This window comes from Petromyzon marinus, chromosome 12 (genome assembly GCF_048934315.1).
Source record: "Petromyzon marinus isolate PM22_M1 ecotype Great Lakes invasive population chromosome 12, UKy_Petmar_22M1.pri1.0, whole genome shotgun sequence".
Lineage (NCBI taxonomy): Eukaryota > Metazoa > Chordata > Hyperoartia > Petromyzontiformes > Petromyzontidae > Petromyzon > Petromyzon marinus.
Genome location: NC_133678.1, coordinates 4226326 through 4484414, shown reverse-complemented (window position 1 = coordinate 4484414; position 258089 = coordinate 4226326). Strand labels below are relative to the sequence as shown.

General features: G+C 46.6%; 2 protein-coding genes across 3 annotated transcripts in view; both read right to left on the bottom strand.

The window, feature by feature from the left end:
• The window catches only part of LOC116941659 (very long chain fatty acid elongase 5), a 35906-nt gene extending 22597 nt beyond the window's left edge, over positions 1-13309 (bottom strand). Inside the window, exon 1 of the mRNA XM_076066525.1 lies at positions 13076-13309. The gene's annotated coding sequence lies outside the window, so the exon portion shown is untranslated. The remainder of the gene's footprint in view (positions 1-13075) is intronic.
• A 9640-nt stretch (positions 13310-22949) lies between these two features.
• COL22A1 (collagen type XXII alpha 1 chain) lies at positions 22950-187914 on the bottom strand. 2 transcript variants are annotated; one of them, XM_032952970.2, is made up of 65 exons: positions 187714-187914; positions 179008-179145; positions 176306-176872; positions 171325-171390; positions 162241-162358; positions 156492-156615; positions 154838-155113; positions 152231-152311; positions 150471-150605; positions 148591-148635; positions 147574-147636; positions 145753-145791; positions 143426-143479; positions 142225-142278; positions 137290-137343; positions 130676-130729; positions 130108-130152; positions 120794-120847; positions 119775-119828; positions 117888-117923; positions 116871-116900; positions 116569-116622; positions 115278-115331; positions 101758-101811; positions 100475-100528; positions 100255-100308; positions 99235-99288; positions 98397-98450; positions 95514-95558; positions 94167-94229; positions 91109-91162; positions 80681-80722; positions 80312-80350; positions 78555-78608; positions 76289-76342; positions 75503-75556; positions 75336-75389; positions 74833-74886; positions 73918-74022; positions 72511-72555; positions 71737-71814; positions 68967-69002; positions 67697-67750; positions 65628-65681; positions 65212-65259; positions 63484-63597; positions 60750-60803; positions 53692-53745; positions 53516-53569; positions 53206-53259; positions 50748-50801; positions 50187-50240; positions 47789-47842; positions 46554-46598; positions 46008-46061; positions 45186-45239; positions 42944-42997; positions 40842-40913; positions 39469-39504; positions 39145-39189; positions 37001-37180; positions 35517-35583; positions 34897-35079; positions 33688-33765; positions 22950-32013 (listed from the first exon to the last, which is right to left on the bottom strand). In XM_032952970.2, the coding sequence occupies exons 2-65, from the start codon at positions 179105-179107 to the stop codon at positions 31826-31828; spliced, it is 4908 nt and encodes a 1635-aa protein (XP_032808861.2). In that variant the 5' UTR covers positions 179108-179145; positions 187714-187914; the 3' UTR covers positions 22950-31825. The 2 variants fall into 2 exon arrangements, with proteins under 2 accessions (XP_032808861.2, XP_032808860.2); XM_032952969.2 differs by lacking the exons at positions 179008-179145; positions 187714-187914 and having other exon boundaries at positions 176306-177331.
• Positions 187915-258089: the final 70175 nt, after the last annotated feature.

Here is a 258089-nt window from a genome sequence, read left to right as displayed (position 1 = left end):
AAATAAATGCGCCGTTTAAAAATACATTTATGCAAACCAACACACCTGAAGATGACCGTTTGAGTTATGGTCGAAACGTCGTGAGAATTTTTTATTGTTTTATATATATTTTATTATTTTGTTGTTTCCCTTCAACGTGACTTTACCGAAAAAGCTAAGAATATGAATTACTGCAGTCACGAAAGCTTTAAATCAAAATTTAGAGCAGTGGTTCTTAACCTTATTGGAGGTACTTAAGCTTCATCAGTGCATTCACCGAAACCTTCGTAATTGGAAAAATAAAATATGATTTCTTCAAAACATAGGTATATATTTTATTAGTGCACAAAATGAACCATGCATCAGTTGCACACAAAATCACTGTGTTCAAAGAACAAAACCAACAAAACATGAATTTCACGCAAAAACATAACTCAATTAATATTTACTGCAAATCAATATGACTTTTGCTGTTGCCTTTCAGATACAAGTTCAGAAATACACGGCTTCACCTTGGCAAGTGCCACTCTCATATCATTTTCGCAACAAAGTCTGTTCCTTTTCTTAGTTTTTATGTCTACCATCCTCGAAAAAGATTGCTCGCAAAGATACGTTGTAACAAACGGTGTGAGTCTCTCAAGGGCTTTCTTAGCAATAAGAGGGTATGGTACGATTAGTTGACACCAAAACGTTGAGAGCGTTGTTCTGAAGAGTTGCTGTTGAAGCTGGCTCTGCTGAAGTTCAATGATTTCCTCGAGGTATTCATCGTTGACATCTGCTGTCGCAACACTAAACGTGAACGGCTGTCTCACCCATGCTGGATATGACTTTCTGGTGGGGAAGTATCCGTCGAGAGACTTTGCGAGCTCATCTAAGTGCATGGCAATTGCTTGCTTCAGCTCCCCAGGTACAGAAATGTCTCCAATTCCAGACACGTCTTCGATCTTACTTACACAGTCGTCCAGCAGGGGAAAGTTTGCCAAATTATCATTCTCTGTTCGTCGTTTCCATAAAGGTAGCTTTTTTTTAAACGCCTTCAGGTTTTCTTCCGCTTCGATGATGTTGACTCCACCACCCTGCATCTGTCGATTGATATGATTGAGAGCATCGAAAATATCGGCCATGTACGCCAAAATGAGAATGAACTCAGAATTTTTGAAGCAATCTGCGTGACAATGTTGGTACTCTCGCAAAAACAGGGCTAATTCCACACGCATGGCAAACACACGATTTAGCACCTTTCCCCGGGATAACAACCGAACGTTAGAATGGAACAGAAGTACCTCGAATTCAGAGCCCATTTCATTACACAGCTCTTTGAAGATGCGGTGCTTCATAACACTGTTTCGCACGTAGTTCACACATTCAACTACAATGTTTAATACTTCTGCCAGTTTTGGAGGCAAGGTTTTTGTTGCCAACGCATGCCTGTGCAGAACACAGTGCGTAACAATGATGTGTGGTGCATCGGATTTCACCAGCGCTCTAAAACCAGAGTGTCGTCCCAGCATGGCTGGAGCTCCGTCCGAACAAACTGCAGAAACCATATTCCACGAAAGATCATTGTCTCTGAAGAAGTCATCCACGAGTTTCTTCACATCGACTGCCTTGGTTGTTGTTGTAAGAGGCTTACAAAATAAAAAATAATCTTCCTTTATCACGTCGTCTTTCATATAGCGCACGAATACAACAAGCTGGCTTAGATTGGAAACGTCGGTGGTCTGGTGGAGTTGGAGGCTGAATTTTGCTGGGCTTGAAATCAGATCTGCAACTACTTGAGCCAACATGTCATCGCTCATGTCGTCTATTCTGCTGCTGCTGATAGTGTCATTTGAAAGAGGAATTTGGGATAACTTATCTTCAGCAGCTTTTCCCAGCATGATATTCGCCATCTTCAACGCAGCTGGTTTTACGAGTGTTTCACCAATGGTGTGTGGTTTGCCCTGCTTTGCGATCAGGTACGCAACTTCGTACGATGCTGTGAGGATCGGTTTGTCGATGGGTACAAAGCAGAGGAGCATTTTCATCGAATCTGGCTCTCTTCTCTTTGAATTCAGCGAGTGTTGTGTTCTTGTATTTCTCATCTCCATACAGCTTTAGGAAATGTTCCTTTAGTTGTGTCGGTGCTAGACTAGAATTGCTCAACTTGGCATTGCAAATCATGCACTGAGGACGCTGACTCCCATCACGTTCCTTTATACACGTGAATCCATATTGTGCGTATTCGTCCAACCACTTTCTTTTTTTGCTCGACATAGTTAGTATGAAGGGATTGAAAGATTAAAAGAAAATCACAAATGACGTACAACAATCACAACAGCCACAAGTCGACTACTGAGAGCACCAAGTTCCTGATCACGCAATGTGGCGTGATCAGCTGCAGCCAATGATGGCCAAGCGGAGCGTGGCGACACAAATAATACAAGTGGGCTGAATTTAATTTTGTGTAACACATTTTTTAACTAAGCAACTAAATATTTGTAATCTAACACGGCGAATAAAAATTGTGTGTTGCCAATTTTTTTGGCGGCCGACGAAACCGGGCCCGACTTCGCCGGTGCGAACCGGGCCGCTACACTTTGTGTGTCTTGACCCCTGCCGAACCCCCGGAGAGTGACTCAACGAACCCCTGGGGTTCGATCGAACCCGGCTTAAGAACCACTGGACTAGAGAGGCCGTTGTAGTCTTTGTGTGGAGATAGGGCGGAGTTATGCTTCTGTTTGCTTTGAGGAATGTGATGTTACTTGACCTTCTTTCGCACCGTACGTAGGCAACCGCAGGTGCGGGGAGATGACACCAAACTAAACAGAAAAAAGCAGTTCTGAAGGAATTCGTTTTCAATCGAGATCATTTAAAAGTGCACAGCTCCCAGTGGCTTCCTCGTATCAGAGGGGAGAGCGTTCCAGACGGCCGCAGAAGCGCATCCGAAAGCGCGCGATGCAGTGCATGCGACGTAGGTTCCAGCTGAACGATATGTTTGAGTGGGGCCCCTGCGAGTATAGTTGCCCTTCTTTGTACTCTATATCCTCCTCCCCCCTTTACCACCACCACCACCACCACCAAATATGTCAAAATAATCCAGAGTTATCCACATGGGTTGTTTAAGTTCTAGTTTCCTTCTTTTCAAATGCGAAAGTACACGAATGGTGAAGCTGAATCACGAGTCAAAAGACAACGCCATTTTAACGTCGCCTTGCATGCCCGGTCGTAACACGCAGAGCGATGCTGCTGGTTTTAATGGCCACAGTACACGCAGGATTTACGGTAGCGTTAATGTTTTGCATTTCAACCGTGGACCCTTCCAACGTCAGAGCCCAGAGCCCCTTAAGGCTGTGCGCGTGAATCCGGGCACGTTCCAACAGCTCTGCACGTCTGCACAGGCAGGCGATGGCCGTGGGCCACGCGTGTCTCTGCACTTTGTTCTCAGCCGGCTCGTCTTTCAGCTTCTGAAATAAAATGCATTGTTATTTTTGTTGTTGTTTTTTGTTGTTGTTGCTGCTGGTAGCATCTTGACGTGTTCTCGGCGGACAATGACTACCCGGGGTGTTTGCTCAGAGGAAGAAGGGTGACCGCAAAATGATCCACAAGTCGTTGCCAACAGCGCTGGTCGCCGTAAAGATGCGTTCGTGAACTTGCAACACCGGTGGTGCTGATGCGATAGCATTTCCTTACTGCATGGATTTGAAATTACCTTTCTGCCTCAGCAAGAGCTGTCAATGAGGGATCAGGGAAAGGTGAAAGAATGAAAAGTGATGATCGTCAACAGTCGCGATTTATCCACTGCTGGATGAAGGCTTGTTGCCCAAGCCGTAGTAGCCATCCCTCATGGCCACGTGATTTTAACAATCCGTCTAGTGCCTGCACACGCGCTGATATCATCGTCCCCCGATCCCTCCTCTGGCGACTATTCCATAATTTAGTCTCCACGGTCAGTCATCATCCTCTCTCACCACGTGTCCTGCCCAAGCACACTTACTCTCCTTTACAGCCATGAGCGCGTCTTCTCTATCTCGTAGGCTCTCTCGACCAATATCATCCATAACAGAGATCTTGGGGTTAGATGGCGTAAATATAAATGTGTCGTTAAACCCGCCACCACCCGACACAGCCAATTATTAACTGTGAATAACCTGAGCAATAATTATAGATAACCATTGTAATTTATATGAATAAACCTTTATTATGAATGATATGAATACATTACCTCCCCCCTCCCACCTCACCCCCCTCTGGTCTTCGCACCTGATTGGCTCACAGTGGACGACATCACATCTATCCCTCTATTTAAGACGGAAACAGGAGGATTTCTCCACATCTCTGGCTGTCACCTGATGATGCTGGTTGTAATAATCGGCGAAACGTCGTACTTGAATTGTAAATGTTGTGGGTTTACTCTCCAATACACGGGTGTGCTGTACTAGCAACGAATTGGCATGATTTGTTTACGTGACAACCCTTACTAATCGGCTGTGCCGGGTGGCGGCGGGTTTAACGACACATTTATATTTACGCAATCTAATAAAAAAAACCTCTTATGGATATGTATTCTCTAACTCGCGTATGTTTCCTGATATTCTCTGCTGATATCGAAAAACGTGTATATTGTACATTCACGACCAACCCATATATTAACAATCCATTCATTTTTTTTACGCGAATAAATATTCCAAATGGCAAGACGCTGACAGTGCTTTGGGATTCATTGAATATATCGGGCGCACTAAACTACGAACGACCAAAGAAAATCGCCGTCTGTTTGCCTGGCGGCGTTGGCTACGCACGTGGCCTGTGATCCAGCACTGTGGAGGCAGCTAGGGTTGGTGGATCACGCGCAGATGTTGCGAAACTCTCTTCCCACGGGCGTCGAGGGGGCCGTATTCTGGCTTTCCAGGAGAATGCGGTAGCATCGAAAGTGGACGCTTTGTCTGTTCCATCTGCATGGGGTGGAGTGCTGCACCCTCACTCGGTCGCGAGGTTTTCATCCAGGTGTTCTCATTTCCACCGATCGAGTTGGCCAAACATCTCAATTTATTCATGTATGGACTGTACACCGGTGTGTGTATGTACACACACCGGTGTGCTGTGCTAATAACGAATTGACACGTTCTGTTTACGTGACAACCCTTACTACTTGGCTGTGTCAGGTGGTGGCGGGTTTAACGACACATTTATACATTTACGCGATCTAACCCAAACAAAATCCTCTATTGTGGATGTGCTGCATGTTGAACTTCTTTCGGACCTTACGGAGCCAACCGTGCGAATCGGAGGTGAGCGGGGGAAAGGACAACAAACTCAACACAAAGAGCAGTTCTAAAGAAATGAGTTTTCCCCATCTCGATTTAAAAGTGCATAGCTCCCAGTGGCTTTCTAATATCGTAAGCAAGAGCGTGCCAGACGGGCCGCACAAGCGCATCTGAAAACGCGCGATGCGAAACTAATGGCAAACATTTGAGGCCACAACGCCGCGGCAAATAGTTGGCGCCAATTCTGGTCGTCTTTCCGCTTCTTCGCGGTGTCCCGCCACCTCTGTATCTACGCAAATGCGTGTGGTCATTTACCCCGTTCAAGATCACTGAATAAACAACACGGGGCATCGTCGCCTGTATCTTGCGGCTGGCAGTGCTCTGCCCTCCATGGCCTCTGGCTCCAGTTGCTAGGCTCCAGATCCAGGCTTGCTCAGGACACGAAGAAGCACCTCCCTCCCTCCCTCCCCTCCCCCCCCCACAATCTCCAGGCTGGATCCAGCAGCCCCATCTGTAGCTCGTGAGCAGCTCTATGCATCTGCTCCAGCTGCTCTTAACTGGTAAACCGACTCCGGATGCACAAATGCTCATAAATCGGTCATCTGTTTATTTGACGGTGGCAGCATCTGCCTCTTTAAGTTGTAAAAAAGCAGTATTATTATTATTATCGCTGATTGTATAAGTCATCCATTGAGATCTTGTTTTGCGCGCTTTAAACTAAAGAGTTCTCCTGTTACGCGGAAAGTTGCGTTCCTGAAGAAACACAGCGTTATCAATAAATCGCGTTATAATGAATAATATATAGGGTACAGCACAGTCCGCGATAACACGTAAGAGATGTGAATGCAGGCCGAACAAAGACCGAGGCGCGTGAGTAGCATCTGGAAGCATCCAGCAGCATCCCAGTGCCTTGCGTGACGCTACGCCGAGGCGGCCGTACGACCGCTTATCACTACTCGCGCGACGTAGTTCCGTTCACTCGATCGCGTTATATCCAATTCGCATCCGCGCTATAGAAAATGCGTTCCCTAATACATTAATCGCGCTATACCCAATTCGCGTGATGAAAACATGCGGCGTTATAGGAGAACAGACTGTACGAGAAAATTATATTCCTCGAGGGCTGCAGGACCGGTTCAGATTTAACTTGCCACTGATGTTAGTCATGGCTCGGTTTACAGCCGCTGCTGTTAATGTTAACTGTACTGTATTAAGCTTGCAATGCGTGCATCGACATTGCGTGCGTGAGATTCAAACGTTTTTAGATTGTGTTGTCGGCCCCTCTCCGTGGTGTGGAGTATGCCAAGTGCAAAGTGTGTGTGGTGGGGGGGGGGGCTGGAGTATCAGGTAAGATTGGGGGGAGCTTGACCCATGGACAAGTCAACGGGCACTGTGGAAGCTGTGATAGCACAGCCCTCTGGACTCCATTTCATCACACTTTGTTCAGTAGCGGCAACTCCAGGCCCCGGAGTGTCCCAGTGACCCCAGTGACCCCAGCTCCAGGCTCCAGAGAGTCCCAGTGATCCCAGCTCCAGGCTCCGGAGTGTCCCAATGACCCCAGCTCCAGGCTCCGGAGTGTCCCAGTGACCCCAGCTCCAGGCTCCGGAGTGTCACAGTGACCCCAGTGACCCCAGCTCCTGGCTCCGGAGTGTCCCAGTGACCCCAGGTCCAGGCTCCGGAGTGTCCCAGTGACCCCAGCTCCAGGCTCTGGAGTGTCCCAGTGACCCCTGTTCCAGGCTCCGGAGTGTCCCAGTGACCCCAGCTCCAGGCTCCGGAGTGTCACAGTGACCCCAGCTCCAGGCTCCGGAGTGTCACAGTGACCCCAACTCCAGGCTCCGGAGTGTCACAGTGACCCCAGCTCCAGGCTCCGGAGTGTCACAGTGACCCCAGCTCCAGGCTCTGGAGTATCACAGTGACCCCAGCTCCAGGCTCCGGAGTGTCACAGTGACCCCAGCTCCAGGCTCCGGAGTATCACAGTGACCCCAGCTCCAGGCTCCGGAGTGTCACAGTGACCCCAGCTCCAGGCTCCGGAGTGTCACAGTGACCCCAGCTCCAGGCTCCGGAGTGTCACAGTGACCCCAGCTTTAGGCTCCGGAGTGTCACAGTGACCCCAGCTCCAGGCTCCGGAGTGTCCCAGTGACCCCAGCTCCAGGCGCTGGAGTGTCACAGTGACCCCAGCTCCAGGCTTCAGAGTGTCACAGTGACCCCAGCTCCAGGCTCCGGAGTGTCCCAGTGACCGCAGCTCCAGGCTCCGGAGTGTCCCAGTGACCCCAGCTCCAGGCTCCGGAGTGTCACAGTGACCCCAGCTCCAGGCTCCGGAGTGTCACAGTGACCCCAACTCCAGGCTCCGGAGTGTCACAGTGACCCCAGCTCCAGGCTCCGGAGTGTCACAGTGACCCCAACTCCAGGCTCCGGAGTGTCACAGTGACCCCAGCTCCAGGCTCCGGAGTGTCACAGTGACCCCAGCTCCAGGCTCTGGAGTATCACAGTGACCCCAGCTCCAGGCTCCGGAGTGTCACAGTGACCCCAGCTCCAGGCTCCGGAGTATCACAGTGACCCCAGCTCCAGGCTCCGGAGTGTCACAGTGACCCCAGCTCCAGGCTCCGGAGTGTCACAGTGACCCCAGCTCCAGGCTCTGGAGTGTCACAGTGACCCCAGCTCCAGGCTCCGGAGTGTCACAGTGACCCCAGCTCCAGGCTCCGGAGTGTCCCAGTGACCCCAGCTCCAGGCTCCGGAGTGTCACAGTGACCCCAGCTCCAGGCTCCACAACATCCCAGTGACCCCAGCTCCAGGCTCCGGAGTGTCACAGTGACCCCAGCTCCAGGCTCCGGAGTGTCCCAGTGACCCCAGCTCCAGACTCCGGAGCGTCCCAGTGACCCCAGCTCCAGGCTCCGCACCGGAGTTCAACACTGAAACTCTGCTCAGGCTCTGGGGCCTCGGGGCCATTGACCTGGCCAACCTTAGTGTATTTACGATCCATCTGTCACGAATGAAGCATCGGTGCATTAATTGTCTGATGATCCACGTGGCCTTCATTCCATGAAGTCCCCCCCCCCTCCTCCGCGTGTAGTGGCCTCGCGAGGTTGGCATGGGCTCTGGTGGCATGGAACGAAATGGGGTACTCTCCCCCGCCCCCCTCTCTCTCTCTCTCTTCGTAGCACCGCCTGACCACTCGACGGTTCAGGCCACTGAAACCCCCGTGCGGGAAGTCAATGATCCCAACCGCCTGCCAATCAAATCAGGGGCGGGGAACCTTTTTTTCTGCCAAGGTCCATTTGGATATTCATAACATCATTCGCGGGCCATATAAAATTATCAACTTAAAAATTAGCCTGTTATATTTGGTCAAACATTTAATTAACTCACCCCTAATATGATGGCTGGAACTGCTTCTCTTTGGTGAGGCGTGTGATGATGTTAGCCGGTATTGATGATGTTGCTACTCGCAACTGCTTTTCCAAGGTTTGCTCCTAGATTTATTGAATTTCGAGTCCCGCCTGCGGTTGCCTTGGCAGGGCCACACCAAATGATTTCGCGGGCCTGATACGGCCCGTGGGCCGGACGTTCCCCACCCCTGGACTAAGGCCTCGCTCAACTCGGTTTGCCACGATGACGGCGACCGCCTGTGTGACACCGGGCATGTCTGAGGAAGTGAAGGTTCGCAACGTTGAGCCTGATGGGCGCTTGGATGGCATATTCACTCCAGGGGAATACTGGGTGTTGTGTAAGTTCGGGGTGCGAGGTTGTGAGCAGCTGGTAGTATAGCAACAGATCCTTTAATCCATCTGTGCGGAGCCCTTAATTTTACCCTCCCCGTTCGCATGGGGGGTTTAATCCTGGTAACTCCAGTACAGTACAAAAATACAAATTAAAATGGAATTCACCAAACAACCCAATGCACATCAGGACCCTCCTGCAAAAGAGACTTAGTGAGACTTAGTGAGGCTTTCCCGAGTAAACAAAGAACATTATTCTTATATTATTATAAATACAGGACATTATTATATTACTTTTGACGATACTATAATTAACTGGAACTATTAATCGGGGCCTATGACCAAATCACCCAGTGTGCCTAATCTCGTCAGATTGCAGAAGCTAAGTAGGGCTTGCATCTGGATGGTTTTTGGATGGGCGACCACCGTGCATAACAGGTGTTATAGGCTGCGCTGGGCAACATTGTCAGCAGAGGGCAGTGCAGCGCTTCCATTGTTGTCCAGTACAATACCATTAGCACGGTTTGGCGTCGTACGGCGCGAAAGAAGTTCAACATACACACATACGTGTGTGTCCATGGAGCTCTGCCTTCATCAACCAGCATGGCGAAGGATGGTCACGTAATGCTCTCAAGACCTGCACTGGCCTGGGCAGGCCCTCATCCAGCAGTGGATTGGCAAAAAAAGGGGTGGGGGCTGTGGGTGTACATTAATCGCGAGGTGGATTTGTGCTCTGCAAGTTGTGCGTAACTCAGGGTAAAGAATATTAGCAAACGCGACGCTCTGAATTGTCACTCGTCTCCTGGTCTCAAGTGACACGGGGCAGGTCTGCATCCCGGGAGTTCAATTGCATAAGCACGTGACCGTCGATGGACTATGTCGCGTTAAAGTCACGTAGATAGGTTCAAATAATAATAATAAAATAAACAAAAGACACTACGACGTTTCGATCGCAACACACTGCCCAACATCCGTCTCGTCTCGTTTTGTCCTCACGATAACTGCATCTCGTGAGAATTTTATTGTGTTATTTTATTATTTTATTCTCATTCTACGTGACTTTACCGAAAGAACCAAAGAAGATGCATCTCGTTGTTTTAAAAACCCTCGCTCTCATAGGATGATAGGGACATAGGTTACAAATGTGTCTTGTTATAAATAGGATTCAGCCCTTCATGTGATTATGGACATAATTATTGTACAGTCTTGTGAGATGCAATTGGCACTCATGATGTTATTTAAAATGAAACTTATGTTTATTCATACTGTCGAAATTTTTTACTGATAGGCTACTAATAGGGGTTTTCCCCTTTTTTTCTGGCAACAAAACTGACACCTTTTGCAAGGAATCATGTTTACATGTTTACATGTTTTCATGTTTACATGTTTACATGTAAACATGAAAGGTGTCACCTTTTGCAAGGAAAAGGTGTCAGTTTTGTTGCCAGAAAAAAAGTGGAAAACCCCTATTAGTCTACTTGCTACTGGCGAAAGAGGCCTCATGATGAAGATACGGATAGACTTACCTTGTGCTCTTAGTGCTAGTTAGTGACTTACGCCAATAATCCTTGCTACAAACCAGCCTAGGAGCGTTCGGGAAGATACCGAATGAGACATTACGACCTGTGCATGCATCTAATCCCGCACGATGCAGAACTGGCATGGCCTGGCACGTGACGTGTCTGTGCGGCATTGGTGCAATGGAATAGGACAATTGCCCGAAACGTTGCCTATGGGTAAGGGCAGTGTTATTGACGAATGTGTTGCGTCTTTCGCTGTTGTTATTTGTACTTGTACTCCACTGTCAACGTAGCATCACCACAGGCAGTAATCAGTTGAACATTGCTGCATTGTACGCTCTATGTAATTTGCGTACGGTGCGTTATTTTAAGTTTCAAATTTTAGGGGTCCCTTCCCCCCAAAAAAACTCCCCGTTATATTCCGAACACGGTACTGTATATCCGTCCACGAGTTTGCAAGGACAACATGTACAGTACACGCGATTTAATTACTTTACTACAACTCTGCATTATTAATCGGTGTTCGGCGGTACAGTTTTGCGCTAGCTAGGGTTGCCAACCGTCCGGGTTTGACCCGGGCGGTGCGGGAACTGGCAGTAGCGGTGCCATGGGTGGGGGGAGATGTTGACTACCTCGCCTGGTATACAAGCGAGGTAGTCAATACGGCCGTGGGTTCGATCCCGACCCTGATGCCTGTGTGTTTGGGAGTTCGCAGTGTCTCTCTCCCCCGTGGTTTGCGTGGATTTTTCTCCGGGTCCTCCGGTTTTTTCCCCTCCTCCACGATTGGAAGCGTGCGTTTAGAGTATTTGGCTGCTATACATTTCCTCGTGATAAGCCACTTCGTTGAGCTATCATTTGTGGGCAGGTCGCTTCTAAAAAAAAATGCTACTTAGCTCAGTGGGCCTTACCTGATGGCGATTCTAAATGGGGAGGTTAAAGCCGGAGGACCCGGAGCAAAAAATTCACGCGACCACGGGAAAAGAGAGAACACGCAAACTCAGGGTCGGGATCGAACCCACGACCTCCTGTATACCAGGCGAGGTAGCTAACATCTCCTAGCCACCGTGATGATGATGATGGTGAGACACGCAAACTCCAAATATACAGCAGGCGTCAGGGTAGAGCCCACGACCTCGTGTACACCAGGTGAGGTAGTTAACATCTCGCCACTGTGATGATGAGAGAGACACGCAAACTCCAAATATACAGCAGGCGTCAGGGTAGAACCCACGACCTCGTGTATACCAGGTGAGGTAGTTAACATCTCGCCACTGTGATGAGAGAGACACGCAAACTCCAAATATACAGCAGGCGTCAGGGGAGAACCCACGACCTCCTGTATACCAGGCGAGGTAGTTAACATCTCGCCACTATGATAATGATGAGAGAGAGAAACACACAAACTCCAAATATACAGCAGGCGTCAGGGTAGAACCCACGACCTCCTGTATGCCAGGCGAGGTAGTTAACATCTCCCAGCCACTGTGATGATGATGCTAGCGAGTAGCACCTAAGAAGGTGCCTGGTCTAACAACCACGCCCGACCGACTTTGTCTCCCCAGCGGCGGTCTTGACTGCACTCATTTGAGGCTGAGTCGACCTAGGGATAACGCCAAGGACCGGTTTATCGCTGTCTAAGAGGGGGGAATCGAACTCAGTTGGCCGGGGTTCGTAGGGCAAGGCGCTCGCCACCACGCGCCCGCTTCCCCATCAGTGTGACGTGCAGGCATCACAGACGCACGGTATGGCGTATACAGTCGGCGATATTCCGTGTGTGTGCGTGAGCCGGGTGTGGGTTTTTTCGGCCACAACCACCACGCCCGGTCGCACCGTGGCGTGGCGCGAACGCCTCCATTCAGTGCTGCTCGCTAACAGCCCTTGCCACAAACAGCCCGTGGAGGCTACGCTATGGGCGACCTTTTGTCTTTGTGGCGCATGCAATGTGCACACGCGATGTGTCTCGCGTGTGCGATCAGATATCGGGATGTGTGCACGTCTACGCGTGGTGTGCACATGCGCGTGTGTGTACACGTCTGTGTGTTCACGCGTGTGTACACGTGTATGTGCACGTCTGTGTGTGTACACGCGTGTATGTGCACGTCTGTGTGTGTACACGCGTGAAAGTGCACGTCTGTGTGTGTTCACGCGTGTGTGTGTACACGTGTGTGCGTATTCACGCGTGTGTGCGTGCGTGCACGCGTGTGTGTGTGCACGCGTGTATGTGCACGTTTGTGTGTACACGCGCGTGTGTGTGTGTGTTCACGTGTTATATGCACAGACGTGTGTGTGTGTGTGCACATGCATCACTTACAGCAAAGACAAATACCCCCCATATAGCCTAAATAGACTGTAGGGGCAAGTGCTGTTCGCAAAGCACCTATGAAGGCCGGCACAGCACACGAGGAAGTGGGTGGCCAGCACCACGCCCGGCCGCCTTAGCCTCCCTAGTGGACATGTATACACACCGCACCGGGTACTCATTTGAGGCTGAGTCGACCTAGGGGAGGCCCAGGACCGGTTAAGATAAGGTTCGTAGCGCAGCGCGCTAACCGCTACACGACCACTCCCCACACAACAGCGTGCATGCATCTCACTTGGCCACTCAATAAGGCACCTTGGGAGACGAGAGGCGCTCGGTGAAGCAGGAACAGCGTCCGACGGGAAGATCTCAGACTCCCGTTGTTGCAGCAGGCGGATGGACGGCTTTGGTGGTGCTGCTGCTGATTTGCTCGTTTAGTGGGAGCGGGCTGACTGCAAGCGGTCTTCCCTGCGTCCCTCTCTCTCTCTCTTCCCCCCCTCCTCTCTCCGCTCTCTCCCACCATCAACCACCACCAGCACGGCGGCACGCACTGCCCTCTGCTATCGGGCAGTCACAGAGCGATCCCGCCCCCCTATCCCATTCACAGCCACACGCCGCCTGTTGTTAGCAGAGGCGGGAGCTGACCACGTGATGCGTGGTGCTGATGTTCGCGGTGGCGAGATGTTAACTCCCTCGCCCGGTATGCAGAAGGTCGTGGAGGTTTGATTCCGATGACAGGCGCCTGCTGTATATTTGGAGTTTGCATGACTGTCATTGTGATCGCGTGGATTTTTTCTCCGGGTCCTACGTTTTTTTTTTCCCTCTCCGTTTGGAAACATGCGCTGAGAGTATTTGGCTGATATATATTTCCACGTGATAAGCTACTTTGTTGAGCTATCATTTGTGGCTAAGTCACTTGAAAGAGCGATAGAGCTCAGTGGGCTGTGCCTAGTAAAATAAACATAGTTTAGGTTCTAGTTTTAGATAATGGTGGTCGTGGTGGTGACGATTATCTGAACCGGGGCCTCGCTTCGGTCGACTCAGCCTCAAATGTGTACCTGGTGCGACTCGGGAGACAAACGCGACGGGGCGTGGTGCTGGTGCAGTCTTCATCTCTCATCTCCCTGGCCTCTCTATTTTGAGCAGGGGTGGGGAACCTTTTTTTCTGCCAAGGGCCATTTGGATATGTATAACATCATTCGCGGGCCATACAAAATTATGAACTTAAAAATTAGCCTGTTATATTTGGTCAAACATTTAATTAACTCACCCCTAATGTGATGGCTGGAACTGCTTTTCTTTGGTGAGGCGTGTGATGATGTTATCTGGTATTGATGATGTTGCTACTCGCAACTGTTTTTCCAGGTTTGCTCCTAGATTTATTTAATTTCGAGTCCCGCCTCCGGTTGCCTTGGCAGGGCCAGACAAAATGATTTCGCGAGCCTGATACGGCCCGCGGACCGGGCGTTCCCCACCCCTGGCCTATAGGATGTGAAGACGTGCCATTTGCCAAAACGTCGCCCAATGAATACAATGTGTTTTCTCTTCTGACCGCTGTTATTGGCGAATGCGTTGGGGTTTGTTGTTAATTGTGCGCGTGCGCCATTGCCAACACAGCAGCAGCAGTACCATCGCCACTTCAACATCATTTGTTACAAGAGCGTCGGTAAAGGTGACAGTCTGATGGTAGCCGGTACCATGACTTGCACTCAGGAGGCCGGGTTCATTGCGCAAGTGTGCTAACCACTGCGCCACCGCTCCGTTAATAAATATATAACATACGTTAAATGCACTAGTATACAATGTATGTTAAATGCAATAGAATACATTTGCGTAGTATATTTTCATAGGGCATCTCGAAACCTCTTGCAGCCCATCTTAAAACACTTTGACGGAGGAACCTCAGCAGAACTCCCACAGTCTCGCGCGATCCCAGATAAGCCAAGAGATGAAACGCGTGAAGAAGCGTTGCTTGCTCTTTGGTTCTTTCGGTAAAGTCACGTAGATAGAAAATTATTAATAGATCACGACGTTTCGATCGCAGCACAAGCAACCGTCTGCAGGTATTCAGGTGAAGACGGTCGCTTGTGTTGCGATCGAAACGTCGTGATCTATTTATAATTTTCTATCTACGTGACTTTACTGAAAGAAGCAAAGAGTATGGATTCCTGTAGTCACGAAAGCTTCAATTCAAGATTGAAGCGTTGCGTGGATTGACACCAAGCGGCAACGCGAGCACAAGTGAGAGACATCGCATTGTCTCTCAAGTCAAGTGAGGACAAGTAAGCTAGCACGGGGCCTGATACGTGGTCGAGAAATAACGACCGAGTGGCCAATCCAACAAAATTTAATAAAACATATTTTACGATGAAATATCAGTCCTTACGGAAAACGCCAGTTTGATAAAAAAAAGAGTCCAATCGAGGTCACGGCTAATCACCTAGGTTCGAATCCAGGCAGCCGCTTGCGATGAATCCACACGTTCTCTCGTGAAGCAATTTCATTATTTCACACCGGTCACTAATAACTGGACACAATCAAACCACGTTACATTTGGTCACGTACTTAATGCGTGTACATTGTTTTTTTTTACACAGTCATCACTCTTGGTGGCTGGCAGAGCGAGTGGGAAAGTACATGCCCCACCTAATTTTGTGAAGCGATAGGTCACTTGAAGGAATTCCAGAAATAGCTCTGTGACATCCGCTTGCGCGGGCCGTTCTCCAAAACAAAGGGCTGCAACTGCCCTGCGAGAGTTCTTTATGGATTCCTCGTCACGTGACGCCGATAGAACGATTGGCATAAGATTGGGGAGGGGGGGGGGGAAATGGTGAGTAGGGGGCTGCCCCGAAGCATCATGTGTAGGGGCTGGCGGCGGTGTTTGGAGAGGGCTGGCCTCGCCTTTTGGTGACAACATTCGCAGAGCATTTCATAGCAATGGCGGTGATTCCTACACAGAGGGGGTGATGATAGTCACAGCGGAATTCCGCGATGGATGGAAGTGGATCGTTACTCTTTCTGTTTAACTGTTCAGTGGGCCTTACCTAGTAAGATAAAAATATATAATTTAGTTTTATTTGTATGTCTTTTAAGTAATTTGTTAACGTTTCATATACTGTGCACTCATATCGTGTGTTTGTGTATTCTTTGTTGCCGTGACGTTCTAACCCCGTGCCCCAACTGGACATCTGTGAAAAAAGCGTTATAGCTCATCGGAATCCTCCAGTGTCAATAAATATTCAGATCCTCTGATTCTGTTTAGCGTTTAACATTCGTTTAATGTGTGCCATTAACTATGTTGTGCCCCCCGTACCCCCTGAGTTTTTTTTAATGCCCCCCCCCCATTTGAAACAAGGGCCACGCTCCAGGGTTGGGAGTATGAACACACCGACAGTGGTGGTTGATGAGGGGGACCGTGTTGAAGGGACTCGCCCGTGGTTAATGGGCTTTCCGGGTGCATGTGACACGTGCCCTCTTGCGAGCCTGCGACCAACCCCACCTCCCCCCTGAGGTTGAACCGGCCACTGTCAGCGGTCCGTGGGAGCGTCTCGTCTGACTCCGATGGCCATCAACCGTGGACGTTTCCGCAGTAGAGGCTGGCAAGGTCGTTCAGTGTTCATCTGTACGGGGCTCTGCGCTTCTAACGGTTGACGCGCGCCTTCGCCGGGATTGGTGTGGTTCGGTGTGCCATGAAGAGAACACGAGCACGCCGGTCTCTGTGTCTCTGTGGGTCTCATTAAATATATATACAGACGTGTGTATGTATATATATACACGCGTGTGTGTGTATGTAGAGGTATGGAGCGATAGGGAGCAAGAGGGTAGCGGTTAGCTCACCACGCTGCGAACACAGCGACCCGGATTCGACTCTCGCTCACGGCCAACACTAGTGGCGATTATCTGAACCGGTCCTGGGCATCCCCTAGGTCGACTCAGCCTCAAATTAAGACCGTATCTGGTGAGGTGTGCATACATCCCCACTATGGAGAGACAAAGGCGGCCGGGCGTGGTGCTGGTCACCCACACCCTCGTGTGCCGTGCCGGCCTTTATAGGCGCTCGCTAAAAGCCCCTTCCCCGACAGTCTGTTGAAGGCTATACGGGGAATCTGTGGCTTTGTTGTGTGTGTTTTCGTGCGTCTCGGTGGGAGTTGCACACGGCACGTACCCAGCACGAAGCTATCAGGCAGATACTCTCCAACAGTTCTTGCCCTATCAGTCTGTTAAGGGATTTATTATTTTCTTTGGACGTGTATATATATATATAGACCTGTGTTAGAACGTTACGGAATAGCACTTGCACGTCATCTTCACACCGCACATTGTTATTTTTAGAATCGACGCTCGGAGCATGTGGGTGTGCACACAAAGTCAAATGTGCAGCCGCTGTTGTCAGAAGGGTCTCAAATTGAGAGTGCTCCAGAGAAGCCCTCTTCGAGGGATCCGCGGTCGACTTTTCCAACGCACAGCCAAACGTCTTCGAAGATTTTGGGATTATTGGGGCCCATTCCGCCTAAGAAACGCCGCCTGCCCATCGTCCAACCATTTACACAGCTGCGTGTACAGAGGCGGTTGGGGTGGATGGGTGATTCAAGAACGAATGCTACCAGAGGTCTCTTGGATCGCAAATACATTGTGCGTCACCTTTTCATCACGGCAGCATCCCCGTGAAGTTGAACACGTGGGGTGGGACTTTCGCGAGCAATGATATTCAAAATAAAGGTTGTTGGGTTAGATCGTGTAAGTATAAATGCTGTGTCCAAACCCTCCACCACCCGACACAGCCAATTAGTAAGGGATTTGTCACTTAAGCAAAACGCCAGTTCGTTACTACTTCAGTCTACCGGTGTGTTGGAGAGTAAATTCACAACATTTACAATTTGAGTACGACGTTTCGCTGGCAAATCGCCCGATGATGCTGGATGTAGTAATTACCAGCGAAATGTCGCTGGCAATTACTTTATCCAGCAGTGGATTGATAAGAACATCTGAAGAACAAGAGCGCATGTGGCGAAGGACGCTGGGTTTAAAGTCACAGTAGTTTGCGGTAAAATACAAACACCCGTTACATTCCGCAAAGCTTTTCGAGAAATGTATAATTCTGCTGTAGAGGGATTTTTCAGTTGACAAATGCAATCCAGTCGAATTGGACAGCAGCATTTTCAACACTGGATGCCTTTTATGTATTCACCGTCGGCACCACAATCCGTACTGCAACCAACTGGGTCGTGAGTTGCAGTTTGACACCGCGAAGTGCCACGGCAATGTTTAGCTGGCTGTATCATGAACCCGGCCACCCGAGTTCAATTCCCCTTCAAGGCTGACGTCAGTGGCGCGTGATATCGCAACCTGTCCGGCGCTTCCCCTTCACTAACCTGTACAGACCAGCGTGATGAAGTATGGTTAAGACAATTAGTGGTTATCTTCACCAGTATGGCCTTTTTGTTCCATTTTGATCGGCAAGAGTGTATAATACATGTTATTCCACGATTGACAGAAAATAGATTTTTCCTGGCGTGTTAAAATCACCCCACCTCTCCCCATCCATTGTTGATCTCTCTCCATCTGTGCTGCAGGAATCGCCAGGTCACATAGCCCGGGGTTTGTTGGAGGAATCTGATTGCCCGCCGCTCTCCGAAATGTATACACCGCGACTATTAATGCTGCTTCTCTGAAGACGCTTGTGCGAGCTCAATATAACTGCCAGATGTGGACAAAAATAATGGAGTGGGTGGTTAAGAGATGGAACGCATCCGAGGCTATGTTCACCGAGGAGATGGAGCAAAGAAATCAGCTCGCGTGCAGAAGTGTTCGGTGGATTACGACGTCGCAGGATCTCGAGAGGTGGCGATGGCTTTGGAACGTCTTCATCCAGCTGTGGATTGATCATGACTCCTTCGATTATCACGGTTGGCTACGCATGGTGCGAATAAAAATCAACATACATACATGGCTGATGTCGAAGATGATGATAAAAAAACACATGTACCAAGAACTACAGACCAGTAACAAAAAATAATAGTTTGTAAAGATACTTTTTATTATTATTATGCCATGATAAAACATATTTATAATGTAGGCACATTTGTTTATTAAAACCATTATGAAACGCCCAACTTGCTGGTAGTGATCATGGTGATTATGATTGAGTTTGTGCCACGAATGAGGGGAGGGCCTTCCATAGTCCACAGTTCAACACCACGTGTGTTGTGTGATTCACACGAGGCTTTAATCCCGTGTCGGCTTATAATCATCGTCATCATCATCAGTAAATCAACTGCCAACACCACACGCGCAAATCAGCACGCGCCGTTTCATCATTTCGATATGTGGATTGATTTATATTTGGCAATACATGTTTTTTTTTTCAATTTAAGGTCGTGCGGTTGCACTTGCGAAGTTTGCACCTCAGCTTATATTTGTTTTTGCTAACATTGCACAATCCTGACGTGCACATCCCGTTGTGACGGTAATAAGAATGTTACATATTCTTAGCTCTTTCGGTAAAGTCACGTTGAAGGGAAACAATAAATTAATAAAATATATAAAACAATAAAAATTCTCACGACGTTTCGACCATAACGCAAACGGTCATCATCAGGTGTGAAAAATGGCCCAGTCGCGTGAAAAACCCAACGCAGAAGACCCCAGGGTTTGACCTTTCACGAAGCCCATGGGTCACACCCTAAACCGCATCCGCTACACAAACCGTGGCAGACGCGGACACCTGACGCACACATGTGTTGTTGTGCAACTGACGACGCTGACACGGTTCTTTAGTAGGGGCGGATGCCAAAGTTTATTTAGGGCTACTGCCGGTAACTCATTCAAGGCTTACGCCTAACAGGTGACAACCCTAATATCTCCCCAGGGGAAAGGGTACTGGGAGGTCCCTAGCTCCACCCAGGCTATACGTGATGTTCCCCCAGCACCGACGGATCATCCAACTCGGTCGGCCGGGTGAAGTAGTCACTCTAGCCTGGCGCTGATTCCCCCTACCCTAACTCTCTCCGTTCCAGGCCCTTCGCGACGACCCCTTCTACGTCACGGGTCCCCCCCCCCCCCGTATATATCCCCGTAACCTGACGTCATCCATTCCCACCCCCCCCCCCCCCCCCTGAGTGACATGACGTTCTCCACTACTCGTCTACACAGTGGAAAACAGTCAAACTCCCCAGCGTGCGTGCGACTGAGTTCGTCCAGAACAGACGCGTACGACGTATAGCCCACGCAATGCCCCGATCCGCAAACGCGAATGCGACATCGTGAGAGCGATAACGCTCGAGCCGCTCCCGACGCCGTTAATCTGCCGGCCTGACCACCTCAAATGTGAAGTTGAAGTCGTCGCTCTGCGCCTGCGTCAGCGGCCGGACGAAGAATGACGACGACCAAGACGTTACGTAAGGCCACGCGGGCCTCTGCGACCACAGGGGGGGGGGGGGGGGATGCCCGCATCAGTTGCCTGCCACCGGACACCCGAAACGCGCCGAGTGTCTCTCAAATTCCGTGGTCGGTCTGCGCGAGACGCACCTTCTGCAGGCTCGCCCCTTTCCCATGCGTTCAATAATTCTGATGAACAAAAAAAAAACCGGTCTCTCCGCTTTAAATTTGTTTTCATTTCTTATTTTTATTTGACTACTTGCCTGTATTTATGCTCTGCGTTGCGCACGGCTGCACTCAATCCCGCGCGCGTTTGCGTGTTGCTCTCTGCTCGGTTCGTGTTGGCCGCTGAGCACGTGACGGGTGCTCTTTTCTCATCTCTGTTACACCCCCCCATCCCTGTACCGGCCCCGGTGACCGATATAATGCGGTGACCGATGCCTTACCACTTTACTGAGGGCGATATTTGCGCACAAAATAAAGACTGATCGATGTTGCGCCGTATTTCCCTGTTTAGCGTTCAACGTTTTTCAGGAAATGTTTCAAAATTTGGCAGATTTGGAGCATGAGTACCGGCACGCAGCGGCCTTCTCAAATGCCATCGCGGGGTCTTTAATGCCCACCGTGAAGCGGACGGCGGTTATTTGCGTGGTTACTACACCCGCAGTATTAACCAGGGCGGCCGAGAATCTCCCAACTCTGCAACAAGCGGTTACACCCTGATCTTAACCCTATATATGACAGAATATAATCGAACACGCGCATTTGAGGTCGCTAACGCTGAGGTCGCTCAAAGACAGCTGACACGAAGAACAGAATGTCATGGAAGGGCACAAAAAAGCACTCAACAGATTCGTAATGTGCCATGAAGAAAGGCCCATTCATTGCATTATACCGTCCCGCGTTTGTTTCTTACATGGAAAGCACAGGCGCACATTGGACGCTGCCAGATACTATTAATACAGCGATACCTTGACTTTCGTCCACTTGACTTTCGTCGCTTCGCTCTTTCGGCCGTGTTCAATTGTGACCACATTTCAAATTTCGTCCACGCGGCTTTCCTCTTTCGTACGATTTCATCACCAAACCTTCCACGACGTTCGCGCCACGCGCCGCCCTTTTTCGTTCGGTCTTTGAATAAGAAGTCGTTCAGTGAGCATCTCGTATATTTGTGTTTATTCACATATTATTAATGCTGTACTTATTTCTGTGATTATACTGTAAACAATTCATAGTTATTTTTGTGATAACAGTATAACACTACGGTGTTTACTTACGCAAGAATACAAATATTTAAAGGTATCATTTTGTTTATTTAGTTTTGTTGATTTATTCTTATGTTTATTTTTCTTTTATTTCTGTTTATTTAGGTTTCGCACGCACGTGTTATACGGTTACTGCAGTTATTTGCATGTACGTTTTTCGCCGGTCAAAATACATTTGCAAGCTAAATACTCTGCTTTGACGTTCGTCCATGCTCTGGTGACCACACGAAAGTGCAAGGTCTTCTTGTATCTGGTATTTGTCGTCCCCGCGTGGCCATATAGGACATTACACCCTGCCACCGTGTCGCATGAGAGAGTTCACCTCGCGCCTGTGTCCACGGCAGGGCGCTCTAAACACTCTTTAACACTGGAAGTCAAACAAAATTGCGGGACAATGACGCAACCAACGACGTTATTGGCCAAAAAAAATGTCCAAAGCTACATTTTTCTATACAAATAAAATTCCTTCATTGTGCTTAGGCTAAGCATGCTTAGTATAAAATAAAAAGTGAGAAATTTCACAAAATGTTTAAGTGAAAATATTAACACACCAAATATTGGCAACATTGCCGTTGCTTTATTTTTCCATTAAAAAGTAAATTCCTCCATTGAGATTCGGCTGAGTATATGCTATATATAAACTAAAAAGTGGAACATTTCACGCTCATTTTTTTGTCACGGGAAAAAAAAATCCCTTGGTCGCCGGACTCGTGATCACGCGAATGGCAATCGGCCCTCCTCCATCCTGCACACACACTACTCGTCACATCGTACAACGCTTTCCTGCCAGGATCTCTTCTAAGCATCCCCATATCTAATCCTGCCCATATTAGAGGTTAAATGTTGAAACGTGTCGTTAAACCCGCCAACACCCGACGCAGCCAATTAGGAAGGTTTGTCAGGTAAACAGAACGTGCCATTTCGTTACTAGTACAGCAAAGTCACAACATTGTAAATGTTGTGGCTGGGCTCTCCAACACACCGGTGTGCTGTGCTAGTAACGAATTGGCATGTTCTGTTTACGTGACAAACCTTACGAATTGGCTGTCGGTGGTGGCGGGTTTAAAGACATTTATATTAACAAGATCTAACCCCCCCCCCAAAAAAAAAAAACCTGTATTATATATGACATTGCTCGCGAAAGCTTGCTACGTGTTAAACTGATCATATCCTGTCTTGCCACAAAATTCCCAGCATCTGTCTTAAGACACTTGTGCTCAAAGTCCGACTGTTGAGTGACTAACCTACATTTTTTATTTTATGTTACCAGTTAAGGCCCACTGAGCTATATAGCTCCTTTTCAGGAGCGACTTAGCCACAAATGATAGCTCAACAAAGTGGCTCATCGTGTGGAAATGTATAGCTGCCAAATACTCTGGAGGGAGAAAAAACACCTCAAGAGAAAAATCCACGCGAGCACACGGAGAGAGACATGGAAACTCCAAACATACAGCAGGCGTCAGGATCGGGGTGGAACCCACAACCTCCTGCATACCAGGGCTCTCCGGATAATTATCACCCCCGCCAATAAACGGGCTTCGCAAGCATTTACTTTTACACACACCTTTTATTTGCAAACAATAAATAAACGGGATTTCATACAAGTAAACGTACTCAAGTAAAAGAGCGCAAAGAGCCCTCGCTGGGTTCACATTTATAACATTTATAACCATGCTGTTAGAAATGTCACCCGTTTTCAGAAGCAACCTCGGTTAACTTCCCACTGACCGTCACTAATTGAAATTCGCCCAAATTGTTTCGCTGATAAAAACCCCACGGATTTGCTTTTCCCCATCGGACAGACAGCAAGTGAGCGGTAAAAGCGTGAAGAATTAGTCCACCGAGATGAGACGATCTCGAAACGACGACAGTGAATTAGCCACCCCCCTCCCCCCCCCCGCCGGACGTGTGTTATGGTTGCACCCCGTTGCATGTTCTCCGCTAAGCCCGTTTCGTCAAGAACGTGGAGCGAAACGTCGGGACGTCGTGCTGAACGTAACACTGCGGCAAAATTCATAAGCGCAGTGGCGAGCTGCACAGTGCAACCGCGGAAATCCCCACGCGATCGTGTTAAACACTGAATTATACTCAACGCGTCACGTCTAATGGAAGTACGCCCTGTATCGCTTATACAATTCCATACAAAAATGCGTGGCGTTTTAGGGGAAACTAAACAACTAATTGTAAATATATTGTACCTAAACTTGGCAACACACTAGCACCATATGTAATTGTCCCTAGAAGGCTTTGAACATTCGTAACCCTATTGACTCTAACTGTGGGTAACGACAGTTGGGTACCAGTTGGGTACCACGGGATATATTTTAAGAAGTGTGAGCGAAAAACCGCTTTGTGTAATGGCGAGAGGAGCCGGCCAGAATTAACAAACAAAAAACAACAACAATAACAACAACACACCAGCTGTCGACAAGGGATTAATAAACATCGGGATGAAATTCAAAAACGAAAACCGATATTGACAATGAAACCACGGTTGAACGAGTGAAAAGAATGCGACACCACTTGAGCCATTTAATCCGAGGTCCGTAGCAGCGTCGGGCAAGTTCGCACCCAAGAGTCGTGGAGGAGAAAAGCTGATCGTTTGCAGATTTCCCAAGTCACCGGTGCCCAGCGGCACTATTTGAAGAGCGCGGCGATTCATCTATATTCAGATTGGCATCATTGCCCCCTACACCTGGCACTGGGAATTTTTCAAATCCCTTTCCACGGCACGTGCGTCCCTCCAGCGCCCGGAGGCTCGCTACATGGCCCAGCCTCCGGTGCGAACAAACAGTGCCTGTCGCAAGATCGACTCGTCATTGAGGCCAAAGAGACCCGAGGTTATTCCTACACCCGCTTCCTCCGCTCACAATGCAACGCACGCTACGAGCGGCGGAGATTTGTGGCTAATGTGAATATTGCTCGATCGTTGAGGAAGAAGGTCGAGGGGCTTGGCCAGGGACACGTCGCTCGCAAGGGACGATGGCCGGAGGTCGAGGCCAATGACGGAGTGGCAGCCGAAGGGGTGGGGGAACACGCGCGAGGTGACGTCTGACACGGAGATGGAGCAATCACAAAAAGCTTAGGCACAGGGACTGGAGAGCTTATTGCTTTGTACGCGACAAGATGACAGTGGCTTGGGGAGGCGTTCATCCAGCAGTGGATAATAGATTACGACTGACAATGACGACGACGAAGATGATGATGATGACGACGATGACGACGGTCATTCTGAAAAGCGCTGTTGGCTACGGCGGAGTAGATACGTTTATTTAAGCCTTTCCCATTCCGTTGGCGTACGCATACGTCATCGGTTTAACTAAAATACAATATCTATAGCGGTACGTCTTCAGGTCGGAAGACGCAGCAAGGCTCCCCACAAGGCCACGCGGGACGGCGCGTGGCACGGTTTGGCGCCAGCGATCATGGAGCGCGAGTGGTGTCGCTACGGCGCTCTGCGGTGAGTAACAACGTCCTTCAAAACAACGACGCCTACGCCTATCTGAATAACATTAACGCCGAGCCACTACCGGGGGACCCGCGCCCTGCAACCTGCAGACCGTCTCGGAACGCGAAAACGGTTTCAATGACCCACGAGGGCACTGCCAGCTAACGGCCTCGTCATCGTCGCCACCGCCGCTCTTCACCGTTAAATAGAGGACACCGAATGGAAGATCGACTGCGGGAGGGTCGACCGGCCCCGCTTGTCGACGTCGAGAGCGGCACCGCACGGCACGGCACGCCCCGCCGGTGGCGGGGCGTCGACACGCGAACGGCGCGTGAGCGCGGGGGGTGGCTCCCGAGCGCGTCTGGTGCAAGCGAGTCGCGCTAACAACGAGCGCTCGTCAATGACATCGGTTTTCGGGCCGGAGCGAGCGGATTTAGCATCGGAGACGAAGGGCAGGTCCGTCTCGGTTAAAGGTCAAATGTTGCGTGAAACGTTGCACACAGTATAAAAGCACTTTGTTACAATGATTGTCATATACAGTTTTCTTATGCCGCTGCGTTAATAAAGTAGTTTTTTCTATATCTTAAAAAAAAAGATATACGTGACCGGTCAATGCTTCGCTCGTATGCATCGTTACTAAGACCTGCATACTTAATTACTTAAGGTGTGTTTATCGTGTTTATTGTGTATACATATAACGCTGTGTATATAATAACTAAGCACGGATATAATTTTCTACACCATGGTAAACGCACCTGGAGGATAAAACAATAATGTAATGTGCAAGAAAGTCACACTGCAATGCAAAAATAGAGACAACTTTACAACAAACAAAAATTTTCTAAGTCATGCAAATAGAAAATGCCAAAGATGTAGCAATGCTCCAGTAACACCGGCATTGCGAGTGATGTGACATTTTCTGTTTTAAAAGGGAGACGAGGCTTAGTTGGTCTCGGCACGTGTTGAGAATAAACAAAAGAAGATTCAACGAGAAGGGCTACGGAGATTTGATTTTTTTTTATTTAACCAGGTAAGACCCACTGAGCTGTGTTGCTATATTTCAGAAGCGACCTGACGACAAACGGTAGCTCAACACAGTGGCTTATCACGTGGATATTTATAGCAGCCAAATACTCTAAACACATGTTGATTCTAAATATGGAGGAAAAAAAATCGGAGGACTCGGAAACAAAAATCCACGCCACCAAGGGGAGAGGACACGCAAACTCCAAATATACAGCAGGCGTCAGGGTCGGGATCGCATCCGTGACCTCCTGTGTATCGGGCGAGGCAGTTAACATCTCGCCACCGTGGGGATGCCACCGTCCAGGGCAGGAGGAGCAGAGGGAGACCAAGGGCGAGACGATGGGAGGACGTGGTGGAGTGAGATAAGAGAACAGTGAATGCAACTGCAGTAGCTGGACGGAGAAAGAAAATCCGAGCAGCCGACCCGATGCCAATAATTGGTCTTCTGGCTTGGAAGAAGCCACGTCTAAGAGGCTCGATGTAGGTTTATGTAAGCGTCGAGGTTTCAATGTAAATATATATGGTCTCTCATGAATATATGTATGTATTCATATGTGGGTCTCAATGTAAGTCTATGGATCATGTAAGTGTATGTAAGTCTATGGGTGTCAATGTAAGTCTATGGATCATGTAAGTGTATGTAAGTCTATGGGTCTCAATGTAAGTCTATGAGTCTCAATGTAAGTCTATGGATCATGTAAGTGTATGCCAGTCTATGGGTCCCAATGTAAGTCTATGGATCATGTAAGTGTATGCCAGTCTATGGGTCTCAATGTAAGTCTATGGATCATGTAAGTGTATGTAAGTCTATGGGTCTCAATGTAAGTCTATGAGTCTCAATGTAAGTCTATGGATCATGTAAGTGTATGCCAGTCTATGGGTCCCAATGTAAGTCTATGGATCATGTAAGTGTATGTAAGTCTATGGGTCTCAATGTAAGTCTATGGGTCTCAATGTAAGTCTATGGATCATGTAAGTGTATGTAAGTCTATGCGTCTCAATGTAAGTCTATGGATCATGTAAGTGTATGTAAGTCTATGGGTCTCAATGTAAGTCTATGGGTCATATAAGTGTATGTAAGCCTATGGGTCTCAATGCAAGTCTATGGATCATGTAAGTGTATGTAAGTCTATGGGTCTCAATGTAAGTCTATGGATCATGTAAGTTTATGTAAGTCTATGGGTCTCAATGTAAGTCTATGGACCATGTAAGTCTATGGATCATGTAAGTGTATGCCAGTCTATGGGTCCCAATGTAAGTCTATGGATCATGTAAGTGTATGCCAGTCTATGGGTCTCAATGTAAGTCTATGGATCATGTAAGTGTATGTAAGTCTATGGGTCTCAATGTAAGTCTATGAGTCTCAATGTAAGTCTATGGATCATGTAAGTGTATGCCAGTCTATGGGTCCCAATGTAAGTCTATGGATCATGTAAGTGTATGTAAGTCTATGGGTCTCAATGTAAGTCTATGGGTCTCAATGTAAGTCTATGGATCATGTAAGTGTATGTAAGTCTATGCGTCTCAATGTAAGTCTATGGATCATGTAAGTGTATGTAAGTCTATGGGTCTCAATGTAAGTCTATGGGTCATGTAAGTGTATGTAAGCCTATGGGTCTCAATGCAAGTCTATGGATCATGTAAGTGTATGTAAGTCTATGGGTCTCAATGTAAGTCTATGGATCATGTAAGTTTATGTAAGTCTATGGGTCTCAATGTAAGTCTATGGACCATGTAAGTCTATGTAAGTCTATGGGTCTCAATGTAAGTCTATGGGTCATGTAAGTGTATGTAAGTCTATGGGTCTCAATGTAAGTCTATGGATCATGTAAGTGTATGTCAGTCTGTGGGTCTCAATGTAAGTCTGTGGATCATGTAAGTGTATGTAAGTCTATGGGTCTCAATGTAAGTCTATGGGTCATGTAAGTGTATGTAAGTCTGTGGGTCTCAATGTAAGTCTATGGATCATGTAAGTGTATGCCAGTCTATGGGTCTCAATGTAAGTCTATGGATCATGTAAGTGTATGTAAGTCTATGGATCATGTAAGTGTATGTAAGTCTATGGGTCTCAATGTAAGTCTATGGATCATGTAAGTGTACGTCAGTCTGTGGGTCTCAATGTAAGTCTATGGGTCATGTAAGTGTATGTAAGTCTATGGGTCTCAATGTAAGTCTATGGATCATGTAAGTGTATGTAAGTCTATGGGGGTCAATGTAAGTCTATGGATCATGTAAGTGTATGTAAGTCTATGGGTGTCAATGTAAGTGTATGGATCATGTAAGTGTATGTAAGTCTATGGGTCTCAATGTAAGTCTATGAGTCTCAATGTAAGTCTATGGATCATGTAAGTGTATGCCAGTCTATGGGTCCCAATGTAAGTCTATGGATCATGTAAGTGTATGCCAGTCTATGGGTCTCGATGTAAGTCTATGGATCATGTAAGTGTATGTAAGTCTATGGGTCTCAATGTAAGTCTATGAGTCTCAATGTAAGTCTATGGATCATGTAAGTGTATGCCAGTCTATGGGTCCCAATGTAAGTCTATGGATCATGTAAGTGTATGTAAGTCTATGGGTCTCAATGTAAGTCTATGGGTCTCAATGTAAGTCTATGGATCATGTAAGTGTATGTAAGTCTATGCGTCTCAATGTAAGTCTATGGATCATGTAAGTGTATGTAAGTCTATGGGTCTCAATGTAAGTCTATGGGTCTCAATGTAAGTCTATGGATCATGTAAGTGTATGTAAGTCTATGGGTCTCAATGTAAGTCTATGGATCATGTAAGTCTATGTAAGTCTATGGGTCTCAATGTAAGTCTATGGGTCATGTAAGTGTATGTAAGTCTATGGGTCTCAATGTAAGTCTATGGATCATGTAAGTGTATGTCAGTCTGTAGGTCTCAATGTAAGTCTGTGGATCATGTAAGTGTATGTAAGTCTATGGGTCTCAATGTAAGTCTATGGGTCATGTAAGTGTATGTAAGTCTGTGGGTCTCAATGTAAGTCTATGGATCATGTAAGTGTATGCCAGTCTATGGGTCTCAATGTAAGTCTATGGATCATGTAAGTGTATGTAAGTCTATGGATCATGTAAGTGTATGTAAGTCTATGGGTCTCAATGTAAGTCTATGGATCATGTAAGTGTACGTCAGTCTGTGGGTCACAATGTAAGTCTATGGGTCATGTAAGTGTATGTAAGTCTATGGGTCTCAATGTAAGTCTATGGATCATGTAAGTGTATGTAAGTCTATGGGGGTCAATGTAAGTCTATGGATCATGTAAGTGTATGTAAGTCTATGGGTCTCAATGTAAGTCTATGAGTCTCAATGTAAGTCTATGGATCATGTAAGTGTATGCCAGTCTATGGGTCCCAATGTAAGTCTATGGATCATGTAAGTGTATGTAAGTCTATGGGTCTCAATGTAAGTCTATGGGTCTCAATGTAAGTCTATGGATCATGTAAGTGTATGTAAGTCTATGCGTCTCAATGTAAGTCTATGGATCATGTAAGTGTATGTAAGTCTATGGGTCTCAATGTAAGTCTATGGGTCATGTAAGTGTATGTAAGCCTATGGGTCTCAATGCAAGTCTATGGATCATGTAAGTGTATGTCATTCTATGGGTCTCAATGTAAGGCTATGGATCATGTAAGTGTATGTAAGTCTATGGGTCTCAATGTAAGTCTATGGATCATGTAAGTCTATGTAAGTCTATGGGTCGCAATGTAAGTCTATGGGTCATGTAAGTGTATGTAAGTCTATGGGTCTCAATGTAAGTCTATGGATCATGTAAGTGTATGTCAGTCTGTGGGTCTCAATGTAAGTCTATGGATCATGTAAGTGTATGTAAGTCTATGGGTCTCAATGTAAGTCTATGGGTCATGTAAGTGTATGTAAGTCTGTGGGTCTCAATGTAAGTCTATGGATCATGTAAGTGTATGCCAGTCTATGGGTCTCAATGTAAGTCTATGGATCATGTAAGTGTATGTAAGTCTATGGATCATGTAAGTGTATGTAAGTCTATGGGTCTCAATGTAAGTCTATGGATCATGTAAGTGTACGTCAGTCTGTGGGTCTCAATGTAAGTCTATGGGTCATGTAAGTGTATGTAAGTCTATGGGTCTCAATGTAAGTCTATGGATCATGTAAGTGTATGTAAGTCTATGGGGGTCAATGTAAGTCTATGGATCATGTAAGTGTATGTAAGTCTATGGGTCTCAATGTAAGTCTATGGGTCATTCATAATAAAGGTTTTTGGGTTAGATCGCATTATTTATAAATGTGTCGTAACCCTCCACCACCCGACACGGCCAATCAGCAAAAAAAGTGTCACGTTTGCAAAAGACAAATAGTTCACTACTCTAGCCCACCGGTGTGTTGAAGAGTGAATCCACAACATTTACAGTTTGAATACGACGTTTCGCTGGTAATTACATCCAGCATCATCGGGCAATTTGCCAGAATGGTAAAGCCCTCACTTGCTCCCGGTCTTAAATAGAGCAGTAGGGTGACATCATCACTAAACTCATATCAGGTGCAGTGATTTGAGGCGGGGGGGGGGGGGTATTGTAATTATATAATCGATTGGTAATCAGTCAATGGTTATGATTAGTAATGAGTTGTAGATTAGTAATTAGTTGTAATGTGTGTTATTGTGATTATATGCTACATTAGTAATTCGTTAATTAATATGTGTTTCCCCTATAAGGAATTGTAATATGTATTATTTAATAATATGCTTCCAAGCCACACTAAGCCTATAGCTATCAGAACAATTAAAGTTATTTCTGTTTCTCTCAATTTCAATGGATTCTATAATTAGTCTTTGCCAGTAATAATTAGTTTTACACAACACTTCAACGTTATCAAAATCAATTGAGTGTCCTTGTTGACAAGCATGTTCTGCCACTGCCGACAGTTGTGTTTGAGATGATTTAATATTTCTTTGGTGTTCTATGGGTCTCAATGTAAGTCTATGGATCATGTAAGTGTATGTAAGTCTATGGGTCTCAATGTAAGTCTATGAGTCATGTAAGTGTATGTCAGTCTGTGGGTCTCAATGTAAGTCTATGGATCATGTAAGTGTATGCCAGTCTATGCGTCTTGATGTAAGTCTATGGGTCATGTAAGTGTATGCCAGTCTATGGGTCTCAATGTAAGTCTATGGATCATGTAAGTGTATGTAAGTCTATGAGTCTCAATGTAAGTCTATGGATCATGTAAGTGTATGTAAGTCTATGGGTCTCAATGTAAGTCTATGGATCATGTAAGTGTATGTAAGTCTATGGGTCTCAATGTAAGTCTATGGGGGTCAATGTAAGTCTATGGATCATGTAAGTGTATGTACGTCTATGGGTCTCGATGTAAGTCTATGGATCTCTATTCAAGGCGAGTGGATGTGGCTAGAGTAAAAGCGCAGGTAAGAATTGGACCAAGAAAGATAATCCAACTAAATCCACTGCTGGGACTGTGGGCTTAGAAGAACATGAGCAAAGGATTCTCTTGGCTGTGATTGGCTGATCTGTCAACAAACGGATCCCACTAATATGGCTATTTCCAGGTGTCCTCTTAGCTGTGCTTTCAAGTGCTACTCTCACACGCGTGTGGGAATCTCGTACCGTAGGAACAAGCGTTCCCTGAAAGGAATAAAAAAATCCCATTTTTCTAACCAGCAGCAATCAATTCCTGATCGAATGCCAGGGTTCAACTGGTAACTGGCTCTTGCTTTTTTTTTAAATAGCGATGTTGACAATCCTACGCGGGCACACCACTTTGCCCTTTTTAAAAAATATATTTGCTCTTATTTTAATAACTCTGACAAGCTGTCGGTGAACCGTTGAGGGTGGCCGCGTCCAAACACAAACGTTGTTTAAATGCAAATCGAAGCGGAGGAAGAGGTGGCGGCGCAGGTGGAGCTGCAGGGGGAGGATGAGCGGCGATGGACTCGCGCTCACGGCCCCTTGACGTTCTGAGCCGGACGTGCGAAGGAGGCGGCAAAGTAGCACGTGGACGGGTCGCATTGACCCGTCCGTCCGGGCGGGCCCTGCGGCCCCGACTGCCCGGGGACGCCGGGTTCCCCCGGCTGGCCCTGAGGGCCGGGCGAACCGTCCTTGCCGAAGCCGGGGATTCCAGACTGACCTGGATTGCCACACGCAATAGGTGCGGGGGGCGGGGGCGGAATGGTCACATACCAGGTGAGGCATCGCAGGGCAAACAAACGCGGACAGCTCCCCGCTCCCCCTCTCACCGTGCGTACCACCGCCGGACACCTCACGCTGGTGATCACACGACGCTGGACCGCGTTAAGGACCCGGTCTACCAGGCTTGCCGTTTCTTCTTATCCACCACCACGGCGCAGGTCACAAACACCTCTCTTTCTGCGTTTTCCCTCTGCGCTGCTTAACGTTGAATTTCCATCTCGTTATTACTTTACCCAAGCTCCGACGATATTTTTTCTAAATTCAAGAAATGTGTCCAAACTCTGATATATTACAACTACGGCAGTCCTGGTTGTTGCTGATCCGTTGATGTGTTGGGCCTGTGCTTAAAAAACATGTAAAACAATAATAACAGATCTGACACTGACCCATCGCATCCCACGCTGGCCCTTCAGTGTTCACCCGTCCATCACACGGCATCATGAGGTGTACATGGGTCAGGGACGTGTAGAATGCTCATTTACTTAACCCCAGACAACACACCATACTCTGACCCAGGAATCCTATGTATCTTTTGTATTATCAGATGATCTGTAGCGGCTGGGAAAGGAACACGGGTGGATTTATTTGCTGTATGAGCTTTGTCTATTCTCTCGTCAATTATCACGATAAAAAAAACCGTGGTATTTAAAAACTCTCTCGCAGGTTTTGCTGAATGAGATTTCACAGAACTACTTTTGAGATTCCGTCAAGTGACTCTTTAATCCAAACTAGGGGTACTGCACTTTCCCACATGCCCTGTCGTAGAGATGTTTGTCGGATGGTGATAGACGCGATATTTGTAACCCTCACAGCTGGAAATTTGAAAACTGAATCCCAGATTCCGATTCCAGGATCTCAGCAGTACCATCTCAATGCTCTGAGCCCTGAGCTACCCGGTCACCTCACACGAGAGTTCAACATTTAAATCTCATTGTGAGAATGTGCGATGCCAAGATAACCGGATTACGTCAGCGACGCGGGAATATCAGACGTGGCAATTAAACGGGCCCTTTTATGCGTTCCAGTGACGTGCCGCCAGGTGGCTGAACTAATAAAACCCCAAATTGAGCTCGCTTTAAAATGTGGTGATTACGAAGGTCTGCTTTCCGCTCTGAAAATACTGTTTTTTTTTTAATCTTGCCGGTGCTTGCCGAGGCCCCGTTGAATCGTCACGGCCGCCTTGCAGCGGGAGCCGCAAGGCGGCGATATCGCCCGCGCACGTTCGTGGCAGGTTCACTGAAAATTCAATTTTAATTAGATTTTTTTTTTTTAACCAGGCGTCGCTGAGTTGCGTCGCGCATTGCCCTTCGTGATGCCCGATGAGCTGGGAGCTTCGTTAAAAAAAATTGAACCAAGTTCCCAGAGAAGCTTGGACATCGTGCCGAATGGCGCTTGGCAACGACCTGAAACTGCCACTACCTGTACAGTGGTGTGACCTTAAATTGTATCTTCTCCCTCATGAAGAACGTAACCAGGATCAGACAAAGAACTGTCGGCATGTATGTACAAAATAACAGCGTTTGACTTTGTCATGATTATTGCAATCATTATTGTTGTTGTTGTCGAGTGCGTTGCGTGCGAGAGCGAGTTTACAAACAGCGAGAAGCCTCACCTGGCGGGCCCTGCGGCCCCATGTCACCTCGCACGCCGACCCCGGGCATTCCTCTCTCCCCCTTGGGTCCCCGTTCGCCTAAGAGAATGAGGACATCGCAGTCGTGACTGTCCCCGCCCCAGCGTTCGCGCCAATAGCTATCGAGTGTGCAGGCGGTGCAACTGCAGGAGCCCAGGCGCCGGTGTACGAAGAGAGATGGAGGGAAGTTGGACAGCGGGGGACCAAATCTTATTCCTTGTCAACGTGGTCAATGGCAACCTCGCTATGCCACTGGTTATAGTTTTACAAAATTATCTTGCTTGAAGTAATTGCCTTTGTCTTGCGATCACTCTCTTGTGATGGCTGAGAGTGACATCGTAATTGCACAATGTAGTGCAACCGCACACAAGATTTCTGAATCTTAGCTGCACATTCTCTGGCTCTCTCTATATATTTAAAATGTACTGATGTAATGTGGTGAAGTATGGTTAAACAATCTGGGGGGGGGGGGGAGAGAGACCTTCATCTGGTGGCAGAGGATTGACAAATGGATTTAAAATATGAACGTTATTTTATAATACTGTAATTATTAAAACACATTGCGGCAAAGGCTGATAACGCGGCATAAATGATTGAAGTAAGGTGCAACGCAGATGTTTGAGTCGGCAAGCGTGGAAGTGGCTGGTTGTTTTAAATTCATATGACCAACAGGCGTCAGAAGGTCAGACTGGCGTGCAGTGAAATTGCGGGGGAAATCAAAGGATTATTTTACAAGCACTAAATCAGTTGACCTTTCAAAAGCAATATTCAGATTTTTTTTTTTTTGCTTTTCAACTGGTACGTATTACAAAAGGAGTTTGGAAAATTGGAGAAAATGCATTTACTTCATTATTTCCTGCCCATTCTTCACTGCACTTTTGTCAGCGAAATACAACAGAGCTCTGTGTGTGTGTGTGTGTGCTATAGCCATACAGCCGTAATGAAAGGGAAACAGTTTGACCTTCTACCCAACGAGAACGTCGGTGAGACCTTTTTGCATTGACGATCACATGGGTGGGTGGGGGATGGCGCAGTTGGCCCAATGTCCCCATTTACCACGGCTGATGCGCACCTCGGGCCGATGCCCAGAACGGTTAAAGAATAACCGCACGGCGGTGAACATCGACACACCCCCGAAGGAGTCGAGTGCGATGAGTGCGATGTGGGGCCCGACGTTGAGTTGAAACTCACCCTTGAACCCAGGCAAGCCCTGGGGGCCTTCGCGACCCATCTGCCCCGCAGGCCCAGGCTCCCCGGCCGCGCCCGGTCGCCCAGGCAACCCGTCCTTGCCTGGGTTACCGGCGGGGCCTGGTTTGCCAGGCGAAGCCATTATGGCTGCCGGCTGGACTTGGCCGATGATCCGCGCCATGCTTTCTATGGAAAACAGAATTTTGCGAAATGTCATAAATTACCCACAAATTATTTAATTAGAAAAAGGAAAAAAACACGAAGCAACATAGCTCGCTACTTGCACAACCATGCCCGTGTGCAGGCTGGTGCCGCATACACCTGGTGCTACACAGGGACAGCTGCCACTGGGGGTCCCCTTGGCTCGAGTGCCATAGGAGAGAGTGAGATGAAATGTGAAGTGAGGAGCTTTCATTTGCCGAGGCATTTGAGTGCCCTGTAAATGGAAATTTTTAATCCTAAATGCCGAAATGCAAGGGTGATGGGGCTTTCGTGACTTATATTAAATGGAGGGCAATTGGTTCCATTTGATCTTAAAGCAGAATGAAAATGTCAGCTTCCAGTGCTACACCGATATCCTCTGGGCTGAACACTGCGATGCAAGCGTTGTGGTTCTGACGTACCGTCCAGCTGTCTTGATACTTCCTCCCTTATGAATCTCTTTAGCTCATCAAAGGACACAGATTTCCCCTACAGAAAAAAACAACCAATAAAACAAACAGAAGGTGTAAATAAAATAAAATATAAATGTGCAGTGGACTCCTACGTGTTGTCTGCCCATGAACCGTGATGTTTTTGAAGACTCTGAGACATTGCTATGGATTGGAAAGTCCTTCATCCTGGAGTGCGTATATAATGGCTGACAGTTATGACAACAGGTAATTGCTGAGAATTAATTAGTTTTCAACACATTTTTATACATATATTTTATCATCTGGCCAGGACTCTTGGATGCATTCTAGGTAAAGGTGCAGCCCTACAAGTTCATGCTCATGCCACTCCTGGCAGAAGGGCCACCCCTAGAGTCGGCTCAAGAGGCCATTTGGCCTACTCTTTCATGCTGGCCAGACGACTCGGAAGAGGTGGTCGTCGTCACCACACGTTACCCAATCACACACGACCTGCCTATCGACTAACTGTGGTGTACCTATTTGTACTGCTGGGTGGACAGGGGCAGGGACATTTAAGACGCTTGCCCCGTTGTTTCAACTACCGTGCCGGTAGGTTGAATAAAACCGGTGACCTCTGGATTGCAAGTCCAGCACGCTAACACACGACAGCGCGGCGGCATCTCGCAAGCATCGAATGATATTTTAGTCAAGGGCTGCCAAATAATCTATTGACCTCCCCTATCCAAAGGGCACGGATTTACATCAAGTGCAGACACTGTTGCAAGGAAAGAGAAAAAAAGGATAATTTTACTGGCTGAACACTTCAAGAGATGTCCGAATAAATCAAGTGCCGGCATTAAATCGCACGTGCGGTTACACACCGCGCTGCCCTGCCCTGCCACGCGTACTCCCACGCAACGTCCTTAGCGGGACATTTCCACGCGCGGTGAGCGACGCCACTTTTGGTTTCGCTCCGCATCCATCCACCGCCAACCAACGCCGCACCTGGTCGAGCAAGTCGCTTTGGCCCAGCGTCGCAAAGATCGCTGACGCAACGTGGCACAGAAGACAGTTCACCGAGACATCGCTGCACAGCATTTTTGTTGTCAGTCCACCGCTGGATGAGGGCCTCCCAATGCTGTACGGGTACATGCGCAGGCCTTTGTTGTCATTCCACTCCTGGGCGAGTGGCCTGCCCACATGTTCATGAATGTAGCACTGCAAGACTCCGCTGCATTGGGAAACGCCGGCCAGAAGCGAGAAAAGATGGTGAAAGTTGCTCTACACGTTTCGGATAGGGGCCACACACAGGCTTATCTGAACTTCGTCAGGAGCCAAACCCCTCTGAATGCATGGCTAGGAGAAGGCGCTTGTCACTTGGCGTGGCTTAAAAACCACAATGTAAGCACCACACATAAGGGTGCGGCCTACATCCAGCAGTGGATTGATCACTGCCGATGATTGCAAATTGTACCGTCGCGGCCGCACGGATCTACCTGAAGGCCTGGTTGGCCTGGTTGCCCCGAGGAGCCCGGTGCCCCAGGAAAGCCTCGCTCGCCCGGTGGCCCAGCCGGACCCATGGGACCCGTGAATCCCTTGTGGCCCGGTGTCCCGGGCTCCCCGTCGCGTCCCTTGTCTCCGGCAGGGCCCTTCAGACCTTGCACGCCCGGGTCGCCCTGCGGGCAGAGCAATGCCGCCTGCGTCACACGACGCCGCTCGGCGTGCGTGGTTGTGCCGATGAGCGGCAGGCGTCTTTTAACATCGCCCGGGGGGGGGACGCCGCCACCTCGTACCGTGGGGGCACCGTTCCCGTTGGGATATCAGGTCGAGGTTGCCGGCCAGTGCTCGATCCGGGCCGTTTCGAGTGTAGCTACGGTCGGGGTGTCCCCTCGCCGTCGTAGCTCTCCCCTGGCATGAGGGCCCCCCAAGTCCGATGTTGGAGAAGCCCGAACGCATCGGGAACGCTTTGGGTGGGAGGCTGCGGGGTAACGTGGAAGTTGCCTGTCGTGCCGGCTTCGTGAACAGAGGGAGCTCCGAACAAATTGGCTGCAGGTGCTCCGACTCTGGTGAAAAGTGCACGTCCTTTAGTCTTCTGCTATTTTGAAAAATAATTGCACTCTTGTGGAAGCTATTCTAGTATCCCACAACTTGGTAACCGTACTTCGAATTTTTTTTTTATAGTATTTGTGTTTTGCTGTACTTCAAGTACAAATACTGATCGTGTGAGAGTTATTCGACTACAGCTAATTCAATATAAGCCTGCCATGAGTACTTTGATTAGTAAAAATTCATACAATAATTAAACATTTCAATGAAATCTAAAAATTATGACTTCATATAAATACCACGGCGTCAATTGCTGCGTGCAGAAAAAAAAACCCTTTGCAAAGCACTCATGTTATGGATAAATAGCTCTTTGTTTACAACTGTTCAATAAAATAGTCACGTAAAATAAGGCGAGTAATAATAATCGCGATATGGCGATATCTCGAAAAGTAGACAATGCGATGATTGTTGTGGCTCTTGTATCCCACGAGGCACTGTGGCCATTTGCTAATCGCAGCAATCGTTGCACTGACAATGGGAGGCAGTGATGGGCAAATCACCGTGGATGGCGATCGATGTGGCCTTGGTGGTTTTGGCAGTAAGCGTGATTGCCACGGAGCCAATTTTCATGGAGATCGATCATCGACTGATCGTGACCCAAATGTGCAGTTTACTGGAGAGGGAAATTTAAAAACAATAGTGCTTCATTCACTGGGTTTCCATTAGGCAGTAGTGGAAAAAAAACTGAGCTTAAAGGTAATGATGCAGCCGTGTAATTACTTGATCATGCCACTACTGGTCTACTGGACATCTGTGAAGAAGAGCTTCATAGCTCATAGGATTCCTCCAGTATAAATAAATATTCTGATTCTGAGAAGGGCCTCCATGCTGGCCAAACATCTTGGAAGAGGTGGGAGTAGGCACACTTTGCCTCACTGCATGTGACCTGCACATCTGTTAATTGTAACTCAACTTGTTTGTTGTAAAAACTCATTTGTGTAAGTTTTCTGAACTCAGATTTTAGTTGTTTTGTTTTTGTAAGAGTTACTAAAGTGTTTTGAATTAAGTATCTTTATACGTGTTATGTTTTATGATAACGTTTAATTGTTTAATTGGATGGTGTTCATAATAACGCATCTTACAGGCATTAAGTTAGAAAATATGAGGCATTCATTGCTATGCTCTGTGGGAGTGGGATGTTTTTGGACGGACATAGAAATCTTTATCCGTCCCGTCAATTGCCCTTATCCAAAATAAATAAAAAGGCGAATTAGAAACCCGGGTATTGCACGCGTGTAGGAGGTCACTGGCTAGTTTAAAACCTAAATCGGACACCATTTCACACCGCTTAATTGTAAAACAAATATCCGTCTCCACTTAAGGGCTCGGTTGCATGCGTCGCTCTTGAAAAGCAGGGCCTGTAATTGGATGTCAGTCGGCCCCGCTCCTACTTAAATAAAGGACAATGATTGAAATGGGATTATCCTTTAATACACTTGGTCTGGCTCGTTGCTCCAAGGGCGCTGAACGATGATTGCTTGGGAAGGATGCGCATCTGCTGTTGATTGTGTGCGATGGAGGGCAATAAATTTACCCTCTCTCCTTTGGGGCCCCGGTCTCCGGCTCGGCCAGCATCGCCCTTTATTTAATGAAGACAAATTTAAAAGGGGGAAAACAAAAATTAAACTTTCAAATGTGGAAATGCATTCGGGACTGGGTTATTGCAAAAATCTATTATGCACAATCACAAAAAACATTTCACGAGTTCACGCATAACCGAATGGAATACATTACGAGCGTGGATATTGCACACGTGGGGTAATTGCATTGTGTGCGTTTTTACTGCGGTGTGCAAAAATCGCGGGGTTATTGTGCTGGGACTTTTCTGCGCAGCAACTGAAGAAATAACGGCGCTCACTTCTTTTCCAACGGGGCCTGCCATGCCTTGCTCACCCTGCAAAACAGACATTGTGAATCAACACACAGGGGTCTATAAACACACACACACACATATGTCTGCCAAACTCTCATTGTTAATAATGATCATTTTCAGTAACTTCAACCATCCACTGATAGACGACGGGCTCACCTACAGCTTGTCTGTCACAGGGGTTGATTGACCATACTTCACCATGCTGGTTGGTGCGGGGTTGGCAAATCGTGAGCCCACGGCCAGTTCAGATATCACCACCGATGCTATCCTCATGGCCAGAATAAAATGTAGGATTCATAGTGAAGTCTGCTAACCATTGAGCCAGCGCTCTCCCCCGGTAATGCCCATTATGTTTAATTAAGTACATCACCATGGTGGGGGATTTCAGACTAATGACGACTGCAATCTTCTTGCTGGAGGGCAAAAATGTCTCACTTGTTCAATAAAAAGGCTGGCAATGTGCCTCCTACAACCTTGCGGTAACAAGTACGTCAACTCTTTTCGTTCAGAAAAAAAAAATGTCTGCATCAGAAGGGGCGAGTCAATTTCGTTCAGTGCGTTTTTTTTGTATGATGGAGGGAACTGGAGAAACCTAGAGAGAAGCTATGCATGCGATGGGATTACAAGCTAAGGTCTGCACAGATTGTTTAAGAACCAACTTGTTGCACTGTGTTACACTGTCACTTCCCAGCCGCCTGAAAGATAAGAGGGTTTTTGGGAGTTTTTCACCAAAAAATCTACACAATCAAGCTAACTCTTGCCTCCAAAGTGCCGGATCATAGCCCTGGGGGATGACAACTACCTCGCCTGGTATAAAAGGTTTGCGTAAAAGTAAATGCCTGCGAAGCCCGTTCATTGGCGGGGGTAATAATTATCCGCATCACCATACTGAATCAGAGAGCTCTAGATTGTGGCGAGATGTTTACTACCTCGCCTGGTATGCAGGAGGTTGTGGGTTCCACCCCGACCCTGCCACCTGCTGAATGTTTGGAGTTTCCATGTCTCTCTTCCTGTGGTCGCGTGGATTTTTCTCTGAGGTTTTTCCCTCCAGAGTATTTGGCTGCTATACATTTTCACTCGATAAGCCACTTTGTTGAGCTATCATTTGTGGCCAGATCGCTCCTGAAAAAAAGGTAATTAGCTCAGTGGGCCTTACCTGGTAAAATAAAAAAAAAGTTAAAAACAGTTAATGTGTGTTCACCGCCTCCTTATAGGTAGTTTAGCTGAGTTGTGCACCGCACTTCAGCGATGGCCTGAAATGTCTTGGTGGCCCAAAATAAGTAAGAATACAGGGGGATTTATCGGAAACTTTTGGTCACACCATGGACGAGAAATTAAATGCGCAACGCATCACCGACCGCTGGACCAGGAAGCCCTCTCGGCCCAGGAAAGCCGATCTCTCCCACGTGTCCCTTGTCACCCTTGGATCCCTGTGGACGTCACACAAACACACACAGCATGCGGCATCACGCCGCCGGCTCCCGACGCCTGTTAATCCTCCGCTGGCTGTAAACTCAATAGAGGTGACAGCACTGGATTTATGTGGGGGGGGGGGGGGGGCGGGTGAAAATGGGGCTTTTTGTCACAGTTCAAAACTCCAGGGAGGCCCCACGAAAAAATAAAATACACTACACTGTGCATTAAGAAAAGTAGGGCGATTTAGTCATGTGATCATTTAAGATGTAGGTAAGGGTGGAGCCCTGCAACCGCATGCTCACGTCACTGCTGGCGGAAAGGGCCCTCCGCTAGAGGGAGCTCTCGAGAGGCCCTCTAGAGGGTACTTGGCCTGGGAAAATGTCTTAAGGGTTGGGAGGGCACGTACTTTTTCCCACCGCACTCGATCTGCCGATCGACCAAATGGTACCCGTTCATGCTGCTGGATGGACAGAGCCGGGGAGATCAAAGAAAGCCGCATCGTTGGCTTCAACTACCGCACAGGGAGATCCAACCACCGACTTCTGGATTGCTCACCGTTACACCATCGTGGCCATTACCATGAGCAATTTAATATGAACAATATAAATAACAATACCTTTATTAATTTCCGTTTCATTAGGTTTCAATTCCATCGTCCACTTTTCACCCTTCATCTGATGTGAATTGATTAACCCATTCGTATTGTGCTGGTGTCTGTATGTGTGTGTGAGTGGAGGAGGCTCGTGAAGGACGCTACTGGGCAGCTGGAGGCAGGTGCCCTCCAACAACAGCAGAGGGCAGAGGAGCGACACTCACAACAACGAGTGGAGCGCCGAGTGGCTAAAGCACAGCAACCCATGGCGTCTGGGTCTGTCCCGTGACCACCTGCCAGCGAGCCTTCGACACTTCATGTGGCCTCAGAGCGCACCTAGCCTGGCACAAGTGCCGTGGTGACGTTACTGCCACTTGGTGGAAAATGTCGGTTGTTGTTGTTGAGTAAAGAGAGGGGAGGGGAGGAAGTGGGCGTTCTTTTCTGCTGTGCAATGCCACATGGCAGAGATTCTTAAATCCATCCCAAAGTAACGTACATCTGTGTGGTCTCCAAACGTCGCAGGCCAACAACGTTGACGGGGAACAATTTAACCAACGTTGACGGGGAACAATTTAACCAACGTTGACCAGGAACAATTTAACCAAAGTCGACGGGAAACAATTTAACCAACGTTGACCAGGAACAATTTAATCAACGTTGACCAGGAACAATTTAACCAAAGTCGACGGGAAACAATTTAACCAACGTTGACCGGGAGCAATTTAACCAACGTTGACCGGGAACAATTTGACCAACAATCTAACCAAACAAAACTCAATGTTGCTGCCGTATCTCCATGTCAGCAGCAAACCAAGCGCTGTGAACATGAATTCATCTTCATTATGAAACGTTAATCACAAATCCGACCCTCACATTAAATCGTCACATTTCAGGGATGGCCTAAAAACCTCTCAATAATCACAATAAGCACTATTGCATGGCATTTAGTGACAAGGACAAATATGCCACCCAAGAGCTGTACAAACTGTTGGGGAAAGTGCTGCTTGCGGGCACTTCACCAAGGCTGGCGTGTGGTCAGCACCACTCCCGGGCCGCCTTTGTCTCCACAGCGCCGATGTTCACGCATCACCACAAGTGACTCACTTAAGAAGCGAGCCGACCTAGGGGAGGACCCATGGCCGGCTCAGATATTCGTCACCGACATCGGCCGTGGGAGGAGAATTGAAACTCGGCTCGCCAGATTCGAAGCGCAGCGCGCTAACCCCTGCACCACCGCTGCGCCGCTCGGTAAGAGCGCTGTCACCAAGTGGGCAGTGGCAAGGCAGCACTTTCTTTCGGTGAGGAGTGGTGGCAAAGCAAAAGAGGCATATTGATGCTGCGACCAGAGCCGCTCTCACTTGCGGCACAGAAGCGGCTGATGGCAAAACAAACTCGGATCACAATGACACCGTGCCCCCTCAAGGTGTGTCTGATTTAATTTGCGACACTCACGGGTTCTCCCTGGACTCCCTTGGACCCGAGAGGCCCAGTGGCGCCCGTCTTGCCCTGTTAGTGCGAAAAACACACAAGCACGATCGCAATCAACGTCACGGGACATGCGGGATTTGTGTAACGGCGAAGGTGCTAGCTGGGCAATCGTTAACGGGCTTAGATGCTGACCGCAATAGACTTTCGGCACAGTTGCTAAGTCGTGCACACGTACAGCCCTGTTGTTGCATGTGTGTTGAACTTCCTTCGCACCGTACGTAGCCAACCATGCTATTCGGAGGTGCGGTGTCTCTCTATCGCTTAACGTGCTGCAGGCGACGTGCAAGCATGTCGGCTTGCACACGCAATCCACCGCTCGATGAGGGCTTCTTTCCACGCTGGTCAGTGCGGGTTGGTGGAGGCAGGGAGCATGGAAATTTTGAGGGCATAGTACAGTACAACAATGGATATTTTTACACTGCCCTGTGCTGACAGTGTAACTCCGCAGCGGCCTATAAGACCCGTTCGAAGTCAATTGTTCACCCATCCAAGCACTATCCAGGCTCAACCTGCTCAGCGTTACGTGCAGTTTGGTTTTTTGGGAGATGCTGAATCACCGCCGTGGGAATGATGTATTTACTCACGCAGATTGTTGCTATCAACTCGCTTGGTGGCCACCACACTGGCATTCGCCGTGGCAGCTATAACCCCTGGGCAGCACAGCAGCTCACGGCTCAAGCGACGTGCGTTTTCATTTTCACGTATAAAAACAAACTGCAATGCTGGTGGCACAATGATGCCGTATCTCTGAAGCCACCCATGCAATGCGATCTTGCGTAAGCAAAAAAGCAAGCAGTTGTCAGTACCGCGAAAAAGGGTGCGTGGCTTTTTGGCAAGCTGGCAGAAGGGAGGGATTGAGTATTACTGTCCAGGAACTGGACTGTTCCTGCAGGAGAAACACTGAGCACTTGGAACAAAACTACCAGAAGTCACGCTGAAAAACACGTGGTACAACCGGAAAACACATGGGCCAGCCATATATATTAATAATAAAGTGTGTAAATATATGTACTGCATTTGAAAAAGCCACGGTTAAACTGCAATCCCACCCACAGGTAATCGGGAGTTAGCTGTAATATTACGCAAGAGGCAAAGCGGTGAAGTGGAAGCCCAACGGTGCTGCCTCCCTGCCCCCATCATCTGTATAGGATTAATCATAAAGCAGTCCGGTCTGAGTGACGATCCAGCACTCACTAATTCAGTCTACTCACTCGATCACCAGCGGTCAGTCGCCTCCGTGTCACCCTTCCATTGCTACTACACTGGTGGTGTCCTGTTCATGTGAACTTCACGCATTGCTTCCTCCGCCCATGTTGAGGGCTCGGTCTACGAGGCTGACTGTTTTGTCTCACCCACAACACAGTGTTCAACCACAACCACCACCACCACCGAGTTCAATCACCACCACCACTTCGTGTTCAACCACGACAACACTGTGTTCAACTGCCACAACCACGAACACCACACCATGTTCAACGACCACCACCACCACCACCACCGTGTTCAATCACCACCACCACTTCGTGTTCAACAACCACAAAATATATACCACCAGCCCGTGTTTGACCATCACCAACCACGCTGCTGCTATTCGCTTTCTGATTCTCCTCTCTCACCGCTCCACACCGGAATTCCCTCCCATCGTACATTTTCCCAAGCTCGTGTTGCCTCCCTCAACGCAACAAGCGCATCACGTGACCAGTGCCAGATTATCCTAGTCGCAAAAGTAGCTGCATATGTAGTAGCTAAACATGTAGTAGCTAAACATGTAGTAGCTACATGTGTAGTAGCTACGGGCCCCGCACTTTCAAGGGCCCCGCGCTAAATGCTTTCAAGCTATCAATTCCGGTTCAGTGATTCTGTACTTGCTCTATTAATATAGTACTATTCTGCCTTCAGCTTTATGAACGACTGGGTGTTTAAGGTTAGCGATTTGTCGTATTATCTGGTTGTGTAGCACATAAAAAATGCAATTTACTACACAAGTAAAAAAATGTGTGTTTTAATATTAATGGGCCACTTTATAACATGTGCTACATGTGCTACAGGCCCCGCACTAGCTTAATCCGGCACTGCATCACACGCTCTCAATCCATCCACAATTTCGAAAGCGCCGTTTGTTGCGGGCTGCTTGACGTTTCGGGACCTTTGGGCCCTGTGCTCAGCAACCGTGTTCAAATAATAATAATAATAAAAAACATCTTACCGGCTCTCCGCGGAGGCCTGGAGGGCCCTGCGGCCCCGGGGGACCCGGGTCACCCTGTCACCAGTGGGGAGTCGGGGAGAGAAATGGGCATCGTAAATCTTCCCCGTAACCGAGGGCGCCACGCGCGCCCCACCGACTCGCGCACCGCGCCGCGCTCCACCGCGCCGGCGCTGACGTCTCCCAACCGCGCCGCGAGCAACACGGCAGGAGCAGCCGGCGTTTTGTTCCGGGGACGCGCAAGCCGTATGGGAGTCAAACGCTGCTTTACGCTGTCTCGAAGCAGAACTGTGCGCACGCGCGCAGCCTCCTTGTCGATCCTCGGCCGGAGCAGGCGTAAGTCGTTAATCGTCGTTTAAAAAAGGAATAGGTGAATGAGAGTGTAATAAACACACTAGCATCAGTTGAGTCTACACACGTTGAGTGCGTGTGTGTTATGTTACATCTCTGTGGAACATCCTCCCATATGTTTCCCCCCCCCCTAAGTTGCTGCAATATTAATGATAATAACTTACTACTCATGCACAGCCTGCTCGTCGATCCACGGCTGGGCTAGGGATGAATCGTATACCGTCATGAAAAATAACAAATGAATAAGAGTTTACCCATCGTTCCTAATGCCCCGCCAGGAGATCGAACCGGCGACCTCTGGACTGCAAGTCCAGCGCACAAACCATTAAGACCGCGGCAGCATACTATTTGAGCAAGTGTGTCAAAATCTGGAATTGGGAAAAACAGCCGGTAACCTGACGAAATAGATGGACAGTGTCTCCTGGGATTGAAGGCATGGCAATGCGGTTACTGGGCTGGTGATGCGGGTTTTACCGGCGCTCCATTGGGGCCCTCTCGTCCGGGCTGTCCACTCATGCCCTGTTCGCCCTGCAGCAAAACACGACACTCGTCATCGGCGCCGGGGAAGCGTTGCACTTCACGGCGAATTATTTTGAAAAAAAAAAGACCCGACATCAAATGGAACGTTGTTTGGCGTGATGGTGCAACGAAAGCGAGCTGCCAATTTCGGTTCTTCAAGAAGCTCCCAGCCACTTGGGGGGGGGGGGCGGGGGGGGGCATGCGTCTTCGCATCGGCACAACCCTAACAACAAAAAACATCACCCCCCCCCATAGTAGGAATGTGGAATTCCCATCGCATCCGATGGAAACAAGCGCTGCCTCATTTCTCGTTGAGCAAGGAGGCCTCTGACTCTTTATACGCAGTAATAATAATAATGATAAAAAAAGGAATGTCCAAGCAATAGCACAACCTAAAAAAAAAACTTCACGCATTAACCATCGAGCGAATCTCTGAGCAAATGAGGACACACCACGAACGCCACAATGTTCCATCGGAAGGGAAAATAAATAATGACTCACGCGCAGGCCGGGTGGCCCGACTAGGCCCTTGTGACCTTTGAAGCCCTGTGATTCACACACACACAGACGCACACGCGCACACACACACATGTACACACACACACGCAGACACACAGACACACAAATGAGCTCCAGGGTACGTCATTGATATTACTTCATGCTGTGTTGCACTGCGCCGAATGACACTGACTGAATAAATAAAAAATAATATATCGTATAAAATTGGAATCTGGCGTTTTGATCCTCAGGATGAAAGAGCGTTGCCCCAAGGTTAAAGATGCAAACGTTGCAAGAGAGCGCAAGGCTGCAACGCAATGCGTGTGTGAATAAACTGCGGCTCATTACCACAACCGCGGAGAGGTATCGTACATTGTACGACACAAGAACCACGGCAATCGTATTGTCAATTTGGTGAAATATCGGTGTCAATTAATTATCGTAGCTCAATGAATTTCTCCTACATTTTTTAAACTTCTGATTGTTTTTTTTTTTACAAAATACAGTAACAATAATAATAAACACTTACAAAAATAATGAAAAGTTTAGTGGAGACAATAATACCTATCACACATTGCATTAGTGGAGTGTGTAAATAATTTTCTTGAGCAATGGTGGCCGAAACGTCGTGATTTTTTGTTGTTTTATTTTTTACCTACGTGACTTTACCGAATAGAACCAAAGAGTATGGATCCTTGCAGTCACGAAAGCTTTAAATCTACAATGGTGGAATGTTGACTCAATGACACAATGGTTTTCTGACAGCGTGTGCGTTATGAGCAACATTGATTGTAAAGTTACAATAATGAGAAGAGTAATGGCAGCCTTACATTGAGTGCTGCAGTTGAATAACTATTAACCAATCCTTATTCATATTTTAAGCGCAGGTTAAAATATGAAAAGAGTACAAAAACAAGACGAAAAAATGTTGAGGTACAATTACAAAGTTAGGTGAAACTGACATCGTGAAAATTGTCACATCGTGAAATATGATACTGGATCGTGAAAAACTATATCACATAATCCGTACCACGCACACATTTCAAAGTTTATTTCTCAGACTATGTGTGCAGAGAGGTGATTAAGCAGCTTTTCCAGGCTTGAGGAGCAAAAAAGCTGTTTATGCATGTTTATGAACCTCTGAAGTTCCCGTAATTGCCGTATAAAACACGTGCGCAAATATGAAGGTCATCTATTGAAAGGCAACAAAGACGAAATAGAAATGGCAAGCGACTCACCGGAAACCCACGTGCTCCTGGCTTCCCGGCGGTTCCCGGTTCTCCTGGGCTGCCCTAAAATTTGTGCCAATAAAAGCAACCGTTTTGAAAATTAGTGTAATCACAATCAGGCACACAACACAATTACGTGGAATGGCAGCCACTCGCCAGCGTTATTAAACTTTCTCGAGTTATTATTTTAATGACGCTAATGGTTCCCAATAGGCATCCCAATTTACAGTGAAGTAGCACTCCTTTGCAAATGGCCTTCATTAAGTCGGTGGAGGCATTTTTTTACATGACCACCGTTACTCTGTGAGAGTGTGACACTTCACCGAATCCCCAGTTGCAGCAAATTTTCTCACAGCCACGGATTTTTTTTTGTTGCCTCTGGGCAGGTAGGTCCGGGATGACCGTGTGAATGGGTTTTGCAGGCTGGACGAGTCATCCAGGGGTCACCGATGCGATCTCTCGGGCCAGACGGTTCAAACAATTTTTGTTCATCTACCCAGCAGCATGAATGGGTGAAACAGCTTCTGAAAAATAAGCTAATAGCTCAGTGGGCTTTACCTGGTAAGATAAAATAGTACAAATTGTATTTGTATATATTAAAGTGATTTGGTTTAACACGTAGGCTTTCGCGACCAATATTATTCATAATAAAGGTTTTTGGGTTATATCGCTTTTATTTATAAATGTGTCGTAACCCTCCACCACCCGACACGGCCAATCAGCAAAGAAAAGTGTCACGTTGACAAAAGACAAATAATTCACTACTTCAGCCCACCGGTGTGTTGAAGAGTTAATCCACATTTACAGTTTGAGTACGACGTTTCGCTGGTAAATACTTCCAGCATCATCGGGCAATTCGCCAGAATGGTAAAGCCCTCGCTTGCTCCCGGTTTTATATAGAGCAGCAGGGTGACGTCATCACTTAACTCATCAGGTGCAGTGATTAGAGGCGGGGGGGGGGGGGGGGGGTAATGTAATTATATAATCGATTAGTAATCAGTCATTGGTTATGATTAGTAATGAGTTGTAGATTAGTAATTCTTTAAATCAAAATGTAATGTGTATTATTTAATAATACGCTTCCAGGCCGCACTGAGCCGGTAGCTGTCAGAGCGATTAAAGTTATTCTTGTTCCTCTCAATTTCAATGGATTCTCTAATTAGTCTTTGCCAGTAATAATTAGTTTTACACACCACTGCAACATTGTCAAAATCAATTGAGTGTCCTTGTTGACAAGCATGTTCTGCCACTGCCGACAGTTGTGTTTGAGATAATTTAATATTTCTCTGATGTTCTTTTAGTCTTACGCTGATGTTACGTCCCGTCTGCCCAATGTAGCAGCTGCCACATGAACAATTAATCCGATATAACCTTCTGTTGATAGTTTAGGTAATGTGTCTTTAGTGCAAGATACTAGTTTTTGAATTTTGTGTACTGTACCAAATCTTACTGTAATGTTTTGCTTTTGCAAAACGCGGGCTAATTTGTCAGTTACTCCTGAGATATATGGAATTTTTATTGTTTTAACAATCTGGTCGCTTTCAGTAGTATTGATTAAAGTAATTTGTTTACATTTCCTTTGCAATCCTATCGCGTTTTTATATTATTTGTTGTTGTAACGTTCTGACCTGCCCCTCCTGGACATCTGTGAAAAAGAGCTTTATAGCTCATCGGATTCCTCCAGTATAATGAAATATTCAGATTCTGAATGTATCAACAGGTCGCATGTGGTGGGGTAAAGTGTGGGTACGCCCACCTCTCTCACGATGCCTGACCAGTGTGGAAGAGTGGGTCAATGACCCTTTTGTAGGGACCATCTATAGCTCTCTCTACTGGAGGCGATTTCTTCAGCAGTGTCGTGAACAAGCAATTCAACGATGGAATTATAAACTATTTTTTTTTATTTTACCAGGTAAGGCCCACTGAGCTAGAAAGCACTCCAGCGCTGTCCTACCAGACAGTCTCGTCCCTTCACCTGATGAAGGCCGCTTGTGTTGTGGCCGAAACGTCGTGAGAATATTATTGTGTTTTTTTATTTTATCAATTTATTATTTTATTCTCATTCTACGTGACTTTACTAAAAAGCTCTTTTCACAAGCGACCTGGCCACAAATGCTAGCTCAACGAAGTGGCTTATCGCGTGGAAATGTATAGCAGCCAAAGACTATAAACGCATGTGGTTCTAAATGTGGAGGGAAAAATCAGGGGACCCGGAGAAAAATCCAGCAGCACGCATCAGGGTCAGGATGGAACCCACGACCTCCTGCATACCAGGCGAGGTAGGTAACAAATCAAATCAAACCGGCGGACCTCCGGATTGCGAGTTCAGCATGCGAACTATTACGCCACGGCAGCAAACCGCTAACACCGCAAAGGGGATACCAAAAAACAACGAGATCAAACTTGCCGCTTCGCCCGGAGCTCCGTTCCTGCCGTTCTCTCCCTCCAGCCCGGGCGGGCCCTACCAGCAGCCACACCACACAACACAACACACGCACACGTGTACGGGGCGGACAACGAGTCCCCACTCTCCAAGCCGAGACGCCGGGCACTCACCTACTTTGCCCCAAATCCGCACCCGCGCGGCAAATTTTCCGAAGCTTCCAGCGGTCGAACATTCGCAGCAAAGTGTGAAAAATTGATGACCGCAGCAGCCAGAGGGGGAGACCTCCAGTCCCTGACATTGACATCCGACTTATCTTTTCATTTGTTATTTCTAGAGTTACCGAATTATTCATTCATTTGTGAGGTTTTTGTTGTCGTCATTGTGTTGAATGTGCAATTAATGTACCCATCGGGCCGGAGCAAGTGAATGTCACCCCACGGCAACGCAATTGCGCGTGCTCGCCCGTCTTATCGAGTGAGCGACATCGCTCACGTGGGCGCGCGGCGCTGAAGCAAATGTCAGACGCGCTCCTAATTTGGCGACGTCCGCTGTGAATGTAACTAAGAGCTGAGATTATCTTACAGGGATGCCGGGAAGACCTTGAGACCCCATCATTCCAGGGGAACCGTCCTTTCCCTTGGGGGGAGGGGAGGGGATTAAGAAGAAATAGCAGACGAATTAATTACCTACGTGTGTTACACGAGTGTTGTAAACAGCCATTTCATGCAGGTGAATTTTGAATAAATAGAGCTACACGGATATTCATGCACGCTTCCGTTGATGTTAAATAGTTCAAACAGATTAACACGTGATGGGAAAAGAAAAGGCTTCATATTTGCCCTTTCTGGCAATAATACAGGTGTTAAGATCAGTTTAACACGTAGGCTTTCGCGACCAATATTATTCATAATAAAGGTTCTTGGGTTAGATCGCGTTTATTTATAAATGTGTCGTAACCCTCCACCACCCGACACGGCCAATCAGCAAAAAAGTGTCACGTTGACAAAGACAAATAATTCACTACTTCAGCCCACCGGTGTGTTGAAGAGTTAATCCACATTTACAGTTTGAGTACGACGTTTCGCTGGTAAATACTTCCAGCATCATCGGGCAATTCGCCAGAATGGTAAAGCCCTCGCTTGCTCCCGGTTTTATATAGGGCAGCAGGGTGACGTCATCACTTAACTCATCAGGTGCAGTGATTAGAGGCGGAGGGGGGGGTGTAATGTAATTATATAATCGATTAGTAATCAGTCATTGGTTATGATTAGTAATGAGTTGTAGATTAGTAATTCTTTAAATCAAAATGTAATGTGTATTATTTTGATTTAAAGAATTACTAATCTACAACTCATTACTAATCATAACCAATGACTGATTACTAATCGATTATATAATTACATTACACCCCCCCCTCCGCCTCTAATCACTGCACCTGATGAGTTAAGTGATGACGTCACCCTGCTGCCCTATATAAAACCGGGAGCAAGCGAGGGCTTTACCATTCTGGCGAATTGTTTGATGATGCTGGAAGTATTTACCAGCGAAACGTCGTACTCAAACTGTAAATGTGGATTAACTCTTCAACACACCGGTGGGCTGAAGTAGTGAATTATTTGTCTTTGTCAACGTGACACTTTTTTGCTGATTGGCCGTGTCGGGTGGTGGAGGGTTACGACACATTTATAAATAAACGCGATCTAACCCAAGAACCTTTATTATGAAGGTGTTAAGATGTTCAAACCTATTACAAGGCATTAAGTCTGCATTGATGTATTTGTTGAATTTCTTTCGCACAGTACGTAGCCAACTTTGCAAGTCGGAGGTGTCGGGAAGGACAACACATACTTGTGGTAAAACGTACACACAAATATGATTTGATCGTGTAAGCATTTTCTTTGGTTATTTCGGTAAAGTCACGTAGAATGAGAGTTTGCTCCAGCGCTGTCCTCCAGACAGTCTCGTCCCTTCACCTGATGAAGGCCGCTTGTGTTGTGGCCGAAACGTCGTGAGAATTTTATTGTGTTATTTTATTTGCTCAATTTATTATTTTATTCTCATTCTACGTGACTTTACCGAAAGAACCAAAGAAGATGAATCCTTGCAGGCACGAAAGCTTTAAATCGTGTAAGCATTGTCCTTGAAACTGATCTGCCTCCACCAGAAACAGCCTCTTTAATGGCTTTGTGTCACCAGTGCTAGACCAACGAATGCCAACAGACGAACACACTCTGATGTGGTCGTGGCTAAGTCAGCGTTGCGGATTTTACACGAACGCATTGCCGGATAAACACGCGCGCCTTCTGCTGAAAAGTTGTCCTGAAATGCATCATCATTCGTCAATGAAGCCGTTAAACGCGCACGGCGACTTGGACTGCGCGGTTGAAAACGTTCGTGACGTGTGCAAGCGTACGCTTGGGGTTCACGCTATCTGGGGAATCCGAGTGATCCTTCAGTGGTGCAGGGAATCCGAGTGATCCTTCAGTGGTGCACAAACAACAGAAGGCTTCAAACAAGCACAGCCCGAGATTCTGGCGGACACCCTGGGAGTCTCTCGAGGCTCAATGCGATGCGCGTCGCTCACACCACGGCCAAGGAAGTTCAACAAACATTCACACGGTACGATCTTCACCCTAGCCAGCGTTAGCGGGTAAGGTTTTGCCACGGGGAGGGCTAGCGCGGTGAAGACGGCGAGACGAGTTCGATGACCAATAACAGTGGGGGATATAAGGAACCGGTCCTGGGCCTCCCCTAGGTCGACTCGGCCTCAAATGAATAACCGGTGCGGTGTGCAAGCATCAGCACTGGGGAGGCAAAGGCGGCCGGGCGTGGTGCTGGCCACCCACCTCCTTCGTGTGCCGTGCCGGCCTTCATAGGTGCTACTCGTTAACAGCACTTGTCTCAGCAGCCTGTTAAAGGCTACACGGGGGATATTTGCACAGTTGTGCGAATCTGTCTCAAACTGAAACTTTTTAACAGTGGATGCCACCTCGATAGACACCCTGCATTCTACAACGAGAACAACAGCGAGACATCCGACCTTCTCTCCTGGTAATCCGGCGTGTCCCGGTGCCCCAGAGTCTCCTTTCAATCCCTGCAACAACAAACCCAAAATACTTTCCCCGTCAGTCGCTCTTTGACACGTGGCAAAAAAAAAGTGCACGTCTCGAAAGATCACAAAACCACGGTTATTTTCCTACGCAGCAAATGCTCTTCCTGCTCAGTGGGAGAGGCGGCGGTTCGCAGCCGAGATCTAAAATCCGAAGGGCGCCCCGGAGATCTGGCAAATCCGCGCGCGACGAGCGCTAACACCGCGGCGACAAAAAAAAATCACGGAAACGTTCACCCACCGGCGGGCCAGAGAGGCCGGGCGGACCTGGGTAGCCCGGTACTCCCGGCGAACCCTGTAAAAATACGAGCGCGCGTCCCTCAGTTAAGTGCTCGGCGCTTGCCGACCGCCAGAATAACAACTCGGTGCCGAGGTGCGGTTCGTGCTCGCGGGCTCGCAGGTGGTCGGAGCTCCTACCATGTCTCCCTTCTCGCCCGCCGTTCCCGAATATCCACGTTCGCCTTTCATCCCCTAGAGCGGGGGGGGGGGGAGGGTGAGACAAAAACGGTGGATGGAGAGGGCCGCGAGGCGGAGTCGCGTGCCGGCTCTCCGTCCTGTGTTTTTATTCATAGTCGTGCCGCAGGATCGCCCGTCCGTCCGCCCGCCACGTTGTCCGTCCGACGTTTCGCTCCGCGCGCCGGGGGGAGCTCTTCCTCGGGGCCGCTCGACTCGGTTGCGTGCAAGTCGGCACGCGGAGGGAAACGTGGAACGTGAGGACGGGGACGCTGAACAGCGCCCGCGGTACAACCGGATAAAACACACTGGAGAGATACACGGCACAACCGCCAAAGGCTACGGGGTATCACAATTATTACATTAATATTAGAAAATCTTTGTTTTTTCATCCAAATAAAAATTAGTCTCACAAAAAGCACGATCTTATTTATTGACTTCATTATCTACTCATTCGTTCACTCACGCATTATTTAACTTTTGTGAATTAATTGCTTTTGTTCAGTGATATAACTGCCCTCTCACTCTCTCTCTATACCATGCCATTTCTGAAAAGACGTCGGTGATAATGGGCTCCTTCGATTCGTGGCTCTGCCCACAATATCGCTCAAGAATCCCCCAGCAACGAGAACATCCCGCGTATCATCCCAATAAGGTGGGGTAGCCTGGAGCCGTAGCGGTTAATACATTGCAGAATGAAACCCAGAGACTTGAGCTCTATTGCCAGTCACGGCTATCGTGAGTGGCGACCGATATCTGAAGAAGTCCTGGGCCCCAAAACTTCACCAATCTACAGCGACCAGCGCGATTAACGAAGGGCTGTAAGTTATTACTATTTTAAAGTAACAAACTATTCAACATGGGGCATCAACTAAGACTGCAAGGTAAATTCGGTCCCAAAAAAAAATATCCACAATCAACCAGCCAAGTTTCCCTCTCTGACCTGCAACCCCATTGGGTACCAAATCGCATTTTAGGACTGGGCTTTACAGGCAGCAGTTGTGAAGGGATGAGGATTTTACAGGCAGCAGTTGTGAAGGGATGAGGGTTTTAAAGGCAGCAGTTGTGAAGGGATGAGAGGTTTACAGGCATCAGTTGTGAAAGGATGAGGGTTTTACAGGCAGTAGTTGTGAAGGGATGAGGGTTTTACAGGCATCAGTTGTGAAGGGATGATGGTTTTACAGGCAGTAGTTGTGAAGGAATGAGAGGTTTACAGGCATCAGTTGTAAAGGGATGAGGGTTTTACAGGCATCAGTTGTGAAGGGATAAGGGTTTTAAAGGCAGCAGTTGTGAAGGGATGAGAGGTTTACAGGCATCAGTTGTGAAGGGATGAGGGTTTTACAGGCAGTAGTTGTGAAGGGATGAGGGTTTTACAGGCAGCGGTTGTGAAGGGATGAGGGTTTTACAGGCAGCAGTTGTAAAGGGATGAGGGTTTTACAGGCAGCAGTTGTAAAGGGATGAGGGTTTTCAGGCAGTAGTTGTGAAGGGATGAGGGTTTTACAGGCAGTAGTTGTGAAGGGATGAGGGTTTTACAGGCAGCAGTTGTAAAGGGATGAGGGTTTTACAGGCATCAGTTGTGAAGGGATGAGGGTTTTACAGGCAGTAGTTGTGAAGGGATGAGGGTTTTACAGGCAGCAGTTGTAAAGGGATGAGGGTTTTACAGGCAGTCGTTGTGAAGGGATGAGGGTTTTACAGGCAGTCGTTGTAAAGGGATGAGGGTTTTACAGGCAGCAGTTGTGAAGGGATGAGGGTTTTACAGGCAGTAGTTGTGAAGGGATGAGGGTTTTACAGGCAGCAGTTGTAAAGGGATGAGGGTTTTACAGGCAGCAGTTGTAAAGGGATGAGGGTTTTACAGGCAGTAGTTGTGAAGGGATGAGGGTTTTACAGGCAGTAGTTGTGAAGGGATGAGGGTTTTACAGGCAGCAGTTGTAAAGGGATGAGGGTTTTACAGGCATCAGTTGTGAAGGGATGAGGGTTTTACAGGCAGTAGTTGTGAAGGGATGAGGGTTTTACAGGCAGCAGTTGTAAAGGGATGAGGGTTTTACAGGCAGTCGTTGTGAAGGGATGAGGGTTTTACAGGCAGTCGTTGTAAAGGGATGAGGGTTTTACAGGCAGCAGTTGTGAAGGGATGAGGGTTTTACAGGCAGCAGTTGTGAAGGGATGAGGGTTTTACAGGCAGTAGTTGTAAAGGGATGAGGGTTTTACAGGCATCAGTTGTGAAGGGATGAGGGTTTTACAGGCAGCAGTTGTAAAGGGATGATGGTTTTACAGGCATCAGTTGTGAAGGGATGAGGGTTTTACAGGCAGTCGTTGTGAAGGGATGAGGGTTTTACAGGCAGCGGTTGTGAAGGGATGAGAGGTTTACAGGCAGCAGTTGTAAAGGGATGAGGGTTTTACAGGCATCAGTTGTGAAGGGATGAGGGTTTTACAGGCATCAGTTGTGAAGGGATGAGGGTTTTACAGGCAGTAGTTGTGAAGGGATGAGGGTTTTACAGGCAGTAGTTGTGAAGGGATGAGGGTTTTACAGGCAGCAGTTGTAAAGGGATGAGGGTTTTACAGGCATCAGTTGTGAAGGGATGAGAGGTTTACAGGCATCAGTTGTGAAGGGATGAGGGTTTTACAGGCATCAGTTGTGAAGGGATGAGGGTTTTACAGGCAGTCGTTGTGAAGGGATGAGGGTTTTACAGGCAGCGGTTGTGAAGGGATGAGAGGTTTACAGGCAGCAGTTGTAAAGGGATGAGGGTTTTACAGGCATCAGTTGTGAAGGGATGAGGGTTTTACAGGCATCAGTTGTGAAGGGATGAGGGTTTTACAGGCAGTAGTTGTGAAGGGATGAGGGTTTTACAGGCAGCAGTTGTAAAGGGATGAGGGTTTTACAGGCATCAGTTGTGAAGGGATGACAGGTTTACAGGCATCAGTTGTGAAGGGATGAGGGTTTTACAGGCAGCAGTTGTGAAGGGATGAGGGTTTTACAGGCAGTCGTTGTGAAGGGATGAGGGTTTTACAGGCATCAGTTGTGAAGGGATGAGGGTTTTACAGGCAGCAGTTGTAAAGGGATGAGGGTTTTACAGGCATCAGTTGTGAAGGGATGAGGGTTTTACAGGCATCAGTTGTGAAGGGATGAGGGTTTTACAGGCAGTAGTTGTGAAGGGATGAGGGTTTTACAGGCAGCAGTTGTAAAGGGATGAGGGTTTTACAGGCATCAGTTGTGAAGGGATGAGAGGTTTACAGGCATCAGTTGTGAAGGGATGAGGGTTTTACAGGCAGCAGTTGTGAAGGGATGAGGGTTTTACAGGCAGTCGTTGTGAAGGGATGAGGGTTTTACAGGCATCAGTTGTGAAGGGATGAGGGTTTTACAGGCATCAGTTGTGAAGGGATGAGGGTTTTACAGGCATCAGTTGTGAAGGGATGAGGGTTTTACAGGCAGTCGTTGTGAAGGGATGAGGGTTTTACAGGCAGTCGTTGTGAAGGGATGAGGGTTTTACAGGCAGCAGTTGTAAAGGGATGAGGGTTTTACAGGCAGTAGTTGTGAAGGGATGAGGGTTTTACAGGCAGCAGTTGTAAAGGGATGAGGGTTTTACAGGCATCAGTTGTGAAGGGATGAGAGGTTTACAGGCATCAGTTGTGAAGGGATGAGGGTTTTACAGGCATCAGTTGTGAAGGGATGAGGGTTTTACAGGCAGTCGTTGTGAAGGGATGAGGGTTTTACAGGCAGCGGTTGTGAAGGGATGAGAGGTTTACAGGCAGCAGTTGTAAAGGGATGAGGGTTTTACAGGCATCAGTTGTGAAGGGATGACGGTTTTACAGGCATCAGTTGTGAAGGGATGAGGGTTTTACAGGCAGTAGTTGTGAAGGGATGAGGGTTTTACAGGCAGCAGTTGTAAAGGGATGAGGGTTTTACAGGCATCAGTTGTGAAGGGATGAGAGGTTTACAGGCATCAGTTGTGAAGGGATGAGGGTTTTACAGGCAGCAGTTGTGAAGGGATGAGGGTTTTACAGGCAGTCGTTGTGAAGGGATGAGGGTTTTACAGGCATCAGTTGTGAAGGGATGAGGGTTTTACAGGCAGCAGTTGTAAAGGGATGAGGGTTTTACAGGCATCAGTTGTGAAGGGATGAGGGTTTTACAGGCATCAGTTGTGAAGGGATGAGGGTTTTACAGGCAGTAGTTGTGAAGGGATGAGGGTTTTACAGGCATCAGTTGTGAAGGGATGAGGGTTTTACAGGCATCAGTTGTGAAGGGATGAGGGTTTTACAGGCAGTCGTTGTGAAGGGATGAGGGTTTTACAGGCAGTCGTTGTGAAGGGATGAGGGTTTTACAGGCATCAGTTGTGAAGGGATGAGGGTTTTACAGGCAGTCGTTGTGAAGGGATGAGGGTTTTACAGGCAGTCGTTGTGAAGGGATGAGGGTTTTACAGGCAGTAGTTGTAAAGGGATGAGGGTTTTACAGGCAGTCGTTGTGAAGGGATGAGGGTTTTACAGGCAGTCGTTGTGAAGGGATGAGGGTTTTACAGGCAGTAGTTGTAAAGGGATGAGGGTTTTACAGGCATCAGTTGTGAAGGGATGAGGGTTTTACAGGCATCAGTTGTGAAGGGATGAGGGTTTTACAGGCAGCAGTTGTGAAGGGATGAGGGTTTTACAGGCAGCAGTTGTAAAGGGATGAGGGTTTTACAGGCAGCAGTTGTGAAGGGATGAGGATTTACAGGCAGTCGTTGTGAAGGGATGAGGGTTTTACAGGCAGTCGTTGTGAAGGGATGAGGGTTTTACAGGCAGCAGTTGTAAAGGGATGAGGGTTTTACAGGCAGTAGTTGTGAAGGGATGAGGGTTTTACAGGCAGCAGTTGTAAAGGGATGAGGGTTTTACAGGCATCAGTTGTGAAGGGATGAGAGGTTTACAGGCATCAGTTGTGAAGGGATGAGGGTTTTACAGGCATCAGTTGTGAAGGGATGAGGGTTTTACAGGCAGTCGTTGTGAAGGGATGAGGGTTTTACAGGCAGCGGTTGTGAAGGGATGAGAGGTTTACAGGCAGCAGTTGTAAAGGGATGAGGGTTTTACAGGCATCAGTTGTGAAGGGATGAGGGTTTTACAGGCATCAGTTGTGAAGGGATGAGGGTTTTACAGGCAGTAGTTGTGAAGGGATGAGGGTTTTACAGGCAGCAGTTGTAAAGGGATGAGGGTTTTACAGGCATCAGTTGTGAAGGGATGAGAGGTTTACAGGCATCAGTTGTGAAGGGATGAGGGTTTTACAGGCAGCAGTTGTGAAGGGATGAGGGTTTTACAGGCAGTCGTTGTGAAGGGATGAGGGTTTTACAGGCATCAGTTGTGAAGGGATGAGGGTTTTACAGGCAGCAGTTGTAAAGGGATGAGGGTTTTACAGGCATCAGTTGTGAAGGGATGAGGGTTTTACAGGCATCAGTTGTGAAGGGATGAGGGTTTTACAGGCAGTAGTTGTGAAGGGATGAGGGTTTTACAGGCAGCAGTTGTAAAGGGATGAGGGTTTTACAGGCATCAGTTGTGAAGGGATGAGAGGTTTACAGGCATCAGTTGTGAAGGGATGAGGGTTTTACAGGCAGCAGTTGTGAAGGGATGAGGGTTTTACAGGCAGTCGTTGTGAAGGGATGAGGGTTTTACAGGCATCAGTTGTGAAGTGATGAGGGTTTTACAGGCATCAGTTGTGAAGGGATGAGGGTTTTACAGGCATCAGTTGTGAAGGGATGAGGGTTTTACAGGCAGTCGTTGTGAAGGGATGAGGGTTTTACAGGCAGTCGTTGTGAAGGGATGAGGGTTTTACAGGCAGTAGTTGTAAAGGGATGAGGGTTTTACAGGCATCAGTTGTGAAGGGATGAGGGTTTTACAGGCAGTCGTTGTGAAGGGATGAGGGTTTTACAGGCAGTCGTTGTGAAGGGATGAGGGTTTTACAGGCAGTAGTTGTAAAGGGATGAGGGTTTTACAGGCAGTCGTTGTGAAGGGATGAGGGTTTTACAGGCAGTCGTTGTGAAGGGATGAGGGTTTTACAGGCAGTAGTTGTAAAGGGATGAGGGTTTTACAGGCATCAGTTGTGAAGGGATGAGGGTTTTACAGGCATCAGTTGTGAAGGGATGAGGGTTTTACAGGCAGCAGTTGTGAAGGGATGAGGGTTTTACAGGCAGTAGTTGTGAAGGAATGAGGGTTTTACAGGCAGCAGTTGTAAAGGGATGAGGGTTTTACAGGCAGTCGTTGTGAAGGGATGAGGGTTTTACAGGCAGTCGTTGTGAAGGGATGAGGGTTTTACAGGCAGTAGTTGTAAAGGGATGAGGGTTTTACAGGCATCAGTTGTGAAGGGATGAGGGTTTTACAGGCAGTAGTTGTAAAGGGATGAGGGTTTTACAGGCAGTCGTTGTGAAGGGATGAGGGTTTTACAGGCAGTCGTTGTGAAGGGATGAGGGTTTTACAGGCAGTAGTTGTAAAGGGATGAGGGTTTTACAGGCATCAGTTGTGAAGGGATGAGGGTTTTACAGGCATCAGTTGTGAAGGGATGAGGGTTTTACAGGCAGCAGTTGTGAAGGGATGAGGGTTTTACAGGCAGTAGTTGTGAAGGAATGAGGGTTTTACAGGCAGCAGTTGTAAAGGGATGAGGGTTTTACAGGCAGTCGTTGTGAAGGGATGAGGGTTTTACAGGCAGTCGTTGTGAAGGGATGAGGGTTTTACAGGCAGTAGTTGTAAAGGGATGAGGGTTTTACAGGCATCAGTTGTGAAGGGATGAGGGTTTTACAGGCATCAGTTGTGAAGGGATGAGGGTTTTACAGGCATCAGTTGTGAAGGGATGAGGGTTTTACAGGCAGCAGTTGTAAAGGGATGAGGGCTGAAACCCATGAATGCCACTGCACCAGGAAAGGCCCTGCACGAGGCGCAAGCCTGTCAATCGGTAAGGCTCAAGTCACTTGCTCATTCACTCATAGTCTGGGGCCACTGAGGCAGAGTCCACGTGTCCGAACGAGAGGGCTCTGTTGCTCCGGCGCTTTTACTTGCATTTCGGTTGTTCGTACCGGCAAACCGGGAGGGCCAGCAGCTCCTTGGTCTCCTCTCTCGCCGGCAGCACCCTAGAGCATCCAAACACACGGCTCTTAAGTCCCATCATGTATAATGGATGGCACTTACACCTCAGGCAGGGAGCAAAGTGGAAGCGATGATGCCGTCGGAGCACTCAAGAGTTTAGCGCGTAGGGCTGTGACGATCGTGAAGGGCTCGGCAGAGGAGCACCGAGTGCGGGGATCCATAGTTAAAGTGTAGGCACTCTCATATATGGGGCCAGCCCGCAAGCTCTCCACTCCGCCGTTTGCAGCGCGTGCCATGGCGAAGCGGAACACGGAGCGAGAGGACACTCGGGTGGAGACTCTTTTAGGAGCCCAATGGCTGAGCCGATGGGTGCTTTTCGGCCTCTCGTAAACAAAAAAAAGAAAACCGAGACCATGTGCAGTGGTGGGCACAAGTGACCACAATTGCCACTGATTGTAGCCAATATGTGTTTCGTAATGACCGCCTGATTGCTCCTCTCGTCAGTTGCATCCACGCACGCTCCCACAGTGAAAAGCAAACGCAACTCGGAAGGCCCCTGATGTTCATGAAGCGTTCCATTTGTGAAAAGAACTTATCGCCTTATGCCGCTACCCCTCAAACCGTGCGACAGCATTGCCAATACGCAGTTATATGGATGCCAGAAACAATTGTGTCCTTGAGGCATTTATGAACAACGTACTTATTCAACAAGGGATGTGACTTGGAGACGGTAATTCTAAAACGACTGAGGCCGGGCTACGTAGACGTTGACTGCACACGCGTCCCTTTGAGTGTTCGCGTCACTTGTTTAGCTATGACTGAATTTATCGTGTACATTTGCATTAGTTACATTCAGCCGGATCATTCATATATATATTTTACAAGATCGTTTTATTTCCCCCCCACCTACCGTTTATTATGTTTACGCTGTCGAGGATACGATCGACCAATCAACGTAAAATATATATTTTCGACGCCTTGACACCCGGTTCAGATTTTTTTGCACGCACAAACGAAAACTGACAATGACGACATTTATTACTTATGAGCTACATTATTTACGTGATTACGTTTAAAAACAAAACAAAGGGTTTTACTTGAATATCTGTGCACTGCGTTTTGAACCTTTGCCGCCTGGGTTTGAATCCCAGCCACCGCTAACATCATTGGCGAGCGTTATCTTAACTGGACATGGGTGGCTTCTACTACCAACCAGCCTGACCAGCGCGGTGAAGTATGACCACACACCCTCAATGACCAACGTTGGGGGTGTGCAATACCGTCATCCAGCAGTGGATTGACAAAGGACCGCAGACTTACATGGAAACGAGCTATGGAAAGGTACTCCACACTATCTCCATTATGAAGTTCTTAGAACCGTACTCGCTTTAAGAAACGCGTTAACTCTTATCTATGATTTAAAGCTTTCGTGACTGCAGTAATTCATATTCTTAGCTCTTTTGGTAAAGTCACGTTGAAGGGAAACAATAAAATAATAAAATATATAAAAAAATAAAAAAATTTCACGACGTTTCGACCATAACACAAACGGTCGTCATCAGGTGTGTCGGTTTGCATAAATGTATTTTTAAACGGAGTATTTATTTATTTAAAAAAATAAAATTAATAAAATAAATAAATACACCGTTTAAAAATAAATACATTTATGCAAACCGACACACCTGATGACGACCGTTTGTGTTATGGTCGAAACGTCGTGAGAATTTTTATTGTTATATATATTATTATTTTATTGTTTCCCTTCAACTTGACTTTACCGAAAGAGCTAAGAATATCTTATCAATGACTCATTCCATAGTGCTGTTTGTTGCTGGCGACTCGGTGCTTTTGGGTCTTTGGGCCTGCGCTCACCAATCGCGATAAAAAAAAAACAGGCAAAGTATGGTAGTAATATACCCAAGGACGCACATGGCGCGGGGAGGCGTTCATCCAGCATTCTGATCGACGGAGGACTAAAACATCGAATGAAAATATATGCTGCGTCGGGAAATGGAAGCACTGGAAATGCACAAGGCAAGCTGCGGGCGCGATGCAAAGCAGTCCTGTGGCATGACCTTGTTTCAAAGGGGGCCAAGAAAAACTCGGGAGGGCGCGCAGCAGAGTCGATGTTAAACAACCTTGAAACACATGTTCAACGCCGAACAGAAGCATGCCGATACGATCAGCGTTCGTCCGTCGCACATCCTGCTCTCGCTCTGATCCCCATGTATTCGGACATCTGTGAAAAAGAGCTTTATAGCTCGTCGGATTCCTCCGCTATGAGTGAATATTCCGATTCTGATTCCATGTATTCGGGGGGAAGGCTGCGACACCCCATCGCTTCATTGTAACCATTTGAGGATTTTTGTCCGGCAGCCTGCAAACCATTGGGGGCAGTTTGTACGTCGAATGAAGCTCGCAAATTACGGAGAAAGCCCACCACTGCTATTACAATTACATGGATTTAGTAGGGGGGCTGAGCTAAGGGGGTGGTGGAAGGAGGGGGTTGTGGTCCTGATATGTGATACGTCCAGTATTTGTAAACAGGGCCATAAATGAATCATGATAAGAAAAAAATATCAATTTAAAAAAACCTAAATTGTGGGAGGAGGAGGGGGGGGGAGTCCTATTGGCAGGGGACAAGTGCAGGGACGAGATCGAGGCAGGCGGTGCCGTTAGAGGGGAGCAGCTGAGGGGGAGGGGCGGAGGTGGCGGGGGCGGTACCTTGTTGCCGTCACGGCCGCTGGGCCCTGCTGTGCCCGCGTGGCCTTTGTCCCCCTTAAGGCCGGGCAGCCCGGGGAAGCCCGGGGGCCCCGGGGGACAGTCGGTGCACGCGTCCTGGCAAGACGCGGAGAAAAGTTAGAAGGTCCGGGAGACTTTACTGCCGCGCGGTTGCGAGGTATTGCTATGTTGACGGTGCTGAAGAACCACAAATAACAACAACTCAGCACATTTGTCAAGGACTCCGCCATGAAATGGAAATGTTATACAATACAACAAGCGGAATATTGGGCAACGGTCCCTCCTTATGGCTCGTCTGCAACGAAGACGGACAAATGCCTGACACGTCACCTATTGTATGCGTTCGTTCTCTTCAGGGCAGTGTGTTTGACGAATGTGTCGAGTTTTCACAAATGAATCCTTCATTAGGTGGCTGGGTGGCTCAGAGGTCAAAGCAATCGGTCAGCATTGCTGACACGGTGGGTTTGAATCAAGGTTTCTGCCACCCATGGTTAAACTTGGTCCTTAACTCTGGTGAGTTGATGGCCTTAGCCCTGCCACCAAATAATGTACAAAAAACCCATCACATTCACATATTAAAAAAACAAATTACAGCACTGATAAAAAAAGACATTGGTTTTGACTGCAATACAACAAATGATACTTTGAATCAGTGCGTGGGGGGAAAATGAGCCTCCCCTGCCCCAGTGCGGGGTAAAAATGTACACAAGAAGGATCTGTTGTGTGGTTAAAAATGGACACTGGAAGGATCTGTTGAGTGGTTAAAAATGGTCATAAGAAGGATCTGCTGTGTGGTTAAAAATGGGCACTGGAAGGATCTGTTGTGTGGTTAAAAATGGGCACTAGAAGGATGTGTTGAGTGGTTAAAAATGGTCACAAGAAGGATCTCTTGTGTGGTTAAAATGGTCAAAAGAAGGATCTGCTGTGGTTAAAAATGGTCAAAAGAAGGATCTGTTGTGTGGTTAAAAATGGTCACAAGAAGGATCTGTTGTGTGGTTAAAAATGGGCACTAGAAGAATCTGCTGTGTGGTTAAAAATGGGCACTGGAAGGTTCTATGACGAGGTTCTGTGATATATCTGCTTCTGCGCATCGCTAACACGCAGGGTACAACGCTTCCCTGCGTGTTAGCGCGATTAAAGCGTGCAAGAAGGTAATATAGTTACGTCTGTACATTTCACGGAACACATGTAACCACACTGAGAAAGGATTCTGGAATTGTCTTTTATCTGACGATAGGACCTAACGTGTGTCGCTTGTGATGTCACCGCGCAGCTCGCTCAGCAAACATCACTCTGCATCAATTTATCCAGCGGTTTCCTTGGCAGCTCGGGGAAGCTGTGCGCGGATTAAACGGAAACAAAGAACAACCACTCCGTCGGCGTAGTTTTCAGTGCTAAATGGGGGAAATTTAAGGCGCATCACGTCAAGCGATTGTAAAAACGACGGCAAGTGCCAACATTTAGATTCCACCTGCAGCAACTTGCCCTCTCCATAACATTTCCAATTCACTTTAACCGAAAACAAACGGGCTCGTGTTTCCACACAATCTAATAACGCCGCGCAACTTGCCGGGTTTTTTTCTTCTTCCGCGAAGCGGCTTGAGATGCAGTCGCATTCGGACTGCGCTGTGAACTCGAACCGCACTGCATTTGCGCCGGATTCAATGAAAGCGTCTGTTCCGAGAGCAGCTTCCCCCGCACGTGGCTTACCTTCAGGAAGTTGGTGACGTCTTTCGGGTACAACAACGGATGTGGATGCTGGACACGAGATGTAATTCCATTAGTAAAGGGTGGGGGGGGGGGAGGATGGAAAAGCAACAAAGTAAATTTTGTGAGTGCCATTGCTTCATCAAGGCTCACGAGCTGCCACACCATAAATCACATTTCAGAAAGTACTGCCACATTAATGAGATTAATCCGGAAAAAGTAAATTACACGATTTAATATTTCATCTGTTTAGATTGAATTATCTCCGAGCCATCAAAGTACATACGCCTTGTTTAAATGTAGGCAACGCGCCCTTGGTGATTCTGCTGCTCTGCTGTTTGAACTAGCGGTGATTAATAACCCGCGCGCGGTTCTGGGCGGCGGGCACACTTCCGTTGGCAAATTAAGAGAATACCTACTGCTTCTCCTGGTGGGCCGGGAGGGCCCGGGATGCCATCCTTTCCTGCGGGACCCTGTAAAACACGGACACAATGTTTGTGACGTAAGCCAGTGCTCATCGCAACAGCACGACAAGGAGACGATCTGTTTCACTTTAGCCATCCTCGCATTCATATGCATTGCAAATGGACAGGTGTTTTTTTTGTATTATCACGCTTGTGCAGCCAGGAATGCCCCAACCTAGTCTCTCTCGTCCTTTTCGGGAGGGTCATGCCACGTTTTCGCCAGGAGGGGGCGATACTTGCTTCATGTAATCCTTCATTGAGTCCTGCGGCGCTTCGTGCTCATGTTTTTGAATTGTTCAACGTGACTTTAGCTGTGTCGGGTGACGGAGGGTTTACGATACACGCTTTGTTCACGCGATCTGACTCAAAACATCAATTATGAAACATTCCTTTAGTTTTTGGTAACTTATTAAAACAATTTAACTATAAAGAAAAGTTTCAATGCTCGGAAACATGCCGACGCTTTGATAACATAATCGGCTTTCGCCGATTTACGTCTTTACACATAGTTGCGAGTTTTGTACTCCAATTCCTGTTCATAGCGATGCAGCATCATGCGATGCAGTTGTATTTAGCCACTTCATAACCCCAATGCGCAATCGTATAGGTAAAGGTGCAGCGCTGGGATTGATTGCTGATGCCACTGCAAACAGAACGACTTCACTCTTTGGTTTTTTCCGTAAAGTCACGTAGAAATAAGAAATAATAAAATTACATAATAGCGTACGTGACTTTACCGAAAAAAAAACAAAGAGTAATTCCTGCAGTCACGAAAGCACCAAATCGAGTTAGAACGACTTCAATCAGACAGTTTTATAGAAAGTCGAGAGAGTATGGGGCCTAATCGACCCACTATGGCCAGGGGTCTCAGAAGGGGCGGCAAAAGCTACACTTGACCCCACCGCACACGATCTGCCGAAGGACTTTGGTCGTGCATATTTATACGGCAGGGTGGACAGAGGTGGAGGGGATTCATTAAAGACGAACCGGCGAACTCTGGATCGCAAGCCCAGCATGCTAACCGTTATCGCACTCCACAACGTTCCGCAGCAAATTAGACGCAGTCGCACGAAATCGGTGAGTTGCGAGTGGTCAATCCAACGTAAACTTTGAGGAACTCGTACGAGCGGTAAGGGTACAATGTTTGCCCAGTTATGCAGCGAAACTGATAACGGAAGGGTCATCCACACCAATCGGGCGGTAAGAAATAGTTCGGATCGCCAAGCATTAAATGAAGCGCCTACAGCAGTGGTTCTTAACTGTCACGGCAGCCTTGAACCCCTTTGGTTCTTAATCGTTAAAACATTTACTATGTCAATAAACACATCGGTTTGATGAAACAATGTAGTCGTGCTCACGCGCCCGTGCTTAATTTGCGTTTCGATAATTCACCTTCGAAAAAAACATATGGCCATGTCTGGGCACCCCGAGAAAGGGATCGTGCGAACCCGCAGGGAATGCGCATGCACCCCAGGTTAAGAACCACTGGTCGACAGCTAGAAGCCCGGCGCCCCGGCCGAACTGCGCTCTGGCTGGGTCTCGGAATCGCACTCTGGCCGGGCGGAGAGCGCGAGCCAATTTCTACACGAGGTCACTGCGACCCCAAGCAGGGACGCTTCGAAACGCGGAGGGCTTATGCCAACGTGACAGGCCATCGGCCTCTTTTTTTTTACAGTCACGACCGGGTCGCCGAGGGCTACGTTTAAATGGCCCACGCTCCTTAAAATCAGCGTGATAATTTCAGCGTAATGGGGGCCAACGGGAGGAGCAGCGGCTCCTGACGCAGCGCCCCTCCGCCCCCTCCATGGCCTGGGTCGTGACAAACAAGGCGAGGCCAGCCTGACGGAAAAAAACTTAAATTTAAACCGTGGCGGCTTGGCTCGTGGTGGTGGTGGTGTGACGCGTGACCCCTCCCCCCCTCCCCCCGAGAGACATTTTCCGCATGGGTGCGTCGCTGATGAGGCGTTGTGCCCTCGCACGGATCCCAGTTAGCGCTAAGAAATCGTGTCCTCCCTCCCACTCACGTCGAGGCCTGCCATCCCTGGAGGGCCCGCAACTCCCGGCGGGCCTCTCTGTCCCTGAAGGAACAGAAATGGTTTTCCAGTTATTGCGGTCAACAGAGCTGGTATACGTACGCGCGACGTCGATCAGTTTAACGGAATTTTTTTTTAGAAAAAAAACCCATCATAGAATTCCAGCGCAAGATTGATCGTCGTATTTTTTTGTTGTTGATGATGATGAACATTTTTTAGAAAAAAAAATATTACCGGTAATTACACTGATTAATTACAGGGATTAATTTAAACTCCACAATGTGTGGCAAAATTATTCGTTTGGGACTGTTATTCCCTCGACAGCTGTGTCCAATACAGCTAATTGAAAGATTTATGGTTTTCCATGAAATTCACATTAAATATATTTGACATGGCTGACAGAACCTCCCAGGAAAATCCAGCGCTCACTGATTCAGCTCCACATCCAATGGTAACACGGAGCTCAGCATTTGCAATGTTTAGAGTGGTTTAAATTAATTTAGAACGACAACATATATGTACTGGAGAGATTCACCTACATGCATCCCTTTTTTAGAATGAGATCTGTGCATTCGATACACAAACTGAATAGGCCGCCCTAAGTCTTTGAACATTTTAAGGGGGTCAGTTGTAATGGAATTTTAGCAAGGTGGCCAGGTTCATCACCTCCATTGTTTATTGAATAGAGAGGAGGGATTGTTATTTTATTAAGTTGCCAGGATCTCAGTTTGACATTTCTACTGAACGGCAATTCCGTATGTAATGCATTATTTCTTGTAGCCCCACGCTGAGCAACTGCCAAATATCAGAGACCGAGGAGTCATATTGAACGTGACGAAAGTCAGTGGTGCCACGGTGGCGAGATCATAACTACCTCGTCTGGCATACAGGAGGTCGTGGGTTTGATCCTGACCATGACGCCTGCTGACGCCTGCTGTATATTTGGAGATTGCATATTCTCCCCATGGTCGTGTGGATTTTACTCCAGGTCCTCCGGTTTTTCCCTTCACATTTAAAATCAACGTTGACACTTTGTTGAGCTACCATTTGCGGCCAGGTCGCTTGTGAAAAAAGGATACATAGCTCAGTGGGCCTTACCTGGTAAAATAAAAATTGTTAAAATAGTTAGTAGTTCGTTTCATTGACGACCACCAGTTGTGTCAAAGTGACTGATCCACGATCATCTCCCTATACACTCACTGATCACGCTTGGCTTCGAGACATAGGTTACACGTGTCCTTAACAATACGCATATTTTTACCTGCCGCCCTTCATGTCCGGGATCTCCACGTTGACCCTGTTAGGGATACGCAAACACAAAAATAGTAATACAGCATTAATAATACTCATGTACATACCCAGGGAAGCCTCACTGGGTGCCAAGATATTGAGAGAAAGGTCTCAAATTCGGATGTTTGGCCAAATCCAATAATGGTATTTTTTTTAATTTAACGTGGGAATAAACTGCGATGCCCAGAGAAAACTGATGCAAACGGTGGGGGGGGGGGGGGGGGGGGGGGGGTAAATCTCAAAGCACAGCACTGAGAGAAATTCATAAAAAGAAACATTTTGGTCTGCCATCTCCTAGTTACTTGGTTGCTCCTAGTTACTTAGTCTGCTTATCTTCTGAGATCTGATGCTGTCTTGTGCAATCAGGGTGATTCTGGCTGCAGCCAGAACTTTTACATTCAGAATATTAGTGACAGCAAGACAAATCCTCGAGGGTAGCGCTAAAAATTCGATGCTCCACCAATAAAAAGACTTAACAGGGCTCAATTTTGGGAATCTTGAAATTGCAATGTCTGTCTAGACAAAGCATCATAGGTCACCTGCTGAACACAGAGAGATAAACACTGACCTAGCACACGGTTTCTGTGGAGATAGCACTGGGGCTTGGCTACTGCGAGCATCACCGTCCTAATGGAAGTCATGTCCTGCACACTGAATGCCCTGTTGCAGTCACAGGGCACTCATCGTAGACAGCCAAGACGTGCGATGCAGGTGTCTGTCTGGCATCTGTGGGGCAGCGGTGGCGTTGGCATATTGTATGTACGCTGAACTTCTCTCGCACCGCACATAGCCAGCCGTGCTAATCGGAGGTGCGGGGGAAGGACAACAACACTAGAAACAGAAAGCGGTTCTAAAGAAATGAGTTTTCAATTTAGATGTAAAAGTGCATAGTTCCAGCGGCCTCCTAATATCGGAAGGAAGAGCGTTCCAGATGGCCGCAGATGCGCATCTGGAAGCACCGCGCGATGCGGTGATCACCGTCTTTGTTCGATGGCTAAGCTAGAGCTGAGGGCCCCAAGTCGTATAACTTAACACATCTCTTCCGCAGCTCTTTTCTCTCATCCCCCCACATCTCTAGCGGTTGTTTACATCACATCCGACAAATCGCTAGGCGTTTAAAAGTTGAAAGGGGTGGGGCAGGGGTTTGACGGGAGCATAGAAAATTAATTTCTGCTTTGGGCCACCCCAAGGAGCCAGCACCGCCACTGCCTGGTGTCCTCTTGGCGAGAGGCAGGTGCCTGCAAAGCTTTTAATCTTCAGTGAAGGGAGGAAAGTTGAAAAACAAAAATTAAGCTTCGGATTAGTACTTCATGTACACTTTTAATCATTAATGCTCGTAAGTGCGTTTCGTAGCCGGCGTCCCATGCCGTGCACATTAGGGCCATGCGGATGAATGTGGTCTGTAATGGCTCTTTAATGCATAAGTGGATCTAATTCACCGATTTACATTAACTTTGCATTTGGCTCGAGAGCATCTCTTTTGCATTTGACTTAAGCCTCGAAGCGCATTTGCGCGGTCCTCGCTGGGCACGCGTCGGAGTTTATCTGCTGGCGGGGGTTCGGCGGCTCCATCTGATTCTAGGGGGGGGGGGCAGGGGGTGGAGTGACCGTGCATGAGATCCAATCTCTGCAATCAGTGGGCGTGCGGAGCGAGGTCACAGCCCCCCCAACCTAACCTCCACCCCCCGCCCCACACGCTCTGCAGCTGCCACGCGCCCTCGCAGGGTGAAAATGCGCGTTCCTTTTTCAGTCGGCATCAACAAACACATCGAGGAAAATTACATGGAAAGCGAAGAGAGAAAGAGACGATTAAAAACATCCCACGTCCGCTCAGGTTGAGCTGTTGGCCTGCGGATATGCCCCACACGTCCCCCCCCCCATCCCACGGCGGCACCGTACTGATGAAACGCTCGGAATAGAGTCTAATGGTAATGCCCCTCTAAGCCAAATGGAAAGGCAGATTCCCGAGCAGCCCTTAAAAAAGTAGAAAAAAATGATTTCCTGAACCAAAAATGGCATTGAGGTGGTGCTTATTTGCTGTTTGCAGCCATGCGCCAGTGGTGAAAATTCCACATTGCTATGGCTGGCTAAGTCTAGCCATAGAAAAACCACTGCTGACTTTCCCACAAAGTGGTGAATCATTTAAAAGATCCCCCCCCCAGCGGGTTTACAGGCTGAGTCAACCTCCAAATCAGGATTTGAACTTCAAAACTACTTTTCAATTCTTAGCCGCCCAGTCAGCCACCAGCCCACCTTGCCAGTCAGACATTGTTTAAGTAGAAAAAGGACGAACATCACAGGGCAATGGTGGTGGAGCAAAACGCAACAGCTTAGCCCAGAACGGCATTCCTACTGGACGGGGACGTGCCCCCCCCCCCCCCCCCCCACAGAGCTCCCCCCCCAAACTCTACTTATTTTGGGATATAAATTACGGGGCGCGGAGAGAAAAATTGTCCGTAACGCCCACACATGATGGCTTGCCCCTTCCAAGGAGCGCCGCGAGACCACGAGTACCACGCCCCAACGTCTCCCCATGAAGGATGCCTTGAGGTTGTTTTTTTTCTTCCTCCCCTTCCGATGCGGCTTGGGGAGGTTGGAGATTGTAACGGGAATTCGCCCGAAGTGATTGCCTCATTCGTGGGCCACCCGGAGGCTCGGGAGAGCTGAGCGGCAGTCACCGAGCGATGATTGATGCGAAGACGGAAACGGGGGAAGGCAGGGGAGAGGAGTGTGTGTCTCACCGGAGGTCCAGGGGCACCTATCCCAGGTAGTCCTCTCTCACCAGGGAGGCCGATGGGACCTGCCAAGCCTCTCTCGCCCTGCCGAGCGACAGGAGAAGGTGCAGCGCGTCTCGTAAAAATCAGAACGGAAAAACAAACAAATAATAAACAATGCCTTTGACCGGCGGCGGCAGTGGTTGAGAGACAGTGGGTTCACACAAATCAAATATCTGGGAACGATGAGAAGCTGGAACCGCCGAAATGGTGGAACACCAGGAGATGTTTCAGGAAGACAATGAGCTAACGCATGCAAATACAATGTATCCATTAACCCAGAAAATCGAACCAAGGGAGGGTGTCCGTGTGGTTTTGGTGGCTCAGACATTGATCGTGAACATTATTGGAAGGGGCAGTGGAGACCTGGTGGAATTACCGTGGCAGGGTATACATTTGGGATTTTGGGTGTCCACTTAACATAATGACAATTTATTAGTTGTGAGACCTCAATGAAAAAACGGAAAAAGAGGGACCAGGCCATTAATGCTCTAGAAGTCTCATAACATTTTCCTGTACCCAAAATGCCCTCAACCCAACAGACAGGACCCAGACTCAGATATTTTGATATCGATATGTTTTTACTCAGTCCTGCACGTGCAATTCCTTGCGACCCTAAGCTCGCATCTGTGGAGAAAACATTAGATTGTACTCTCGTTTCCCCCTGGATGTAAAAAAAAACACATTGCTTTTCGTAAGTAAGGGAAAAATGAATAATGTGGCTTTGTGTCTGTGACTTACAGAGGGACCTGGTGGTCCTGAAGGCCCTGCTCTGCCTGGGTCACCCTGGGGAATAAAGAAATCAAAATCAACACTGAGGTCACGTGCGTTATGAGCAGAGGTGTAATAATGCACAAGCCCGTCAAATTAACGAATTGTCGGAGGTTCAAAACAACGATTTTTACGCCGAGGTGACCGTCGCGGTCACTTGTGGTTGCGCTGGAGTGGTCTTGTAAACGACGTGAGCATGCGACATGTGTGAATTGAAACGTGTCAATTGTTTCACGTGCAAATCGATACATGCTTCGTGGGCTTGAAATAAACTTCAATTGATGAATCGATGTCCCACTAGTTCTTAGCAAAAGCTAATGTCATTAAATAAAATATTTGGTGATTAATTTGTTGAGCCTTACGTCATTAAAGCATCATTATAATAATCACCATCAACATAATTACTTATGATGAAAATATGTATGTTGAACTACGTACGCACCATTTGTAGCCAACCGTGCTAATCGGAGGTGCAGGGGAAGGACAACAAACTAAACACAAAAAGCAGTTCTGTATATTGCACCTCCCTTGCTGTACATTTGCAGATGCCAGAACAAATGAGTATTTGATATCAAGAAAGTGATTGCAAAGCAAAGCACAACATTCAAAAGCAAAACCGTACCAACAATATTCAGAACAAATGAGAACGGAGAGCTCAAATGTGAGGAAGTCTTCAAATTCGCAGCGTCCGGCTTCCAAAGGGGCTCACGTGGAAATGGCTAAGAGCCTCCGCCCAATTAACCCAGGGCCTTTGCATGCCCCGTCAGCAAAATATCTGATTACTGCCATTAGTTTAGTCTGATTTTTTTACATTTTATATTAATTATCGTCTTAATCTTGTCAAAGACAAACTATGGAATTTTAGCCAAGTCTCAGTATGTGAATTTCATCGAGTCATTATCTTGGTCTAGTCGACTGAAGGAGTAGAAATTTTGTTATTAAATGTTTGTGTGAGCATGTATTCCCCCCCTCCACCAAAATATTAACATGTCAGCCAATCAGTGAACTCAGTAAATATTTGTTTATATGTACACAGCTGAATACCATGCTTGGCATTCCACAGAGCAGCGTGGTCTCTAAAAACTCGTAAATTCCGTCTCGTCGTAGCCAGACATGCTTGGCGGGACTTCATCGCCATCATCTCTCGCTCGATGATTTTTGTCCGCTCACAGTCATCGCTGACTTCGAGTCAAAAACCGCTCAGTCGACGAATAACATCATCACTCACTTCGTTAACACTGCCGATTGCCCAGCAGCTTGGGTGTTCGGTGTCTGAGTGCACGGCCTGTGGCCACCTGGCGTGGGTCAGAGGGGGCCTAAACATTGTCCTGGCTTAGGGCCCGGAGTGCCCGGGGATCCACGGCTGGTTGCCCTCACCGTCACGCCAGTCTTGCCCAGCCCCGGCTGCCCAACCTCCCCTGGGGTGCCAGGAGGCCCCTGATGACCTGGCATCCCCTGCGCACCGGGCAGCCCCTCGTTGCCCTGAAAAGAAACAAATACAGAACCATAATAATAATAACGATGCCAATTGTTTACCGCGGAAAGACTCAAAGGCCCATTTTTTTAGAAGGCGACTCAACCTGGAACCTGGATGCTGATGTGGTGTAGTGGTCCGCACCCTGGATTGGCAATGCACAGGTCACCGGGTTCAATATCTCGGTGATGAAATTTAAACAATGGAGCAAGTTTCTTAAAATCTGCTCGCCACTCTTCACTCAGCACCAAAATAAACGGGTGCATCGCAGTTAGTCGATCGGCAGGTCACGTTTGGTTGGTTGAAGTGTAAGTACTGCCATTTATTCCAATAACATCTGGCCTGCGTGGAAGAGCAGGGCTAATACATCTCTAGAGGGTCTCTCAAGCACTCCTACGAGTGGAGACCATTCTGCCAGCTGTGGCAGGGCTGTACTTTTAGCTTTATCCACTTTACTAAACTGGGATGTTCGTCCAATATCCTACTGAGTGTTTGGCATTTAGGCTAAAAACTGCAATAGCCAGTGAAAAAACTTACTTCACGCGAAGTGGTGACACTCGGCACTGGCGTTTTGTGTCTATAACAAGCTTACAACACCTATCGTAAGCCCGAGTGGTCACCCATGCAATAATACTAACCAGGCACACGCCTGGTTAGTTTCCAAGATGCAATGATATTGGTGGCATTTCAGACGATTGCCTTACATGACAACGTGTCAGCAACCACACCGCGTGATATTTTTGCTCGACATTACACATTTCATAACCAGCTTAATTTATTTCTAAATAATATATTTGAATAGAAAAAGCACCACTCACCTTCTCACCTTTCATCCCATCAAGGCCCTGTGGGCCAAGAGGTCCAATGGCCCCCTGCAAAAAGAATATCGAATCATGAGAATTCTAATTTAAAATGACATACTGCACTAATGGTCAGAACACTTCTAGACTGAAGTCGGTTCAGGTCGCCCAGAATAAATGGAGCAACTAATTATCAACAGTAAAAGTTCCTCAAGAAGGTCACAAGTTCACCCGCGTGAAACTCATCAAGCACACAATATATCTCTGTGGGTTCTCGCGGTCGTGCTGTGCATGTCTCCAATTTGTTTTCGCGATGTGTGCCTCGTGTTGATCGGCACGACGTCCGACGTTTCGCTCCACGTGCTGGGAGCTAGCTTCTTTGGGAAACTGACCAATGCATTGCAACCCCCCCCCCCCAAAAAAAAAAACTACTTTGGGGAGCTCGGTAATATTTCGTTCTTGACTCCCTCAAGAAGGCAAACAAGACAAGGTGCAGCCCATGCGTCCCGGGGGCAACTTACGATGGGTCCGTGTGAACCAGGGGGCCCAACCAGGCCAGGAACTCCCGGAGGTCCCTGTGAACGAAAAGCGAAGGGTCAAATGAACAAATGAATATCACGAGCAAGGGTCTCCACTGTTCCCGTCCGTACATTTACCTTATGAGAATCAGTGTTTGGGTAACACTTACGGCAAATCCCCTGTCTCCAGGAAGTCCAATACCACCAACTTCACCCTTCTCACCCTGCGGAACGGGGAAGAAAAAAAAAGCCATTCACAAATAAACGAAGGTACGTTTATATTCGCCCCCATTGTTGCCCGTGCGAGTGAACCCGGTGTTTACTTTGCTCTTGCTCCCGCTTATTTAATAAATGGAAGCTTAAACCGCAACCCGTTTTGCGGCGTGCGTGCGTGCACATTAGCGGGTTTACATGGCTGGTTCTGCCAATGATGTCCGGCCCACTTAAGGCTGGGGCATTCTCTCCCCTGCTGTCCCCCATCGTCTGGAACTCCTTTCCCACAGTCATCTGTGCTGTTGACTCCCTATCCCCGTTCCCAAGTACGGTCTCAATATCTTCTCTCCTCTGCCTGTGACTAACAGCCTCGGTTTAAACATGCCCACTTTTTCTGTACAGCATCTTGCAATAAGGACGCACACCGGGGCGCGATGCAGATACCAGTTGTATTGCGATACGAATTCAGTTCGTTTTACATAGCTTTCTAATATAGCTCTCGAATGCGTTTTCAGGTTGCACACATGCGGTGCAATCCCAAAGCACATGAGTTGCGTTGTTATTACTTGCAAGGTCGCGTACGTGTGCGCTCTCTCTCTGTCCGTTGCACGAGGCTTCGCCGCTGCAGCGAGTGATACTTGCCACTGGGTGGCACTGCAAGCCAGGGATTTCTTCATTTGCCCCCCACGCAGCAATGCAAGCGGTTCGGTGGAAAATGGTTTCGGTGATTTCTGGTCACTCACCTTTGGGCCCACGGGGCCAGGAGGTCCGGAGTTTCCTCGTTTCCCCGCCGCACCCTGTGGCACGAAACACGCCACGGAGAGACAGGGCGATAAAGCAAAGGCAAATCTGTACAAATGGTAACGGACCAATTTAAAAAAAAAACTTAACAGCGTTGCAATTTGTGACAGGGTAAGCATATTGAGGCATATCTATATAAAATCAACATTACGTTTTTGACAGCCCAGGAGAATTGATGCGGTAGTTTTCTTTTGAGGCTCCAAAAATGTGGATTATCACACGGAGTTAATGGGACAAAGACACTGGTGCCTATTTATATGCTCAGCTGACAGAATATGATCTACCTTGGTGCGTCTGGATTCGTAATTTACAGCCCTTTGTAACCATACTGCCGGATGAAGGCTTCCCCACGCTGTGTCATTCCTGTTTTATTGTTTGACCATACTTCACCGTTCTGAGTCAGTGCCGATTAGCGAAGAAGGGGAGGTCCACGAGAGCTCAGATATCAATCACCACTGATGGTAACCGTGCCCAGGTATCAAATAAAGGTTGGGACCGATTTATGGTACAGGGCCACGAGCCACTTTTGCCGTCATTCCACCCCACTGATACTGTACTGCACTTTAAATGGATACATTTGAATATTTATATATCTTATTTTTGTATTGCGTAATTAATCTTTATTTGACTACACTGAACGTATTCGGTTTTTTTATTTATTAGATTTTCATGTTTCTTCATATTTGTAGATTAAGTTATTTACAGATATAAAAAAATGTTAGGACATAACATATACGGATATATCTTCAGTGTCAATGTTTTGAAATGTGATTGCATTTAGAAACTATATACATTTAAACTCTATTGCATATTTCAATCTTTTCATGTTAAATCTTTGAAATCTCACCCGTTTTTCACGTGGAATTTACAAGGATGAAGAGAATTATGCAAAATACGAACACCCTCTAAATCCGAACACAAAAAAAAATCAACACTATAAGAGTTAATCTTTCCACGAAAATAAAGCCTTTCAGTGATTCAGCAAGCTTTAACAGGGCCCCTTCACAACTTATTGAAAGAAAATAAAGGGATGCCCTGTGCATTAGTTTCGCTGTTGAGAATCAAACACCCGAATATTCCAGCAGCCTCTGAATCTCAACACTTCATCAAACGCCCATGGACCTAATTGCCTCGAGACCGCAAGCAATCTGTTGGTGGACTGAAGCAACCTCGCAACCAAAGACAGCAGCTGCCCCCCCCACACCCCCCAAAATAAATAAGCACGCTGTCAAAACATTAGTACTGGCCGGGTTGCAGCAAGGCGTGCTTATAACAGGACGCGTCCTCGGGAAGAAAAAAAAAAGCAGCCAAAATGAAAAGGACAGGGAGAGGACAGCGTTTCAATCACAGATAAAATATCAAACGTGGGGCTCTCGGCCGCGATAACTCTTGTTGGCAAAAAAAAAAATTGAAACGTCCATGAGCTGCCAACCGCGTGACGTTTCCAAAGAATCGGGATGTCGCGACTTGCATTTTACCGGCGGTTAAACGGGGCCGTCAGCACCCGGTGCGCAGCGGCCAGGCCAGCGTCTGCTTTTTAAATGCAAATAAACACGACGCTCAAATTTAGAGCCCGGCGTGGGCCTTCACCAAACGTCGGCGGTGTGTGTGTGTGTCACTCACCGCCGCTTGGGAAGGTTTTACATTTTTCGTGGGGCGATTGCGACACAATGGATTAATCTGCGTTAGAATGGACGGGGGTGGGGGGGGGGGCGGTGGAATTGTCGGCGCGCGCACGGACGACACCACGTGGAGGAGTTGACGGATCGCGAAGACTTAGGGGGGGAGGGGACAAGGGGGGGCGGGTAGGTTTGGGAAGCCATCCCCTGACTTGGGAGACACGGGATGCAAAGCTCAGATAGAAGCGGGGCACGAAATGCTATTTATGATTTCCATTTCACGATGGCAGTGGGCAAAAAAAGAAAAACCGCCCAGGCCAACCCATAACATCTGTTGCAAGAGGAACATCTCCGATTGGATGTTTTTTTTGTTGAACCCAAACCCCCCGCCCCCCCCCCCCCCAAAAAAAGAGAAGATTACATTTTAAGCAAGAAAAACAACTGTGGAAATGTGTGGTCAGTGATAGAATTGAGACGCAGCGGAAAACCCAATGTAGAGCAGATCAATTCTGCGAAATCCACACCGCCAAATTTCTTTCGCCGTGTATGACATTTCCCATCACATGCTCCGGGAAAAGGGGTTACGTACATTTTCTCCAGGGAGGCCTCGGTCCCCCTTCTCTCCTTTCTCACCTGGCAAGCCCTGTGAGCACACACGTCCGTGCGTATGGACGTGTGCATGAGTGGTGTACATGTAACAAGCATACAGTGGAAATGTGTGTGTGTGTGTGTTGTTGTTGTTGCGTGCAAGACAATTAATACAAAAAATAATCCCGCAGACATGTTCCAAATGGAGAATCGCGTGCACTTGCACCTTTGTGAGTGTGTGCACGCATCAAAGAGTGCATGGTGATGTGCGTTGCTGCGTGTGTTGCAAAACACAGTTAATAGCAGTCATGCACCTGCTGAGTCGCGCTAGCGCATAGGGTGAAGTGTGTGTGCGTGTGTATGCATTTATTTATTGTGCGAATGTGAACGTGTGCGCATTGTGTGTCTGTGTGTGGTTGAGTGTGTGGGGAGCAGTCGTGTAGCGGTTAGCGCGCTGCGCTACGAACCCGACAACCAGAGTTCAAATCCCACCAGTGAGGATTATCTGAACCGGTACTGGGCCTCACCGAGTTCGACCCAGCCTCAAATGAGTACCTGGCGCAGTGTGTAAACATCGCCACTGGGGAGACAAAGGCGGTCGGGCGTGTTGCTAGCCACCCACCCCCTCATAGCTGCCCACTAACATCACTTGCGCCCAACAGTCTGTTAAGGCTGAACGTGGGGGATCTTTGTCTCTGTGTGTGCGCGCGCGTGTGTCGCAAAGCACAATCAATAGCACGGCCGTGTTCCAAACTGAGAATGGCGTGCACTTCACCAACATGCAAATTGCGTAAATTAGATTAAACGCCGGTGTGGAAGAAGTGCATTAATTTCTCGAGGTGGGGGGGGGGGGGGAGATACGCAGCCAAACGGCGAAGGCGGCGTGTGCTCCATTGGAACGAACTCAACCCACCCCTCCCCCCCCCCCGAGATCCCCCCCCCCACCACCACCACCTCCACCGGTGCAAAATATCACTCGGAGGAGCGCGCGAGCCATCACGTTCGCAGGGAGTGACCGCTGAACAACTCCACAAAGCGTGACGAGAGCTTTCAACAGATTATAAGCATCGCAGGCGCTTTGCGACAACAATAATACTACGTCCATAATACAGGGGTTTTTTTGGGGGGAGGGGGGGGGTGGTTTAGATTGTGTAAATATATAAATGTGTCGTTGAAACATGCCACCACCTGACACAGCCAAGCCACAACATTTACAATCTGGTTCTCAGATTGTAAATGTTGTGGCTTGGCTCTCCAACACACCGGTTAGTGCTGTACTAGTGACGAATTGCCCACGTTCTGTTTACGTGACAACCCTTACTAGTTGGCCGTGTCGGGTGGTTGGGGGTTTTAACGACACATTTATACATTTACGCGATCTAACCCAAAAAAAACCCCGCTATTATGAATGTTATTGGTCGCGAAAGCCTACGTGCTAATAATAATCCGTTTCGGTTTTTTTTTTACTCCCGCAACGAGTATTCAAATGATTCGGCAGAGTTCATTATTTATCGGGTGCCCACGTGAAAGCGCCCTCGGGCGATGCAATGTTCGGCCTCGTGGAGAACGATCAATCATTTACCTATTTGCGAGCCACGCGACTCATTTTGCTCCCCGCTGAGGAGTAAACATCGAACGCCGCTCCCGGTACATTTTAATAGACGCCCGGCGTCGTCGACAATTGAGAGGAGGAAGTTCAGCAATTCCTGCGGACAAATAAGCTCGGGAATGGGTGGGGGGGGGCTGCTCGCCACTTACCGGAATTCCAGGTTCTTGGACCACAGAGGTTTGAGTGTCCTACGAGCGAATACACAGAAGCGTGACAATACAGAAAAAAATGCTGCGAGTGTTCAGTGTTCAGCACCGACGCGGAAGCGCATTTAATTTTTGGACAGCGCGTTTGAAACGGCCACGGCAAAACTCGTGCGGTTCTCACATCGGAGATTTCACATTTACATTGAATGCGCTAACAAAAAAAGAAATAAAAAATCCCGCGCGCACGCAAAGTTTTGCTCTCACACAGTAAGATTTATTTTGCTGTGGAGTGCATTGAATCGACTGGCTGCGGAATTCAAGTTTCACCGAGCGGTGGCGTGAGGAATTTATAAGTTTGGGGGACAAACTCACCGTGCCTGGCAATCCGGGAAGGCCCCTTGGTCCAGCGTCGCCCTGAAAATGCAGATTGGCCGCGCACGTGACTCCTCCAGCATGCGCTACGCCTCAACTGAACGAAGTGCATCTATTCCTGTGTCATTTTCAAATGTTGTTTTGTTGTTTTCTTTGTTTTCCACATTTTTTTCACCGAGCTATCACGAAACGATGGTTCATCAATTCAGTACTCGCTCAGAGGATAGCATGACCTCGTCCACGTAAGAGAATGGCATGCAGAAGGAGATATCAAAGAACCTGAGGTCCCTTCAAGTAACCTGTTATTAACGCGGAGGTTGCAGCATATTTAAAACTATACACTAAAACTATAAACTATTCTCATTTTACCAGGTAAGGCCCAATGAGCTATATAGCTCTTTTTCAGAAGTGACCTGGCCATATATGATAGGTCAACAAAGTGGCTTATCATGTGGGAATCTATAGCAGCCGGAGCACCCAGAGAATAATCCACACAACCACAAGGGGGAATAGCATGCAAACTCGAAATATACAGGGGTCGGGATCGAACCAACGATCCTCCTGTATACAAGGCCCCACATATATGAGCTTAAGCCCATGCTGATCATCGGTGAGAGGGCTGAGACCATCAATTTAGTACACTCGAAAACCCCGGTTAACTTGATAGTCACTGAAACTCAAGACTCCAAGCCAGGATCTCCGCGTGGTCGGCTTCGGCTCTGTGCTCTGATCTGAGCGCGGACTTTGTTGGAACAAACCGATCAAGTGGGCACAAACAATTCCAATGGTGTGAAATATTGCAACAAAAAAAAAAACACATAAAATGCTGTTTTGGCCATTGTGATCCACCAAAAATAAGTTCCTCAACAAACGGTTCATCATGGTCGTGTCCAGAAGACGTGAGAAAAGTTGGTATTTTATACCTTTGGGTGTAAAATAAAATATAAAAAAGTGTAAACCGGGATCGTTGATTTATTGTGGGCAGCATGAAAACATTCACTTTTCTGCACTGAGAAGAATGGCTCCACAGTTTGTGAAGGATCTCGTCTCAAGCTGGGCTATTCAAGAATGTAATTGATCAATTACTCGACTAATTATTATCGGTCCGGTTACTCGACTAATCAGATAGCATTGAAAGAATTGGGGATGGGGGGGGGGGCTCTAACTGCTGTTTCCACGTGTGTCATTGGACAGGTGATGGGCGGGCCGTGGTGATGTCATGGACGTCATCATTCACGTTGACCTGGGCGTGGCTTGTAGGAGGCAGTAAACCCCCTACGTAAAAGGGCTCAAGTAATGACCGCAAAATAACAGTGGCCGATTACAATTTTCAGCCGATTAATCGACGCAACTGACGAATAGTCTTCACTCTACTTTGATCTAAAACGCCGCGAGATCTAGTAGTGGCATTTAACAGGACACAGTCTGCTGATGAATATAAAAAGTGAAAACCAATGCAGAGTTTCCTTGCTTAATTGAAATCTCTGCTGGAAAAAAAAAATATTGGCCAAGAAGGCCACACAGGCCGTTTGGAACAAAACGTTATTTAATCTTTTATAGTTTTTAGTAAAACAGACAACGTTTCATTGTCTATTTATTATTTCATTCATTTAACGGTTGGTGAGCCATCGACCAAACCTCCGGGAATCTGCCCAATCTCATCAAATCTGGACAGTTGAGGCCGGACAGTGCCCGGATAGTGCTTAGTTGTGTGACCGCCGTGCACAAAGGCAGGTGTAATAGGTGCTGTGGGCGGCAGAGTGCAGCGAAGCAAAATCCATTGCTATCCGGCACTCTCAACGCCTTCACCGACCCGCATTGACCAGCGTGGTGAAGTTTTAGCAAAGTACCTTCACGCCCTGCACGGCGTGGGGGGAAGGCCCTCATCCAGCAGTGGATTGAAAACCCGGCCGTGCATGCACGTGCACATTGGTTGATGCACAGGTTGGCTCTCTTCCCTGTGGCAGGGAAGAGAGCTGATTCTTCGGCCCCAATATGCACTGAGCTGCCTTTGACGGTCACGCTTGACCTTACAATCTTTGACGCTTATGAGACCCAGAAAAAGTGACGTTTATGCAACGTCCGCTTTTGGTGTTTTTCTTCTGAAAACCATTTTTTTGACTTGCAAAATTAAATCGGCTCTGTCTAGGGCAATTAACATATATGCATTTGAATGTCGCTTGGAAGAGTAGACCAAATACCCTTGAGAGGGACTCTATAGAACTTCCATTTAGTGGAGGCCCTTTTGCCAGTAGGCGCGTGAGCAAGCAGTTACAGAAGCTACACCTGTTACCTTCTACAATTGAAGGCAATTACATTGGTCTTCGCAGATTCCCCGTGTTCTTAATTGCAACATCCATTATAATAAGGAGCATCTATTGTCACAACTGCAAGAGCACGTGGGATGTTGTGACATCACACCTCACGCGACTCCACCAATAATGACGCTTTCATTTTCACCGTTGCATATTTAGATTCATTACTTAAACCAGGACACCGATGTGATCAGTCACAGCACATACAGTACATCTCGACGCAGCACACACACCAAATTATTCATTAGTAAACAGTGCCAGCTTCTCAGTGTTCGGTGTTATTGCACGCACGAGCCTCTTGGAGCCTGACTTAAGTACTTTCCACCGCATCGCGCGCTTCGACATGCGCTTCCGCGGCCGTCTGGAACGCTCTTCCTTTTGATATTACGAAGCAACTGGAGCGATGCACTTTAAAATCAACATCGAAAATGAATTCCTTTACAACTACTTTTTGTGTTTAGTTTGTTGTCCTTCCCCCACACCTCCGATTCGCATGGCTTGCTACGCACGGTGCGAAAGAAGTTTAACATACGTACATTAAACGTTTAGCACTAATAATGCCTTATTGAGTTTTGAGTATGAGGTTATTTGATTTCTTATTTGCCTGGATATTTTACAAGGGGGATCCGTGGTGCCAGGGCACAGCAACAACAAAAACAAAAGACAAATCATGATCATCATCATATGGCAGAGAATGAGTACAGTGTCCGAAAGGCATATTACACAACGAACAAACAAGGTAGTTGATGGTCATAAACTAAACACGCGTGAATACCCCCCCCAAAAACACAACGCAAATATAAAATGACAGCGAGAGTGGCCAGAAAACGTTAGGTACGGGTGAAAGTAAGCTCTACGTGTAAGTTTTAACAGCGACATCAATACACGTGAATCAAAAATTCCAGTGAAAACATGCAAGTGTTAAGAGCAGCATAGCTGCAGGAATTCCCCTTCCAACATTGTGGAGCATGTATCTGTTGGTCAGTGATGCGTAATATTATACTAATATAATCATACTTCTTACATTTATATTGTGCCCGCAACGTAATTAAAGGTCTCGGAGTGTTTATATTAAAACAAAAAAAACCCCGTAATGTGTATTGCTTAGTCTAGCGACCTCTTAATGGTAGCTTGTCCCTGTGCAGCCCAAGGTGACTCGCAGCACTGGGGGGCAATGATTGTGACGTGTAATCCCAATTGAGTAATTTTAGAGTTATTTTTTTACGGAAACAAAAAAAATATTTGGTAAATTTGGATTACGGCTATCAAAAGGCAAGGACCATAGCCACTGGCGGAGTCAGTTGTGGAGGGGGGGTGGCACGTGCCCCCTAATTTCGATCGGATCATTGGGGTTTATTAGTAATAAATCGGCATTTTGCGACCCCCACTGCCACTGTGTAGCATATTATTCTGTGCCAGGGACTCTATGAGATGATAGGACCATAGTCTGAGTCCATAATTGGCAATAAGTAACGGCACAGCAGTTATAAGTGACTCACAGAATTGTGGGCAGTTGCGTATACAGTAGACGACTTCCCTGAAGGCATCGACACCTTCAGCGAGCGCGATGCCGATCACACAACGCGGTTCGAATTCGACCCTCGATCGATGGCTGTGCCATCGCCGCACACGCGTCGAATAAAAAGCAAGGGACAAGTCCTTACTTACTAACAGCTCTTTACTTACTAACAACTCCTTACTTACTAACAACTCCTCTATCATTTTCATTGCTGGAGAGGTTACCCCCTCTACCTGAATATCTTGGCTCCGCCATTGACCATAGCCGGGAATGAAAGTGAGCTTAAGCTCACATACGTGGCGAGATGTTAACTACAACGCCTTGTATGCAGGAGGTCGTGGGTTCTATCCCGACCCTGACGCCCGTGGTCACGTGGATTTTTCTCCGGGTCCTCTGGTTTTTCCCTCCACATTTAGAAACACGCGTTTAGAGTGTTTGGCTGCTATGATTTTCCACATGATAAGCCACTTCGTTGAGCTATATCTGACCGGGTCGCTTCTGAAAAAGAGCTAAATAGCTCAGTGGGCCTTACCTGGTAAGATAAAAAAATAGTTCAAATAGTGAATGTATGTTCAGGCCCGGACGGAAGTGGTTACACATCTTACCGGTTAACACACGTTCTGATGATTGGAATAAAAAAAGAGTAAATTTAACATTTTGGCCAGGTGAATCATGGTCAGATTAAGGCATTAAATAACGGGTAATCAAGAAAGCCCTTTTAAAAAATAAGGTTGTTCCATAGCGCACCACGAATAACACTAAAAAGCTAAATCTATACCCTCCTTGTGAATACATGTTCTGGTAAAGGCGCAGCAGTGCAATTATTTGCCTCTATTATTGCTGATAGAAGGGCCTCCACGAGCATCTCGACATTTTACTTTGGTCTCCCTTTCCACGCTGGCTCTGCGTCTTAGAAGAGGTGGGAGCCACCCCACACTTTACTCCCACCACCACCACCACGCGCGGACCTGACGGTCGACTCATCGCTGTGTGCTCATTTACACATTCTGGGTGGACAGAGGTGGCGGGATTTCAAATAGTTTCAACCCACGAATCGAACCGGCGATCTCTAAATTACAAGTCCAATGTGCTTACTGCCCTAACCGTGAACACCACGTCCAAACAGATAAAAACATGAATCGACTCCACAGGGCCGTCACTGAAACATCTGTTGAAGAGTAGACATGACAGATGCAGGCCTGGCCCATGCGCAGCTTGGATCTCGCTTGTTTTTGAAGGCGAATCTCAAGCCGGCTGCCGCATTAGCATTTTTTCACAGGGGCCTGCAAAATGTCCAACCTGATATTAAGATTAAAGCCTGGCAATTGGGTGGGAAAGTACCCATTCATCATTTTATCTTCACCGCAATACCTCACATTAGGGGAAGCAAAATGCTTTTTAGATATTAACGTCTTCAAAATTAGCTTTGCGCTAATCTTAGCTTAACACCCGCTGTGTTTTGACATTGCAGTTTAAACGTTGAGTCAGTCAGGGATTTATTTTTATATACTGCTTCTTTTCAGTTATATATATTTTTGGTACTTAATCAAACAACCAACGTCTCAATCAATCTACGTTCATTACATAGTCATAAAGATCACATTAATAACAATATTAATTTACCACACAGCTGGATAAAGGCCTCCCCAGGCCACGTCAGCCATTGGGGTTGTTTTTGACGATACTTCACCACGCTGGTCAATATATGTGAGTGAATGGGGTTACGCAGGACTGGTTCAGATATCACTTGCCCCTGATGTTAGCTGTGGCCGAGAATCAACCTCGGGACACCGAATAAAACAGCGTGTGTACGTTGAACATCTTACGCATCGTACGTAGCCAGCTGTGCTCATTGGAGGCATGCGGGGGAAGGACAACCAAACTAAATGCACAAAAAGTGTAACGCAGACGGGGACGTCTGGGACAGTGGTGACTCCCCCACACACGCAGACTCTGGCACTGACTCTCACAGACGCGACACAGTGACAAACCCTCACAGACCGTCACAGACTCGCCCGTGTTTCACACGGCGATACACTTCATCATCCTCATCATCCTCATCATCAGCAGCAGCAGCACTATCGTCATCATAGGCAACGTCATTATCAGCACCGCACTCACCAGCGGCACCATCAGCGGGTGTTATAAGCATCACCAGATTCAGTGGCGGCCGTACTGGCAGCATCATCGATATGCGCACCAGGAATATCCCCCGGCATCGTCGGTATATCTGCAACAGCAGTTTTCGGTGGCCTCAGAATCAGCAGCAGCATCATCATCATCAGTCTCGCCATCAGCAGTATCAGCAGCATCTTCGGTATCAATCGTGGCAGTATTGGCAATATCATCCATTTCCAGCAATACTGGCGGTATCATCGGTTTCAGCATCAGCATTCTCATCAGTGTCATCGGTTTTGGAATGAGCAGTAGGTGCGGCACTACCAGAGTATCAGCGGCATCGTCACGGCCGCCCCACGGCCAGGCCTTTGTGCAGGGGTCCTCGTTAAGTTCCACGGCGACGGAAAATGGGCAAGGCCGCACCGTTCACAGCTGAAGTTGACCCGCTTCTCACTCCACACAGCGCACCGTCGACCCGCCCGTGGCCGCGTTCGTGTGCTCTTCCTTCCATTGCTAGGAAGCCACTGGGAGCCTATGGCACTTTAAAAACCAGATTGAAAACTCATTCCTTGAGAACTGCTTGTTTTGTCTTCGGTTTGTTGTTCCTTCCCCCCGCACCTTCCGATGAGCAAGGTCGGCTACGTACGGCGCCAAAGAAGTTCAGCGTACGTACGCACAAGCGTGGGTTCGCTGACGGCGTCGTGGGAATCTTGGGAACCGGTTTGCGAATCTTTCGGTGTCGTTGAAGATTTTCTAGGAGCGGCCGCTCCATCGCCAGATCGGAGCTCATCTTGTCAAGGCCATTTTCTTCACCCACCGCGTATTTTTTTCTCGTGGTTTTCGTGTGTGTGTGTCTTTGCTGTCCTTTCCCCACAACCTCCAATTAGCACGGTTTGGCTACGTGCGGTGCGAAAGAAGTTCAACACACACACACAAACACACGTACTCCCTGCCTACAGAAAGTACCACTGGCCTTAGACGGCTCTCGCCAAGGTACGTGCACATCTGATTGACGCCACGGCCTGAGGCAACCACGTGCTGCTCGTCCTACTCCAGCTGCCGGCAGGGGTTTGCCACCCTCGACCACGAGACCTTCCTTGCATGCCTCTCTGGCGTTCGTCTGGGCATCCATTCAACTGAGCTCCACTCGTTACGTTTATAATCTGGCCGGCTGCAATCGATTTGTTATTTTCAAAGGTCAGTCATCCATGGCACACTGTCAGTCGCAGGAGCTCCGCACCTGCTCAGTGCTGGGCGCCCCTGCTTTGCTTGCTCTACACCGCCGACATCAGCAGTGTAGCGTCAAGACGTGGCATGGGCTCACACTTCTACGCTGATAGGTGCAACTATGTGGGGTGCTGCGGTGTGGTGGGATGTTAACTCCATCACCTGGTATGCAGGAGGTCGTGGCTTCGATCCCGACACTGTATATTTGGAGATTAAATGTCTCTCTCTCTCTGCATTGACGATTGATGGAATCCAAACGGATGAAACCGAACCCATCGAAAAACCGACGTCATGCGGTGCACCACCGCACATCACCAACAAAAACTGAGCACAGCCCTGCTTAATGGTTCAGAGGCGCATCTATCACAGCCTGGCTCTGGCCAGAGCCAGGCTGTGACCTTGGTGCAACACTCGACTCGAGCCCTCAGCTCTATGTAAGTCAGCAAGTCAGCTTCCATCAGCTGCTGGTGAATCAAAAGTTGCACGAACGAGTTGCCTCTGTGATGCCGTCAAGACTGTGGTTAACAGCTTTGTGTTCTCTGGGGGGGGGGGGGGGGGGTGACTACCGCAACCGTTCACGACGGCCGAGGGCATCTCAACAACTGCTCGATCGCCTACGGCAGCGTTGTACCACTTTTTTGGCACCAGGGACCGGTTTGGTGGAAGATATTTTTTTCACGGACCGGGGGGGGGGGGGGGTGGGGATCATCATTGGGTCTTTCCTCCTTTTCAAAGAAGCTCTCAGGCGACGTTTGTTTGTTACTCATTGTGGCTACTGGGGTTAGCTTATGGGCTTTACCAAAACTGTGACTGAGACGAGTGCGCAGTGCGGGAAAGAGGGGCGGACGGAAGTGGTAAATAATAAAATAATGGGGGCGGGCCACGCGCAGACTCACCGCTCTCACCTCCTGCTGTGCGGCCCGGTTCCTAACAGGCCACGGACTGGTACCGGTCCGCGGCCCGGGGGTTGGGGACCCCTGTTCTACGGCCAAGTCTGGAACAACCCGCGGCTCAAGTTGATCCGCGGCAGTCAGAGGCTTGACCGAGTTTCGCGACTTTCCGCGCAGACAAAGCGACGTTGGTTTGCGGGGTCACCGCAGTGAGCCCAGTTTAAAGAAAAAAAATAAATTTCGATTTATTTTTATTTAAAAAAATAACTTCGTCTTGATCGCAAGCAAGGCGCTGCACAGGGTGGCCCACCCGCAGTGCCGAGCCGAGTCCTGCGTGCCGGCGTCTGCCAACGAGTCCAGAACGTCACCCGAAGGTCTCGGAAGCACGGCGAGCTGTGTGTGTGTTTCCGAAGGCGAAAGAAACAACGTTTGGTTGTCCGCGCGCCTTTTTGCCGGCCGCCGTGGCCGCATCAGCCTGCCGCTGCACGTCCGAGCCACCGAAGTTTGCTGATCGTCATTGGAAAACTCGTTTAAAACAGACCCGGCTCGTCGATGTAGCCACAAGTGTCACCACATCTACCTATCATGTACGTATGCTGGCCAGCGGTCTTGGAAGCGATGGGAGTACCCATCGTTAACCCAACAATACGCGGTTCCCACATGTAAACACTCATTAATTGTCCAATAACACCTATGCACGTTAAACTTCTTTCACACCGTACATAGCCAAACGTGCTAATCGTACGTAGCCAACCGTGCTGACCGCATGTAAACACTCATTAATTGTCCAATAGCACGTAGGCATGTAGGAATAATTTATTTTGCCCCGTACGTAGCCAAACGTGCTATTCGGAGGTGTGGGGGAAGGACAACAAACTGAAGACAAAAAACAATTACAACGGTCTAATAACTATTGTTTAATGTTGTTGTCGTTTGTGCAGCGCCTCTGTTATGAATTGCCACGTTACGATGCTATGGAAAATGTCATTATTATTACGAACCGCTCTATGACTGCTCCACCGCCACTATAAATGTCTTCATTTATATTTTCTTTTAAATGGTAATACGCAGGTGTGAAAAGGGACATCAAACCTATGGGTTAATAACGGTTCCTGAAAGCCACGATACGTGCCTCAAATTCGCGCACATCAGAATAAACTCACACATTTCATTTGCATACCTTGTTTGTCATGGATTTACGTGCCCTCTTCAGCCACTAGGGGCCGCTACACTCACCGCAATGTCAGAGCAGACTTGACTGCAGTGCATTTATTTTAGGGCTGGAGTAATGAGCTTTCAATAAAGAAATGAAACAGTCTATAAGAAAATAAAGCCTAGGGCTCATAACATGGGGGTGTGTCGTACGATTTCTCCTCCATGAAGCGTAGCTAGTCAACTAAAAACTTTGACTCATGTAGGGATAGCAATAGTTATTGTGGCTGATGTAAAGTAGGCTCGAAAATCACGAGAATAGCTATTTTTTTTGGGGGGGGGCGGCGGGGGGGGGAATTCGGTAAAAAAACCCTCAATATTTCGAGACCCATAATTCACTCAAGTACGAGACGGTGGCTCCTTAAAAATCAGTTCCTTAAAAACAGCCGCACGCAGCCCCGGTGCCGCAGGTTTGCCGACCACCGGTTTAGAACAAAAGAAGCATCTTTTTGTTTGTTTGCACGATGCCACTTGATCCTATCTACATTGCCTTTCCAAACTTAAATCTAGCCTGACTGCACTCAGACTTGGCTAAAGGCCCTGTCTTAAAAAAAAAAACTGCTACGCTGGACAAATACGCAGGATGCGCACCTGACCGGTGGAATATCGCGCGTACAGCGCAACGAAAATCTATTTTGTTGAAGCCCCCTTCTCACTTTTCTCGGTGCCGATCAAGGCCATCTGGAAACATCCGATCGTTCCTCGGCGACCGCGACTTTCGATAACCGCGTTCGCACTTGTTCAAAGAGACGTCCGACACGAGTGGGCAGTTTACAACATTGTTTTTTTTTATATTCCCCGCGCGTTTTTATTTTATTTTGCACGTATTCTTTGGTTCGCACAGCGGAAAGCTACCGCCGCTGCTCCTGCAGGTGTGCGTGCGAGGGGAGCGCGATCGGTCGAGCGATTCCATTCAGAGCCGGCGGACTGATCTGCCGAGAGCGTTTAAAAAATACAAATTCCGCTTCGCGGCGCACGGCGGAACGTGCCGCGCCAATTATGAACACTCTGGCATGAGACCACCCTGCAATTAGCTGCAGCCACCACACCTGGTAAGGGAGGAAAACGACAAACCCAGCAGCATAATCAATAGGCCAAGACGAAGAACGCCGTCGGCATGATGCACATTCAGTCGCTCCGTACTCACTCTTTCTCCCCTCTCGCCCTTGTCACCTGGCGGACCGCCTAAACCTGGCAGGCCCTGCAATTAGAAAGCCATTTGTTAAGCGCCAGCGCCGCCTATGTAAATCGCGCGCAGTCCCGCGTGGCGCGGGCATCTGATTACAAGCTCAGCCCAATTTTTACGACGGCGCTTTATGGCCACGTTGGGTAGCTTCGTGCTAGGGTTTTCTCTACCTCCCCGTCCGATTTTATTGTGCAAAGTATAAGAACAGGGCTTTCGTGCCGAAAGGGCACTAGTTGTTTAGATGTCAGAGTTTTTAAAAGTGAATGTTACATTTTATGCAATGCGTATATATTCTATGCCGGATTTCATGGCCTTTAACGGGGACGCACGTGGGCACAATTATTTGTTTTTATCAAGCACATGAACATTCAACATTTGACGTCGCATTGTTAAATAATTGTAGTACGCTCGTTTAAATTTACCTTCAAAGCAGAAATGTAATCGCTTGTTTAAAGCAGTATTTTTCTGGAGAAGTTTTGTAACCACAGACTTTCATGCTGTAACTTAGATATTTTACTTTATGTGGCTGAGGTTTTAACTCCTATGCAGGCTAAATCTTGACTTAAAGCTTTTCCTGCCTCAGCAGCTCACCCGCTATATTTTTCACCTGATGACGCGATTGCTTGTGTTGCGATAATATTTTATTAATTTTATTATTTTTCTATCTACGTGGCTTTACCGAAAGACCAAAATAATATGAATCCCATGCAGGCCTCACATAAAAAAACTAAGATCCCCCGTAAAGCCTTTGACACACTCTAGGGGTAATTGTTGTTAGTGAACACCTATTAAGTTATGCATGATGTAAGGTATGCCCAACACCTGTGTCCCCCTCCCCAAGTCTTGATGTCTGTACACTGCATCAGGGCCTCATTAAAGGCTGAGTCACCCTAGGGGAGGCCTAGGATCAGTTCAGATATCATTCGCCTCTGATGTTAGCTATGGCTGTAAATCAAACTCAGGTCACCAAGGTCACAGCACAGTGCAGTAACTACGTGTCACTGGTCCCCACACAGACTGCAATAAACAAAAATATCTCCCCTTCGAACTGCATTGCTGTTGGGCAAGTGCTGGTCGGGATTAAAACCCAAAACACCGGGAATACAGCACGATGGATGACTCATGATATGACTGTTGCCATACATGGAAAGATACCCAAATCAGCTTTAAAGACAAAACTATTGGGGAAAGATACCCAATTAGCCTTAAAGACGAAGTACAGCAAGCGCTGATAGCCAGCACATGATAGGTGGTGACATGAGCAGCACCTCAACCAGTCACCTTGGATTCCCCAGTTCTGGTATTTTCCTCTCCGCACCGGGCATTCATGTCAAATCACAATTAACGTAAGGAGGCGCAGGGCAGATACTAGCACCACTTATCTGCTGATGTAATTCATGTCCAGCAATGGAACCTAGGTATGTTCCAGTTAGTAGTGTCGGGTACGCAAGTGACTGTGATACCAATCCCCCCAGGCACACTTACGCCCACTAGCATGCTATCCCTCTCACGTGTTGGATTTGGTCAGATGACAAGAGAGAGTTTGTAAAATCTGTTACGGATCAATTTGCTCCGCAATCTTGGGAGTCGCGTCATGGCCAGACCTACGTGCGAATGAGTTGCCAACTTGCCTGCTCAGCAATCTTTTGAAAGTTTCAAACCTATAAGCCAAGCAAATTGGCAAAATGTATCAATCGTATCTGCGATGACCCCATGTCACCACACAGTAAATGGGATGAGACGTCAAATCTGCGTACTCGGGCAAAATTATTAAGACCGGGAAAAAGTTTATAATAAATGAATTAAGGGACAAATGTATGAATTGATATATTCGCAAATATTTGCATCAAAAGCCAATGGTACAAAAAATGTGTTTTTTTAATGCATGTATGTTGAACTTCTTTCGCACTGTATGAAGCCAACCATACTAATCGGAGGTGCGGAGGAAGGACAACAGTCTAAATGTTACTCATTTGAAATATCCGTGGGCATATTTAGCTTCCTTCTATTTGTCATTTGTGTAATTTCCCCGTAATTTTATTCTGATTTTGCAATCGGCGGCAAATGACGAGACGAAGCGTCCATCCTTCCTCATCTCATGCAGCGCAGTGCAGCCCTCGGTTATGGAGAATAGTTCACAGAACTGGATATCACAGAGTTACCTCTGAGACGCCCCCTTCAAGTAGCCTGGTCCACACAGTAGAGGGCACAATCCTTTGCCACTAACTCTGCCATTCGAGATACATCTTTACCGCTGCACGACGGTCGGACTGATATTTTAATTGCCAGAGCTGGAGTTTAGTTACATGATGAAGAAGAAAAACTCAGCACGTGCGTGTTGAGTCAATAACACTTTTGAGACAGTAACACTTTTGTTGACGAATGTGTATTGACTTGGCATGTCTGGCAGTGGTCCTTCTTCATAGCTGAGGATCTCTCTTCAGAGGATTTCTCTGCTATAAAGAAGGGCCATTGCTTGAAATGTCACATGTTATATTCTTATTATTCTTTAGGGCAGTGTAGTTGACACGGGTGTTGTATTCGTGTTATTTGTGCTTGTGCACCAATGCCAATCCAGCAGCGCCTTCTTTTTCTTGTGATAATATATCGTGGTAATTGGTGACTGGACTGACACCATCAACTCACTTCTACTTGAGAACATGCTTTAAGTCATAGCGCAGTGCTAATTTATTTGTCAAATTTAATGCGATGGGGTTCTTTTTCATTGCAATGATTGGTAACTGGGCTGAGACTGATCAACTCCCCACGAAATGAGAACCTGGTTTATGCCAAGGCAGGGGCCTGGATCTGAACCAAGATCTCCAGCAATGCCAGCTCAATGATCTAATCTCTGAGCCACCTGGCCACATCCAAGCTTTAGCTATTAGCGTGAACCAAAGTAATCTGATATGAAGAAGAGGGTGTGCAGTGCCATTGACTATAATCATTCTCATTTGCAGCGCTCTTTTCATTCCGCCTGGCAGCTTAGCGCTGGTACGTTGCCATGTGCAGCTCCCACCTGGTCTCCTTTGTCTCCCCGAAGGCCCGTCAGACCGGGAGCCCCCAGCTCCCCTTTGTCGCCCTGTGTCACCGAGACACACGCAAACGCACACACACACGCACATACGAACACACGCGCACATACGAAGACACACGCACATAAACACACGCACGCACGCATAAACACATGAGCATAAACACATGGGCACACACACAAACAGCACATGACGCAAACCTGGGACGGCGTGACCTCCGAGTGATTTGAATTAATTAGTCTGCTTGTTTATTTCTTAGATATTTACTTATTTGTTATGGCCATTTTCCCACATTGTCACAAAGTACTCATCATAATATATTGCTGCTTTAAATAATATATATATTTATACTGTCAGGGCAGATCGTTGGAGGCCGCTTTGTTTCCACTGCGCAGCAGCTGCGGGATCTGGCGGAGGGCGGAATGCATCGGCAGCGAGGTGTGGTGGTGGCATCGGTGGCTTTGGCGACGATGACTTCCTGATCTTGGCTCTTTTCATGAAAATAACAAATGCGTTGAAAAAAAATACTGAGGTTCTTATTCAATCCGCTGCGGGATGAAGCCCTCCACCATATGCCGCATCTGCCACGGACGTTGTTTGCCATATTTCACCACAGCTGGTCAGCTCGGGCTGATGAAGGCGGGAGGGGGGAAGAGGGATGTGGGGGGGGGGGTGCATGCCGGTGCAGACATCACTCGCTCCTGAAGTTAGTCCATAGCTGGGAATCAAACTCGAGAGAGCTCCTGAGAAGAAATCCTCTAAGACAGCAATAGGCCTACTCTTCCACGCTGGGCAGACGTCTCAGGAGAGGTGGAAGAATCCACATTTGAGGCCACCATATGCGCACCTACTGATCGACCGACTGCAGTGTACTCATATACACTGCTGGGTGTATGGAGGTCGGAGGGGGGGGGGGTGGAGGTGGGTGGGGTTTAAGAATGAAGTCGCTCATTGCTTCTATTGCCGCATCGGGAGATTGAATCGAACCGGCGACCTCTGCATTTGCCGCTCACCGTCACAAAGCATCGCCCCCGCCCCCCCCCCCCCCCCACATTGCGTATACGATATCTCTACAGACAGAGAGATTCCAAGTGTCGCGATGGTACATCGCACACGCGCGCAATCGTCACGTCTGCAAATTCGTAACAGAGTTGCTCGACGCCTTGTGCAAAGCGGCGCCGTGACCACGGGCTGCGATACGTAGGCGCTCGGTGCAATGCATCCCCTATGAAAGGGCTGTTATTGCTCTGCAGTTGCCTCTCTAAAGCCCGCAGTCAGTGGCTTAACAAAATAAGCGTGCCTATATTTTGCCGCGGAGATCAATTACACACCTTTTCACCATCCAGGCCACGCCTACCACTCTCGCCAGCTTCTCCCTGGGAGGAAGGGGTGGGAAATAGTTAAGTAAACACAATGACAAACTCTCACAACCTAGCAGAGTATTCACAACGCCCTGTCTGTGACAACAATTTCACTACACTCAATTCCACTGCTCGTTCAAAATAATAATCGTCTTGTAAAAACAATGCACGCTGAGAAACTTCCTTCATAAGCCAGAGGGAAACGGGAGGAATTAGTCCCCAAAGCTGGAGTGGGTGGCTTAAAGCAGCGGTTCTCATCCGGGGGTACGAGGCGGACCCCTGCGGGCTACGTGGCAATGTCCCAGGGCGTACGTGAGGTGACTTACGTGTGAAATTACATCATACGCGAAGATTCATTGATGAATAATCACGCATGAATCTGTCAGATAACTACGATAAATTTAAATCCATATGGTAACCGAGAACGATATAAAATACCTTTCTGAACTCATTGATGGCGAACAATGCGATTTCCAAGAGTGACCAGCGAGCACAAAAAAAATACGTCACGCGTGCAGAGCGTCCGCTGATTTGTTTGTATTCGCTTGCACTTACCAGCTGGTTAGGATACCTCACAAAATAACAAAAAAATTGGTTAAAATATTGATGTCCATTATTCATAGGTTCATTTCTCTCTCAGAACCATATCCGGTCAGGCAAATTGGGCTAACTCAGTTGAAACAAAATTCAACAAGTGGGGGTTGCAGCAGGAGCCAACAAAGGCTTAAAGCGAACGAACGGAATGAGCGAGGTGAACGTGAAGTTTAGCGGGGCTCAAGGGGGGTGGGGGCTGGGGGTGGTTACGTGAAGTCACGAGAAAAAAAAAACAACGGCCAACGTTCGCCCCGTTCATAATCGCGAAAGGAGCGGTGAGGGTGCGGGCCCTGCAATTGTCCGCTCACGCCACTGCCGGCCGAAGGGCCCTCTGCTAGAGGGAGCTCTATAGATAACCCCTCCAGAGGGCATTTGACAGACTCTTTCAAGCTGGGCAAATTACTTCCGAATCATAAATCTTTATTTAGGCTGGAGGAATCCGATGAGCTCTTTTTCACCGATGTCCAGTATGGGCAAGGCAACTTGTATTAGTTGGGAGTAACCCACACTTCGTCCCGTCATACGCGACCTGAAGATCGACTAACGTGACTTTACCGAAAGAGCTAAGAATATGAATTACTGCAGTCACGAAAGCTATAAATCAAAATTTAACTGGTACCCGTTTATGCTCCTGGATGGACAGCGAGAGGAGCCTCTAGATGACAATTTGGACAACTCTAACCACACTGGCCAGACGTCTTGGAATCCGTGAGAACACCCACACTTTACTCCGCCGCACATCACTTTAACTGTGGCATACCCACACATGCTGCTGGGTGGACAGCGGTGTGAAGATGAAAGAAATCTAGCGATGTGTTTAAACTGCCTCGCCATGAGATCGAACCGGCGGCTTAGGCATCGCAAGCCCAGGTGCGCTACCCATCCACACCGTGGTAAGCATCCAGTGGTAATCACTGGAAACAATGTGTGCCAAAAATAAATACATCGGCTAATCATCAAATGTCAACAAAATTGACAGAGCACACCGTGTCTTGGGACGGAGAGAGACATCGGTCGCCTTTGCGCGCCAAAAAAATTTGGGACGAAAAGGAACACGAGCAAGCAACTTGCAACCTGAGTCCATTTTTGGTTGTCAAAGTCGGGGTTTTTGTAGCAACGCCACTTACTCACAGGTCTGCCTCAAGAAATGGCTCAGCCTCTCAAATCCAACAGCTCCGGGTTCTCACGGCCGCTGGAGAAAGGAGGGGATGGGCCTGGTGTGGTGGGGGGGGGGGGGGCAGGTGGGTCGGCCAATTTCGCGAACCCGCCTCTGCAAGAGCTTTAGAGCTCATCGGATTCCACCAATAGAAATAAAGATTCTGAGTTGAAACATTAACTTCTAAAATGCCCCTCCCTGTCACCTCTATCTAGCGAGCAGTTTAAATGGGTACACCACAGTTATTGATCAGCAGGTTATGTATGGTGGTGTAAATTGTGGATACTTCCACCTCTTATAACAGCATAAAAAAGTAGACCAAATTACCATCCTAAGTGGGTTCTATAGAGCTCCTTCTAGTGGAGGCCCTTTCCTCAGCAGTGCCACGGGCAAGTAAATTCAGGGCTGCACTTTGACCTTTTATTTAAAACTAAGCTGCTGAATACCACTGCCTGAGTTTAGTTTTTGTTGACGAGCCATGGGTAATACTGAAATAACACAAATATGCACGCTCAGCTGAATTCAAATATTGCAATGTAATCTCTTGCCACCTGATCCACCCAGCAATAAAAAAAATAACGCGATGTTATGAAAGGAAATCAGAGATTAGGTGGGTGAAAGTCTACCGTGCTGGCCGCGAACACCCCACCCATGTTAGACATACGGTGGTCAGCAAGAAACAAACCACCTAAAATAAAATCGAATCGAATTATTAATTTTATGCTGCGTCGTTCTTGCAAATTCCATCTCATAACCGCTGACCAACCCCAGACCAGGTTGGAAGGCTGCCAGGAGGTGAGCGAGCACCAACAAAGGCACTGCAGTTCTCTATATATTTAGATGTTATTTTAGCCACTTATGGAGTGTTTCTACAAGTCGGAGGGAACCGGAGTACCCGTGGTGAACCCATGCATGCGAGGGAGCAGCACTCTATCCCACACAGAAGGGACCGACGATAGAATAAATTCCCACGGGAAGGGAGTTTCTCAACATTTTGCCACTTGTCCGATCCACCAACCCTCTCTGCATTCACGCACGGTGCTGGATCACAACGCCGTAAGCCACCACCTCCGTCCGGCTGTTTGAACGGAAGATATTCTTACCTTGGCACCGAGTTTTCCAGGAAATCCATCCAACCCTCTGACACCTTTGTCGCCCTTAAAACGAAAGCGCAAATTCCGAGAACGTTATTATTCTGGGGTGAGCTGTCGCAGCTACACTGACAGATTTTTCCAAGCAGACAAAAAGAAAACCCACCCCGGGACACTCCATTAGAAACACGCGTACACATTTTCAGGGGTCAATGCAGCACGTAAAAAAATATGTGCTCTGATATTAAAGTCCTGGATTAAAATAAAACGTGATATAAATCATCTTCCTGTAATGTTAACCCCCCCCCCCTCTCCATTTATTACAATTTCGTGTAATGTACGGTCGTGGAAACAGTAGTAATGATAACATTACTTTAGAATGTTGCCTCGGTGTGTAATGACTGCGGTATAGACTTTAAATGCACTATAGTTGCCCTCTGGGGTGGACAATTCCAGAGAAATACAGACGCTGCAGTGCCGAGGTACAGTTTGTAACGTCGTGTTGAATTTAATACTGCAGTGCATTCAAGCTACCGTCTAACAGAACACACTGATATCAGCATAAATGCTGAAGTACGGAATTTCTCGGAGCGCAACTATGAAACTGATCATCAGTACCGCAATTAATTCTGCAATTAAAATTACTGATGTAACTGTTTAATTGGTTTCACAAAAAAATAAGTTGCCTGCCTCATCATCTCTCTCCCTACGCTGAATCAACGCTCAACAAATGCGCAGCAAAGGTTTTAAAAAAGAAAAATGTATCTCCGCGTCTATAATTTTTTTGCACCCGACTGCCTCGTTACTTGTGCCGCGTGCAGGCAAGGAAACGAAGTTATAATTAGCTCACCTTTTCTCCCGGGATCCCAGGCTGCCCGGCTTTACCGTGTTCTCCGGGAAGACCCTGAGAAAAAAAATATTTTGTATTAATTTCTCGCTCTCTTTCATTAGCGATGGATGAGCAAAGATGTAGGCGCCGCTCGAGTTGGTGAATCGCTACAATTCGCAGTCACGATTCGAGTCGAAAATGTATTCTGTCAAGGTTCACATTTTTTTGACCGAACTCATTCGTATTGGTTCTCTTTTGCTTTGGGGGCATTTGTCGTAGCATCTAAACCTTTGGCCTCGAGGCCACGTCGACATTAAAAAACACACCCATATACATAAAACACACAATTTGTATGAATTGTAAAGAATACATTCCTACAAGAAAAATCTGATGCGTGTATGTACGTTGAACTTCTTTCGCACCGTACGTAGCCGACCCGTGCTAATCACAGGTGCGGGGGAAGGACAACAAACGAAACACTACAAAGCAGTTCTAAAGAAATGAGTTTTAAATTTAGAGAAATTATTTTTCAATTTAGATTTATAGCATACGGGAATATTTGAATTGATGAACTCCTATTAATGTCTATATGTCACCAAAAAGTTGGTATAGGTAACACTTGATTTCATTATCTGTGCTCAGAGTACCTGGGTTGTGGATTAACCGTGCTTTTTAAACAATAGCTACAACATCTTTATGGGCGCTGGTTTAATTATTATCTGCTTCTCGCCCTTCGTGAGTTGGTGGCTCGTACGCTTTCATAGCAAACATATGCATTGCATTAATTTCGTTCGTTTGGTATTCGCTCCATTCTTATAGCCCGTGCACAGCTGTCACGAAGGTTCGATGTTTGACAGACAGGTTGCCAGAAGAGGGTATTATAGCTTTGCCTTTTTACCCAATTAACCAATTCAGTTGTGTTTCTTTGACCGACACAACCTCTTTCTCCTCCCAGCCCCCTCCCTCCGATGACCCCAGGTCATCCACAGTTGGCTGTCTCGGTTGTTATTTTTGCATGCGGACGCACAAAATGTCACTCACGGCTGGTCCTGCATCGCCCGGCTTTCCCGGCTTGCCGATTTCACCGGGGAGTCCCTGCGAGCCACACGCACAGCGTCACCGGCAAGGCTCGAATCGACGCGCGACAGGTGCCGGCGTGCGTACGGTTAGCGGCTGAACCGAAAGACGGTGTCACTCGCGCGGCAGGGAGACCCTGGGCTGCTGCGTCATGGCGCTTGGGTCACAGAGGGGTGGGCATTACCGAGGGGCCGATGGGTCCGGGTGGGCCAGGTTCCCCCGCGGTCCCTTGCTCGCCCTTCGCAGAGGAGACAAACATCACCGTGAGTGCATTACGGGCAATGGGCTATCATCGGCAGGGTCCCTGCCAGCACAGCCTCTGTGACAAAGCAACGCCATTATCGTCATCAGCGGCAACAGCAGCAACACCACCCACTACCTTCAGCACTGCCTCCACCAATCACGACAACAGACTCCACTGCCATCAGCACCACCGAAAGCGCGACTATCACCACCGCCGGCATCACTCCCAGAACAACCATTGGAACGTACACCACCACCATGACCAATAGAAGCAGCACCACAATGAGCACCATTAGCGCCACCAGCACTAAAACTAACACAACTACCATCATCGCCGTCATCATGCGATATGCCATCACAATACATGAAATCAAATCATAGCAATTGATTTAACAGCATGTGTTGGTGTTCTTGGCTTTCAAAGTAATGGACCCAACAAAGTACTGTATGGCAAATGCACCTTTAAAACGTAAAATATTCTGACATCGGCCTCTGCTTTCCATCTACAAATCAATAGACCTTCGAAATTGCCCAACTGCTTTCAGACAAGCCCAATTGTTTGCCGGTGTAAATGGCACCCATTTTTACAACCTCCTGTAATTTGTACCAAGTCTCCCATAATTTCGTGACCTTTAAGTGCCCTTCCATCCACTGCAATTCCCAGTCTCTAATAATGGGGTTCGTGAAAGTGCTCGTGGTCTGTAATGTTTAGTCTGCAAGTGAGAGCAAAAGCCCCACAGCACTTAAAAGAAACCCAACAACATCGGCAGGAAACATTCCAAAACTTCACGAGCAGCCGTTATTATTGAAGTTCGCGTCCTGCGGAAGACCGTATTCATTAGTGTACGTAAAAACGAACGCTGGGTGTGAGAAAAGAAAGCAAAAACCTTTGCGAATTTCAACAGCTGTGCCCGATGCACACGGCATGAAACTTTTATTTCCAAAGCCACATTTTTTTTACGCCCCGAGGAACGAAGCCATTTCACCGCAAACAAAAATCGGAGAAGATTATTTTGTGCCGACGTCGGCGCGCAACTTTGCCAAACGGACGAAATGTCCCCTCGCAAATTTCGTTTACAAAGCACACAGAGCGGGATTGTCCATGCAAGCGGCGCTGTCCGCACAATTAAATCAGCGCGGCCCGTAATCGCTGCCAGCAGTGAGATGATATCAGAGAGGGGGTCGCGCCTCGCTGTCGGATTTCGTGCCTCGCTTCCCACTTACCGGCAGTCCCTGCAGCCCGTCCTTTCCCGGGGTACCAGGGTCACCACGTTTACCCTGCAAAAACAGCCGCGGAAGTCGCGCGTCATTACGGCACCGTCGCAGGGTTTTTGCATTCCCCCGGTAGAAGCCGCACCACGTCGCGGAGGTGAACCCTCTCGTCGGGGCACGTCGCGCCGAAACAACAAATACGCGTCGAGAGCCCCCCACCACACCCCCACCCCTTAGGAGAACATGCACGGGGGAGAGCGGCGGCTTCGTGTCATTGTCCGTGGAGGAGCTGACCGCGCCGTAAATCGCGCGAAAAGGAATGAGAAAACGAAACAGTCCGTTGCGGATCTACGCCGCTTTATTGGCCTCGTTTGACGCGAGCGCGACGAGCGGTGGCGACGGCGCGCCCTGCGAGAGGAGCCTCAAACCTTCATCGTGTGCCTCTCGCTGCCCGGCCAAAATTGACCGGCGCAAGTGGAAGGGAAGTCATTTTCTACGACGGAAGTGGTGGCGGTAACCAAAAAAAAAGATATACGTTGTGTACTGGTTTTTATTTGTGTGTTTTACTGCAGTGCCTATTGCTGAGTTACACTTGTCTTTGGTTCATTGGGAGGAGGAAAGGTTTCAGTCGAGCAGACCTTATGGTGCATATATTGTTCAAGACAATGATATTTTATAATTTACAGTCCTTTGCCAATACAATAGTGGATGAAAGCCCCCCCCCCCCCCCACACTGTGTGGATCAAGGGGGTTGTTTGACGGCATGCCAGCTCACCGGTCAGTGCCGAATGGTAGAGGGGGGGGGGGGGGATGGGCCCAGGAAAATTTCAGATATCACTTTCTACCGACATCCATTGGCGAGAATTAAACTCGGGTATGCTGGGGGTTCATAGCGCAGTTCGTGAGCCCCTGCCCAAACTGTCAATACCCGAATCTAGTGGCAAAAAGGGACAATTATTTTCTTAAAAACGCTATGAATCATTGTCAGTAGTTGTGGTACCAGTGGAAAGTATTGGAGGCAGAAAATCCCATGAAATCACTTATTCATATGTAAAAAAAACCAAAATAATTTGGACGTGTTGGCTGCAAACAACGCGTTTGGAGGACATCGTGCGAGTCGGGGATTTTGCACAGTGAGGTCGGCAGGGGACCCGTCAGTTGTGGTGTGTAGCAGGGGGGGGGGGGGGGGGGGATGGGGCTCAATGAGACGTCCCAAACGGCGTCACGGTTTACTGGCAGCGATCGAGCGTCGAGCGGGCGAGCAAGCGGCACGGCTTGCCAAGGTGGTGGGCAACAGCAATGCTGGCTCCGCTCGCGTGTTCGGGACCGTGCAGCGTCAACCTTCACGTGTGGTCACCATTGACCATCATTACACTTCTTAACTCTCTATTCTGAGTAAAAAGAAAAGCGCCATTGTTTTTTTTCCATTAAAGTTAATAATTTTCGACCCGCCTGGATAGGCCTGGATCATATACGTATGTATATATTTTACTGCCGTTTTTCTACATGTAATTTTACATCACAATTTTGTGTGAAAGTCAAGGTTTCAGATGATATTTTTTATTCTCGTTAGTATGCGTGGACGATGCAGTTAATTCTCAGGCATAGCTTTCCGTGTTTGTGTCCAATTGTGCGCCCTTCATGGGCAGGTCTACACATTTTACCGGCCGTAGAAACAAGTCCCAAGCATGCAATTACGGCCAAAAAACTTAGCATCGGTTTGACCTTTTGGGGGTTAAATTTGCATTCAAGTTCTTGCTTGGAAAAGGTCATTAAAATGATTGTTTGGGTAACAAACCCCCCCCCCCAATAGACCCAGATAAAGACCGAGCTTAAGAAACGAGCCCTCTTAGTCCTGCAGCTATACCTAACAACGGTAATGTCTTCCAATTTTACCGGTACAATTTTTTTTAAAACCGCGATATATTTTTCCGCACGTTTTAGCCGCCGCTCAATTTGGTGATCGTGCGAAGGATTTGCCATAAGATCGTGCGAAGGATTTGTCGGAAGGCGGCGGCGCCTACAGGCGTTAACGGCGAAAGCGCGAGTGTGTGCGCATAAGGAGCTGCCAGACACCAGCCCGTGCGAGGAAGACGGTACGCTGGTGTCTACTTGGGCCTGTCATGCAACGGAGGGGGAAAGAGACTGAAGTCTCCGTGCATTATCATCTGTGGCCCTAGAGTGGTGTGGCTATTTCGATATTAGCTGCATTCCAAAAAGCTTTCAGGCATCTTGCAACGCTAGCTTAAGACTTGTCCAGGGTAATTGACCATAAGCACATCCGTTAAAGCTCAGCGATTACACTGATCACCGTCCGGCCAGCATCCCCTAGGCAATCTTTGTTTCAATGCAAGTGCCATTTATTTTTTTCTACTTTCTTTCTCTCTGGCTCTGTCTCACCCACACCCTGGCCCCAGCCCAGTGTCTTGCTTACACAGACGCGGGCGGCACTGGTGCGTCGTATGTACTGGCGGCGAGCGGCCTTTCGCCCGTGGAAATAATGCGAACGTTGAAACGGCGGCTCCGTCGCTTGAACGTGAACGCGCAGACCCATCCTCGGTAATGGGAAGGCCCCTGTGTACATCCGAGCACCCAGGGAGGTAACGCAAACATCATGGGGGCATTTGAAATCTACTCCAGCGTCCTGGCCATTAAGACGCTGTTATTGATACGCGGTCATTATGAGTCTGCGAGACAGAACCAGCCAAAGTGACATCGTACCACTGCTGCGGATGCATTGTACTGCTTGTGCCAGGCTGGGTCTACTTTGTGAGGATTTTTAGGCGATATCGATGGCCTTTTTCCGAGTAAAAAAGTATTTTACGACAATGATGAGGCGTCGAGCTGTGGCGGATTGATTAGCGCACTGCGCCACAAATCTGGCCAACAGGCACGTGAGTTCGATTCCCACCCATGGCTAACATCGGTGGCGCATGAACTTTTGTTCCTGCCTTCACCAACCTGCACCTACCAGCATCATGAAGTATAATCATGGGGGTTGTAAATTGTCAATAATTACTATAAATATAACGAATTCAGGACATCAAATTATAACCGTGACAAGAGTGCCACATTCTGCAGGATCATGCCATTATCAAGTCTTCCTTCTCTCAGTATCTATCGTGGCGGGCAGCACCAGTTATTTAGTTTCAAGCAGAAGCATGGGGGAGAGTGGCGGTGATGTAGGGTGCCGCAGTGGCGAGATGTTAACTGCCTCGCCTGTGTATTTGGAGTTTGCGTGTTCTCCCCGTGGTCGCGTGGATTTTTCTCCGGATCCTCCGGCTTTCCCCTCCACATTTAGAAACACCCATTTCGAGTATTTGGCTGCTATAAGTGTCCACGCAATAAGCCACTTCGTTGAGCAATCGTTTGTGGCCAGGCCGCCTCTGAAAAAGAGCTGTGTAGCTTACAGTGGGCCTTATCTGCCAAAAAGCAAAAACAGTTTATAGTTTACGCTCGCAAGTGCAGTGCCGTGCGAGAGACGAGAACTTCATTTTTCAGACGTCCTCAAGTAATTTCACATTCACCGGCACCGGTGGAAGTGAGCGCACGCGGAGCGACAAACACCACGGGAGGGGTGGTGGGGGGGACGACGACACATCTGCCCACAGGGGGCCAACGTTGGCGAGCTGCCCCAGCGCTGTTAATCCACACACACAAGCCCCGGTGTGTCCTTGTTTATGGCCGACTGGAGGGTCGGCCTGCCAGCCTGCCGCCAAGCCGGCCGGCTGGCCGGCGGCCGCCGTTGCCGACCGCAGGACGACAACAGACGCCTCCCTCGCTCTTTGTCAAAGGCGCGGCGCGGCGTACACGTGCACGCGCGCGTTGAACTTCTTTCGCGCCGTGCGTAGCCAGCCGTGCTAATCGGAGGCGCGCGGGGGAAGGACGACGAACTAAACACAAAAAAGCTGTTTATGAAGACGTCCGGCGGAAGCGCGTCCGCAAGCGCGCGACGAGAGCCGATGGGCGACGGCGCCATGGCCGTGGTGCGCCGAGCGTTTAGCGGCAGCGGCGAGCACGCCAGGCCGATGGAAATTTAGCCACCCCAGTGGTCGACGCCGATGTTTCTACAGAATCAATCAGAATAGTTAATTATCCTGGAGGAATCCGATGGGGGCTACGAAGCTCTTTTGCGCAGGTGCCCGGTCTGGGGCGGGTCAGTAAGTTACAACAGCAAACTGATACGAAAACACAATGGGAGTAAGGGAATCGCTAAAATAATGAAACTAAACTATTTACATTTCACTAGTTGAAGCCCACTGAGCTATTTGCTTCCTTTTTCAGAAGCGACCTAGCTATCAAAAATTATTGCACAGCGAAGTGGCTTATCACGTGGTCAAGCACTGCAGTGTTCCGGATGGCAAATCGTTACAAAAAGGTAAAGAAAACCGTGCTTATTGAAAAAAAAGTTTGGCGAGATAATATTGGTCACAATGGCAGCGATGCCTGGAGCTGCACATTCATGCTCTATCCGTACACAAGCGCAATTTTGTGCTATTGAAGCAAAACATCGACATTTTAAAATAAAAAAAATGTCGCAATTACACTTGTGTAGTGACACAGCGCCGACTGCTGTACAGCAGCGGCAACTGCAGGTGGACACTGAGCGCACACGCCACCGAGTATACACACGGCGTGTGTGCCGGCAGGGCGGAGGAACTGGGGCAAGGGTCACGGAAGACCTCGTGGGGAGGCCCCTGGAACCCTCTGGAGGGTTCGAGAAGGGAGGCGCGGCCAGGGCGGAGCCAGGCCGCGCCGAGGGGAGTAAAAGCGGCGGAGAGCGAGAGCTCCGGGCTGCCGGTTCTGAGGGTGGACTCGTCGCTATCGTCGCTGCCCTCGTCGCTGCCGCCTTCGCCCGATCATCGCGCGGCCGGACAGCGGTTGGCTGTCCCGGTGGACGCCGTCGGTGCAACGCGGACAGGGTCGTGTCTGGGACGAGACGTACGGCAGCGTAGTCGCGAGAGACAGTAGGCCGAAGTTGGTGGAGTTGAACTACCTCGTCTCCGACTGAGTTTGTGCACCGCACGTGCCACGCACACGCCTCGGGAAAGGAGGACACTACGCATGGATTTTGTCCTTCACTTACAATCAGCAGTGTGTTCAATGATACCGCCATCAGTGATGTTATTGCGATGAGGTTTGTAAATTTCTCGTGCCAGGTGCAGGCGGTAATATCCCGTGCAAACACCACACTACTCATTTCCTCTTCTATTCAGCAAAAGTAATAGCCGCTTGACTGCCGCTCATTGTAGCCAACTGTGGAAATCTGCACACTCCACCTGGTAGAGTGGCGAAGCAGGGACTCAGCCGACCAGCCAGCCAGAGGGGCACTCATTCGCAGCGTGCCCCTAACCGCAGGCAGTGCTGCCACATTATAACACAGAGGAGGGGGGGGGGGAGCACAAGCCAACGGCGGCCTCCGCTCAGAGAGAGGGAGAGAGACAGACCGAGAGCCACATCACTCCTCACAGCCACATATTGCATTCGTGGCTTGCAGGGTAATGCTGCGTGCCAACACGTGTCGGGACAAAGATGAGGACAGGTTGTGTGGCAAGTCAGTGGCCCAAGTGAGCTGTGGTCAGAGACTGCCCTCCGGTGCTGACCCCATCCATCAGGGGCACACCTTGACAGTGGCAGCAGGTGTTCCCATGGCGAGCTTAGTAAATCACCCCGAGCGTGGTGGTGGTGGTGGGGGGGGAGTTGGATCACGCAATCAAATTCCTCACACGTTTTGGGAAAGAAAAAAAAAACGATAGCAGAAAATGACAAATCTCCGCTGTGGGGTTTTCCCATCGAATGAAATGTGCCGAGTTTAATAGCTCACACAAAAACAGAAAACCTACAATGAAATAAAACAAAATGCCTTAAATTTACAATGAAGACGTGCAACAAGGTTCGTCGGGTTAATCGATGCCCGGATAATATTTGTTACAGGTGCCCACTTCACCAGGCTTCATATACTGCACGTAAAACAATTTCTCTGTTGCTGTCATTCTGCGCTGTGCAATATAGTATGCCGGCCCCAGTAATGCCAGGGGTGTTATTGCCTACTTACACTGAACTTCGGCGCAAAACCCACCCTGGGATAATCGTGCGACTGAAAAAAAAGATATTCCAGAGATTAAGCTGAATTGCAAATATTTTGAAACGATATTTCAGCCTCTGAAAGTAAAAAAAAAAACTAAACGATTGGCAACCCGATCCATGAATGAAATCATATCGAGTTATTCTCTCATTCAGAATGTTAAATACTATGTGCACATTTATACTGACCTTGTAAATGCACTATCTCTATCATTGGAGCATTCAACCCATGGATATCGCTTCGTCACCTGACACTTAATGTCTATTCATTGCTCTTAAGCACAGCTTTACTCTCCATTCACAAGATCACATCAGAACAAATGGATATTTCCTAGGCATGTGATTGGCTCATTTTTTTATTATTAACTTTGCATGAAGGTTTAAGCAAAACTGTTTTGTGTTTGTTCGGTCTCACCCTAAACCCGATTCTCTTGGATACTTGGGAGTTGACCTTGGAGGTAGGGGAGTAATTATGCATCGGTTCACCACCCCAACCCCCCACACACAGAAATCTGATGAATTATAATGATTTGGAGTTCAAGCGAAACGCCCCATACATTGGTGTAAACACAAAGTGTGCGCGCATTGCATAGCGGGCGCAATGCGTAATTTGTTCATCTGTACACGAGGTAGATAATGAACGTGACGACTGGCATGGCGCCTCGTCATGGGAGTTCATCCGTTGCACGTCCGTAGACTCTCCTCCGCGTGCAAATGCTCAATTCAATTTCATTCATTGCAAAGGAGTGGAATAGACGAAAAGTAAGTGTGGAAAATGTGCGCGTATTAAGCACTCCATAAATACGCAATTTATATGGAAGCAATTTTGTTCTTGTGCGCATTCGGACGAATTACTTGTTGATACGGGCACAACTGTGCAAATATATATATGTTTCACAGGGCGATCTTTAAGCGGCATTGCCGAGCGCCATCCCTTGCTGCATAGGAGACCGTCTAGACTTGGCTCATGGGTCACGCGAGCTTTTCGAGTGAAGACTCACGTGAAGACTCACGCTGAGACTCTCACTAAGACTCTCACTAAGACTCTCGCTAAGGCACTCGCTAAGACTCTCACTAAGACTCTCGCTAAGACTCTCACTAAGACTCTCGCTAAGACTATCACTAAGACTATCACTAAGACTCTCACTAAAACTCTCGCTAAGACTCTCACTAAGACTCTCGCTAATACTCATGCTAAGACTCTTACTAAGACTCACGCTAAGACTCTCACTAAGACTCTCACTAAGACTCTCGCTAAGACTCTAAGACTCACGCTAAGTCTCTCACTAAGACTCTCACTAAGACTCTCACTAAGACTCACATGAAGATTCTCACTAAGACTCTCACTAAGACTCTCACTAAGACTCACGCTAAGACTCTCACTCAGACTCTCACTAAGACTCTCGCTAATACTCACGCTAAGACTCTCACTAAGACTCACGCTAAGACTCTAAGACTCTCGCTAAGACGCTCACTAAGACTCTCGCTAATACTCATGCTAAGACTCTCACTAAGACTCTCACTAAGACCCTCGCTAAGACTCTCGTTAATACTCACGCTAAGACTCTCACTAAGACTCTCACTAAGACTCTCGCTAATACTCATGCTAAGACTCTCACTAAGACTCTCACTAAGACTCTCACTAAGACTCACGCTAAGACTCACGCTAAGACTCTCACGAAGACTCTCACTAAGACTCACGCTAAGACTCTCACTCAGACTCTCACTAAGACTCTCGCTAAGACTCTCGCTAAGACTCTCGCTAAGACTCTCGCTAAGACTCACGCTAAGACTCTCACTAAGACTCTCACGAAGACTCTCACTAAGACTCACACGAAGACTCACGCGAAGACTCACACGAAGACTCACGCGAAGACTCACACATAGGCGCGGAGCTACGCGTCGGCCTGACATCGCGGACTTGCGTATCTTAGCAGCCTCGCGCTCAGCAGGGAACATCTATGATTGAATGGTTTGATATTCTTTCGAGGGGCCAAAAGATTCACGGCCTTATGGGATTGGTGACGAATGAGCCCTCTTTATCCTTGACTTGGAAACTCGATCGGCGGGGGGGTGGAGGGCCACTCCTGATTCAGCAAATAATATTTTAGTTTCATTTGCAGCACTCACTCCCACATCCCTAAGTGAACGAATGCCGTGCAGGTGGGTGATTATAATACAGAGCCCAGTATCTTCTCTGGAGTGGCGGGGGGGAGGGGGGGGGGCTGGAGCGGGGCTGAGCACCCCTCTGCTGAAGGCTCAGATCCTCCCCCATCTAGATTCTTAAAAGTCAAGTCAAAATGTGCTGGCGCAATATCTAACACCAGTGGCATTTCTTTCCTCAACGTTTCCAGCTCGGCAAATGTGCTAGTGCACGTCCGGGCCAGCTCAGTTCATCACCATGCACTTAAAGGCTCGCCTATAATCTTAATTTCAACTTTGTTTAACATTCACTTTGCAGTGATCCCCCCCTCCCTGAGTTTTATAATGTACACCCCCTCCATCCCCCTATCCCTCACCCCCATCACCACACCGCCCTGTCCCCACGTTAACAAGGTCACCCTGCAGGCTTGATATAACATCTATCCAGGAGGGTGTACAAGTACACAAAACCATCAGCCCACATTAGAACAACAATACCGCATTCGCCAAGCGAGGCCCTTAGGACTCACAAGGTGGCCTTCGCCATTCCAAAATTGATGTTTTTCATTTAAAATAATTCACAAGCATGTGCCACCGGATTTTACGGCGCTCATAAATAGCGGATTGTATTTGCGCAATGTTAATGTCACACTATATATATTCAGGCGCAAAATGACCGCGAGCTGGCAGCGGAGTGGCCTAAACCAAAAGCGATAAATAGGCACCCTGTTACCTCTACTTAACTGCACCGTTGCCATCGTGATTTGTGCCGACGCGTTAATCCCCAGACCGTCTTCATAACCAAATGACTGCGTTGCACAAGCACAGCAAAGACTACCAAAGTCCACATATTTCAGTGCTCAACTTTGGGGCCGTCCATAAATGACGTCACACACCTAGGGGGTGTGGTCAGACATTTGTGACGATGTGTGACGATGGGGGGGGGCGGGTTTGAGAAACGTGACGTCACATCAAAATGCGCAACTTAAAATAAATATAGACAACACGTTCTACTTAAATTTTGATTTAAAGCTTTCGTGACTGCAGTGATTCATATTCTTGGTTCTTTCGGTAAAGTCACGTTGAAGGGAAACAATAAAATAATAAAATATATATAAATATAAATAATATATCTCATAAATATATTATTATTATTTTATTGTTTCCCTTCAACGTGACTTATCTGAAATAACTAATAATACGTTCTATTTAATTAAATAGACTTTTTGCCAAATGTTTTCTCCTACAACATCAGAGTGCTGCGCCACATTAAAAACGCACTACAATGACAGTGACGCCGTGTGACGAAAGGGGGGGGGGGTGAAAAATCGTCCAAAATCGCGTGACGTCATTTATGGACGGCCCCTTTCCCCAAGTACAAAGTCAGCAGCCAAATTAATGCCAAAGCTGATGCCTTATCTTAACGGCAAACACTACTCATGGCACTCCTGCCAAAAAGCACTTTCATTGAGTCCAATTAGATTTCATAAATCTTTTAAACAAATACATCGGGCAAGTTACACTGAGGAGATTAGGTACTTGCAACTGTGAAGAAGAAAATGATCAGGGTTTTTCATTTTTGTTGTGGTTTACAATGTTTTAAAGGAACTCTTGATTTCAAGCTTTCGTGACTGCAGGAATCCATACTCTTTGGTTCTTTCGGTAAAGTCACGTGGTAGGTAGAAAAATAAAATAAAACAAATCTCCCCCATTAACACAACTGACGTGCTTACGTCCGTGGATGGAATTCCTTTTCAGCTCAGACCCCGCTTGCTTGCCCATCGCCACGTACACAACCTCCTTGTTGTAACATCTCTCTCGCCGGTTCAGCAGTTCCACTGGTGGATTTTATTTTTTCCGCCTGAGGACGACCGCTTGTGTTGCGATCGAAACGTCGTGATTTATTATTATGTTTTGTTTTATTTAATTTTTCTACATACGTGACTTTACCGAAAGAACCGAAGAGCATGTTTTAAAGGTAGTTAGTTAGCTGACACCATCCATTTGAATCTAGGTCTTAGCCACCTGTGTTTAGAGGTTAATTAGAACCTTTTGTTATTGCACATGTACAGTAGCGTCACCAATTAAATTTCTTTAGAACTGCTTTTTGCATCGAGTTTGTTGTCCTTCCCCGCACCATTAGCACGATTAGCTACATACATTGCGAGAGACGTTCGACATACCAATGACTGGGCCCCAAAACACACGTGATAATCAATATGTTTGGTGAACTTAATTGCAACTCCGTTTTTTTTCTTTCACTTAGCTTGGCAAAAGAAATAGATTAGCTCCGAGAATGTTTGTTTGTTTCAGTTTCATCGCTGTGTCACGAGGACCTCTAAAGAGCGGGGAGCTCAGGAGAGTGGAGTGCCCCTCGGGTGAAGCAGGGGCCACGTCTGACATAGAATTCGTGACATCACTCTTTAAAGGACAATTCTCTCAGAACGAGGTTGTTTACTGCTCGGCGAGAATCACGCACGCGTACTTTTGTCTCACGACGTGCTACCGGCAGCACAATTGGGAGTAAAATCTCGGGAAAACATTAAAACAGTTCAGTTAGCAGCACCATAATGACAGGGTGTTGAAATTTATTATAATAATGGGGCACTAACATTGGAATTGCAAGTGAAAATTACAAGTTTTCATGCAGTATTGCAAAACACTTTTGGAATACGACAAAATATGAAATCACCTGACTTTTAGATGGTAGACTGTCTGGGAATATCAAGTCTTGTACTCTTGGGCTAGAAGATTGTCAAGAGATGGCCAGAAGATGGCAACAAAGCATGGGGTTACTGCAGAGCTTTGTCTGATTCTCTCAAAGGCAAGGGTTTTCTCTGGGTCCTTCAATTTCCTCCCACATAGAAGCCAAACACTCACTGACCACACCTCCCAAAGCAGGATGTTCCTGGATAAATTACGGGTATTAAGGTTCTCAATGCAATGCCGCTATTATACAAAGGTCCCTGGTTTCATTGCAGCAGTTGAAACAATGGGGCAGGTTTCTTAAATCCTTCTGCCTCTCTTTACCCAGCAGTAGTATAGGCGCCCCGGTGGCGAGATGTTAAATCCCTCGACTAAGTATGCAGGAGGTCGTGGGTTCAATCCCGATCCTGACACATGTATATATGGAGTTTGCATGTTCTCCCCCTGGTCGTGTGGATTTTTCTTCGGGTCCTCCGGTTTTTCCTGCCACATTTAGAAACGTGAGTTTAGAGTATTTGGCTGCTATAAATTTCCACGCGATAAGCCACTTCGTTGAGCTATCATTTGTGGCCAGGTCACTTCTGAAAATGAGCTACGTAGTTTAGTATAGATGGGTACACCACATTTAGTCGATCGGTAGGTAGCATGTGGTGGGATAAAGTGTGAGTATCCCCACCTCTGGCCAAAATTACCCTCTGGAAGTACTCCCCAGAGCCCCCTATAGCGGAGGCTCTTCCTCCAGCAGTGATTGTGAGCGAGCAATCGCAGGGCTGGCTCTTTACCTCGAACGTGTGATCTTATTTATCATTTCAAAATGTCAGGTGGAGTCACAGGGCCTTGGAGTGATGAAAAAAGCCTAATTCATTCATGTAGCTGCCTACCGTCATCAGTGTGACGTATCATTGTGGAGAACCAGCAATGGGAAGGCATGCTAACCGGTAAATCTGCCGCTGTGTGACTTTGCATAATCCCGAGATATTTTCCGTGGAAAGGTACACTCCTTTCCTTATACGGCTTGCGGTCTATTAATCTACTTGAACACCAAATGATCTGTGACTGGATGCTTCGGCAAACGCACGGTGGACGTGATGCATCGTGGCAGTCGGCAACAAAATGCGAATGAAACGTCTGGCAGAGCTGGGTAGCAGCTAAAAGTAATAACCGTGTCTCCCCTTCAAACGATAAGCTGCATCTAAATGGGGGTTCACTTGGTAAAAAAAAAAACAACAACAATAAAAAAGGAAAATATAACCCATTCAAGTGCCTTTTTTTTCACTGCAAACATGGCAAAGGATTAAGTTCGGAGAAGCACACCGTTTGAGTTGTGTGTATTTTTCAGCCCTTTTTTGTTTTTGTAAGCCAGTGCTAGCTAGCTTCTGGGTGGGCATCGTTGAACGGTGCTCACGTTGATTTTGTTTTTGTAGCTGCGCCGTACGCCACTCCGATGGGTTTGTCAGTTCGTTAATGCGCCGCTGTCCGGGCACGACAACATCTGTCGTTTCGCCCCCCGCCCCCCCCCCCCACCCCGTGCCGGGAGCTTCTTCCCGGAATCGAGTTTCAAGTCAGCTCTCCCATCACGCGCGGCGAAAACGTCGGACGTCGTGCCAATCAGCGGCGTGGCACGACCCGGAAACAAAAAATCCCACCGAAGCGGCCTTGGGAATGCCGTCGCAACCGAGTCTCGATGGCAGGAAGGGAGAAGGGCACGGCTACGCACGGTGCAAGCGCGCGGGTCATGTCCGCTCGTAATTACGCCATCATTTAGCAATCGCGCGAGGGGGGCGGGGGCGGGGGGGACAACTCCGCTAAGCGTGGAAAGTTCCCGCATGGCCAATCACATTTAAATGACCGCGCGGGTAGACATCGCACCCAACCTGCCCGAATCCCGAGAGTTTCCCCCTGCCGAGTTGAAAGAGCGGGATGAAATGAAGACGGCGAAGCTTGTGCCCAAAGGTTAATTGCTCGAGTAGGAAACAAGCGTCGGGATGCAAGGAACCTTTAACCCCTCTAAACTCCCAAGGGGGCGACGATGTAGGCCAGGGCTTTTGAAACGTACAGAGCCACCCACCTCTTTAGCTACCCGCAGCTTTGTTTTTTGGAGCAGTGGAAAATTAAGCAGCAAAATTGCGCGTGCATTTACGCGTTATCATAGCTCGCTAACCAAGACAGATACAAAAAAAGTGTATTTTATTTTATAGAACTAGCAGCCCACACGTCCTTTGGAAATTACTATATACCCGTCCTTCTCTCAAGCCAGCCAGCAAGCCAGCAAAACTTTTGTCTCATATTGTATAAGTGTGATAGAATGTCCCAAGCATTCGCGTGGGATAAACAGAATAACACACCAAACTGCAGTTGCACCACAATGCCACTTCTGGTGGAGCGAATGTAGCGTCCCACTGCACAAAAACACCAACGAAGCCCCTGCATCATAGCATTGCAGTCAACCGATCCACGTGAACGCATCGCTCACGACCGGAGGAACCCCAAAAACGGAGTTTCCTGCTCTTGCACGATTCGAGTCTCGAGACGCCGCTGGCTGTCGGCATCGCGACGGCGCGGGGCCGCTGCGGTGGCTGCCGTGCGCGGCAGTGACTCACCCTTTGGCCTTCCTTGCCGGGAGAGCCCTCCTTGCCCTCCGCTCCCAGATCGCCCTGCAAAACACAAGATGGCAAAACCCAACGAGTCAGGGCCCCACCCCCCCCTCCCACCATGCCATCCCGAGGTGCCACCCCCCTCGGCTACAGCGTCTGATGGGGCGCGATGAAACTAAAAGTGGTGGCGGTGTGACACACCGCGCGCCTCAATGGTTTTCCGCAGCTTCCATCTTGACCAGGCTTGGCGGCGCGCCCGCGCTATCCGGCGCTTTTGGAAACCGGGGGTTGGTGGATCACGGAGACCTTTAAAAAAAAAGTTCATAAACCCGCTGCGCTGCGTAGGTGCAAGTGCAGCAACCGGGATCGGTAAACCTGCCTCTGTGGAAACCATTTGGGTTTTATCCCCTCGTTATGCGCGGGGAGTGGAGCGTGAGGTTACCCTGGTTTCATGCCACTTTGCCAAACACCCCGTGGAAAGGACTGGGTTAGGAAATGCCTATAAATGACCCTCGTGAATCGTGGTCTCGAGACTCAGTGAGGCTCTCCTCGATAAATAAATGAGAGCAACAACGGTCTACTGTGCTGCTCCAGGCACCCTTGTCTTTCTCTCACAAGCAGCAACACACTTGTTAAGGAATTTGTCAAACACCTTCGATGTAGGGCATTGCTTTTTTCCTCCATGATTTGGTTCAGATGGTGGGAAGATTGTTTGAGTGAAAAGAAACAGAAAATAGCACGCGTAGCTTAAAAAGCACAAGACTGTCCTGAAATGTTTAATATTTATGCATTTCACGTGTAATGTGAGCCCTTGGTATAATCACTGCTGGAAGAGACTGAAAAAAAATCAACAATAGTCAGCTGATGCTGGTACCGGGGCTGCGGCTGCCGCATCATAAAAAAAAAACACAATCGTGTAAATTGTATTTTTTTTTACAAAACGCAGCCCTCTGAGCGAACGTCTGAATTAACTCCCAGGAGAAACACACGAAAGGAGCTGTTTACGAACGGTATTCCGATTTTCTAGTTGTGACAAATATGCCGCAAAAAGTTTGCACAAGAATGACGCACACCGCAGCGATCTTTAGCTTGTTTTTTTTCTAGGTTTGACAAGTGGTAGCCCTTTCTTTGCTTTTTTTTTTTTACATCCCGGAGAGCGTTCCGCTCCCATCCTCGTGCTGCAGACACATCCAGGGCTCGGTAAAATTCGCGGCGAGTGTGGCCAGCCTCTCCGCCTCTCCGCCGCTTTCTCTGCGTGACGCGAGTTTGAAGGTGTTTCCAGCCGGCCTCGCGTTACCTTGTCTCCGGGAGGGCCGGGAGGCCCGGTAGGGCCAGCTGCACCGCGGTCTCCCTAAATAATAAAAAAAAGACAGACGAGCTCAGCCCCTTTTCGAGGTTTGCCACGGAAGAAACACAATGTTCCACTCTGTCAAGAAGTGATCCGTCTATTACGAATGTGAACAGCCGCTCTAAAAAAGAAAAAGGCTGACTCTTACGAAACATCCCGCTGTTTTCTATGACCGATTGCGACGAGCACGTATTCCGTGAACCGAATTGTTATCGGCGAAGTTGTGCTCTGCGATGAATCGTATTGCTTACGCGCTCTCCTTTTAATCCCTGCTGCGCCACCTGCAAACAAACATCAACAAACAAGTCTCTTCCGTCTCCGCAAATCGACAAAACGCATCCAAAGTGCTGCTCATGGGTGCAATTAGGCACGGAGGATGGCAAACAACCGCGGGGTGTTTTCAAACTCTCGCGATCAAGGACGTGGGTCTGTAAGGCCCCGCGATCCTCGCGCGGAGGGGAAAACCAGCGGAATAGCTCGCGGATCGCCCAGCTGCCCCGGCCTGGGACGAGTTTGTCAGCGGCTCCTTTCTGCCGCCTAATTATCGGAACCGGCGCGTGAGCGTGGCGCGCGCCAACGCCGCTCGCGCTCATTCATCCGCACGGCTCGCTGCTGCGCCGCCGGGTGGCCGGGGGGTGGGGTGGGGTGGGGGCGGTGAGCCGCGTGAGGCTGTCAACAACGCTGCTGAGAACGAGACAAGGCAGGCGGTGCTGGTGGTGGTGACGGTAAAGTGGTGGCGGCGGTGGTGGTGGTGGTGGTGGTGGTGAAGGTGGCGGCGTTAAAGGTGGTGGCGGCGGTGTTGAAGGTGGTGGTGGCGGTGGTGGCGGCCACAGCAGAGGCAAGAGTTTCTATTTCGGGGGGGGGGGGGGGGCGTGGGTTGGGGGATGGCGTGGCAGCTGTATTAACGCTTTGTGCTCTCCCCGCCCGCCTGGGCCCTCACGCCGCCTTCCGCTACGACTCAGTCAATCCGCCGCAGACTCCGGCTCCGAGAAGATTCCCCGCAGCCGTCGACACGCGCGCCTCTCATGTAACTCGTTAATGTGAATTATGGATCTGCAGCGCACGTATCTCCCACAACAGCTGCTCGCCTTCGTCTGCACCACAAACGAGCAGGCACCGTGAGGGGGGGTTTGCCGCACAGAGTAATTATGTTTGGGGGAAACAAAAAAAGACCCTCATCCCACGGCTAGCAACGAGCTCCTTACAAACCCCCGGCAGCGCCACAGCTCTCCCCGCCCCCCCGCCAACACGATATTTCAGTCACTTACAACGTCACCGGGTTGTCCAGGCGGTCCCACCTCCCCCTGCGGGGAAGAAAAGAGTCGATGCGGTGATTAATAAACTTTTTTTTTTAAAGCACGTGTGTCCTACGTTTTCCCTTGGTCACAGGTCTCGAGCGAAAAGCATTCATATTCTTGGTTCTTTCGGTAAAGTCACGTAGAAGGGAAATAATACAATAATAAAAATAATAAAATAAAATTCTCACGACGTTTCGGGCCACAACGCAAGCAGCCGTCCTCAGGTGAAGGACACAGCCGTGTTCACTAGGACGCTGTCTTTCCGACAGCTCTGTTTCTTCACCTGAGGACGGCTGCTTGCGTTGTGGCCAAAACGTCGTGAGAATTTTATTTTATTATGTTTTATTTTTTATTATTTTATTATTTCCCTTCTACGTGACTTTACCGAAAGAACCAAGAATATTAATCCCTGCAGTCACGAACGCTTCAAATCGAAATTTAAAGCATTCATGTTTCACTCTGTAAAATCCCTGCGCAGCGACACTACGCGTGGTCCATTCATCACGAACGCGCGTGGGTTATCATCTTACTGGATTTAAGCATTTGCATGAAAAAGCGGGGAGCGTAAATGACGATCAAAGCAAACCAAACAAAAAAACAATTTCAAAATAATAACCGTGCAAAAAAAGCGAGCGTTTATAAACATGCGTAAAGTGAGTTGGGTAGTTATTCCTCCAGTCGACTTTTTTTTCTGCCAAGCTGGTATAACCTTGCTCAAATCAAGTAGGGTATTAACTCTTATTCATTAAAACTTAACGAGTGCCGTTTGTTGCTGGCCGCAGGGCGTTTTCGGGTCTCTCCGAGCCTGCGCTCGGTAAACCGCCGATTTACAAAGAGAGCAGTGATGCTATTTTGTGGATGTGCTATGTTTGAGTTTCAGTTAATGACAATCACAAAAGTGCAACTGATAAAATCAAATAATGGAATTTGGACAAGTACACTTTTCTCTTCGCAAGCTTGTTACCACTGGATGGAGCGCATGGGAAATGGGGTGGTAATGATTTATAACCCAAAAGAAACACCACTTAAACCACAACATTTACCAGGTCACAGTAGCCTGGCAAACTTTTGGACGCTAACCGTCCAAAACAATTGCCAGAGAATATAATTAAATCAATATGGTAAAAAAACAACTCCCAAACTTTAACAAACGAGGATTAAAATAAACATTACATAACAACACTGTATACACATGTCTTAAGTTAATATTGCTGTTCTAATTATTGAAAAAAAATAATAAACAAAACTTCAAACTCTTCTCGTTCCAAAGAAAAGCAACAAAAGAAAACAGCAATATCGCTGACAATAAAACAAATCTAATCAATATTTAAAATTTCTAGAGTCACAATGTTGGACGGAAAACGGCCACTTCAGCAGCCCTGAGGGCCAAGCAGAGTTCTACGGCAGCCACTAAAAACGTTTAGGAAAACATTTTTTGCTGTTGAATTTTGACCAAACGCCAACATTCATCGCAATGAAAACACATTTTAAGATTGAGTTTAAAGTTCCCGATGTCAACAATGGCTTTCGGTCCTTATTTTGCTTGACTATTTTGCCGGTTTATTTATGGAGCATCACAAATAAAACACTTTTCAGAGGTCATGGTGACCTCCTCGCAAGCTGATTTACTAACGGCACAATTGTTACATTTAATTGAAATGGGGATATCAGATGCCAAGGAGACTGGTAGCTGCTTGTAACGGCCATGCTGGTTGGCTCTGTCTCATGGATAAAGCCATGGACGAAAGCGAGAGGTCATTCTTGACAAGAGTTTAAAAATGCGGCAGCGTTCCTCGTTAACTGAGGCTTGGAAGGTAAAGAGACTGCTGAGTGAGCAGTAGGTGTGAGGATACATACTCTTTCTCCTCTAGGTCCAGGAAAGCCAAGAAATCCATCACTTCCTTTCTGGCCCTGGAAATCAAAACAGACAAAATAATACATTTTTTAAAATATGTTTATTTCTCAAATATTTTTTCTAACTGTGGTCTCATACCGTGAGACAAATGTACATTTTGCAAAGTTCACCGGAAATTACATCAACTTATGTTTTATAGAATGGGCTGCGGAAGGAGATATGACGGAACCACTTCTGAGGTCGCTTCAAGTTACCTCTTACACACACACATTAGGGGTGCTGCACTCTCCTCGGCATACTTGTACAGAGGAATGCCTGTTAAATGGCAGTGAATCTGTGCATATATGCTTTTTACAGTCTCAGAGCTCGAATTTTGTCAAAATCAGTGCAAAACCAATTGTAATATTACACGTTTGTGCGTGCAGTCAATGGCGACCGAGCTGAGACCATGAACCCGCCGAAATTTGAGAACCCGATTTTAAACATGGACCGGATACCTGAATTCGAATTCAGAATTTCAGCAGTTGTGGTTCAGTGCTCGAAAACTCTTGAGCCACCCAACCCTCTGGGGAAAGTAATTCTTAAAATTAAGAACACAAACTGGGCAAGGTGCATTTTGATTTAAGCACCTCCGTGGACAAGCTAACATATGAAACATATCCTTGCTTCCAGTTCATTGGTTGACATTCATAATCGTTTTTATTTCACAATGGAAAAAAAAAACATGGGAATGGTCCAAAGCAGGCATAGAATATAAAAAAACATTGCGGCACAGCGAAAGGAAGCCTATTGCGAAAGGTAAATCAAGAAAAAAAACGCATTCACACGAAACGCGGTTCAATAAATCACAATTTAAATGTCTTGCGAAAGAGGGTATTTTTTTTCTCCCATGCCTGTGATTTTCCATTTTGTGCAGCGGGGAGGGAAAGGCAGCACTTTACTGGGACGCAGGTAACATTTTTATAAGGATGGCCATAAACGTGGCTCGGCGAGAGAGCGTGGCGCGTGTTTGTTTACGTACATCCTTTCCGCTTAGTCCCGCGGGCCCCGGCAAACCTATATCTCCACGGTCACCCTGTAAAAGCAAAAGAGCTCATCAAACTCAATTCGCATCCCCCCCCCCCCCCCCTCTTGCACAGCGAGGCCGGGCAGAGCCAGCTACATATTATCCGCGTGTAAAAAAAAGAATGTATAAACAAAAACACACACAATGGTATTTTAAAATACATCCTCAACTCGGCTATAATGGTATTTAAATTCATTTTTACAATGATTAGTGTGCCGTTTCATTATTGGATCAGTGTTTCGAAAGAAGACAGCCCGTGCTCTGTCTTGAGCCACACTACTCTCATAAAAAAAATATATAAAACAACCGGCAGACTCTTGTGACCCCCACTAACTGAAAATAAAAAAAAAACCTCTCCCGGTTCACGAGAGTCATCCCAAGCGTGCGCCACGTTTCAACACGTAGGCTTTTGTGACCAACATTATCCATAATAGGGTTTTTTGGAGTTTGAGCGCGTACATATAAATATACCTGGAATGTAATTTGTACGTGTGTCAAACTTCACCAACTGGCCGTGCAGAGTGGTGGCGGGTTTAACGACACATTTGCACTCACGCGATCTAACCTAAAAAACAAAAACCTCGATTATGTGTCACGTGTTCCCTAAAAGCCGCGGCGTCGTGAACGGCGGGGCTGAGATTTAAACCCTCACTCCACGTGTCTCGCAGATATGGTAAAATGGTTAAGGTACAGCCCTGCAATTTCTTGCTGATGCCCACCGCTGGCCGAAAGGGCCTCCTCCACTTGAGGGAGCTCTGGAGAGGACCCCTCTCGACAGTAACTTGGCCTACTCTTCCACACTGGCCAAATGTCTCGGAATAGGTGGGAGTACCCACACTTTACCCCACCATACCAGACCTGCTGATCGACTAGCGATGGTGTGTGTATTGATATTGCGTGGTGGATAAACGCGGGGGGGTTGGGGGAAGGGGAGTTTGGGAAAATTCCGTGCCTCCGATTAGTACGGTTTGCTACAGTGAGGGAAAAAAGTATTTGATCCCCTGCTGATTTTGTACGTTTGCCCACTGACAAAGAAATGATCAGTCTATAATTTTAATGGTAGGTTTATTTGAACAGTGAGAGACAGAATAACAACAAATAAATCCAGAAAAACGCATGTCAAAAATGTTATAAATTGATTTCATTTTAATGAGGGAAATAAGTATTTGACCCCTCTGCAAAACATCACTTAGAACTTGGTGGCAAAACCCTTGTTGGCAATCACAGAGGACAGACGTTTCTTGTAGTTGGCCACCAGGTTTGCACACATCTCTGGAGGGATTTTGTCCCACTCCTCTTTGCAGATCTTCTCCAAGTCATTAAGGTTTCGAGGCTGATGTTTGGCAACTCGAACCTTCAGCTCTCTCCACAGATTTTCTATGGGATTAAGGTCTGGAGACTGGCTAGGCCACTCCAGGACCTTAATGTGCTTCTTCTTGAGCCACGCCTTTGTTGCCTTGGCCGTGTGTTTTGGGTCATTGTCATGCTGGAATACCCATCCACGACCCATTTTCAATGCCCTGGCTGAGGGAAGGAGGTTCTCACCCAAGATTTGACGAGGGGGATGGTGTTCTTGGGGTCATAGGCATCATTCCTCCTCCACCAAACACGTCGAGTTGAGTTGATGCCAAAGAGCTCCATTTTGGCCTCATCTGACCACAACACTTTCACCCAATTGTCCTCTGAATCATTCAGATGTTCATTGGCAAACTTCAGACGGGCATGTATATGTGCTTTCTTGAGCAGGGGGACCTTGCGGGCGCTGCAGGATTTCAGTCCTTAACGGCGTAGTGTGTTACCAATTGTTTTCTTGGTGACTATGGTCCCAGCTGCCTTGAGATCATTGACAAGATCCTCCCGTGTAGTTCTGGGCTGATTCCTCACCGTTCTCATGATCATTGCAACTCCACGAGGTGAGATCTTGCATGGAGCCCCAGGCCGAGGGAGATTGACAGTTCTTTTGTGTTTCTTCCATTTGCGAATAATCGCACCAACTGTTGTCACCTTCTCACCAAGCTGCTTGGCAATGGTATTGTAGCCCATTATAGCCTTGTGTAGGTCTACAATCTTGTCACTGACATCCTTGGAGTGCTCTTTGGTCTTGGCCATGGTGGAGATTTTGGAATCTGATTGATTGATTGCTTCTGTGGACAGGTGTCTTTTATACAGGTAACAAGCTGAGATTAGGAGCACTCCCTTTAGAGTGTGCTCCTAATCTCAGCTCGTTACCTGTACAAAAGACACCTGGGAGCCAGAGATCTTTCTGATTGAGAGGGGGTCAAATACGTATTTCCCTCATTAAAATGCAAATCAATTTATAACATTTTTAACATGCGTTTTTATGGATTTTCTTGTTGTTATTCTGTCTCTCACTGTTCAAATAAACCTACTATTAAAATTATAGACTGATCATTTCTTTGTCAGTGGGCAAACGTACAAAATCAGCAGCGGATCAAGTACTTTTTTCCCTCACTGTACGTACGGTGTGAAAAAAACTCAACAAAATGTATATCAAAACGTGTACCGTTGTGTCAACAGCCATGCTAACCACTTACACGACGACAGCGATGGTGAGGTCCATAAAATGTTTATTCTTAATATCACTAAATGTTTGAACGTTAAACATTTCAGTCGCACAGGAATGTGTGAACCTATTTCTCACCCCTTTGTAGTGCCCTGTGTTGTCATTCCCCGGATGAAAGTGTCCCATAATGTTTTTACTTTGAGAAGGCATGGCATTTGTTCAGGGGGGATAATATTACACAATAAGGGCTGCTCAAATGACACTTATTACAACAGTGATATCAGTTAAAGGTGCAGCCCTGAATGTTTTGCTCATGCCACTGCCTCTCGGAGAGTCAGCTCTGGAGAGCTCCTCTGGAAGGCATTTTGGCCTACTCTTCCGCACCAGACAGACATTTTGGAGGTGGGGAGCACCCACTACACGTGCCCTGCCAACAAGCTAACTTTCGTTTTCCCAAAAGTCAGTTGGTTGGTGACGTTGAACCAGGTACAAACCTATGAAGACTCTACATCTCCGTTGTAATGGTGAATTAAAGACTTTCAAATTTTTTTCTTCTTCAAGATTGTCCTGCATTGAGATGTTTGGCCAATCCCACCAATGAGTGTGTTACACGTGAGGAAGAAACCGGAGGGCCTGGATTAAACTCACGCATGAAAACGGGGGATGCACCGGTGGTTTCACAATCACACTTGATGTACTGCATCGGCGTGGCCACTAGACCCAGTGTGTGATGCTCTAGATCGCAGGCATGCTCCACCTTGCTTATCCACACTCGAGATTTATATTCTACCGATGAACGGTTTGATGAATGATGTGTAAATAAAAGTTATTTGCGATAAAAAATATAGCAACACGAATAAGGACCGCAACAAGAAGTCGCTGCAATGCACACACCTCAGAATAAACTGCTGCCTCTACAGAGGCTCCATATCCACATTGCATCGATGTGACCTCGACATCCACATAACCTCGATGTGACCTAAATGTTTAAATGATCTCGACATCCACATGACCTCAATGTGACCTCAATGTCCAAATTAACTCGATATGCATATGACCTCGATGTGACCTTAATGTCCAAATGACCTAGACATCCACATGACCTCGATATCCACACTCAACGTTGCTAATTTCACATTGCCAAACGAATGTAGCAGTATCGTCCGCTGCCACGGTTCTGTTCGCTTTGCGAGGTTCGCCACATCTTACGGATTACAAGGCTGGAGTCAATAAAGTTATACAAATCTGGTCACACACATACACGCTAACATACACCATATACAAGCCACATTGGTCTTCCCAAAGCTAATATTTACACATGGCACCAGACACACATTTAAGAATGAGTCGATCCAGGAAAGGCCCATGACCAGTTGAGATATTCGTCACTGGTGTTGGCTGTGAGCGAGAATCGAAGTCAAGTCTCTGGGTTCGTAGCAAAGTGTGCTAACCACTGCACTACCGCTCCCCAAACGAACATAGAAATAACTCCCGTGTAGCCTTTAACAAACTGTTAGGGCAAATGTTGTTACTGGGCACCTATGAAGGCCCGCACGGTATACAAAAGGGTAGGTGGTCACCACCTCACTCGGTCACCTTTGTTTCCCCAGTGCTGATGTTTACACATTGTACCAGGTACTCATCTAAGGCGGAGTCGACTTAAGGGAGGCCCAGAACCAATTCAGATAATCGTCACTGGTGTTGACCGTGAGTGGGAATCAAACTCAAGTGGCAAAGTTCGTAGCGTAGCGCGCTAACCAATGTTCCACCACTCCCCAACACACAAAAACACATTAATAAACACAACCATATGAAAAAATAATCATAGGTTTTACCCTTTCTGGCAACAAAACAGGAGGTATTAAGATGTTCAAACACCAAATAGATACATTTTGCAAGGAATCAAGTCTGGATTAACCACACGTACTTGTGGCGAACAAAGGTCCCATTTTAAACACACATCATATTATAACGCGCCCCGAACTTTTCATTTAAAATACATGGGAAAAGACTGCGTCATATCATCCGTAAAATACGTTACATGTGCCAAATATGATGTGACCCTTAGGCGCCACAAAAAGACACAATCCAGGCTTCAACGACACCATCCCTATGCCACCGTATGTGCCTTCATCCAGCAAACATGTGCATTTAATGTTCCCACATAAAACCCCATTTAACTCAATATTAGAACAAAGAAGATCAAAACTGCCGATTACAGCATCCTGTCCTCCACGCTCCTTCTCTGCCCACCCCTGCCTGACAGGACAACGACAGAGGACAGAGGCTCCGGCGTCTGTGCAGTCTCGGTAACGCAAAGCCAGATGCCCTGAGCCCCGCGCGCGTTGACTTGTGGGGCGTGCGATCATTGTTTACACCGACCGAGGACACACTGGCACGCGACACCATACAATTAGGCTACTCGACCCGGGCAACTGCGATGCTGTAATCACCTCCCCCCCCCCTCCCCCTACACTGCCAAAAAATAAAAGCACGTGTTCCCAATATCTTAATTCAAGGTCTTTGATCCGTGAATTTTGAACCGCGCGTCTTTGGCCGCGGTAAGAAAATGCGCTGCGGAGAAATTCACTTCAGGTCCAGAAATTGACGAGAGAGAGAGAAAAAAACTGCTTCCCATATTTTAATGGGGTTTTAAAACTGTAGCCTCTGTGCTCTGGCTGGTTTCATGTGTCATGTACTGGAAGCTGAATGCCACACACCTGGTGTGCACATCATAGTGTGGGCGACGTGTACAAAGCTGACATTGGACAAGATCCCAAAACACTAGGGCAGAGCAACACGTCATATTTGGCACCATATGCTATTTTTTTTTATTCTACAGTATTCCCCTCGTTATTCGCGAGGGATAGGTTCCCAAGATGTTCGTGAATAGCTCATTTCGTGGAAAATTATATTGGCCTAGAAAAAAATGTATTCTTAATGAATTACCTTAAATAAATACGTAAAACAAACGATTTAATACATACACATGATCTCATCACTTTATCTCATCACTTTATCTCATCACTTTCTCGCACCACATTCTCCGTCATCACTTTATCTCAAAATCGCGGGATAGCAAGTTCGCAAATAACGAGGTAATACTGTACATGCTTTCGGAATTACAGAATGCAACGCTAAGTGGAATATGTGGCGAAGTGGTGAGCGCACCGTGCTATGAACCCAGAGACTTGAGTTTATTCTCAGCCACCGGTGCACCACCCGTGGCGAGGGACTTCTGAACTGGTCCAGGGCATGCCCCTTCAACAACCCGCTCTGACCAGCGCGGTGAAGTACAGTCAAACAACCACTTTGACCAACACGGCATAGGCAGGCCTTCATTCCATCGTTGGACTGTACAGAGGGCTTCGGGAACGAAGAATATAATTAGCATTGCTTAAGCGAGCGCGCTTTATAACTCACACGTTGGTAATTAAGGTAATTTCATTTTCTCGCTCGCAATCTCGACAGAGTGCGACGCAACGAAACGATGCCCCCTTTCTTTCTCTCGCCTCTTGCACGAGAACGGTGCGTCAAAAAAAATCTGGAAACGCAATTACGTCTAAATGCATCGTTTTCTGCGGAATATCAGATTACAGCAGGGGCATCCTCCCGAGCACAATGTCTCCTTTGAGCCGCAGCCTGCTGCTCAAGAGGGAGAGAGCGGCGTACCTCCGCTGCTGTGGCGGTGGCAGGATAATGAGTGTCTGGCCGAGACCCTCCTGCCGTGGTCACCCGTTTGGCAGGGTGCTCTGGCGCGTGTCAGCGGCCGTGCGTCTGTCTCGGCGGGCGCGGTGGCACAGTGTTACAGCTGCGAAGTGGCGAGACACACCTAGGCCCCCCCCCCTACCTGCCTTGGCTGTCAAGCTGCGGTTCTGTCAAAACCAGCGGCAGACCAAGACATTGCACGCAGCCTTTACAGCCTCGTCAAGTGTTTTTTTTTTACGTGCGTTCCTGTGAGTTCATTAGCCATTATAACTATTCCATTATCAAAATTAGTATTCTTATTTGTTCTATCGCTGCAACGTGTGTTATTTGAATGTTTCACAGTCCCTTTGTCAATGCGCTGCTGGATGAAGGACCCCTCGTGCAATGTCACTTACGACGGTTGTTTTAACATCCATTCTAGATTTGAAGCTTTCGTGACTGCAAGGATCGATACTCATTGGTTCTATTCGGTAAAGTCACATAGGTAAAAAAGCTTCAAATCTAAATTTCAATGGTGCAGTATATTTATTCTAGTAGTGGTATTCCAAACTCCCAGGGTGGTGTATTATCATCTTGTGCTAATTCCAAGCTTTGTCAGTGGTGCGTTTCATGCTAATTTCCTTTGTCAGGGCGTTTGCTGTTTGCCCCCTCACAGCTTAAAGGGAGGCAACCAGCGCTTGGCTTTCTTCACTCCAACGCTGTCCGCTGGACAGGTTGGTCCCTTCACCTGATGAAGGCCACTTGTGTTGTGGCCGAAACGTCGTGATTTTTGTTTTAATTTTTTACCTACGTGACTTTACCGAATAGAACCAAAGAGCATATTTTAACATCGTACATCATTGTGGCACGGATCACTCTTTTAATTATTTCCTTGTGCAGCAAGGGAGTAAAGTGGGGTTCTGTGAAAGTCCTGATGTGCTGTGCAGTACATCAATGCACGTGTGTACACCAGCATGCGATAATGGAGTGGGGCCTGTAGGGGGCTGGCAGGGTTATTGATTCACCGCACTTGTACACCAGTCACGTGGTTAATGACAACTAGGTTGAAGAATTGCTGTGTTTGACACACGTGCTGTTGCATTTTACAGATTAACCACAATAAATGTATTCTTGGTTCTTTCGGTATTATTTCCCTTCTACGTGACTTTACCGAAAGAACCAAGAATATGTATCCCTGTAGTCACGAAAGCTTTAAAACGAAACACAATAAATGTGTTTGCCCTCGATTTGGAGCACCTGCCCACGTCCTTCATTTCGAGTGTGCAACATCATGCTTCACCATACTTCACCACTCTGATCACTGTGGGTCGACGGATCTGTCACCGATGTTGCCTTTGGCAGGGAATCAAACTCAGGTCACCGGGTTCAGAGTGAAGTGACCTAACTACCGCGCCACCATTCTGTGTTTAAACCCTGATTAAACAAATCACCTCATTTCCTAATATATTTCTAATATATATATGTATATATTTAAATATACACAGTATAATGAGTGCAGTCATTCATAATTAATGTTTCAACTAAGGGGGTAATTTAACAGCATAGGGGACATGTATTTTTGGTGAGAGAGTAACAATGTCATGACCCGCTCGTTTAATGGTAACTATGGACCACAAACAGAGGGAACGCCCACGAGTCTCCATCAAATCAGAAATACATCACAATTTTTTTTTTCCAGTTGACAGGCCGAGACTCGGATAAAAGTGGGGATCAAACATTTATCGAGCATGTCTTCTTTTCAGTTGAGCCAGCCACACACTTACGCACAGGGTTGGTATCACGAGAGGGAAACACTTTGCCTTCATAGTGGCCATGCAGGACACATTTTACGTGGCTCAATTTGATGACTGCGCCGATACATGCAAAATAATTGTTCACGAAGTGGCACAGGCGCTGCTGATGAGTTGTAAGGGATTTTAAAAGCAATCGCTTGCCCACGACCTCCGACGAGCAATGCCAATGGTGCATTGACAAATCCATAAACAAAGGCGGCAACATTGTTACCCACGAACCTTTGTCGCAATGCGAAGCTGAAGCACCTTTGATCAGTTACTAAACTAAAACTCCACTTTTTATTTCACCAGGTAACACCCACTGAGCGATAGAGACCTTTTTCAGAAGTAACCTGACCACAAATGATTGCTCAACGAAGTGATTTACCACGTGGAAATTTATAGCAGACAAATACTCTAAACTCACGTTTATAAATGTGGCAGGAAAACCTGGAGGACTCGGAGAAAAATCCACGCGACCATGGAGAAACATGCAAACTCGAAAAAGCAGGCATCAGGGTTGGAATTGAACTCACGACCTCCTGTATACCAGGCAAGGTAGTCAACATCTCTCCACCATCTGGAGCAACCAGTGAGTGATTAAGACTTTCAGAATACATGGCCTGGGCTATTCTTGTTGAGTTCTATATACTGGATGAAATACCAATGCACCAGTGGGAAGATGAATGCTTCATCTAAATTCAGAACAAATTTGGCATGGCCAACACACGGACAGACACGCTGTTTTTGAATTTGTGTGATGTCAAGTGGTAAGGCAATGTATACAGGGACACAAAATCATGGCTGAACGAAATGCGCATCGAAATTATATTCACGGTATTGTGGTGATGAGTATTTGAGAGATGCTTAATAAATTCAGCATTGCAAATCTGTAACACGTGCAATGGGATTCTGCTAAGGCCCTTTGAAATGCGGCCTCAACATTTTTCATTTTAACTTGACCTTGTTTTGAATTTCACCCATGTGAAAAGGCAGGTTTCCACAAGGATAGCTGGTAAGGGAGCCTTTGACATTCTGGCAAAGAGCCAAAAACATTCAGAGCTTACATTGGCTACTAAGTTATGTACTTACACACATCAAAAAAGCTTTTTAAAATTGGATGTGCAATGAATGCCATTAAGGACTGCTTGTTCAATGATTTAAGGCATTTCTGGTGCAGCTCGAATTTTTTCTGCGAGTCATTAACTTAAGTGCCTAGAAACAAATTCTGAAAATGTTACAAAATTGCGATTATAAAATCCCACCTTTTCTCCTCCAATTCCCACGTGGCCTTGTATTCCTTGGGGGCCCTGAAGTGTAAAAAAAAGTTATGAAAATACAAATGTCAGACGATTTCAGACTTTCTTATTCACAATTGCACGCATCATATGGAGCAACTTACATTTCAAAAGGAAATCAGTCCGCAATGCAGTTTTTTGTATGAATAGCGAGTAAATTAAACATACGGATCACACATTTTCAGAACATCGGGCAGTCCCTTCTAACACCTCTAACAGTTCCCATACATTTCAGAGCGCACTTGTGAAAACGTGCCTCATAGCTTGAGTTCGCCTTCCGACATTTTTGAAAATGCGGCCCCTTTGCATTTTGGAATGGGCAGAATAACCAACATTCGCCTGCCCCTTGGCTGGCTCCCCTATTTCCCATTCCATCAGCTTTTCATTTAGAGCAGAGGCGTGACAGGTTGTCACTCTGCCCCATGCCACGAACTCTTTACGTCTCACCGACATCCCCCCCATCCCCACCCCCCCGGAAACACTGTGCTGCACAAAACCACGCCAAGAGAAGCACACATTAATAAAGGTGACTTACGGGGGGTCCCACAAGCCCTGGGGGGCCTGTCTTTCCATCCGCCCCCGGTGGACCCTGAAAAACAGCAAGAGGGGGGGGAGGGGGGACGGGGGTGGCATGTTGCGTTACGTGCTTCCGCGCCACCGCGCAGCCAAACATAGCGCGGACACGCAGGCAAACACGTGCGTGCTCCTCTAGGCGCACATGGCAGACACGTAACACCTCTATCGCATTCTTTTTTTTATTTTAAAGACGAGCTCAAAATGACCGCTCGACATTCATCGCCGCCAGCGTCATTCAAATGCTAGCGAGTAAATAACGCGCAGCAACCAAAAACACGTGCTAAACGACATCGGTGTTCAATTCATCCCGATCAATGCAGGGCAATGAAGCGGTCAGCAGATGGCAGAGGAGCAAACGGGCTGCTGAGCTATCTGTACAGATGTATAAAAATGGAGAAGCAGGGAATGTTTTGCCTTCATATGTGTGTGTCACTCCACATAAATAATTTATACATATATATTTTACACAGCCTTCAAGGAGCGCGTACGTTCAGCAAGGCGTACAGTGTCTCATCACCTTGCTTGAATCAATGCTGGAGAATGGCCAGGTATGATAGGCAAGTAGCCTCTAACATACGGGTCTTAGTTCGAGCAAAAATGTATAAATGACAACAACAACAACAAAATAATGATCAGTGTCAATTTGAAGACTATAATAAAGAGATAAACAATTTCTTATTCATGTCTGTCTCGCTACATAAACAAATTAAAACAATTTTAGACAACCCATGCCCGGCTTCCAAGCAAAATTTGAATATTGAGTTTTACTGAAGGAATCCGATGAAGCTTTGTTACAGGTGTCCGTTAAGAGCTACCTGTTCCAGACGCACGCCGCTACCTCTGTTGCGTTCGCCTTTCAGCTCGTTCCAGCCATCACCATATTCTCAAGCTCCCGACCCGCAGGAGAAAAATAATTCCGCGTATATATATACAAAAAAAGTGATATCGCACGCCAGTGTTTCTCAAACTTTTTTTTTTGGCCCACGAACTGCTCAGCGGATGCAAACATTTCCACAGACCACCTAGCACCCCCCCCCCCCCCCCCCACCTACGGTGATAAAATGCATTAACTTCTCTCTCTAAATACCAGGTACACAAAATAATTCATGTTACTGGAACATAAAATATATAAATAACAAAAAAGCAGCTATAAGTTTATTTTTTAGCGCTTAGGGGTTAGAGTAGTTTCATCGGGGTTAAGTTTTACCGAACTTAATTTTTAAATTAAACATCATCGGTGTGAAAACGTCGTCGTGATTTCCACATCAAACGGCGTGCGCATCAGCGGCTCCCGTGGTCCACCTGGAGGGACCGGACCACGACGTCGCGAGCCAACAACCGTACACCCCAGACACGCGGCGACGAGCTCCAACCTGACGCGACACTCGTTTACACAGCGAGAGGCCTTCCCGACAAAAAAAAACAATAAAAGGACTCTTCCTTGGTAAGCACGAACGTCGCACGCGAGGCTCCAGATCCAGGACGACGACACTCCCCGGTCGACACGACACGCGGGTTCTGGCGCACGTGAACCCCGGCATTTAGCGACGCTTCACTACACGCGGGCTAGCGCACGAAACGCCGTTCCGAGACAAAAAGGACCGCTTTCGTTGTTTTGTGCAGCGACCGCTGCGAGACTTCACTCGTTCTTGATCTGGTTCCGTCTGTGAAAGATGTGATTCTGGACATACAGTACCCAGGCGTCTACAAACTAAGTTGCCTCTGTGGTAGTAGTTACATTGGAGAAACCAAACGACATGTCTCGGACCGCATTCGTGAACACAAAGCAGACCTGAAACATGGTAGGACCAACACCTCGGCCGTGGCAGATCACTGTTTTAATTTAGTAGGCTCACATGACATTGACTTCTCCAAGACAGAGGTTCTTTGCAAGCCATCTGGCTACCATGAGAGATTCGTTCATGAGACTATCAACATATACAAACACAGAGACAATTTCAACCGAGAAGATGGATTCTGGCTTAGCAATCATTGAAAGGATTTGATAAACCATTTCGGGTCTTAATTGATTGATCACGATTAAGGTGGCCTTCAGACCGCATCCATTATTTTTCGTCTCCCCCCTCCTCTTTTCCGAACATAGATGGACTTGTCCATCTGAATAACTGCCAAATCGCTCTCGGTGGTGCTAACGTTAAAAATAACCGCCACTTTTTTCAATTTTTCTTGTTGTGGTTTTCACACCTGATGATGATTGCTTGTGTTGCAGTCAAAACGTCGTGATAATTTTATTGTTTTTATATTTTTGTGGAACTGCTGAACCAGCAGTGGAACTTCAGTGGAACTGCAGTGGAACTGCTGAACCAGCAGTGGAACTGCAGTGGAACTACTGTTCCACTGAACGGGATCAGCAGTTCCACGGCTGGATTATTTTTTCCGCCCGTAGACGACCGCTCGTGTTGCGATCAAAACGTCGTGATATATTTGTATTTTTCTACCTACGTGACTTTACCGAAAGAACCAAAGAGTGCGTTGTTGTTAGTGTTTGTCATCATTACGAGAGAGGAAAAAAATCCGCACGTCTTTAGCTCGCAAGAATATAGCTCGGCAGGTCTATATATGACCGTTTTAATTGGATAAGATCAAATCAACAAAGGTTTTTTTAACGACAGCTGAAAGAACAGCAATTACTTCATCAGCACACAGTGTCAATTTAAATGTCTAATTTACGGTGCACCGTTTTTAGACAATGGCATTCCAGGAATCTGTCCATGTTAGGCAAGCGGTGGCTCAATCCGAGGAGCTTCTATTTTTCCCCCTCTCCGTTTTTTTCCCTCCCCACTCTCTAAATATACTCCCCTCGCCGCCGTGGGGGCACCCCAACGCTCGATCGCTGCCCACGTCTCCCACGTTGTTCTGTGTGAGCCAGCAATGAGTCACACGGAAACGCGCGCGCACACACACACACACAAATGTTCCCGTGATAGCCTTACCGGCAAGTGCCGTTAGCGAGCAGCACCTATGAAGGCCGGCACAGCACACGATGGGGTGGGTGGCCAGCACCACGCCCAGTCGCCTTTGTCTCCCCAGTGGCGATGTTTACACATCGCACCGGGTACTCATTTGAGGCTGAGTCGAACTAGGGGGAAGAGGCCCAGGACCGGTTCTAAATAATCGTTACTGATGTTGGCCATGAGGGGGAATCGAACCCGGGTCGCGAGGTTCGTAGCGCGGTGCGCTAACCGCTTGGCCACACACACAGCCACCTCCACATGAACGCTTGCGGTGATCCTCGCAAGCAGTGGCTCTTGGCTAGCCATCGAACAAAGGCGACCACTGCATCGCACGCTTTAGTAATGCTCTTCGGCATCGGTCTGGAACGCTTTTCATTCCGATATTAGAAAGCTACTGGACCTATGCACGTATAAATCATTTTGAATGCAAAGACATTCATTTAAAACTGCTTTTGTAATTAATTTGTCATTTCCCTGCACCTCCGATTAGCACGATTGGCTACGTACGGTGCGAAAGAAGTTTAACATACATACATAAAAATATAGCTTTTTTTCAATACACACAATGGACAGGAAGGACAAGATCAAAGGGCTCGCATAATGCGCAGGCATAATGTAAGTTGACCCATTAGTGTCCCCCCCACTTTGTGCAAGAGCTCAGAAGCGTGGTCACCACATCTACGCCTCTATATAGGGAACGGAACAGGTGGAGGACTTCTCCACAAATCTGGCTGTCGCCTGATGAAGCTGGTTGTAATTACTGGATAAACATCGTACTTGGATTGTAAATGTTGTGGCTTGGATCTCCAACACACCGGTTAGTGCTGTACTAGTGACGAATTGGCCACGTTCTGTTTACGTGACAACTCCTTACTCGTTGGTTGTGTCGGGTGGTGGCGGGTTTAAACGACACATTTATATATTTACGCGATCTAACCCAACCCCCCCCCTCCCCCCCTCTATTATGGATACATTAAAATGTCTCTCTGTACAGGTTCTCTGCTGTAGTGGCGGTTGCTGTTCAGTGTGCAGGCTGCGCAACTCCGGCTCCTTGCCATACTTACACGTGTCACGTTCAGTGGCAGCTCAGGATTTCAGTTGTGCTAGAGTTGGCCTCTCCGGTCTTAACAATGATGATGATAATACTGGTGATAATGATGATGATAATACTGGTGGTAATGATAATACTGGTTATAATTATTATGATACTGGTGATAATGATAATAATGGTGATGATGATAATAATGGTGATGATGATAATAATGGTGATAATGATGATGATAATACTGGTGATAATGATGATGATACTGGTGATAATGATAATGGTGATAATGATTATAATAATGGTGATGATGATGATACTAATGGTGATAATGTTGATAATACTGGTGATGATGATGATAATACTGGTGATAATGATGATAATACTGGCGATAATGATGAAAATAATGGTGATAATGCAATCCATGATGCACACGATATTTCATGGACATCAATGTCCGTGACGCCAAGGCACGAAGCCACGCTCACAATGTCAGTGTCACTCGAGAGCCGGGCGAGAAGCGGTGGGGCCATTGAGCGTCTCTTAAAAATAAACGCGTGTCTTAGCTGACACATTCAACGGCTCAGCTGAATAATAGCAATTGTACATGGCAGTGGCTTCATTTGGTCTTTGCCCAAGCACTAGTCGCATAGCTAAAGAGTGTGCAGGTGGTGCAACCGCATCGGGGTCCATGGGATGGGGCGGGCCCAGGTGCTGGGCTTCAAAGTGTGGGGGGCGGGGGGGAAATTTTGACAGGGCGATCTCCATTTCACACGCTGCACTCGGGTTCCGTTTTCGTTTTATAGAAGGGGGCAGTATGATGCATCGGTTCACGGGTTTATATCAATTCTTAATCTCACAATAAACAAAACAAATCGCGTGTGACAAAATAGTATTTTTTTATATTCTTATACGTTGCAAATAAAGGATTCACAACATCTTTTCTGATACCCGAGGCGCTACCACTCAACACGATATTGCAATAAAAAAAACATATATTCTTGAATTGAATCACGTACATGATATTGGCAATTCACAAAATTGCTCCACCGCTACATCACAGACTAGTTTTGTGTATGCTATTAGCGAGCACCTACCAAAGGCCGGCAAGACAGACAAGATGTTGGAGTGACCAGCAACACGCCCCACCACACTGCTCCAGGTAAAGTACTGTGCTCGTTAATGGCAAAATTGATCAAAAGAAGGTCCAGGCTAGGTTCAGATTGAGCATGCCTGGGAAACAACCTCAAGTCACCAGTATCACCGCAAGATAGTACACAGTACAACGGGCTTCTACACAAGTGAATCTCCTGCTCCATCCTCCTTCTCTACCTCCCCTCCTGTAGCACTCTGTTGCCTTGCACTAAAAACATAAACTGGGTCCTATAGCATAGCACCACTGGTCCAAATGACCTCGTACAAACGTACACACACAGACACACACAAAATCTAAACAATTTCATATCGATGTGACCCTTTTTGCTATTGGTGAGACAAAGCAATGACAGAGGCTGTCTTGGTCTCGGCCAATCCGTTTCGAAGACAACGCATTCATTATCAAAGCATATTTGTTTGCATGTTTCACCACAAGTATGTGTCTATTTGGTCTTTTAACATCTTTACACCTATGGTTATGCCAGAAAGCGAAAAGCCCTTTTTTTATTAACAATTTTATTTTACCGAGGGCTCTTCTTCACAGGTGATCTGGCCACACTCGAGAGCTCATCGAAATGGCTTAGATGATCATACGTGGGAATTTATAGTCGCAGCGAAATAACCTGAGTGCGTGTTGTTTATAAAATGTGGAGGGAATAACTGGGGGAATCCCCCGGAGAAAAATCCACGTGACCACCACGCCAAATATACAACAGGCATCATGAGGTTCGGGGATCGATGGCACGAAGCTGCTGCATTCCAGGCGAGGGAGTTAGCATCTCGATATTGGTATATGCTAATGATACCCTGGCATGGGATTGTCAGCCGAATGCCAGCATGCCAATTGTATACAGCGTGCGTGCCAATTGTACATCAGCCTTGGAGAGCTGCGTCGTCTGGTGCAGTCACACCGGCCCAAACGAACACATGTCAAGAGTACACCAATTGGACACTGATTCTACACTAATTGTGGAAGTACCTCAATGAGATTTTACCCGTACGCTTTGTTGAGATTTGGAAATTGGTTCGTAAATACTCTTCTCGATTGCCAGTCTTTTCGCTATGGGTACGGCTCACGGCTGCTGGACGTACATTTGTTTGATGTACGATCAGAATAAAGCTCGATCCGTGTTGCGATCGTGAACGTGAGCCAACATGTTTTTTTTTCTTTGTTTCAAGCAAAATCTGTACCCAAGCCCGCAGCTGTGAACTGTGAAGAAGACGACCCCAGCCACATTTGGTTCCAAAACATCGCGTGGTGTCGGCTAATCCGAAAGTGTCCGCCTCTGTGGAGTTTGCAGGTGGCAAATGTTTCACCTGCTGATGACATGGCAAAAACCTGTGACCCGAAGAGATGACGGTGCTCGAACATCGATCGGAAGCAGAGGCCAAAATACGTACCCTGAGGCCAGCAGCACCAGGACTTCCCGTTTCTCCTTTTTGTCCGAGCTCCCCCTAAAAGGAAGCAGAAGAAGAACGTCTCTTTGAATTCGCACGACGAGCCACGCCGCTCCGACGTACAAAAGCAGCCCGCGCAGAAGACCGACGGTGGTCATTCAGCTCGCAACTCGACAAGACCTTTGCGTCCATGAATCTCGCCGATCAAAACTGCGGCGCATCTGCTGGCTGCTTCGTTGCATTACGCAGTTTTTGTTCTAAGGCGTTGGACAATTTTAAAAACGGCCGCATGGAGATCGGGAGCGGCCCTGATTACTGTCGTGCGAGGGTGCGGAGTTAATGCGAACCTCGTGCTAACCGGGGCCAGGTGCCGTCGATAGGAACTGTGCGGGCCTATGTCACAATCCCATCGCACGACGCTGCAATGTGTGTGTGTGTATGTGTACCTACGTTGTGTGAAGCGGTAGTGTAATCAGTTAGGGAGTGCTGGTCACCCACTCCCCCCTGTGCCATGCCGGCCTTCATAGGTGCTTGCTAACAACACTTGCCTCAACTGTTAAGGCCCATACAGGGGATCTTTGTCTTTTCGTATGTATGTTGAACTTCTTCTGCACCATACGTAGCCAACTATGCTAATTTGGAGGTGTGGGGGAAGGACAACAAACTAAACACAAAAAGCAGCTATAAAGAAATGAGCAAATGGCTGTCTCGTCGCTGCATGAAGCTGTGACGGTGAATCACTTCGGTACTTGTGCGAAGCCACGGTGAGATTTTCACCGCACCGCCCCCGACCCCAGCCTCGTACCGCCGTTAAATTCCGACGTGCAAACGCAAAAGCATAACGCACGCTTTTAAGTCAAAGGTTCGCGCGGACACGAGTTCAAAGTTGGGGGGGGGGGGTCTCATGGACCGTGGGGTGGCGAGGGCCAGCAGTGAAGTCACACGTCGGAGGCCGGCGATGTCCCACGAGCGGAATGCTTCCCCCGTTTGGTTCGACGGCAGGTGGGCGTCCGCGACGTTCGGCTCCGTAGATTTGAACCTCGCGACAGATTCAAATCTACGCAACTGCTGGCCCGCCGACTCGGTGCTGAGCCTAATGCTGTTTTTATGCGCGACTGTGCCGTTTAAAGGTTCCGTTGTCACAGCACAATCAGCGAATGTTGATGAGTGTGCATAAATGAGGACGACAAAAATGCCACGATTTCTGTCCAAAATGTTGTGGGCAGCTATCTCTTGGCCACACCTAATATTTTTGGAGGCGTCCGGGCTACCCACGGCACCCGCAGGTGACTGCGGCCCCCATAAGCGGAGTGATTAAGCACCTACTATGGCTGGCAGCGTCCGTCCAGTGCTCGCCGAGCTGCATTGGTTGCCGAACGAATACATTGTTAAGGTCGCAACTCAGTACACACAAAGTGCTTGCCGCAACTGAACCACGATGCAATGCTGATCTCGTCGAGGAGCATAAACCATCATGCGAAATCCAGTCATCCTCGCAGTCGCTTTTGGCTGACCATCGAGCAAAGATGTTTACTGGATCGTACGCTTTCTGATGCGCATCTGCGGCCGTCTGGAACGCTCTTCCTTCCGATATTATGAAGCCATTGGAACAATGCACTTTGAAATCATCTAGATCGAAAACTAATTTCTTCTTAATTACTTTTTTGTGTTTAGTTTGTTGTCCTTCCCCCGCACCTTCGATTAGCAAGTTTGGCTACGTATGGTGCGAAAGAAGTTCAACATACAATCATATATACTGACGTGATTGAAGACGGGCTGGTGTTGCCACCACCACACCCAGGCAAATGTGCTGATGTTTACGCTCCGGGTACTCATTTAAGGCTATGTCAACCTAGTGGGGCCCAGAAGAGGTCCTGACACCACTCGCCACTGATGTTAGCGATGGCTGGGTATAGAGCTGATGTCACACGCTGCGGAAATCAATGCAGCACCCACAAAACAGACACGTCTACATGCAAATATGCACACGTATTACTATGATAAATGGTTTGAGAATGGAATTTACAGTCTTGAGAATGACTTCATTTATATATATAAAGTAAATGGCATATTCAGTTTTAGTCATATGAGCCTATATTTCTTAACACGTACAACCATTTACGTGGGAACGGTGGTGCAGTGGTTCACTCAACCCGAGTGACCTGAGGTCAATTCCCACCCGTGGATGACATCAGCGGCGACGATGAGCGAACCCGCAATGGCATCCCGCGTTGACCAACCCGCACTGACCAGCGGCATGGTCAAACAACACCCATAACCAATACGGCGCAGGGAGGCCCTTATTAAGCACCGAACTGACAAAGGGCCGAACGTTATTAAACGATTGTATTCGTACTGTTGCCGCCAACGTGCTTACAGATGTCCTGAGAATTTTGTGCGGCGCACGGGAAACACGTGTGTGCATTTTTCGTAAGTGAAAAAAAAACCACATCACTGCCTTCCCACCACCACCGCCGGCCACCTCCACCACCTATTCATATCCGCTGCCACAGACGAGCCGGCGATCAAAGGGCCAACGCAGCCATCCTTCATCGGCTTTACGGTACAAGTCAGAAGCTCGTGCCGCGTGCTGTTCTCGCCCACGCGAACACGCGTGCGCATTGGGCGTTGTATTCGGTGGCTGGCCAAGGACAATTCGAAGCGAGCACCGTGCCGCCGTAGCTTTGCCGGACGACCGTTCCCGTGGCTGCGGGAGCTCTCCGATTGGCAAGGTTGGCTACGTACGGTGCGAACGAAGTTCAACGTGCGTACGCGCGTACACACGCACGGCCCTCCCTCCGTTCCCATCGGCGATGATGCTTCCGCAGCCAAGCATCCCAAGCCACGGCGACCGTTCAATCTGCATAGGAGCCCGCTGCGCGACGGGCTAAGCTTAAAACATCGCTCTGATAATTGCTTCCAGCCGCGATAGTTCTTTCCATTCTTTCTGACGCAAAATTGCCGGCATACAGTACGCAAAGGCTAGTTGTGGCTGTCAGCTCGTTTGGTTGGGGGTCGCCGAGTAGACATTATTTTTGGGTGCGTCATCAGCAGCAGCAATGGTCATGGCCTATCGACTGCTGGATGAAGGCCTGCCCAAGCCACCGCCACCTCTCACGATCCTGCGATGGAATAAAACTTCCTCTTACTGTATTTGACTTTATATAGGCTTATGCGAAGCACAATCTTCGTGTTGAACTTCCTTCGCATCATACGTAGCCAAATTTGCTAATCGGCGGTGCGGGGGAAGGACGTGCAACCATGGGGAGAATATGCAAACTCCAAATATGCAGGCGTGTATGTAAAGTCCACACAACCACGGAAAGAACATGCAAAACTATACTCAGGATTTAAACCACGACCTCATGTATACCAGGCGAGGTCGTAAACATCTCGCCACCTGCGTAGAACCCGATTCTATCGCTCCATCTCCACGGCGGACGTACAACTCAGACGCATTCCATTCCTCGGCTGCCACTCCGTTGTTATTTTTCTTGACCAACGTCACTAGAAACGTTACACGCGGGATAAGTGAGGTAACTTAATCATACCGCGGTTGTGTACCAGACTGATTATGAAGAAAATATATATTTTTTAACAGCGTCATCAGAATGATGGGCTATTTTAGTTTTTTTTTAACGACCTGGGTTCAAGCTGATTTTTGGTGCTCATCTGCTTTAAAAACATCAATATATTAACTACTTGGGGGTCCCTAAACTGTTCGCTTGGGGCAGCTTTTGTGCATCTCTTTGGTTGGCGGGTGGTGCCGGTTAGACACTCCACTGTTCCCCGAGTCACTTGCACCCAGGGTCCTTGACAAATTAACTGCCACTTGTTGTTGCTGTTGTTGTTTTAGCAGTGGTACAACTCGCTTTGTTTTTGTTCTGCAAATTTACCGGGGACGGGATTATTCTGCCGTTTGACGTAAATTTTGCATGCTCTGAATTTAGTTTTATTCCGCAACGATAAGATTAAAATCTATGAAAGGACCATCGTTTTCGCATCGAAACCAGAATATGCCCAAGAATGAATAGTCTCAACCATATACCGTTGGACACAACTGAAAAAAAAAAACTAAATAGGATACGTTACCAGAGAAGATTTTAAAACATGACTGAAATTACGTCCTGTACTCTCTTACATCATACAAATTCCCATATATATTGTACGATATTTCCGCACCTCCGATAGCACGATTGTCGGCGTACGGTGCGAGAGAAGTTCAACAACATGCAACATACATATCGTCATTATCAGCAATGGTCTCCTCCCTGTTGGATGAAGGCCTCCCCATGCAGTTGCACGTGGCGTTTGTTCCTGCGTTGCCACAATCGATCGAGCTCCCGCACGGAAGCTAATCTCATCCGCCCCATCCCCGCCGGTGGTTCGTCGTCTTGGGCGTGCGTCCTCCCTCTGGCTGTCACTCGGGAGTTTGTCTCACCCACTGACCTTCATCACTTCGAGCAATGTGTCCTGCCTAGGCCCACGCAGTTTTTCTTATCAAGTCAATGGGAGACGAATACGAATGTTACTTATGTTGCGCTACTCACAATATTGACAAGCAGCGCATCACTTTATTCATTTAAAGGATTAAAACTAGGCTAAAAGTAACCTATTTTTATCTTACCAGGTAAGGCCCACTGAGCAATATTGCTCTTGTTCAGAAGCGGTATGGCCACATGTGATGATAGCTCAACGAAGCAAGTGGCTTATCATGTGGAAAATTATAGCAGCCAAATACTAAGCTAGTTTGAGGAGATAAGATTTCAGAAGTTTACGAAAGATGTTTGAAAATTTCTCGGCACGCAGTGTGCTGGGAAGTGAGTTCCAAGCCGAAAGGCCCAGTACGATATATAGCATACTTAAAAAAAAGATTAGTCTAAGTGGGCTCGTATTATTTTCTATGAGTTGATTGATGATCTGAGAGCATCAACTGACCTTTTCGCCTGCTTTGCCATCTCTCCCAGGCAGACCGGTTGGTCCCAAGGCTCCCTACAGCAACAAAGACAAACAAAAAACCCCAAAATAAACAGAAGCCCAACACAAAGCAACAGATGTAACTTTGATGTGGCCAAGGACAGCAGCAGCGAGCCCCGTTAGTGTAAGGTGTCTTATCGTGGAGATCACCGAACCTATTTTGCCCCGCTAAGAACTGAAATGGAATGAAAGGACAGTGGTAAGTGAACCACTCCACTGAGATCCTGGACTCCGATACAAGGGTTCGGGCCACCCATGATTATTAATTCACGTTCTCATGCATAACGTCCACTGTGGTGGAGTGCTTTTGAGAATATAAAAGACATACGGACAATATTCAACACGATTTGGGGGCGGTTCCTTAGACTTCTAAAAACATTCAAACTAACAAAAAATGTTATTTCTACTTCTGCATATTGTCCCGACGATGTCTGACGTAGTTTACAATTAACCGTTGCACGTAATTGCTAAAATTGTTTGAGATAATTGCTCTTCAACTTGATTGGTGAAATAACGCAACAATAATTGGCACATTCACCAAGTGACAATTCATTTGTTTGCCTAAATCAGGTGGTGGAGGGTCTTAACACCACACATTTGGTCAGATAATGCAATGGACTGACCCAGATAATCAAGCATGAATAAAAAAAGGCTTGGGTTTCCAATTAATAAATAGCGCGCTTAATAAATAGGTTCTAAAGTGTAATAAGATTATTGTTTAAGCCTGGTTACTAATGACCGCACAAAAGACCCATCATTACATCTTTCTCGTAACTTAATTTAATACATTCTACGATGAAAATTCAATAACAGCGTTCACGTTTTTTTACTGCCATAGCAGAGTGCATGGGTAAATACAGCATGCTTGGAGTGGATCAGAGGTCACATGAAAGAAAACTCAAAAGTAGTTCTGGGATATCACCTTCCACAGGCCATTATCTAAAACAGGGCCATGCAATGCTCTGCAATAGTTCTAGATGTATGCGACACATTTATATTTACACGTTCTAGCAAAACCCCCCCCATCTATTATGGATAATGTATGCTTTGTCACATGACCTGACATTGATAGGGCGACTGGTATCATGTTGGAATTTTTTTTTTAAGCCACACACGAAATGGGAATGTTCCACACACGGGGCAGTATTTCAACAGTGCTTACCTTGGCGCCTCTTTCCCCCCTTGCACCGGCAAGTCCTGGCTGGCCTGTGTCGCCCTAGCAGAGCGAGCAGCAGCAGCAGCAGCACAAGTCAAGCAGAGTGCTCACACAGAGCGTTAGCATGCCGTTCACAGAATTCTTCACCAAAAAACATTCTTGAGGCAAAACCCCCCCAAAAAAGCCAGCCAATTTTATTTATTCTCGCACCCCTGCCGCGTTCCTTTGTGCCGTGTTAAATATTCCACAATTTCCTTGTGTTTTGTGGAGATTATAATGGATATTAGTTTGCCTCTGACTTTTGCTTGCCAAAATCAATGAGCTCCAATGCGCACGTTTAAGACCTCTGGCGTGGCTTCGCGACCGTCACGCACGAGGACATGCATCGATTCGGCCGCATGCTTGAAAGTACTTTTAAAAACGCGGGTGCGCAATCGTTCTTGTGACAAAAGGATAATCCTACTCCGTGTTATGCGTGACATTTTCTAAAAAAATAAAATATATTTTTTTCGCCCAACCGAGCATGAGTTAGGCCTCATCCTCTATTAATAACCTCGAGCCAGTGTTGAAAATTCCAAATTCCCAAAGCAGGGTGGGGGGGGGGCAGTCTTTCCAAGGGACAAATGCTGTTGACTTGCCCCCCCCAAAGTAAAATATATTAAAAATAGTAAAGGTGCAAAACCTGTAATTGCTTGCTCATGCCACTGCTGGCAGAAGGGTCCCCACCAGAGACAGCTTTTGAGGGCCCTTCTCGAGAATATATAAGGATAACTGTGGGAGTACCTCCACTTTACCCGACTCAATGCGGCCTTCCGATTGACAGCGCAGCAGCGACTTAAACTGCTGCCTGGGCAATAAGCGTGGGGATTCAGGAGAGCTTTACCATTGTTTAAACTTACGCGCGTCGGGAGAACGAACCAGAGGCATCTGGACATCGATTCCGGTGCGCTAACCATTACAATCTCCTCGGAAAAATGGCGCTTCGTGAGTCGTCCGCGACAAAGGGAGGCAAGCGATGAACTTTACGCCAAAGGTGGTGGTGAGGTTGGCTCGAAGAGACGTGAGTGACTGACGCCGCCGCCGCATAATCAGACCAACAGCTGAACTGGTAAAACTCGAAGGGTGTGAGAACGGCCGTGTGCTCGTTTAAAAAAAGATGCTCTGTAATTCCATCAAGGATCAGCATCTCTCGAGCGGACCCCGAAATAAATGTTGGCCTTCTGATCCCTCGGTTGTAAAGGCAGCCCATCCACAATGCATACCAGGCATACGTACATTCTTTCAAGAATGAAGAACTGTTATTCTATTGTTTCCTTGAAAGTGAGTTTAGCTCTTAAGTCTGAGAGTATTTTCCATTCACCTTATTTTTCACAGGACCGGAAGCATTTTCATAATAATATCACGAGTGTAATTTTTTCTCTCCCATGGTAAAAAAAACGTCAAATACTAAAGTTAATTTTTGATGCCAAATTATTTTGAAAGCTATCACCAATATTCACACAGCTGCGTGATTTAACATTCTCATGCCAGTAAGGGTACAAGCATAGCTCTGTGAATTACTGGCATCCTACTGTATATAAAGACTGAATAAATATAGGTCTGTTTAATTTTACGTATTATATGTTATATATCCGTTGTGAGTGACCGATGTTAATTCTACTTAGCTTCTTGAAGGGCTAAAAAGCTGACATATTTCTGAATGGATAGTTGTGTTTATACCTTTAACTGTAAAAATCCCCCCCCAAAAAATGAAATCTGTTTGGATGAAAATGTTAATTTTTTCACTTTTGAACCAGGGCCGTTACAAGTTTGTATGTACATATGTTGAGCTTCTTTCGCACCGTACGTAGTCAGCCGTGCTAATAGGAGGTGCGGGTGAAGGACAACAAAGTAAACAAAAAAAGCAGTTGGAAAATAAATTACTTTTCAATGTAGATTTAAAAGTGCATCGCTCCAGTGGCTTCCAAATTTCGGAAGGAAGCGTGTTCCAGACGGCCGCAAAAGCGCATCTGAAAGCAGGCCATGCGGTGACAGTCTTTGTTCGTAATATACAACGGACGGCAGAGCTTGGGGAGTAATTTTGGGTGCCGGCTAACCTGCGTGGCTGCCTTGCTCACTTGTCGGTGGTTCCTCCTGGCCCCTGAGTCATTCTTTCTCCGTAAAACGGATTTTGTGTTTAGTTTGTCGTCTTTCCCCCGCACCTCCAATTAGCACGGTTGGCTATGCACGGTGCGAAAGAGGTTCAACGTACACAGGTACATTCGAGAGCGCGAATACCGCGCGACGAGTCGAAATGATTTCGCTCTTTCACTCTTGCAAACAAACCTTCCTACCTTTTGTCCGACGTCACCTTTCGCGCTTATGACTCTGCCCTTTAAGGGAAAAAAAACACACGAGAAAATATTAGTAAAGCGGTTGCTCTATGCGAGGAACTGTCATAAAAAAATTGCATGAGTGCAAATAAATAATCGCTGGAGCCACTGAAACCTTCTACGTTTTAACGTTTGCATGAAATATTTTAAATGAAGACCATAAAACTGAGGCCAGCACTAAAAAAAAAAGTGTTTATAAAAATGGCTGCACCTGAATAAACTAAAGGTGTAATGGGCAACAGTGGCAGATAGTTTGATATTGTAGATGGCCCATGCAAACCAATATATGTGCACACATAGAAGCGATATAAACACACATTTTTATTGGCAATGATATATTCTTAACAAGTGCATTTACAATTACAAGTGTTTACTGGCACTGTGAAACCACTGACTATATAGATGCCTATGACTCTTCCAACTAGCACATTTTAAAGACACATTTTTTTCCCCACAATACATTTTTATGGTTAGAAACATATAAGGGCTGGGACATTACAAGCATGGAAGATATTCTTATTTATCACATTAACTTTAACATCGATTTATTTGGTTGAGCTTGCAAAAAGTTTAACATTTGGCTGCTGCGATCTTTATTTTCATAATAATAATAGTAAACAATTTACAGCCTTTCATCAGACCACTGCTGGATGAAATCTTCCCCTCGCCGTGTCGGTAATGGGGGGTAGGCTGATTGTGCGTCGCCACGCTGATCAGCTCAGGTTGTAAAGGAGGGGGAGAGCCAGCAACGGTTCAGACATCGCTCGCCGCTGATATTTAGCCGCGGCCGGGGTTCGAACAAAGGCGGCCGTGTTCATAGCGCAGTGCGCTAACCACTGCCCCACCCCCTCTCCCGTTATTATCAATTATTGTTACCGTAACGTTTGACATTTTTTTTTTTTACAAAAAGTTAAATGTTCGTATCGATCCATTGTCAAAAAAACGTGTGTGCTGCAGCAGCCTTCAGGAATCAGCACAGGGGACATGAGGCCTGTGCAGGGGAAGGTTATTTAACGTGTTGCTTATTCAGTTAGGCACGGCAGGGGTTGTCGCGAGTTATCGATGCTCTGACGTATCGTGTAATGTAAGCTCCAAGATATTTGTGTTGTCCGTTGAGCTGGATACCGTCAGGTGGCAATTATCTTTGCTCGTGTTATTTTTCTTTAAAAAAAATGTTTTTTTCGCGAAATAACAAGACTCAAAGATTTAAATAAACCGGGTATTATTCAATAATGACTGCTTTGCAAAATGCTTCTCGGAGATCTTGACGGCATGGCGATTATATATCATTATTTTCTGAGTGCACAGAAGTATTTGATTCTCTTATTGTTAGGGTAGTATTTCGGTGACAGATTGTAATGATACGAATGGTTACAGGAGGCGAAGGTTAAGCGAACAGCGATAGAACGTTAACGTAATATTCACACTCTTTGGGTCTTTCAGTAAAGTCACGTGGATAGTAGAAAAATAATAAAATAATAAAAATCACGGCGTTTCGATCGCAACATAAGCAACCGTCTTCACGTAAACAAGTACATCAGGCGGACTGCTTGTAATATTCATTCGTACAATGACGACAGGAAAGCGCAACAACAAATACACTAAACAATTAAAGTAAGATTATCGAGCTATGGGAAACTGAAATGTCAAATTTGATGTCATATCGTAGAAGGTTATTTTGTGCGGCAACTGTACGCGCGACCCAATGAAATGCCACTACCCCCCCCCCACACAGTTTGTGCCCTTCTCTTCAACTCATGAGATGTGGAGCAGCACCCTTACCGCTTCCCCTTTCTCTCCCTTGATGCCAAGTAGCCCAGCAGGGCCAGGTGCTCCAGTGCCCCCCTGTGTGAAAAAAAAAGACGGCGCAAGGAGACAAGAGTGTCACATTGATCCAGCAGTCGCTCTGGTCGAGCTCACCGATGAGTTTGGACTCGTCCTGTTTTTTTTTTTCCCGGGACGTCCCCCCTTTGAGTTTAGATGTCCCGGGCAATGAGGGAAACGTGCAGCTGCACAAATAACACACCGCTCGGGACAATGCATTTACACGAAGTTCACCCCTCTACCAGGATTGCGCGACATTCCTTCTTCCCACGATATGCCCCCGTTTTTTTTTGTTGCTGCTGTAGCTAAGATGCTGCAAGTGTAGTTTCGAACGCAGCTAGGACAGCAGATGAATTGAATTCTCCCGCACATACAGAATCTGATAGAGTGACGGGTGAGGAGTGCGTATTTTTAGCACGTTCAAGGAAAACAGGGCTGTTAAAATAACAAAAACGGATCTAGCCTTCAACACAGCACGGGCACAACATGAACATTCCATCTGCAAACAATTAAGCGGCAGAGTAGCCGGTAGCCGCTGGACTGCTCTGCTGCTGCTGCTGCTGCTAAGTTTCCAACAACACGCAACAATGTGTAAAAATCACACAGCCCCCCTGTGCATTACCAATTGAGCACAGCCTCTGTGCATTATGCGCAGAGGCTGTAGCTACGTTCATGTTGACGGCAACCTAAGACGAGGGGGGCCACAATGCACTTCTTCAGAGAATCCGGATAGTTTGTTCATACGCACAATGGCTGTGAGGTCTTTACACTTTCTGCGTATTGTTTGAAACTCATGGCATTCCGGCTCGCACTGTTCTTCTGCAGTCGAATGGGGTTTTCTCATCGCTTACAGAATTGACTTGCTGCTGATGCTGCTGCTGTAGGTACAGTAGCTAAGCTACGGATGTGGGGGTTTTTTTTTGCTGCCAAGTTTTACAAATATGAGAAGTAAAAACAACACACGCCCTGACTTACTTTTGGTCCTACGGGCCCTTGGAGACCGCCATCGCCTCGCTCACCCTGAGTGAAGTGAAATGAAATTCCAAGCAGGTGTTAGGTATCATTGCGAGACAAGGATCATTAATGCCCCTTTCCTGCTGGTAATGACAATAGGTCAGGCCATTATCGGGTTCCGTGGCGACACTCGCACGCGCACGCAGACTCAACTCGACAGCTGACACTCGTGAACTGTCCGCGTTTTGTACCTCGGGCTGACTTTTAGTGCTTCGGGTAACAATTCAGTCGACAAATAACAAAAAAAGTCACGGTCGTTCTTAAAAACACAAAATCAACTTTAAAAAAAAATCCAACGAGTTTCTCTTCGGAAGCAGGCAAAAATAATTAAACTCATCCCAGTCAAAACTTGCTCTGTATGCTACTCAAACGAGTGCAGTAAACTTGCCGTTGTTTTTTTATTTAACAATGAAGGGTATGTACACACTTTGCTGTTAAAAGCGGAATAGCGTACCGCTGTGAGTTTATTCTCTGCGTCTACAGCGGCGTCCTCACGTGGCAATCGTCGCCATCTGCGATTGCCTGGGATCCATCACATTTTAGTTTATTTTGACCTTGATGCTTATTCTGTCATCCTTAGCATTGGCCACGATCAATCCATTGCTGTGTGAATGCCTCTCCGAAGCGACCGCCACCTCACTCGATCCTGCGAGGTAACGATCCACTTGATTCTCTGAAACTTAATTCAAGAAGCGTATGTTTTTTTTAAAGACGTATGCGAACTTCTATCCAGCCTATTGATTTAAAAAACAAACAAATGCTATTTGAACGAGTGGCACTTATTCGAATAAGTGAACTGGAAAGCTGGGAAATAAATATATTTAGTAAATGCTCACGTGTTATTTATGTCACGACCATGTATTTACCTGTGTGTGGATGTACTGTAAATATTATTCAACACAGTAGTAATCATGTACTACTAAAAATGTAGAGCCCTGTGTCAATTGACTCCTAGATGAAGGCCTCTCTACACCACGTGGATCATGGGGGTTGTTTGGGTGTTCGTCACCACGATGGTCAGCGCGGAGCTGGTGAAGCGATATAGTTTATTGTTATTATATACTGAATAAAAACAGTGGTTGGTATGGATTAAATAACATGGTGAAGAACACGAACCGGAATGAACAAGAACATTGGCCAGGTTCATATATCACTCGCCACCGATGCTGGCAGTGGCTTGGCAATGAGACTCAATATGCCGGGCTCATAATGTGGTGCTGCGAACCACTGCACCTCCACTCCCCCAACGGATGTACTGAACGTGTGTATATATATCATCATCAGCCATGATCAATCCACTGCAGGATTCCGGCTTTCCCAAGCCGTAGCCATATCTAATGATCCCGTCTGTCCACATACACAAAATTATTTCATGGCTCCATCTCCCCGGTAGATGCGCTCACTCCTCACCTTGCACACACGTGTGTTCCAAATGCACACGGACATATATATATCAACGGCATGACACGATGTGACAACATCCACTTAGCGGGCACGGCGACTGCGTGAACGCGCGTTTGCACGTTTGCTCTGGCCGTTAGCCAAGCTGTGTGGTGGTGTCAGTCAGGCAGCGTGGGCCTTGCCACCGCAATGCGCGCACAGCCATCCGGCGTGCGAAGGTGAAAGCTCTCGTCGCGGCTCGCGGAGAGCAGCCTTTGATTACAGCCCCACAGCATGGAATTTCAGCGGCGGGGAGGAGCCTTTCTTTTGGAAACGCCACGGTAAATGTTTTTTGTTGTTTTTGCCTTTTTCTTCTGCAGGGCCATGGGTGGGATTGTTAGGAGTGCTCATAGCTAGAGGGGGGTTGGGGGGGGGGGCGGAGGGGGGAGGGGGCATCTCGCCTTGGTGCCGGGAGGGCCCGGTGGGCAGGAGCAGTTGACGGCCGTGATGACGTCCACGCCCTCGGCGGGCGTCGGCGCGACGGTTCTGTGGACTTGCGGCGTTTGAGTCGGCAGGAACTCGACTTCGGGGCCGCACTGCACGCGGGGACGGTGGGACGACGTGTTAGCACTCACCACCAACGACGTCGTCGTTGGTGGTGGTGCCGGTGGTGGTGGTGGTGGTGGTGCCAGTGGTGGTGGTGGTGGTGGCGGCGGTGATGCCGGTGCTCGCCCAATTGAGGGTCGGGGAGGGGGGTACCTCATGTGGAGATTATTTTTGGGTCCCTCTTCCTCTCTTTTTATGTTGAGACAAGAGGCTAGAGAATTTAGCGAGATGATGATGCACGTGGACAAAATAACGAGGCGAAATGAGATGAGCGAAGAGGGCTGTGAGCAAAGAAAGATAATCTTGTGCGTTATTTGCCTTTTACGTTGATTAGCGTCTCGATTCGAGCTGCTATTTGTTGCACCCCTATTTTTTTCCACGAATCAGGGACCCCTTGAGCCACTTGGAGTTCTAAGCTTGTTGCTTACTTTGCTTGTGCCTAAGTATCACCACTTGATTCACCGCTCCTCCTACACCACCCAAAATTCTACCGTAATCATTTGGGGTCTCAATCTGAATCAAGAACACATTTTTTTAGTTATTGTCTTCGGTTGTTCGTGTAGAGCGGTGGTTCTTACGTGGGATGCAGTCACCCCCTGGGGGTGCGAGATGCCCTTTCTGGGGGTGCGAGAAACGGACAGATTTTTTTGTCCGAAGGTAAATCATCAAAAACACAAATTAAGAACGGGCACCTAGGTACAACTACTTTGTTTCATCAAACCCCCTATGTATTTATCAACATTACACTTGTTATTGTGTTACGATCGAGAACTAAAGGGACGCGAGGATGCAGTAAAGATTAATAACCACTGGCGTAGAGTCTCTTCCCATAGTTGATCATCAGAGCTGTCCCTAGGGTAGATGGCGAGGGGCCCCCCGAGCTTTGGGGGGGGGGGGGGCGTAACGCTTCGACGTCACAGTGTCAGATGTGGTACTTCCGGTTAAGTTTGAAGGCGTTGAGGTGGGGAGGGGGGCACCCACGGTGGGATTTGCCCCGGGTCCCGCATCCCTCTATGGACAGCCCTGGCTATCATCAAAATCATGAGCATCGATAAATCCACTGCCGCATGAAAGCTGCAGCGTTACCACGAGCCGATTACACGAGGTTACAAAGCTCAAGTAATCCATTCTTAAAATGCACAATTCGATGCGTGCATTATGAAAAGTATAATGACTTTTAATAGATTATTTAATTCAGGGATCGATGTTGAATAACCAGTTCCACCACGGATAACCACCACCACCACAACCACCACAAACAGTGATGTCAAAGCAACCATTTTCACTATCATAATCATAAATCGTCGTCGCCACGAGTAACTTAATTCACGGTGAAGGTATAACCCGCGCCTTATATCATTCACGAGAGAGTTCCTCTATTGATAATGACACCGACTATGCCCTGCCATTATCCCATGCAGTGCGGCGAGGCGGGGGCGGGGCGTGATGGAATGCGTGTGAACGGTGAGTGACTCCGGGGGGGGGAAAAAAAAAATATAATCCACGACAATGGACATTGTGCACCCCAGAGCTTTGGTGAAAGCTGCGGGAAGATCAGAGGGCGAGCGCGATTAATCGCAGCGGAACGGGCGAAGGTGTCCAGGGGTCCCCCGACCTGGCTTCCCGGCAGCTCACAGCACGTCTCAGCCTCCACGAACTTGGGGTCACAGTAAATCACCATCTTCTGCAGGTCAAACTGCAGGTGGTGGAGGAAGGGGTGGGGGGGGTGGTGGCGGCAGACGGGCATACAGAAGTGATCGCACGTTTAGACAGACGGCGCAGTGAGAGGAATAACAGTGTGTGTGTGTGTGTGGGTAACGGGGGGGGGGGGGGGGCGGGGAGTTTATGAGAACTGCCACAGCATTAAAATGATTACGGTATTCTCATTATCAATTAATTATGTGCTTAGTTACAATGACTTGTGCGCTCCTAACTGTATTATCCTCGTAATACAATAAGGTAGTCAGACTCTTTGGCTCTTTCGGTAAAGTCACGTGACTTTACCGAAAGAACCAAAGAGTATGGGTTTCTGCAGTCACGAAAGCTTCAAGTCAAAATTGTAGTCATAATACAATAAGGTACGAAACAAGCACGCATTAATTATTTTCTCAGGGAATATATTTTTTTGCCTGGGGTGCCCATTCCCCCCGAAGCTTCACACCCCATCGCAGACCCCATTCTCGCAGCCGCAGATGTCTGGGGAGTTGGGTGGGTAAATATTTTCTGGAGCTCAGCACTTCACGCAAGTTATGATGCATACAGCTATCATCATGTATTATGCACTGTTTAGGAGTCATATAGACGATAAATAAACGAAGGAATGACTAGGCTTCCTCAAATTCAACGTACAAGGTCGAATCCACTCCAGAGCCTTCCTGTTTTAAATCAAACGCTGCTGGATAACATCACTCCATAAGACTGATGAACTAATCCTATATTTTGTATATGGACAGACAGATGGAAGTCATTGATGTTTCTAAATATATTTTTTTACACTGCCATACAAACCCACCTCTGTTATCTCTCTTTCAGAGTACAGCGACGCAAGCATTACGCACCCAAGCACAAACACTACCAGCATCGGGAGAAGGCAGAAACACGATTCTCCGAGGTCAAAGAGCAATATTTGTCTGAAGGTGAGTGTACAGACCAAAGCACAAGTAGGACTCCAATGGAATGCCATTTGGGGCAACAAAAAAAAGGCAATAAAGAATTTCAGCCAGCCGTGTGGCTTACAAGGACGCTATGCTGTTACAGATGAACTGCTTAAAAGTCAAACACCCAGTCAAAAGGGTCATCACGTACTGCACCATCAGCTAAAAGCAGGCTCTAATGAACTCAAATTTAGCACATTCCGAGCTTTTGAGCTGACTGTTTTGGTAACTGCCAGAGAGCTGGAAAGGAAACCTGGGTCAAAGGTATCTGTGGGGTTTCTCTTTATGATGCTGCTCAAGTTCTGAGAAAGGACCCACACACAGTAGTTCCAATTACCAGGTCATTCTGTCCAACTATGGCTCCCACCCCAAATTCCTTGGGTTTTGGGGCTTCAGCAAAAACGCGTGGAGGTGATCGCGTTTTGTGCCAGTTGGCTACAAAAGGCTGGATCATGGGCAAAAATTATTTCGATATGCGTCCAAAAACTCCTTTTTTAATTTCATTCATAAATCTAGTGACTTGCTTACCCTTTTCTCTGTTTTGCGATCCTATCATTCTTTGTATTTTTTCTTATCGGCGGGCTGCTGCACACTCACGCCGATCTTGTGCTGTTGTAACTTGCTGACGTGCCCATACTGGACGTCCGTGAAAAAAGCAGCTTCTTAGCTCATCGAATTCCTCCTCCAGTCTAAATAAAGATTCTGATTCTGATTTTTTTGAATTACGCTTATCGGAATTACCTGCGGCATAAACCGCCCCCCCCCGCCCCATCAGATAGACTTTTTGCCGTGCCGTGTCTCCCAAAAGCCACAGCGTAAACAGATAAGCAGACAGCGGGAGCGTTACGGCAACTGTGAAATTCCTGCCCGCTCTTTCTTCACTCCACAGTCGGGGTGCAGGCTCGCTCAGCCGTGCCTCAGCGAGACGCGGCGGAGGAGACGCTCGCAGCGCCGAGCGTGCGGCGCTGGCCCACAGCGATCCGGTCCCTGCGTTTTACAAATTCCGCACAATTTTTCCCATCGCCCACAAAGAGGGTGGCTCACAGGAAGGCGGAACCTTGGTGATATGCCTCTGATCTCACCTCTACTCCCCTCCAGCACACGCCCTCCACTCCATCAACAACCCCCCCCCCCTCCCATCCTTCGCTCAATGGGACATCACTCATTCTCCTGAGCAGTCCCCCTTAATCCGGAACGCCATTCCTCTCGCCGTCCGTGCAGTCAGCTAGCAGTCCACTTCTGATTAGCGTGGCTCAGAAGCTTGTCGTGACAGGTAACTATAATTTGTCGGCCGTTTCGAAGCGGTTGTATGTACGCCCCGTGTATGTATGTCGAACTTCTCTCGCACCGTACGTAGCCAACTATGCTAATCAGAGGTGCGGGGAAGGACGGCGAAACTGCTGGGAAGCAGGTGTCATGCATACATGGTTTAAACGCGTGGTATTAACCAGGGCGACACGCTGGGCTCGAACCGCATTCGGACGTTCTCCGTACTCCACCGCTAGGGCAGCGCAGCTGAGGTAGTGGGGGGTGGGGGGGGGGGGCTACTGGCTCGGCACGGCGCTCACCTCTACGGGCGTGCTGTCGTACAGGCGCTTGCCGATCACCGTCTTGCCCACGATGTCGATGTTCTCGCGCTCCTCGATGGACGAGGCCCCCACGAGGTGGCAGTCGACGTAGAGCGACACGGTGCGCTGCTGCACGCTCACGCCGATCTTGTGCCACGAGCGGTCGAACACGGCCGAGACTTGGGGCCCGCGGAACACGGCGCGCACCGCCGCCTTCAGCAGCCCGATGGCGTTGAACTCCAACGCGCGGTTGGCGCCGTCCAGCCGGATGGACACCTGCGGTGGGGGTGGGGTATGGAGGGGGGGGGTGGTGGCGTCCGCACACACACTCTCACCGTGTACAAGGAAGGGCCAGGCCCATGTGTAGCCCGTCGTCAGTTCCACTGCTGGATGCGGGGGCACCTCCGTGGGGGGGTTGTTCGACCGCTGAGCTGTGTAGCTCGCGACCTGGCTATCGCAAATGATAGCTCGACGGAAGTGGCTTATCGTCGCGGGCGCAGCCAAAATACTCGCAGCCAAAATACTCGCAACGTGCGATGTTTATTCGAAATGTGGAGGGGGGTAAAACCGGAGGACCGGCAGGAAAATCCACGCGACCACGGGGAGAACACGCAAACTCCAAATATACAACAGCAGCCGTTAGGGTCGGGATCGAACCCACGACCTCCTGCATAGCAGGCGAGGCACTTAGCAGCTCGCCACTGCGGCAGTGATAGCGGGGAGACCATAGATGCGGGAGCATAGGAGTGCAGGCAAGCGAGTAATTTTGCCACACTGCTCCCTACAGGTTCACCACAGCCCCCCGCACGCTACAACACCTGACACCCAAGCACTGTCCCTGCCCGAGCCTGCTTAGCTTCCGAGATCTGACGTTATCGGGTGCATTCCAGGTGGTTTGGTCAAAGGGGATAACGTATAAAAATACAATAAATAAAAATGCCATTTAGTTACCCAAGAAAACCTCACTTGAGTCTCAGAATTTTTTTTTATTGGAGGGGGGTTGCATTACGTCAATTGCATGCATGAGTCATTGGCTCGTGCGAGGATTACTGGAACACCTGGGGAAAAATCCACCACGCAATTGAGGTTGTAAACGTCAAAGCTCCACACAAAATATTTTTAAGAATCTATTTCTGTACTCTCATCTCCTGGCCACCTCAAAGCCCAAGCCTCCCATCTAAGTGCTAAGACGATGACCCTGTTTAGTGTTTGGAGATGGCGATACAGCGTTGCATTGCAACTGTCATCACCAGGATGTCAGCTGTGCCTGATGTTAAAATAAATGTTTTTACTTGAATAAATACAACTTAGGAAGGTATTTCCACTTAAACATTTTTTGGTCGGGGCTATTTACATAGCCAGTGATTTTAATTACACTTGGAATATGTATGGAGCAACAACAAAAAAATACTCCCCGTTATATTTGCCACGTGCAGTGCATCTGGTGAAATTATTAAACACGCAGAATCTTGGAAATGATTATTGTTTTTAATTTCACATGCCGCATTATTTGGTGAGCTATTTTTAATCAACTTCGTTGCATATTTGCCACGTGCTCCGTGGGCAAATTATTCCGTACACATTCAAAACGCCGCGCACGTGCGTGTGTGTATGGTGAAACAACACCCAAGAAGATGCAACTTGTGCTACGCACCTGTGGAATACCGTACTTGTCTATGACTTGCCAGATGTACCAGTCATCTGTTTTTGAAGTTTTTCTGAATCTGAATGTCGTTAGGAACGTGTACTCATCCGGGAGACCTTGTGGAAAGACATGCCTGGGAAAGAAATGCACAGACAAAAAAAGAGGCAATGTAATTGAAAATGCATGCCAAGACCAATGAACCCAAAGATACCAGGTCACAAAAGAAACACTTTAATGCCGCCCCTAGATAACTAATAGACAGCCTGCCAAGGAATTGCCACAGCCATGCTGGATGGCTAAAGCAACTTCACAATTTATCGGAAGAAGTTACGTAATCTCGGACGTGACAGCGCAGTGCTTTGTAACTGTTGGCTGTGCACACGAATCAAAGTAAAATTTTCACTCGGTCACTTTTGGAAGCTCAATGACATCGGGATTCGTATTCACCGCAGTCAACTTCAATTTTCATTCTGGGCGAGAGCTACACACAAAAGAAGTGAACGGGGGGGGGGGGGGGGGGTGAAAATCAGATTTACAGCGAGCGAGAAAGCATCTGGCGTGCATCCCAGCGAAGGTCTGAATCACTGGGGTTTTGTTTGCAGACACGACTTGAGAAACTAAAACGTGGGAGTTTTCGGTTGAGAAATCTGACGCAGACTGTAGACTTCCTGAACGGGGTTTCTTCGCGAACAAAAAATATTCCATTCGACTGTTGCTGCCGCTGCTGCTGCCGCTGCTGTTGCACACCGATTCAGCCGGTAAAGTTGCGTGGGGGGCTGGGGGGGGGCTATGGCCGTGGTGTGATGGTTAATACGCTGGCCGCCTTGCAATGCAGATTTCGCGGGTTTGATTTGGTCTCGCCGCGAAACGATTGAAACAATAGGGGCAGGTTTCTTAAGTCCACCCGCCCCCATCGCCCCAAACCACCCACCCACCCACGTGTCCAACCAGCGGTGTAAATGGGTGCATCACAGTTAGTCGGTCGCACTTTTCTTGAGATGGTTTCTTTATTTAAGGAGCCACGTGCTCACACTCGAACAGGCGGAGACCCCCCCACTGCAACAGCCCCGAGTCTCCTGCGCATCTTCCTTATGTAGATCCGAGGCCACGCCCCCATTCCCGAACCTTCTCGCTGGTTCTAGACCGCTCGCTCTAACAGCAGACTCCACCGTCCTCTTCCATAGCCACCAGTCCATTCGTACAACAGGCTGACTCCCCTGATAATTACCTCGCGTGGCCACTAGTTCACTCACACCGTAGGTTGACTCTAATGTCCTTACACATACATACCCTCCTTTCGAGAAATCTGGCTACGATGGAAGGGTAGGCCAATATACCCTCCAAAGGGGGGGCTATCTAGAGGACCCCTCTCGCCAGCAGCGGCATGAGCAAGCAATTGCAGGGGTGGACAAGGGGAGAGTAAATTGAAGATGCGGAGAGGCTTGCGTCCCAGTCAATCGTGCGCACACGATTCAAGCTTGCGAAAGACCCAACTTAAAATATCCCACTGGGTTTGCTGTTCCACGAAGCTCATGGTCCACCATAGAGCGCTTCCACTGCACAAACCATTACAGATGTCGATACCTAATGCACAAAACCTCTCCTGTAATTCCCGATCGACAAACACGACGCGAGACATCGTGGCTTGACCACCTGAATGTGAAATTGTAGTTGTTGCTCTCCATCTACACCAGCCGTACAGCAGGACTCACCACGACAAATCCACAGGAGTCGTTAAGCCTTCCTTTCTGTAAACGCGAAACATCTCTTGACGCGCTTTCGGAAGGGAGGACGAGTGTGTCCATTCTCCCACATCGTACCCGAAATTGTACGCACGGAGAGAATGCAATTGTAGCCTGTGGGGGGTTGTGAGTGGTGGTGCAGCGGTTAGCGCGCTGCTGTTACGAACCCGGCGACCCGAGTTCAATTTCCGCTCACGGCCAACACAGGTGACGATTATTTGAACTCGTTCTGGGCCTTCCCTCGGTCGACTCAGCCTCAATTGAGTACCCCTGTGCGGCATGTAAATATCGCCACCAGGGAGACAAAGGCGGCCGGGCTTGGTGCTGGCCACCCACCCCCTCGTGTGCTGTGCCGGCCTTCATAGGTGCCCCAACAGCCTGTTAAGGCTACACGGTGGGGGTCTTTGTCTTTGTATTCTACATTGGTGTGTGTGTTATGCATTACATTTCGGGGGAGGGGCATTGGAGGACTGCTCTGTAAACCCGGTGAGTTCGAATTCTGGCTATGACTGCAAGTAACTTACGAAGTAGTCCTCGTCTAGTTCTAAACTAATCCCACACTCCCCGTCCTCCCCCCTCCTCCTCTTCACCAATACACACTGACCAGCACTGGGAAGTACGGTCAAACGACTACCATGACCGGACACTGCATGGGGAGGGCTTCATCCAGCAGTGGATTGACGAAGAGGGCTGTAAGTTGTTTCCTAATATTACACATTGCACGTTGCGGATGAATATGCCTCGCTCAACTCACAGCGGGCACTCTTTAAAGTCACACTGCGTTTATGACTCACAGTTCCCTGCATCGTGACTATTCACTTGAAAAAATAAATAAATGCTTCAAAGTTCGGTGATTCACGGGCCATTCCTCCCTTGATTACGCAGTTACAGTGTGGCAAATCCATTTTTCAGACCTGTTACTTCCGTGGACAACGTAGCATTGTTTTCATTTTTATTGGATTTACCTGCACCAAATAAAAAATAAAACATTGTGAAAGTTGATTTTTGTCGGGCTAAGCCCGAAGACCGTTGTTCACTTGAGGAGCAATCTGTCTGCCACCACAAACATGTGCTTCATTACCCAGGAGGCGTGCGAGTGGAACATTTGACTCTGAGAACTGGCAGCCTTCACAGTCTACCTAGCACTCTGTATAGTTCCCCCACGCCTTCCTCCCACACCACCACCAACGCCCCTGCCCCCCTGTGCAGATGCTTCAAATCACCCCCACGAAGAGCGCTACGGTGATGTAATGTCTGCTGTTCTCAGTCTGGCACGTTCACAGCAAGCTCCCAAGATGCACGGGCTGACCAGGGGGGGGGGTGGGGGCGGGGAAACGTCAACGCCCTTGAGCAGATGGGAAATTTGAGGGTTTCTGCAATGGTGGGGATTTTTTTTATTCCACAATACTGTACGAGATCAGATTTCATGTTTTGGCGATTATCGCGATATCAATCTCCCATAACTCTGTAATTGTATTTTCACATTGTGATCGCAATTGTTTGGGCACTGCTGTACTTGCAGCAGAAGTAAGATTGCTTAAAAGTTCACCAAGTTCAGTTGACTCAACTGTAATTTGACTAATGATTGCAACTTTACAATGTATAATGCTTCAAACGCGCATGCTACAATTTACACGGGAAATCATTACAAGAGCTGTGAAAATTCCTCGCAGTTACTCCAGAGACAATTTTGCAAAGCAAAAATTCAATGGATCATCGGTATTTATTTCGAACTTTACCTATTGAGTTTACGATTTCATATATATTACTTAGCAAATAAAAAAATGATCACAAAATGGACCTAGTTTGGAACACGGATGGCACTTTTATCACGTAGCTATATCGCACCATATAGAGGGTGTCCCAACATCCGGAACACAGGGCTATTTCATTTATTTGAATGCTGGCATTAACACGTTTTAATAGTTTATTGTTTAAGTTTATATTTTATCCATTATCATTATTGATATCTATGGTTCTTCTTCTTCTTCTTCCTTTTTCAGATGATATTTATAAGATGGAATAAAAAATTGCAACACGAACAATTTTAGTTAGAATTTTTATGTGGGCTGAAGAAGGCAGCTGTAATCTTAAGAACAAAGTCTCACATTTATTTCAAAACAGAATTCACGCATGCTTTATGTTATTGGAATCCAGTTTTAACACTTGTCAAATTAAATGAAATCACCCTACGTGATTTACTAAAATAATGTCTCCTGACTTTTTTTGGGAGGGCCAGCGAGTACATCTCACAGTTGGCGCTGTATTGGCGGAAAAACTCTGGGAAATTGATTGTGCGGACGGTCAGATTCACGGTACGGCACGGCAGAGACACTTTCACCTTCCCTTGGTGAACCACAAACCTGGCATGTTTCATTCGTGGTGAACCGTGAACCCGTGTCGTCATACAAAACAGGAAATCATCGAAGGCCCGACGCAGAATCGAGATAGCGCTGTTCTTTAGCCTGCTTAGAATAAAATGGGCTGCGCTTAGCAGCGATCGAAACGACGCACGGCGGGGGGGGGGGGGGGGGGGGAGCTGCTATTTCCTTCGCAAACGGAGGGTGGAAAAGAGTTGCCCCTAAATGTGCACGGACGGGTGGCGAACCGCTAGTTGTGTCGTTGCAGTAGCCTGCCACTCCCCCATTATTCGCTAAACCCACTGGAGGTACGGACGCTATAAATCAAGAGACTCCCGATGCCATCAAATGGATTACCAAACGCAATGCACAGTTCTAATGTTTTGTCAGTTATTCTTGAAATGCCATACGAAAGAAAGAGAGAAGAGATATATGAAATGTCAGCTGAGGCGTAACTTTCCCCCCCCCTGCACTTCCCTGCGTGCGCTATACCCACCGCCACCACATACATGAGTGTACGTTGAACTTCATGTTCTTGGGTCTTTCGGTGAAGTCACGTAGATAGTAATAGGGTTTTTCCCCCTTTTTTTATGGAAACAAAACTGAAACCTTTTTTTTTACAAGGATTCATGTCTGCATTAACCACAATACTTGCAGTCAAATGAAAACAAAAAAAACACACTGATAATATATGCATTGTCCTTGAAACTGATTGGTCCACACAAGATGACAGCTTTTTTTGCATTTTGACTGCAAGTATTGTGGTTAATGCAGACATGAATCCTTGTAAAAAAAAGTTTCAGTTTTGTTGCCAGAAAAAAGGGGAAAAACCCCATTATTATATTTTGGTACAGGCAAAGGAGGTCCAATGATGATCACGTAGATAGCTTCAAAGAAAATAACAAAAAACAACGACGTTTTGATTGCAACACAAGCGTTCGTCATCAGGAAGAATGCTTGTGTTGCGATCGAAACGTCGTAGATTTTTGTTATTTTTTGTTATTTTCTTTGAACCTCTCTACGTGAAATTTTTATTGAAAGCTTTCGTGACTGCAGGGATTCATATTCTTGGTTCTTTCGGTAAAGTCACGGAGAAGGGAAACAATAAAATAATGAAAATATAAAACAATAAAATTCTCACGACGTTTCGACTGCAAGACAAGCAATCATCATCAGGTGTGAAAACCAAAGCAAGAAAATTTTAAAAAAGCATTGTTTTTTAAAATAATAATAATTTAAAAAAACGCCACTTTTTTCAAACTCTCTACGTGACTTTACCGAAAGACCCAGGAATATTAATTCCTGCAGTCACGAAAGCATCTAAGTCAAGATTTATGTTGAACTTCTTTCGCACTGTACGTAGCCAACCGTGCTCATCGGAGGTGTGTGGGAAGGACAACAAACTAAATACAACAGGCAGTTCTCAAGAAATTAGTTTGACAATCCAGATGATTGAAAAGTGCATAGCTTCCCAGTGGCTTCCTCACATCGGAAGGAAGAGCGTTCCAGACGGCCAGCAAAAGCGCATCCGAAAGAGCGCGGCGATGCCGTGACCGCCCTCTTTGTCCAATGGGTTAGGTCCAAAGCCGCCGGCATCGCCGCCGCTGCGAGGTTGACCACGAGCGGTCAGGGGGACAAGGAGTGCGGGCGGCTTACTCGGTCAGCTGGACGAGCGGCACACTCCCGAGGCGCAGCGACGTGTGTCCCTTCGGGCCCCGAGTTTCCTTGAGGGCCGATTGGTCCAGCAGCTCAAACCGCTCCATGAGGTCAAAGCCTGCGTCACAGTTCAACGACGTCACCGCCGCCATCACGGATGACAACAACGCGCAACGACACTGCCCCCTTTGTTCGGGTTAAACTATTTAAAAATGTTTTTTTTAATCAGGTAAGGCACGCTGAGCTATGTAGCTCTTTTTTCAGAAGCGACGTGGCCACGGGTGACGATAGCTCAGCCAAGTGGCTAATCGCGTGGAAATGTATAGCAGCCAAACACTCGAAATGCACGTTCATGTTGATTCTAAATGCGGAGGGAAAAACATGGAAGACCCGAATAAAAATCCACACGACCGCGGGGAGAACGTGCAAACGCAGGGTCGGGATCGAACCCACGACCTCCTGTTTACCAGGGGAGGTAGTTAACATCTCGCCACCGTGGCATCCCACAATGGATGCTGTCGTGGTGTCATGGTTGGCACACTGGACTTGATCTACTGGCGTGACAGTGGCAACAACGGTTACGTTTCATAAATCACTGTGCCCTTGTCCACCCGACAGTACCCATGGGGACACGACAATCGATCTGCAGGTCAAATGCGGTGGGGTAAAGTGTGGGTACTCCCTCCTCTTCCAAAATTGTTTGGCCAGCAGGGGAGAGTAGGTAAAACATGCTCCAGAGGGCTTCTCTTGAGCTCCATCTAGTGGAGACCTTTCTACCGGTAGTGGCATGAGCAAGACATTTTAGGACCGCACTTTTAGCTTTACTCACCATCCCCACGTGAAATTAAATTAAATGCCCCGATGCGGGATCACGGTTGAACTCAACAATAAATTATTATCATTTGTCACGTCCTATATGCATGTTTACTCCGTTTTCCCAATTGCAGGATTAAGCGGAGCATCCACTCGAAATTGGCCACAAGTCGCGTACAATCAGTCCTCCAAAAAAGTAATCGATGCATCGTCTTTAGCGCAGGAATTGACGTCACAGGCCTATTTATTATGCTTCACGAGCGAGTAGGAGAGCACTGCTCTTGGGATAAATGATCATAAAATCCCTGCTTAGAAAGTATTCTAATATTGCCGTGAAATAACCTGACAATTTGCTGATGTCGAATGCAAGTCGTCCGCGGTCGATTTCAAGGAAACGGAATTACAAGAAGAATGGAGGATTTGTTACACACTGCGACAAATTGGGCTCTGTTATTCATCTCTCTGACCTGCTGTATGGGGTTACTATAAAAGCCCAGATGATGCCTCTGTTAAATGTTATGGTCGTCAGATTCTGTGGCTATAATTTAGTTGCCTTGAAACTGACTCGTAGTTTTTCATAGCCCTCAAGGCAAATACTTGAAAGCATTCATCAATATGCCAAATTCCCAACACAGAGATGACACTCTTTCAACGTGAAACCACCACATTGGTACCGCGTAAAATTTCAAAGCATTCAAACGTGTGAAAACACAAGCCTGAATCAAGTTATAATGGTTATTGTCACAGAGAAATGAAGCATCTCACACTTTGTAAGAACCCATTCATTGTGCTTGAAGTGGGAACTGTGTAAGATATACTGGTGTGCGTGATCATTCCTCGCATGTGGAGGTTGCCAACTATTACGTGTCTCTATTTGGGCAAGTGGCCAACGCAAAAATAACAGCAAATGACATATTTGCCATTCTCTTCTCGTTGTCGTAGGCACAGTGCCATAAATCTTGCAGCCGAAGCAATTCCAACAAGTAGACCATTCAAACAAAAAAAGACCAGGACCTGGAACGCTTGGTCAATGTCCAACATTAAAGTTACTCTCAATACTCCTAAATAAAGCATGCCTTCGTGCCATACACACCACCCAACAAGAAAAAATATAACCTAACAGATTGCTGGTAGTTTCGATAGATCTCTTGTGCGCGTTTTCAGGTTGTGCTGCGAGAGTATTTTAGCACACGATGTCCTCCTGCGATTCACTCCACGCCTGCTGGGAGCTTCTCCAGAAACCGAAGGGGAAGTTTTCGACAGGAGGAGTGCACGAGCCTCAACACACGTCTGAGAGCTAGCCGGTGCAATCATGTAAAACCCACGGAGTGATAAGTGACGTTTGGTGCTAATGTTGGATGGAATGGCATTTGCATCTGTGTTCAAGTTGATGGCTCATTTTGGTGGAGAGCAGGCTTGCTCCCGACTTGCTCCGAGATGTCTAATTTCGGAGGCATTCCGTGTGTCTTTATTTTTTTTTTCCCCTGACGCCCGCGGATTGCTATCCGACTCAAAAATAAAATGGGAGGCGCTCAGCATCACAGGCATTACAGTTTGAGTATCGTATTGAGGCAAAAATAACCGGGGGCCTTTAAATTTACTTTCTGGTGTCTTGTCGAAGTGCGCTTCACTCAGCGCCTCGTGGTGGCAGCCTTTCGCATCCTCCAATTCCAAGAACCATTCCCCCTTCTTCCCCCCCTACCCCGCCCCAAAGGACAAATGTGGATCAGTGACATTTGCCCTACTGCCCAGTTTCATTCACACTGACATTGGTCCGGTCTGTATTTACAAACATTTGACCACAGACAATCGGGGTGAAATTGCCTGTTGGGTTTTGGGCCCCAACACTGAATAATATCACCCATTGCTTTGTTTTCAACCACCACTCCTCTGAACACCCTTTGGGGACCGAAGGCCAGAGTCTGCTCAGACTGACGGGTGACCGGACACTGAGGGGTTGGGATCGCTCAACGTGTTTTGGCTGGCCATTGAACAAAGACGGTCGCCGCATTGCGCGCTTTCAGATGCGCTTCTGAGGCCGTCTGGAACGCTCTTCCTTCCGATATTAGGAAGCCACTGGAGCGATGCACTTGCGTACCTGGATTTAAAACGAATTTCTGAAGAACTTATTTTTGTGTTTAGTTTGTTATCCTTCCCCTCACACCTACAATTAGCGCGGTTGGCTATGTACGGTGCGAAAGACGTTAAACATACGTGCATTAAGCATGTTGAACGTCTAATCTGGAGCTCTGCACGACTGCATCGAGACCGAAAGAAAGCAATGAGATAAAGTGATGAGACAAAGTTACTTGTTATTATGATAATTGGCACATATTAAAGAGCTTATTGATGTATTTATTTCAGGTAATCAATTTTCTTTTTTCATAGGCCGATATCATTATCCATGAAAAGTGCTATTCACGAGCAACTCCCTCGTGAATAACGAGGGGCTACTGCACTGCACTCCACTGCACACGATCCCCATGGCACCTGCTTCATGCTTGGTGGTCACCCATCTCAGGCACGATCCAAGCTCACCCCTGCTTAACTTTCGAGGTCTGATAGGATTAGCTGCATCTTCTTTGGTTCTTTCGGTAAAGTCACGTAGAATGATAATAAAATAATAAATTGATAAAATAAAATAACACAATAATATTCTCACGACGTTTCGGCCACAACACAAGCGGCCTTCATCAGGTGAAGGGGGCGAGACTGTCTGGTAGGACAGCGCTGGAGTGAAAGAGCCACGTTCAGATACGGCCTTTAAGCTTAGAGTCGCTGCATTCTGGGCCATTTTGTCATAGCCACAGTGCACACACACAAGTATAAATACACATACATATATACATATATACACACATATATATAGCATTATTATCGGCACTGAGTTGGACATAGCTGGTTTGAGGTCTTAGGATGGTGAGCGTGAACTGCTATGAAGCTCTGTGGTTATGTGCAGTAAACACTGTAATGGCACACTTTTTGCCTCTTTCTGTTCAAATCATGCCGTGAATGCATAAAAGTGGCAGCGTGCTTTAGCATGATAATTGGATATATTAGGTAAAAGAAAAATCCGTTTTCGTTTTGTCGCAAGAAAATGTAATTGGATTATAAAAAAAAAAACATTTGTGCATTGCATAAATAATATATTTAAAAGTCAGGTTTGCAATTGAGATTCATTCATTCAAAACCAAACAGGCAGTTTAAGACTTTCCAAAGCACGCATCTCTGCAGGCTACACGGCCTGTAGAAGTCGTGCGTAGACGCGATTACCGCAGTCGATGCGTCTGAGCATTTCGGGACGCGTTGCATTTCATGACACCTCCGCTCGAACGCAAATGTGGCTCAAATTATCGTCGCGTCATCCCCTTGACTGAGCCCGCCCCCGTTAAAATTGGTTACCGAGCGGCGAGACAACGAGGGTCAGGAAAGGTCGAATCAAAGCGAGCGCGCGCGCACGCGCGTGCAGTCATTTATGCCGGCGAAGCCACGGTCCGTTTCACCAGAGTTTAAACAGTTGGGGGGCTTTTCATGGAAAATGGTCAGCCGCTTCATATTTGTGGGTGCTTGGATTTGGTAAAGGAAAAAAAACTAATGTGGATATTCCAATTCAAGAAGTGGCAGAGTGTTGTGTGTGTGTGTTTTTGCCCCCCCCCGCCCCCCTTTCCAATGTGGTTTGGGTCGGTCACACACAACAAGCGGCAGTGTTAGAATCGGTCACCAAAATTCACTGTGCGCCGTCCGGCAGCGGCCAGGTAATAAAATACATGAAGACGACACTCTGCGTTCTGTAACTGCACAACACTTACAAAATGTTGATCGGCGTGTCAGCACATTGCCCCCTTCGACTTATGCCAACCAGCAGAATATTTATGAAACAAGACAAATTCTTGAGATGGTTTTGACATGCTTGGGCCTCATCAGCAGTCATACTGTTTGATTTAAGGTTATTCACGCAAAGCGGTTTCCTTAATTTTTAAGTGGAGCAAACTACAGCGTTTTAACCAGGCCGCTGCTTCCATAACTGCAACTGATATGAACTCCCCTTTGTTTAATTCCGTATATGAACGTATCGGCGATAGATCGGTGCATGGTAAAAAAAAATCTCAAAAATTATATATTTTCCCGCGATTCGCAACCCCGGTCAGAACATTTTGCAGGGTGCGTCAAAATCATTTCCCGTGGTGTCGAAGCAGTCGGAAGACGAGTGTTCCATGCGCGGTTGAAAACGAAGTTTCACAGTCTGTTGCCGTATAGCAGCACCCAGCCTGATGACGATTGGCCGGCTCCGTGTCCCAAAGGCGAAAATTTGACTCCTCGTGCCCTAGACTTGGTCGGACGGTTCTTCGATTCAGCGGGACCCAAATCAACGGTCAAAGTTGACCTTTGAATCGCGTCAAACTTGGCGACAGGGTCAAGTAAAGACTGCTAAACAGATTTGCTGATTCAAGTTTAGATGTTTATGAGGACCAGTGTGTCATGCTGCACCGGTGCACCGCCAATACGTCGATATGCGGGCCATTCCCGAATCAACTCACGAACCATGCCATATCCAAACTTCGCCAAGCATAGGTTGACGACCATCACTGCTTGTGTTAATGCCAAGATTCATTTTTTGGGGTATTTGAACAGGTAACTTCACTTGACGGGGTGTTTTACGCACATTCCAGCAAATGTGCATACACGTTGCGTGGAGGGGAGAGACGGAGCAACGCTGGCGTAGAGGCGATAGAACTGCCGACTCGACTGGCGCGCTCACAAATCAAGGAGCGCTCTGCAATTACAAACAGGCTGCAAATTGACGGAGGTGTTGATGGTAAATATGGAGGACGACTGCAATCTGCGAGAAATGCGTAGATTATCCCATACGCTCCGCAATGATTGATGCCTCGTGAATGTGACGGTTGGGAGGGGGGGGATCCGTATCTTTGGCTGGCTAATTGAACATTTCTAGGGGCAGATGCGTATCTCTCCCATGGCAATTGTCAACATGGCATACTTGTCCGCCAACCAAGACAAACAGAAACGCTATACTGTAGACATCCGGGGCACTCACCAATTTTAAGCACAACTGAAATCTTGTGTATATTCACGTGAACCTAACATTCGGCTTCTTAATTGTCTGCCTTTGTTGCCCTGTTGGATTCTAATTCTACCATTGGCAATGAATCCACTCAGGTCTCTCGGAGATCATTGCACACCTGTGTTAAAACAACTTCTAGGGAAACAGAGACAAAGATCTCCCGTCTAGCCTTAACAGTGATGTTAGCGAGGAGCACCTGTGAAGGCCGGCACGGCACACAGGGGGTGGGTGACCAGCACCACGCCCGGCCACCTTTGTCTCCCCAGTGACAATGTTTACACATCAAACAGGGTGCTCATTTGAAGCTGAGTCGACCTGCCCAGGACCGATTCAAATAATCGTCACTGGTGTTGGCCGTGAGCGGGCAATAAAACTCGGCTCATCGGGTTCGCAGCGCAACGCGCTAACTATTGCACTACCGCTCCCCACATGGATTTTAATTCTGCTTTTGTTGTCGTGTCATGAGACACTTAATCCGCTCAGAACTTTCGGAGATCATTGCACACCTGTGTTAGAGAATTACCTAGGGAAACAGAATTCACAAAACCACTGACATTCTTGCCATGGTGGCGAGATGTTAACTACCTCGCCTTGTTTCCAGGAGTACATTGGTTCGATCCCGACCCCCGAGGACTTTATATTTGAAGTGTGCATGTTCTCCCCGTGGTCGCGTGGATTTTTCTCCGGGTCCACCGGTTTTTCCCTTCACATTTAGAATCAACATCACGCGTTCAGAGTAGTTGGCTGCTATACATTTCCACACTGTCAGCCACTTCTTGAGCCATCATTTGTGATAGCGAGGTCGCTTCTGAAAAACAGCTATTTAGCTCAATGTGTCTGACCTGGTAAAATAAAACATGGTTTATAGTTTAATTGACTTCTTTGAACCCATACTTGAGGGGGCACACTCTCTCGCGCTTCCTCCTGCACGGTCGGCGCCTGCCAGTCAAAATGCTAGTTTCATTCCGAGGGCTGAAAACTCTACCAACTTAATTTGAAAAACTCAATTTTATATGATGGTTTAAATATATATGCAGTCATTGACACCACCAACGGAGGGGAAAATTAAATGAAATGAAAAACTCAAACAACTTAATGAAATGCCTTCATCAGGGAATGATACCTCAATCATTCTTATAATATTTTAAAAAGAGATAACTACTGACCTGAAGAATTACACGCCTATTAGTCTCCTGCCGAGTGTATATAAATTGTTTCACGAAGATGATGGCGAATAGATTCATGGCACGTTTCAAGGCTAACCAACCGTGTGGACAATCCGGATGTATTTAGGCAAGGGCTTTTTATTATTGGACATATGCATATCATCACAGCGCATCTTCTGGGAAAGACTAATTTAAATCTCTTCCGATTATAACAACAACAAAAAACTCAGCACTTTCGGCAATAACAATTAATAATAAAAAATAAAAAAATGAAATTGCATGCAATGGCCGTTGTATGTACAGTGAAGAAGGATCATTACCTAAAACGCTGCTTGGCGTCCTCTAAAAATTTGCGTCGAATTTATTTTGTACCGTACGTAGCCAACCGCATTCATCGGAGGTGCATTGAGGGTATTTAACTGCTATGAATTTACGTGCGGCAAGCCACTTTGTTGCACTCTCATTTGTGGCCAGGTCGCTTCTGAAAATGAGGTAAATAGCTCGCTGGGCATTACCTGGTAAAATAAAAATCTTTGTAGTTTTTCAAAAATGCTTTCTAGAGGCCATCCATCGCGTAGATGGAGGAAGCTAAGCAGAGTTTTTTTGAGCCTGGTTACTACTACAATGATTATCAAAGCATTCCAGGTGTTGTGAGTTATGGGCTCCGAGGTGGCCAAGAGATGGGAGTGTTGAGTATCAGCCCCTCATCTGCATGGGCTTTCTCTGGTCACTGCAGACTCCTTCCATATCACGGCAACCACTCACGAATGGTATTGGCCAAGAATCCCAATGCAGCAGGACCAAAGTATATTTAAAACTCCACGAGGTTTCCCTAAGGTAAATAACTGGCACGTGTTATTAAGTCTACCCATGACGCGACCAGCGCTGTGCTCATCACCATTATCAGCGTTGGTCAATCCGTTGCTGGATGAAAGCCCTTGGCAAGCTGCTGCCACCCCTCATACTCCTGCACAGTTGCTCCTTGCGCTGTATAAGTGGACCGGCGTAACTTTTTTTTCGGGAAAAAATAAAATAAAGTACGGCGAACAGGTGTGGATCTGAGCATACCTTCAATAAGTGTCTCTTCTCGAATGTTATGCTGCATCCCATGAGTGTAGTTATGCATTCAATAAACATTTCATTTCACATTGACAGGCTGCGAGGATATTATCTGTGAAAATAAAGAACAGGCAGCGTGACCTTGGCTCCCATGTCAGGGCTAACACGAAAATGAAGGTTGCATATTTTAGCCAATCCTCCTGTCGCACTGCAATTTCATGAATCCTCCACGTTTGTGTGAACTGAGAATTTTGATAGGGAAATGTGTAAGAGGAATGATGATTTTTTCTAAACGCTGTCAACATATTTTTTCTCCCAATCATCTTCCATGAGTGCAGCTAAGCCCATCGATTTGCCGGGGTTCGAAATCAAATGAAAAGTACGTGTTGTTTTGATAAGAGCGAGTCCATTCTCAAGAGAATTTAAAATATATATCCTAACCTCAAACGTTATCCTCTGCAGGTTAACAAATTAATACACTCCTTCGTACTTTTACAAATTGCATATATATTTTTTATTTGTGCAGTTCCCACAGAAACATTCGCTCTGGTACGCTTCGTTGGCAAAAGGAACACAGGCACGCGTGACTGTACGGTTGCTACGATAGAGTTTAATAAACGCGCGCGTATGCACACACACACACGCGCACGCACACACACACACACGAGTGCATGCTATGTAGCCAGCAATGTTGGGATGTGGACACAATCGAGACGGGTGTCCTCGGGCCACAAATCTGGGCGAAAAAAATCCCTGCAAACGTTTTGTGTTGTTGTCTTAGCCCTGATTATGGTTTTCAATAGGCTCATAATTTCCATTGGGCAATGTGAAAACGTTGCGTCTGTTGTACTCAACACAAGCTGTTTTGTCCGTAACATTCACAGAGCCGTCATCAGTCATTGAATGCGCACGGTAGGGCCTAGTTTCCCTCTTGAAAACTGAAATGGGTTGAACACAACTTACCTGGGACTTGGGTAAACTGTCCCGGCTCCTTCATCTTCTCTATTTGCAGGTTCGGGCAGATGACGGCTGTTGGAAAGAAATCACAATGAGCGTGGGCATTAGCACACACATGCAGTCACATCGCCGTCGAAATCCTCCTTCGACTGGAGGTAGAGCATTAATCACTTGTTTATTTTGAAATGCCAAAATTCCATGGAGGTCTAGTTCAGACTTTTGGCAAAACACAACTAAACATATAAACACACTTATTAAGTGTGCCGAGTCGATTAGAGTCTATCTAATGGGCACAGAGGAGGGGTATATAATGACTGATCCCATGTGTGTGGTCATTAGTTTAGAATGCGGGTTGAAGTGTGGCACATGTTTAGGCGCTACGTGTCCCGAATGCAGAGGTCGCCGTTTCGACCTCCCGGCAGTCGAAAAAATTGGTTCAGGTGGTCGACCCGTCAACGTGTAAATGCATCGCACAACAGCAAGTCGCCTGCGGTGGGGTAACGTGCGGGTGCTCCCATATCTTCCAAGACATCGGGCCAGTGTGGAAGAGTAGGCTAAGATACCCGCCAGAGGGGTGAGTATTTTCGCTCGAGCGGAGGCCCTTCCGCCGCTCCTCCGATTAGCACGGCGTGAAAGAAGTTCAACGTACGTACATACAGCTGTGCCGGATTATCCTAGTAGCAAAAGTAGCTACATGTGTAGTAGCTACGGGCCCCGCACTTTCAAGGGCCCCGCTCTAAATGCTTTCAAGCTATCAATTACGGCTCAGTGATCCTGCACTTGCTCTATTACTATAGTACTATACCGCCTGCAACTTTTATGAACGACTGGGTGTTTAAGGTTAGCCGTTTTATCGTATTACCTGGCTGTATAGCAAATGAAAAAATACAGTTACTTTACTACGCAAGTAAAAAAAAAATGCATTTTAATACATATGCTATCGGCACCGCACAAGCTTAATCCGGCACTGACATACGGTACATACGTACGAGCAATTTCAGGCCTGCACCCTTACTTTTTACATCTTAAGTTCTCGTGTCAGAGGCTGACCGTCGGGAATCCATCTGTCACTCCGGAGCGAGGTTGCCTCTGTTGGTCACAGTGGCTTTACACCAGCGCCACATGCCACCGCGTTGCACTTTCGTACTTTTTTTCTTGGTTCAGGGTGGGCGGCGGGGGGGGGGCGAGTTTCTTTTTTGCGGGGCTAACTTCAGAATTAAATAAATAAAACACTTCAGTCGTTTGCACGTAGGTCATGACCCCTGTAACACCCTTGAGCCGAACCAGCCCGCTGCAGAACTGAACACACGTCAAGGCACACGGGATAATCTCCACTGACAGGCCAAGAGAGAGAGAGAGTGAGAGGCTCGTGGTCCTCCTCACAGCAGCAGTGGCAGTGGCAGACACTTTCACGCGAGAAATCTGGCCACAGATTGCATCGCCCGGCAATGTTTTGGCTGCTTTCGACGAGCTTTAACAAATATTTCCTTGGCTTGCCGCCGCCGCCACCACCACCACCGTACCACCACTCCCCCCCCCACCGTTTACAGCAACCTCGTAAAACATTAAAAAAGGGAAACTCAAAAGTGCCGCAGACAATTTCGTTCACGCTGAAAATGCCCTTCCTCCACCCTTGCTGCAGGAGAGGGTTCCTTTTAATTTTAAAGTATAAAAGGAAAATCGCGTCACCGCGTTAGGGGTACGCGTCCCAGCTGGCCCAGTTTAACGCCATCACGACGGACGGACGTGTGACAAATAACGCAATCGCAATAACGGGTGACGTTAAGCCGAGACAAGAAACACAGAGGTCACTCACAAAATGTAAAGCCTCGCTGTAGGCTACGTCTGCTGCCACGTTTTACTGCCTCAACCCCAGAGCCTGTTTTTTTTCTCTTTCAGTGAATTCACATGAAGGAATTGAATACCATCACCCAGGCCACCTTTATGACCCTGTTTTACCCTCTGGCGAGGGAGGGGGGAATAATAGGCGTAACCCCATAATGCTCAAAGACTGGAGCTCTGCAAATTCCAGTTTGACCTCTACGTATTGATTAAATCTGCGAAACATACCACACAGGAGTCCAGAGATAATGCAAAAAAATGAAAATAACAGCCTTGGCAACGTCCCACTGAGATAAATTACGATAAGTCAAGTGCAGATAAACTGCGTTGAATTCCGCCATCGCGTTAGCGAGCTTCCAGGACCACCAAAAATTACCTGAACGAAAAAACCCCCACTGACTTTGTATTTTAGAGTGTCAGACTAAATGCAGCGCATACATAACTCGCGTCACCTGCGGCATCAACCCATTGGAAGTGGAAATACATAAGTATAGCCACGTTACAGTTTTAATTCCATATATTTGATACATTATTAAACGTTTCGTAATTTAAAAAAAAAAAATTTACAGCCCTTTGTAAATCCACATTGGGTGAGGGCTTCGCTACGCCGTGTTGTTTGGTCATGTGAGTTATTTGACCATACTTCACCACGCTGGTTAGTGAAGGAGGAGGCCATGCCATGACACGTGTAGATATCCCTCACCACGGATGACGGGTGAGCTCGGAAGACGAACCCGAGTCTGGTTTTGCAGCACGGTGTGCTAACCACTACGCCACTTTTCTACCTCTTAAACGCTTTATGTATAATAATCTGTTTTGATAAAATGTGAAGAGCGAACACATGTGGAAGTGGAGATCGGGACAGGAATGAGTGAACAAAAAAGAGCAGGAAGGCGGATACCACATTACTGCAGTGTGAACATTTCTCGGAAGAATTATCTTTTTTCTCTTAGATAAATATTAACTTTTTAGAAAATTCCAGGAAGTTTCATCACCGAGAAATCATTATGTGGCTTCCATGTTAACTCTTATGAGAAATGCATTCAGTCTCCCCACTCGTTTTGCTTTCACGTATGCGACTGGACGTCTGTAAAAAAAAAATAGAGTTTTGTAGCTCGTCGGATTCCTCCAGTATAAAAAATACTGTTTTCTGATTCTGGACTGCCTTCGTCTGAGATGAGACGCGATGGTGGCAGGACCCACGACAGGGGGGAGCTCTGGGACAAAGTGCCGTTGGTTTTCTTTCATCTCACACTGGCTCTGCTCCCGGAATATTGGTAATCTCGGCTCAGTCACACATACAATATGTTCAAAAGCGCTTTTCATTCGGTCAAACTTTGGCGCACTTCCAGGGCAAATTGTATGGAGCTAAGCGTAGTATTTTAGGATACAATGGATTTTGCTTTAAAGGGAAAATGTAAAAAATAAAATCTAAAATTGCACCATTTTTTCTACTTATTCCTTTTTTATGAGCTTGGCACCCATGGGCAAGGGGAGTCGAGTGTGTGTTGGTGAAAAGGGGGGTAAGATTTCATACAAGCGAGGGTAGGTGCACGGTTAGGAAAAAGGAAAGAGCAATTTCGCACGGAATTACACAATCTCCCCGAACCAATTGCATAGCTGCACGCTGCATAGAAAAGATGAACAAAAATTCAAACAATAAAACTGTGTTTAAAATCTTTAAGATTTAACCCCATTGAGCGAAAACGTCACGTTCCAAGTCAGTTGAGTTGAACGGCCGGCATTGTCTGAGCAATTTGCCTTTTTTTGTGTTTGTTCTTGTTGCGTTAACGGCTGCCAGGAGATGATTTGTGTGCCCTGCACCAAACATGGTTCCCAAGCCGTAAATTGCGATGTCTAATTAGGCGATACATGTCACCTCGAAACTACCACTCGCTGGAGTAGTCTTCTCGTAATCAGGTGCCCGATTGGGTCTGTTTGTACGAAGTTCCGATTGGTAAAAAATATATTGTTTCCTTTATTATATGACAACTTTTTCTAAGCTTCCATAAAAAAAAAAAATCGTTCGGCTGTAAACTTGTTTTTGTTATCGAACATCCACTAAGTGACTCTAATAGCCCACACGAACATAAGATTACCCCGTAAACATGCACGCATCTGTGGTGAGCTTGTACCCTTACGTAAAAAGTCAGATATGGGCGTCTTCATCAGCGAACAACAACTTGCTTAGTTTGACTTGAAATTCAACATAAACTCTGGCTGCATGCGCTAAAGTGACCCTAACGATGCAATAAACACAACTCATCTCGCACTGTGACGACGGCAACTTAATCGTCTCCCGGCTGGCCACAAAAGGCAATCAATTAAACGAGAAGCTCTCGACAAACAAGCGGATGGCGTTGCGTCTCCCGTCGCAAAAGTTGCGAGCGCGTTGGCCAGAACGAGACCGCGCCCGTCACTCACTTTCACAGCGGCACAGAGACTGCCGAATGTGGTGTGTGTGTGTGGAGGAGGTAGGGGGGTCACCAATCTCAAACCATGGGACCACAGAATCGCAGCATCAACAACAACAAACACCCGCTCCACTGCCCACTGCAATCATTCAACGACAGCATCGTTTCAAACATTCATCAGGCTACTCCTGCAAGAAGGAAAAAAAAAACACCTAACTTTGCTCCACTCTACAAATCGTCGACACGGACACTGAACACCAAGTGCACGCGTTGCCGCTGATGAACACTGAACACTCATAGACGTTAAATTTCGATTTAAAGCTTTCGTGACTGCAATGATTCATCTTCTTTGGTTCAAAGAAGATGACTCATAGACGTTGTTGCTGCTGCCGTTGATGAACACTGAACACTCATAGACACGTTGCCGCTGATGAACACTGAACACTTAAAGACACGTTGTTGCTGCTGAACACTGAACATTCACAGACGTTGCCGCTGCCGCTGATGAACACTGAACACTCATTGACACGTTTCTGCTGATGAACACTGAAAACTTAAAGACACGTCGCCCCTGCTGAGCGTGAACACTCACTCGGCGCACGCGTTTCCAGCTGACCAGCCCCGCACCTTTCGAAACAAGGGGCAGGTTGAGGGGAGAGAGAGGGAGGTTCGACGGGAGGTGAATACGAGAGGGGTGGTGGGTGGTGGGGGTGGTGGGGGAGAGCGCTCACTTTCGCAAATCCTCCGGCGCAGGATGTCTCGAAGTTTGTCGATGGCGTCGAAGTCGGACACGTGGAAGACGTGCGCGTCCAGCGGCTCGGACGCCATCTCCTCGAGCTCTTCGCGCATCGCCTCCCCCACGCCGATGGCGAAGACGCGCACCCCGGCGGCACGCGCCTCCTTGGCCGGCTCCAGCACCCAGTCCTGGCTGCGTCCGTCCGTCAGCAGCACGAGCACCTTGTTCACGGACGAGTCGTGGGGCCGCGCGCCCGCCTCCTCCGAGAAGCTGTGCTTGGTGATGTAGCTGATGGCGTCGCCCGTGCGCGTGTTGCCGCCGGTATACTTGATGTTGTGCGCCGCGCGCTTGACGTCCTCCTTTGCGAAGTGCGAGCCCAGTTCGAACTCCGTGTGCGGGCTGTCGCTGTAGCGCACCACCCCGATGCGCGTCCTCTCGCGGCCCGTGTCGAACGAGCCCACGAGGTTGGACACCCACTCGCGCACCTTCTGGAAGTTGCCCTTGCCCACGCTCGACGAGCCGTCGAGCAGGAACACGAGGTCGTAGTGCACGTTCCGACAACCTGCGGACATCGCGAGGAGCGGTGGGGACGCGTCGGGGTCGTGACGCTGGGGAACGGCGCGCCGAGGAGCCAGGGAGATTGCCAGCAGCAGCGGCGGCAGGAGGAGGAGGGGGATTCGGTGCGCGCAGCCCCGTGGACACATCCCCAGGGGCGCAGCGTGCAAAGACGACGTGCGACGAATATCCCAAAGCCACTAAAATCCCTCCTTTCACATACACGCATTTAAATGGGGACCTCCCTTTTCGCCTTCCCCTGGTCATCCACGCAACACCCCCCCCCCCCCAGAAAGCCAATAAGTTCCGCATTTTTAACAGAAGAAAAAAAAGAGATCCTCTCTCTTTTTTTTAGTTGTTGCCGGTGAGAAGCGCGGGCTTGCTGCGCCAAGTGCACGCAGGCAAAAGAAAGAATGAAGAAAGATAGAAGGAAGGAAGGAAACCCCTCGAAACTCGCGACGAGTCGACTTACGCGTCAATGCGCGCTGCGTCCCGGCACCGCCGCAGTCGCGTGTTACGCGCGTTAACTTTGTCCCCTTGCAGTTTGCTCAACGACTCCTCGCTTAGCTCTGAGCAAAGGTCTGCGCATTTAACAAGGTCGAGAGAGGGACGACATTATATAGGTCGTCCGCCGACGAGGAGGACGCAGGGTTCCACTGAGCAACTGTTGTGTGTTGCCGTCGCTGGGTGGAGGAGGGGAGCGGTAGGTGTGGCGGTGCGCGCGCCGCGCCTGCGATGCGCTACGGACCCGGCGGCCCGAGTTCGAGTCCCGCTCACGGCCACCAACACCCACCAGTGACGATTATCTGAAACGGTCCTGGGCCCTGTCCCCTAGGTCGACTCAGCCTCAAATGAGTACCTGGTCTAGCGGTGTGTCAACATCGCCACTGGGGGTTGACAAAGGCGGCCGGGCGTGGTGCTGTCCGCCAAGCCCCTCGTATGTCGTCCTGGCACTTCATAAGTGCTCGCTAACAGCACTTGCCCCGACAGTCGGTTTAGGCTATATGGGGTATATTTATCTTTGTTGCGTGTGTGTGTGTTTTTGTTTACATCGAACGATTGCGGGTATGTCGACCATCCAGTGGCAGGCATTTGCTGAGTCACGTCTGCATCCTGCTGCGATTCGATCAATTATGGCGATGTCATTTGACTGTAACGATTCGATTCGAGTTTCGACTGTCGCGTTTAAAAGCCCTCGTTTTGTATTTTCCTCTCGTTTTTTGAGTCTCTCTCTTTTTTTTTATTTCAACGGGGGGTTCCCCCCTCCCCCCTCATTAGCCCTAACGTGCCACTTGGTAGCGTATCGTTCGCGCAACTCGTAAGATGAATCGGGTTCTCGCACGCTCAATTCCACACTCGCCGTTGTGAGCGTTTAAAATGATCAACATCAATTGATGGCACCGTGACGCGACTATTTAATGAACGCGACTCGCTGTGAGCCCACCCACTTGGAGACCGAGGCGTTGGATGGAACGGCTTTGGGCTCACGGTTACGTAACAAAACCATTCAAATCCAAGTGTCGCAAAGTTATCTTTGTGCTGTGAGTCAGAGGAATTCACAATTATACAGTGCCAGTAATTAATTAGGGTTGCAGAATGCTGCGCTGTTAGATGCCCAATAGAGACAAGTTAGAAATGCGATGCCAATTACAGTGCAGTATTATTATTTTACCCAGGAAAGGCTGAGTCTCAAGATTCTTAAAAAAAGGGTTCTGCTACATTTGGATATTTTGCCAATTCCATGAATGAATGTTTGTTATCATGCAATTTTTTTGCATTACAAGTTTTAAATGTAGTGTTGGGTTATTGATTGTTTGCCGTATGATCAATAAATGCAGTCATTTGGAAACAGGTGAGTCACTTTAAAGATATACAGTACAGCCCTTTGCCAATCCACCGCTGGATGAGGGCCTCCCCACGCACACGGAGGAGCATGGAAGTTGCTGTACCACCTTTCTGTAAGATAAACACTCCATTCAAAATATCTTAGTGTGCTTACCGGGGCCTAATGCTTAATTTGTCATTGAATATTTTCATGAAAAGGTACGGAGACCCATTGCGTCGAGATCCAAACACCTGGGGCCCTCCTCCTCCTCCTCCTCTCTTAACGTCTTTCAAACCCCGGGATCCGTTAAGATTTACCGGCTCTCTCCGCCATCAACTCTCTTCCGCCGATCGCCAGCAGAAGTCCGGCGAACCAGAGCGAACGAGTCATCCGACTGCTGCTCTCTCCGCCAGCCATGGTGGAGTGGAGTCCAACGCCGCCGACCCTCGGAAGGTCTGTGTGTGTGTGTTGGCACAGTAGGGGTCACAGGTGGTGCATCAGCCAGTCATCTCAGTCATCTTAGTCAGTCGACCCGTGGCACCTGGGTCTGCCCCGTGACCTCCTGCCAGCGGGCGTTCGACACTTCACGTGGCCTCAAGGTGCACATAGCCTGGCACAAGCGTCGTGGTGACGCCACCGCCACTTAGTGGCGAATGGCGGTTTTTGTTGTTGTTGTTGTGTGACAAGAGAGGTCTGTGGCATCAAGTTCCGTGGACGTGCAACCAAGCCCACTTAACCCATTTGCTTCCACCACCGAGACTATTGTCCCCACACATGCGTGGTGAGAAAAGCAGTCTTGGGTATCACTCATGACAAATGTTACTAATTGGAGTCGTTTGCGTCGTTAAAATGTGCCGTTAACCCACTGACGAGCCGACGCAGTCAATTAGTAAAGTTTGCCACGTAAACAAAACGTGCCAATTAGTTACTACTTCAGCACACCGGTGTGTTTGACAGTAAATTCACAACATTTACCATTTGAGTACGACTTTTCGCTGGTGATTACAGTAACTGGGTATGACTGCCCCTAAAGGTAACTCATAATCACGGGGTAACCCCGACTCTAACCCGAAACCATAGCCCCTGAACCTTAACCCCTATCCCACGAAGCCTACAATCGAACCCATAAGGCGACAGCCTACACTGTAACACGTAAACTTAAACCATAACCTATAACTCACCATAAGCCCTAACTTTGCACCTAGCTCAAAACCTTATCCATGAACCATAAACCCCAAAGAGTAACCTCATCACTAACCCATAACCATGAACCCTAACCCATAGCCCTTTACGCATTATGCAAACTAAAGAAGAAGTTGTCCCTGACTCATCAACTGAAACCCAAAGTGGCGCGGTCTGCGATGAGACGCAACATTTACCTCGGGATAATCTTCGGGGACAATGGACCGCTTTCATTCGCCATAACTTATAGTGCAACATGCAATCGTGCCGATGTGTGGTTATGTGGGGGTCCTCTAGGTCGACTCAGCCTTAAATGAATACCTGGCGCAGTGTGTAAACATCCATCGGCACTCTGGAGACAAAGGTGTGGTGCTGGCCACTGCACCACCACCCCCCCCCCCCCCCGCCAATGCGCTGTGCCGGCCTTCAAATGTGCTCGCGAAAAGCACTTGCCCCAGCGGAGAACATTTGTGTTGTGTGTGCGTGTGTGCAGGGCGCCACTGGGAATTGTGCACACATCTTTCTCTCCACGTGGCTTCTGCACGTGAAAAACAAGTGCGCTCGATTTGTGGCCTATAGTTTTGCTGTTGCGAAGAAAATAAACAACGTGCTTTTGTATTATTTTTGTTCGTGTCGGCGTGAAGAGAATTGCCCACGTGTGTATCCCTCTGTTGTGGCATTTTAAAGATGGAACAAAACGTGTGCGAAATCACACGTTTGTCCATTAATACAAATGTGACATCATATTTGTGGTTAGCGCAATGCGCTATTGGAATGCATCCCCCTCTTCGATTCCCAGCCACGACTGACATCAATGGCAAGTGCTATCTGAACTGGTTGTGGCACACACTGCCCTCCCCCCCATACCCCCTACCCCACCCCTCACAAATCGGAATGAACTCATTAAATGTTACACAATCAACACAGATAAGTACGTAAAATTAGGAGTGGTGGTGCAGTGGTTGGCGCATTGTTCTGTCAACTCAGTGACGTGCAACTCTCCCCCCTCGCCGCACCCCCCACCCCCTCCCGCCCTTAACCAAGCCGTAATGACCAGCGTGGGGAAGTATGGTCAAACTACCGCAATCATTGACGCGGCGTGGGGAGTCCATCCAGCAGTGGATAGACAGGGCTGTCCGTTAACGTTATTAGACACCTTTTTTTTTACTTGAGGGTGGGAGGTCACGGATCGTTTGCGATGGGTTGCTTGCGCGTGCGTTGTTGGACGTCCGCGGTGTGTGTGTGTGCACGTGCCAAAGATTGTCACCGTTCGTGAATGCAACATCAAACGCGCGAGACGCTCCGCGTGCGTTGTGACGCAGGAGAAATGTTACTCTGACGGCCACGCGCAGGTCAAGATTCCGTCAAAAGCAGGGGGTAGGTATATCACCGTTTTGCTTCCTAAGCCCCAATTTAACCCTCAAATACCATTTGGCGCGCCAAGCATTAACACACACACACCCCGGCGTTATCCCATAATAATTGTCTCGCAGTGGCATGAGTGAGTGAGCATGGCAATTATGTGTGTCCTGCATGTTGACCTTCATTCCCACCGTACGTAGCCAACAATGCTAAAATCGGAGGTGCGGGCATATCATGAACACACGTGGTTTCTCACGTCGAAAAAAATCTTGCCTCTCAGCATCCGATTAGTGCCGCTCGAATGCGTTCATGCAATGAGTGATTTAAAAAAATAATAATTATATATATAATTTGCGAGGCTTTAGGAAGTGCTCAGGTCGGGAGGGCCTCGTGTGACCGCCGGCCGCAAAGGAAATTAAGTCGCGGGGACGGTCAGAGTACCGACCCCCCACGTTAAACAAACCGGCCGACGGCTGCTCGAAGCGACGCGATGCTTTAAAGCAGAGCGAGTGACCGTGCCCCCATTGCGAGGCATTACTCATATCCATCGACACGCTCATTTAAATAAAACAAAAAGTCGCGTTCTAAGAGAGCGCGACAGAGAGAGAAAGAGAAAACAAAATCCCTTCAACTGCTGGCATTGCCACTCCTGGAAAGAGGCTTTCGTCCCCCGAGGTCAACGCGTGAGCTTTGCGTTGTCGGGTGAGCCCGGGAGAAAGAGAAAATCACCAAACTCATCCCTGCCAGCGACGTCAGAGTAATGTATATTGCCTTTTAACGCTCATGCTATGATGTGCAGCCGATGATGCATCGCTTCTGCGCCTACGAAGCGTCGCTTAAAAAAAAATCGATACAAATGGTAATCATTCTTTTCGTTTTTGTCGAATCCCCGTGCAGATTGAAGAAATGCAATCGCCGTAGACTCTAAATATATCGAGAGTATAACGATGCGTGTGTGTCAGTCTGTAGGTCCCCCCCCCCCTTGAGCTGATATATTTCAATTCGCTAATCATCAAATACAGAATGTACCGACCTCTTTTTTCAATTCACCGCTGAATAAAGGCCTCCCCATCTAGTGCCGGTCGTTTTGGTTCTTTGACCATGCGTCACAGCGCTGCTCGGCGCGGTCCGGTGAAGTGGATAGACGCCCAGGACGGGTTTAGACGCCACTCGACACTCGATGTTAGCTAGCCGCAAGGCAGGAATCGAATGGAGGCGAACTATGCCGCTGCTAAGCCCCCCGATTAGCACTTTGCTGGTTAAAACAAAAAAAGGCGGCATACATCTGTCGAATCACCCCAGGTGCGACGCGAGCAACACGCCGGCCAGCGCGAGAATTTCCACTTTGAGATGAGAAGCATTTCGCCAGTAGTCGGTGGCGAAAGACACTTGAACAACGAACACCCAAACAGTGGCACGGAAATGCTACGATGATAATGTAATTTTTATGCGTTGAAAAAAAAAACCTCATAAACAAGTGATGACCCAAAAACAAACAAGCAAGCAAGCAAAAAAACTTGGCACTCAAGAGGGGGAAAAGCATTTCGGTCATTCCTCGTGGCCAAACTTCCACAGAAACCCTCGTACGTCCGAGTGTTACCAAAACAATCTCTCTTAAGAGTTTCCTGACGTGGCCGTAGCCGATGGTTCACCATGCATTGGCCTCGGTTGTTATAACATTTTTTTTAGAAACAGTCAACATCGCCAACAGTATAAATGCGAGGTAGGCGCGCACGGCAGTTGCGTTGAGCTCCAACGGGCACCCCAGGCAGACTCATTTGGCCGCGATTCGCACTGCGGTTGAAAAAAAATCGCATTAATTCTTGGCCGACAGGGCAGCTGCGTGCCTCCCACACCCAGGGCCAGGTCGCCTGTGGTGAAGCCATGTCCAATATCGCTTTCCCAATGTGAGTGGCTGTTGCGCTTAAGGCTGAATGAACAATTGTGCTTTCTGGGGCACAGAGGTCATGATTGCCTATATTCAATCCAAATATATATATATATACAGGATGTGGTGGGTTAGGGCAAGAAAGGGGAGCGGTTGCACAATAGTCAGCGCGCTCAGAAATATTAATCGGGTGAACTGAGTTCAATTCAATTGACAAACAAAATGGAATAGACGCTGAAGAGCGCACACAGAAGCGTCGGTAAATGCACGCCTTTAATTACAACAAGGGAAAGATGAACACATGAATTAGTGAACATGTGCCGGTGAAAGCCATCAGTTGTGACTTAAAATAAAAAAGCAAATGGGCTTGTGCAGGACATGAGCCAGAGGTTGACGCTGGCCTGTGGTTGAGTAGGAGTTTAAGGGGGGTTGGGTGGGGGGGACACCCCCTGAGGGTATACACCGTAGAGATGGGGCCAATGAAATCCGGTCCTCGGCTGTTTGTTGCATGGCAGAACCAGCAGTGATTAAGCCATTCTGTGGAGGGGAGGCTTCATCCAGCAGCAGTGAATTGATCATGGCTGACGATGAATTGTCTCGAATTGGCTGACTCATGTACGTCGTGCCTCGTTTGTTCCGTCTCTTATGCTCTGTCCGTCTCGTTCGTGCTTGCCTCATTAGCTCGGTTTCATTTGGACTGTGAATCTCGTGCGTTCTGCCCAGTTCTTTATGCCTCGTTAGTGATACCCTATCTCGTTTGCACAGTCTGTATCGCCCGTCTCATTTCTGTTGTCCGTATCGTTTGTTTCTATAGCCTCAATGTAGCAGCATACACTGGTAGGTTCCATACAAATTGCATTCATTATAAGTAATCGATTATTATGCTCGCGATTCGGTGCGTCGTTGGGCAGAAGAATTGATTTGAATGCATGAATCCATGCATCGTGACACCCGTTGCATTGCCATTCCTGACGCTCGGCTGACTGTCATCGTAATGTAAATTCAATTCACGGCACAGTGCTTTGTTAAGCCACTGTTAGGTGAATCAGAAGCACAATTAACAAAGACTACGGTACGTTCGTCAATACCACGGCCTTAAAGGGGGTGAAACACGTATAAAAGGCGATGTTTTTGGGCAATGGCTCTTGTGCTATGAAGAAGGGCAATTTCCAGAATCATTCGTTTGTTAGATGAAGGCCTTCGCACGCCTGGGGGCTTATTTGATCATACTTAACCACGTTGGCCAGTGGGTGGGTGGGTGGGGCGGGGCTAGTGAATGGCAGGAGTTACAAGATGAATTCAGATGTCAGTCGCCACTGATGTGTAGCCGTGGCTGGGAATCGAACTCGTGTTGCCGAGTCCTCAACGAGTCCATTCTCTCCTTAACATTTTCCGCTTAGACCCGACCGCACGCATCTCGCGTTGTCCGCATAGTCTCCTTTGGGGAAAGGATAGAGCCTACAGTTGGAATGTTGCTTAATCCCTCTCTATATACATTTTAACACTTTTACCGGTGCACGACGAGTGATATTCTCACAATAGCGCCACAAGAGCTGGCTGGGTCGCATAGAGCTCACAACACCAAGCTGACGCTTCTGAGACTTTGGGTTCAAATCCAGGAAGCCATCGCCTGTGAGTTAAGTACTGAAAAGTTGAGTTGATGTTCTTTGCCACTGTTATCAATGGCTGCCATAATTATCATAAGCAGAGTGTGTGGGGAAGAGCTGCCCTCTTCCTTGTGGACCAGAGGTCACTTGAAGCAATCTCACACGTAACTCTGTGATATTCACTTCCGTGGGCCGTTCGCCACACGTAGGATTTGCGCTTCTCTGAAAATCATTCAGAATCGATACTTCGTCTCATGCGTGACGCCCATAGAAGCATTGGGGTTCCAATAAAATATTCCCTCGAAGCGAAAAACGAGAGAGGACTGACCCTCAACGCTGCCATCTCCTGCCCACCTCGCTGTTCCACTCTCTAACAACACCCGGCAAGCCTCGAGCGGCCACCCATCGAAGCACTAAACCAGGCCTCGAGCCGGCTTAGCTTTCCGAGATCTTACGAGATCGGGCGGATTCGGGGTGAATGTGGCCCTTGAAACAAAATGCGCACCAGATGTCGGAAGCGTTGTGAGGCAGCCAAAGAGAGAGAGAGAGTGTGGCAACCGATCGTGACCTTACCAATGGTGGCTGCGAGCCATGGCGTGCGTTTGTGTTTATATTTCGCTTGCCATTTGTGCGAGCCTCGGGGCTGTCATAATGAACGTTCCACCGGGTCCTCGATGCGTTCACGGCGCTCTCGTTTCTGCGTATCTAATAATAATCCTTTATGCTTCCGTGAAGTGTATATATATATCAGCTTCAATCGTTGTCCTGGGACAATGACCCCCACAGGACATCTCTCTACCTAAACTGCCATTAATGTATGCCTGATTAATGGTCGGCGAAGAGTTAATTAATTCAATTGCCCCCCCCCCTCCTCCTCCTCCCTTACCAGAGGATGCTCTCAATACGCAGCGCTAATTAGGTACCGGGAAGGAAATACGTGGGGAATAGAGTAAGAAAAAAAACAACAACAAAAACTGAACTTGGGTGGTGGAAAAACGTTGGCAGCAAGCCATGGTTTAACATATTGAGGGTATAACCACAGATTAATTTCAGCCGCAGTAATCCCGGGCTGAGCTCCAGAAAATATACGGGGAGGGGCTGGGGAAGGAGAGACAAAACATTCCGCAAGATGTGAAGCCCTCTGTTTAAAGATTCAACTCACCCGGTTATGCGATGATTTGGCATGATTCGATGACAAGAATGATTGAAATTGTCTTTTTTTGCTGCATGTTTTGTATTGCTTCTGCGGTTTTTTGTAAATCTCGTTTGTATATTTTGATTGATAGGTTAACATTAACTGTTTAGCATATAATTTGCGCACGTAAAAAAAAAATGGCATCCTACCCGCGTAATTTGATTCATTCATTGATCGTGTGCCTTAAGAATGAATACAAATCAATTAACTGTTAACGCACATATTTAGTAACCCGAGAGAATTCTGTAAAGGTCGATTCACCTCACGACCCCTTAGCGATTCTATGAAGTGTAATTCTGAATCGTTATTCGACTCGATTATTTTGTGTACGTTCTGAAAATAGCGGCCTCAAGTGTAACGTGAACCTATATCATGCAACGTATACGTTTTCGTAAAACAGAAAAAAATGCGATTCTTACGCAAGTGATTCGATGCGTATGCAATGTCTGTCTCTTGCGAGCTTCAAAATGTTAAACATAATCATGCACAGCCATCGTCCACCCACAGCTGTAAAATATCATTGCTGGCAAAAGATGATATAGACATGTGCAGTGTTGGGATGGATGGCGATTGGCTAATGGCCCGAACCCATTTCACATTTTCCTGTGTCTCGGGCAAGTAGCGACAAGGGAAGATTTACGTAGTTTTTCCCATCAGTGGAAAGAGACAAGGCAACCCCCAGAGTAGATGCTGGGATTGGAGGACGGATCACGTCACGCATAATTCCAGTTCCAACCACAACCACATCCCCATCTCCCTCCCTCCCATCAAGAAACAATAACAAAGCGATGTCACCGGCCTACGTGATACAACTCTGCAGCACCCTGCAAGCTGAGTTCGTTTCGCGGTCACGACTGATGTGTCAGCAGCGAGTGCCTTCTGACATCAGTCCCTAGGAACCTCCCCCCACCCCCCTCCCGTCTTCAGAAAGCTCCACCGACCAGCGTGGTGAAGTATGGCGCAACAACTTCGGACGAATCCTTCATCCAGCAATGAATCGACACAGGGCCCTACATTATTGTACCAGTGTGGGCTAGAACACGTACACGTGTTCCTGGCAGCGAGATGTTTAATACCTTACATCTAAGCAGGTATGTTATTCAATGCGTCTGCCATCTGTAGCGGAATGCGGTATAGGCGTCCCCACCCCAAACTATCGCACAGAAGAGCGGCTCTGTGGTTGCTACAAACACAATAATAACAATAACAACAACAGCATCATCCCTTCAAGTCCCACGTTGCGTTTCCTCGACCGCCACGAACGCAACGAGATCAGCGATTCGGAACGGCCCCGACTTGACAATCGGCCAACGTTCACGATGGCAATTAATTCGTTAAAACTTTATTACCCAAAACAAAAAAAAAATTGTGCGATAACTGCGTTACCAGTGCTGCACAAACAGCACAGATCACGAACAAGCACAGGCAACATATGCTGAATGAAGCCGGCGACGTTTTGAGCATGGATACGATTTGCAGTCCATCCGAATCAAAGAAAAAAAAAACCACTAAACGCAAGCCAAACAGCGTGCGGCGTTAGACAATCGAAACCTCGTTTAGTTGCGATGCAGTGCCAAACAGCAATGTTAGAGCCACGCGTTGCAATCAAAAAGCGTTGCAACGTTACCACGCACCGAATCCAATACGGCTTTCGCAATTGAAAACCGCGTCGGCATTCGAGTCCGTCCGTGCACAGCGCGATGTTAGCTCACGACGACTGCCACTCTTCACCGTGCGTGAACATTCTGCACGCGTCGAGCGGGGCGGCGGATATAATCGGTGATCTCACCTGCGCTTGCCTCTTGGGGCTGCAGCTCCTACAGCTACACGCTAATTGCGCATATTTGTCTCATGGTCCGGTCGCGTTGAGCGCAGTAGCCGCCCCTGTCTGTGTGTGTACTCAAGGCATTAGCCCGGCCACGCAGTGCAGCGCGGGCTCTGGATAGGATGTGGGAACACTTAACTTTAGCCGAGGCTAAAGTTATGCACTGACGTTCAAGACACCCCCCCCCCCCTCTCCAATCACCCACCACCACCGCTTGCTGCAGACACGCGCTCACAAATCCGTGCTACCGTCTCGTGTGTCCGAATGGAGCCACTCCTACGAGCACACAACACCCATCACCCTCCCTCCTCTCCCTACCACCACCACATCGCTCACTTTCCACGGCTACCCCCCCCACAACTCCTCAACCCGCCTACCCCAACTCTACACCCCCAGTATCCTGGGATCGGTGTCTCTCAAAAACTGGCCCTTGCTATTCTAAAGCGGCCGTCTGGCCAGGGCTCCCAGGAGCATGGCCTTAAATGAAAGAGGAGAGGTCAGCGCGAGTGACCGACCCAGCTGGGAGACTAATTTGGAAGCGCCACGTTTGCGAGCCCCCCCCCCCAGACTCGAGCCGCGGGGCGTTGAACAGCGGCGGTGGCGGCCGCGGTAGCGGCAGCAGCAGCAGCGCTGGGCTGGGGGCTGCCGCGCCGCGCCTCGCTCAAGCCAGAGGGGCTTTCGCTTTGAAGTCGTTTCCACGTGGAATTATTTTTTTCCACCCCATCGCAGCCACGAGACGGCTACGGAGAGAATGCGTGGCTGTGTGGTGGACAGTAACAAATGCACTCTCGAGGGCGCTCGGCTGGTATTGCGAGCCACGCGGGAAGCAATGTCGATTCATAATCATAATAATAACAATACTCTTGATTTACATGCCTATGTATAGCTGCTTTGGTCAATCCACCGCTGGATGAGAGCCACGCTAAGTTGGTGAGGACATTGTTTGACAAAACTTAGCACGCTCGTCCGGTGCGGGTGGTTGAAGGCAGAGAGCATAAATGTGGCAGCATAGAAGTACTGACCAACAATGGCTCTGACTGCGCAAGCTTATTGGTAATTCATGAAGAATTACCAATAAGCTTGCAGCCTGCTGTCAATCCACTGCTGGTTGAAGCCCTCCGCGTGCGGTGTTAAAAGCCATGAATTGTAATTAATTATACATTCCTACGTTAGTTATTGGCAGATTGGTGACGTTGAGGGAACAGTTAAGGTTCATATATCACGCGTCACCGATGTTAGCTGTAGCAGGGCATCTCACTTACGCAGTATGGCTCATAATACACTATGGCAACCAATGCGTCACCACTCCCTTCGTTGCTGTATTCATATCACTATCAGCCGTGGTCGAACCGAAGCTGGATCAAGGCCATCCGAAGGAACTGGTCATCTTTCGCGATCCTGCGATGTGATAATGCACCTCGCATCTGCGCGCAAGCTGATTTAATCGCTCCACGTTCCATACCTTGGCTGACACTTTGTTATTATTCTCATGGCTGAGATATATTTTAACACGAAAGGAGTCATGTTCGACAGACCTCGGCATTCAACGTAATGCTGATATTTGTGTTTGTTCTAAGTGAAGATGTTGAATTCGAGTGGCGAAATAAATACAGTGAACAGTAATTGACAATCAAATCCACCATCTGGTAGAAAAGAGGAAATTCACTGACTTTACATCCGTCTGCTATTAACCTGTCCTCCAAATTCCAGAACATAGGTGGCACATATAACGATGCATGTTGAACTTCTTTCGCACGGTACATAACCAACCGTTCTAATCGGAGGTGCGGGGGACGGACGACAAACTAAGCACGCAAAAAACCCCGATGTTATTGTCATAACTTTGACTCAAAACACTATAGCACCGGTGATGCGTATTAATGAAACATACACATTTTGTAAACATGTCCACGTGATGTTTCAGCCACATTGTAAACAGTTCAAATATCACAAGTGGTGGATTACATGTCGGGGCAGTGGTCAAGGGGGTAGATCGCTGCAGGAGGAATGCAGCACTCTTGAGTTCGATTTTCTACCACGGCTGACATCAGTGGCAAGCGATATCTGATCCGGTCCTGAACACGCTCCCCACCCCCTCATCTCCCACCCCTCCACCTCCTTCACCAACCCGCACTGACCAACGTGGTCAAACAAGTGTGGGGAGACCATCCATCGTGTTCGAGCCGTCCCCATGGTACGGCGAATATGGGCGAATGCCCTGGGCCCCGTGGTTTGGGGGGGGGGGCGACATCACGGTGTCAGATGTAATAATTTGAAGGCCTCGGTTGGCCCATAAGGTGGGATTTGCCTCGGGCTCCGCACTGCACCCCCCCTCCATGGACGGCCCTGGCGACCATCATCCAGCAGTGGATTGACAAAATAGGGTGTAAACTAATTTCATTGTATATATATACACCGTATATATTATCGGTTAGTGGTAAGCGTGTTGGCTTCTTGGTTCTCCTGGATGAGCCGGCTGAATTGGGTGATTGGAGCTGCCACTCTCTTCTAAGCATGCACTGAATGCTGCGTTGTTGGGTGCTCGGAGTCAAACTGTTTCAAGGTTTTGCTGCCACCACGTGCCTCCCGTAGGCTGTGATTATCTCGTGCTCGACTCATTGCGTTTGTTTTTCGTTTTAATACCTTCAAAGTGACTTAACGCCACACTTTGAACCCCCCCCCCCCCCCGATGCATCATGTACACACATCGGTGGTGTGCTATGATATATACTGTATACAGTATATAAAACTGGTTATGAAACGTTGCGTTTAAGATTTTCTACACATTTTAAAGGTTGCTTTTAGCTCCTAAAACCTAAATTTTTGATTTACATCTAATTAAATTTATACCGGTTTTTTTGTTTTTTGATTTTCACGATTCACGTCATGCTTTTTAATAATTCATGTCGCCGCCACCACCAAATTGAACACTAATTACTGGAATTGGACTAACATCCCAAAGAGCTTTGAAATTTGTTGGCACAAATTGTTGACGCATTTCCGCTTTGTCTGCGCTTTCCTGGGCATCTGAATAATTATCGCTCTAAGGGGGTAAACGAAGACGGGACACGTTCCAAATTTTACACGATTAATCATCGTAACATTACGTTGTACTTCGAGTAATTCGGAAGATGTAGTTCTTTTTCAGAGTGGTCCGTTATATGTGGACCGTAGTTTGAATTGGTATTCTGTGACGGTTTTTCCATAAGCATAGCGACGAAGGTGAATCTATAAGAGATATGTTCTAGTAAATGAGCATGATCCTGGCTGCTACTCCTGTGCAATGTTTTCATATTTTGCCACGAGAATGCCAGACGATATCACGTGAACAAAGGTGGTGTCGCTCCATGACGTTAGAAAAGCAGACAGCTGCCACAATGTCGTATTTTTTTACCTTTCGAGGGTCTAAAATAAAATTAAATGTCTGCTATTTAAAGCTGTAATGTGGTTGTAGCTGTATGAGTCATGGCAAAGTTTAATAACTGTTCAAACGGCTCCATTGAGATAACAATGCATTATCTTCATTTATAGATCTGGCTGATAAGGCATGACAAGTGAGAAACCTGCACCACTGCTCCTCAGTTTACCACACAGAAAGACAAATGTACGGACAAAAACAAAGATCCCCAGTATAACCTTAAGATACTTTTGGGGCAAGTGCTGTTAGCGAGCACTTACGAAGGTTGGCACACCACACTGAGGGTGTGATCTGGCTCGCGCCACGCCCGGCCGCCTTTGTCTCCCCAGTGGCGATCTTTACACACCAAACCAGGTATGCATTGGAGGCTGAGTCGACCTAGGGGAGGTCCAGCACCGGTTCAGATTATTGTCACTGGTGTTGGCCGTGAGAGGGAATCGAACTCGTGTGGCCCGGGTTCGTAGTGCAGCGAGCTGCGATAACTGCTGCACTACTGCACCCGATACACACACAAACACACGTGTGCCCACGGACTGCAATAATGCACCTTCTATTATGCAGGCTGCTTTCAACGCTTGGTGATGATCAATGAAGTCATTATGATTGGGGCGCATTAACAACAATGACCTTTCTGTGTCTATTTTCAGTTTCCCCCCGAGGGATCAAACTTTCATCAAGATAAGTTTGCACGCGAGCAATTTCAGACGGAGGTCTTTTCATGGACGTGCTGTGAACACCTATGAACTCACGTAAAGCTAGCGACTACAGATTTTTTTTTTGCAATCTGAAATTGAGCAGAATGAAGGAAAGGTTCGCCAACACAGCCCGTGCTGTTGAATTTTATGTACTTGTTTGCTCGAGGTTAAAACCGTGAAGTTTGTGTACTGTGTAATGCTATGCAAATTGTTTTTAATATGTTTAGTAAATCTTGCGGACCAACAGTACTATATTCAGTCATAGACAGGGATTCCTTGGGCCCCCTTAAAAAAAAATGCGGCCCTCCCGCGATTCTGTTTCACGAATGCGAGAAACCCCGCTTAAGCCACGCCCAGCGCAATTAAGTGATGTCGTCACCCAGCTCCACCCACATCACCTCCCGTCCAGTGGCACATACGTGGGGACAGAGGTGAATATTTTTCAACAATTTTCGTCCGATTCGATGAAGCGAGATATCCTACCGATAAGCGGCAATCAATTACTTTAATTATTTTGATATCGCTCAGCTCTATAAATTATACATTTCAGTACGTATGCCAATGACTAAATCACCTGAATTGTACATATTGTCAGATCTCGGGAGATTGAGCATGGACAATGCTTGGATGAGTGTTTGCGGATCATTATAATCAATTGTTGTCGCAAAATTAAATTGTTGCATCAATGCACTTCTATAATCGCCACCATCACAAAGCAGCACTGGCTAGTGTAGTGGAGTACAATAAAAATAATCTCCACGGCGTGGGGAGGCCCTCATCCAGCAGCGAACTGACACAATTTCTGCGCAAAAACACGACTCTGTTCTGTTTGTCGCAGAGCCTTTTCATCCAGGCCACATACGGTGGTTATCTCGGTCTCAAAAAAGGTGGGCACGTACTCTCATCAAGAGCACAATGTGAAATTCCCCGATGACGAGCTCTTTTGTGGTTTGCATTAAAATAGTAAATTACTAATTTCTCAGTGTGCTTAAAGGAGCCGTGGTGGGTGTGCAATTATTGCAGCTGCCATTCACTTTGTCGACTGCACGGGAGCGCTGAGGCAGCCGTGGGGGGAGGTGATGGGGGTGACCAGGAGGGGGGGGAGAAGGGGGACAGCACTGGAGACTGGCGTTTAATAAAATAATAACTGGTCGGATTGAAGTGTGAGCACAGTCGTGGGAGAAAAGTCTCACATCTGTTCGTTCCCACGTGTGCCGCTGGACGGAGGTGGTGCGGGACGTTCTTGGGACCGTAATTTGTCGCAATTTTTAAATGGGCACGATTACTTTAGTTGATCAATCGACAAATCGTTCCAGCTCTACAGTTGACAAACTCTTCCCGTGTGGACGTGGACACATGAGCCATGGAGAATCTCCATTTGAACAATGTGTATATATGTTTGACACTGGCGTGAGCCTGGACGGCATGGGCCCTGGTGCATATAATGAATGGGTCTTCCTGTCCAATTCTCGTTTTCATTGCCCTATAACCTCGGTACCTCCGGCCAGGAGGCCCCAATGCTGTCGAACAACATGTGGGCTCCATAGCTACATGTTCGTGTGTGAGAGGCAATAACCCAACACGAAGGGTTGCTCCTTCCTTAGTCAGCAGCACGACAGGCAGGCTTGCGTAAAAGGGTGTGATGGCTCCTTAATAAGCAGGGTACAGTCTTTTGAATACCGCCACATGCATTACGTGTTGCTTGCTGAGTTCTGATGTCACGTGGTTGCTTATATGAGTCGCATTCATCACAGCGGCCTTTGGCTAGCCAGCGGCTTTTGGCTGGCCATCGAACAACATTGCGCGCTTTCAGATGCGCTTCTGCTGCCGTCTGGAACGCTCTTCCTTCTGATATTAGGAAGCCACTGGAGTGATGCACTTGAAATCATCTATATTGAAAACTCATGTATTTCGAACTGCCTTTTGTGTTTAGTATGTTGCCCTTCCCCTGCACCTCCTAATGGCATGGTTGGCTTAATACGGTGCGACAGATATTCAATCTACATATATTATTTAATGAGCAAAGATTCGATTTTGGTAGATCACCGAGTTTCATCATCATAATCATCAACGTAATCGTCAAAACGAACAGTCGCGATGGGATTCAGTGGATATTCTGTGACGCGCTTTCGGCAGGCTGCGCCACTCCATTGTACAGCAGCGCCCCTCATTTTGCGCCCATCCAGAGGCAGATCCTTGGAGTAGCTGGGGGGGGGGAGGGGGGCAATCATATTCACACTCCACACGTCACCACAGACAACTTCGGTAATTCCTAACGTGCCTCGCAATCGCTTCAATCGTTCCGCCAAATCCCAGGGTACAACCACGGTCAACACCCAAATCTTGCCGAGGGTGTGAACAGAGTTGTCCCCACAATATTACATCGTGCCCCCCACCAACCCCCACCCCGTTGTTGTTAACTGATTCCTTGAATCACCACTACTGATGGGACTTTAAAGCTGACGCTGCTGTTGTACTCATCAAATTTGTCGAGCCGCGAACCTCACGTTGTGGTCGAACCTTGGAGGAATAGAGCCGGGAGTGTTTGTCCATTCCCCCTTTTGGAGAACGTTAATGGAAAAGCCAGCCCAGAGGCGAAACGCATGGCCGCAGCGTCACGGTACTAATCGCTGCTACTCCAACGCAAACGACGCCAGCAGCGGTGAACGTTGGCAAGCCTTGCATGCTTCCGTGCTGTGCGTGTGGATGTGGTTGGCATGAAATATGTCCCTGTGGCATGCTGGGAAAACGGGCGGCAACGTGCAATTTTCTGTCCAAATCTGGCTTCGCCGTATAACGCACGTACATTGGACCAATGTTATAGTCATCACTGGACCAACATTGGCATGAAATGCAACACGTTAATTGGATGGGCATTGTTTCATGGTCAGCAACGCGCACGCAAATACTCATTTAACTTCACAGTAAAATTTCGATTTAAAGCTTTCGTGACTGCAAGGATTCATCTTCTTTGGTTCTTTCGGTGAAGTCACCTAGAATGAGAATAAAATAATAGATTGATAAAATAAAATAACACAATAAAATTCTCACGACGTTTCGGCTACAACACAAGCGGCCTCCAGCGCTGTCCTCCAGACAGTCTCGTCCCTTCACCTGATGAAGGCCGCTTGTGTTGTGGCCGAAACGTCGTGAGAATTTAATTGTGTTATTTTATTTTATCAATTTATTATTTTATTCTCATTCTACGTGACTTTACCGAAAGAACCAAAGAAGATAACTTCACAGTGTTATAGCGTATGCTATTCTGCCTTGCTGTAATACTTAGCACACCGGACTCGTAATTATAATTACCAGTTCAATCTCTTGGCATGGCAGTTCAAACTGTGGGCACGTTTATGAAATTCCAAAGCCTCTGTCCACTCAGCAGTATAAATGCGTACGCCACAGTCTATTGGTACGTCATGTGTGATTGGGTAAATTGTGGGTGCGCCCACTTCTTCCAAGACGCACGTTCAGCATGGAAGAGGAGACCAAAGGACCCTCAAGGGGCCCTCTAGAGCAGCGCTCTTTATTGTAAGGTCCATGGGCCACAGGCGGCCCATGGTGGCCGTTAGTGCGGCCTCCGACAATACACAAATGTGAAAACACCCCTATTCATCATCATCATCGTGCTGCCAAACCCCCAATGGTTTCACATGTGTGGCAGCGGCACTCACACAAGGATGATATCGAAAGTGGCCCCTCACTCTGAAAATTCGTGAAGAACGCTGCTCGAGAGGACCCTCCAGTGGGGACTCTTCTGGTGTGAGCGAGAAATTGCTGGGCTGCACCTTTATCTTTTTTTTTACCTTGGAATATATGTCTTGAAATCGGATGGTTGCAAGTTGAAATCCTAGCATTTCATCCTTCCAGGGATCACTTTGTGGGAACTCAAGAGCGATCGGACAGAAGGGTTGACTCACCTCTGTTACGGAAACGTGGAATGTACACCACTTGTTCAGGGCTGTAAACAAAAGATGAGCATCGATCCATTCGTACTTGAGTGGGAGTTTGGTATGCAAATTAAATTACTGTACGCTACATTACATATTATATTTGTCAAGGCAATGTAAGTTGGATTGGCAGCATTTGCTTGTACAGTCTTTTCTCCGATAACACGTGTTTCCATCACGCGAAATGGATATATAACGCAAAGAAAGAATTAGGAAACACTTTTTTTTACATATATAACGCGGATGCGAATTGGATATAACGTGACTGAGCGAGCGGAACTACGTCGCGCGAGTATGAATAAGCCGTCGTACGGCTGCCTCGGCTTAGCTTCACACAAGGCACTGGGATGCTGCTGGATGCTTCTAGATGCTACCCACGCGCCTCGATCTTTGCTCGGCCTGCGTACGCATCTCTCACGTTTTATCACGCATTGTGCTTTACCATACATTATATATCATGTGTTATAACGCGATTTTTCCATAACGCGATGTTCTTCAGGAACGCAACTACCGCTCTGCAGGATAACAGACCGCATTGCCCGAGGTACGCCATAAGGAAGTGATGCTCACCTCTATTATGGATGATGCTCACTGTGTGCTCGTGAACTACTCGTGTGGGTGAAAGATGGCAACCTTCATGAGGGTCACCTGTCAGGTGCGCAAGCACAAACTAATGCCATAACCCAGCTTCGTGGGCATCGATCAGCCTGGGAGGAATGAAGGCAATGTTAAAAAAGGCCCTTCTCAGAGCCAACACACACAAAGATCTGATGGCCCATTAATAAGAACACACCAACTGAATGTGGCGGTCTTATCAAAGTCAGCGTGGAACAAAAAAAGAAGTTTATTCTTTGCTCAAATGAGCATTGAGGGAATGCTCCTCGTGGCCCGTTTATAGCCCTGAGCCAGGAATGGACATTCCTATAGCGGGAGGAGGGGCGAGTGTAAGTACTACAAAGTGGTACCAATTTTATTAATACTAAAGGAATGATGGGCTGAGTCACCCCCAAGCCAGGATTTGAATTCGCGACCTTCTGATTGCGAGCCGCTCACCAGACCTAAATGGATGTCTAATGCCCAGCATGATGTCCAGAGATAACATTCGAGAGAATTGTAATACTACTTTATACTTAAGGATTAAACTCATACTTCTCATTAGATAAATGTTCTTAGGGCTGATCATTTTATTACAAATTACTCTTGGACAAATTGGACAAATCGCATTTCTCTGGGAATTTTTTTTCTTCCGTTTCATCGAGAAGTCTCCATTCGATGGCTGTTTCATTCAGCCGTAATCACATTCCAGCTCAACTTAAGCGATCTTATCCTTCGCTACCTTGTTCGCTCAAACTCAGCCTTCTCATATTTTCCAGAACACTGAGACTGATATTGGCAAAAAAATCTTTATAATGAAAGCCTTCATAAAATTGACTTCCTCCCTATTTCACTGCTTCTCGCTGTTTAAGCTACATCATTACAATACGAGATATATAAATTCACCTTTGGCAGGCATTCTCCACCTCCTCATTCCACAAACCATGACAGAAAAATATGAATTTATGATTCTCGGGTTTATGGAATAATACACGCCACTAAACTAGCATGCTGCTCTCTCCACAGGTCTTATTGAATTAAACTCGGTCATTCCGTGACTTCCCGTGCTCAAGCAGTAAATTACAACAATGCCAAAAATTTGTACAAAATCGTCCCATGTGAGAGTCGACTCGGTTATTTTATCGTGAGGCCTCAACCATTCTCTTTATATGGTTCAAACGCTATAACTGGTTTTATTCTGATTATTTTCACGGCATAAAAAAACATTGCTTTCGTGCAATGCATCCATTAACTATGAAATGCCCAGCCGCAATACACATACATTTATTTTTATACACGAGTCCAGCTCGGGGATAGCGGTCAGTGCTTGGGAATGTTTGGTTGATTTATTTTTAAGGGAGCCGATCGGCTATTTCTTGCCGGGCTCAGAAAAGATTGTGTCCGCCTGTCTGTCCATCTGAGGGACACTTTTTTTTTTTTTCAAATCCCCGAAACAAAATCGTGATGAAACATACCGCGACAGCTTCAGCAACACCACTGCCAATATTTGCATCGTTTTTGGCCAAGAAGGGGAAAGATACACTTTCAAAAATTGCATTTTAATTAAAAAAAAATTACATGAAGCTACGTATTGTGTGCAATTGCGTATAAACTTGCACGTGCGTCGCTGTGCTTCTGGGTGCACTCAGAGCCGGAGTGGGCGCCTATGGCCCACAGACACATGAAGCCTATCACTTAGCAATGGCCCAAAACAAATCTATTTATCCTTTGCGGCAGTAATCGGGTACTAAAAGTGGGATATTTTTAAACTGGCTACACTGTTCGTCTAATTTTAAGCGTGCTCGCTCAACGACTTGGACGATGTGCACATTGTTTTTCATGCTATTCTTGGATAACGCTCTGTATTAATGTGTAGCCCGCCATTTAATTGAGGAAGCATATAGGAACGGTTCAGAAATCGCTTGCCATTGGTGTTAGCCGTGGCTGGGAATAGAACCAGGAGTATGGAGTACAACATGCAAACTGCTTCAGCGCAATTTTCATTTAATTAGTACAAACCATGAGTGTTTCTACATTCAATTGTTGTTTCGTGGGTGTAGGAATCAATTTTAATTGATGAATTGATTCTTTGTAGCATGTGTAGTGGGATGATAGATTAAGCACCCCGCTTAACATCAATTATCAGTTGAGACCATTCAGAAACAGAAATGATCCAGGGGGGTGGTGATGCAGCCTCTAATCTGAGGGGGGCAGCACTGGAACGGTGTCTGCATGCAGGCCCTCTGCGTGCAGTGTGTATGGCTGAATGATAGTGTGTATGTCGAACTTCTTTCACACCGTACGTAGCCAACCGTGCTAATCGGAGGTGCGGGGGAAGGACAACAAACTATACTAAATGTACCGCACTTAGTGCAGGAAATTCATTGGTTTGGGCGCATACGTTACGGTCCGGTATGCAAAACTGTATTGCAGAAAGAAACCTGCTACCATACTCTTTGGTTCTATTCGGTAAAGTCACGTAGGTAAAAAATAAAACAACAAAAAATCACGACGTTTCGGCCACAACACAAGTGGTCTTCATCAGGTGAAGGGACCAAACTGTCCAGAGGACAGCGTTGGAGTGAAGAAAGCCAAGCGCAGGTCGCCTCCTTTAAGCTGAGGGGGTAAACAGAAACGCCTTGACAAAGGAATTAGCATAAAATGTACTACTGTGAAAGCTTGAAATTAGCATAAAATTACATTACACCACCGTGAGAGTTTGGAATGCCACTACTTGAATAAATATACTGTATCATTAAAAAAATAGTTTAATGTTTGGTTCGATTTAGAACATCTTTCCAATGGTTGCTTAATTTGAAACCATCTTCTCGGTTGAAATTGTGTCTGTGTTTGTAAATCTGAATTGCCTCGTGAACAAATATCTGATAAAAACCCGTGGGTTTGCAGAGGACCTTGGTATCGGAGAAAACTATGTCGTGATCACCCACAGCGTTGTAACAGTGATCAGCTACGGCAGAATAATTCGTTCTGCCGTGTTTCAAATCTGATTTGTGCTTGCGGATTCGGTCAGAGACATGTCGTTTCGTCTCCCCGATATAGCAATCACCACAGGTGCAGATCAATTTGTAAACCCCCGGGTACTGTAAGTCAGGAATGACATCCTTCACGGAAGGGATCAGGTCACAGATTTTGTGTACTGTATTGAAACGGACCAGGATCTTGTGTTTGTTTAGAATTTTGGAGATCTTTTTAGTAACGCCTGCTATATATGGTAGTGTGATGGTTTTGATTGGAGTATCAAGTGGTTGTTTCTGTATGGAGGGAGAAACAGCTTGGCGGATGGTACGGTCAGAGTATCCATTCCTTTTGAGGGCCAGATGTACATGTTTTAATTCACTGGTCAGGTGGTGTTGGTCCGAAATGCAATGAGCCCTGTAGTATAACGTTTTGAAGAGATAATTATTTTGTGTCGGGTGGTGGTGGGAATCAAGTTTCAAGTAGGAATCTGTGTGGGTGGGTTTCCTGTAGACAGAATGTCCCAATGAGCCATCAGGTCTCCTCTCAAACAGAACATCCAAGAATGGCAGCTTGCCATCTTTCTCCACTTTCATGGTGAATTTGATGGCGGGGTGTCTGGAATTAATGTGGTCTAGGAAAAGGTTCAAAGCTGGGAGGCCATGTGGACAAATGACGAAAGTGTCGTCTACATATCTCTTCCACAGGGAAAGTTTGAGGGTGGAAGTCTGGATGGCGTCTGATTCAAATTTTTCCATGAAAATATTGGCTATCACTTGTGACAAGGGGGAACCCATGGGGGTACCCTAATTTTGTTTGTAGAAGGTGCCATTCCAAGTAAAGTAGGTATTGGTGAGGCAGTGCCTAACCGGCGCAGGTGTATCAGGGTCTAGTCCATGTTGGACCAAATTTTCAATTATTTCAATGGTATCAGGTACTGGGACCTTGGTGAACAGAGAGACCACATCAACGCTGACAAGGATATCGTCAGGGGACAGTACAAAGTCTTTGACCATAGAGACCAATTGGGCTGAGTTAAGTACTGCTGAGGCGGTCTTGCCAGTGAAAGGCAGCAAGGTATCTGGCAGAAAACGGGCTAGTCTATAGGTAGGGGAGTTGATCGTGGATACGATGGGTCGTAGTGGGGTGCCTTCTTTATGAATCTTGGGAAGACCATAGAATCTAGGGGGCCTTGCAGCAGAAGGTTTTAGGGAGGGACGTTTAGTTGGTTTGATTAGGGAGGTCGAACTTGTGATGATCTTGTTGGTTTTTATCATTAGGCTATTAGTAGGGTCATTTTTAATTTGTGAGTAACTTCCATCGTTGAGCAGGTTCTGGATATTGTTGTTGTATGAATATTTATCCATAATTACAGTAGCGTTGCCTTCATCGGCTGAGAGGATGACTATATCATTTCTGTTTTTTTTTAAATTCGCGAGTTCAGAGCGTTCATTTTTGCTGATGTTGCTAATGGGTTTCTTAGCATTCTTAAGAATAGTGGCTATTTCAGCTCTCGCAACGTCTGCTTGGATGTGTCCTACGCCTTTGAGGGCTACATCGACCTGAGAGATGATATCATCTACTGGTATGTGTTTTGGGGTGACAGCAAAATTTAGCCCCCTAGCCAGTATTGTTTTCAGATTGTCCGAAATCGGGGTGCTACTCTGATTAATGACGATTTTGTTGACGTCTAGTTTTGTTATATGTGGAACTGGGTTCTTCTTTGATAGGTGGTTGAATTTAGAAATCAGGTTAGCTTTGCATTTAACTGACAGTGAATCAGCAGAAGAAGCAGTCATGTTGTCTATGTGGTTCCACCTTCTGATTGGATTTGTTCACGAGGTAATTCAGATTTACAAACACAATTTCAACCGAGAAGATGGTTTCAAATTAGCAACCAATGGAAAGATGTTCTAAATCGAACCAAACATTAAACTAATTTTCAATGGTACAGTATTTTTATTCAAGTAGTGGCATTCCAAACTCTCACGGTGGTGTAATGTCATTTTATGCTAATTCCAAGCTTTCACAGTAGTACATTTTATGCTAATTCCTTTGTCAAGGCGTTTTCTGTTTATCCCCTCACAGCTTAAAGGAAGCGACCTGCGCTTGGCTTTCTTCACTCCAACGCTGTCCTCTGGACAGTTTGGTCCCTTCACTTGATGAAGGCCACTTGTGTTGTGGCCGAAACATCGTGATTTTTGTTTTATTTTTTACCTACGTGACTTTACCGAATAGAACCAAAGAGTATGGATCCTTGCAGTCACGAAAGCTTCAAATCTAAAACCTGCTACCCTTTGGCTTGCAATACAAACCAACATTTTGTGCAGATGATAACAATTCGGTGTTTTCAAACACTGATCAGTGGCCATTTGCTGTGGCAATCCCCGGGCAGTCGTCATATCAAATCCTTCGTCCAGTCTCAAAATCACACAATATGCTCAAAATCCGGCCACCTGGAGGTTGATGCTAGAGGATCGCGCAGAGAAGGCAGGTAATTGAGTGGTTTCAAGACAGGACCGGGGGTAGCTAACACTTCGGCAACAAGCCGAAGGCGGTTGAGCAGACACGGGATACTCAAAACAATTCAGAGCATCAGGCAGTCCTAAACCAGGGTTGTGAAAAGATAACAGCTGTCTCCCACCTGAAGACGGTTGCTTGTGTGGCGATCGAAACGTTGTAATCGATTATTATTTTTCTTCTACCTACGTGACTTTACCGAAAGAACCAAAAAGTAAAGATAATAGCTGAACCGGTAATCGTTTTCAGAATTGATCATCGACCGTGAAAGTCAGGTGCAATTTTAGTCACGATGGGCACACAAGAGTGAAACGAAACCACACAGGCGGCAGGTCTAAGTGACCACGTGGTACATTCACCCCCATTTATCAGTTCAGAGGTGCGGCCTTGGATTTGCTCACTGCTGGCAGAAGGGATTCCACTGGGGAGCTCTCGAGGGCTGTTGGTCTCCTCTTCCACCCTGATCATACTGGAACCCACCAGACGCGACTTATCGATCGACTGACTGTGGTCTATCCATTTATACTGCCGAGTGCACAGAAGCGGGGAGGATTTAAGGAACCTCTGGATTGCAAATCGTGTGTGCTTACCATTAAACCATAGCAGCTTCCCTTTGTGCATTAGTTAATGAGGTAAATCATTCAATAGCTAGATATTTTTACATGAGTGGTAAACTGGTTCCGGGTTTTCCCAATGTTTTTCAGGTGATAATTACCGGTAATGCAGATCGATAATAATAATAAAAATACTTTAACAACCTTTCGTCAAAATACTACAAATTTGCATCTGCAAGTCAACTCGGTCAGTTAACCCATGGCATCTCGAAATGTCCCGTGACCTCCTACCAGTGATGATTTATCCCACCTCGTGGAGCTTCAAAGTGTACCTAGCCTGGCACAAGCGCTATGGTGGTATCACCATCACTTTATTTGGAAGTGCAGGCTGCTGCTGCTGTTGTTTATTGTCGTGAATCTCCCGTGTGATATAGACACACTCCTATGACTAAACCACTCGGAATGCGCCGAGTCTCGTCTGATCTCTCAGAAGGTAAGGGAGGCGCGTTGGGCCAGGTTAAGTGTCGGGGCTGCTGCCCCCCGTCTCCCCGTTCATCTGCGACCCACCGCTCTCCGACTCTCCCCCCCTCGCTGCTGCCCCTCGTGGCACGATTTAAATGGCTGTGCTAACCACCTCGCGAATGCGCCACTGTGCCCCTCTCGTATACGCTAACCACGAGCTACGCAGTGGCGAGAGTACCCACGTGGGCAGAATACACAGGACACCACAACGCGCGGGCTCACAAGTTAACGAGCGCGGCGAGCGTGCACGCGCGGGCAAAATACACGCTCGTGCGAAAACACAGGACACCACAACAAACAGGCTCACAACACCAGGCACCCCCCTCCGTACTCACAGAGACAACACGACAAGGTTTAATGTCTACTGGCGATTTATTCTCCGCTTAATGAAGTTAATCTACCCGTGTCAGTGTGGGTAAGCAGGGCAGGTCTAACCCATCTCCCAGCGGTCTAGGACCCAATTTGCCTTGTCTCTCCCTAATCACTCTCCTTAACGGATATTCCCCCTTGGCCTTACCTCTCTCCTCCGTACTTACGATCCGCTCTCGAGGTGTAGGTAGTCGCGGAGAGGCGAGGCTGTGCGTGGCTTTGGCTGGGAACTGGACCTGGCTGCTCTGCGACCCGTCTCACGGACGTTCGAGTAGCAGGGGACGATCACTTCTCGGTCCCTCACTCCAGAAGACCCCGAACACAAAGAGAGCTTGCTCCCTGATTTACGTCCCTTTTTATCCCCCTACTTCAAAGCTAACGCGCCGCGAACCCGCTGGCCCCTCGTCCAATCCGGAGCCTCGGATTTCCTGCTCTTGGCCAATCGGATTAGCCCCCCTCCCCGATGCCCGCCCCCCATTGTTTACCCAAGTGCACGGCCGAGAGGTCCTTGTCCTCCTGTACCGCCCTGGCACCACACGTGGTGCCAGGGCGAGGTCCCTGCACACGTTGTGCGGAGACGAGGCCCCCCCCCCCGCCTGTCTTCCTGTTGCTCGCTACTTTGTCCCCCCCCTACCCACCTGCTGACCCGTGTCGAGTGTGGATGCTTTCTACCTGCGGTGGCTTCAGCAGCCCCCGTGGTGACCATGCAATTACCACTCAGGTCACGGCGCCGCGGTGCACGCCAGCCTCGGGGAAGGTCGCTCAATTCCCTGGTCGCAGGAAACCGTGAAGCTTCGTCCCATAAGGGGGGTTTCTGGGTGAAAACCTGCCGGCCAGGTGACCTCCCCTGGGGGCTCTATGTGGGTGTGTGTGTTCACGTGGGGGGTGGTGGGGGAAGCGCTGTGACGGAAGCCGGTGGCTTCGTTGCTGCAGCCCCCCTGCCGCAGGTACGGCTCCCACAGGGTGGCTTCGCTGTGGTGGCACCACGTAAGTGCGAGTGACCGCCAGCGTGCCAGCAGGTTGTTATGGGGCTGAGAGGGGCCTACGCGGTGAGCGTTGGACACAAGTTTAGCAACAGCCGTTGCGTTAATATGGTTTCAAGTTCACACTCCCTGGTTTCACCAACTCGCTCTGACCGCCGTGGTGAAGTATGGTCAAACAACCACGATGTCCCGCACGGGCATGGGAAGGCCCCCATCAGGCAATTGAATGACAAGGGTTTTGTGTACGTACAGACGTGGATGCAGATGTATTGCATTATTGTAAATTACAAGGTTCTTAATAGGCACATGACTTATTAATGTTTCATTTGTTTTGTGTACGAACACTGCAGAACAATTGAAACAGTCCTGTGGCTCCAGGCAAAAGTTGTACATATCCATTAAAAGAACATACACACATATATACATGACTAAGCTTTAATAACGTATGACATCATATTTTAACAACCATCATCATTAGTATTAGGTTTAACCATTCACAAATATCCCTTGGCAAGGTATATTTGAAACATGCTGTATCCCATTCAATATATTTGACATTGTGCCCATTCAAGGTTTGAAAATATGTCAATTTTGGCATAGAACTTTCAGATGAATTTATGCTGATGGCAATGTTATTTTTTCATCCATGAGGTCCAGTGCCCCTGGAAACTAATCTCAGGCTTCATGGGGTAATTATTGTGGCCTTGGCTAATGACAGTTTGGCAGCATTGGCGTGAACTGCACAGCACAGCTGCTCATGGCTACTGGGGCTCAAGTTGGGCAGTGTGGTGTAAATTAAACTAAAACATATTTTCATTTTACCAGGAAAGGCCCACTGAGCTATGTAGCTCTTTTTCAGAAGCGTCCTGGCCACAAAGGAAAGCTCAACGAAGTGGCTTCTCACGTGGGAATTTATAGCAGTGAATTACTCCAAAACGCACGTTTCTAAACATGGAAGGAAAAACCGGAGGACTCGGAGGAAAATCCACGTGAGCACGGGGAGAACGTGCAACCTCCAAACATACAGGCGTCAGGGTCGGGATCGAATCCACGACCTCCTGTATACCTGGCGAGGTAGTTAACATTTCGCCACCATGGGCAGAACGATGAGAAACAGAATTCCTTCTTCGTGCAAGTGAGCAGTTTGGTGCCTTTGATGCAACCAGCGATTGACCACAAAAATGCTTATAATCAAATACAAGCAACTGATTTTTGCATTAAAAAAGAGAAACTTTTACGTTTAACAGATGTATGCAGTGTACTGAATTTACACAAATGCAAGCACATATGTCGTATTCGGCCAAATATTTACAATATTTAATTTTGTTATTATAGCCAACTAAATCACAATTGTACACAGACATGCAAGTGTTATACTTTGCAAAGAAGTGAAAACTCGATATGGTAATCAAAATACATTTGCCACAAGAGAGACAATTTAATTAAAAACATCTGTATGAAAGATACATATTCAGAAAGAAACTTAAAACAAATTAATTCCGTTTTGAAAATGTTTTGATGAAAACATGAAAAGTGCATTTGATTTATCTGCACTATTTATGGGGAATATAAATGCATATATAAAGGCCATACATAAGGTTTGAATGATAATATTGAGTAAAACATATGGAAGGATGTTCATATCGTTCCTGAAATGCTGTAATCAAGCCCCATAGTAATACGGTAGCACCTTATACAGCGAGGGAAAAAAGTATTTGATCCCCTGCAGATTTTGTACGTTTGCCCACTGACAAAGAAATTATCAGTCTATAATTTTAATGGTAGGTTTATTTGAACAGTGAGAGACAGAATAACAACAACAAAATCCAGAAAAACGTACGTCAAAAATGGCATGAATTGATTTGCATTTTAATGAGGGAAATAAGTATTTGACCCCTCTGCAAAATATGACTTAGTACTTGGTTGCAAAATCCTTGTTGGCAATCACAGAGGTCAGACGTTTCTTGTAGTTGGCCACCAGGTTTGCACACATCTCAGGTGGGATTTTGTCCCACTCCTCTTTGCAGATCTTCTCCAAGTCATTAAGGTTTCGAGGCTGACGTTTGGCAACTCGAACCTTCAGCTCCCTCCACAGATTTTCTATGGGATTAAGGTCTGGAGACTGGCTAGGCCACTCCAGGACCTTAATGTGCTTCTTCTTGAACCACTCTTTTGTTGCCTTGGATGTGTGTTTTGGGTCATTGTCATGCTGGAATACCCATCCACGACCCATTTTCAATGCCCTGGCTGAGGGAAGGAGGTTCTCACCCAAGATTTGACGGTACATGGCCCCGTCCATCGTCCCTTTGATGCGGTGAAGTTGTCCTGTCCCCTTAGCAGAAAAACACCCCCAAAGCATGTTTCCACCTCCATGTTTGACGGTGGGGATGGTGTTCTTGGGGTCATAGGCAGCATTCCTCCTCCTCCAAACACGGCGAGTTGAGTTGATGCCAAAGAGCTCCATTTTGGTCTCATCTGACCACAACACTTTCACCCAGTTGTCCTCTGAATCATTCAGATGTTCATTGGCAAACTTCAGACGGGCATGTATATGTGCTTTCTTGAGCAGGGGGACCTTGCGGGCGCTGCAGGATTTCAGTTCTTCACAGCGTAGTGTGTTTCCAATTGTTTTCTTGGTGACTATGGTCCCAGCTGCCTTGAGATCAATGAAGAGATCCTCCTGTGTGTAGTTCTGGGCTGATTCCTCACCGTTCTCATGATCATTGCAACTCCACGAGGTGAGATCTTGCATGGAGCCCCAGGCCGAGGGAGATTGACAGTTCTTTTGTGTTTCTTCCATTTAAGAATAATCGCACCAACTGTTGTCACCTTCTCACCAAGCTGCTTGGCAATGGTCTTGTAGCCCATTCCAGCCTTGTGTAGGTCTACAATCTTGTCTCTGACATCCTTGGACAGCTCTTTGGTCTTGGCCATGTTGGAGAGTTTGGAATCTGATGGATTGCTTCTGTGGACAGGTGTCTTTTATACAGGTAACAAGCTGAGATTTGGAGCACTCCCTTTAAGAGTGTGCTCCTAGTCTCAGCTCGTTACCTCCATATAAGACACCTGGGAGCCAGAAATCTTTCTGATTGAGGGGGGGGGGTCAACTATTTATTTCCCTCATTAAAATGCAAATCAATTTATAATATTTTTGACATGCGTTTTTCTGGATTTTTTTGTTGTTATTCTGTCTCTCACTGTTCAAATTAACCTACCATTAAAATTATAGACTGATCATTTCTTTGCCAGTGGGCAAACGTACAAAATCAGCAGGGGATCAAATACCTTTTCCCTCACTGTAATGATGTGATACAATGGGATTTTGCTGTTATCGAACTGAAGTGACTTCCAAATGAACAAGCTGTTGGCCAGAGAGACTTGCGATCTGCTGACTCCTCTTATGTTTTGGGGGGTGGTGGTAAATGTTAGGAAACAATAAACATTGACAAGCTGATTGTTATGTAAATAGAGAGTACAATCACTTTTTATTTTAAGAAAATGAAAAATGGGGAACAAGTGATGATAAAACAATTACACATTATATTGGTTACATATTATCACTCTTTTTCTGGATAAAAACAGAAACTAATGAACAAAGTAAAAACTAAAAACACATTTATGAAAGTTGACAGGACAGTACTGAATTTAGATAATAATAAAGAAATATACGTCGCATACACCATTAGGAAAAATATTGTTTGCAACCAGTCATATTTGCCTACAAAAAAAATGTCAAAGTTTTTCTCTTAAATGTTGTCTACAATATCCGAATGATAAACGAATGTAAACTTAATTAGCATAGTATACAAATAAACTACATACATGTAACGTGAAGTATGGACCAACAATTGTAATAATAATAATACAGATACACGATAGCCCATGGGAGGGTGTAGCGTCAGTGCAGATGGGATGGATGCTTTGACAAAGACTGGCACGTGACTTGGTTAGAAGTGGGTCACATCATGATTGTGTGAACAGACGCAACCTAAATCACCAACATTGAAACATGTTCGTGGACAAACGATCTGTGTGCGTTGAACTTCTTTCGCACCGTTCATAGCTGAACCGCTCGAATCGAAGGTGCGGGGGATGGACAACAAAAAATAAACACAAAAAGAAATTAGATCTTACGAATCACCAATATTCAGGGTCAGGCATGGCTCATAAATAGTTTTTTGTTTGTTTAACCATGTGATGTATTATTTACAGTGGTGTACATTGATAGGATAATTATAACATGGTGTAAAATAGAGTTTTCAACAGTACAAATCTATAATGTTATCAGACACATTCATTCAAAATATCCTAAATAATCGATTCTTAGATAAATAATTCGATGTGAATTTTGTGAGCATAAGTAAACATTGTAATTGATTGATCATTACCTTCATTTTGATAATCATTCTCGATGTCACGTTGGGGTATGTTTACCAATAGTCAGTCACATGCAGTGACTTAATTAAAATTTGCATTTGAATGGTAAACGTGGGAAGATACAATCCACGAGTCCACGAAACCTTGACCTCTGTGGTTCTGTTTCTGGTCGGTATATAATGTCACACACAAGACAAAGAAAAAGATCCCCCGTATAGCCTTAACAGACTGTTGAGGCAAGTGCTGTTAGCGAGCACCTATAAAGGCCGGCACGCCGCACGAGGGGGTGGGTGGCCAGCACCATGCCCGGCCGCCTTTGTCTCCCTAAGTGCTTTACACATCGCACAAGGTACTCATTTGAGGCTGAGTCGATCTATGAAATGCCCAGGACCGGTTCAGATGATTCTCACTGGTGTTGCCCGTGAGTGAAAATTAAATTCGGGTCACCAGGTTCGTAGTACAGCGCGCTAACCACTACACTACCACTCCCCACGCTGTTTCACACACAGAAACAAACAAAATATCCTCTATTCATCCTTTGAGACTGCTCAAGAAGCGTTATTAATCATCTGGAGTTAATCTTGCACCGAGATATTGGTAGTGGCAGACTCATAATAATTTAAGAATGTAATGCACACTTTATAAACCACATTACCGATGTAAATTGCCTTGGAAAGAAAATGTGGAATCATTAACTTTAAGCAAAAATAATCTCATGTGTGAACTAAAAAAGAACATTTGATCAGTTTACCCCATTGCACAGTTCCTATGCATTCTTTATATAAAATATAATAAATAAATATAAAATAATGCAGTGGTGATAGGATTAAGCAAAGTAATACTCTATTAAATATAATCAATTGAGTCATTTTATATTTTTATTACAGTATTCAAGTTGATATAGTAGCAATTACATAATACACCAGCGTGGTGAACTATAATCAAAAACCTCTGTGACTGACATGGCATGATAGAACCTTCAACTAGCAGTGGTTTGACAATGAGCTGTAAGACATTCATTTAATGCTGGAACGGTACTATCAGTATATGAGCTGGGGTGGAGCTGCAGTGCAGCAGTTTGAACACTAAGCTTAAGAGCTTGGAAACCTGAGTTCAATTCAAAGCCATTGCTTACATTGGTGGCGATAGAGATTCCAATTAGTCCTGGACTCCCCCTTTATCAACCCACACTAACTAGGGTAGGGAAATATGGTCAGACAACCCCTATGATTAAGACGGCATGGGGAAGCCTTCATCCAGCAGTTGATTGACAAAGGGCAGTAAATGAACACGGTATTGCATTGTTATATTCGCGGATCACAGATACCCGTTTCTGCACGTGAAACAGTTGTGATTGGCTTCTTGATAAACGGTGACGTCTGCATCTAACAATAATGTGAGCAGCAACTGCAAGCACAAAATGCACATTCCACCCCCGAGTCTCCTCGTTTTCCTACGTGACCGTTCCCATCCGCTTCATTAAAATGATTAATTAATTCCATTAACTTGAGCACGTTTCAATTGGCAGTCGCAGTTGGGAATGGGACCGCTCGTTAGCGCACACATGTCATCTCACCTGCACGTGAATTTTCACTTCGCTGTGACTTGAAAAAAACATCTCCATCAGCATATAAGCAGACAAGCAAGGGTGAAGTGAGCGGAATATTAATAGGTAAATAAATAAATATGCATATCTCGCTGAAAAATAATATAAATATATTTGAATCTTTTTGGCCTTCTCCATGTATCCAAGCTAATTCTGGCCCAGTTTCGACATGTTGGGTCTCATCAACAATGTCAGACTTGTTTGTAAAAAAAAAACGCTATCGGTTTACCAAATTTTAACAGCAAGGCAAATGAAGAAACGAGGGGTACAACAGGGGTCACCGACGCTGTTGTTGAAGCGGAATTGGGCAGAGACACGGCATGAGAACAAACTGAAGAGAAAGATGATGATGATGGACAATATTTAGAGCAGAGTGGATGCTGAGAGAGGGAAAGTGAGAAACTGACACCGCAAATATTAGCAGGAGAACGTTTCCTTCACGGCAGGGTGCTGTCAGTGGCTAACAGCAATTGTATAAAGCTCATTATGCACTGCTGTGTGTTAAAATTAAACCCTCAAACCAACAACTTTAAACTAAGCGCATCCACACCTCTTTAAAACATTTTTAAAGGCCTTCAGGATTTCGGGCCAGCAAAATATTTAAAGATGGAAAGAACTTCACTCCAACAGCACTTCAAATAATCATTCTGAACCCCCCCCCCCCCCCCCGTAAAATAAATAAAATAAGCATTGTTTCACTTGCTCAACGTGCACCGTTCAAATACCTAGCCATAGCCAATCAACATTTCACAAGTATTGAACGTTAAAGCAGCAGTTTAAAAATGTCTATACAGCTGGAAGCCATCACCCGCGAGGCCCTTTGGATTTACTCATTGATCCGAATCCCGTGGCTCACGACAAGAAAGCGAGATTTACAGACGCAGCGATGTGCATTTCAATCGGATAAATACAATGGGCAAACAAACAGCAGACAATGAGGCTTGCACCGCAGGTTAACCCATGAAGTGCCACTCATTGTAAATTGAAGTGGAAATGTATTAATTGTTGTCACCGAGCCAGAACCACCTTGGGAATAACATGTGAATCTCATGGGCTTATTTTTGATAAATAGAGGTTGTTAATATTAATATTAATTTAAAAAAATCGTACATTCTCAACTATTTTTTGCACAAGTGGATTCGAGACTTAAAAGTTTGGCACCCAAATAAGAAAGCCCGATCACTCAAGAAATGAATAAAATTATCTACGATCAGTGAGGTCTCTCTACTCTAAAGCGTGTGGCAATCAGTGCAATGATCAATGGCCAAGTGTTCTATGGTGCAAAGGTAGGTGTTCCTGGTTAACTTGCAGACAGATTGCATAGATAGATATGCCAATTAAATCAGTCTGGTAACATCTCTAGAGGTGCTTAGAATTGCGCTGTTGCCCGCATGAATCGTACAATAAATAGGTCACAACGTTTTACAACTCAACCATGTACGTGCATATGTTGAACTTCTTTAGCACCGTACGTAGCCAACCACGCTAATCCGAGGTGCGACAGTGAAAGCCACAATTCTACATTAGCATTGCGAAGGAAAGAAATTCGCGAAAAAAGTACTGTAAAGTCAGCCGTCAAGGTCACTCGCTTAAATGTTCTGGACTAAAAACAATGCACAGATCTCCACCATAATTCCACGCCGCCTTCTCCCCATGAATGAACCGATGTGTGGCACAATCAATGCCGCCTTTAAATACGCGCGGATGCTGCCGTGATGTAACGGTTAGCGACACTGGGCTTGCAATCCAGAGGTCGCGCGTTTCGATCTCCACTTGAAACTCCGGTTCAACTTTCTTGAAATCCAAAGCCCCATGTCCACCGAGCAGTATAAATGGATACACCACAGTCAATCGGCAGGTCGCGTGCGGTGGCGTAAAGTGTTGGTGCTCCCACCTCTTCCAAAATTATATGTACGCATGTTGAACTTATTTCGCTCCGTACGTAGCCAACCGTTCTAATGGGATGTGCGAGAGAATGACAACAAACTAAGCACAAAAATCACTTCTCAAGAAATGAGTTTTCAATCTAAATTTAAAAGTGCATACGCTCCAGTGGATTCCTAATATCGGAAGGAAGAGCATTCAGACGGTCGCAAAGCGCATCCATAAGCTCGCAAATCAGTGACCGTCTTTGCTGGATGGCCAGCATGGAAAGTAGGCCAAATACAATCTAGAGAGACTCTTTCGAGCTCCCTCTAGTGCCGGCAGAGAGGCCCACGCTAGAGGAACTTTACAGCCCCTAGAAATTACAGGGCCACGTTACCTCGTCACGTTATCTCTTCACGTTACCTCTTCAGTGCATAATCTCTGACGCCCTGGTAGCCAACGATTGCCAGGCGTGCCAGGCGTGTAAACGCGAGGCAGATAGACGAGACGCGTGCCGAACCCAAGCAAACGTTGATCTTGTCTCTTTGTGGGCGCCCATATCAACATTGTTATCACGAGCCACGGGTCTGTTCACTGCCGCTTGGTTTTAATGACTGAGGTGCACTGGCTCGGGCTCAAACAACCGCGGTGATTGTACTCTCATTCAAAAAAGTAATCTCTCCCGAGGCAACGGGTTACTGCAACCGAGAAATTGGGCGATGCATGCACACGTGTGCGAGCACGCACACAGCCCCTGTGGCCCTAAGCTACCCTCTGTGTGTGTGTGTTATGTCTGTGTGTGTGTGTATTATGCCAGCATCACTAATCCATCGACAGATGTTTATTTTATTCGTTCCACATTCACCGAAACGCCCGAGCTTAATCACTGCGTTCACTCTCGTTTGTGGACTTGCCCGAGGTGGTTGGACTTGACAGGTCACGAGCTATTTTTTTTCAGAAATTGGCACTGAATTTGTTAATTTTAGCCGAGGGGTGGTGGTGGTGGGGGTTCCCTGGCGTTTGGGTTCCATTCAAAATGTAACGTTATAAATACACGCTTCAAACCTGCACTAGGTTTTATATTTGACATTTAGCTTTTAGTAAGCACCTTGGAAAATACTGCAATGCTACTGCGTAGGGAGTCGCGGTTTCGTTCCAGCACGGTATAGCTCTCTGTGATGTGTTGTCAGCTTATAACCACGTGATGTTCAGCACGGCGACTTAAGTTTTGCTTCACGTGCTCGGAGCTTACTCGGCCACACCACCATCCATCATTATTCACAGCCCATTGTCATCTATCATTCATCATCACCGTCATCGTTCATCGAAAACACCATCCATCATCATAGTTCTTTAACCCAAAAAATTTGGTTACTCGTAAAATTATCTTGTATTTGGTCTAATACAAGTAACAGCGGTTAAGTCCGCCAATTTATTTTAATTACATTTTTTTATGCATAAGTTGTCATTGATCACTTGTAATGTTTGTAATATACTCACTAATGAAATTGGCCAAACACGCCAGTGCAGGAGCCTCCTGAATATTAGTCGAGAGACTCATTGAGGTTTTCCTGGGCAAATAATTGCACTATATATTTAGTTTATTTTCATCATTTAATTGATTTATTATTGATATATAAATTATATTATTATCATCAATTATTTTACTGTCTTTGTATTTTAACCTTGTATATTTTCACACCTTATATTTATTCTTGTGTTCTTACAATATGTTTTAGTTTAATTGTATGATAATTCGTAGCTGGTCATGAGCTTTGCCACAACCTCCTGCACACCAGGTGAGGGAGATAATATCTTGCCGCAATTGAAAGTGTGGCCCACTATATAGACTCCGATGTTGGTTATCCATGCAAGTACTACGCAGGATCAGCCCTGCGTATCTTCCAATGGAGCGCATTCCAGGTGATATGGCCATAAGACATAGCGACTATACATATATAGTGTGTAAGGCGGTGATTTTATCTTGAAAAACAAAGCCTTTTTCAGAAATTGGCCCATAGCCTATGAATATATATTTGACATTGCCCGTGCTTATTGCTGTATGGGTTTGAGTGCTAGTGAGATGTACAGAAGTGGGAAAAAAATGTATAATCTCAATAGGCACACTCTGAACTTTCCATGCAAACATCCAAAATTAACCGTGCCAGTACTCGTCTACGGGCTGTGTATCCCACTGTGTGTGTCCCTTTCAATAGATCCTATTTAAAGCCTCGTTTGTGTATGGGCGGTATGTGGACTGGAGACTTGTCAACAAATTAATGTCCTCCGGGAAAATTGATCACACTGAGTTGGCTAATTGACTGAGAAACAAGTGTACATTGTCTATACGCCTTACAACCAAACCACACTTAATGCAGCCCATCTCGTCAGCACATCCCAGAGGCCAAGCTGTGGGTTGAGCCTGGCAGGTGCCTGGATGGGTGAGCACCAGGCAATGCCATATTGTCACAGGTGACCGTGGGGCTCCGTGATCGACAGGCCAGTGAAGTTGCAGCAAGATACAGTGTTGTACCTTAGTTTCTGTGTTCCTACGTCTGTGCCTCCCTCCTTGATCGACGTGCACTGAATCAGCGTGGTGAAGTACAGTATTGTATAAAAATTCCCCGTGTGGTGTTGGAAAGTCCTCATCCGGCAGTGGATAGACAAAAAGGCTGGACATCGGGTCTATGACTCTAATGTAATATGTAGATATGTTGAACTTCTTTCGCACCGTACGTAGCCAACTGTGCTCATCAGAGGTGCGGGATAATGAAAGCTAAGCCTAAGAAGACGTACAAATGCTCACATCCAGGAGACAGCCCATTGTGCCCATGAGGGAGACCTGGCTTACAGAAGCGATGCAAAACAAATGCAGGATCCAAAAAGAATATGAACAGAGATCGCAATACATAAACAACTGCAATGCCAAGCAGTCAATCCCGTTCATCTTAGATAAATGAGAGGCGATTAGCTATTTAATGTAACAGAGACACGATTTTTTTTTCCAGTTGTGTAAAGCATAATTGATGAAGACACATTCTCAGAATCTAGCATTAACTCCGGGAACTTGACACAAATAACGTGGCGTGTCCTGGCTTGCGATGGGTTTAAATGTGGCATAAGGCTCTTGGGGGTGGAGCGGTGGTAATGTGGTCAGCACGCTGCGCTACGAACCGGGTGACCTCAATTTGATTACCAGCCACGGCTAACATCAGTGGCAAGTGATATCAGAACCGATCCTGCCCACTCCCAGCACTACTCCCACCACCTCCACCCATCCAGCGCCCTCACCAACCTGCGCTGACCAGCGTGGTGAAGTGCGTACATATACAATGATGAGTGAACACGGCATGGAGAGAGGCCTTCACCCACTCGTCGACTGAGAATGGCCGGCTTAATCTCGATGGTAATCTCGTCGTAAAATGGAGTTTGAATGTGTTTTGCACCTTCCTTCTGTTGTCCTCCGGTGACGGTCTTGGCGAGGGCGGTTTTTAAAAGCTTCGCTATTTTGACTTGCATTCATAATGCGGATGAGCCCCCAGCGTCGCCAGTAGCCGTCCGTGATGGAGTCCTTGCCTACGGAGTCAATCGAGATGGATGGGGGGGGGGGGAACACGGAGCCAATTCATGACCCTGGCAGAGGGGTTACATAAACACACCGCGTTGTAAATTACGGGGGGGGGGGAAGGGAGAGAGGGACGCAGAGATGCGGGTCTGCTGCTATGCGCACCACAAACACCGTTGGGTTTCTGTAACTCATATCGGGTCAATCGATACACTTATCCACAGATTGTGTTCATTTCTTGCCACACGGCATAATCGAGTGCATATAACTGGTTGTAAGTGATGTGCATGCACAAGGACGTGTGTTAAAACGATGAAAAATATTTAATACTTTAAAGTATTTTTTTACAATTGTGCCAGGTAAGGCCCACTGAGACAAATGGCTCTTTTTTCAAAAGCGATCTGGCCACAAAATGATAGCTCAACTTAATGACTTACCATGTGGAATTTTCTAGAAGCCAAATACTCTAAACGCATGTTTATAAATGTGGAGGGCAAAACCAGAGGACCTGGAGAAATAATCAACGTAACCACGGGCAGAACATGCAAACTCCAAATACACAGCAGCAGGCATCAGGATCGGGATCGAACCCACGACCTCCTGTATACCAGGAGAGGTTGTTAACATCTCCTAGCCACCGTGTTCCTCTGCTGCAATCAGGACACAGCATGGGCCGATTGGTACAGCGCTTAGTCCACTCAAATATGGCGAACATCAAGGCGAGCGATATTATCTGAAATGGTCGAGGGCACCATTTTCTCTTCAGCAACCAGCACTGACCACTCTGACAAAGCGTGGCCTGGATAGTACTGGGATGGACGACTATTCGTGCATATAATAAGTGGTTATAGGCTCCAGGACGGCGTAGTGGGTAGCAGAGGGCAGTGCAGCAAGATCCATTGTTGTACGGTACTATACTCTTGTGGTTGTGCTCCCCACATGAGCAACTTTTACTGACAAGTGTGGTGACGCTTTGTGATATGGCATGGGTAGCCTTTCATCCAGCAGTGAATTGAGCAATTAATGTACTGTAATTTTAAAAGTCGTACTGGCCAATGTCTATATTCTACCAGAACTCGACTTCAACAGAGTCCGAAAAGCTATTGTGTAACTTGTTTTTTTTTGCATGGATTTTGTGTGCAGCTTCTGGGGTGGGTAATTTGCAGGATTGTGGGATACGGTGATGGTTTGTGTAAGTACCTCGATCCAGCAGTGGCTTTGTCATGGCGAGCAGCGACGGTGAACGAATATTTTGCTCGTCTGCCACAGGGTGTGAAGTCAGGATGTTAAGGGGGGCTTTTGGCTCAGTACCGTGCCCACGGGAATTGGCTGTCGAAACCACCCATCCATCTCTGATAAACTGACTGCCCGCATCGCTCATAAGGCACCGCAATCAAAGCTCTCATCCGAAGGCAAAATACAAAAAAAGAGTTTTCATTCGGTTAAAATTTTCTACTTTTACATTTAAATTACTTTTCAATATCACCAACCAGTCATGCAACGGCGCATGAAACAACCTTCATAATTAAATTAATAAAAGCCACGATCCCTTGAGGCTGTAAGCACAGGTCCCTTTACCGTATTTGACCTGCTGCTTAGAGTATGCATTCTACTTTTCCTACCAGCAGGTGGCGAAAGACATATTCCATATGACCGATGGGGGTTAACTGAAGATCACATTCAACCCCTATGGTAGACCCTCCGCGGAGAGGTCGTAGAACGCAAATAGTATCCACGACCATAGTGAGAGGTATACTGAATGCGGTGCGCCGGGTGGAGAGTTTTTGTATGATTCATCAACCCGGCTGAAATGAGGCCCTGTGTCTAATCTGTCTCTAAGGCTTATTTTGGCGCCTCTTGATCTCACTGTTTTCACATGTGTCTTTGTTCACGACCGTTAAATGCCTCGTCTGTTCGCTGTGCAATATTCCTCAAGGCCTTCTTCGACTCGACCTCGGCACTGTTGACATTTTTTAAAAAATGTCTTTGTTTTTGTTGTTGCTGCTGTGCTCACGCACCACGGACCTCCTTCAAAAGTGGCGAAACGGAATCATCCACGGAACAAATGAAATAAACTCAAACTCAACTCCCAACTCGTGACACATTTCTGCCTTCTGGAGGCAGATGTGGAGCCCTACAATCGCTTGCTCGCTCCACTGCTGGTGGAAGGGCCTGCGCAAAAGGGAGATCTATGGAGGGTATTTTGCCTACTTCTCCACTCTGGCCAGACATCTTGGAAGAGGTTGGTGTGCATCCACATTTTACACCACCCTATGCAACCGGCTGTGGTGCACCCATTTATATTGCTGGGTGGCATTCCTTCTGTTGTAAAAAATACCCAAATTGAGTTCTTCACATTTAACCCCTGACTGATGCACACCTGTAATCTCTATTCATGGCTATTACTCACCTCTAGGGCCTTCTGCTTCTTTAGCTGGCCAAGGTGTCACGTTTGTTTGTCCTTCTGTCCATCTGACAATCCGCTAGAGTGCATCACGGGCCATTTGACTAGTCGAAACAACATTTTCAGGAGCAGCGAAAACCGCATCTTAGGTTTTGGGATTGCTTTGGAGGTCAAATGGCCAAATGGTCAAGGTCACGGTGCTCTAAAATCCCATCATTTATATCGTTTGCGTGCCCATCTGTAACCATACCGTGGCTTAAACCATTTGACTAATCTGGACGAAATTGTCCAAGATGGTCATGGACTGCAATATCTTGGTCAAACGAAAATGTGGTCAGAAGGCGGAGAGGTCAAAACTCCATCTCGCAACGATCCAAAGAACTGTCACGGGCAGGTGGCTCGTGGCAAGATGGGAAATCAGCAATAACTCTCCTATAGTTTTAGAAGCATCACGGCAATAAATGTATAAAACTAACAGCTGTGTTTAGTCTCTCCGCAATGCCTGTCCATCGCTACCTCTACGGCAACTTTCTCCTTTTAAAGATCCAAAACAACATTATAGCTTATTCTTTGGATCTTTTCACAAAGTCACGTAGATAGAGAAAAATAAATTACGACGTTTCGATCACAACACAAGCGATCGTTCCCCCCCCCCTTTTCCTCCTGATGACGATCGCTTGTGTTGTGATCGAAACGTCGTAATTTTTTTATTTTATTTACTTTTATTTTTTCCATCTACGTGACTTTACCGAAAGATCCAAAGAATATGAATTCCTGCAGTCAAAATGTTACATTTTAGCTGCGGCATTTGCAAACAATATGTACGCTTCATATTTATTGTTTTCATGCAATTTAATAAAATGACAATCGTGCCTTGAATAATTACCTCCATTCGTGTCTTTTGACATGTTTTACGATAATGTATATGTTGTGAATGAATTGTAGCACTTACAGGGGATGCCGTGTGGTCGGAGATGACGATGGTGTGAAACGGAGCTTGTGGTCATAAGGAAAGCAGATACCATGAGGGAAGATGACACCATGGGGATAATGTGCCGCTGTCATAATGCGGTGCTGGCTCAGGGAGGCCCTGCAGCCATTGAGAGCGAGGGTCAAAGGTCAATGTGGGAGCGTGGCAAAATGAATGCCGGGGAGCGCAACAGAGCGCACTTTTGTTCAACGCCTACGGATCCGAATGCCATCAAATTCGCAGAGAGTGGAATCCTACGGAAATGAAAAGACGGCCGCCCCTTTTTTTCGAAATTAAAATGTGCAGATCGTGAGCAATTTTTTTTACGTTTTGGGTTTCGAGGCTATGCATAGTCGGTGGGGCGTTAACGCGGCTCGAGAGTTCATACATCACGGACTGAAAGCTTGCAGCGTCGCTAGCAGCTGGCCAAGACGCACTCGGGCCGATGTGGAAAGCAACGGGCAAACCGGGTAACGCGAGTGGACGCGGGAACGAAGATAGCAGAGGCGGGCCAGTGAAGGTGGAGCAATGTTGAAGCGCGCAGTGGCAGGATAGCGTCGCCTCCGTGTGCAATGTGCCCACTGCAGCGGCACTCCCTGCGGCACGAGGGAGCGCATATGTAGGAACGCACGTACGTTGAACGTTCAGACGCGGCGGAGTTGACGCGGATTGGTTACACCGAAATCAGCCCTAGCGATCGCAACAGAACATGCACAGGGCCACGCACGCGGTACGGAGGGTGTGTGTGTGTGTGGTGGGGGTGGGAACCATCGCTACCGGCCATCGTCACGACGCGCGTCACAACGGGCGAGTGCGTCACGCGCGTCACGGTGGTGGCACGTTTGCAATGTCGGTGGGTCAATGATGCAGATGATCGTCCCGTCGGCACGCGAGTCGCTGCACGCGCGCATTCTCACACTCGCACTGGAGACTCGGACGCTGAAACAGACTGACGGAGATAAGATGTCGGCATTCGGAATGTATCGCTGCTACAGAAGGACTGCTGCTGCTGCTGCTGCGTTGAAACTGGATCCAAGGAGAGACCAACGGAGACGTATACGAACAAGGTCGCACATCGAAGAAGACGACCTGATGGTGATGATGATGATGATGCAGGCAGCGATGATAAGTAAATGGGTACTATTTGGGCACATGTTCCATGATGGACAACAAGAGGGACGTTAAACGTGTTGTTGTTGTTGTTGTTGCTGCTGCTCAGAAAATAATGTAAGGCACCAGCAGGTGAGGAAGACCTCACGGCGAACACGAGAGATGGTTGCCAGAAAGTTGCAGCCACCACTCGAGCATATTGCCACAAGGGGCCGTCCATAAATGACGTCACGCACCTAGGGGGGGGAGGAGGGGTCAGACATTTGTGACGAGGGGGGGGGTGGGGGAGAAATGTGACGTCACATCAAAATGCGCAACTTCTTTAAATAAATATAGACAACACGTTCTACTTAATTAAATAGACGTTTTAATAAATATTTTCTCCTATATCAGAGTGCAGCGCCACATTAAATACGCACTACAATGACGATAGTTTCAAGCGATTTGAAGCATGTTTTTTTGGGGGGGGGACAGAGCTTTGTGACGTCATATTTGAGGGGGGGTCTGATTTTTTGTGACGCCGTGTGACGAAGGTGGGGGGGGGGGTCAAAAATCGTCTAAAATCGCGTGACGTCATTTATGGACGGCCCCCAAGAGAGAGGCAAATTGAAACGAATGGCACAATGTGCAGTGCACACATACGGGCTATCTGTCCGTGGATCGTGGTGACGATGCTGGAGAATATGATTATTATTGTATGTTGTTTATCCGTCTTTCTTTTGCTAAGGTTATGTTGTGAATGCATTTATTAATGAAAGTGGGAAAAGCCAGAAGAGTTCGTCCACGTTGGGTTGCGATTGTCAAGGTTGCGCTGCTGGGGATTTTGAGTGAGGCTACGGGGCTGTATCCACTTCCGATAGATGGATACAGCAAATGTATTACTAAAACCCTACGTTGAACGGGGTTTTCACTGGCACAGTCATGTACAAACTACAATATGAACGCAGAAAGCATTAGATGATTTCACTGTTATGGCTAACACCAGATGCATGCCCCCAAACCCCGTCAACCCACAATGACCAGCATGGTGAAGTATGGTCAAACAACACCTATGACTGATACGGTATAGCGATGCCTTTATTCATCCGTGGATTATTATAACTGGAATGAAATTATGCTAAGCTTAGTGATTTTATATATATATTTTCATCATCCAGGCATTAGTACACCTGCAGTGTGGTTTTTTATGTTTAATCGTAACAATGTTTACCGCATTGCCACTGCACGGCACAAGACGCCCCCCACGTGATCGCGCAGGCCCGCTCTCTGGCCACGGTGCTTCGTACTGAGTGCGTGCTCACGGAACGGGGGCTGTCACCTCGCTGTTCATGGGCAAGAAGGCGCTTGGCAGCAGCGTGGATATCGTCACCTACCACTCCTGTCACGCGGGGATACTTTTTTGTTGCATACCCCGGCCCCCCACCCCCACACATCGCAACCTGCAGGCCACGTGAATAAAGCTCGAGATTGTGCAGGGTATCACGATGTAACATGACCGTTCATTCATTGAAAACGCTAAATAGTGCAACATGCTAGGTTCACGCGGGAATCACAAGTGTAGCCTTGAAGCAGAGGTGTCAGTGGAGTTTGCTATTTGATATGAAAATCTGTGTAACGTTTGCCTACCTATAACAAACTAAAATGTGGATAGTAATATACTTTATAGGATGGTCTAGATGTCTTGTGACCCCAATTAATTGACCCCTATTTTTTTGTTCCTTTGCATATTCGTTTATGTTTGAAATAAACCTTATTTGACAATAAAAATGTATTAAGTTTAGAGAATTAAATGGGGGCGATGCGACATCTGGACCACAATGTATAATTATCACGGTCAACACAGTATCCCCAAATAATGTCTTTGCTGTAGATCAGTGTTTCTTCATTGCAAGGCCCGCGGGCCACTGGTGGCCCCTGGTCGCCCCTGGTGGCCACTGGTGGCCCCTGGTGGCCTTTAGTGCGGTCCCAGAAGTACGGCCCCTGACAATACACAACACGTGACAGCACCGCCCATCATCATCATCATCGTGCTGCTGCTGCCGTCAAACCCCCAGTGGTTTCAAATGTGCGGCGGCGCTCACACCGATGATGTCTTTTAGGCGAAAGTGGCTCCCCCTCTGGAAATAAGTGAAGGACGCTGCTCTGGAATGATGTTTGACCAACCCCTTTAATGAGGTCTGTTTTTTTTTTTTTCACGTGGAAGGAAATTGTGGGGCTGTACAGCCAACTCAAAGTTCTCCAATCGACATAGACAGCTTCATAATCTCTTTGCCCTTCTGCTATCTCCCGGCCACCAAGCAGCCCATTGTTCTTGCACGTTTTGCGCGATGTAAGTGTTCCTCCAAACCTCGGATATTAATTTCTGGATTAGATAATTCAAGGTGTGAACCGCCACAGTGAATTAAAAAAATTCAATGTAAGGCTGAGTCGACCTAGGGGAGGCCCAGGGCCGGTTCAAACATTCGCCACTGTTATTGGTCGTGAGCGAGAATCGAACTCGGGTGGCGGGGGTTTGTAGCACAGTCCGCTAGCCACTACACTACCGCTCCCTGGTATGTACATGGACACACGTCTCTGAAGAATGATTTTACACATGAGCAATAATAACAGATATAGTGTGGTTTATTATAACGCCACAGATTTATTTAAAAAAAAAACTGTGATGCCAATGCGCCAATACAAAGCCTTGGTGTGAATATAAAAAATGTGCTCGCTTACATGTGCATGTGCTTGTCTGTTTTCTCTTGTTTATAACAATGCAAAGCAAATGAACAGTGTTCAAAACATCTAAACGCACACAAGTTATGTATGTTTCTTACGTAAGGTTTGTGAACTGTGAAACTGAACACAACACAAATATCTGAGTGCGTGCTCAAGTGCATTAGTATTCCACAGTATCAAGACAGGACACTTTATTAAAAAAAAATTGAATGTGTGTGTGTGTGTGTACCGCACTCGACAAGATCCATCAGAAGCCCGTTTTAATTGTCAGCGTGGATACAGCAGTGTCACACAAAACCCATTGGGTTGTTAGACACAAATCCAATTGGCAATTTAGAGCACGGTACACGTATGCCGGTGTGTGAGTGTGTTGTCCTTCTAGTGTTCCAAACTTATGAACATCTGGGGCAATGGTAATCTCCAAACAATTAACACGTGCAAGCTCAGTAGGGGTTTCTGTGTTAATTATCATGACATTCGTGTTTTCCTATTTAACGACCTAATTAGCTGGACTTTGTACGCTTCGGAGAGGTAAAACTTCTCGTCAACAGGCACAAGAGTCACCTTTGAATAAAGTAGTGTCAGTAACATCATGGAATGTGGAAACTCAGGTAAGGATCACACTTTCGATTGGTGCAGATACAATTGGATGGTTTGTGTCAATTCGATAAGTTTGATTAACGGAGCTAGAAAATAGCCAAATTAAGTTGAAAACTCGTCTTTAAAATACGATTATTCATTGTGCAATGATTGGGACGATGACCACACGCTCACCACACTTGAGAACCTGGTTTCAACATCGGTGGCTGACACTCGTATTCAAACCCAGGATTCTCAGTGGTATCCGCTCGGTGGTCTGACCCCTGAGCCTCCTGGTGGAATCCTGCAAAGACTGCCATTTTCACGCTGCTGATTAAACCCAATTGGGCAAAGCACTTGGCTCTTCGAGCCTTGTGGTCACAAATATTTTAAGACCCTTCATAACATGTGACTCGCGTGACGGTCCATAACATGGACAGATATTTTCACTGCCAGCAGACACAGATGTAGGTCAGGATAAGCCTCTTAAATTATGTAAGTTTAAAAAAAAATTAAATACAATATATATTTTGGCCGGAGTTTGCGGTAAACTATATTCCACAGATGTCTACAATGTTAAACAAATGCTGCCCTACATTTAATCATCATAATTATCGTCATTTTAAATCGTCATTCAGATGTATATTTTAAATTCAAATCTTAACTTACCATTATGAATTAAGCTGATAGTTGACTATTTAGTATTTGCAAATATTTTGACCACAGGGAATTTTGAGATTTTGTATTCTGTAATCGCTGAACGGCAATATGTTAACAATTGCTCCTCTCTTCTGTAAGCAAGAGACATCACATTATGTGTCCCAGCCTTATCTAGGGGTTATGTGCATTCATGAAACTGCTGCTGTTTAATAAAATTCAAGATATTTTTTTACCAAAAGCCTGACCTTCAGGTAAAACTTTGTCCTTGAGGTCTTCAATGGGCATTAGTCAAATTTCAAGTCCAGTAACCATCAAATAGAAATTAAATAACGGCACATATCTCCACAGCCATTAACATACATTTGTTACCATTCTTCATGCATGCACATTTGAGCATTAAGTACAAACCAAATTTGTACATTTGAGGCAGCTGGTCTGCATTGATACCAGGAACGCTTCAGGAAAAGCCACAAGGCGAGATCATGGTCAAAGAAACGAAATTTAATTTATAACTTTGAAGAGAAAAAAAGGGCGATAGAATGACAGGGCCTGAAGAGAAGGGCGACCTTTTGTGTCTGCAATCATCTGTTTTACTTTATGATTTTATCAGCGCGAGTGGCTTCCTGCGCTGTGAGGCCACAGCCGTCAAGGGCAGTTACCAAAAAAATGTTTTGTTAAAAACTCCAGCGCCGTGCCTCAGTGCCACAGCAGACTGTGGCACAATCCCCTCCCCCCCCACTCCCAAAAACAAATAATGTTGATGTAAATTTGTTTTAGTCATTTTGTATAAAATACATACTCTCTTACAAAGGTCTGAAAGAACTGCATATGTACTGCATCGCTTTATTGTGTTTGGAGCCTGAAGATAAGGTTGCAAGAGCCCCATTTGCCTTCCTGTAAACATTATAACAGCCAATAAAAAATGCACGAATGCATACAGATGTGCTTCCAATGCGAGTATTCAGTGCAGATTAAACAAACCCAGTGCTGTTCATTCTCTCCTTCAATATATAATGTACCAACACGGCTGACCCAGGTGTGTCTCAGGTGTTGTCGGAAGCCTTCCCCTCACCCCTGCCCCCCCCCCCCCCCGACAAGTTATACAATCCTAGTGAGATGATAGCAGAGATATGGACAAGAGATCGAGATGTCGTGAGATAAGAGAAAGGTTTACAACAATAACGATGTAGCGAGATGAGAAGTGAGTAACACAGAGGTGAAAAACATTCATTGACTGTTCATGTTAATCATCTTATCTTCATCATGATATTAATTTGAGCTGACATATTATTGCGCCGCAATTTGTCTTTGGTTTTCATCAATCCTGGGCTCTTGGACCGCTTGGGGTCCACAAGCCTTTGCTTGCTTTGCTTGGGCCTAGCGCCACTACTGGCCAGCCGGCTCACTGAGACTTGCTGCGACAATCGTGACACTCGGAGCCGGGATGGTGTTGGCAGGATCCTTCGGGTCCTCTACCCTAGGGCAGGTGTTTGGTTCAAGTTCTCTCCATCCTCGCCCGTCTTGCCCTTCTCTCTTCAGTCGTTGTGCAGTGCCTCTCTCTTCCTACCTTGGCCCTTTCCTCAACGAACAACCTTCCTTCCTTGTTTGTTGCGGTTCAAGAGCCGAATGGCTCACAGGGCTATACCAAATTGATGAACTATGAACTATAAATGAACTATGAAGATGTCTTAGGCGAACGTTCGCGTGTCTGAATTTACGGCCGACCCGGATCTTCTGTCCCTATCTGATTAGGAGGTCGTAGGTTCGATCCCAACTCTAACGCCTATTGTATATGTATAGTTTGCATGCTCTCCCCGTGGTTATAAACATGCGTTTAGAGTGTTTTTTTCCTGCTATAAATTTCCACATGATCAGTCACTTCGTTTAGCTATCATTTGTGGCCAGGTCGCTTCTGAAACATAGCTATATAGCTCACTGGGCTTTACCTGCTAAAATAAAAAAAAAAGTTTTAGTTGAGTAGTTTAAACTTCTCTCCTGCTGCAGTCACCCTCACACTTCTTTGTTACATTTTCTATATGTCAAACTGATTTTCATTTGATGCCATATATCCAGACGTCAAAACATTCCACTCTTCCAACCTCTTCCTTTCCCATCGTCCGTGTTTCTGGTCGGCAGGGCTTAGTGCGAGAGGGAAAAAAAACACAAGGCATAGGGATGCCAAAGGGCGAAATGAACGCATTGAGAATGGAGTTGTAACGCCATTGTAGCAAAATGTGCTCACACGTTTATAAGGTTATGCCAGTTATTAGTTCCCTTGGAGGGTTTCATATTCGCTTAAGTGACACAGGCAAGATTGGATTAGAGTGCATTAATCGGTGTTTATTACCTACTGTGACAAAAACACCACTGGCAATAAATAATAGGGCATATTAGATTACCGTCCTTCACATAAAATTACACTTGTTTATATTTTGTATGGTTCGTATTAAAACAAAAAAATTAATATAGGCCCATGAATCTATACATATAAGATCATAAGTTGTCCGTCCATCTGAGATGTATGTGAGTATATATGTGTGTGTGTGTATGGGGGGAGCGGTAGTGTAGCGGTTAGCACATTGCATTACAAACCCGTTCGATTCCCTTTCACGGCCAGCGCCAGTTACAATTATCTGAACCGGTCTTGGGCCTGCCCTAGGACGACTCAGCCTCAAATGAGTACCTGGTGCATTGTGTAAACATCAGCGCGAGGAAGACAAAGGCGGCCAAGCGTGGTGTTGGCCTACCCCCTCGTGCGCAGTGCCGGCCTTCATATGTGCTCGCTAACAGCACTTGCCCGAACAGTATTTGTCTTTATGTATATATATAAGTATACGTGTGTACGGATAAAGGCATGTGTGCGTATGCGTATGAGAGGAGAGTGTTGATGTAGTGATTGAGTGACCTGCACTGCACAAACCCGGTGACCTGGGTTTAAATCCAGGCCATTGGTAACATTTGTGGCAAGAACTTTAACGTGTCCTGGATCTTCCGTAGGTTAAATCAGCCTAAAATTCGTACATTTCCTGCTGTGGTTTTGTGAACGTCGGCACTCGGGGGAGAGAAAGGGTGTGGTGCTGATCTCACCACGCCCGCATGCGCTGTGCCACCCTGACGAGATGAATGCTCGCTAAAAACGCGTTCCCCAATAGCCTGCTCAGGGGGATCTTTTTGTCCTTTTTGGTGCACTCTTTGGGGAGCAGACGGAGTATTAGAGGGCCCTCAAACTGTGAAGTTTCACAAGTATTTTCTGCACTATTAAAGAAGTAAAAAAAATGCATAATTTACTTTAAGAGAGAAATTACCGACGACAAAAAATTGCAAGCTTTGTCATAATAGTTTCGTTTCGAAGTTATAAGCAGTAATTATAACTCTTTGGTTCTTTCGGTAAAGTCACTGAGTTAGAAATACAAAAATATTAAATTACGACGCTTTGATTGAAACACAAGCAATCGTCATCGGGTAGAAAGATACAGCCATAGAACGGCTGAACAGCAGTAATTAATTTAGCAGTAATTAATTTACTATATATAAAAACGTGAACAATTCAGCAGTAGAATATGGGAGAACTGCCTCGATAATCTCGAGGGCTGGGTCATCTGCCTGGCAGGGTACTTTTGATTCCATACAATGCCATTTTAGTTTTATTCTGTCCAGGTGTCAGGATGTGTCCTATCCATGACAAAAGGGTAAACCTTTGCAGTCGTGCTCATATAACACATTGCCATTTCTCATTACTGCGCCCAAATTCAACTCACATGGACGGACAACCAAAACATTTTTTCCCCCTCTCTCGATGGCCGCTGTGCGACTTCTCAAGGCCCCTCTAACTAGCTGGGAATGCAATGTGCAAATATATTTGTAGACTAACGTGTAATCTTCCCACTCTCTGCTTAGGACATTTTGACCAAGCTGATTGATGCATTTGAAGAGACAAACTGCATTGTGTTCATATTCTACCTGCAATAATAACGATGACAATTATTACGCACAATAACACATTTTTATTTACCCATGAAAGCCTCACTCAGTCTCCAGATGCGTTTTTGTTTTATTTTTATTCCATGAAACACACCGCGCGTTGCGAACGGTTGGGCCAATTCCTATGAATGAGCAATTTGGCTTCGTGTGTGTGGCAACTGCTGCTCAGTACTGCTGCACCTTCGAATAGCGTGGTCGGCTACGTACGGTTCGAGAGAAGTTCAACAAATGTGCGGGCGAATGTGCGAATTGGGTGACGCTCAATGCTCCCATATCGTGGCAAGCCCCCTGGAGTCGCAGGCCTCCGACGCCTGGGAAGTTCTGTTTGCCACCCGCCCGAGTACTAAGCAGGCTCAAATCTGCTCTGCATCTGACATCCAAATGATACTGTTTAAACTTTAAAAATGAAACGAATACATTGTGAAACGTACATCGTGTGCTTACGGTACAACATGATTTGTATTTTCAGTGTCCGCATGCGAGAAACCGTACGTAGTAGTGGCACAAGTGCATCATGGGGGGAGGGGGGGGTAAGAGGCATATATAAGCTGTATATAATAGCAACCATACTGGCCATGCACGTCCACAGTGGACGTATGCAACATCGCACCCCTCCGCCCGCACAAAAATATGAACATTACGCTGAATAAATGACCAATCACCTGCGACGAATCTATAACTACCGCACAGTATTACGTGTCCAGCACAATGTTCTGATGTGGGTCCACGTGCTGCACGATCAATCCACCTTCAATGCATACAACCAAAATCATCCTCAATGCGCCTGGTCTCAATAGATCTCTGAATCGAGGTCAGCGTGGTTAGTACTTGGATAGGAGACTGCTCGTCAATAACCAGGTGTTGTCCGTTTGGGCTATTTTTTGGTGAAACGATGACGGTGGAGTAACGGGATCAGTCTGAATTTGTATTTACTGAGCTCGACAAAAACAAATCCAACACATTCGTCGAGGATAATGGCCAAAAAAAAAGAGTTTACAAAAGGCGTCATTTTCTGGGCGAGAACCCTTCTTCACCTTCACAGCACATAGGGAGGCCCCAGAGGGAGGTCTGCGTGTGTATTGAAGCTATCACTGCGGAGCTGTGTATGTTGTCCACTCGTATGAATTAATTTTCTTCTCTGGGGAGTCTAATTTAGTTCCACATGCCAAACAATAATTGATGGAACAACATACACGTTTTCATGTTACCAGGTAAGGCGCAGTGAGCTATATGGCTCTTTTATCAGAAGTTATCTTGGTCACAAATTATGGCCCAACGAAGTGGCTTGTCCAGTAGAAATTTATAGCAGCCGAAAACTCTAAACACATGTTAATTCTAAATGTGGAGGGAAAACCGGAGGATCCGGAGAAAAATCTACACAACCACCGGTAGCTAGAACATGCAAACTCCAAATATACAGCAGGAGTCAGCATTGGGATCGAACCCACGACTTCCTGTATACAAGACGAGGTAGTTAACATCGCGCCACTGTGGACCGCTCTGGAATTGGTCAACATTGCTCAAGCAGGACCCTCGTCATAAGACCATGTAAGGCCTTCCTAAATAACTTATGGGCATTATTGTCATGCATTTAGGGTGCATTCATATAGATGTTCAAGAAAAATAAAGTAAGTGCAAAAATCACAAGTACAGGATATTACTTCATTAGACCTCCTTTGGCAGTTCCAAAATATAATAACAGGGGGTTTCCCCTTTTTTCTGGCAACAAATCTGAAACCTTTTTACAAGGATTCATATCTGCATTAGCCACAATTCCTGCAGTCAAAATGCAAACAAAAAAATACTATGATAATATATGCATTGTCCTTGAAACTGATTGGTCCACACCAAGGGACGGCTTTCTTTTGATGACGCGTCATTTGGTCGAGCACCAATTGGGTCGAGGCTCAAAAGAAAGCCGTCCCTTGGTGTGGACCAATCAGTTTCAAGGACAATGCATCATATTATCATAGTATGTTTTTTGTTTGCATTTTGACTGCAGGTATTGTGGTTAATGCAGACATGAATCCTTGTAAAAAGGTTTCAGTTTTGTTGCCAGAAAAAAAGGGGAAAACCCCTGTTATTATAGGATATTACTTGAATATATGTATTATTTAGACAAATGCGCATTTTAAACTCGTGCATTATTGAGCATGTACACAACTTAAATCACTGCCGGAATATAATGTACTCAGCTGTATTAAGCAAACATTTGTACCGATAAAAGTATAATAACTGCAGAACACTATTCACCAGAGGTATCATAAGTGGTACAAACGGTATTAATAATAATTTCCGCAATTTCTTTGGGTTTGCCAACCTTACATCTTGCATGGTTAAAACTTTGCTGTTAGTGGAGGGAACATTAAACATATCGTTATGCACCTTGAAATTGACTGCATTATTCCAATGACCTGGCCATTACAGCTCAGCTGTGCAGTCTTGCGCAGAATATTAGAAATAGATTGAGAACAAGGCAGAACGACATTGTTCTCCTGCTTCAGAGAGCACAGACGTCTCAAACAATACGGGCATCGCAAAGCGCCGAAGCAATTCCTCCAAAGAAAAAAAAGTTAATTGAGTACTGGTATCGGAAAAGTTGACGGATAACAGATGTGTCCATGAAGGATTCTTTTTTTTGTTTAATCCACACAAGGGGCCAACACTTCCAGGAGGAAGGTCCGGCAAATGCTCATCGTTTGTGTCGCATTCACTTAGGGAAGCTGCTTGTCTCGAGACCCTGGGTAATTAAAACGTTCTGCCTTATTAACCTCACCCCCGAAGACTGTGCAAGGCACATTAAAAGTAATCACCCTTTGCACCAAAAGATTAAAAGTTTAATTTGTTCCGCTGCTGCTTTGGCGTTCAACCAAACCAATTGGATTTCTTATTAGAGTGAAGGGAAAAAAATAATCACAATAGCTATACATTGTGGTAGTTAACACATGATTGCCCTATAAATATGCATGAACATTGCTCATTGTTATATCAAGTAGGTTACTCAATTGCCAACATCTGATGCTAGATAAGACATACAATGGCTTTCTGAAAGAAGTAGTTTTTAAATAAATCCAGCATAATGTGCATGCACAGTTCTTTAGTCATTCCACTGCCTCTCCATGCTATGTGAGTTGTGGGGGCTATATGGCCATACTTCAACACGCTGGTCAGTGCAGATTGGTGAAGTTGGGGAGCTTTGATATGGGAGCGCAGAAGATGCTGCCATTGGCGGTGGTCACCCATCCAAGTTCCACGTGCAGCTGTCGGACCCTTGCTTCGCTTCGAAGATACGATAAGAGCCAGGCACAATGCGGGTGAGTTGGTCAGAGTTTGGCAGGTGGGCCTACCTAAGCCCTTGAAATGCTCTTAGTGATGTGCATTAATGCTTTTAAAATTAAAGCTTAAGTTTTCCTTGAAACAAAACGCATGCCTTGCGATTCGTTAATGTGATACAGCGGCATGATTTGTTTATGCCACTCTTCAGAAACACACCGAACATCCATTAGGCTAATATGTGCACCAGAGTGGACTACTGCTTGAAATAAATTACTGCGATGGTTGCAAAAGTAGTGAAAAATATCTGAGATGTTTTTTTTTTTAAAATCTCACCATTGAAGGCAACACAACCGCTTTCTTTGAACTTATCGCGGAACAAGACATTTGCTGAACTTACCATTGACAGGCATCACTAGCTCATTATGTTCGAATACAGCCAATGAAAAATATGCGAGTCGATATTTTTCGTCTCTTTAACTTATGAAATAAATACATCTCACATCGGCAAGGTGCGTCACTGGTAATAAATTGTAAAAATGTGTTGTTTCAAGAAAAATGTCATGTTATTTTTTTTACAAATCTATTTTCATATCTAAATGCCGGTCTTGTTGTGCAATCATGGCTAAGCTCTATTGCCTAGTTTGGGTAACCATGCAGACTATCAGAAAATGTATTTATACTGGAGGAATCCGATGAGCTATGAAGCTCTTTTTCACAGATGTCCAGTGAACAGTCGCTCATCAAAGCGCTGTCCAGGTTCAACCCTGTCTAGCTTCCAATATCTGATGACATTAAGTGCAATAGAGTACCCAAGCACATGAGCAAAGGTACTCAACCTTTAAAGAATGAAAGCATACTCCCACGTGGTGACTGCTTTGAGAACGCACCTGGTACTCATTTGAGACTGAGTCGACCTAGGGGAGGCCCAGGACCGGTTCAGAAAATTGTCACTGGGTGTTGGGCGTTAGCGGAAATGAAACCCGGGTCGCCAGGTTCGTCGTGCAGCGGGCTATCCGCCACACTGCTGCTCCCGACACACACACAAACAAACACCCACTCATTCAAACGCATAAATTTATTAAGCACAACTATGCAAAATATGGTCTTAAATTATGAATGCACTCATGCATTTGCACGGTTCAGTCGTCGGCAGTAAACATGCCGGAGATCATTTTTTCTCCGGGTTCTGCCGGTCTTTTCCCTCCACATTTAGAACAAACACGCGTTTAGAACATTTGGCTGTTATAAATGTCCACGTGATGACGAGCCACCTCGTCGAGGTATCATTCGCGATAGCGTGGTCGCTTCCGAATTTTTTTTTTAAATTATAGCTCAGTGCGTCTTTAACTGGTACAATAAAATAGAAAGGAAATGTTTGAGTTTAACGTGCGCCGGGTGTGCGTGCGAACTGTCGGAGTGGCAAGCCCAGATGCACGCTCATGCCGTGTGGGTGGTGTGTGGCAGTGCCCTTGCCGGTCAGCGCGTGCGTCGCTCGTCACGCCGACTCCAAACGCCGGCGCTGTTCACCGCGCGAGCTTCGGTTTACCCAGTCGCGTAGTTGCTGTTTAGATTATTCGTGGACAATAGAGCGCATTTTGCAATGGCGATTGGTATGCGGCGCCAAAGAACGAGAGGGATAGTTTGCCAAAGTAACAAAATACTCCGAGGGATAAAACGGATATCTCGGTCGCAAGTGTGGTTTTCTCAAATGTAATGCCAATTCGTTTTCATAGCACCGAAGAGAGTTCTCACAATCACGTGAAAAATAAACCACACACTGGTTTAAATTCCTCCAGGGCTTTACTTATGGAAATGAGAAATCTCTTAAACAGAATTTTTATCAGCATTTTAGCAGGCTGTACTTTTCACAAGTGCAGTAAGCGAACAGGACAGATTAAACTATTTTCAAAGGCTGCAGAGATACCCTGCAGTGTAATTTCCTTAGCACAGAATATTATTTACCAGGACATTTAGTACCATGCTCTTGCAAATCTCTTCCAAAACAAACTTGTGAGGAGTCTTGCATATTGCTGCAGTATATTTACGAAAAAGCGTCTTAAATGCAACCGTGTTAAAAAAAAAATTACGCGCCGTTTACCGTGATTTTTTGTGAACGCGCAACATATAAAAGAGCGGCGGAGTGAGAGAACGTGCCATCACTTAGACGTGCAATTAATTTGGAAAGCGGTCGTAGCATGGCACGAATTATTCTGAGCTTTATTTGACAAATAAAAGCATACAGAGCCGCCACGTGGCAAGATCAATTGTTGTGGTGTTACATGAGGAAAGACCACGCCAAAATGATGTATCTATAACCACAGTTGAAAATCAGCGGAGGAAATCAATGTCCCCCCCCTCCCCTCCCTCCCACCTCATTGCGTTACCGTTCTTTTAATTGCCACTTCATATTGGTTAATATTGATGTGTCCTGCTTGCCGTTGGTCATTGGTTTTATGTTGCGGCAAAATTGGATGTGGAAAACATGTTTTAATGTTGGCACACAGTTGGGAGCTTCCCGGTGCTCTTTATTTTATTTTATTTTTCTTCTTCACCAAAAAAAGTCGAATCTCTTCATGCGTGCGTGTGTACACGGCACTGCGAAAATGTTGTAACGTGTGTGCACAGAGACGTGCCGTATATTCCTCACGAGCGTGCTAGGTAATATCTCGTATGTGAACTTATTTAAAGGACAATATTTGACATTCCGCTAACATCGGCGACAGACACGTTTCCCCATTATGGCCAGCAGATCAGGGGTGTCCGCGTGACATTACATTAAAAAATCCCACAAGATCTATCATAAAAATGAAAATCCTGCTTTTGTACGGGAATGACATAAAACGATTCAAATGTGTTCATTTATTTCAGGAGCGTGACAAAAGGACCACAGGCAGCAGCAATTCCACTACGGTGAGGTTACCAAGATGAACCTGAACATCTATCACAGATAAGCAGATCTCAGCCCCCATCTACACAGATGCATACAGCAACAACAACAATAAAAAAAACATGCTTAGTCCATTAGCCTCTTTTCCTTTCCAGTCCAAAATGATCAAGCAGCAATTTTTCTTAAGCAAGCACACCCTGGAGCAGTTTAGACCCGGGTCTCATCGGCAGTCAGGCTTGGGAGAAGAAATAATGTTTCCTCATTTCAATATGCTATTGGTCAGAGCTCTCCGTGCACGCGAGACTTTGTGCACGAACAAACTACCCGTCTGCTCAACTAGTAACGAATTGGCACGTTTTGTTCACGTGACAAACCTTACTAATTGGCTGCGTCGGGTGGTGGCGGGTTTAACGACGCGTTTATATTCACGCGATGTAACCAAAACAACCTCGATTATGAACCACTCCCCGCGTGTTTTATCCCGTGATCATCTCTGAAGTCTCGTCGCCTGTGCCCCTCATTGCCAAGCATTTCGCACACATTTTTGTGTTGTTGGTTCGAACGTGAAACAGTATCGACGTGTTTTGTCAAAGTCATGCTGTAAACCTTGATTGTTACACGACAACCCGGGAGTCATGGCTGGAGACGGCGCGCACTCTCAACCATTCCTCTCACGGTTCTCGTCCGCCGTGGGTCACGTTCCCAGCTATTTGAGACCCATTAAAAAGCGGTGCAGAACTAAGCCCTACTGAGCACTCATTGGGCTCAGCGTAAATCCTCATCACCTCTGATAAAAGGGCTCCAGTAATTTGATTCCCGTGGCTGAGGACGCTGCAGACTGATGATGTCTGGCTGTGCCGCATTGATTCGCCTCGATTTAGAATAGGGACCTGTCTTGGGTAGGATATTGATCGCGTCTGGTGAACTTTTTGTGTTTTGCATTAAATTAGGAGGAATCTATACGTTTCGGGAAAAAAATAAACTTACAAAAATATGGAGAAAACAGAAATATGATATTGCTAATTTAACATCAAGAATATATAGTTTGGATGTCTGTATTTTAGAGGATGCCTTTCGACGTACACTCTGTAGAGGTTGGTCTCCAATGTCGAATTTGTGCACTCTATGAATTGAATGAAAATTCAACACAATCGATAATTTTGCAAGAAGAGAAGAAACATTACATTTATGTGTATACAATCGGCTACGCCTCGGGCAATGACCCTTCATAGCACACGATGTGTGTCCTTTTGGTGCAGTGATATTGACACATTTTGTTACGTTTTTGTTATTTGTGCTTATGCACGACTGCCAATGCGGCATTTACAAAGCCATGGTCAATAAACTGAGGTGTTTTTTCCAGTTGATATCCTGCTATAATTTGAGAGAGAGAGAAAGAGAGTTCACAACGGCATCATCCGGGAACTGCAGGAAACCAAGACCCTTCCGATAATATTCTTCACATAGACAGCGTGCACGTGAAAAATAATGACACTTGCATTTGCTTTCCAGGCAGCATGCTAACCCATCTGACAGCACCGATATTGATTTCTACATCAAGGTTGGAGATAGCTTATCTGGACAACTGTGTTGCTCCACCCATGTCCCCGGGTAAAAGGTTAGTATGGTGAGTGAGTGGGATTAACAATGATTCGGGTGGTGCCTCTATAATGGCTCTCTTGACCTTTCACACTCCTTAAGTGAATGCGGTCAGCCAAGGCAACATCCAACCACACGCACACGCAAGCACGCTGCGTCGATGACCAGTGCACAATGGCACGATTCGCAATGATTAGGGTTTTGTTGCGTTTTCTTTTGTTGCTCCGGGCCGTTGCTAGCATAAGCAGATGTGCATTTGCAAGTCTGCTACCTGTGAGAAGGCAAATTATGTTCATATTAAATATTGTTTTAAGTTAATGATTTGATGCTGATTGAGTAACAAGACAATGACACCTGTCAGTCAGTTACAGCGTTAGCCATCTGGCGTAAGAGTGAAGCTACATCAGATCATTAATATTTGTTCGGTATGAATACATAAACTCGTGTGAGGCTTGAAAGGTAAGTTGAACACCTATGCAATACTCATGAGAGGATGGATCAGGGACAATGGAAACGGAGGTGTAGTTTAGAAGTACAATCTTATCAACTTTACGTATTTAAATAACCAGAAAGCAATTTAAATACACTTTGATTCGTGATTTTTAAATGTGGTTTATTATATTCGAGCTGCATAGAACGGAATTATTACAAAAATATCTAATAACTACAGTTCCTTTTTCAGTCCACTGTTGTGTGATCTCCATCAGTGATGGTCAATCAATCCGATCTGCCTTCAATAACTGTCATAGGAATGCATACTATCGTGTCTTTTCCAGTTGCGTCCCACCGATAATTATTACAATTACTGTGTTGGCGAACGCTGCTGTACATCACTTGTTTTGGTGATAGTTATCTTCGTATATTTATCTCACTTTGCACGGAGTAAAACATGTTTAATTATAATTAGTATTTTGATTTAAAGCTTTCGTAACTGCAGGGATTCATATTCTTGGTTCTTTCGGTAAAGTCACGTAGAAGGGAAACAATAAAATAATAAAAATATAAAACAATAAAATTCTCACGACGTTTCGACTGCAACACAAGCAATCATTATCAGGTGTGAAAACCACAGCAAGAACATTTGAAAAAAGTGGCGGTTTTTTTAACGATTTTGTCCATGGTACTAACGTACAAAAAAACCGCCACTTTTTTCAAAATTTCTTGCTGTGGTTTTCACACCTGATGATGATTGCTTGTGTTGCAGTCGAAACGTCGTGAGAATTTAAGTGTTTTATATTTTTTATTATTTTATTGTTTCCCTTCTACGTGACTTTACCGAAAGAACCAATAATATAATTAATATGCTACGTTTAATTGATTGATCAATTGGTTTTGTGTATACACTGTTTTTTTTGTTGGTGTGGTTTTCATAAAAGCCCTCTTCGGTTTACAACCTCACATGCACACTCATTTTTTATTTGCACTTTTTTGTCTTTCGCTTGTTTATTTTGTGTGTGTAAATAAACAATACAATGCAATGTCATCAACGACGCAGATACGGTCCATACCTTCACCAATCATTATTCTGCCTTTATTTGTCCAACATAATTTTCATGAAAATATATTTGATCATTATTGCGCATAACCTTGGCGAGAGCATATCACCTCCTCCGACGTCGCTTCTCATTTATATATCGTTACCTTCTGCCGTATAAAAACCACTGAACCGCATGGCATCGTAAAGTTTCAAAACAAGCCAAAATATACCAAAAAATATCACCGTATAATTTACCGTATAATTAAGGTGTGCTTAAATCAAAAACACTTTTTTTGTGTTTGTTTCTCCGAAGACAATTTTGGTTAGAATTAATGATGTCAACGACAGGCTTCATTCTGCACATTTGCACATCCAAGCTGCATGCGTTTGTACCTCCAAAGGACATCATGTTGCCTGTGCTGATCCCGGGACACCCATTGCTCACTGTCTTCAGAGGGATCCCTTGTGCGTGTTTTGCATTGGACATGTCCGGTGTGCCTCTGGGCTAACCAGCATGGCCAATCTGGAGATGGTATTGCACTCAGAATATTTAAATATTTGTCCAGCCTTGAGCAGCAACTGGGGGGGGGGGTCCAGATTAGAGAAAAGCAAAAGGTGTTTGCGGAAGAAACACAATATGTAAGTAACTCACGAACGTGCGTGCGTGTGTGGCGTCCGAAGGTCAGACGAAAGAGAAACAAAGTGAAACAAAGTGCCGCACTGCATGGCTATGTATATGACTATTTCAAATCCTTGTTTTCAGCTCCATAAATGAGAACGTACGATAAAAAATATATAATGGCATGGCTGTCAGCCGGCCTAAAATAACAAATGTAAAAAATATATATGTATATCTGGGTATTAATAATACATATTTCCTCTTGTACTCTAGAGCTAGCATCAGTATGTCCTCTCAGGCTTTATGAAAGGGCGGCCTATCTTTTTATCTCTCGAGCAGGTATGCAAATTGCATCGGATGAATCACGTATCCACCCCAATTGCATGATCTGCAGACCACCTTGAGTGATTTGGTCTATTATTCTAGCATTAAGGTTCAAAGGCTGCCTTTCAAAGACCACTTGGCAGAAATTGGGCAGCTCATATGCACGAGGATAAAGCGACGGAAATGAGGTGGCTTGAGCAGAGGCTCCCTGCGTCAGAGTGATCTGCAACACACGGCGAAAAATAGAGCGTTCAAATTGGCGCATCCTTGGACGCGAGTCACGGCCCACGAACGGGCCTCCTTGTTTGTTTGCTTATTTATTTATTGATGCAATCCGCGGGGCCCGTTACAGCACGCTGCGACATGCGTGTACACACCGTCGACATAAACTAAAACGGTTATGAAAAGCAGGGGGTAGAAAGAAGGTGGAGCGGACTCCGCTAGCCCGAACCAGACGGGGCCCTACAAAGAGGGGTAAGGGTAGTTTTTTTTTGTTAAGTCAGGCGGAGGGGATGACAAGGCGAGGGACGGATATGGCCGAAACGCGCCTGAAAGACAGAAAATAACAACATAAGCGGCGACCTGGACGAACGTGTGTTCCTTCCAGCCCTCCGAGTCTGGCTCCCATCTCATCTGAAGGCGGTTATTACCCCTCATCGCTGGTCCCTGTCTCCCGACCCTCCATCACGACCTAACTTATTTCAGATGTTGTCTAAAAGGGGGACAAACCGGCCACGAATTTCCCCTCCTATTCCCTTGAGCTTATGGCTCAGGTTGGTCCCATACCAAAGTGTGCTACGAGCGTACTTGTACCACTCTTTCTGGGTCAGTGGTTCGTGGTTTCAGAGCGGGCCCCTTTCATAAAAAGGCGTCACTGCTGCCACACGGGGCCCAGTGCCGGATTAAGCTAGTGCGGGGTCTGTAGCATATGATGTTATGAAGGGGCCCTAAATAAAAAATAAAAACACAAATATTAAAACACAAATGTTTAACTTGCCTAGTAAAGTAATTGTATTTTTTCATCTGCTATACAGCCAGATAATACGACAAATCACTAACTTAGAAACACCCATTCGTTCATAAAAGTTGAAGGCAGTATAGTACTATAGTAATAGAGCAAGTGTAGAATCACTGAACCGGAGTTGATAGCTTGAAGGCATTTAGCGCGGGGCCCTTGAAAGTGCGGGGCCCGTAGCTACTACTACATATGTAGTAGCTACTACTACATATGTAGTAGTAGCTACTACTACATACTACATATGTAGTAGTAGCTACGGGTAGTAGCTACTACTACATATGTAGCTACTTTTGCTATGCCGATTCTCGCCGGCGACGCTGACTGATCTCTCGCGTGCTCGCAGCAATGGCAAGCGGCAGCCAATCTCTCTGCGGAAACATTGGTCGCTTGGCGGTAAAATACTTAGGGCAACGGCGGTGAAACAGATAGGTCGGATGGACAAAAATCGATTGCTCCTTAGCGATCCCTTGGGGACAGGGCTGATTGGTATACTCCTTTTGGTCCCGTACACACAGCGCTTAATCGGCGTCAATAGCGTAGCGGGTGTGTCGTTGTGAGCCGTGTGTGTGTGTGTGCATTTTGTTAAGGAGATTAACTCCCGGACCTTTATCCAACTGCGCATTTATCTTATCTATGGGCATAGGGTAGTGGGATACGGGCGATAGACCATGCAACGAGTACCGACCCAAACTATCTAAATATGCTTACAGGACACCAACATATTTTTTGGGTCTTTCGGTAAAGTCACGTAGATAGGTTCCAAAAAAATACCAAAAAAACTACGACATTTTGATCGCAACACAAGCGTTCTGATGACAACCGCTTGTGTTGCGATCGAAACGTCGTAGTTGTTTGTTATTTGTTTTTAACCTATTTACCTGACTTTACCAAAAGATCCAAAGAATATGAATTCCTGCAGTCACGAAAGCTTTAAGTAAAGAGGACACCAACAATTTACTTTATTTAGATCCCATGGACGACATGCCCTTTCAATAAAACCAAATGAGAAATTAAATAGAAACATCAATGCAAACATTTTTTTTAGGATTTACACATTTTAAAAAATAAACTTACATTTGTATAGTAAAAGCACCATTGATTAGCACGGTTGGCTATGTGGGTACACGAGGAAAAGCCTGACGTTCGTCCCTTAATTTTGCCAAATTTTGTCCGGCAAACTCTAACCAATATTTTCACTTCACTCTAAGAATTTCAAAGGGGGGGGGGGTGAACCTTCAATGTGGGGTGGAGTGGTGGGGTCGTCTCGGCCTTCATCATCCCCCCCCGACCACCAACACAATAGGGCTGATTATTAACGTCATAATTCCATCATCATTCCGTGAGACCATAACATCGCTATATCCCACGTCCAATTTTTGTGTTGAAAACTAATTTTCTCGATTGAAAACTAATTTATTTAGAACTGCTTTTTGTGTTTAGTATGCTGTCCTTCCCCCGCACCTCCGATTCGCTATGTACGGTGCGAAAAACGTTCAGCATACATACGTAAACATTACATCATTACTATACAATAGGGATATTGCAATTATAGTTTTAATAATCCTGTCCGTATTCAATACCCTATAGAAGCCATTTATTAAGTTTATAATAGTTATATAGTGAAACTTACTAAGGATAAGCCTGGATTCAAACATTAATCACACAGCTATCATAACCACACTGACAAAAAATATTTCTAAGGAGCCACACACACCATGAAGGTATGAAGTGCTTAACACGGACGCTTTTGTTAAATTGACGTCTGCAAGGGATAAAGGTAGCTGTGAAGGTTTTCTCCGCGGTGATGAGCTCTAAGAAAGGGCACACGCCGATATATGACACAGGCATACATACTTCCTGGGCAAACACATTTGCATATTCATAGGCCCTGCCATTTAACGCGAAATATATTACATTTTGGCGTCTACCTTGGGAACAAAAATAATAATAATAATACATGCATTCTGGAGAGAAAGAATGTGTGCACTGGTACACTGCATGAATGCGTTGAATTTAATTATGCGAGGATTTTTTTTCTCAATAAACACTTCAGCTGCTAAAAATCCCACTGTTGAGCACATGTGAGCGAATGTGAACGTCACCATGGGTTTGCAATAAAAACAAGTAACATCTCATTAATAGAGGACTTCCGCTGGCATTTACAAGTGGTCAAATTAATGAAATGCTCGTTAGGATATAAACAAAAATATTCCCACAAAAACAAGGACACTACACACGGTCCAATAAAACGAAGTGAATAAAGGTGGGATTCGCCCTTAGAAATCGTCTCAGTTAAATGTGCACACATACACACATGTTCTTTCATTTCAACTTCACATGTGTACATAGTACTGTGCATACATAATAACACGTGGAGGTGCATTTGTATGTTTTTGGGCTGTATGAGATCAAGTTGCAATGGATGCTTATTGATTAATAATACATTTTTGGTTTTGGATTGAGTAAATAAAATGTGTGTTGTAAACCCTCCTCCACCCGATACGGCCAAATAATCAAGTTGTCACGTGAACAAACGTGCCAAAGCATGAATAACTACTTCAACACCACCGGTGTGTTGGAGAGCAATGTTACAACATTCATCGGATGCTTAGCTATCACTTGCAACCAGCATCCTCAGGCATAATATAGGTCGCCAAAGCCTATGTATAAAATGTATCTAGCGTAGCACTGCCCTCGCATTTGCATGCGTGGAGGTAGGGGGGGGGGTCGTGACGTCACCGCGACGTACGAACCCGGCTCAATGCTGTGGGGTGCGTGCGACGTCATCATGACGAATGTGCGCGGTGATGTCACCACTGTTTGCCGGCCAGACAGCAAAACTTTGTCCTCGTACAGTGTGGCTGTTGATTATTCTTAAAAGGGATGAACGTTTTCATAATTAGTTATGATATATACATTGCTATATAAAGGCCTCCAGAAGCCATAACTCTTACTCATGGTCATGCGATAGCAACAAACCATCTTCACGTGGGCAGATTGTATTTGTTCCATCTCCACAAAGAATGTACAGGCCAGTTTGTTTGCAGGCAAACCATCCCTTCTAGTGGCTTGTCCTGGCCAAGCCAACTTCCCATTGTTAACAATCAATATGAGTCTCAAATCTATGGGACGTTTTTTGCCAGTATCAAAAATGATGAGAAATAAGAATGGGTTTTACAATTTCTGGCAATAAAACTGCTGTTAAGATGTCCAAACACCAAACAGATACCTTATGAATCTCGAACTTGCACATGCATATTCTTATCCAAGTGTTATTTTATCTGTGTGAAAAGAAGAAAATGTGACAATGTGCAATTTTTGCCCAATGGATGTTTATCAGTGGGTCAATACAATTCCACACATGCATATTTCTCCACGTATCTTTGGACTGTTTTCAGCTGGTGTTCCATTTTCTTCGTTAATGTCCATGTCCTAACAGGTAATATGAACTGATTAGCCACTATCTTCTTTAAAAAATGGGTAATGTACGGTATATATGTTTTACAGGATTGGATCGGTGCCATAGCAGATCTGCACTGTGCAATGATTCCGAAAATCTAAATTAGTTTTTCAGTATTTGCTAATATCAGTACTCAGCGGTGTGTGAACCAGTCCCAGGTCTCCACACCACCAACCTGCATTCGACACCAAAGTTAAATAATGAAAAACAACTGTACCATTCATTAACTGCATTTTCTACCGTAACGATGGAGGGGGGGGGGGGGTCAGTAAGCTGATATTTTGCATGCGTGTATAATAATTATCATCATCATAATAATAAAACCCGATGAAGACTCATTAGCCATCTTTAATGGGCATCGCCGAGTTTTGAGGCGACAGGTACATAATTAAGCCATCAGTTTGCGTTAGGGCTATCTTCATATCAGTGACAGCCGGCGTGAGATCCGGGGCGCCCTTGACGCAGGTGACCTCGAAGCTCTCCTCCCCCCCCCCCCCCCCCGCGGGAACGCGGCGAGACTCGGGGCCGCACTGGCTGAGCTCGGTGGAGTGAAGCGTTCACGATTTCATGAGGCCACCACAGCCGAAGAGTGACGGTGATGATTCTTGACGTCCACTGCAGGCTTCCTGCCTTGCGAGCTTATAAAGCCTGTCACCGACGATGCCGATCGCCTCGGCACATCGTTCCCGCGCGTGTTTTAGCGGCGAAATATTGCTCCCGGAGGCGTCGCGGAATAACGGCGTTAATAATTTTTTATTCAAGTGTGAATAAATCCGTATCATGATTGTGTTTATACTCCCCCCAACAAAACAAGGTAACACTTTGGAATTTTTGCTAGGGGTGTGAGGGCAAGCCGCTTTAAATGCGCGTCGTATAATGCCAGCCTCCGATGCAGAGCCATCGGATGCAATATTCACGTACAAAAAAAAAGCACAAAAAAACTGCCGCATCTCGTTTCAAAGAATTCACGACGCAGCGTGCAATCTTTCGCCGCGGGACCACCTGACGGAAACGAACTTTTAAAATGAAAATTAGGGCACGTGGACTATGGCCAGAATCACACACCGTCTGATGACGGCACAAGGTTACGCTTTGACACTTGTTATCGTGAAGCAGCTTGTGAAATGAAAATGCTGGGCGCGCATTTTTGCCAGTAAGCACATCGAATATCAGGCGTGCAGGTACGGGGATTAGTGTAGCCTTGGCAAAGACGCGCATTTGACAAGTCGTTGTGCTTCGTGATGAAACAGCAGCCTGCTGCCATATCCTCGCGGTATTGTTTACGCAGAACTCATTTGCATTTTCTCCCGCCTCACAGCTTTTATCCATTTGCATAAGAGGATGGTAGAAATATGTCAAAACTAAACCCATTTTTTAAGCAGCATCAAAATCTCCATTTACCTCCCTGGACTACTCCGCAGTGTTGCCTTGACATTTGTGATATTTTTTTTTACGTAGAACTTTTCTGTAAAACCATGCACAAGTGAGTTAGGCCAAAATGATGTGTCCCAAGTCTGACACTCCTAAGAAATGTGGATGTTAGTCACTGGGATAATATCCTAATAAGACGCAAGTACACTGACAATAATCAGATGGATAAGTTATCCAGGTCAACTCTGCTGCTGTGCTCGGGAAATGGAAAATAAAACATTTATCACACGCCGGGTCTTTCAACTTATAACTCGAGGGTGTGCTCACACTATGCAGGCTTATTTTATGCTTGACAATGGATAACTCAGACAACCTGAGTTTACAACTACAAAAAACAACTGCCATTCGCCCCCCAAGTGCCACAGTGCCAGATGTTAACTTCCTCGCCTGGTATACAGGAGGTCGTGAGTTCAATCCCGACCTGACGCCTGTTGTGTGTTTGAAGTTTGCGTGTCTTTCTCTTCCCGTGGTCGCGTGGATTTTTCTCCGGGTCCTCCGGTTTTCCCCTCCACATATAGAAATATGCGTTTAGAGTATTTGGCTGCTATACATTTCCACGTTATAAGCTATTTCGTTGAGCTTTCGTTTCTGGCCAAGTCGCCTCTGAAAAAGAGCTGTATAGCTCAGTGGGCCCTACCCGGTAAAATTAACAAATTGTTGAGTTTTTAGTTTAAGTGGTGGTGATGTCACCACGTGACTTTGTGTACCTTGCGAACACGTGAAGTGTTAAAGGCTTACTGCTGGCAGAAGATCATGGGATAGAACCAGGTGCCATGGGTTGACTGAGACGACTGGCAGATGAACCAGCTGTGCTGCCCACGGTGCTGTGTTATAGCCACCCGGCGCTCCACTGTTGTTAGAGGGCGACTACTTCCAACTTCCCAGTAGAGTCCATCAAGAGCATCCTCCACAGAGGTCGATCTTGACAACACTGGTACCAGTCATCGACAATTCCGATCAGCTCCACATCCATCTGTACCGCATCAGCCCATCTCGTCTCTGTCCCATGATGTGCCCGTTGCCCCTTCCTGAGGTTACGCATAAACACAACATTGACAAAGATCCCCCGTATAGCCGTAAGAGACCTCAGGGGCAAGTGCTGTTAACAAGCACCTATGAAGGCCGGATCGATACACGAGGGGGTGGGTGGCCAGTACCATTTCCGACCGCCTTTGTCTCCCTAGTGGCGATGTTTAGATGCTGCACCAGGTACTCATTAGAGGCTGAGTCGACCTAGGGGAGGCCCAGGACCTGTAAAGATAATCGTTACTCGAGTTGGCCGTCAGCGGGAATCGAACTCAGATCGCAGGGTTCTTTGCGCAGCGCCCTAACCGCTGTGCCACCGCTCCTCGCAAAAGGGCACAACAACAACAAACGCCATTTGCTACTTAGTGGCGGTGACGTCACCATAGGCGCTTGTACCAGGCTATGTGCACGTTGAGGCTTCATGAAGTGTCGAACACCCGCTGGCAGGAGGTCACGGGGCAGACCCAGGTGCCACAGGTCGACTGACTGAGATGACTGACCGATGCACCACCTGTGCCCCCTACTGTGCCAACCTGCTGTGCTTTAGCCACCCGGCGCTTCGCTCGTTGTTGTGAGCATCACTCCTCTGCCTCCAATTGCCAAGTAGCGTCCTTCACGAGCGTCCTCCAAAGAGGCCGATCTTGACACCGCTGGTACCAGTCATCGGCAGATGGATAAGTTACCAGTCATTGACAGATGGATAATTTAAAACAACAACAACAACCGCCATTCGCCACTAAGTGGCGGTGACGTCACCACGACGACGCTTGTGCCAGGCCATGTCCACCTTGAGGCCACGTGAAGTGTCGAACGCCCGCTGGCAGGAGGTCACGGGGCTGACCCAAGTGCCACGGGTCGACTGACTGAGATGACTGAGATGACTGGCTGATGCACCACCTGTGCCCCCTACTGTGCCAACCTGCTGTGCTTTAGCCACCCGGCGCTCCGCTCGTTGTTGTGAGCGTCGCTCCTCCGCCCTCCGTTGTTGTTGGAGGGCGACTGCCTCCAACTGCCCGGTAGCGTCCTTCACGAGCCTCCTCCACACACATCCACACACTTATTTATGCATGCACACTCAAATGCACCACTGGTGCGGTAGTCATGGCCACACTTTCTGTATTTTAATCTATTGTAGTTCACCACAGTGGTAGAACCTCAGGGGTTTCCAGTTTGTTCCTGGGTAAGCAATCATAATAACAACAATATTCATACAATAATACGTGAGCGTCAGCATGCTTAATGTGATCACTGAAAAGTGCTGTAGACAGATTTATTTTCGAGCAGGTCTTGTTTGCATAACTTAAGATTGCCGACCTGTTCACCAAATTAAAACGGTTGTTAATCTAGTTTTGGAAATGAGTCAGCTATGTAACACATTAAAAACAACTTTAATGCAGTGCCATTCGTTAACTCAATGTAATAATTGTCTCATCTGTTAATAGCTACTTGCTAGAGCTTGAATGTTTTTGTTTAATGAGGGTATCTACTATGTTTCAGGCATTTTTTTATTTAATACATACGAAATAAAATCTATACTTATGTGCACAATTGGAATTCTAAATGTCTGGGGCAAAAAACCCAGACGTAATGTAGAATAACAACGGATTAGCACGAGGGACTTTATAAACTCCACATTAATAGATCAGCAAACCTACTTGCTGCACTTCTTCCAGCAGGCACCTCATTACCCCGCAAGTGAGTGTCCCATGAGCACGATCTATGTGTGACCCAACGTAACCACCTCCGAACTGCGGGTTTATTGGCGTATCCCACCACACCCTGCCGAAGGAGAGCGAGTTTCACAAATAACTGCAGGAAAGGCAGGCACCACTTCGATTGGCGCTAGGGTTGTGTTCCCAATATTTTGGATTAATCTGTAGAAAGAAAGAGAAAAATAATAATTGGACCTAGACATGAATTTTGGGTGATTGGAAAAAATAAAATGTTGTTTCAGTTTGATCCGAAGTGGCATTATTTTTACGTGGTTGCTTCCACGTTCTTCTCGCCAAGAGTGCCATCGGGTGACCGTCGGTTGATGATTGTGAAGTCACATTTGCTGGAATAATACAAATGTGAAAAAAAGTAAACCTGTAATTATTTTACCGAGGGAACTATGTTTCCTCTTTAATTCAACTGTCGATACTTAAATGTGTTAATATGACTACATTTTGCACGCAAACATTGAACGTTCACAACATTTAATTAAATACAATTTAAAGATACAAAAACATAATCCGAAATTTGTCCTAAAAATCCAAGATGCCGATATATTACTTAATTTTTTTTAAAATAAACTCATCCCTGGGATGGTGGCGGGGATATGATCTGATTTGTCTGCCGTGCATTCTGCTCTCGCTGCCACGCCCTCTCTATACGAGGAAAGGTCGCGACATTTGTCGCTTAATTTTCTCCAAACTTGTCCGGCCTGTAACCAACAATTAGTAAAGACGATTAAAATTCATACAGGTGGGTGGGGGGGGGGGTGGGTGGGGGGGGGGGTGCTGAGTCTGCAGCAGCAGGTGGAGTCCAGCCCCTTCTCCAGCCAACCTCACCCCGAACACCCCCCCCCCCCCACCAATGATATTGGGGGCTGTCCCTTGTCGTTGCCATTTTATGATGCGGGGCGGTCGAGGGTAGGTGGAAGGTCATCGCATGGTAGAAAAGGGCAGCTGGGGGTCAGCGCACATTCAGCTGAACTGGCTTCCAACGGACGGTGCAATAAGAGAGTGCAGTGGCTCAAAAGGGCACGTGCCCGTAGCCATTAGCGGACACGTCGAGTGGAGGGCCAAGGGCTGAAGCGATCCCCCAGCCTCCCCTCCACACGGCCGACATTCGTAAGTAAACAGCGGTTGAAGGTCAACCTCTCACTTATGCTTTAACTTGTGTGAATCCAAACTCAAATACGCACGGGGTCACCAATGTGTAATGGTTGTATGTCACTTTTAGATTGTAGAGCACACATTTAATATGTGGGTGTTTGAATACTAATAACAATCAACACCATCGCTTTCATGGATTACATTGGAGTGCATGCTTTTTTTTCTCAGCTATGGACCGAGTGGGAAATGACATCTGCGAAATCCAATGTAAAATAAATCATTTATGTTCATGAAGGTAATGCATATCAAAATCTACTATTTTAAAAACCCCAGAGCCTGCCATACGAATAGTTGAAAGATTTGAACTCAACAAAGTCGTGTATTTAAAGAAATATGTAACTCCCGAGTGTTAAAAAATGATTGACTGTTTTTAGAAAAAAATCGCATTACAAATTCCAGGAATAAGAACATTTACTTCCAGGAGAATAAAGTTATATGGAAGTGCGGTTTTGTGGCTTCACATAACACAAAACCGGGTGTCATTCGCCAAGTCAGCAATGACAAATCCCATGTCACGTGCGATAAGGTGGCAACAGTATAATCTGATTTGCTAAATTTAATTACATCATGGTTATCAGTTACTGATTACATGTTTCTACTAAATGAAAATAAACTAGTTGAGGATCATGATAGAGATGGGTTGGCGTAGTTACGGCTGCAGTCACTTGTACTGCTATAATAATGCCAACTCTACTTAGAAAGGCCGACGGGAGTCTTAGATATATATTTTTTTCAAGAGGGTCCTTTATTAGCATGCTTGACTGATACCGATGTGAGAGGAAATCGGAGTACCCTTCGAAAATCCGTTCGTAGAAAGGGGGTGACACTCAGCACAACCATCTCCTGGCCACCTTGCAGCCCCACAACTACGATAGCTGGGGCAATCTCATGGTCACCCATCCAAACAAGTCTTGACAAGCTTCTTGAATCGATCAAAGGCTGTCGAGGGAATTGTGGAAATAGATGATGGAAGGTAATTCCAAAGCGAAGCACCTCCGATTAGCACAGTTAGCTAGGGTACGGTGCGAAAGAAGTCTAAAATACACACACTGCGAGGAAGTAAACAAGGGAGCCGTGTTGTGACCTGAAGTTGCGGTGTTTGTGGCCTGGTAGATCGAGTCCTCAACGTGTGTGGAGGAATAATCGCGACAACCATGGTAGTAGCGATATCAGAGTGCTAGGGAGGCGACTGACTGCCCTTGAGCGAGCTATTGGAGTGAATTCGTGAGCTAAACGGATTGTGGTCATCAATCAACCTGACTGTTCTATGTTAAATTCTATCCATTAGAGCGAGGTAAAGAACTGGATGTTCAGCCACGCGACATGCAGATATCGAACAATCCAGTAGCGGGAGGAAGACTGAGTTCTGTTTCTGTTCTAGGCTGGTGCTAAATGTTTGTTGTCGTTCTCATTATTGCATATAGATTGCAGGGATTATAAATAATTGGTCTTCATGTGCAAAATTATATGCAAGCTTTGTGGGTGTAAGAATCAATTTTAATCAATAAATCGTTCCAACTCGTATTCTATCTTTTGCTTACAAGTGGCCTGTTCGTGAAATATGTACAAGGATGATACGGAAAGGAGAATAGATCATTGTAGCTAGTGGAAAAATATAATATATTTGGAGTAACGCTTACAATTTAGCAATGGATTAAAATAAAAATAAAAACTATTACTTGTAATTTTCACAGAAACTCCAAACTTTTCATATTGTTGGCTTCCTGCAAATGAAATCATGTCCTATTAAATATAACCTTCATCAACATTTGAAAATTATCATCCTCTTATTCTTTAATTGCTCACTTAAAGTGTTTTTTTTACAGCATACATACATCACCCTTTTATTCCATCACCAATTACAAGACTTCTGCAGTGAACAAATATTGCAACGTGACTTTCCTTGTAAGAAAACTGATTGCAGCGCTCATTTTCTTTCCGTTTGTTATTTTTTAATCAAAGCGACCTTCAAAGTTTTAATTGTTGTTACCAAAATGTAGCTTTATGAAGCCATGAAAGTGCGTTTGATGGAGGCAATTTACTAAATTACAGCAATTGCTAAAATCCCTTGCGGTGATGCCACAAAGCTTACACTTACCATTTGCAATGTCCTTAAGGCTGACTATTAGACATTTTCTTTGTCAGATTACGCAAATTAAAGTAATGCTGCGTCTATGTAGTGTGTGTGTGTGCACACACTGCATATTGAGCGTAACATGGTCACTTGGCTGGCAAAAACGATTCACAGGGGCAACACCGATGCTTTAGATGGCAGGGAGGGTGACTCGTTCAGGAGTAGATCAGTATAATGGGTTGGCAATCTACATAATGGATAATATGTTACATTGCAGAGGATAACACTGTACGTGGGTGGTAACCTACCACAGAATGCAAAACGTGGTTGCATGTATGTTGAGCTTCACGTTGAACTTCTCTCGCACCGTAAGTAGCTAACCGTGCTAATCGGAGGTGCGCTGGTTGCAAGAATGTCGACTGTGTTTATGGTTCGTGCTTGTCAAATGGGATAACCTCTGCACGCACGTTTATATATATAAAAAAACCTAAATCAAATAATAATGATACATTCTAGCATTACCAATATACCAATGAATGAAGGTCTCCCTACATCACCTCAGTCAAGAGAGTGTTTTTGACCATACTTCACCATGCTGGTCAGTACAGGTCGGTGAAAAAAGGTGGGGGGGGGGGGATGGGCGGTGAGGAGGACTCGTTCTGATAGCACTTGCCACTGATGTTAGCCGTGACTAGGATTCACGAGACCACGGCTCCACCCCATGCATTTATATGACCTCGCTGAATATTTGTACATTCCGATTAAAGGCAATGTCATTCATGATTTATTGAGAGAACGCCAGGCTAGAATATTATGCATTGAAAATTAATGGTATGTTTATGAATGATGCGCAGGATGGTGAAGTATGGTCAGATAACCCATATGAGCAACACAAGTTTCATTTATTAGGTATAGCCCTGTGAGCCATGCGGCTCTTAAGTCGGGTGCAACCGCAACAAACAAAATATGAATCTGCATTGCAGAAAACTATTACACCACAACCAGACCAAAATAAAGCTACAAAAACAATAATTTGCTGGTTTTTTTTCCATGGATTTTCTATTTGCACAGTCACATAGTCACTTTAAGATGTTTTCTTGCTCGTGTTTTAGTTTTTCGTTTGTTTGTTGTGGTTGCACCCGATTGAAGAACCATCGCACAAACTCCGGTCATCCTCGCAGCAGCGACTTTTGGCTCGCTATTGAACAAAGACGGTCACCGCATCGCGCGCTTTCTGCGGCCGTCTGGAACGCTCTTCCTTCCGATATTAGGAATCCACTGGAGCTATGTGCACTGAAATATAGATTGAAAACTGAATTCTTTAAAATATATGTTTGTGTTTCGTTTGTTATCATTCCCCCGCACCTCCGATTAGTACAGTTGGCTACGTAGGGTGCGAAAGAAGTTCAACATACATACAGTATGCAGAGGACTACATCCAGCAGCGGAATGATGGACTGTAATTATTACATTTCAATTCACTTGAGTTTGATCATCTTCTCTTAGTATGTGCATTATGTTACTTTTATTAAATATTCCCATGAGAATAGGGTTTCCCCTTTTTTCTGGCAACAAAACAGCTGTGTTAAGATGTTAAAACACCAAACTGAAACCTTTTGCAAGGAATCATGTCTGCATTGACCACATTTACTTGTCGTCAGAATGCAAACAAAAACCTATTCTATTCTCATATTTTGGTACTGGCAAAGGAGATCCCATGATGTAAATATCCCCATCTTACACAATACATTTTTGATTTAAAGCTTTCGTGACTGCAGGGATTCATATTATTGGTTCTTTCGGTAAAGTCACGTAGAAGGGAAACAATAAAATAATAAAAATATAAAACAATAAAATTCTCACGACGTTTCAACCACACCTGATGGTTTTCACACCTGATGATGGTTGCTTGTGTTGCAGTCGAAAGAACCAATAATATAATACATTTCTTTAACCAATAAAGTCTTAACTTTTTTATATATATACTGAACTGATTTGTAAAAAGAGAAAAGAGATTAATGATGTGTAGCCCTTTGTCATTTTTTGGAAGACGCAAATATATGCCTCTCATGACTGTAATGAATTCCTTCAATAAATCAATCTGCCAGCTGCCTACGCAGTATTCTAAGGTAACATCTTGTGCCCGTGCCACGTGGTGTAATGCTACGCACAGAGATAAAATTTAAGTCAAACTTAGCCAGGAAAGTTTTGAAAGGTAAATGTCAAATTAAATTATGGATAGAAGAGAGAAAAAAAAATGTGTAGCCTATTATAGTTATATCACTGACAGTACTTTGAATGATGGTTTTAATTTTGACTACATCTCCACAATTCATGAATCAATGCATTATGGTCATTGTAAGACAAGTGCTGTGCATGTGGAAATACCCCAGACTGTGACAATATGTTATTTCAGTCACAGTGAACAATCATTCCTGTGACAAAACTTAAGACTTTCCAGTGACAATGCGATTAAGAAAGTCACTTAAAGGACTTCAGAAAGGACAAACAAAATATAGCCTGTCTTGACACTGGGGTTGGCATCCTGAAGCATGCCAGGGCAATGTTTCAAAATTGCAATGATTTAGATGGAATGATTATTTGGTATTGCTTGGGGTTATTTTAACTGGTTGGGGGGGGGGTCGGGTGGAGGGGGTGTTGGGAACCACCGCCCCACTATATACCAATAAACACCTCAGATCTACAATCTTAAGGTGGTAAACATTTTTACTTGTAAAAATAGTTACGTTAAATCATTTCCCTCAATGACATATCTATGTTGCCCCCCCCCCGCCTCCCCCCCACCACACACAGCCATGTGCACCACATCCTTTGTCCAGCGACTTTATTTTCAATATCGCTTCTGGGCCCTTAAATTTATTATAGTTCTGTCAGCAACATATTCCAGCGAGGGTTCTTTGTTAAGCTTCCCACCTGAAAAGAAAATCAGAATTCCAGATATGGTCAACCGAGAACTTTAAAATTTAATTGTTGTGGATTTAAAATGTCTTTTTTTTTACAGCTCAGCAAAGATCTCAACATCATACTGTGCAATTGTGCAAGAAAATATATCATCCGTGAGAATGCGTATAGTTACAATGTATTCTCCATTGGCTGCTCAATATAACTTAGGGCATTAGATAAATATATTTTAAAATATTTTCCCGAGCAAACATGAGCCACATGCTCAGGCTTACATATTTTTACATGCCTTTACGCATAATAACAATAAAACTTGTCTGCACAATGTAGTCTTTTAAGCTGGTCGACTATTGTGTAGGGCAGTGGTTCTCAACCGGGGCTACACAGACCCCTGTGGGTACGTGAGGTGATAAATAAATGAGTGATATATCATACGTGAAAGTCGTTGATGAGTAATTGCATATAAATCTGTAGATATAAAATAACTACAATTATTTTTTTTAATCCACGTGGTAACCTATAACGACATAAGACAATGTTGCACGGTAGGCTGGTACAGTACCTCTGGATTGGCAAACTGGGTTCATGGTCACCATTTTTTTAAGAAAGGGGACCAGAGGAAGCGTGCTCCTACTACAGAGATATCACACTCCTCAGCGTGCCAGGTAAAGCCAGTGCCACAGTGCTGGAGAGGAGCCTCAGGGTCGAGGAACAATGGACCAGCTCTTTTCTCTCTCGCAGAAATGTTGAGGGGTCATAGGAGTATCCTTCTCCAGTCTACCTCTGATTTGTAGACTTGGGGAAGGCACGTGACCGTGTTCCACGGAATGTCTTGTGGGAGGTGCTGCGGGAGTATGATGCACCGGTGCCGCTTTTGTGCACTATCCGGTCCCTCTATAACTGGAGCGAGAGCTGTGTCCGTATTCTTGGTGTTAAATCAAAGTCGTTCACTGTGGGCGTTGGACTCCACCGTGGGTGCGTCTCGTCTCCACTCCTGTTTGTGATTTTCATGGACAAGATATCAAGTCGCAGCCGAGGTAGGGAGGCATGGAGGTGGTGTCGCTGCTTTTGCAGACGACGTTGTCCTCTTTGCCTCGTCAGTCTGTCATCTCCCAGCGTGCACTTGAGCGGTTTGATGCCGAGTGTGAAGCAGCTGGGATGAGGATCAGCACCTCCAAATCTGAGGTCACGCTTCACTCCCGGGAGATGGAGGAGTCTGCTCTCCAGGTGAGGGGGGAGCAGCTGCCCTCAATGGAGGAGTTTAAGTACCTCGGGGTCTCTTTCACGAGTGATGGTAATTGGGAGCGGGAGATCGGCCGGCATCAATGCGGACGCCGCACCGATCCGTGGTGGTAAAGCGTGAGCCGAGTTCTCGAACAGGGCTCTCGGTTTACAGGTCGAACGACGTTCCCACCCTCACCTATGGTCATGAGCTTTGGGTAATGACCGAAAGGATGACATCGCGGGTACAAGGGGCCAAAACGAGGTGTCTCCGCAGGGTTGCCAGGCTCACTCCTGTGATCGGGAGAACCACAAGCAGTAATGCTCGCAAATCGTTTTACTCAGCTTGCTAGGCCCTTCCCGCGGTGTACTAACCACTGGCACCGCAGCTCGTGGAATAGTAGGAGTGTAAACAAGAAAAATACAATACGTGTACTTTGCGCAGGCATACGTTTGTTTTCAAATTTTATACAGGTATAAAAAACAAGGCGCCCTACAAAAATTGTAACGTAAATACTGAAACATTGCTGCTCCATATTCGTTCGTGCATTTATACATTTATTAAATTATTTAAGAATTTATGGTGGCGATGTTACTACGTGAACGCTGTCTGACGCTACCTGAGAGATGAAAACATTAAGTGAACATACAGCCTCTGTGAGCTATGTATCATTTGCTGTAAACGCGTAGAAACATGTGAAACGCTTCACGGTGAGCTGTTTATACTTATTTTAGCCGCTTCTTTAGCAGGTATGCATGCAGCATCGTTTGCATAGATCAGGGTGGTTCGTTTTTTTTTTTTAAGCAAACTGGAAGCTCATATTCAAGGTATTTGCCTGTTACAGGCACGGCCAGGTTTCCACAGCAACTGACCGTTATAGATACGTCATGCTGTTGGCTTGTATGAGACCTTTAGGTGATTCAAGGTGCAGACCAAATTTCGGGGCAACACAGTCACCTGCTGAATCGCAAGGAGCTGTAAATGTAATCTTGATTTGAAGCTTACGTGACTTGCAGGAATCCATACTCCTTGGTTCTTTCGGTAAAGTCACGTAGGTAGAAGTAAAATAAAACAAATCACGACGTTTCGATCGCAACACAAGCAATCTTCATCAGGTGGAACAATCACAGTAGGCACACACTTCAGCATTTTCTTGCCTCGGTTGTTCCACCTGATGCAGATTACTTGTGTTGCGATCGAAACGTCGTGATTTGTTTTATTCTATTTTATTTCCACCGACGTGACTTTACCGAAAGAAGCAAAGAGTTGTGAGTTTATTTACCAAACCTTTTAACCGGTCAAACTCGGTGTGGAGAGATAAAAAAAGAGAAAAACATGACGGAAGATTTATTTTGACACGGAAGAAAGACATGTAAATGTGATAAAGTGCATCAATAATGGGTGGATGCGTGGACTCTGGGCTTGCAAACAGAACCGATTCACACCAGCTGTGTTCAACATGTGTTTGCAAACCCCACACTTGTGCTCCAAGGTGTTGATCGCTGCTTCCTATGGAGTGGCTGGTATTCGTTTTCAACGCACCTGCACAGACTCATTTGTGTTAAGAAAAAAACGCATTCCACGTGATACTTCATTTGTTATAGCGATGTACCTGGTGCTTCATTAGGCCAATGTTCAGCGTTCACCACAGCAACGGAATGAGCATGTGGAGCATGGGCTTCGTAAGGCTCGAGCGAAGCAACATATTTTCTTGGACACATGAGACCTACAATAAAAAAATAGCATGCATACCCCCCCCCCGGCAAAAAAAATAAAAAAAATTGTCTTGGTTGGACACGTGACAAAATCCCTACAAGTGATTGATATGTTGAGGCATCGGAAAACATTCTTGAGAGTGGTATTGGCCAGCGGATGTTACACAAAGCTTAGTAAATAGAGCATTCCCCCAGTGGTTGTGCTTTTGAAGAAATGTGTTAGAGAAGAGAAGAACATTGTCTTCGCCTAAATTTGTAAAGTAAATTGTTATCAGGGAACGACATATTTTATGATAATTTGTATTCGTGATTTTTTTTGCCTTCCCTCCGTATTTTGTATAATTGGAATGAGTTCTGTGCTACTACAACACGTGACATGGCAGATATTACTGCCTACCAGCTACAAATGGGCACTCTCATTTCAGTGTATAGTCACTTTTTTTTAAAGCAATCACCGTACATTTCATTGCACACATGCAAGTTACAACTATGTACATTCATTTTCTGCAGCCTCAACATTTTCGCCATAGGTGTTCATTATTTCACTTTTTTTTTCTGTAACCAATTTCGATTAATATATTGATTTGGTAGACTATATTTTACCAAGTAAAAAATATCAGAGAGGCTGTTTTTTTATTGTCATCTCATCCTTTCTTTATATAAAAATATATAACTTCGTAAAACAAGCTGAGAAGTGTGAAACGTTAAGTACGTTTCAGCCTTAAGACCACAGGCACCCTAGGGAAGCGAGTAAAAAAAATGGACATATTGTATGGAGTGTTTCATTTATTTTGGCTATGGATCAAGATTCCAAGGGTTTCAGAATTCAGTCCACGTCCCCCCCCCCAACGTGTTTCTTATACAGAATAAAATTTCCATTATTTCACCAAATGTAATTTTCTGTTAAACCCATCATTGAAACATTTCCGTATTGATTCAAACAGAAAATCCCACATTTAATTTGCTGAACCACATTTTTTTAAAATTTAAAACATTTTAGCTCAAGTGGTTGAGGAAAACTAAAATAACTAAATAACTATAGGTAACTGTGGGAATAATTACACACGAGCTGTCACCATATCCCATTGTTTACAGCTGTATTTCCAATTAAAACAATAATACTGCGCTCTAATGAAAATTAAAAGGACAAGCTTACTCAGGGGATAATTACTTCAGTGTTCAGAAGTGAGCACTAGGAATGCATAAAATATAAGAAAAAAGTAAAATGCAGGGGAGGGTGATTAACGCGGAGCGAGCAAGGGAACGTGATGAGCAAGTGAACGAGGCTCTGTTGACAAAGATAAGTGGTGGCTTGCGAACCTTCCGCTCCAAAGCTCTGCAGAACGATCGAAGTGTGATTGAAGGCACTACAGCCTCGTTCATGGACGCATTACATCGTAAGCAGCTAATTGTGCATTATAAGCATATGTTAAGACTTGCAAAGGGCCGCCAGAGATCCCTAATTTACCACTACCTGTGCAGTAACACAGATCAGTAATCAATGCTTAAAACTGCCATCTGAGGCATTGGATACCACACCACCTTCTCTCTGCACAGGCTGGCATCACAAGCGACGAGTGTAAATTGCGTCCCAGTTGTGTGTGGTTCCCTCACTGTGTTCAAGTTTCTCACAGTTGTGCCTTCTTAATTAGCGGGTTATGAAAAAAAAAATTGGTTTCATGAAAGGCATAATGCTCTATTTCGAATTTGCTTTGTCTAATCAACAGCAATTGCATTCGGTCATTTATATTTGTGAAAAAAAAACAGAGATCAAGGACATCATGTTTACACGTAGGCATTTTGTCTTCTAAAATTTTTTAATGAAAGAAGAAAGCCTTTGATGTTGCATTAATTCATTTGCAGACTGTAGCAAAAAAAATGAAGAGACGTGTAATTTGCATGGGAGATGGCGAACAGTGCATATTAAAATCATTTTATAAATTTTAAAGGACCATCTATGAATTAGGTTAGTTCACTTTTAAATAACA

Bases quoted from the DNA above. Each gene is read 5' to 3' on its own strand.
- COL22A1 (XM_032952969.2), bottom strand. From the start codon at position 177,014: ATGTGTCCACGGGGCTGCGCGCACCGAATCCCCCTCCTCCTCCTGCCG. The intron at 152,312-154,837 runs GTGAGCGCCGTG...CACCACCTGCAG, and splicing joins ACGACAGCACGCCCGTAGAG to TTTGACCTGCAGAAGATGGT. The intron at 74,887-75,335 runs GTAAGTTGCCCC...TTCTTTTTGCAG, and splicing joins CTGGTTCACACGGACCCATC to GGGGCCATTGGACCTCTTGG.